Source organism: Rhineura floridana, chromosome 2 (genome assembly GCF_030035675.1).
Source record: "Rhineura floridana isolate rRhiFlo1 chromosome 2, rRhiFlo1.hap2, whole genome shotgun sequence".
In the NCBI taxonomy this organism is placed as follows: domain Eukaryota; kingdom Metazoa; phylum Chordata; class Lepidosauria; order Squamata; family Rhineuridae; genus Rhineura; species Rhineura floridana.
Genome location: NC_084481.1, coordinates 44,796,458 through 45,072,633, shown reverse-complemented (window position 1 = coordinate 45,072,633; position 276,176 = coordinate 44,796,458). Strand labels below are relative to the sequence as shown.

Here is a 276,176-nt window from a genome sequence, read left to right as displayed (position 1 = left end):
GAGACAGCCAATTCTCATAGCAACATCGATGTATGTGTGACATCAAAAAGGTCCTCCTTCAGCAGGACAATACTGTAAGAGGTGTTCCTTCGGGTACCTGGGTCCTCAGTCATGCAGGGCTTTATATGTCAGCAGTAATGCACATGAATTGGCTCCAGAAGCATATGAGGAACCACTGCAGATCCCATAGGTTTAACGTTTATTTCAGTAAAGTGCAATAAAGCCCCTTTGAGATCAACTAAACTTGCTAGTTGTGATTGTGTTACCCCATTGATTTCAGTTAGAGTTACAATAAGTACATCCAACTTCCTCTGGATTGGTGCAAAAATATATAAATGCCTTCAGTAAAAGCAAAGGGAAGAAGAAATCCATGGAGAAAGCAAGAATTCCCTGGTTGGTAGTAGAATAATAATAAACATAAACAAGGCATATGTCAGAAATGGAGCTACTTGAGGTTTGTATGAGACTCTATGACAGCTGAGTTCTCCTACCAAGAGAGCAGCAGAGAAAGGAAGTGGCTAATTTTACAAGCACTGCGATCAGAGCCTCCGTGAGGGCCATAAAAAACACAGAGCATGAGTTAAAAGGTGGCCTGCCCAGAATGACTATAAATTAACCTGGTGCAGAGACTCTCCTGCTAGGAGGTAAGCAATGGGGGGGGGGGGAGGTTGAAAGTTTGCTCATCTTTACTGATTTGTGAGATAAGGTAATTCTATGTAATCTGAAGTAAAACTTTAAACCTAATGCTCTGTTCTGCTCTTGTGCCAGTGGGTTCCTTAAAGAGGGCTCTGAATTACTTAAAGTGAGTTTCTCTGCTGAGACAGCTTAAAAGCAGGAGGCTCCTTTGGAGATCTTCTGATTTAAGAATGATAGATTGCTCTCCCAGTAACAGTGTTGCTTCCAGAATGTGAATAGTCTTGTTTTGAATGTGGAGCTAAGTTAATGACAACTGACAAATGTGTTAATTCAAGGGACAAGGAGATAATATTGTAAGGGGAAATAGCTGGTTTTCTGCATAGGCTGCAGTCCAGTGCACATTACCTAGGAGTAAGTCCCAGGGAGACAGCTAGCTCTATAAAAGGAGCAGAATGCAGGGAATGAGGTGGAAGGATTTGGAGGTGGCAGAATGGACTGTACCACTTTGATCTGCAGATAGGAGAATGTTCTCTTTTTTAAAAAAACCCTCTGTCTAAGTAGAAAACTAACACAGCAGGGAGAGGATTGGGTTCAAATTTTTCTGCCTGATATAATAGTCTTCTGCCTGCAGGAAATGTTCACACAGAAGAGTATTCAAAAGATGATCTCTTACCTGCGGGCTGAAGTGGTGAACTCCAGTCTGCCGCTGCCTCCTGCTACATTTACACATCAGTCTTCCTTCCATGTAAGGGTGCATATGACTGTGCTGCATGTACGTCAATTGCAGTGCTTGTTCTGAAATGTACTAAGGGAAAAGAAAAGAGCCAGGGGGTAGAATGGGTAACATGCCATGCTTGAATTGGGGAGAACTGGACTAAAACCCTACTTGTTATCTCAGTCTAAAACAGCCTTCCCAATCTGGTGCCTTCCAAATGCTTTGTACTACAACTCCCTTCAGACCCACCCAGCCAAAACTAACTCAAAGGAAGGGTAATTGTGAGGATAAAATTGGGCATATATGTCACTTGAAGCTCATTAGAAGAAAGATGAGCTATAAATAGGAGAAATGCATTCCATTAGCACCAGATATTTTTGTTTTAAAAAAAGAAACCTGTTTTGAATCTGCAATTAACCACATTATAGAGTTTGGCTATAGCTATTACTAATGGTACTGATTATATGTTATATTATGGGCCTTTTCAGTGGTGACACCCCATATGTTGAATGAGTTGGTGTCTTTTTATTTACCTAGCACAGTGATTCCCAAACTTTTTTCCCCATGGCCCCTTGAAAATTGCTAAGGATCATAGCAGATCACTTAATGATTTTTCTGCTTCTTGTAGCAACTGAACTGCGCTGTACTAGATGTGGTATGATTTTTAATTGCTTTGTTTATTTCTTACATATTATATTTTATTGTATTACAGTTTGAATTCCATAGAATTCAAATTCCATAGAATTTAGATTGTAATACAATAAAAACCATATAATAAATAAAAAGAAGCAATACACATACAATTAAAAATCAAAATAAATATTTAATACAATGGATGTGCTGTCTCCTGTCTTCAACCACAAATCCACATATATGCTGTTGACCACCAAATTGAAGCTTGTGGACCACTGGTGGTCCGCAGACCAGAGTTTGGGAACCTTTAACCTGGAATTTTCAGTGTGTTACTTAAGTTGATTTTAGACAATGATGTGTAGCAATTTTATTAGCTGTATTGCTTTGATCTGTTGTTTAAATTGTTTTTTAAGGTTTTATGTAATATTTTTACAAATAGTTTTATGTAGTATTTTATTGTGGATGTGAGAGTTAATTTGTTTTCTTGTGACCTGCCTTGAGAATTTTCGTGAGCTAAACTTAGCTGCTAAAGAGTGGTGTACAAATGATTTCAGTAAACTGAATAAAAAATATACAGCAGTTATTGCTACACGCAGTGATCAAATGTGTTCTCTACTAATATATGGATATATGATGGGGCTCTTGAAGGCACTCACAACTAGCTTTAGCTGTAGGGTGCTGTGGCACTGTGGAACAGCTTTTGGAAGTCAGAAATCAGGCAGATTCCTTCTTTTCCATAAGAATGAATAATAATCTGTACAATTTCATTTCAAAATGTACCATATACAAATTCCTTTTATAATGCTCCATTTGTTGACAAGGTATGTATTGCTGTGCTGCAAATGTTTGATATGGTAATGAGAATGCTAACTTTAAAGCTATTTGCATGCAGGCAAATCAGTGCTGCTTTCCTCTCCTTATCTAACATCAGCTACTGTGCTTCAAAATAAAATATACTGGATGTAAAACGAGCCCTGAATTGAGCAACGTTTCAATACTGGCCTTTGTCCACACATATGCTGGGGTGTGAAAACTTAGGGTTGATCTACAGTCCCTTAAGGGAACATCTGATGAATCAGGAGAAAGTCACTGTTGCAGCAGTTTAGGGTTCCTACAGCAAATCACTTCAAACCCGCAACAGATTATTGTGATTTAGTGCAGTTCTGTGGGTTGTAACCAATGTTAGTCCTACTCAGAGTAAACCCATTGAAATTAATATACATGACTAACTTGGATCCATAGAATCTCATGTTTTTCTGTAAGATTCATAATGAAGTTTGATTCACTCAGAATCCGTTAACTGTGTGATCCAACAAAATTCAGAAGCATCCAGGTCTTATTTTAGCTTCAGTGTTTAGCTTGATTTGACACATGTTCAGTTTAGTCAACTTTGCACATTAATCTTTTAAAAATAATTACAGTGCAAACATTTATACATCTTATATTTTGTATATTGGACATTTGGGGTACATTCCAGCAAAAGTTGAAAGAGATGCAATGGATTGGTTATGCAGAGATGTCAGCAGGATTTTCTGGGCCCAGTACACTGTATGTAGATTGGGCCCTCCAACCCACTTGCAAAAGAGGACAAAGATTTGCATACAATATGCATATATTTTGTGTCATATACAAATTGGGTTCTCTTTTGCAGGTAGACGGGAGGGCCCAAAAATAAATCATTGGCCACACACACACACACAATAAAAGGTGCAAACAGATGAAGCAGTTCCCATAATTGTATTTTCATGCTGGAAAAAGCTTAAAACTGTTGAATTTTTACCTGCTACACAGTTGTTAATGGCACAAGAACCCTGTTTTCTCCAATGCCAATCCTAAACCAGCCTGCAGTCCTGTATGCACTTACCTGGGAGTAAGCCTCATTAAATACAAAGACTTACTTCTATACATGTTTACAATTGTACTGTAAGTTAGCACTATAGTGAATTCTTCATGAGTGTCTGGCCTTTAGCTCCTGCACAGCAGAAGACATGCCTATCTCCCTTTGCAAAGATTTCACATTTTGCATTGGGGAGGGGGAGGACTAGAAAATGAGTCAGAAACAGGAAAGGTACACTAAAGGGGAAGGGAAAACAGCAACTTTATAGGATCTCAAGGATTCCTGTCACCTGGTATCCAAACAACTCATTTGTCAATCACAGCTCTGACTTCACTCATTAGCTAAAAACACTGAAAGGTGGAAGCACCCATGCTGGCTCATCTTACAGAAATAACTTAGAAGGTACCTGCAGATTTTGCTTCAGAACTTTCTTTCTAAGAGGGCTAGAGACCTACTTTAAAAAAAAAATATAACCACAGTGCATCAGTACATACCTGTATCTTGGTGGTCCTGTGGTTATGACTAACTTAAAAGGCCTGTTGAAAACTGATTAAACTTTTGTTAATTATTCCATTTGTGTTTAGCATTCTTATAACAGCTTGAGGTCGGGCCCTCTCCCCCCCCCCATACACAAGGGAAGTGGAAGTTGAGAGAGAAACGTATTCAAAGATTACCCAGGATTTGAAACTCTGACTGATTTAAGGCCACTAAGCCACACTGTCTCCCAGATAAATACCCAGAAAACAAGGGCACTGTGCAAGGGTTGTAGCTCAGTGGTAGGCTCCATGCTTTGCATGCAGAAAGCCCCTGGTGATTCAGTTCCTGGCATCTCCTTTAAGCAAAGACTCTTGTCTGAAACCCTGGAGAGCTACAGCCAATGGTTGTAGCCCAGGAAACATGTGGCCCTCCAGATGTTGTTGGACACCAGCTCCCATCAGCCCAGCCAGCATGATCAATGGTTATAGATGATGGGAGTTGTCTTCCAATTGCATCTAGAGTGCCACAGGTTTCCCATCCCTGTTGTGGACTATTCTAAACTAGATGGACCAATGTTTTGACTTGTGATAAGACAGCTTCCTACTTTCCTACCTTGTTTTCTTTGTGCAAATGCTTCAGAGTATGACGCTTCATACAAACTACAGTCCTATCTTCACTATCTTCGCAGCATTCCTTAATTCATATTTTACTATGTTCCTCAAGGAAATCAAAGGGAAAGTTGTTATATATCACCATGAACAGCCTGGGCCAAAGAATCTTCTGAAGTCTGAGGTAGTACTGTCTCTTAAACCTTCACCATTGGTTCTCTAGGTGCCCATACACTGAAAATTATAGGGCAAGGTCAGACAGTATGTAGCTTCAGCCAGAACGATTAGCAGGTTCAAGAACCCCACAATGTGTAGATTAATCTGGGTATGTGTACATTGCTACTGTCTAGTGCAGCCTTTCCCAACCAGTGTGCCTCCAGATGTTGTTGGACCACAACTCCCATCAGCCTCAGCCAGCATTGCCAATGGTCAGGAAAGATGGGAGTTGTGGTCCAACAACATCTGGAGGCACACTGGTTGGGAAAGACTGGACTAGTGTGTCAGCATCAGTCCACCCCCATAATATGAAGATGATGATACTTAACTATCTGGTCAGGATTGGATTATTGGGATAATTTATGAGACACACAGAATCATACAGTGGCATTCAATGTTAGTCCTACTCAGAGTAGATCCACTGAAGTTAACAAACATGGATAACTTAGGGTCATTACTTTCAGTGGGTCTACTCTGAGTAGGACTTTGTTGAATACAACCCACAAAATTAGAAGGGACCTCAATTGTAATCTGTCCAACCCTCTGCCAGTACAGAAAATCCACTACTGTAACATCCCTGATAGGTGGAATTGTTTGGTCCCAGCATATAGTCTGAAGGCACATGAGGCCTATAGCTAGACAGGTCTAGATGTGGTCAGTGCCCCAATGGGAGTCCGTGGGAGTCCACATACACTACCTTGGGTTCCATGACAGAAGAAAAGTGGGATATACATGTAAGAAACTAAGAACTTCTGCTTAAAAGCTTCTTATAAAAGAGAATCCATGCTCTTTAGGATCTTAGGAAAAGCACTGTATATATATATATTTATTTGCACTACTCTGTGTGTGTGTGTGTGTTAGGGTTGCCAGGTCCATGGCCTGAGACTGATCCTGTATCTTTAGGAGAAGATCAGGTCAGCCAAGTGCCGGTGTCCTTGCAACTCTGTAATGGGAAAAATCACAAGATGGAATTGTCCCTTCCCCCTGCCCAACTTTTAAAGAATCAGAAGACCTCTTGGAGGCCGGGCCTGGCAACCAAGAGGTCTTCTGTATCTTTAAAAGTTGGGCAGGGGGAAGGGAGAATTCCACCTTGTGGTTTTTCCCATTACAATGTTGCAAGAACACCTGCACTTGGCTGACCTTATCTTCTCCTAAAGATACAGGATCAGTCTCAGGCCAAGAACCTGGCAACCCTAGTGTGTGTGTATGCACGCGCACGTGTGTGCATGCACAAAAATGTTTCCAAGTTCTCCTTCCTTTGCTCAGTGTCCTGAAGCAACTATCCTTCCATGAGGGAAAATTGGCCATCTCTTTGCTCTTTCTCTCTCCAGGTTGCCTTTATCCCCTTTTCCCTGTGGGGTTAAGAAGAAAGGGGGAGAGATACTCCTTCAGGGAAGAGAACACTGCCAAGAAGCCTGAATCATCTACCCATCATATTCTTACTGCTACTGTCTCTGGGGAGGCAGGTCAGTAGCTTCACCTTGCTGCTGTCATCTTTTCACACCCCAGTCGAGGCCACTAGACTCTGGACTTCCAGAGAACATTTTTCTTGTAGCTTCTGTGGCCAAATGGGAAAGAGGGGTGCAAATCCTCATCCTGCTGCTGCTGCTGCTTACTTATGGGGTGTCCTAGATCTGAGCATAGTGAGTTAAGGTTACTCCTAGTCCTCTCTCATATTTACATCACAATCCTAGGCATGTCTACTCAGAAGTAAGTCCCACTGAGCTCCATGGGGCACTCTATCAGGCACATGTGATATGATTGCAACCTCAGGCTGTGATCTTGCACACCCCCATCTGGAGAGTTCTCTTGAACTCAGTGGGGCTTCTCAGTAGACTTGTGTAGGGTTGGGCTATAATTGTCAAGACTCTGCTTTGGTTTTAATTTTTTTTAAGTCCCGGTGTCCTCTCTGTGTCTCTTTTTCTGCTATTGTGTAATGTTGAACTGACATTTGACCTTGATGTACCTTCTAAGAAATTAAAACAAATTTGTGAAATAAATAAATAAATAAATAGTACTGTGATCTTCTAAGACCTTTTTTTTAAAAAACAAACACACAGTTATTTTGATCCTTTCTGCATTAAGAATCTGGTTTCAGGAAAGTGGGTTACACTTCTTTTCCAACACTAATTTAACAGATAGCATATGATTACCACCCTCAAGTTTTCTGTCTAATTTGCTTTGGTCCAAAAATCAGAATCTATTTCTCCCACTTCACACACCCCACTTCATCAAATTTACCCTGCAATCCTACACAGTCATGTAATTCCCACTGAACTCATTGGGATTTATTTCCGAATAGGCACAGATAAGCTTGCACTCTAAGGCTACAATCCAATATACACTTACCTGGGAGTAAGTCCCATTAAACCCAGTGGAGCTTACTCCTGAGTAGAAATGGAGTGCAACTTAAGACTAATCTTATCTACACTTACTTGGGAGTAAATCCCATTGAAATTGGTCTGCTCACTTTGGAGGAAACATGGATCACGTTGAGCTGTGCTTTCCATCTCTGTGGTTTAGAAACTTTATTTCAACCAAGCAACAATACCTCCTGTGGCCAAAACTTCTCCAAAAGTGGTTTGAAGGAGTCCCATTTATCCCATGTAACTTTATGTGATTATTCAAAATGGTTGAACATTTTTATTTATGCGCATCTTGTAAAGCAAATGGCCTTTCATTGCTTAACAGCAACAACCCATTATTGTTGCTCAGTCTCCTTACAGAGACATAGTCTGGATTTATATTAAATTGATAAAGGATGGATGGTGCATCTGCAGATTATTTTTCTGATACGGGCGTTTCCTGTGAGATCCTGCCTGACCGCAACAGACAGCAGCACTTCCTCACTGAGTGTGTGTGCGGGACACAGTGCATTATTGTGGTCCCTCCCTGTTTTGAAGAGATTTCCCAATTCAGTTTAGCCTCCTGCTCTTTCTCAAATCAGAGAGACTGGAGGAAACTGATGGGTTATTGATGAGGAAATCAAACCAGGCCATCTCTTTTGTATTTCCCTGTCACACTCTCTCCCTCCTGATGTTCAATGCAGTGCAAGGAACCTTCTTGATGCCATTGGCCCTTAGAAGATCCTCCATTCTCGCCAGAGGTCACTTTTGTCTGATGTAAAGAGGCTGGAACTCTTTGTAAGGGGCCGTTGGAGCCCTGCGGGGGGGGGGGGATGACAAAATGCTAATTATATGGGGAGGAGAGGACCTAGAGCTTCCTTCTCTAAGACACTGGCTCCATACTCTTACTTGTGAGTAGGGTTGCCAGGTTCAGGGCCTGAGACTGATCCTGTATCTTTAGGAGAAGAGAAAGTCAGTCAAGTGCAGGTGTTCTTGCAATGCTATAACAAGAAAAACCACAAGGTGGAATTCTCCCTTCCCCCTGCCCAACTTTTAAAGATACAGAAGACCTCTTGGAGGCCGGACCTGGCAACCAAGAGGCCTTCTGTATCTTTAAAAGTTGTGCAGGGGGAAGGGAGAATTCCACCTTGTGGTTTTTCCCTTTACAGGGTTGCAAGAACACCTGCAGTTGGCTGACTTTTTCTTCTCCTAAAGACAGGATCAGTCTCAGGCCCTGAACCTGACAACCCTACTTGTGAAGCATACATGCCAATGAAATCAGCAGAGTGCCTAGCCTCCTGTTGGTTTAGAGTAAAACTGAGGTGGCCATGCTTTGGACTGACGTTTGTGCCCATACACACGCACACATGCATAACATATCAGATGGTCTTGTGGCACCTTAAAGGCTAACAAATTATGTCATAAACCTTCATTAATTAAGTAAGAGTAGTCCACTTTGTCACCTACAGGAAATGAATGGGTTTAACAAAACAATTGTCACCTGTCTGTACTTCCTGTGTTTGTTTCCCTCTGACCCTTCTTTTTAACAGTCCCACCCCGAATCATGTAGATTTATACCATCAACTCAGGAAAAACTCTTCATGCTTCTGAAGTAGTCTATTCTAGACCATGAAACTTATGACATAGTAATTTGCTGGTCTTTAAGGTGCCACAAAACTCATTGTTTTGGCTGCAACAGACTAACATGATTAGCTCTCTGGAAATTGATACATAAAACATATACCTTACATGTATCTGTGATATATATTGACAGTAGCAGTCAATGCTAGCCCTACTCAAAGTAGACCCATTGAAGTGAATAGACATGACTGAGGCTGCAGTCCAATACTGGGAGTAAGTTCCACTGAACCCAATGGAACTTACATTGGAGAAGACATGTGCTGGACTTCAGCCTAGTTACACTGCGTAGGACTTGGCTGAATACAGCTTTAGGGTTAACGACTTTTGCCCAACACACACCGAGAGGATGACTGCATTGATCTCTTCCTTTCTTCGTCCCACTTCTGTCTGCATTTCCATATTATCGATCTGATTAAGCAGTTACAAGTCACAAGGCAAAGACCCTTGCTCCCCGCCCTTCCCCCTTATGTAGCGTTTGGGTGGGTGTATGCTCGTCCGGGAGCCAGAGGCCAGACGGGGGCCTTTGCTTCTCCCTGAGATTCCATATGAAGCCGTGGGAGACGACTGGTCCTTTAATCCCTTCAAAGACACCGACCTGATTCAAGCCCCTGCAACTCTTTGGAAGCCTTTGAGAGGCCACGGATTGTTTGTACAGGAAAGCCAGATAAAGATCTCTCTGTGCCGGGTGTTTGAAAAGGCTTCAGTGGCAACGCGACGACAATTGAATCCAACCACTGCTGGACGGCTCAGGTTACCTGAGGGAAGTTAGAGAAATGTCAGCTTGCGGGGAGGCGCAGAGACGCTCTAACCTTCTGACACCCCTCTTCCTCTTCCTCCTTTGGAAAGTTCCCCTTTGTCACGTGTCCAAACGTGAGATGGGTATCGAATCGAGAGTGGACTGTTTCTCCAAGGCGGAAAAGAGACCTCGCTTGATAGGGTAACTGTCCAGGCCGGATATACCAATAACTAATCAGAAACGCCTCGCAAATTGCCTGCCGAACTCCTTGAAGTGTAAGCGGGCCAAAACTCCCTCCCCCCTCAAAAAAAACAAAGCCCTACCAGGATGTTCAACTTTGTGTGCCTACCTCATAGGAAGTGTAAACTGGATTTTAAGGCGATCCAGAATCGAGGAGACAAAAGAAGGCAGCTAACCTGCAACGGTCAAGCTGCGTGTTCTGGGATTCCTCTCTAGAAACTGAAAAAGTTTTGAGAATCACTTCTTAAAAACGGCACTCTTTCCCTTGGCGATAAGAACCGTCGGGTTCCGCTTCTGAAAAAGTATTTGGAAGTAGGGACTTCCGACGGTTTCACTGGAAATAGTTTCCAGGCTAGCGTGTTGTTTGCAGCGTGACACACTCCACTAAAACCTTCAGTGCAAGACCCACTGGTTTCAATGCAACTGACCTTCATTTCCTATCACATCACGCCGACCCCTCCGCGCTCCAGTGCCCACGAGGGGGATAGCGCTTTGAATGTGCTTCAGCTGGGAGTATAATAAGAGGCAGGTCTTTTAAAGTTTGGTCGGAGTTTCCACTCCAAGAATAGTTCAGAATTCATTATATTTTGGAAGAGGGGCGTCTAATATATTGCCAGAAGAAAGCATTTTTCATAACCCGTCTAAACACAGGATTCCCCCCCCAAGTATCAATTAAATCAAATTCATGCCACTAAAAAAACACCACCTATTTTTGGTATTACATTAATAATCATTAACAGGGGAAGAAAGTATTTGCGAATCTCCAGTTTGGAAGCCTTAATTCCAGAAAAGCAATGGAACAGGCATCAAAGGGGGAATCATGCTGTTACTGTTTGCAAAGGATATCTGACTTGTATTCTCCAGAAAATCTGTAAAAAAAACTGTAAAAACTTTCCCAATCGAGCTGAAAGTTACCAATGTACTCAAGTTATTTACAAATAAATAAGTGATCTTTAAGTCAATTTAAGAAACCACAACTATTGACAAACAATATAGTCAAACGGGACCCGCGGCTGATATAACAAATAAGTATTGTCCATTTAGGGGTCTGCTACAAATCCTTAATGGTTATATACTTTTTTTTAAAGGATGGAAAGCTGGGGATGGGGCCAGATGCAAAGTCTTCAGAGTCGAGTGCGAGGGTCTCCAGGCGGTAAGGGGCCCTTTGATCAAGAAAATCCAATTATTTGTGTATATACATTTCCCACACAGTGATTACTTCATTAATTGTCCCGCCTTTATCTCCTCCCTTCCCATCCCCCCTAATAATCAGTTCTTTTATCCAGACCAACAAACACACCATAGGAGCTTTGTGGATTCAAAGGATTTGCTTTCGCTTCTGAAAGAGCCGCTATTCTTTGATGATTGGGTAGCGGCAAACTTCAAAGCCATAAATCTTCCTTCTGACTGGCTGGCGGCCCAGTAAAGTCCTTATCAAATTCTTGGAGGTGATCCTGGTGCAGACAGTCCGCGGAGATCGCGCTGCGCTCGGGCTGTCTGTCTAGATTGGTGGGATCGGCGAAGATAAAGAAATTCGAAAACGGAGAAGGGGGGGAGAGAAAGAAGGAAACGGGGCAGTTTTTCGGCTTCCCCTTGGAGACTCCATGCCGCGGCATTGCTCTCCTGGCCTCTTCTCCCTCCGGACGCGGTAGCCATGGCCGCAGTGGCCGTCCTCCGGAAAGATTCTCTGCAAGCGTTTCTTCAGGTCAGTCGTCCAGCAGGGAACTGGGGAGGGGAAGCGAGCGCTGGGCACCGCAGTGTGTCCGGATGAGACTGCAGGGAGGTAACCAACTTCGAGCAAGTCGTTTGCGCTAGACGGGAAGGGAGGGGAACAAGCGCGCCTTGCTGGAGGGGCCAAAGAAGTTACAAGATCGTGTGCGCCCCTGGAACAGCCCTTCAGAAAGCAGGCTGCGTGAGCAGCTCGACTGCAAGGTACTGCCACGGCGATGTGGGTTTTTAAAAGAGAAGTTTGAGAGGCTTCGGGACTGAGAAGAAACTTATTTACTTACAAATACACGCCCAGTGCTCACTCGAGGGACTGCGCTGTCACCAGCAGAGAAAACTGAAATCTCCGCGGTGGAGCCCTGTTAACATCCCAGCCTCGTTTTTATTAAAGAAAAAGAGACAGTGCGAGCCACAATCTTCAAACGAATGCTTAAAAGGCATCGGAAGTACTTCGGGGAGAATGGCAGGCGGGAAGGGAGGAGCAAACGGAGTAGACGGGTGTGAGGGATACTTCCAGAGCAGTTCGCGTGCGAGACTGCCAAGTTGGCACCGGTTTAAAGGGGGAGACAATATGATCGCGCGCGATGTTGACGCCAGGCATCCCTTCCTAAGTTTTCTGGGAAACTTCCCCGCCCACGTGCTCAGCAACCGGTGCTTTGTGACTATGAGCAGCAAACTTTTTGAAGACGCTACTTGGGACCGAAGGAGGGTGGCAAGTGGTTGTTTATCAGCGAGGTGGGCGGGGAGAAAACCAGGCAATCTGCGCTAGGCAAAAGGCGACTAACACTGTCTCTCTCTCGCTCCTCCCTGCCGCAGGATCGCACTCCGAGCGCCTCGCCTGACGTGGCCAAGCACTCGCCTCTGGCTCTCCTGGCCGCCACCTGTAGCCGGATTGGGCAGCCAGGTACGGCGGGCGCCCCCTCGGATTTCCTGCAGGTGTCCTACGAGCCGAGCTTGGGCTCATCGTCCAGGATCTTCCACCCGTGGAGCAGCGAGATGCCGGCCCACTCCCCGGGCAGCCTGCCCCCGCCGCCGCCAAGCCTCGGACTCACATCGCAGCCGGCCTTCGGGGGCGGCCATGAACTACCGTTGACGCCCCCGGCAGACCCGTCCTACCCCTACGAGTTCTCGCCCGTCAAGATGCTGCCGCCTTCCATGGGCGCGCTCTCCTCCAGTTGCCCGCCGCCGGCCTACGTGCCCTACGCCGCCCAAGCGGCTCTCCCGCCCGGCTACTCCAACCTTCTGCCCCCGCCGCCAGCGCCTCCGCCCTGCAGGCAGCTCTCGCCGGGGCCCGAGGACATCCCTTGGTGGAGCATCCAGCAGGCGGCATCGGGGCCGGGCGGCTGCGCACATCGCTTCGCGGCAGCAGGCGGCCTCCAGCGCAGACTGGTGTTGGCGCCCTCCGAGCTGGCGCAATACCAGACGCAGCTGGCCGCGCTGCTGCACCCCAAGGCGCCCCTGGCGGCCTCGGCCAGGAGGTGCCGGCGCTGCCGTTGCCCCAATTGCCAGGCGGCCGCTGGTAGCGGCCCCGACGCCACAGCGGAGCCCGGCAAGAAGAAGCTGCACGTGTGCCACATCCCCGGCTGCGGCAAGGTCTACGGCAAGACGTCGCACCTCAAGGCGCACCTGCGCTGGCACACGGGCGAGCGGCCCTTCGTGTGCAACTGGCTCTTCTGCGGCAAGAGCTTCACGCGCTCCGACGAGCTCCAGCGGCACTTGCGGACTCACACCGGCGAGAAGCGCTTCGGCTGTGCCGAGTGCGGCAAGCGCTTCATGCGGAGCGACCACCTGGCCAAGCACGTCAAGACGCACCAGAACAAGCGGCTCAAAGCCGGCGTGGGGAGCAATGGACACGCTTGCGCCGTCAAAAGGGAGGAGCCAAGGGACATGTGACTTTTCCTGCAGCGCCGTTCCCCAGTTTGGGCATGGGTATGGGGGGGGGGTCATACCGGGCCTCGGATTAACCCCGCGCCTAGCAGGATCCCCTCTCAGTCTCCACCTTTCAGATTTCGGATCTAGATTCTTGGGGGGCTTTTTGCAGCAAACTGGTTCTCTCGTCGAGAAGAGTCTGGGAAATCCCAGTTTTCCGAATATAAGACGTAGACATTTCTGGGAGAAATTTGCCCATACTTGAAAGCCGTTTGAGAAGGAACCCTAGGCTTGTAATGGATTTTCATGGAGCAGTTGGAGCAGAATCTCTTATCAAATCTAATACCTATATGCCTCCAGGGACGCTGGCGATTTGAATCCTCAGCCTGGGAGATTCCGGCCTTTGGGGCTAGATGCTTTAACATACTTGGTGATTATCCTTGGCCATGAGCAGAAGTGGAGTAACGAAGCCTTACTGTAGGCTAGTCTTAAAGAGATTTGGCCTGTGCTCTGTGGATTTGAAACGGGCATTCAATAAACAGTCTCTCCCCCTCCGTCTGGATTTTTTATTTGTTTTATTCCTCTAGAGTAAAGATACTCCCAGATGCATCACGTATGAGGTTGCCCCAAAGGATGAGGACTACAGTGCCAGGTGTTTGCAGCAATTATTTGGACTAGTGGGTGGACCTCAGCTCAGTTTGGAAACATCTGGTCAAAGTGGGCTGGATTACTATTTTAAATGGAAACAACTGCAGCATTAGCCTGGCTATGGAGGGTCTGACTCCATGTTGTTATAATTTTATGCCTTTCTTCAAGGGAAAAGACCAACCTTTTGTGTACAGCTTATTTAATAGCTTTGTTTGATAAAAATGCCCCCCACTCCTTGTCCTTGGCTCCATATGGGGGCTACAGCATGAGATGTGTCTGTAAAGCGACCTGCAACGGCAGTGTGAAAATAAATACATTAACACTGGGGTCATAGCGAGAAGATCCCACTGAGTCGGTTTTCATTTGATCTTTTATTTCTCCTGAAGGCTTTACAAAATGCCCCAGTATGAACACCATCCTTTTTAAGGGCTTGCTTGGCCCAATCAAAGAAAAAAAATTATTTGGTGAACACTGCAGTGGTTTGATCCACAACCGTATCCCATATTTAGTTTTCTCAGCTTTTCCAACTGATCACTTACGTTGAAATCCAATATGCACTTACCTGAGAGTAAGTCCCATTGAACCCAATGGAGCTTACTTCTGAGTAGACATGTAATGGATGGCAGCTTTAGTTTCACATTGTGGAATGTATTGTCGGGGGAGGGGTGCAGAGGGTTGACTTCATTGTGGCTCCATTATTTCTGGAAGCTCTCGCTGATCAGGGTTAGAATGTTCAAACATAGGAAGAGAAAAGGATGTCTGTTCATTGAATCTCATAATAAAAAGTTGAGTAAATAACAAAAAGCAAGACTTCTAGCAGGATCTTATTCCAAAAGGAGAAACAAATGCCAACTATGATGACAGTCCTTTAGAAGAAATGTGTGTTAGGGCTGCAACCCTAACTTTCCTTGAAAGTAAATTCCATTGAACTCAGTGGGTTCACCTCTGAGTAACATGTATGGGATTCCACTGTCCTATTAAAATCAACAGAACTACTACATAATGGGAACTATCAAGCCAAAGTTTAAGTATTTTTCACCTTCATTGAATTTAGTGCAACCTAACTTTAGCTGGAGCATACTTGATGTTGGTGTCCTGCATATGCCTGCTGGATTTTTTTAAAAAAAACAACTTGTACATGACACTTTGCAAAAGACCCACTTCATCAATTTTCTGTGTCTTCTAGGTTCCACCTACTACACCACTAAAATTCTTTCACATTTCATTGCAATCCAGGCATACTTACCTGGAAAGAAACCTTACTGAATTCAATGAGGCTATCTTCTGAAAAGACACATATTGGGTTGTACTGTCAATTGGCATTTCCCAAGCTTTAAGAGGGAAAAGTCGTAAGAGGAAAGAGAAGAAAACTTTGTTCTTCTGATGCCAGACTGTCAGTGCAACCCCACACATATCTACTGAGAAGCGAGCCCTTTAGGGTTCAATAGGACTTGCTCCCAAGTAAGTGTGTATAGGATTGCAACATTAACATTTTTCAAACAATGTGGATTTTATTTCTGCATTCTAAACATTTATCCAAAAAAAGACTAAAGAAGTGATCCTGTAAAACATGCATAAATATAAATCCACAACAAATCTAGCATTTCCTGTTCTTGGAAGAAAATAATTTGTCGGCTACCCTTTAAAATAAAGGGTAAAGCAATGTTATGCATTCTCATTTAAAGTGAAGGGTGAAACCATGCTGATTTTTTAAAAACACAAGACAAAATTAATGCTTGCATCATCAACTTTATATTCCATTTGTACTATACTTTCAAAAGTTTTGTTGATATAAACTTGAAAGTGAATCATTTTAGAATCAAACTGTTACTAACAATTTCCACTTGAAACAGTCCTGTGTAACTCTAATTTTATTTATTTTAATAAAAATGTGTGGCAACATTTTAATGAGAAATACAAAGCTGGATTGATATTCTGCCCCAAATTAAGACTTGGAAATAGCAGTCAACCAGAATAATTTTATCAGGGATACTGGTCAAATCTAGTTTCTGGATTTTCAGCTGCACATTTAAAAAAAAATCATTTTCTGTGGATGTAGTTAGTGACTATAACATTTTTTACAGATACGCTTTTAGGGATTAAATATTAACTGGATCATAATTATATTGTTTATGTACAGCATGAGGATAATATCTCAAATACGCACAAATCATTATTAATTACAGATTGAGCAAAATATATGGTTAGATTTAATGGGAATTTGAAAATGCGATTTGTTTAAGATTACGGTAGTTGACCTTGAACAAATGGTTTTTCAAATCCTGGAATAAGCAACAAAAATACCTGTAGACAGGGTGTTACTCTGCTTTATCTGCACCAACTACTTTTTTCCTTTCTTGTACTCAATCAGATTAACTGGGTTATTTTGATTTGAGATTATTCTATAGCATTGCCTTCCAAGGAATTATTATCATCTCAAATGCAGATATTTTAGATTAAACAGGTTGTGGTCCAAGTTTTTATTCAAACTCTTATGAAATCCTTTTCTTCTGTGCCAAGTTTGAACCTTATTAGAGTGTAAACTACCAATGCACCAATCCTAAACTTGTCAATGAGAATTATTTTCAAGCAGATGTGTTTGGGAATTCGTTTAATTAGAAATACATAGGGGAAGTAGTAAACTGGATTGTAAATCATTCACTTAGTTACAGTTACAGTTCTTGCAAATGGCTTTTGGAAAGGATAGTGTGCATAGAGAAGATTTTGCATCACTGTTCCAATTATACAAGAGCCACTTAAAGAGATAATATAGTAGTTCCTGTTGGCTAAAAAACAAAAAGCAAGAGAAACATGTATCTAGAACAGAGGCTTAGATATTCTTGATTTTGTAGTGGAAGTTTGATTAGATTAGCTGCATTGTTGGACTGTTACCCCTTTCAATCCTAGTAAATTGATTCAGTTCTATTGTCTTTTAAAATTGAATAGGTCAATCACCCAGTACCATGGCTTTTCCCAATTGTACTGCTCAGCAATGGATGGATTGTAAATGGATTGTAAATATGGTTTGGTTTGATTTATGATTGATTAACTGATGAGTTGTCAAGGTGAATAGGTAATCAAATAATTCATTTAATATAATATATTAAAATGAAGATACTGTGTTGTCATAATTAGTTTATATGGTTCTAGGGCTACAATCCTAAATACCCATACAAGAGGTAGGCTCATTATTTCTGAGTCAACATGCATGGAATTGCACTAGAAATTCCTCATTAGGGACTTAATCCAGCCAAAATCAAGCACATTTAAATCTCGCTGATATTTTAATGGAAAGTTGTAAGTATATACATAACTGTTCCACAGTGCAATATCGATATAAAATATACATTCCCCAGTTCTTATACAAGTGAACTAGTTCGTACACAAACCTTCATCCACTTTTGCTTATGCTTAGAAGATAGGCAATGCAGTCAAACTCTGTGTCGATGCTGTGTGCCTTAAATGGAGTAACGGCACACTAAAAGTAAATACAATTTTCAAACTGCTAAGACCAGTTCTGAATTTGGCCTAAACTAAATGATACATCTCAAAATAACATAGTGTGTAGTTACGTGCTTTCATATTCTATTCAGTCAAATCTTTACTAGAACAACAGACATGAAGTCTTGGAACTGCTTCACATAATGGAACCACAATACTGATGTGGATTAACCATCCACTAAAGTTGCAGTCCACATTCCAGCTAAAGTTAGTGGAGACTCCCAGTCCAATCCTATGCTTGTTTACTCAACAGTAAGCCCTACTGAATACAATGGGCAGGTTCGCACAAAATGCTAAACCATAGTATAATCATGGCTTAATGTTATGTAGGAACCCAACCCAGCAACTTAATTATGGTTTTTTAAGTTTAATTAAAGGTTGCCCATAAACCAAGGTTTGTAATGGATTTATAAACATTAGTTAACGTTAACCCTAGCCTAGCATTAACCACCTAGCATTAACCACTAGTTAACATTACCCATAGCCTAGCATAAGTACATATACCTCTCCATCCTTCCTTCCTGCATATACAATGGAAACACTGGTGCTGAATCCTTATGTAGATACATTTTACCTTTTAGAACTGTAGTGAGTTTAGATTTATAGATAATATCCATTAAAATGAGTACGTTACTTTAAGGAGTTTCATATTTCTGCAAATTTTGGGCACAATCCAGACAAAGTTATATGTGCATTCCAGTAAATCAGGGGGGCTAAATTATGAACCTCCAGATGTTGTTTGGTTCTAACTTCAACCAATCCCAGCCAGCATGGCCAGTGCTCAAAGATGATGGGAGTTGTAGTCAAGCAACATCTGAAGGGCCAGAACTCTAAGCATCCTTATTGGAAAGTAAGTCCCACTTAATGTAATGTTACTTATTTCTAAGTAAATATGGATAGGACCAGGCTGCCAGGTTCCGTTGATTTCAGTCATATTGGGTGTGTCTAACTTTGTTGGAAGAAAAAGAGCCTACACATATATTTTCTGCTGACTTTTATTCATTGAAACTCAAATCTCCTAGAAGTCTTGCTTACTTCAACTTGATCCAAAGCAGGAAATACACCTACATCATTGGATACAGAACTGTTGACTTCAGGGGAACAATTCTCAGTTTGGCACACAACATAAGAAAGATGATGGAGAATCAAACTAAATAATGAAGCCAGCAGTAAGAAATGCCAATCGCACCAATATATGTTGAGAATATAAAATATAACCTTCAGTGTGTTCAGACCGTAGAAAATTCCCAAATGTAATCCTGTTTCTGATGTGACATTTCCAAAGGCAAGCATGCCACAATTTGGTTCTCTGGCTTTCATACTTTAGACACCAGTAATCATTACTATATCAAATTCTGTAGTGCCAACATTTCAATAATGGCATGATCCCTAAAACTGAATGAAGAATGAAATCAGTGATTTGTGAAACTAGAACCTCAACCCTGACTTAAACAAGGCTTTTCTGCAACCAATATTTTTTTCTGCTTGCTAATCCACTTTTTCTGAATTGAGTATATGCCCTAACAAGTAGCAAGGATTCCAAATAGTTATAAAACACAGAGGAGAGAGAGAGGGGGAGAGAGAGAGAGAGAGAGAGAGAGAGAGAGAGAGAATATATTTGCACAGTAAGTCTTTGATAACTCTTTATAACTTTTATTATTTGAAAAGAAAAACATTTGAAAGGTAAAGTATATTTTGAAATTGCTCTACAGAGTTAGTGATTTATTTAATGTTAGGTGAGCACTGAGGATGATGTAAATAATCTAAAAGCTTCTTATGTACTAATAGCACAGGTGATTAAGTGCTTCTACTGAAGGCAGTGGGTAATTTTTTCATGAATTCTATAGGGATATAGAGCTCTGTGTTCTTAAGTTATTTCGTGGGACACTTTTTATTATTTTTATATGCTGTGTCCCATGAGGATTCACTTGTCGTTACCCCATCATTTCCTTTTGTTAGAGCACCGTTTCCATTAGTCTCTTGAAATGTTCCATTTTACATATTTGATATTTCTACTGTTAACATGGCATACTTTTACTGAGCTAGATAAGATGCTCCACAGAGGGTCGTTTTTTTCCAGATTAGTGGTGAAAATTTTGGTTCACAATATATCCTCTCTGCAGAGCTTGGAAGTAACTAATCACAAGTAACGAATTACTTGTTACTCAAAAAAGTAATGAATTACGAGTGGGTAATTCCTTTACATTTTAATTGTAATAGAACTAGGAGTAATTTTACTACTTTTGTGGAGTAATTGTAACATTTCCAGAATTACTTTTGGGCATTACTTGGGGAGGGGGAGCAGGGGAAGTCTTCTGCTCCTTTGATTTGTGGATGAAAATCATGTGCCTCAAACTGGGCTTCTGACGCTCTTTCCTCATCCTCTGTGGATGGGTAGGAGGCGACGAGGGAGGAGGCAGAGAGTGAGACGGGGTGGAGTGGAGAAAACAATTATTTTAAAAGATGGATAGTGGTGGTGACGAATGGAGTGGAGGGAAAAAGGATCCAGAGGTCAAGAACATGGATAAAGGAGGAGAAGGAGGCAGCAGCAGAATGGAGATAAAGAACTGTGGAGGTGAAAGATGACACGTGTGTGTGTGTGTGTGTGTGTGTGAGAGAGAGAGAGAGAGAGAGAGAGAATACTGTGTTTGCACTTGGCACACAAAGTGGCCTCCACCACCCTCTCTGCCTACTGTGCTGCATTTGCAGTATTTTAACCTTTTTGCATCTCAGGGGAAAATGTTTGCTTGAATGAGTGTCCCTTAGTTGGCATCAGGGCAGGGTCTGGGAGGTGGTTAAGTGAGAGAGATTATGCTGGCTGGCTGAGTGGGGGGGTTGCACTTGGTTTGATGTGCAAAGATCTGAGTAGTGGCCTCAGCCTCCCTCCCCACCACCCTTACCAGCTGAGAGACCACCATTGCTATTTTATGAATAAAAAGAATTATTCTACTACCTCTGTATGTGTTTATTTTTAATGTGTTTTAGGCTACTTAGATGTGCAGCAGCCAAGGCCAGCACCTTGTAGGTGTTTTTTTAAAGTAACTGAAATGTAATTGTAGTGATTACTTTGGAGGAAAAGTAAAGTAATCAGTTACTTTCAGAGCGATTGTGTTTGTAACAGTAATTGCTACTTTTGGGGGCCATGTAACTGTAATTTATTACTTTTTAAAGGTAATCTTCCAAGCTCTGCCTCTCTGTTGCTTAAAAACAAATGATAGATATTATCTGTTGTATTTCCAAGATTTAATTGCAATGTTAACAGCCTCTATGAATTATGCGAGCATATTCATACATGAGACTTAAATGGGTTACGCTTAAATCTGTCTATGATATGAATGTAGAATCTGTTAGCTATAATGGGTTGGATCTAGATGGGTAGTTAGTTGTGGTTAGTTCTCATTGAAATCATTGGGATAAGTTAGCAATTACTTAAGATTCATTAATTTCAATAGGAACTAAACGCAACTAACTTGGGCTGCAATCCAATACAAGTCTACTCAGAAGTAGGCTCCATTGGGTTCAATGGTACTTACTCCTAGGTAAGTGTATATGGAATTGCAGCCTTAGTCTGGATCTAACCCAATTTCTCTTCCATATGATGTTCTGCATTCATAGATGTAGCACAAATACAGAGATTTGAGAGATATGCTCAAATGTGCCTTTAATGTCATGTCTCGTAAAGCCTGTGGGGTGCAGTATAGCACAATTTGCTTAAATGCACCTAACTCAATTCTGGACTGTAATCAAAGAATTTCTAGAAGTCAGGAATAGATCCTTTAGAGACAGCCTACACACGTTATGTCCCAGAGCTCACTGGAAACAGTCTCCACATTATAAACTGTACTTCTAATATCTGATTTAGTTACCACACAAGTGGTGATAAGGAAATGGGAGATAGAAATCTTACTACATATGATGACTACTACCGTGGGGGTAGGTCACCATGTAAAGGCAGTCACCATCACTCCATGTGATAAACTTAATGTAGATCAGTCCTGCATATTGTCAAATAAGAGGTTGTGAAGGTAAACACTTGTTGAAACAAACTATTTGGAAAGGGCAACAAGACTGCTGGTGGGAATAAAACATGAAGTATAAAAGATACGGAGCCATCTTGCAGAGTTACATCCTTTTTGGCACATATCCCCACAATCCCACATTGTAGCCTCCATGACACCATCACGCTCTATTGGCCTCTTTCCCCGCCTTTTAAGCCCCACATAATGATTTAGCATACCAGATCAATTTGCTCCTCCCAGTATCTTAAATGTTTTCTCAACATGGAAATGCTGTTCTTCTGTCCTAGAACATCAGGAAAGGGCTGCCATGTTGAGAACAAAGAGGTGGGGGAGGGGAAAAGAGGAGGATGACAACTAGAGCCTCAGATAAGTGGGTGGTAGCTGATGTTAGCCCTGCTCAGAGTAGACCCACTGAAAATAGGCGTGACTAACTTGGACCCATTAATTTCAATGGTCTACTCGTAGTAGGACTAGCATTAGATATAACCCAGTATTTTGACACAGTCCGCCTTTGGACAACTAGATAATGATGCTGTATCCTGGGGACCAATCTGATTGAGGTCTTGGGGCACTTCCCAACAACCTGCTTATTGAGCATTCATCTTGATTTGTTTGCAGGGAGGTTAGACTGCAAAGCAAGTGTTATCCCATACTTTGCAATGCATTTTCCCATCATTTTCCTTACCACAAAAAAAATCCTATCTTTGGGGGAAGCGGGTTTTTTGCACGAGACCTCCCAACCATCTAGCTGAATTTGCAAGTGTGTGATTCAACCCCATCTGAAAATAGCAACATGCTAGAAGCATCCTTACCGGTCTATAGCAGTTTTGAGCAAAGATAGGCCTGAAGGGTAAATCTGCTGTTATTTATTGTTCCTATTTTATCACCTCACCACCACTAAACCTATTTAATATTTAACCAGTGTGAACAGTGGTACCATTACATAGGCACAGCAGGTAATTTTATGCACCTGTTATTATGTGTGTACTGAATTTGCTCCTAGCTCAATAGAATATTACACAAATTGACTTATTCTGACTTGTAAGAACAACACCTTTCCTGTTATACTACTGAATCAAATTCACTAAAACATAAATTCTGAAAACTATAGAATTTCAGATCTGTATTATGTCCACTGCCAAATATGCTACTTATGAGGATGCAATTTTAAAAAAAATCTGAGTAATGCATATTTTGAATGAGCTGGTGTGCCTCATGGAAGCAAATTGTTCATGCCCCTTCATACTCAGTGACCCATTTTGAGAAGTATTTTTCCATGTGATGTAGAAAAAAATGTGCCAATTTTTATCATTTGTCTATCCTAAGTTTGTGTTTTTTGGGAATCTGTGCTAATAATGAGGTTATGTATTAGCTCAAAGAGGTGACTTTTTTCTAATATTAAGAATATGTGTCTATACATTTATTATGTTCTTTGCAGTGTCTATCTTGTCCTTAAGGATATTTTGAGTTCACTTTCTCCCATTCTCCCATTGGAACTATTATCAGATGTCCTTAATCTTCAGAGGTTATGGTTATTATTATTATTAATAGTTATTACAGCCATTTCACATACAATTATTTCCTTGGAAAATCTGTGTGTGTATGTTTTTGGTTGTGTATATATGCGGTGTAGGAAAGCTAAACCTGATGGCAGGTACCACCTTATGTACAGTGTACACACAGTGAAACAGACATTTGTACATTATGCACTAGTGTATACTTGGGATAGACAAATGAAGGCCAGGGCCAAGGAGACCCAGTCTAATTCCCAAGAGATTCCTATCTGGTCCCCAGGCTCCAGCATTGCCCCTGATTTCCTAATATGCACATTAGCTGCTTTCTTTCATGCATGTGAAAACACAGGCACCAGTGGCGGCTGGTGGCTGCATGTCAGTGCGGCACTGGAATTCGCTCTGGGTTTTAGCCCAAACTTTCAAGGGCATGGGGCCACCAGCTGCCACTGACAGGCGCAAAGTACTTTTTTCTCCAGTTTCCCTGAGGACCCAACTACATATTATGTTAATCATGTAACTGGCCCTTCTATAATTGGGCTTGTTTCCCCCCATTGCTAAATAGCAGCTGCAGGGGACCTAAGAAGAATTGGTTCCTGCTATGGAGGGAATATGAATTTAATCCTTTGCCCTACCGTGGGCCTCATCCAAATTCCCCCCCTCCCCGCATATGGCAGTTTGCCGCTAAGGGAAAACGACAGCTGTGGGGGAGGGTGCCTAGATTGGGATCACAGCAGGAGCAAAGGGCTGAATTTCCTCTTCCACATGCTGTCCAGTTAAGTCAGAGAACTTTTAAAAAGTCAGTTTAAAAATCAATAAATTCATTTAGCCAATTATCAGTTAAATGTTTCAGCCCTGCTTGAATTTAAAAGAAATAAAACAAAGGCACTGTTTGTGCCAGCGATAGGATCTTGTGGGATGAAGGGTGATTTAAAAGTGCAATCAGTGAGATCAGATAGGACTTTTCACTATAATCTGGCCACCTAACAATAGAAGTTAATACAATTTTAAATTGGCTACTGGTGGAGTGGGGACCCTCAGACCCTAGGGCCAATATGGCCCTCCAGTTTTCTCTGGCCTTTGGGGCTTTCCCCAAGCTACAGCCCCTCCCCAGCCACACCCAGTTTCACCAGGCCACAGCCCTCACTGGCCCTGCTTTGCATCCTCCTGGCTGGAATGTGTCCTTGAACTCTGATAAGGTCTCTTCTTGACTGAAGGGAAGATGGAGAGGGGTATGTGAATGTACGCAGATACTAGCATACTGTACAAAGAGAAAATTTACATCCATTGCTCTACCAGCCTTTGGCCCAGGCTCCACCTACCACTAGCATGTGGCCAACAGAAGGCTGTCCAGAAAAAGGCCCCTCCCTCCCCAGCTAAGGTGAGGGCACTGTCTTTAACACTATACAGGTATTGCATGGCATTTTTTTAATGGTGTTGAATGCTACCTCTGTGACTTAATCAATTGTTGGAAAAGCCCTGGAGCAAAATGACTGCATTGGCACTGGGACATGTCCTGCCCTCTTTGTCAGCCAAAACAATTTCTAAGCTTAGTTCCATAGAAATCAGTTGGAATTATTTCAAAATATGCTTCCTTCAGTCCTTTGTTTGAGCTCAGAATATGGATGAATCTACTGAACAAGTAGGTTTTCCTGTTCACTTCAATGAACAGGGCATCTCTGTGTGTTCACTCCTTTGTGCTGATGAAGCTGCCCCTTCCCCCAATAGTGAAGACCTTGTAGACGGGGAAGCTCCCTCTGAGCATCAGAGTTCCGTTGATCTGCTGAAGAGCAAGGGAAGTGATTTTGTTCATGGGACATAATACCGGGCTAAGTTCAAGGTGTTGGTTTTGGTGTATAATAAATCCCTGTACAGTTTGGGAACAGAATACCTCAAAGATAGTCTTACCACTTATATACTCAGTTGATCATTGTGCTCTGCAGGTGAAGACCTCTTGCAGATACCATCTCTCATCAGGACGTTCATTCCACACAACATAGGAGACAGGCCTTTAGTGTTGTGGCACCTATTCTTTTGAATTCCCTCACCTTAAATATCAGACAGGCACCATCTCTATTGCCTACTAAAGACCTTCTTTTAAATATTTTTTTAATTTTTTTAAAAAATACGTTTTTTTATTTTTAAGATGTTTTGTAGATATTTTTAGTGTTTTGTTGTTTGTTTACCACCCTGGTTTCCTTCTGGGAGGAAGGGCGAGACGTAAATTTTAATAAAAATAATAATACTTTGGAAAGAGTTTATATCCCATAAACTGCAATTGAATTTTGGCCACTTTGTGAAAGTGTCTTTGTGTATGTAGGAGCTGCGTGACATATTTTCACACTCTGAAGTTATGGGGAGGTGGGCAACCATTCCTGGATTTATTTAATGGAGTTAAAATATTAGGGGAGAAATGGTCATTGCTTTGAGGGAAGACTGGAACAAAATACAGCTAGGATTTACAAACTACCACTGTTCTAATAAGCTGCTGCAGAAGGACAATAGCACTCCTAGCTCACCTATTTCTAACCCTTCTTTATAGTTCTGATCAGATCTCCTGCTGTTCATAAGCAGCAGAACTATGTGTTAGAATTAACTGGAAAGAGAAATCTTCTGTTTACTAACGAATTAGCAAAAGTGATATTCAGAAAAGTCACACAGGGAGAAGGCCAACCATAAAGCATCCCAATCAGAGCCAGCCCAATGTTTTGCTTCCTGAAGCAAAGAAGAAAATGGCACTACCATCCCCACCCCATTTCCCACATACAGAGCTTCAACACTGACGATGGGACAGCATCCTCCACCACCACTACCACCATCCCTCAAAACAGCAAGCAAACTAATGTAGGATATGTAGGTCAGATTGTGTAGTGCTCCCCCCAGCACCTGCTTCCTGAGGTTGTTGTCTCACTTTACTTAATGGTAAAACAAACCCTGATCACAATCAAAGTTGGAATCTACAGACTGTGTTATTCATTGGAAGGAAGGTTATAATAAAGATTCTAAGCATTAATGTTAAAGGGGAGCTGCTCTGGGCTCCTGCTGGGATGAAGGGCGGGATATAAATAAATAAATAAATAAATAATATAGGGCCTAGTTATAATGGCTTGGGTATTATGTCCCAGTGAACAGAACTTGGCTCCTGGGATACTTCCACTGGTGAAAAGAGGGCAGCAATTTTCACTGAACTCTCCTTCCTCCTGCAGCTCCTTGTGCAACTCAAAAATCTGTTCTGGGGGGGCTGGAGGACCTTCCAGAACAGCATGCAAGGTGGTGCTGGGGGCTGCAGAGGGAAAGGGGAGTAAGTGAAAATGGACTCGCTTCAACCAGCTGGAGCGTCCACTGGATCAGTGGCCCTTCCATTAACAGAAGGCACCCTTCCAGGTGTGGAACAGCAGCTCAAGAAGATTTAATTTCAGGTGCGGGTGAAAAAGAAGAGATGTTATGGAAGTTACCATGGGCATAGAATCGGCTCAAATTATGTTGCAGAGAAGACATATGCCAGCAACCCAACCTTTGATTCAATCAGCTGTTGTATAAGCATAGCACACATTGGGCCAGGATGGTAAAGTCTTCAATAAGGATTATTAGAGCTTCTGTTGTGGATCCAAGAAGACACCCCAATCCCATGATGAATCCATTAAGTCCACTGCTCTTGAGCTTTACCTTTGCTGTAGCAAGCTGTGCTGTGCAAACACAGTTGCAGTATGTGATTCTGGCAGGCCCCTGTTGATTGAATTGCTCAAATGGCATGGATGTTCCATCTTGAGGTTGGGATATTTATTGTGTAGTTGACTTGTTGAAGCTGACAGCGTGCTTCATTTTGTGCATGTACGCACACACATTTTTCCCCTTCAGATATCAGGGAGAGCAAAGTATGAACTTGCTGACAGGTTCTTGCTTGCTAAGTAGTAGCTCCTCTTGTACCAGCAAAACTGGGGAACAAAAGAGCATGAGATCAGTGTCACAAGTAAAATATGTCCACCTTAGACTCTGAACCTTATCAAACACACCCACTCCCCTCAATGAATGAGTAAAATGTTTCTGTGTGCCATCTGCACAACCATGGGCTCCAGTCAAAGTTTATTCTCTGGGAACAAACAGGAGGTCTCAGAACTGCACACATAGCCGATGTATCGACTGGGAACAGAAAATGACATATCAGGGTGTAGTTATCCAGTGTTGGGGGGGGGTCTTAGACCCCCTTACTTTTTTGGAGCAGGGTGCCAGCAGGGTCCCTTAGACTCCAGCATCCCATGAGCCAATCAGTATGAAAAGGGAATATGTTAGCCACTGAGAAGAGTTTTCTAACATACTTCATTGTTCTTTCCTGATGATTGGAGCCAATGAGAGTGAAAGGAGGTAGCCACTGAGAAGACTCATCTCAGTAGTTAACACACTCCCCTTACAGGCTTGTTGGCTCCTAGGGATGTCTGTTGTGGGAGAAAGCATTAACAAGAATTCTCATTCTCAACCCAGCAGGGAGGGGAAAGGATGGGAGAGGGTGTGGCTGTGACAATCATGAAGGGACCCTGCACTTCTCAGTTTGGCATATATGACATATATCTCCACATGCAATACATTTAAGGAGGGAAATGTATTGAAACAAGAAGCTGCCCTGCTGTTAACTGAGTTGATTGAATCATGCCTTTGATAATCTGTTCTATGCTCACTACAGTCTCTGAGAAGCGTTTTATCATCATAGGCCGTGTTCCCAGCCGGCCTCCTTTTCCGGGAGCTCGGAGTTCTCTAAGACAGCGCTTGCTGTTGCTATGGTGACTTTGTGGCTGCCCAGCCGCTCTGTTGGGAAAAGTCGAGGCTGAGTTGTTGTAATTGACCCAGTGAACGAGCGTAGGCAGCCTGGCCACGCCATGAACAGGTAGCTACAATGCTGCTTTGTACGCGGAACGGTTGAGGGTTTGGCGCAGTGCGGCTCTAACCCTCTTTTTAAATTCTTCTTTCCCCCTAATCCAGGTTAAATGTCGTCTTGGGCCAGGGGATGCCCAGGGCGGCAACCTCCAAGGTAAGAAATCCCTGCCCCCCCCCGGTATTTAAAAGCGACCTCCGCCTGCCCTTTTATCCCTTATCCCTTAATAAAACTCTCAACAATAACAACGCAACTCATTTGAGAAACTAGGGGCTCAAATTAGACCTACCAAATTCACTAGTCACACATGTCTAGATAGGATTTGTGCAATAAGCCACAAAACATCTATGGAAACCATGTTCTGATACCCATTCCAGGCAATACTATGTTTTGATACCTGTTCCAGGTTATACTATGTTTTTATAGAAGACAGCCCAGAGCTGAAACTTTCCAGTGAACCAGACCCAGCAAATTCACCAGTCACTGAAATCATGTTCTTATACCCATTCCAGGCTATACTATGTTTTACAGAAAATGGCCCATAACAGCATCTTCCCAGGGAGCCAGACCTACCAAATTCACGCCGTACTTGACTAGATGGGATTCATGAAATAAGCCACAAAATGTCCACAGAAACCACGTTCTGATTCCTGTTCCGGGCTATAATATTTTTTTATGGAAAACAGCCTGGAACAGCAACTTCCCAGCAAGCCAGACCTATCAAATTCACCAATCACACATGACTAGATGGGATTCACACAGTAAGGCACAAAACTTCCATGGAAATCATGTTCCATGCAATATTATGTCTTTCCTGAAAATGGGCCAGAGCACAAACGTCCCAACTAGCCAAGTCAATCAAATGTAATTGCATACATAACTGTATGGGGTCAATACACTAAGCCCAAAACATTCACAGCAACCACATTCCAGGACCCGTTTTGGTTGGGAAAATGGCCTGAAATGGCAATTGTCTAGCTAGCCAGACCAACTAGATTAATAGAAGACTGGATGAGATCAAAACAACAATTGGCAAAACCTCCACAGAAACTATGGCCTGGTGTCTCTTCCATACAATAAATAGTATTCTTAAGAAGGTTCCTGGAATGTCCACTTGTGAGTTAACCAAAGCATCATCATTCTTCTGTTACAGTTAACTCTTAAAAGCCCTGAACAGCTTGGGGCCTTGTTATCTAAAGGACCACCTGTCTTGGTATGAACTTGCCTAGTCATTAATATCTGCAAGAACCCCCTTTCCCAGGGTGCCATTGCTTGCAGGTGCCTGCCTGTTAGGCATGTGGGAAAGGTTTTTTTCCCCTGTGTCATTTCCAAATTGAGGAATGCCCTCCCTTTAGAGCTACGATAGGCACCCATTATCCTGGTTTTTAGAAAGAGTCTAAAGACACATTTTTTAAATTTAGCCTTCCAGGTATTGTTAACTCCTTGTAAATGTTTTTAAATGTATTTTAAATAATTTTATTGATTGTTTTGTTTTGTGATTGTATTGTTCTACACCACCTTTGTGGCCTTTTTGGCAAAGAGGGCAATGCTACTAATAATGATAACAATAACAACAATAATAATATTTCCCAGTGTAAATAGCAGGGGCAGGGGTTAAAGCTCCCCAAGCCACCATGTCAGGATCCCAGTATGGATCAGCTGCCCTGAGAAATCAATTTACTTTTGAAAAGCTCATCATGCAATGGACATCCCATCAAGTTTGGCCCTCAGACTGGCAGTAGCTGTCCAAGATCTTGTTCCCCAGCCTTTTTACCGGAAAGCCCTTTAACTGAAAGGTTCTGCCTTGACCTCATGAGCTCTGTTCAGTGAGTGGGAGTCCCTCCCACAGTTTCCTGCCTTGAACAATTAATAACCTTGATTTTGAAAGTAGTTACAGTATGTCAGAAACTCATAACACCAAAGGCAAACTGGTGACGTTAAGACACAGATAACTTGGCCCAGAACTTGACTATTTATTTATTTACTACATTTGTATACTGCCCCATAGCCGAAGCTCTCTGGGCGGTTTACAACATAAAAAATCAATATAAATTCTACATAATAAAAAACAATAGTTTACATTTTAAGTAAACATAACTAAACAATAAATCTCTAAACAATATACATAACATGAGAACAATATGAATCATATACAAAACAAAAAGAAAGAATATAACAATTATTAAAATATATCTAAAAATTTCCATGAATGTTACACTAAAAGCATACATGTAGTATCTTATTTTTGGCATCACCTGCAGAGGTGCAGTCTGAGCCCAAATACACAAGAGCACTTCTCTGAACCCAGTTTTCTGTTGTGACATCTATTTCATCACATCTATTTCAGAAGGCAAACTCTCCCCCCCCGCACCTTCTTCTGGCCAACTTGCCCCTCCAATATCTCTGTCTCTCTCTCCTCCCCTCTTCCCAATTCACCATTTATACACAACCTGGTAGTAGCACCAGTAGTGCTGATAGTGGACCTAAAAACACCAAGAAAGGATATTGCTGATCATCCCAGAGATTGTGTCATTGCAGGGATATCTGCATGTTATCTCCCATTTCCCAATGGCAGGAGAAACAATATATGTGACAGGTGAATTTGGTAGGTCTGGCTCTCTGGGAAGTTGCCATTCTGGGCCATTTTCCATAAAAATGTATTATATCCCAGAACGGGTATCAGAACATGGTTTCTGTGGATGTTTTGTGGTTTGTTGCATGAATCCCATTTAGTCATGTGCAACTGGTGAATTTGGTAGGACTCACTTTCTGGGAAGTTGCCGTTCCAAGCTGTTTTGTGTCAAAATGTAGACTGGAACAGGTATCAGAAAGTGGTATGCAAGGACATTTTGTGGTTTATTGCATGAATCCCATCTAGGCATGTGAGACTGGTAAATCTGGTAAGTCTGGTTTGCTGTGCAGTTGCCGTTCTGGGAGATTTTCTGCAAAATGTATTATAGCCCAGAATGGGTACTAGAAAATGGTTTGCGTGGATGTTTTGTGGCTGATTATATGAATCTCATCTGGACATGTGAGACTGGTGAATTTGGTAGGTCTGGCTTGCTGGGAAGTTGCTGTTGCATGCCATTTATCATCAAAATGTATTATAGCCCAGAACGGGTATCAGAAGTTTGTGTCTGTGGAAGGTTTGTGCCTTCTTGCATGAATCCCATTCAGTCTTGTGTGGCTGGCAAATTTGGTAGGTCTCACTTGCTTTGAAGTTGCCATTCTAGGCCATTTTTTATCAAAACATATTGTAGCCTAGAATGGGAATCAGAATGTGGTTTGCATACATGTTTTGTGGCTTAGTGCATGAATCCCATCTAGTCATGTGTGGCTGGTGAATTTGGTAAGTCTGGCTTGCTAGGATGTTGCCTTCTGGGCCATTTTCCATAAAATATATTATAGCTCGGAATGACTATCAGAACGTGGTTTCTGTGGAGCTTATTACATGAATCCCATCTAGTCATGTACAATTGGTGAATTTGGTAGGTCTGGCTCGCTGTGAAGTTGCTGTTCCAGGTCATTTTTTGCAAAACATTATAGCCTGAAATGGGCATCAAAACATGGTTTGCACAGACGTTTCGAGGCTTATTGCATGAATTCCATCTAGTCATGTGAATTTGGTAGGTCTGGCTTGCTGGGAAGTTGTAGTCTGTTTTATTTTAAAACATATTATAGCCTGGAACAGATATCAGAATGTGGTTTTTGAGGAAGTTATTTTGCTTTCTACATCAATCCCATCTAGTTACGTGTGAGTGGAGAATTTGGTATACCTTGGCTTGCTAGGAAGTTGCCTTCAGGGCCATTCTGGACTGCATTTTGGTTGTTAAAGGATTAACATAATATTGGAATGGTTTTGGTTCTTAAATGTTGTTCTCAAGTTTTTCTAACACATCCCATTTTTGCATCAATTTCTTTTATAAATGGGCCCTTCCGGCCCCTTTCTTTCTGACTTTTACATTGTCCCCAGTCCATGGCAGAGCATATGAACAGAGCAGTCAACGAACTGTACTGTATTTAGATTTATACAAATAAAGTTGTCTGCATTTTCTTTTTAATTAGAAAACGGCCAGCGAGAAGTGCATATGAGATTATCTGCCTCAGGTACCAAAGCAACTTGACCGGCCTTGGGTGTACTATGTATTTCGGAGGCGGGCGAGAACCATTTGCTGTTCTGCCTCTGGTAGCTAAATGTCTCGGGCAGCCCTATTGCGTTGACAGTTATTCTGTGTAGATAACTAATAATTAATTCAGAAAACACGAGTGTTACTTGTATGTTGTGTGTATCCCCAACAACAACAACAACAACAAAACAGTCGGGGACATGTGAACAAGAAGAGTTTATTCCGCAAGTCTCCACGCGATACTTAGGACGCAACAGGGTTCTCCTTGCCGCGAAACCTTCTCTATCTCAGCTCCTTTGCTGCCTTGTGAAGGAGCGACCAGTTCCCCACCTCAGCGCCTACGAGCCGCTGCTCCTCGCAGCTGCGCAGGGGAACCTTGTACCTCGGCTGGCCGTGTTCCCAGCCGGCCTCCTTTTCCGGGAGCTCGGAGTTCGCTAAGACAGCGCTTGCTGTTGCTATGGTGACTTTGTGGCTACCCGGCCGCTCTGTTGGGAAAAGTCGAGGCTGAGTTGTTGTAATTGACCCAGTGAACGAGCGTAGGCAGCCTGGCCACGCCATGAACAGGTAGCTACAATGCTGCTTTGTACGCAGAACGGTTGAGGGTGCGGCGCAGTGCGGCTCTAACCCTCTTTTTAAATTCTTCTTTCCCCCTAATCCAGGTTAAATGTCGTCTTGGGCCAGGGGATGCCCAGGGCGGCAACCTCCAAGGTAAGAAATCCCTGCCCCCCCCGGTATTTAAAAGCGACCTCCGCCTGCCCTTTTATCCCTTATCCCTTAATAAAACTCTCAACAATAACAACGCAACTCATTTGAGAAACTAGGGGCTCTACCGCTTCATTACCATCACCAGAGAAAAGCATGTGTTTTTAATACTTGCTTAACAGGCAGAAATTCAACAGGCTGTGTAGCTGCACCAACATACTGAGAAACTCTTCACCTGTCGCCTATTCATTTTCTCCCTGCCCTGCAGCAATTGAAGGCACAGCAGCAGCTCTGCAAGTTAAAAAGAAGGTCGCCACCCCTCATAAGGAAAGCTAGCATTTAGCTGTATAGTGTGTCTGATCTATAATGGGGCCAAAGTAGATGCCACTGGATGTGGGGAGCTGCAGCTCTACTCATAGTGAAAGCTAGGTACCACTGATGTTGTCACTTAGTTGTTGGCTTTTCTACATTTTTGTTAATGAATCAATTTAATTGATAATTAGGAGTGGTAATGGGAAGTAATATCTTCAAAATCTCATGCATTTTAATATTTGAGATTGAAAAAGAGAAGCAGGAATTAATTAGTTGTGTATGCTTAGGGATATGAAGATTCTGTTAATAGTTTTGGATTTGGAATGGAGGTCCCAGGGATGATAGCCAATCCTTCTGCAGACTAAAGGAACTGCTCTATTTGTTGTGATATTAAGCAAATACACATTTATTGATTTACTACACTTCTATACTATACCATAACAGACACCCTGTGTAGTGCCTGTTTCCCATTCTTCCCCACCCGACTCAAATACTGACCATGGCATCGCATGAGTAATTAATCAAATGTTGGTTATGATCTACAAAGCAGTTAAATTGGCTTATTCCCATTTGAACTCAAGCCAGACCTGCTGAATTCAGTTTGCCATCTTAAATGGATTTCAGATCATGTATACAATGATTAGCAGAGGCTCTAGTGTCCTGTAGAAATAACAGATGTTGCACATGTGATGGGCACCAAATATAATATAATTTTCACAGATAACTTTTAAAAACATATATTTGACTAGTCAGTACTGAGATGAGATTTGACTTGCAGCTAAGAGTTCTGATCTTATGACTTACCTCTTGATGTAACAATAGCTTGGGGAAAGTCACGTGGCAACTATCAATGAGGTTGCTTCAACTGTGAATGCAAAGTGGAGTCTGACTTGCTGAAAAAACATCCTCACCCATGTGAAGCATTATGACACTAAGTGGATTCTAGAATTATCTTCCCCTGCATATATACTAATTCCCGGGACATCTAGCATTCACAAAAAGTGTTTCTGTGGCTGCTACTAAAATTATGCCTCTCCAGGTGTTATATCCTATGCCTTAATTAAGGTGTTTATAGTAGAGGTGCATAATGCACCTCTAAATGCATAAGTGTTTTTAAATTTGTATATTTGTTTTTAATGTTTTTAATTGTTGTGAACCCCCCAGAGAGCTTTGGCTATGTGGCAGTATACAAATGTATACAAATGTAATAAATAATAATCATAATAATAATGTACATTTGCAAAGCAGAAATCATAGAAATCAGTGGTGTCATGCATCAGCGTAAAGCTGAATATGTGTACTTCTTTACATATGAATCATAATTAATTAAGGTGTTTATAGTAGAGGTGCATAATGCACCTCTAAATGCATAAGTGTTTTTAAATTTGTATATTTGTTTTTAATGTTTTTAATTGTTGTGAACCCCCCAGAGAGCTTTGGCTATGTGGCAGTATACAAATGTAATAAATAATAATCATAATAATAATGTACATTTGCAAAGCAGAAATCATAGAAATCAGTGGTGTCATGCATCAGCGTAAAGCTGAATATGTGTACTTCTTTACATATGAATCACTTGACCTTGCTTAGTAAGCTTTTGGCAAAGTTTGCCAAAAGTACTCATTTTTAGTTTTGTCTTCCATTGTTTTAAATGTAAACATCTTACCTTATCACAAGAAAAATTACCCTTTACAAGTTATGAGGTATTTTATTTCCCTGTGTTTTTAAAGAGCATTAAATATTAAGTATTGTTATCTGAGGCTTGCTATCTGAGGCTTCCAAACAGGTGGCCTTTGGGAAGAGGCTACAAGTCAAAGGCATGCAAAAAGTTGTGGGTTCAGCCCCCAGCATCTCTAGGTAGGAAAGACCCCTGTTTGAGACTCTGGAGAACTGCTGCCAATCAGGGGAGACAATACTGAGCCACATGGGTCAATGGTTTAACTTGGCATGAATTAATGGTCTGATACCAAGAGTAATGCTTAATAAAAGGCCTTAACACTTGCTAAAATGCAGACAGTGGAAGGGAAGAGGGAAAAGAGCAGTATGCAACCCACAAGACCTTTCTGAGTGGCTCATACTGTCTGAGATCAGTGGACTCCTGCACTTCCTTGGTTTTAGAGGAAAATCTAAGCATATCTAACAAGTAAAATAAGCAAACATAAAATAAAGAGGGAAAATCCAAACTTCTTCCAATGAATCTTGTTTCTAAAATCAGTGCATGATTTGGAACATGAAATTGGCATTATACAAGTGGGACCAGCAACAATGTTGCAATGAATTACCTGGTGCTCAGCTAATGGCTTTGCTGGCCTTTTTTCCATGCGTCCCCCCTCTCCTGTTCTGTATGTGAGCATGTGGATGCACAATCTGTTTTTCCCATTACTGTTTTTTCCCTTTTCCTTTCTTTGAAAATGTTAAATATATTTCTGCAAACAACAGCCTTACCCTGAGCCTGGTGATGTCTCCCTCTTGTGCATGGGGTATTATTTTAGCTTCAGAAGAATTGTTGCTCCTGAACATTGCTAAAAGAGGAAACAATGATTTCCTTTAAATGAAATGTTGCCAACTCTTTTTGTCACAGGCAAATTTTTGTTATGGGTAAATGAGTGGTCATGCATTTTCTTTGCATGAGCAAACTGGAAATGGTACAAACGGCATTGTAGAAAAAGAGCAACATATATTACAGCTTAGTTGCTGCTATGTTCATATACATATGTTAGCTATGGTAATTATATGGCAATTAAACATGGAAATTTAACTGTTGTCTGTGTTGGAATGTATGAGGTTCAACTCCAACTTGTGGGTTGAGGCTGCATGGGGTTAAAAAGTGTAGCTAGAGAGGAGACCTCTTGGTTGCTAGGCTATACCTATCCCTTTGATCTCCTGCTGTCTCTTCCTTCCTGCTAGACTGATATGCAAAGGATATTGATCCCAGTTTCCTCCTTCCAGTCTTTTTCTTTCTCTTGAGAGGGGAGCAGGCATCTTTCCTTTGTCTCTCCCTCTCCTCCAGCATGAGGGCGAGCACTGGGTTCAGTGCTTGTGCTCCAACTTAGCTAGTTAGCTAGATATAGGACTCTTTCCTATCAAACATGTACTTCCAGAATAAAGTAGTTCTTTCTTATTTTAAAGCTTAAAGCCTCTGTCTGACTCATTTGCAGGGAAGGTAGAATCTTAGCAAAGATTCAAACACACACACACAAACTCGCTCAATACTCTCCGTTCCGCAGTGCAACTCTGCAGGGTCCTACAGGACATTGGGCCCAGCATCCTATAGTCTGTTACCTCATATGTTTCCATGGCAGCCAACAATGCTGAACAAGTAGACCACTTCTAGTTATGATGTTTTTTCTTTTCTTAATGAAACTAGTTGTTGACTTGCTCACAGAGTCACTGAAATGTTAAAGACACCATTTACAGGCTCAAACTGGATATTTTTGAACAATTAAGATTTTTGTTTGATGGATCATGAATTCTATGCAAGATGTAGCATTTAAGCCTACAACTATACATTGTTGTCTATGTATAAAACTTTTTGAATTAATTTTTATTTTATTTATATAGTATCCTCCATTGTAGCAAATGTCTGTACTGTATTTTTTTTAAAAAAAAATAAAGGCAGGGATAAACAGGAGCAGTAGTGTAGTGGCAAATCAGAAGTGCAGGATCCCTTCATGATAGTCATGGCCATGCCCCTTCCTGTGCCCCATTTTTGCTGCTGGGTTGAGAATGAGCTCCTTGTTAATGCCTTTGCCAACAACTACAGATGTCATTAGGATCCAATAAGCATGAAATGGGAAAATATTAGCTACTAAGAAGAGTATTCTCAGTAGCTGACTTACCTCCTTTCACTGGTGGATACATAGAAACTCTGCTCCCAAATAAGTAAGGGATCTAAGACCCCGGATGACTAAACCCCTGAACAGGAGAAGAATATGTGATTATTTCAGTTACATGTACTTAGGCTTACTTACTGTTAAGGTATGGCTATTAGGGGGCTGGGTCAAATCTTTCAGAAAAGGTGGGTTTTGAGAAGGGTTTTGAAGGAAGAAAGAGAGGTGGCATCATAGAGACATTGCAAGAGGCAGCAAAAGAGAAAGGGAAGAATCATATGAGGCATATGAGCTGCTCTTAAAATACTTGGAAGAAACAGATCACCAGGAACAAATGGCATACCAATTGAGTTGCTACAAGTTACTGAGACTGAATCTGTCCAAATTTTGACAAAAATCTGTCAACAAATATGGAAAACTAAACAATGGCCCACAGACTGGAAGCATTCAATATACATCCCAATTCCAAAAAAAGGGGATCCCAGGGAATGCAGTAATTATCAAACTATTGCCTGAATATCTCATGCAAGTAAAGTAATGCTCAAGATACTACAACAAAGGCTCTTACTATATATGGAGCGAGAAATGCCAGATGTCCAAGCTGGATTTAGAAAGGGAAGAGGCACCAGAGATCATTTGGTAAACATACGTTGGATAATGGAATGGACCAAGGAATTTCAGAAGAAAATCACCCTGTGCTTTATAGATTACACTGCAGCCTTTCCCAACCAGTGTGCCTCCAGATGTTGTTGGACCACAACTCCCATCAGCCTCAGCCAGCATTGCCAATGGTCAGGAAAGATGGGAATTGTGGTCCAACAACATCTGGAGGCACACTGGTTGGGAATGGCTGGATTACAGCAAAGCCTTTGACTGTGTAGATCATGAAAAACTATGGAATGCTTTAAAAGAAATGGGGGTGCCACAGCATCTAATTGTCCTGATGCTCAACCTATAGTCTGGACAAGAGGCTACTGTAAGGACAGAATATGAAGAAACCAATTGGTTCCCCATCAGAAAGGGTGTGAGACGGTGTAATTTATCACCCTATTTATTTAATTTATACGCAGAACATATACGGAAAGTGGGATTGGACCAAGATGAAGGAGGTGTCAAAATTGGAGAGAGAAATATCAATAATTTAAGATATGCAGACGGTACCATACTACTAGCAGAAACCAGTAATGATTTGAAACTAATGCTGATGAAAGTTAAAGAGGAAAACACAAAAGCAGGACTACAGCTGAACGTCAAAAAGACTAAAGTAATGACAATGGAAGATTTATGTAACTTTAAAGTTGACAATGAGGATATTAAACTTGTCAAAGATTATCAATACCTTGGCACAGTCATTAACTAAAATGGAGACAACAGTCAAGAAATCAGAAGAAGGCTAGTAGTGGGGAGGGCAGCTGTGAGAGTACTAGAAAAGGTCCTCAGATGCAAAGATATATCACTGAACACTAAAGTCAGAATCATTCAGACCATGGTATTCCCAATCTGTATGTATGGATGTGAAAGTTGGACAGTGAAAAAAGCGGATAAGAGAAAAATCAACTCATTTGAAATGTGGTGTTGGAGGAGAGCTTTGCAGATACTGTACCATGGACTGCGAAAAAGACAAATAATTGGGTGTTAGAACAAATTAAACCAGAACTACCATTAGAACCTAAAATGATGAACCTGAGGTTATCATACTTTGGACACATCATGAGAAGACGTGATTCACTGGAAAAGACAATAATACTGGGAAAAACAGAAGGGAGTAGAAAAAGAAGAAGGCCAAACAAGAGATGAATTCATTCCATAAAGGAAGCCACAGACCTGAACTTACAAGATCTGAACAGGGTGGTTCACAACAGTTGCTGTTGGAGATCGCCGATTCATAGGGTTGCCATAAGTCATAGTTGACTTGAAGGCACATAACAACAACAACATATGAGGCAGCAGGAGACCTTTGGACAACTGAGGGTGGTGGAGATGAATGAATGAGGTCACAGGCAGGGCTGTACCATGTTATAAGGTGGAGAGAAAAAAGGGGGCAAAGCCTTGGAGGGATTTGAAGGAAAGAACAAGAAACTTGTTCAGTATCCAGGAGCAGGCCGACAATGCAGGGCTTTACATAGTCTGATTGACAAAATAAATGAATTATTTTTGCTGCAGAGAGATGGATAAAGGTAGGGGACCAAAGTGAGATAATGAAAGACCAGAGAGAAGAAAACACTAGTCAAGGTGAAAAATGGCCAGGCTGTTAGCCAGAGTTCTGTCAGATAGGAAGGAATATGGTTTTGTAATTTTTATCACATGGTTTTGTGATGGCCTAAATAGGAGGTGCAGGGGAAAGAAAGAAGTCAAAGATTCAAATAGCACTTTGTTATCCTTTTAGTTGAAATCATTTGACATTAGGAGGGCACGTGCTCCATATTCTTTATGTCGTTACTGTTCAATAAAATGAGATATGTGTGAGAATTGGTGTAATGTCAGCACTTCAGTATCAATTGTATATTCTGTAAATTGTCTGTTACTTTATGCTAAAATTTGATATATATTCCCCAATGTATGACAGATTCACAATTAAAAACAAAAGCATGATAATGTTTCAGATGCACATTGCCACTAACAACCATGGGGACCAGCTTAGGAATCAGACTTTTGGTACCTAAAGAACTGATGATCTGTAGAGAAAGGCAGTCACTACCATTTAAGTGTGTCTTTTTATACCATGCTTCCTTTTGTGAATGCTTGATACTTAGTTCCAGTTGAAAATAAAAATTTTAGATGGCCTACTTTGGATACTAAACTAAGAAATAATATTTTAATGCTTTCTAGGGGCCTATTTTGCAGGCCATTTCGTGTATGACATATTTATCTAACTTGCTGCTATTATGCTTCTTAAAAATACCATATGTAATTTTTTCTGTACATCTTTTCAGGTTTCTGGAATGATGGAAGTGATTGCTTCTGAAGGTATTTGCTCTAAACAATGCATTTTAAAGTATTTTCTGATAGGTCATATTCTAAAACATAATGATAAAAATCACCAGTGTAATTAAGAACATCTTAAAATATCCTCTTCCTTTTAAGCCTTTAAAAAAAGCTCATAAGAATTTCTCACTGTTTTTTTGTTTTTATAGTTAAGAGATATGAATGGAATCCTATGCTTGTCTGTTCAGAAGTCAGTCCCATTGAGTTAAATAGGGCTTACTCCTAGGTAAGTGACTACATATGGGATTGCAGTCTTAGGCTACAATTCGATATCCACTCTCTTGGAAGTAAGCCCTATTGAACTCAGTGGGACTTACTTTTGACTACACCTGTGCACTCATTGGTATGAATGTAATGCTCACCTGTGAATCGTGAAATTGCTGTTCCTGCTTTCTGGAGAGTTGTACCATTCAGATAAAACATGTGCAAAGCAAATGTTTAATCCTCCTACTCTTAAACAAGAGCCATACATCCTGTGTTATGTTTTAAATCACAGCAGTACCACTTCAATTGAGTTACTTCCATATCTTGAAATGTAACATAGCCAAACTATATTTACATGGTTTCCCACATGGCAATTTTTATCGGCAGGGGTGCTGTTAGTCTCATGGCAGAAATTGTAACAAAGAAAGATTTATACTTCTGAGGTAGACATGATTATATCAGTCTAGCTGTGCCAAGTATGATAGAGTTTGGAGGGGGGAATTGGGATCAGAAGATGTGGCCTAATGATGCAAATCACCCAACCCCAATCCCCCTCCAAATACCCACCTTCCCTTCAACTGCTACTGAGGGCTGTTTGTGGTGAGAGTTCTTTTTGTTTTTTTTAAAAAACAACAATATATTTTTCTGCATACCTTCTCTATGAGTGGCCTAATTTTGCTGCCCCAGTGGACCACAAAATGGACAAGTGTGATCCCATAACAAAATGTTGCAGTATATCCTTAGTCTAACAGGAGTGCCAGTCTGGCTGGAACAGGAGCTTGCTTTGGGTCTTGTAGAGATGATGGAAGTTTCAGAAAGAGAAAAAGGGACACTGCTTTTCATTCCCACTCTACCTGTTTGAATTTGCTGTGCTATGTAGCAATAGAGGGCTCAGGTTCTGAGATGGCTCTGTAGAAAATTGAAGCTGTTTCTAGAGAGTGAGAAAAGGAAAAGGTATAATGAAGGGAAGAGTTTTTTATGGCACACATGTTAACCTCATGGAACGTAATGCCCATTTCCAAGGTATACGTTAGAAGCTGAGGCAGGCAGGCCAATTTTCTCCACCACCCTCTATCACCATCATTTTCCAAAATAAAAAAATCTTTCAGCCCTCTTTGTTCCAGAGGTCCTGGGAGCCACTGTGCATGGGTCCTAGCAAGATAATTTTTTAAAGTTCTTTAATAGAATAGATATACTTCTGCATACCTGGGTTGTCCCCCAAAGGCTGTATTCAGCTAACCTGTCCCGTCAGTGCAATGATTACCACTAGTACAAGGGCTCCCCCTCCTCACCCTGTGCATGCCCTGCACCCTTCTCAAATCTGCTCTGGAGGGATGTGGAACCCCCTAGAACAAATTTAGGGGATGCACAGGGAGTGTGGGGGGAGTTCAGTTGCACAAGCAGAAATCTTTGTGCTGACAGAACTACTTCCTTAGCGCTACGTTGAACACAACTCAAAGTATGCAGAAATTACCATCTTATTTTTGGGTGGCCCTATTTCACTGAAGAGCTGACCAGACCACCCAAATTTAGTACTGGAAGGAATGAATTTGATAATAGTTATTAATAATTTGATAATGATTGTTTTCTTCACTTGCCTGGTTTTTTTTTAATATTATGTGACTTTTAAGGATTAATGTTATACTCTGTCTTAGTGAATTTATTTATAAATGGGAAAAATGCTGATCAAATTTGAGTACATCGTAGAAAATATACTCAAACTTTTTTTTTTAGATGGATTTGTCTTAGAAACACGTTTGCCTTTGTCAAGGTAAGGAAAGGAAGATGGTTCCTCGCCATTGGTGAATTTGTGATCTTAAGAAAACAAAGTCTTACATTTCTATCCTGCCAAGGCAGTATACATATATACAGGTATTGATGAGACCTAGACCTATGTAGGTTCAGCAAGGTAGTGGCATCATTGCCTTCAGGGTATATCCTGGGATCTTTTGGTCTCTTTTCCTTGCTTCTTTCATAAGACACAAGCAGCCCTGTTCTGACTGTGTCTACTTGGAATTAAGTCCAATGGATTAAGTGGAGCTTACATACGTGGAACTGTGCTTATGATTGCAACTGAAGGGCCTAATTGCACATTACATACAAATGCTGTAACACATACACTACTTTAAGAAAAAGTAGTTACGATCAGTTGCCCGCTCTGGAGGGGGTTGCACTCCCCCTGAAAAATCAGGTGTGTACCTAGGGAGTGATGGTGGATCCAACTTTGTCACTAGAGTTCCAGGTAGCCTCAGTGACTCAGAGCACTTCTACCAGTTTCAGCTGGTGCACCGATTACAACCATTCTTGAATAGGGATAGCTTGTCCACAGTGGTCCATCACTGGTGACCTCAACGTTGGATTGCTGCAACGTGCTGTATGTTGGCTCTCCTTAACGTTGGTCCAGAAGCTGTAGCTGGTATGGAATGCAGTGGCTAGACTGCTATGAGGAGTGATCTGCCCCCAGCATGTGACACTGCTGTTAAGGAGTCCTCACTGTCTGCCAATTAGCTACCAGACCAAGTTTATTTATTAAAATATTTATAGACCACCTCTCATATAAAACATCAGGGCAGTGGACAACAGTACAAAAAAATACTATTAAAAGTACAAAATGATCATTAAAATGAATGGCTCATCCTTAAAATGTTTAAATAACTTTTGTAATAAAAAACATCTTCCAAGAGGAGTCTGAAGGTTGGCAGTGAGGATGTCTGCTGAATCTCTGCTTTAAGAGTATTCCACAACATCAGACCAGTGACATTAAATGCCCGACTTCTAGTTGAAAGTTGGGCTTCTGAAACTGAAGTTGTACTGTTGGTATATAAAGCCCTAAACAGCCCTGACCTGTTTGCCTGAGAGACTGCCTTTTCCATTATCATCCTGCCTGAACACTTAGGTCATCAAGTGAGGCTGTCTTGTGGATGCTGCATGCCCTGGGAGTTTATTTAATGAGTACCAGTGGCATAGCATTTAGCATGGTGGTACCCACACTTTGGAGTACACTGTCCCTGGAAATTTAGATGGCGTCAACAGTTTTTCTTTTAGGTGTCTCCTTAAGACTTCATTATTGAACCAGGCTTTTTTAAGGTAGCATTTCTGGATATTGTTCCTGTTGGTTTTACAGATGCATTGGGGTTTTTTCTTCTTTACACTGTAAACCACCACAGTGTTTTCAAATGATGGGTAGTTTATACATTCTTTAAATAAATGGTTTTTAAATGATTTGGATCATCTCTTAATCAGTGAACTGTCTGAAGTCTTGTTTATTATCTACATGTCAGTATTTCTTAAACTGCGTTTCCATTAAGGTTTCGATTCTAAACTTTAGAGCAAAAAACTCGCTTGACTTTTGGTCAGGTTTGAATTCCCTATCTGTGACCCCCAATATAATGGCTTTGAAGCTCCAGAAATAGTGGGTTGTCGCCAAAGCTAGCCCTACTCAGAGTAGACCCATTTAAATTAATGGCTCTACATTAGTTATGACTATTATTTATTTATTTATTACATTTATACCCCACCTTTTTTTTTCATCATAGAAACCCAGGGCGGCTTACGTATGGTTGCCAGGTGGTTTTCCCTCCAGGCACTGACCAGACCTGACCCTGCTTAGCTTCACCAGGGTGCTGGCCTCGTGCCTTCAGACCATAGCCAGGCACTATTAATTCAATAGGTCTCCTCTGAGTAGGACTAATATTGGATGCAGCCCATTTTCCCTATATTTCATTTGTAAAAGTATATCTATACTGCCATCTCATAAAATATCAGAGCAGTGTATAGCAATATGGATACAATAAAACCTATAACCATTAAAATAGCACAAATTAGTCATTAAAATGATTGGCTAATAAAAAAAGTTTTGAACAGCTGCATGGGCCTTTGGGCATAAAAAGATCTTCAAGAGATGCCTGAAAGTCAAAAGTGAGGATGCCTGCTGTATCTCTCCAGGTAGAGTATTCCACAGTGTGGGACTGGTGGCACAAAGTGCCCAACTTCTAGTTGAGGCCAGTTGGGCCTCTATATCACAGGAGACAAGTAACAGTGCTCCTCCAGATGATCTAGGTGATCGAGCTGGGAAATAAGGGCTCCGGCAGCCCTTAAGATATCCTGGACCCAAATTCAGGACTCTAACCTGGTCTGGTAGCATATGGGCAGCTAGTGCAGATGTTTTAGCTGAGATGTCACATGCTGTTGGCTGTCTGCCCCCATCAGGAGTCTAGCCACTGTATTCTGCACTAGCTGGAACTTCTGGACCAAATCCAAGGACAGGTCCAAGGTGTAATCCAGGGATTATGCATTACAGTAATCTAGTCTCAAGGTTAACAGTGTATGGGTACAGTGGCAAATTTGTCCCAGTTCAGATGTGGTCATACCTGGCATAACAGATAAAGCTGGTAAAAGGCACTCCTAGCCACAGTGGTCACTCGCTTCTGCCTCTAATGACAAATATGTGTCCCAGAGTACCCTCAAGCTATATACCTTTAGAGGAAAACCCCATCCAGAACAGGCAGCTGGCCCATCTTATGGACATGAGAACCACCTACCCACAGAGACCTCCTCTTCCTTGGATTCAAATTCAGTTTATTGGTCCTCTTCCAATCCACCACTGCCCTGAGGCTTGCACATCCTCTTCTGTTTCAGATGTTATGGAAAAATAAACCTATGTGTCATTAGCACACTGATAGCACTATGCTCCAAAACTCTTAATGACCACTCCCCACAACTTCATATAGATGCTTGACGACATTGGGAACAAAATGGTTCCGTATGGAACCGTCATAATACAAGTGCAGTGGGATCAAAGAGCACTCCTCCGATGTTACTTCCTGGACTCAACTGCACAGGTTGGAATGGAACTACTGATCCCACACAGTCAGTCCATTAGGAAACCCTGGTCAGCGGTATGAAAAGTTGCTGAGAGGACGAGTAAGAGCAGCAGGGTTGCATTTTGCCATCCCTCTCTTGATAAAGGGCAGCTAAGGCTGATTGAGTCTTGAAACCAGGTCTAAACCTAGATTGTTCCAATTAATCTGAGTCATCCAGGAACACTTGAAGTTGCTGTGCCACCATCCTCTCCATCACTTCCCCCCCAAAAAACAGGTGTTGATAACTGGCCAGTAGTTATTACACACCATCGGGTGCAGAGTGTGCTTTTTAAGGAGTAGCTACACCACTGTCTCTTTAAGGACAGCTGGCATCACCCCATCACACAATGATGCATTCACAATACCCTGGACCCATCTAGCTACCCAACTCTTAGCTTTGACCAGCCAGAAAGGGCAGGGGTCCAGATGGTATGTGGTCAGATATATTACTATAGATATCCTGTCTACATCATCAGGCTGCATCAACTAGAAATGATCCCATAACTCTGGGCCAGACATAGCATTGGCCACCTTAACTGCATTTGCTGTGATAGAGTCATCTAAATCACTATAAAGAAAAGTGACATTGTCTTTGAAGAGTCTTGCAAACAGCTTGCAGCTAATCACCATGAGTTCCAGGGGTCCACCCCCCAAATCTGGGGTAACGTCTCTGGACCACGCAGAGCAACTCAATGAAGTTTATATTTATTTATTAAATTTATATCCTGCCCTTCCAAAGGAGCCCAGGGCTTTCTTTTCTGCCTTCACCATCACGTGGTAGGCCCAGTTAGATTACATGTTTGTTTAGCTTTGGAGTGCAATTCTCACCACTTGTGCTCCAGCCTTCTTCCAGACCACTCCACCAACCATAGCTCTTCAGAATACCAGAGAGCAATGAAATATCTACAGCTCTGCTTTTATGGCTGTAGGGACTGGCAGTCAGCCAACTGGCTACTCAACCCAGGTATTCAATCAACCACAAATCAACCTTGCTTGCTAAAGGCTTGACTTTTGTAGAAGACTCACTGGAATTCTTAGCCAGATGGTAAAAAGAAACAGGCTTGCTGGTGGATAAAAAGGGGGTGAGGGTAGAGGGCAAGGTGATTCAGATCTACCATCCCCTCCCTATACTTACTGTCTCTCCAACAGCCACAAAAATAATCTCACCAAGTGCCCTCCTAACATAATCTTGTCATATTAGCAAGCATTATCAGCAGTGCTAGCTTAACCAACTTCCTTCCTCTTAAACCTCTTCCAAAATATCTTTACTCTTCCAGAGATAGGAATACAGCAGCAGGTGAAATGCAGATGAACAAAAATAGAATTGTGTTTTTGTACAGCCACAAGAGTGGCTGTATACCATAGCCAAGGTGGATTTTTCACATTCTGCAATGTTAAATTGAAAATACCCCCCATGCCATTCTGATGCTTCCCGTAAGCTCATTTCAAAACAAACCCTTACAAAACTTATGGTCCTGAACTCAGAAACGCTTGCTTAACAACACTCTCAATTTTCATGGTGATAAACAAAACAGTCAGAGAGAATTGAGAGTTCAAAGTATAAAAAGAGAGAAAAAAAACCCAGAGCCCTTTTGGACTTTTTTCTGTCAGAGTTCTCATAATCTGTTGAAATTAATTAAAAATCAGCCGTCTTCACAGAGTACCTGTCCTTGCCCCATACTCTGACCTTCATCTTCTGCAGTTTAAAAGTTTAAAAAATGCCTGGCTGATTTTTAATTAATTTAAGAAATTTTGGCTTGCACCCTATGATAATGTGAGGCATGCTCAGTAAGAACCAACTGTCAGAGTTCTAAAAGCCAGACTCACAGCTGCTGAGCTTGCCTAATCAGGGGGCCCCACCCACACCAGACTTTGATTTCACTTGAGACAGTCATGGCTTCCATCAGAGAATCCTGAAAAGTGTAGTTTGTGAAGGGTGCTGAGAGAAGACTCCTGTTCCACTGAGAGAGCTCCAGTGACCAGACTGCTTTAACAGTCAGCCACTCTGAAGGTCTGTGAGGGGAACAGGGCGTCTCCTAGCAACTCCCAGCACCCTTCACATAATCTCCAATTTGAAACACAAAAGGCTGTCTTCACCATCATACGACATTGACCAATAAAAAGGCTTTGAAATTAATAAAATAAATTTCACATAGATGTCTAGGATGAATAATGAGGGAAATAGTATTTTCTAGTTTAGATTCTCTGTAGAAACATTAGTAAAACAGGAAAGAAGCAACATAAGAAGAACACCAACAAACATACAAAAATATAATTCTCTATCTTTGGAGATGGCAGGTGTTGCCACCACTCACCATGTGCTCAGAAGCACATGTTACCAAATTCTTGCAAGCTACACAGCAAGTGGATTGGACTGTGAAAGACCAACCCAAATTGTGTTTGCATTTTAACATAAGAACATAAGAAGAGCCTGCTGGATCAGGCCAGTGGCCCATCTAGTCCAGCATCCTGTTCTCACAGTGGCCTACCAGGTGCCTGGGGGAAGCCCGCAAGCAGGACCCGAGTGCAAGAACACTCTCCCCTCCTGAGGCTTCTGGCAACTGGTTTTCAGAAGCATGCTGCCTCTGACTAGGGTGGCAGAGCACAGCCATCATGGCTAGTAGCCATTGATAGCCCTGTCCTCCATGAATTTGTCTAATCTTCTTTTAAAGCCATCCAAGCTGGTGGCCATTACTGCATCTTGTGGGAGCAAATTCCATAGTTTAACTATGCGCTGAGTAAAGAAGTACTTCCTTTTGTCTGTCCTGAATCTTCCAACATTCAGCTTCTTTGAATGTCCACGAGTTCTAGTATTATGAGAGAGGGAGAAGAACTTTTCTCTATCCACTTTCTCAATGCCATGCATAATTTTATACACTTCTATCATGTCTCCTCTGACCCGCCTTTTCTCTAAACTAAAAAGCCCCAAATGCTGCAACCTTTCCTCGTAAGGGAGTCGCTCCATCCCCTTGATCATTCTGGTTGCCCTCTTCTGAACCTTTTCCAACTCTATAATATCCTTTCTGAGATGAGGCGACCAGAACTGTACACAGTATTCCAAATGCGGCCGCACCATAGATTTATACAACGGCATTATGATATCGGCTGTTTTATTTTCAATACCTTTCCTAATTATTGCTAGCATGGAATTTGCCTTTTTCACAGCTGCCGCACACTGGGTCGACATTTTCATCGTGCTGTCCACCACAACCCCGAGGTCTCTCTCCTGGTCGGTCACCGCCAGTTCAGACCCCATGAGCGTATATGTGAAATTCAGATTTTTTGCTCCAATATGCATAATTTTACACTTGTTTATATCGAATGGCATTTGCCATTTTTCCGCCCATTCACTCAGTTTGGAGAGATCGTTTTGGAGCTCTTCGCAATCCCTTTTTGTTTTAACAACCCTGAACAATTTAGTGTCGTCAGCAAACTTGGCCACTTCACTGCTCACTCCTAATTCTAGGTCATTAATGAACAAGTTGAAAAGTACAGGTCCCAATACCGATCCTTGAGGGACTCCACTTTCTACAGCCCTCCATTGGGAGAACTGTCCGTTTATTCCTACTCTCTGCTTTCTGCTTCTTAACCAATTCCTTATCCACAAGAGGACCTCTCCTCTTATTCCATGACTGCTAAGCTTCCTCAGAAGCCTTTGGTGAGGTACCTTGTCAAACGCTTTTTGAAAGTCTAAGTACACTATGTCCACTGGATCACCTCTATCTATATGCTTGTTGACACTCTCAAAGAATTCTAATAGGTTACTGAGACAGGACTTTCCCTTGCAGAAGCCATGCTGGCTCTGCTTCAGCAAGGCTTGTTCTTCTATGTGCTTAGTTAATCTAGCTTTAATCATACTTTCTACCAGTTTTCCAGGGACAGAAGTTAAGCTAACTGGCCTGTAATTTCCGGGATCCCCTCTGGATCCCTTTTTGAAGATTGGCGTTACATTTGCCACTTTCCAGTCCTCAGGCACGGAGGAGGACCCGAGGGACAAGTTACATATTTTAGTTAGCAGATCAGCAATTTCACCTTTGAGTTCTTTGAGAACTCTCGGGTGGATGCCATCCGGGCCCGGTGATTTGTCAGTTTTTGTATTGTCCATTAAGCTTAGAACTTCCTCTCTCGTTACCACTATTTGTCTTAGTTCCTCAGAATCCCTTCCTGCAAATGTTAGTTCAGGTTCAGGGATCTGCCCTATATCTTCCACTGTGAAGACAGATGCAAAGAATTCATTTAGCTTCTCTGCAATCTCCTTATCGTTCTTTAGTACACCTTTGACTCCCTTATCATCCAAGGGTCCAATTGTCTCCCTAGATGGTCTCCTGCTTTGAATGTATTTATAGAATTTTTTGTTGTTGGTTTTTATGTTCTTAGCAATGTGCTCCTCAAATTCTTTTTTAGCATCCCTTATTGTCTTCTTGCATTTCTTTTGCCAGAGTTTGTGTTCTTTTTTATTTTCTTCTTTTGGACAAGACTTCCATTTTCTGAAGGAAGACTTTTTGCCTCTAAGAGCTTCCTTGACTTTGCTCGTTAACCATGCTGGCATCTTCTTGGCCCTGGCGGTACCTTTTCTGATCTGCGGTATGCACTCCAGTTGAGCTTCTAATATAGTGTTTTTAAACAACTTCCAAGCATTTTTGAGTGATGTGACCCTCTGGACTTGTTTTTCAGCTTTCTTTTTACCAATCCCCTCATTTTTGTGAAGTTTCCTCTTTTGAAGTCAAATGTGACCGTGTTGGATTTTCTTGGCAATTGGCCAGTTACATGTATGTTTAATTTAATAGCACTGTGGTCACTGCTCCCAATCGGTTCAACAACACTTACATCTCGCACCAGGTCCCGGTCCCCACTGAAGATTAAGTCCAGGGTTGCCATCCCTCTGGTCGGTTCCATGACCAACTGATCTAGGGAATAGTCATTTAGAATATCTAGAAACTTTGCTTCTTTGTCATGACTGGAACACATATGCAGCCAGTCTATGTCTGGGTAGTTGAAGTCACCCATTACTACCACATTTCCTAGTTTGGATGCTTCCTCAGTTTCATATCTCATCTCAAGGTCTCCCTGAGCATTTTGATCAGGGGGACGATAGATCGTTCCCAGTATTAAGTCCCTCCTGGGGCACGGTATCACCACCCACAACGATTCTGTGGAGGAGTCTGCCTCTTTTGGGGTTTCGAGCTTGCTGGATTCAATGCCTTCTTTCACGTATAGAGCGACTCCGCCACCAATATGTCCTTCCCTGTCCTTCCGATATAGTTTATATCCGATATAGTTTATTTTGCCTGCTTTGGATGGGGTTGTACTCCCTCTGAAAGAGCAGGTCTGTAGTCTGGGGGTGCTCCTGGATCCATCTTTGTTGCTAGAGACCCAGGTGACCTCAGTGGCTAGGAGTGCCTTTTGCCAGCTTTAGCTGGTAAGACCGTTGTGGCCATTTCTGGACTGGGATAGCCTGACCACTGTTGTCCACACACTGGTAACGTCCAGGCTGGATTACTGTAATGCACTCTATGTGGAGCAGCCCTTGAGGTTGGTCTGGAAGCTGCAGCTTGTGCAAAATGCAGCAGCGAGACTGGTCACTGGGACAGGGTATCGCCAACATGCCACCCCGCTGCTGAAAGAATTGCACTGGCTGCCCATTTGATACTGGGCCAAGTTCAAAGCTCTAGTTTTGGTGTACAAAACCCTATACAGCTTGAGACCAGGATACCTGAAAGTCTTATCCTTTATATACCCAGTCGATCACTGCGCTCTGCAGGTGAGGACCTCCTGCAGATATCATCTTATCAGGAGGTCCTTTGTGCACAATATAGGAAACGGACCTTTAGTGTGGCAGCACTTACCATGTGGAACTCCCTACCCTTAAATATTAGACAGGTGCCATCTCTGTTACCTTTTTGGCACCTATTGAAGACCTTCCTCTTTCAACAAGCCTTTTAAGTTGAGACCTTTTCCCAGTCTGTTACTGTGTTGGAATTGTTCCATAGTGTGACAAGGGCTTCAACAGGGTTACCTGCTCTATCTACTGGGAACTCCCCCAGGGCATTCAGGAATCCTGTGGATTCCATTAGCCTCCGGGGGTGGACCATCTTAATCTGTCTACCACCCCTGCAGGGGAGGATCAGAGCCATAAGTCTAAACTTCAAGAAGTGGTCTGACCATGACAATGAGGTAACACCCACCCCCCTGATCTCCATACCACCCCTTCCTCCATCTGGAGCAAAAACCAAGTTGAAGATGTGCCCTGCCCTATGTGTCGGGCTGGTGACAACTTGAGACGGCCCCATGGTCATCATAGAGGTCATGAAGTCCCAAATAGGAACGCTAGTGGCAGCCTCAGCATGGACATTGAAATCACCCAGCACTATCATTCTGGGCTCCTCCAATACCACAGCTGAGATGGCCTCTGCCAGCTCAGTTAGAGAAGCTGCTGGGCAGCAGGGTGGATGGTACACCAGCAGCAACCCTAGTTAATATCTCCTTGGCCTGACACCAGGTGCAGGCCCTCACAGCCAGCTCCAAGACAGAGTGGTTTCCTGGCTGATCAGAGTGGTGACAGAGATGGAAGAGATGAATCAGAGTGGTGACAGAGATGGAAGTTCTGTAGACCACAGCAACTACTCCCCCCAGTCCTTGCAGCCTGTGCTGGTTTTGCACCTAGTATTCAGGTGGGCAAAGCTGGGTCAGATCAACTCCTCCCAGCTCACCAACCCAGGTCTCAGTAATGCACACCAAATTGGAACCTTCATCCACAATCAACTCATGGATGAGTGTGGTCTTATTGTGTACCGATCTGGCATTAAACAACACACACAGGCTAGTGGACACAGCAAATGAGCAACGAAGAACCCATCCATGAGAGGAGTGGAAGCGAGGAACAAGGCATAGATAACCTTGCCCTCATCTGCTATAGTAGTTTACCACCTCCCCATGGCTATGCCTCCCTCTACCCATTATCACTGAAATTGGGATGGCATTGCCCATGTTCCTCCTTACTAAGACTCCTCTTAAACACCTGATATGGGTCTAACAAGAGCCCACCAACAAAACCTACCTGAACCAGTTATCCCAGTAGGCCTCTGAGAGAATTGGGAACAGTCAGACCCTCTCAATATCTTTTACACGGGGCACACCTACTCCCCCCCATCTCACACCCAGGGAGGGCCAGCCTTCTGCCAGTTGCAGACTCTCACTCTGAAAGCATCTGGCAACTTTCTCCTATCGTTCAGTTCACTGCCAGGCCCTCACCCGGTGCAGGAACTACACATGTGCCATATGCCTTCTTCATTACCAATCTACTCTAGATTGTTTTTTTAAAAATAGAAGGTGTAACACCCTCACCCTTCCTAAGGGGCTATCCAAGGGAAATCCCCTTTGGTGTTGTCCCTTCAGTGGAGACTCCACTGGCAGCAGACCCACTGCTCAAGGGCAGCTATGCCTTTATGCCCCCTGACCCAGCCAAGAGCTAATGCAAGAGGCTGCAAGATTGACTGCAGCCTCTCTCTGGAGTCAGGGTCAGGCGGGGGGGGCAGTCCTTACAGTACTTACCAGGGACTTTAGCTGTCTCAAGAGACAGCAACCCAGAGAAGTGAGCAAACAAGCACCCAGATGTTCAGATACTCACTCCCAGGGTAGGTCTTCTCCAGTCCCCCAGTGCTGCACCTGTTCCCCTTGCAGCAGCTGTGTGTAACTCTTGGCTAGTTAGCCATCACAGCTCCTGAAGATTGCTTGAAAGAGCCTTGCTGTGCGTTTATACAAAATGTTTATCTCTCAACTAGTCCCAGGTACAAAATGATGCTTATAGGTGAAACAATTAATTAGAGAAACTTAGCCGATTTCTCTGTTCAAGACTGCCACAAGGGTTTAACTCATATGGGATGGGGATAGCAGCCCATTCTTATAAATTCTTAGAAGATTGTAAAAGTCAAGTATTTCCCAAGGATGGTACCAGCCCCATATATAATATAGGATAGATGTGTCCAGTAGGAAGAAAAACACTAGAGAGATTTGTGTTATAGGAGAACATTTCATTGACTATCCCTTCAAGTCACTTCGATTCTTATAGGTGCAGGTAAGTATTACAGTGTCCCTAATCCAGAAACGGTATAATACTACTCAGCTGTGACATGGGAAGCAAGTCTGGGTAGCAGATAGGTGTTGTCTGGTATTCATACACTCTTTGGTAGTTGCTTCATGTGGTAAATATACTGTGTGAGAGCCGTACTCCAAATGTCTGTGGGCAGTGCTACTGCTGAATGGTGCAGCAGCCATGTGGAAGATCATTCAAGCAGCCTCCCATGTGCTCTCCATAAGATACAAAATGTAATGGCCTGCAGAAACAAAATAAGGTAGTATGGTGGTCTGCACTATAACAAAGGTTAAGAATTACTGGACAGTCTAAGGTGCTTTGGTTGTGATTAATTCTTATACTCTATTATGTCAAATATGATGTGTATATTCCAGGATAAAAGTTTATTTTGAAGCATTATTTCTACTTGAATAAACTGTTTCTTATATACGTAAAATATTTTATCTACACTAGGCATAATGGCTTAGGAAGGACAGATTCAATGAAGGTAAAATACTTATTTGGAATTTGCTGTATATCTTCAAAATAAATTGATATCTAACAGTTTTATTGATAAGCTTCAGTTTTAATCAGCTGAATGTACCTTATTCAAGAGTCATATCATGTATCTGTGTTGTGGCGTTTTATTGCAACTTATGGGAATCCTTACTAGTGGGAAAAATCATGGTGAAGAATTTTAAGACAAAATTAGATGGCCAGTGTTGTGGTTGGTTCTTACTTTTGACTTTATTGCAGGAACAGAAGAATAGACAAAATGGAAGGTTGCATGTGTTTGGTCCAAAAGGTAGGAAATGTGTGTTTGTGTGTTCGCTGTGCCTTTGGACATCTCTGAATTCATAACCAAGTTTTGCATGATGTTCCTGAGATCAAGAACCATGTTTTTGTCTATGTTCAGATACCATTGGATGCCATTTTGAATCAAGATGGCAGACTGAACCTTTCAAAATTTCACGGATTTTAGTCACTGATTTCAAAAGAGCACTGTGTTTTTGGTTTTTTAGTATCCCCAAGCAATGCAGAATATGAGGCTGCTAGTAGTTTATAAAGTCATAGTTAGAACTCATGAATCTTTTTGACATGTTGTAGCATGACCAGGAAGCAGAACTGGAATTATGCAGGTGAAGGAGAAGGATTACACTAAGTGTGCTCTGGATTCAGCCCAGTGACTCTGTGTTCTATGTGCGAGGGGGGAATAATGTTCAATTTGGGGTGGAGCATATGATCTATGCAGGGTGGAGTATATATAGGAGAGGGAAGTTAGAAAACAGCATTTTCACTTGCAGTCTTGTGTGGATAAGGACAAAATCAATTGTCAATTAAGATTTGAAAGCATTCCTCTATAACATGTTCTTAAAATATTTAGTTGATTTATCTAATTTCTAATTATCTAATTCAGAGGAACCCCCAATGCAGTTTACATAAAATAATGCAATAGAGTAATGTGGTGTTTCTCTTTTCATGGTTTGTTATAATCAGTTAAACAGGTAAAGATTGGAAGAGGTCAATATTAGAGTAAATGTGGTATACAGAGAGAGGTGGAGTGGGAGTGAGTGAGTTAGAATGTTGAGGATTGCTGTGTGCTGATTGGCAGAGTGAATGGGGGATAGTGAATATATCTAGGAGGAAGGTTGAGGAGAGTGGTTTAGAGGGGTAGGATAGGCAGGCTTATATTTTTTCCTGTGAGGAGATTTTGGAAAGAGTAAGATAAATGAAACCAGTAATCTTTATTTTGGAACCACACACTTCCAGAATCTGAATATGAAGTAAACTTGTTTATATTTCTTACATCTGTTTAATAAATAAAATTCATTTGTTTTTAACACACACCTGATTCTTGGCCTAGTTACCAAATAGAACAAGTTTAACTGTGCCTAGTGACAAAGCTACACACTAGACTGAGATAAGGCAAATAAGGGCAGAAAAGTAATTAGTGGTGACAGCAAAATTCCCAGTAGAGAGAAGCAGTTAGAGACTATAAAGTATCCAGAGGGGTTGAGGCTTTCTGTTGCCAAGGTCATTTGTAAGCAAAGACTAGGAATGGGGAAGAAAACAAGGTCTCTAGCAACAGCTTTGCTTAACTTGGTGTGTGGAATTAGGATCTCTACTTGTGCCAGGAAGAATGTGGAAGCAGGGACTTTGGTAGTGTGTTGGGATAACAAAATCTCAAGGAAAAATGACTCTTTCCTCCAGAACAGTGTGGTTTGGCAGAAGGAGATAGGACAAGTAACTTTAGCACTGCTTCTACACTCTCTGGCACATGGCATTGCTCTGGAATAGATCTTCCAGTGTCTCTCTCTCTGCCACCACCACCTCCAATTTGCAGTTCTTTTAAAGGTCCAGGGGCAGAGACAGAGAAGCCAGCACAGCAGCTGTGTCTCAGAGTAGCGGATGAGTAGTGGTAGTTGGATCCTCTGTTGCCTGATGTGTGTGCACAACTAGATATGTTAATTATGTAAATGCAGTTGATATAGACTTTATTTAAAAATGTAAATAGTAGCTGTGGAGAGGAGGGAATAGCCTCAGTATGGTAAGAATGAAGAGCTTTAACCTTTCCCCCTGCTGTGCTCCCTCCTAAATTTTCTTCCCCCTAAAACTCATGTTTGCATCAGGAGATAAGCTTCCATTGTCACCACTGAAGGCTTCCTTCCCAGTTCAGCTTCAGAAATGCAATTTTCTCCAGTATCCTCCCTTATTCTGCACTCATCCATGTTGCTCAGAGCCTTGATTCTGTTCAGGGGACCGACAACTGCTTTTTACATTGTAAAAGCCTGCGCTTTATTTAATGATTTATTAAATTTATATCCTGCCCCTCCTCCAAAAAGGAGCCCAGGGTAACAATTAATTATTTCAATTCAGTTATGTTCTTTCAATTGATATCACATCTAATTTGGCCCTTACTCCTTTCCCCCTACCAAATTTCCAGACAAATCAATTTATTCCACTTGTATGTTATGTAAGTAGTCAGCCCTAATTTAAGCCAGTGGTCTTTTAATTAGAATTGGGCTGGCCAGAAAAAAAATAAGGGTTTCTCATGTAATATTTGTGTACATTTTGAAGCTTTAGTTGGAAGCTTTGTCTTGCACTAGGGGGAACAGGCCTAGACTACAATCATCTAACAAAACTCAGGACACGTTTTGCATTTCCATTTACCCATTGAAGCGTTAATCACTTTTTAAAAATTAAAGTTAAGAAAATCTTGATGTACAACACAATGTTAAAAAATCAATTGACTGTATAGAATAAAGTCCAAAACAGAATCTATAAGCAATATTTATTTTTTTGGATGCAGAAAAAATATTTGATAGGGTTAAATGGTCTTTCCTAGCCAGAATTTTATAAGAAATGAACCTGGGAAGAACATTTAGATCTAAATGTCCACAGCTAAAGTATTTAATTACCATCTATATGAACCTATTATGTTGGAGCGAGGAACACAACAAGGGTGTCTGTTATTACCACTATGTTTGCATTTTTTTTGAACCACTGGCTATTCTGATGAAACTGGCAAGATGGCCTCTTTCTTATGAATGCATAGGATCAAGGGTTCTTATGTTCTCCCTGTTGCCCATTGCCTATTCATAGTCATTATATGTTAGACATTATGTTCACCTAAGCTTATGGAGTTTTTGACAGCAGTTGTCTGAACATGCAGGCTAAGGTTGGAGCTCTAACCCAAGACTTCTTGGGGCTTGGGAGATATCAGGAAAATAAATAGGAGTTCAATAGCGTATTGTTTTTATAATTCTTAAATTATTTATTCTTTAAACATTAAACATCTTTACTAGTAATGTTTACAGTGGTCTTAACAACTAGTCAGAGTCAAATCAAAATACTTTACAATGTGGGTAGATATATGACATTCATATGGGTACATCTCTATCTTAGTACATTTCCATAGTATTACATTTCAATACAGTTCTATCTCTTATCCGGACAGAAATGACATCATCTCACCCTTGTGGGAGGCAGACCTCAGCAACAGCAGCACTCTCTTCAACCAGGCTGAAAAGCTCTGGTCCTTTGCTCTACAAAAGTTGCTCCTTTTATAGGAGTTTTCAAGGCTGTACTCTGGTGTCACAACTGTCTGAGCTCCATCTCTAACTTGTATCTGACTTCCAGATGGCAGCTGATAACTAGTAGCTAGTTGGCAGCTGTTATTGACTACCTTTCCAGAATGTCCATGTAAGGCAGCTACTGTCAGCTACTATCATATCAACATTTGTTTTCAGAACAGAGTGAAAGCTGTTCTTAGGGAAGAAACCAACATTAAATACATGGGGACAGCCATAACTTTGATAAGAAGTAATCCACAAATAACCAGAATTAAACACAGCACTGAAGAATTTAAAATTGTGTTATATGCGGATGATATAGCACTGAGCTTAACACAACCAGAAACACCTACTGAAAATACTCTTAAAATGTTACAACTATAGAGTGACTCTTCTGGATATAAAATAAATACAACTAAGTCAAAATGTTTCTGAATCAACATAACTAAGAAACAAATAAAAAACAGTTAAAAAATACCAGTCTACAATGGGAAAACAAATCAATAAGATATTTTGGTATATGGCTACATCCGAATCTCAAATTAAAGAACATAACTTTAAAGGATTGATTACACAGATTGAAATGGACTTGAATAAATGGGAAACATTCCAGCTATTATGGATGGGAAAAATAGCAACCTCATGTATGGTGATCCTCCCAAAAATATTATTTACTTTTATGACATTACCTTTGGAGATAAAAAATTCTGAAGTTATCTAACTACAGGAAAGAATAATTTATTATTATTGTTTATTTTATTAATTAAATTTATATCCCGCCCTTCCTCCCAGAAGGAGCCCAGGCAAACAAAACTAAAAGCACTTTAGAACATTTTAAAAATAAAAGACTTTAAGACATATTAAAAAAAAGTTTTTAAGAAGTTTTTAAAACATTTTTAAAAAAGTTAAAAACATGAAAAAGCAATTCCAGAACTGACACTGACTGGGATAAGATCTTATAATGAAATTCAAACAAGCCAAGTAAGACAGCCAATTAGAATTTATTTTTTTTTAAGTCATGGAGAACTGGGAATAGCTAACAGGATGAGGTATTACCAAGCAGTAACATTGTCATTTGTTTCAGAATGGTATAAAAATAACATCTTACTACAAGCAGAACAAAACTACAAGAAAAAAAAATATTGGAACTACTATGGTTTAAGCCAAAGAGAATCCAGAGCTTGGAAAAATTACTTTTTTAAAACTACAACTCCCATCAGCCCCAGCCAGCATGGCCACTGGATTGGGCTGATGGGAGTTGTAGTTCAAAAAAGTAACTTTTCCAAGCTCTGAGAGAATCATAAATAAACAAATACTCCTTCCATACACAAACAGAATATTTAAAGTTTGGAGTAATTGCTCACAAAAACTAGCCCCTGGTTTCTCTCCAGGGCCGACACTAGAGGGCGGCCAGGTTGGGTCCTGGCCGAGGGGCCCCTGAAGGGTCCCTCCTTAAGGTGGGTGGGTAGTACTCTCTGCCATGGATCTCAGAGAGGGAGCTCCAGGGCACCCCCTACTACCGCGGAGGCCTGTGACGCCTGCCTTCACGCCCCACCTACGTTTCCCTTGAAGTAAATGCTGGCTGCTCTGTGGGTGCATGCCTGCCATCAACTAAGATGGCGGTGACGGCATCAGTCCCTTAGGGAAGCCTTGGCCACCGGCTTGGTTGCTGGCAGGCATGTGCGCACAGCGCAGCCAACATTCACTTCAAGGGAAAATTGGGTGGGGCATGTGGGCGGGTGCTGGGGCCCAGAGCAGGCGGGGGCCCAAGGGCCCCCGCATGCCTGGTGCCAGCCCTGTTTCTCTTCTCTAACTTCAAACCTAAAAAAATAATTTTAGAACAATGTTCTTTATGGGAAAAATTGCTTCGTTTTGGTAGTTAGTTTAAAGAAGAATCTATCATTTCTTATGAACAAGTTGTAACAATTCTAAACCAAAGGTGACCTCCATTGTTTCAGTTTATCCAGTTCAAACATACAGTGGAGCAATTAAACAAAAAATGGAGTGCCATGCTTATATACAGCATTTGAAAAAAAATATTGTAACCAGATAAAAAGAAATCAATTACAAGTGTATCATATTATCTCCCAGTTGAAAAAGCAACAGTTACAACCAACATATAAAATGGGATTGGGATTTAGCACAATTCAATTTAACAATATATATAAAAAGTGGGTGTGGCTGTTTAAAAATACTCCAACAACATTATTAAGAAGTAATTTAAAGGAAAACTTCTTTAAAGCAATATTCCAATGGTCTCTCACTCCACATAGGTCAAGTAAAATATTTAATCAAAATATGTATTGCTGGAGATGTAAAAGAGGCAACCCAGACTATGTTAAAATAAAAACTGTGTTGAAATAAAACCATTTTGGAACACCATTTTGGATTTAATCCAGTAAATTTCAGACTAATCAATACTGAGAAATCCTAAAGCAGTTCTTTTGTGCATGCTTCTGTTAGAAATTACAAACAAGGATCTCCATTTAATGGGATCTCCGATTAATGGCAACTCTCCTCACAGTAGCAAAAATCTGTATAACCTAGCAATGGAAAAATAAAAATCCTCCAACAGTACCAGAATGGTTGAGGAAAACCTGGGAGACGGTTCTAATGATAAAACAGACATACAATATGAATGCAATTTATTATAGCCATCAAAATAAATTCATTGAGAAATGGGCCTTGTTCATACAATTTTGGAATGATAAAATAACAGATGAAAGATCTCCTTTTTATTTAGTTACATTAATATAACTATCAAAATGTGATTTTTCCTTTTCCTTCTTTGCTTTTCCTTTTTCTTCTTCCCTTCTCTCATGTTAAGGAAATACGGTTTTTCTTAAATCTTTTACGTTACTCTTAGTTCTAACTTACTTATTGAATTGTAAAAGAAAAAGAAAAGTTTGATGAACTGATGTTACATTTATTTCTTAGTTAAAATTTAAAATGATCATTTCATTTATTACGTTTATGCTCTTTTTCAGGAGGAAATAAATAAACTGAATGTGTATTAGTTGAATAAAATCTTTCAATTTCTTTTTATTTCTAGAAGAAGTAGTTATTGAACCAGTTCAAACAATTCCACGGTAAGATGTTTATTCTGCAGCTTGTATATTACATGCCTCCTTAAACAATCAAAGAAGGATAGTACAATTATTTATCACACAATCCTGTACATGTTTACTCAGAAGACGTAAGTCTCAGTGGAGCTTACTCCCAAGTGAGTCTACAAAGGATTGTAGCCTCTTTTACACTTGAAGGACTAGAAATGGTTCTGTTGTCACCATTGTTGCGCATATCAATTAAGGACTGATTACTCTCATGCAAGTCCCACTTAAGTTGGGCTTTATTTCTAAACAAGTATGCTTCTAATTTCAACCTAAGTATCAAAGATTAGCAGGGTATTCCAGATTTGGATAGGACATATTGCAGTGTAATACTGATTATTGTTTGCCAGCTAACACCAAGTTCTTTTTATTTTGAGATTCACTGTTAAATCAGAGGTTCTGTAATAAAATATCATTTCTCTGTAGTGCTGCATGTTTTAAAATAATAAGCTTTTATAAAAAGTTGTATTGATTGGTCCACAGCTTGAATCATTTATGTTATGCAAATATTCTGTTTGACCTGCTACTAATTCAAAATCAGTATCTGAAAGCGTACTTGAATGAAAAAAAGGAGTAAATAAATTGGTACAGTAGTTGGTTGGAATGTTTGCATTTTAGTGGCATTATTATTCTGCAGTTGATGTCAAAACTTTATGTGTTGGTTCTTCCTTTCTTTTCTCTTCTTAAACCAAGGCAGGATGGGATGTGGAAATGAATCTACAAGCAGACCTTATACTCCATCAAAGCAGATCTTGTTATGTGCAGCTAAATCATTAGAAAAGTAAGTCTCACTTCAGTTGAGATCTTAATTAATTCCATTATGAGAACAAATTGCTGACATTGAGGTTTTTCAAATAGGCAACCACTATCTTTTTGTACAGTACTGTAGATCCCAACAAGATCTTAAGGCATGTTGGGAAGAAACAGTGTGGGCTGGTGTATGTATTATATTCATCATGGGGATGCTGCCCCAAACAAAACGTGATGAATGATTCTTGCTCCAGCTGTGATATTTAGAAGTGCAGAACACAGTTCTCATGTTGAGGGCCTCCACCCAATGATTGGACATAGCTGTTGGTGGTGACTCACATTGATGGTGGTGTTCTGCATGGTAAGTACTTTATAGGTAGGGATCAATAATCACAACGTGGATGTTTTTTATAGTCTCTCTATGGTAAGTGTAACATGTGCACCAGCCCTCAGTCAGAGACTGGGAAATAGGAAATTAGTTCTTGACACTCGAGATTAATGGGCAGCAGATGAACAAAAGGTAAACATGAAAGAGCATGTTGGGAAGATGGGCTAAGGTGAAAAGTCATAACTAAATTTATACTGTTTATCCAGTAGATCTGCTGCATGTAGGCAAGGTCCATTGTGGAGTTCTGTATGCCACCGGACTGCCTCAGTTTCCTTTCTGAATTGTTTAGGATTGTTTCAAGCTCAAAACATTCTTTAGTGTAAAAGCGAATGAACATTTATGGAACTCTGTGTAACTTAAACTTATTCCCTTCATGTGATATCCTACGTGTTTTCCCAGTGACATAGGAATCAGGCAGCTCGTGACAAAATTAGACATGATGTTAAATTCATCTTTGAATTTAAAGTGTACACTTTTAAAATGCAAATAACTGCTGGGGGAATTGATAATTATAAAGACTGCTGCAGACAAGGAGAGATAATTTAACCCTTTCCTCCGCACTGCAGTCCCGATTTTTTTAATAAACATCCTTCTGGAGCTGCTTTTTGCATTGGGAGGAAATCCTCCATTGGCACCACTGTGGTATTTCCTCTGAATGCAAGTAGCTGCTCTAGAGAGGTGTTTTTTAATGAAGACTTCAGTAGGGTAGGAAAGGGTTAAACTCTCCCTTCCCCACCTCCTGCAATTCCAATAAGTATCAGCTCTCCTAGTTTCTGCTATTTGCATTTTAAAAGCTTGCACACTGAATGCAAATGATGCATTTAACATTGTCTATTTTTTTTCTCAGATAACTCTTTTGACTTCCTACTACCACAGCTTTATAGAAACTGGCATATACTTGAAAACACATTATTGCTGTAGTCTCAAAAAATATGTTTTTTTTGTCTGCCCTTGGAAAATATTTGCAATGTTTAGGCGGAATGCTGTAACAAGGATTGCAAAAAATAAAAATCCAAAGATGAGTATAAGACTGCATGACTGCATAGAGGAAGAAACAGGTGAGATTTATGTTGCATATGTGATATATAGAGAGCCAGTGTGGTGTAGTGGTTAAGGTGCTGGACTACAACCTGGGAGACCAGGGTCCGATTCCCCACACAGCCATGAAGCTCACTGAGTGACCTTGGGCCAGTCACTGCCTCTCAGCCTCAGAGGGAGGCAATGGTAAACCCCCTCTGAATACCGCTTACCATGAAAACCCTATTCATAGGATCTCCATAAGTCGGAATCGACTTGAAGGCAGTACACACACACGTGATATATAGAAAACCTATGTGGCTCTATGATTCCAGGCTGCAGCCTAGAGGACCAAAGTTCAAATGATCCCTCAGCCATTTGTCCATAATATTACTTCCTATGCAGACACTGCGTCCCTAGATGAAAGATTCCCCATAGCGTTCAACAGAGCTCTGTTCCTCCCTTCCTGCCCTTGCCCATCCATCCTTCCCCACACACTCAGTCAAGTTAAGTGGGCTTAATTTTGTAAATGCTTTTCTCAAACCAGAATATATAAGCTTACACAGGAACCATCCATACTGAGGGCCCCTCCAGACTTGTGCCTTTTCTCCCATGCATGTAAGATGATCTCAGGTAGGACTTGAGCTCCACCTTGTGGTCAAAGGCAGAATAACAGATTAAATGATTTTGCATACTCCTGTAGCCCTCCCTTACATACAGAGGACAGTTCTTATTCTGTCTTTCACCAGTGTGGTCATATCCGCACTCTCTCCTATCGCTAGGGTTAAGACCTGTATTACATTGTGTGTTGCTGTGTCTTTTGTGACTTTCTGAGAATTCCTGCTCTTTGCTATCTGTTCCCTCTGTATTTTTTAAAAAAACCTTCCTGCTGCTTCTCCAATTTCCCACTTCTCAGCCTTTCTTGATCCAGCCTTCCTCACTCACCAGCCTCCCTTGTCCTCAGCCCTCCTTGTTCTCCTCAACCTTCCCTGATCCAAACTACTCTGCCCCCCACTTCTCTGCTGATCCTTGACTCTCCTGCTTCTCCGTTCCTCCATAAAAAGAGAGAATGAGAAACAGAAAGTGCACATTTGCACTAAGGCCCCTGTAAGTCCCCCAAACACGCAAGTCCAACCAGGCCCATTTGGAAGCCCGTTTGAGACCCAGGGAATGGGAAAAGCTAAGGATAAAATGGCTGTTTCTGCCAAAAAACACAAGCACTTGTCATCAATATCTTCACTCCCTATTTCAGCAGCTTCTACCCAAGATCAGCCAATTCAGCAAATGGAGGCAACTGTTTGGAAATTTCTATATATATAAGCAGAGATCTTCAGCGGTCTGTGATGCTTGTGTGCCAGTGTATGCATTACCTAAGTAGCAGGCTTTTTGTTGTTATGTGCCTTCAAGTCGAATACGACTTATGGCAACCCTATGAATCAGTGACCTCCAATAGCATCTGTCATGAACCCACCCTGTTCAGATCTTGTAAGTTCAGGTCTGTGGCTTCCTTTATGGAATCAATCCGTCTCTTGTTTGGTTTCCCTTCTGTTTTTCCCAGCATTATTGTCTTTTCTAGGGAATCATGTCTTCTCATTGTGTCCAAAGTATAATAACCTCAGTTTCATCATTTTAGCTTCTAGTGATAGTTCTGGTTTAATTTGTTCTAACACCCAATTATTTATCTTTTTCGCAGTCCATGGTATGAACAAAGCTCTCCTCCAACACCACATTTCAAATGAGTTGATTTTTCTCTTACCCGCTTTTTTCACCATCCAGCTTTCACATCCATACATAGAGATCGGGAATACCATGGTCTGAATGATCCTGACTGTAGTGTTCAGTGATAGATCTTTGCATATGAGGACCTTTTCTAGTTCTCTCATAGTTGCCCTCCCCAGTCCTAGCCTTCTTCTGATTTCTTGACTATTGTCTCCCTTTTGGTTAATGACTGTGCCAAGGTATTGATAATCCCTGATAAGTTCAATGTCCTCATTGTCAACTTTAAAGTTACATAATTCTTCTGTTATTACTTTAGTCTTCTTGACATTCAGCTGTAGTCCTGCTTCTCTGCTTTCCTCTGTAACTTTCATCAGCATTAGTTTCAGATCATTACTGGTTTCTGCTAGTGGTATGGTATTGTCTGCATATTTTAAATTACTGACATTTCTGCCTCCAATTTTTACAACTCCTTCATCTTGGTCCAATCCCACTTTCCGTATAATATGTTCTCCATATAGATTAAACAAATAGGGATCACAGACACTTAAGGCTTAGTAAAATAAGAAAAGCTAATTTATTTATAGAACTACATAGTAGATAGGAAAGACATATCTACTTCTAAATAACTAAGTTGGAGGCGCAGTGCCCAGACATGGGTATTGCCCTCATGGTCTAGGAGAGAAAATAAAGACAAAGATGTCTCCTCTCTCTTTGGACAGTCGAAGAAAAAGAGAAAGGAAGGAGGGGCAGATAAGTTTCCCTGAGCATATCCGTTTACAATGGAAGGAGGTTAGGTAGAGAACAGCGCAGGTAAAGGTAGGCAATCCTAGCCAGCTGGATGACCCTAACTCTATCTTCCCTTTGGAATGCAAACAAAACTCAAACAGGAGTTGCTCTTGCCTCACTTCCACCCCTTCTCAATGAGTGTTTGGTTCAGCCCACGGGGTTCATCTTGTCCCGCAGCTTGCAATGTCTGACTTTGCCCAATGCCTTCGTGAGAGCATCTGCAGTCATTTCTTCTGTTGGACAATACTCCATCTTGAGTAGTAGGTATCTCTAATAAAATGGTGCTTCATGTCTATGTGCTTGGTACGTGAACTCACCCCTTTTGACTCCATGAGACTGATACATCCTTGGTTGTCCTCATGCATCACAATAGGCCTAGGTATAGAGATGCCTAAATCTTTGAACAGTTCAATTTGCCATGTCTGCTTTCTTCAGAAGCTGACACATACTCTGCTTCTATGGAAGAGAGTGCTACAGTCTCTTGTTTCTTACTTGCCCAGCTGATCACAGAATCTCCATAGTAGATGTTTCCACTGGTGGATTTTCGATCTGTTGTGTCTTCAGCCCAATCAGCATCTGCATATCCCACTAGTTTGGGATTTCAAGTAGCCGCTAACTTGAGTTTCATGGTTGCAGTGCCCTTCAGATGTCTTGCCACTCTTTTGATTGCTTCCCAGTCTTTCTTGGTTGGCGAGCTGGTTTTTCTGCATAGGTATCCCACTGTTACTACCACATCTGGCCCGGTAACAGTGCTTATACAGAAATTTCCAGATGGCTTGTCTGTAGATCTTATGGTATAGCTATTGCTAGTCGGGCGGTATATAAATTTAATAAATAAAAATAAATAAAAATAAAAATGGTTGTTTATTCTGGTCTGGTTTCAGGTATCTTGCTTCCATTGGAGTAGGTAATGGATGTGCATCCTTCAGTCCTAGACTCTCAAGAAGGTCTGGGATCTTTTCTTTGCTTCAGCAAGAAGGATCCATCATCTTCTCTTTCAGTTTGTATTCCAAGATAGTGAGTAACATCACCTAGGCACTTCAATGTCCTTGTTGAGATGATTCACTGGTTGTTGCTTGTCCAGTGGGTCTTGATAAGCCAATAGTAGATCATCGACATAAATCAGTAAGTCCATCTGTTGTTCCTGAATCTGCTGTACAGGTTCTGTTCTGCCTTGTACAAAGCCTTCTTTCAACAGCATTTTGCTCAGTTTCTCATTCTAGGCTCTGGCAGCCTGTTTCAGTCCATAGATGGATTTTTGAATTTTAAACAGTAGGGTTTCTGTTCCTGGAACTTCAAACCCTGGTGGTTGTTGCATGTAGATTTCCTCTTCTATTTCTCCATGCAAGAATGCTGTTTTTATATCATTGTGCTCCACCTGCATTTTCTTGTTAGCAGCAACACTCAGAAGAGTTCTGATAGTCGTGTGTTTGACTACAGGAGCAAATGTTTCATAGTAGTCTTGTCCACACTTTTGGTTACTAGTCTTGATTTGTCTCTCTCAACATTTCCTTCAGCATCTGGCTTTTTCTTGAACATCCACTTGCACCCTACAGCTTTCCTTGCTTGAGGAAGCTTGGTCAGTGTCTGTTTTGTCAGTTTTGTTCTTGTGTAGAGCTTCCAGCTCTACCTTGGCTGCCTGCCTCCACCTCTCAGCTTCAGCTTTGGGTAAGACTTCAATCTCTTTCCAGGTCTCTGGCTCTGGAAGTTCATCTCTCATGAAGTAAGCAAGTCTGTCTGGTGGTACACCTTTGTTGGTGCATTCAGAGCATCTGGGTGCTGGCACTTCGGCTGCCCTTCTGGCTCTGATGCCTCTTCTGGCTCAGACTCCTCACCTTCCTCTGCTGGTGTATTACTGTGATCCCTTCTGTGATGGAAGAATAGCTCAATTTCTTCTGCCATTTTGCTGTCATCTGTTTGGTGTGGCGCCCCTTCTGGTTGGTGTGCACACTTTCCTTCATCAAAGTGGACAGCTCTCTATACTCCAACTTTGCCAGTTTTGGGATCTGTGCCTCGGCATCCCTTCTGCATTGAAGAATATCCAATGAACACTACTTCCTTGGCAGTGTTGTCAAATTTTGACCTCTTTTGTTTCAGGATGTGTACAAAGGCCTTGCACCCGAATACACGAAGGTGAGACATGCTTGGTGTCCGATCATGCCATAGCTCGAAAGGTGTTTTGTTACTTGCAGCTGCCTGAAGTTGGTTCTGCAGATAGGTGGCAGTAACCACTGCTTCCCCTCAGTACTTCAGTGGCAACTGTGCATCTTCCAGCAAGGAACGAATCATCTGTCCAATAGTCCGTATCATGCATTCTGTGACCCAATTTTGTTCCAGAGTATAGACAACTGTAGTCTGGTGCTGTATGCCTTCCTCATGTAGACAAATTCCCTTCCATTGTCAGATCTTATAATTTGTGGCTTTCTGCCAAATTTGTTGGACACAGTTCTGACATAGTCCTTCAATTTTTGAAGTACTTGACTTTTCTCTCTCAGTAGGTACATTGTAGTATACCTCGAGTAATCATTTATGAAAGTCACTATGTATCAATTTCCACCCTGTGATGGTGTTCTCATGGGTCCACAAAGGTCTGTGTAAATTAATTCTAGAGGTTTTATAGTTTTCCTTTCACTTTTAGGAAATTTTGGTTTCACGCTATTTGTCTTTATACAACATTCAAATTTTTCTGTAGATTTACATTGTCCAATTTTAATGCCTCTAGCTAAATTTTCCTTCTCTAGAACATTGATTCTGGCTAAGTTGGCATGTCCCATTCTTCTATGCCAAACATGTAAACATCCAGAATCACAGGTTTCTTTGGTTGTATTTGCATGCATAGTTTCAAAATATTCCAAATGCAAACATCCATTTTTCAATTTTACAGTACAACATGTTCTCCTTGATCTAAAACTTGGCAAACTTCGCCACTGATAAAAAGTTCACCTCCAAGTTCCATTATTTTAGTGACATTTGACTAAATTATCTTTACATGCCGGAACTAATAGGCAATTTTTCAGTTCAAGGTCTCTGGCGCCCTCTGGCATTTTGCAAAGTAGCTGCACAGTGACTACTCTTTGAGAACAGGTCTCCAGATACAGTTATTACATTCTGTGTAAAGGTAAAGGTGTCCCCGCACGTATAGTGCAAGTCGTTTCCGACTCTTAGGGTGACGTCTTGCAACGTTTACAAGGCAGACCGTATATATGGGGTGGGATTGCCAGTTCCGTCCCCGGCCTTTCTTTATCCCCCAGCATATGCCGGGTACTCATTTTACCCAGAGCTTGGAAAAGTTACTTTTTTGAACTACAACTCCCATCAGCCCCAGCCAGCATGGCCACTGGATTGGGCTGATGGGAGTTGTAGTTCAAAAAAGTAACTTTTCCAAGCTTTGATTTTACCGACCACATATGGATGGAAGGCTGAGTGGACCTCGACCACTCTCAGTAGGTACATTGTAGTATACCTCGAGTAATCATTTATGAAAGTCACTATGTATCAATTTCCACCCTGTGATGGTGTTCTCATGGGTCCACAAAGGTCTGTGTGAATTAATTCTAGAGGTTTTATAGTTTTCCTTTCACTTTTAGGAAATTTTGGTTTCACGCTATTTGTCTTTATACAACATTCAAATTTTTCTGTAGATTTACATTGTCCAATTTTAATGCCTCTAGCTAAATTTTCCTTCTCCTTCCTCCTTCCGTTGGAATTGAACTCCGGCCGTGAGCAGAGCTTCAGCTGAGTTACCACTGCTTACCGCTCTGCGCCACGGAGGATCATTCTGTGTATGAGATCTAAAATTCTTCAAGAAATTTTTATCATTTATTAAATGGACATTTACGCTTCCAGGATGCAGTGGCTGCTTCATTCGCTGCTGAGGGTTCAGGATCAATCAGGACTCCATGCAGATTCTCCCCTTCCAGAAGTACTGTCATTCAAAGACTCCAAATCACAGAATTATCCTTCTGCAGCTTTGGGATGCTTGTCTTAAGTGTTGATTCTTCAGCCATGATTTCCTATCTTTTGTTCTGCTTTTCTTTCTCTAACCTAGTCTCCTTTTTGATCTCTTTGTAAATCACACACAGTACTTAGCCTTTTAACTTTCAGGCACAACTTGCAATTCAATGGATCATCAGTGGTCTGAGATGTGTGTGTGTGCCAGTGTGTATTTACCTAAGTAGCAGGCTTTTACCCTGCATTTAGATCACTGAGACTTAAGGCTTAGTAAAATAAGAAAAGCTACTTTATTTAAAGAAATACATAGTAGATAGGAAAGGCATACCTACTTCTAACTACGTAACTAAGTTGGAGGTGCAATGCCCAAACTTGGGTATTGCCCTCATGGCCTAGGAGAAAGAACAAAGACAAAGATGTCTCTTCTCTCTCCAGACAGTCGAAGAAGAAGACGAAGGAGAGGCAGATAAGCTTCCCTGAGCATATCAGTTTACAATGGAAGGAAGTTAGGTAGAGAACAGCACAGGTAAAGGTAGGCAATCCTAGCCAGCTGGAGGACCCTAACTCTATCTTCCCTTTGGAATACAAACAAAAGAACCCAAACAGGAGTTGCTCTTGTCCCACTTCCAACAGCAATTGCTACCACCTCCCTCATTCAAGGCGAGGGGCGCTTTGGCAGTACATGAGATAGTGGGCAGAGTGGCTCTGCCCATGTTAGGGTTTTTTGATCCTCAGGGCCTTCACAGTTGACAGAAACCTAGCCAGGAGTCTATGAGGTGCATGCTGCCTAATGAAATGAGACAGGGGGAGGAGATTCAGAATGCTGGGCATGTATCTACCTCAGAGGCAGTGTCTGATGAAGAGGGAAGGTGCTCTGAACTTAGAGCCAGTTTTTCTACTCAGTCCTCTCCTGAGGACTTCAGAGGTTTCCATGAGGTTTCTAGGGCACAACCTCATCATACCCATTCTGCCCCCCAGATGCATGGAACTGGGTACAGATTAGCAGCTATGTCTCATAGTGTTTTTCCTTTGGATCAGTTCTATCCAGCCCTGCCTCCACCAGTGTAACTGCAGTTTTCTGACCTCATGTTGCAACAGTGAAAGAACACCATTTTGACAGCCCTCTCTAGAGACTTGACCGGTCTCTGTCTCAGTCTGCACAGCCCAGGCTCTGTCTCAGTCTGCACAGCAATCTGGGCAGGGGGTGGCACATCAGCAACTTGCTACTACTTTGGACAGAACAACAGCAGTGTCACAGACTTCAGCTGCTTCCTTTCAAAGTAGAGGTACTGCAGATATACCAGCAGTAGTCCTTCAGAGTTTGGTGCCCCTTGCTCAGTGGGCTTCACAAGTAGATTCTGTTAGGCATGTTTCTCCTGATCCACATGATGTGGCTGAAAGAGAAGAACCTGAGGTCGACCTCATCATTTTGGATGAGGAGGAATGAAGTGGGACTTCTGAATCGGAGGAGAGGGTCTCCGTTCATCTGTTACAAGAGTCTCATTTTCTCACCTTACTGCGCAAAACTATGGAGTCTCTGGACCTAGCATCTAAGGACGAACCACCTGCTCCATGTATCTCTAGTGTAGCTGCAGTATGTCCAGATCCTCAGCCTAAATTCACTACCTTCCCCTATACCCAAGATCATCCAAGATGAATTTTCCAGTCCTCTGTAGTGTAAAAAGTCAGTGTCAGCTGCAGGTAAGTTTCATGTGTTGCAGCAGAGTTTGATGGATCAGTGGAGGGTGCCCCTCATAAATGCACACATCTCCAGTGTACTGAATCCTTCCCTGAATCCCAAGCATTTGGATGTGCAGCTCAAGGACGCTGTGGCCCGTAAAATGGACTTGGGGCTGAGGAAAGTCCATGATGCTTGCCTTGGATGCTTCTCCCGATACATGGAACGGAGGCAGTGGACACCGTCACCATCCTTTGGCCACGGGCTATTGTACTCCTTCCCACCAATTCCCTTCCTCTGCAGGGTTCTTTATGATCCATCCTGATAACGTGATATCTCTATGAACAATAAACATTCTGAATTATTTCCATATCTATTGGGAATCCTCACCAACCATCTGTGATGATGATGATGATGATGATGTCCAGAAATCTACTATGCTGTCTACCTTCATTGACAGATCATACACCAGTAGCCGTGTGCCTCTGGTAATCTCTGCTACTCAAGTCAATATGAGAGTGCTACCTTATGTGCCCTGAAATTTACTGAAGCAAAGCCTTCACAGTAGTTAGATTTCATACCTCCTAATTTGATTGATTTGCTTTGAGACATGCATTTTACAATAACTACAATGAAGTATTGTATACTTCTTAAATCCATTTTTTACTAATGGCCTATTACAGTAGTAGCATGTAGTCCAACAAGTGTTTCTCTCCACACTGAAATGAAAATGGTACGGGCACTATGGTTTCTGAGTTGTGTTCAATATGAACTGAGTAAATGTGCACTGATTATTTTGTTATTATATGTTAGTTTTGCTAGAATATCAAATATCAGTTGATATATGAAATAGCATGGATTTCTCTAACCTCAGGGCATTACATAAGTATGAGAAACACCAATGTTGCTGTAGATTCACAGTGTGTTTTATCTCTTGTTTCTGTTTTCCCTCCCCCTAGAAAGTCATAATGATCAACAATTAAAAACTGATTTACAGAGGCTGAATCATGAAGCTAAGATAATGGAGGTGAAGACAGAATTGGAAATCAATGGTTGGTTCAAACAAAATATATTTCATTTGTTAATCTTTTTCAGCGTTCATGGCTATATATTATGTCTAGATCCTAGTTGAGTATGATTTCAAAAATATATTTTCCTGATTCTGTGAAAGAGAGATGGCATTCATTTATGTGTTTCATCTTAATTTGAACATCCTGGATATAGTGTAAGCCTTAAGAAAAGGTACTACTTCTAACCCATAAGGAATGTGGGGCTGCCCTTGAGCCTAGTTCAGAAGCTCCAACTGGTGCAGAATGCAATGGCCAGACTGTTGGTGGGGACACATGGCCGACAACCTGTGACACCATTGTTAAAACATCTGTTCTGGCTGCCTGTCTACTACCGAGCCATGTTCAAGGTCCTTGTATTAATTTACAAAGCCCTGAACAATTTAGGTCCAGGGTACCTTAGGGATTGCCTGAACCCTTATATCCTAGCTTGATCACTGAGATCATCTACAGGAGCATTGCTGGTCCTCCCCCGAGTTGTCAAGGCTCAGCTGATAACAATAAGAACTCAAATGTTTAAGGTCATCGACCCAGTTCTGTGGAATGCTCAGCCAATGGAGATTCAGCAAGCACCTTCTGTTCTAACATTTAAATGCCTGCTGAAAACTTTTCTGTGTTGGCAGGCTTATGCAGGCAATTGAGAAGATACCTTTCTGCAATAGTTAATGATTTCTGATTTTAAATTTTTATATGGTTTTAGCATGTATTTGAATATGTTGTAAACCACTTTGATTTTTTTTTTACAAATAGTGGTATATAAATATTTTTATAAATAAATAAATGCAGGGCAATATTCTAACCATGCCTTTATTGCTGCTCCTTATTGACGGATGCTTTAACACAAAATGTATTCATTTTATAATGGGAGGGAGGAGAGAGATTCTGCTTTGCTGTAGAAGCATTGTTATTTTTGAAACTATTCTTGCAACATCACAGATAAAGTGAGATAGAGTCATTGCGTTATGTCTGACATAGTGCTGCGTGAATGTTCCATTAGTGCAAGGATTTCTGTTTGTGCAACAGAACATTCTTCATCCCTCCTCCTCCTGCATGTCCCTTCAATCTGTTCTGGGGTTCTCCCAACCCACTGGAGCAGATTTGGGGAAAGGTAGGGCATTTGTGAGGGGAGGAGAGAGGTGAAGTCCCTTTGCACAAGCAGAAGTCCTTGCGCTGAATGGACATGTTAGTTGAATACCGCCCATTGTTCCCCTTAACTTTCTTGTAGTTCAGATTTTCTTGTTAGTTTGAAAACATAAGCAAAGGGAATCTTAACTCATGTTACAGAGAGAACTATTTTAAAAGGAGTATTTCTTCCAAGTGTGTGTGAGAAAAGGCAGATTACCTCTTCTAAGATGGTGCCTGCCAGCTATAACTTAGTAAATATTTGATTAAAACTTTTAAATATTGTTTAAATCTGCTGCCAATTAATCAGGGGTGCAAAGTTTTCACTGATTAGCAGAACAAATTAACTGACCAAATTTTGTAGCTCTAGATGTTTTGCTTTGTCAAACAAAGCTTCAGGTATGTAACAAAAGAAGGTATGTGAATTAGGCCACCATCTTTCAGTTTCTCTGTACCAGTATTTCTTTTTTTATATTCTGTATCAATAACTGAGAGGTAAGCTGTCATATGTACCATTGTGGTTTCTTCCTCATTAAGGAAATCCTGACTTTTAAAGTGCACGTACTCAGTGTGTATAGCCCTTTTCCTGCTTATGATTACCTCTTTGTGAGCTAATTCTGGTATCATATATTGTATGTGATGTCATGGCTCATTCAGCCCTACTAAATAAAAGGCTGGACTGATGTGGATTTTTAAACTCAAGAATCTGTCATGTGGAGGTTGACTGACTAGTCTAACAGAGGTGTAGCAAAGCAATGGAACCAAAAATACTTGGTAAGTCATGATCAAATCTGGGCCTGGGAAAGAGATGGTAGTCCTGGTTTGGCAGAGCCATTTGGAAAGGAGGGAAGATGTATAAACTTGTGGTGGATTCTGGTAAGTCACTACCAGACATCTAAAAAGGATCAATGGGATACACATCTTGGAATTTGCTACCACAAAGTCAAATGTTTAAGTCCAGTATAGTGAATGAAATCAAATTATAGACATACCTAATTTAATTATTAATTCACAAAGCTCAGAAATCCCAAACTGTGTGGAGTGGGGGAGTAATGAGGCATTTATTCCACAGAAGCGAATGTTAGGTTGAGATTTGTAATACTGGATATTCTGGTTTGCTTGTCCTTGTTGACTCCCAATTTTTTTCAATATTATAACCTCCTTGTTGAAGGCTACCCAAAGATTTCCAAATTAGCTCAACTCCTTCTGTGCTTTGAATCAATGGTACTTTAATGTACATTATGAATGGAAAGAAGAAGCGTTGCTTGGTTGTGCCATGTAACTGAGAAGGTGTGACACGCAAGATTTAGTAATGATATGGAGAGCATAAGCAAGCTTGGCAGTGTCTACTGCTCAGCTTAACAACACTCTTTCTCTTTATCCTAGATACATAGGACAGCTGCGCTGCAGTAGAGAAGGAAGTGAGCTTTAATTGTTCTGGGGGGAAAATAACTTTAGCATTTTGTTCTATTTTAATTGTGATCTGGAGTTGTTTAGAATATTTAGCTAAAAGGTGAAGTTCGCATAACCATTTACAGTGCAAGCCTAAAAATGTCTACTCAGAAGTAAATCCCACTGAATTTAATAGAGCTTAGTCTGAGGTAAATAGTGTAGGATTGCAGCCTTAATTTATTTCTGCAAAATCCCTAGTATATTTTTTTAAAAATCAAAGTTCATTTGGTTTTGGATAAAGCTTTAAATAATACATTTTTCTTCAGTATGTAGACTTGAAAGAGCAGATAATATGATAACTGAATATTGCTTGTTATATTGTTAGTTTTTCCAGTGTATTTCAGCTAGTGTATCTTTTTTTATTTTTGTACGACTTATCACCAGCTTTCAGCAGTTATTCATGGCATTCTTATTTTTGCCAGGGCACTCTTGCAGAACATTCCTATGCATATTTACTCAGAAGTAAGTCCCACTGGTTTCATTGGAGTTTGGTGCCTCGTAAGTGTATATAGGATTGCATTCTTAAAGAGTTTCCTTCTAGGCAAAGCAATCCAACTCAGGGGAAACCTGCAAAAGTGGTGCCGGCAAAAGAGAAGCCAGCGTAAAGTTGCACTGCAGCTAATTGACATTCAGGAGCCTCTGGGTTGGCTGAACACTGGCTCAGTTGGGAGCTGCACACAGGGACCAGAGAGTAAACGCCTGCTCTCCCAAATACCCCTCTCCATTAAGCCCTCTCCATTGACTTCTATTGTATTAATTTTCTTAGACCAACCTTTTTCCCGGTGTAACTTTTGCCTGAATTGGGACCTGCAGGAGCATGGGAACATGATATGGCCTAAGTTCCCTCACCTTGGCTCTTCCCCTGATGCCCCCAGAATGCCTGGTTTTTTACTTCACTTCCGCCGGTCTCAGCTGAGCCCCAGCTGAGCCAAGCTGAAGGATTTATGCCAGCATAGCCGAGCAGGCTCATCTGGAGATCCACTGCATCCAACTCCCCTCAGCCTGCCATAAATGCAAGCTGGATTACACCCTAAGACTCAGCTTTATAGACAAATACTGCACACACTGGACTGAAACCAACAATTTTACTTTATTTTTGTGCCCTAATTCATTGTAAAGTTGGAGCACAAATGATCAATGATTCTTTATATTCTAGTCATTGAGTTTACATCTGTATGTAGACCTGATTACTGGGGGGGGGACAGAATTAAACTCTGTCAGCAGCAGTATATATTTGTTCTTTACATAGCCCTTTTTTATTTAAGTTGATCTGATACCATATTTTGCCATTCTGCAGTGGCCACTAGGACACCCCCAAGTGGGTAATATGTTCCTCCTATTGCTTGATGCAGGAAAAGCAGTTAACACTCCAGAGCTTCCACTGTGGAATGCTTTTCCTGCCTTAAGCAATACGAAGAACACATTACCCACTTGGGGGTTTCTTAGTGCTCCCTGAGAAACACTCTTCAGGTTAGTAAAATAGGAATTACTAGGGAATTTCTTACTGTTTTCAGTGCAAATGAAGTTTGGTTGTTATTTTCATAAGCTTTCCATCATGGTAACTCATGTTAAGGCCAACATTACAGCTGCTTTTCATGATTATTGGTAGCATATTTTCCTTGGTATAAGAAACTTACTAATGGTCAAAGTATAAATAGATCTCTAATTGAGACTAAGTACAGGGGGGTTGTTTGTTTATTGCTATTTTTACAAGCAGATAGGTGAGGGTTTTGTTCCGCCACATCTAATTGACATTCAGGAGCCTCTGGGTTAGCTGAACACTGGCTCAGCTGGGAGCTGCACACAGGGACTAGAAAGTAAAAGCCTGCTCTCCCAAATACCCCTACCAGCCAAAATTAAGTTCATTTTAGGTTTCATTACTTAAATAAGGAAATGTAAGAATATCAGAAGAGAACCTCCAGATCAAATCAAGGGTTAATTTAGTCCAGCATTTTGTTTTAGCCAGCCAGATACTTCTGAGAAGTCCATAAGCAGGCCTGAAGTCAATAGCCTTCCCATACAATAGCCCTCTATAAATTGATATTAACAGTCATAGTGCCTCTGAACATGGAATTTCCATCATGAATTACTCATGGATAGACCTGCCCCCATGAATTTATCTAATCCCATTTTAAAGCTATCTAATATCATGGTACACACCAATCCTATGCTGGTGAATTCCATAAATTGAATTGGAAGTATTAATGAAGTACCTTCTTTTGTCTGTCTAGAAGCTACTGCCAATTAATGTCATTGGGTGACCCTATTCTTATGGAGCAGGGAGAGAGAGAAATTATCTTTATGTACTCTTTCCACACCATGAATAATTTTATAAAATATATTGTCTTCACTTTTCTTTTCATAAGGCTAAGCCAAATATCCCTAAACACACTGGTCTTTCCTAAAGATGCTTTAACACTTTGGTTATTTTGGTTATCCTTTTCTGGAAGAGACTAGGTGTGGTGTAGTCGGTAGGGTGCTACAACTAGGTTGAAGAGATGTGGATTCAAATCCAAGCATGAAAGCCAGAGCTCTTGTGAGGATCCAGTAGCATAACCCTTAGGTATGGTGCCTCTTTGGAGGCCAGACAGAATACCAATGTGATTAAAATTAATAAATGGAATCTAAAAATTTGTTCATTTGACTGGATCATATTCCAGTGTTTTCATTGTTTGTTCACTCTGTTTATTAATCTTACCTATGTTTAAATGTTACTTAATGTAGGAAACAGGTAAATGGCAAACATTTTTTTAAAAATAGCATTATGGCACATTAAAGACTAACATCTGATAAAGAAGACCCTGGACCATGAATACTTACGTTATAATAAAGGTGTTCGTCTCAATGTATCACAAGATTCCCTGTTGTTTTTCCTGCTGCCAAATAACATGATTAGCCCTTTGAAAATGTTGGAAAAGGTAATCTAATCAATCACAATGCAGTTTTGCTTGCATAAATATTTTTTTCATGCAAATATATTAGTAACGAGTTTGTACCATATCCTAAATATATAAAAATTCTGTTTGCTTACTATATGCATCTATAATATGTTTATTTTGTGTAGATGAAAAAATGAAAAGTTCCACAGCTATTGAAAATGTGACCAACAGTGAGGTCAGTACTGGAATGCAATGGGAAGGTGTAAATAAACAAAATGCTGATGAGAAGCCACCAGATAGTTCAGATGATGAAAACAATGAACAAAGTGACAATGAAGCTGAAAAGAGAATAGCACCACTACAATTAATGGGAGAGGTACAAATCCTTTTTTTTCTTAAAAAGGCATTCTAGCAAAACTAGACTTTCACACAAGGAAAATTAACTTTTGAATACTTCTCAATATGGTTAACATTTACTAGAATATTATTTAAAACCTAGATAATTGTAAAGGCATGTAGAATGAAAAGAGATTAGATGCACACAAGGCTGATTCTTAATGGAGCGTAATAGGCACGACTACAGTTAAAACATCTATAATGGAAAAATTCCTTAAATAAAAAGGAAAAAGAAATGATGTTTCTCTCTAATCCTAATAATGTGGGCCAATCTATCTGCCTGCAATGAGCGTGTAATGTGGCTACTGCAGTTCAGATTTATGATGCTGTAATTGTTGATGTCTTCCATCCTAAGTACTACTCTTGCACTGTGCTCTTTCTTTTCTTTTCTTTTTTTTGGAGTCATCTTAAAAAATTGACCCTACAACATTTTATGGCAACTGTAGTTTATAAACTCTCAGGTGTAGTAAGCTATGGCCACAGTACGTTTAATGTTTGCATATAAATTAGTTTGGGGGGGGAATCTCTTCCATTTATTTATTTATTTTTGTTCTTTTTAAATCTTTCTGTATATTGGCCATCTTCTTACTTCCCAGACTATCTAGTCCTCTACTATTGCTACTGACATGTAGCATGTCTAGTTCACAGGCACAAATATTTTATTTACTTAAGTCATTTATACCCTGTCCTTGAATGCTTTGTTCCCAGGACAGCTTTTATAAATTACCAAGGTTAAAACAAACTTTTAAAAGCACACACAAACAAAACTAGCTACAGAACAGCAGATAAAATTACCTTTCAGCAGAACTAAAAACTAGAGCAAGATGGGTTTTTTTTAAAAAAAAGATGTCGCCTTGTGCTTGAAACACAAGTGACACAACCAAAATCAGGTCCTTTCTCTAGTCACCATCTTCCTAACCTCTTGAAAGGGAGGACACCTGAAGAAAGGCCCCTGGAGACAATCTTACATGTGCCAGTAGATGGTTCACATTGAAGTAGGTGAGCAGCCTCTTGCAGAAAACAGCAGAAGAGACTCTTCCTTCCCAGGGCTGCCTTGATGCATGTAGATATTTTGCAGTGTGCAGAGTCTTTATGCAACTGTCACTTGTCACTGTGGATAACATGGTAACTATCCATATGATGTGGAGAAATGGATCCACATTACAAACTGTCATGTATTAATATCTCCTCAGTGTGGAAACATGTCATGCAGTTCAAGCTGGATGCCACATGGCTGGCTCAACATTTAGTTGGACACTTGAATTGAGTACAGGTTGAGTCAGAGTAGCTGGCTGTGGCATTGCTTTGGGAATGTGTTATGATGGAAATTCCCACTGAAAACTGGAAAATCGATATGGTCTGTCATTGGAGATGAAGAGGAAATTCTGAAATCACTTAAAATTAACACTTAATTTCAAAGGGCTGTACATTGTTTGAATGTGAGGGATTGTTTTCTTTCAAAGCTTGCTACAACTAGTGCTGTATGTGTAGACTAGCAAAAATGTCTTTGTATTAATCTGCATACTTTTAAATATTCTTTATAGTTTCTGAAAGCAATAATGGAAGAGAAATATAGTCTTGCAAAAAAACTTTGTCAGATGAGTAAGTACTGTACATAATTTACCTGACTTATTTTGTTTCTCCATATCTGTTTTCTAAATTGTGACTTGGGCAACTGTTCATTTAGTACAGGATTGGAGCGGGGATTTTTTTTTCCAGCCAGCAGGCCAATTTTAAAATCACAATCAGGAACTCTGTAGCACAGTTGATCAGTGCTGACAGAAGCCTCGCTTGGCAAGGAACAATAAGGCTCTCAATTGTTCATTGGCAGCTGTGTCTCTATCTAACATATGTCAGGTGAGGAGAAGGTGGGCATGGATTGGGGAAAATGGCCTCATGGGCTAAATTGAGACCTGTGCTGGGCCCAGTTAGGTCTACAGGCTGGAGGTTCCCTACCTCTGATGTAGTACGTGATTTTATTTGTATAGTTTGGCTTGATGTTTATGTAGGAGCAAGATCTAAAATTGCTACATGACTCAAGGACTTAAAATCTTCTGGATTTTTTCCAGAATGGTTTCAGAGAGAGAGAGAGAGAGAGATCCTGTGGTAGTGACACTCTCTAGATAGATATTTCATTTGTGTGTATCTACCTATCTATCATAGGAATTTTTCCTGGATTCACTGGAATTTGGGGGGGGAAGTAAACAAAATAAACAAACATACACAACTAGCATTTCTGGTAGATCTATGACTGAGCAATAGTGAAGCCTATGTAAACATAACCTCAGAGAAAATTATGTTCCAAGTCTACCCCTCCATTGTTTCACAATGGGTAGACTCGCTATCTCTTTACAGATACACCTGGCATCCAGATGACATCTTTCCACTCAGTACTGAAACACTAAATTCTTTCTCGGGCTCCATCCCCTCTAGCCCTTAATTAATTGTGCTTCTGCTACAATCAACTTCACATCTTGCCTTTATTTCTCTGGGGGGAAAAACATGCTAGAATAACAACATGAACTACACGTCAGGGTTGTTGTACACTACTCTAACTCCCCATCCGTTCAATAAAATGGGTATAACAACACTGGGTTTTGTTGAAGGACTGGTGTAACCCATGCTATCTCAGCCACAGCCCTACCCCCTGCAATATGGATGTAATAATAATGGCCTTTGTCCACACTGGCAGAGTAATTTTTGAAATGTTTAAAAAACTCAAGGAAGGAAAAAACCCACATTGGAAAGATAATGGACTCCTGTCTTGCTGCTGTCTTTCTTTTTGGGTTAACACACTACTCTCTAATCACAGCTACACTAAAATTTTGGTTACTGAATATTGTTTTCTGTGGGGTAGCAATCACTTCTCCACTAGGAACAACCAAAATAAAAGCCTTAAAAATATATATATTTATTTATATGCCGCCCTTCCTCTGAGTAGGAGCCCAGGGCGGCAAACAAAAACACTAAAAACACTCTAAAACATCATGAAAACAGACTTTAAAATATATTAAAACAAAACATGTTTAAAAATATATTAAAATAAAACATCTTTAAAAACACCTTTTTAAAAAAAAACAACTTTAAAAACACCTTAAAAAGCAATTCCAACACAGAAGCAGAAGTTCACTCCAGCCTTCTCTTTATCTAATTGGCTAGTACGTCTTTCCTACATGACAATCACTACTACACATTTATTGGTTAAAAACACTGAAAAGCAGGAGCTGATTCCTTTCTCACAACACAAATAGTGCTGGCATGTTTTGCCTTATAGTTTGAGTTCTGCATGTTCTAGAGACTTACTTTTTAAAGAAAAGAAAAGATGCCTTGTTCAGACAATGAGTGTTAAACCAAGAACTAAGTATGATTTGTTTGGAGTGGGACAGACCACAAACTCTGTGTGTATGTAATGCAAAGCCAAAAACATGGCTTAGCTCCATGTAACACAAAACCAAACAATTTCTTAGCTCCACATAGTGTGGCGGCAGCAGGACCCAGAGGAGGAGCAAACTAGCCATGATTTTGACTCTGTGTACCAGTACACTTCCTTATTCCTACTAAGCCATAGTTTGGTTTAATGTCACATGCGAACCAGGCTATAAGTAAGAAGGGCGCATTTCAGAAGATTATGGCTTTGTGTAGAAACTTCATTCTGTAGAGTAACAGGAGAAACTTTTCCCCCAGCCTCTTAGTGGTACGATGTTACTAGCTCTGTTTAAGTATCAGAAGCTTAACAACTGAATAAGCATAATGAAGGAAGAGAGGAAGGCATGAAGGAGGAGAATTTCCTTCTGAGACTAAGAAGGAGGAAGCTGATGGCCAAGGCCACCCCCTAGACTAGTTGTTAATAGGAAAGCAGGCAGGTACAGGCTGGCTCAGGGCAGACTAAAATTGGTGGTGTAGTGCCTCATTCGTCCTAGTTGCCTTGCCACAGAAGGAAAATCCTGTTTTTTGCTTTAAAAAGAAAAAAGTTGCTTTAAAGCTGGAAAGTAAGTGTACATATTGTCCAACAAAAAAAATGGCTTAAAAAAATACAAAAGGAGTTATTGAAATGATGGGACTCATGTTATACTGTAAATAACTGAAACTATTTGTATTTTAAAACCTTTAATCAAAATATGACTTAAGCTGCATGAATGTTTACATAGCTTTCTTGTTCCAGTTAACTTAGTATTTTGATAAAAATGAGGGAGTGCTTGTATGAGAAATATATTTTCACTTGTATGAAATAGAACTGGAGTTATATTTGCAGATTTCCAATTTTCTGTTTTGCCATACAGGCATTAATTATGTCCCCTCCTTCCTTGTGACATTCCAGTACTGATATATGAACCAGAAAACCCTGAGGCCAAGCAGTTTCTTCCACTTATTGAGAAAAAACTAGTATTGGGTAAGTGCAAAAACTCTAAATATGGCATACTATTATACAGCTGTTTCTGCTTTCCAACAGCTAAGAGCTTTGGGTCCTGTTGTACTTATATGAACCCTAAAGACAAAAGATTTATCATAGTTATGTTAAAAAAATTAAGTTGATAAATGGTGAATCAATTGCTTTTCTAGAAACGCTTCTTAATTATTAATGCTAATAGCAAACTCAAGTTTGCTCCTTATTTTTAGCACTGTCCATACTCAACTTATTGTTGATTTTAAAGGTTGTCAGAATTATAAATTACACTTGGAGCCCAGCCCTCTATATATTTATTCATAAGTAAGTGCCACTGAGTTCACTGGGATGTACTTACAATTAAGTGTACATATGATTGCAGCTTAATTGCAATACTGGTGATAATGATAATGGTAGAAATGCTCTATACCTGCTTCACACTTTCTATAAGCTGGAACACCACTGTATCACTGCTGGCATGAATACAAACACATGGGTTTGTACCCAGTAGTGGCTTTGTGCTAGCAGAAAGTGCTTTTTCTTGCACAAGGTGAAGTACTCAATTTTTGCCAGTCCACCCACCCACTTAGTGAGCTGAGGTGTTTTCCATTTCTTCAAAACTACCATTGGATATAATAACCTATGGATGCTTCAATTGTTCCCTGGAGCAGGAGCACGGCAAGTTTGGAGTCATGTGTCTCCTCTTTGCACTTTATTGTGGTTTAGCCTTTTAGGCCAGCATTTTGGTGATCTGAAGGCTGATATTAAAAACAAATTACCCATTAGTTCTAGGAAATGAGCAAATAGATAACTCCTTTTTCCTCTCAGTCAGTGCTGGAAAGTGTTCTATGAGACAATTCCAAAAGTTTAGGGCCTGACTCTTTTCAAAGCTGGAAAAAATATTTCAAGTTCTTAAGTGATTCCATAATCAGTTAGGTTTTCCAATCCTTTAATGAACAAAAGTGACTATTATGGTAAGGGGAAAGCCAGAAAATCATTTCTCAGTGGTTTAAGGTGGAGAAAAATATTATAAATATAAAAGACAATTTCCAAAAGGTGACTGTACACAACTGAGCTTAGTTAAACTTTGACAGGAGGTATGCTACTTTTGTGGCAGTGAAGATTTCAGTAATTACATTCTTTGCCTGTACTTGAAAGAGGTAGCAATTATACTCTGCCAAGCACCTGAGTGGCAACTGTCAGTACTTTGGCAGCTCCATCTGTGATACATTCTCATATGAGAGAGAGAAGCCAGCTGAATTACTCTCAGTGCTGCCTTTCATCCAACATGGGAAGGAAGAACAGAAGAGTCATGAAATCAATGATTTCACAAGATAAAACAGTGAGAGGTGAAATGTATTCTAGCAAAATGCTAGGTGTGCTCTATGTTTTTAATTGACTGTGCTCACCTTGCCTTAAATGAAGTGGTTTAAATACAGCAGGCTGAAAACATGCATCCTCTTTTTTCTAACAGCTAGAGTCATTGCTGTAGCAACATATTGTAATCAGTCTGATTCTACATCAAACTGCAGTTTCAGATTCAACTGTTAATGCACCTAAAATAGAAATAGAACATAACCTTCAATTTGAAACACAAAAGGCTGTCTTCACCATCATATGACACTGACCAATAAAAAGGCTTTGAAATTAATAAAAATAAATTTGACACAGATTTCTAGGATGAATAATGAGGGAAATAAAATTTTCTAGTTTAGATTCTCTGTAGAAACATTAGTAACACTGGAAAGAAGCAAACTAAGAAGAATACCAACAAACATACAAAAATATAATTCTCCATCTTTGGAGATGACAGGTGTTGCCACCACTCACCATATGCTCAGAAGCACATTACCAAATTCTTGCAAGCTACACAGCAAGTGGATTGGACTGTGAAAGACCAACCCAAATTGTGTTTGCATTTTGACAACTTTGTAGGGCAGTCCCATATCTCAGAGAGGAGGTCAGGTCTCCTGCTCCCCTAGTGCATTCACTTATAGCTGCCCAATTTCCCTGCTTTTTAAAGTTTGATAGAAATATCTGTGGGCTATAGATACGTTCTTAAATCGTAAGGTTTTTTGCCTATTAGTGAATTTCCCTGCTTTTTAATCCGGGAGGTAAGAAATGGGATACTGTGCAAGTTTGCTGAGAATGGATTGATCATTTGCATGCTTATTGAGTTCAGTGTGATTTACTCCCCTGCAATCATGCTTAGGATGGGTGAAACTGACCACAGGGGATCCAGAAGGAAGGAGGAGGAGGGGAGCAGGCATGAGGGGGAGGGGGACAGGGACGGCAGGTTGGATCATTTGCAGGCTTATTGAATTCAGTGGGATTTACTTCTTATGTAAATTTGTATAAATGTTAGCAGAGATTGTCAACGGTCTGAGATTCGTGTGTGCCAGTGTGTGCGTTTACCTAAGTAGCAGGCTTTGACCCTGCATTAGGATCACTGAGACTTAAGACTTAGTAAAATAAGAAAAGCTACTTTATTTATAGTAGTATCTAGTAGATAGGAAAGGCATGCCTACTTCTAACTAACTAACTAAGTTGGAGGTGCAACACCCAGGTTTGGGATTTGCCCTCATGGCTCAGGAGGTAGAGAGCAGATACAAAGGTGTCTCCTCTCGGACAGTCAAAGAAGAGAAGATAAAAGGGCGGAAGGAAGAGGGGCAGATAAGTTTCCCTATCAGTCTAATGACAGAAGTCAGTCAGAGCATCACAGGTAAAAGTAATCAAGCCTAGCCATCTGGAGGACCCTAATTATCTCCCTTCTGGAACATGAATAAAAGAACAAAACAGGAGTTACTCTTGCCCCACTTCCAACACCGCTTCTCAACTAGTGTTTGATTCAGCCCACTAGGTTCATCTTGTCCCGCAGCTTGCAATGTCTGACTTTGCCCAATGCCTTCGTGAGAGCGTCTGCAGTCATTTCTTCTGTTGGACAATACTCCATCTTGAGTAGTCCTCTGCGGTAGGTATCTCAAATGAAATGGTGCTTCACGTCTATGTGCTTTGTTCGTGAACTCACCCCTTCTGACTCCATGAGTCTGTTGCATCCTTGATTGCTTCCCAGTCCTTCTTGGTTGGTGAGCTGATTTTTCTGCACAAGTATTCCACTGCTACCGCCACATCTGGCCTGCTAACAGTGCTGATATACAGAGGTTTTCCGATGGCTTCTCTGTAGCTCTCTATGTTTCCTTTTTGGCTTTTTCTTGAATTTCCTCTTGTGGCCTATGGCTTTCCTTTCTTGAGGAAGCTTTTTCAGTGTCCAAGTTTTACTTTTATGTAGAGCTTCCAGCTCTTCCTTGGTTGCCTGCCTCCACCTCTCAGCTTCAGCTTTGGGTAAAGCTTCAGTCTCTTTCCAAGTCTCTGGTTCTAGAAGTTCATCTCTCATGAGGTAAGCAAGTCTCTCAGGTTGTACACCTCTGTTGGTGCATTCAGAGTGTCTGGGTGCTGGTGCTTCGGCTGCCCCTTTTGGCTCTGCTGCCTGTTCTGGCTCAGACTCCTCACCTTCCTCTGCGGGTGTATTATTATAACTTCTGTTGTGGAAGAATAACTCAGCTTCTTCCGTTTTGCTGTCATCTGTTTGATGTGACACCCCTTCTGGTCGGTGTGCGTGCTTTCCTTCATCAAAGTGGACAGCGCTGTATACTCCAACTTCGCCAGCTTTGGGATCTATTACTCAGTATCCCTTCTGCATTGAAGAATATCCAATGTATATTACTTCCCTGGCAGTGTTGTCAAGTTTTGACCTCTTGTTTCAAGATGTGTACAAAGGCCTTGCACCCAAACACACAAAGGTGAGACACGCTTGGTGTCCTATCATGCCATAGTTCCAGTGGCGTTTTGTTGGTTGCAGATGCAGAAAGTCAGTTTTGCAGATAGGTGGCAGTAAACACAGCTTCTCCCCAGTACTTTTGTGGTAACTGTACATCCTCCAACAAGGAATGAATCATCTGTGCAATAGTCCAGTTCATGTGTCCCACAACCCCATTTTGTTCTGGGTTGTAGACAACTGTAGTCTGGTGCTGTATGCCTTCCTCATGGAGAAAGTCTTACATAGCCCTGGACGCATATTCTCCTCTATTGTCAGATCTTGTAATCTGTGGCTTTCTGCCGAATTTGTTGGATACAATTCTGACATAGTCCTTCAATTTTTGAAGTACTTGACTTTTCTCTCTCAGCAGGTACATTGTATAAAAGTCAGCATGTATAAATTTCCACCTTGAGATGGCACTTTCATTGGCCCACAAAGATCAGTGTGAATTAATTCTAGAGGCTTTTTGGTTTTCCTCTCACTTTTCTTAGGAAATTTTGGTTTCACACTCTTAGTCTTTATACAGCACACATCTTTCTGTGCATTTGCATTGTCCCATCTTAATGCCTCTAGCCAAATTCTCCTTCTCTAAAGCGCTTACTCTGGCTAAGCTGGCATGTCCCATTCTTCTATGCCAGATATGCAAACATTCACAATTACAGGTTTCCTTGACCGTACTTGCATGCATAGTTTCAAAGTATTCTAAATGTAAAAGTCCATTTTTCAATTTTGCAGTGCAACATATTTCTCCTTCATCTAGAATGTGGCAAAATTCTCCACTCATATAAAGTTCCCTTCCCAATTCCATTATCTTAGTAGCACTTACTAAGTTGTCTTTAAAACTGGAAAATATAGGCAGTTTTTAAGTTCAAGCTGTCTTTCGCCTTCTAGCGTTCTGCAAAGCAGTTGGACCTTAACAAAGGAATGTATCCCCAGAAGTGGTTGACACCCTCTGCATATAGCTTTTAAAATACTTAAACAGATTTTTATCTTTTATTAGGTGGCTTGTACAGCTTGAATCAGTTAAAAATCTGTTTTTATAATCATCTTTCTTTTCATCAGATACATGGTAACTAGAAGTCTTCACCTTGGTCTGCCTAGCAGTTTTTCTCCTTTCAGTTTGCCTTTGTTTAAAGTCAGGCTTTGCTCCTGTCTGACATCTGTTGCAATCTCTTTGAAGATGATTTGGAGATTTGCACTTAAAACAGAGCTCCCTTCTGTGTTCTGTGCCCTCCTGTGGATTCGGGCAATGACTCATGTCTCTACTTTGCCTTTGTTTGTTGTTGTCCCTGCCCACAGTAAGGTTTGCCTTCTCAGAGTTTGTTCCTGTCTCTCTTTAAAATCCTCATCTTTCAAATATGATATAATCTGATTCATATTCTGTCTGTTGTAGCACACAAGCAGTTAACTTATGATGTTCATGGAGAGAGCTCAGGAGCAATGCCTTTTGCATCTCATCATCAATTTTTCTTCCACATCTCTCCAGTTCTCGGAGCAGTTTTGTGAACCTTTCTAGATGTGTATTGAGAGTGACTGCCTCTCTCAGAGTAAACAATTCATTGTAAAGGTACATTACATGATTTTTAGACTTTCTGTCATATATTTCTTCTAGCTTCTGCCACATTTCCTTCACATTCTTACATCCTATGCAAACATTTAGTGCCTCATCTTATAATGCAGAAATAAGAAGAGATTTCACTTTTGCATGCTTACGTCTCCAGGATGCTGTAGCAGTTGCATCCTTTGCCGAGGGTTCAGAATCGGTCAGGATTCCATACAGATTCTCTCCTTCTAGGAGTGCAGTCATTCGAAGAATCCAGACTGCATAATTGTCCTTCTACAGCCTTGGGATGTTAGTTTTTAGTGTTGATTCTCGAGCCATCCTTTCCTATCTTTTGTTCTGCTTTCTTTTCTCTAGCCTAGTCTTCCTTTTCAATCTCTTTGTAAATCACACACAATATTTAGCCTTTTTCACTTTTAGGCACAACTTGCAATTCAACTTAGCTTACTGGGCCACCATAACCCTTTGTTATGTAAATTTGTATAAATGTTAGCAGAGATTGTGAATGGCCTGAGATGCGTGTGTGCCAGTGTGTGCGTTTACCTAAGTAGCAGGCTTTGACCCTGCATTAGGATCACTGAGACTTAAGACTTAGTAAAATAAGAAAAGCTACTTTATTTATAGTAGTATCTAGTAGATAGGAAAGGCATGCCTACTTCTAACTAACTAACTAAGTTGGAGGTGCAACACCCAGGTTTGGGAGTTGCCCTCATGGCTCAGGAGGTAGAGAGCAGACACAAAGGTGTCTCCTCTCTCTTGGACGGTCAAAGAAAAGAAAAGGGCAGAAGGAGGAGGGGCAGATAAACTTCCCTAAGCATATCAGTTTAATGACAGAAAGAAGTATAACAGGTAAAGCCATCTGCAGGACTCTAACTCTATCTTCCCTTCTGGAACATGAACAAAAGAACAAAACAGAAGTTGCTCTTGCCCCACTTCCAACATTACTCCCGTGCAATCATGCTTAGGGTAGGTAAAACTGACCATGGGGAAGGAAGCCTGGAGTGGGCAGGGGAGGAGGAAGAAGGAAGAGGGGAGGGGAGTGTCAGCTTCAGGGCTGGGGACTGAGCAGTAATGAAGCAGCCAGCAGTTAGCTGGCAATAAATCAGTCAAGGCCAGGCAGATAACAGAGGCCGGCTGGCAGAAGAAAGGCTTGACAAACTAACCAGTAGTAGTGTCCAAGAGTGTTGCCCAGGTAGGGAAGTAGAGTTGAGAAAGCCAGGGGTCTAGTCCGAAGGTCTAGAGGCTAGTAACGACGTTACAACGAGGGGTCACAACTGACGTTGTAGTCAGCAGTCTGCTGCAGCCATGAACTGCCTTTTATAACAGACTCCCTAAGCCAGGTGCCCGTGATTAGTCTCCCAGCTGTTCAGAGCTGCTTGTTCTTAAATGACCCAACCTATTCCTTCGTTGCTGTGCTACTCACTGGCATCTCCTTTCTGCAGGGGGGAGGGGAGCCTCCTGTTCATACCCAGAATCCAACTGAGGGGCTTCAGCCAGGTCCTGGACATTCTCCAGCTGGGGAAGAGCCAGAGTTGTGTCCTCAGGGGTTCCACTATTTCCTTCTCCTGGGTCTGCCAACTCTGCCTCTTCTGAGGATTCCAAGTCCTCTGAAGGGGCCATGACAGGGAGGAGAAAAGGAGAAGAGAGAAAAGGGGAAAGGCAGGTCTGATCATTTGCATGGTTATTGAGTTCAATTGGATTTACTCCTGTGCAATCATGGCTAGGATAGGTAAAACTGATCATGGGGAGGAAGAGGGGGAGGGGAGAGTAGAGGGGATGAAGAAGGGGGAGAGGGGAGCAGAAGGAGTGGGAGGGGGAAGGAGGGGAGAGGAAGGGGAGAGGAGGGGGGAAGGGGCAAGGAAGGGGCAAAAGGGAGGTGATGGGAGGGAGGAGAGCAGGTTTGATCATTTGCGTACTTATTGAGTTCAATGGGATTTACTCCCATGCAATCATGCTTGAAAATGAAATGGACTGCCTTCAAGTCGATTCCGACTTACGGTGACCCTATGAATAGGGTTTTCATGGTAAGCAGTATTCAGAGATGGTTTACCATTGCATTCCTCTGACGCTGAGAGGCAGTGACTGGCCCAGGATCACCCAGTGAGCTTCATGGCTCTGTGGGGATTTGAACCTGGTCTCCCAGGTCGTAGTCCTAAGATAGGTGAAACTGACCATGGGAGAGGCAGGGCAGAGGGGAGGGGAGGGGAAGGAGGGGATGGAGGAGAGGAAGGGGAAGGGGGAGGGGAATGGGAAGGGAGGGATGGAGGATCAGAGAGGTAAGGGGCCAGAGGGAGTGGATAGCAGGAAGGGAAGGCAGCTTTGATCATTTGCAGCTTTTTGAGTTCAGTGGGATTTACTCCTGTGCAATCATGCTTAGGATAGGTGAAACTGACCTGGGGGATGGGCAGGGGGAGGAGGAGGGCAGGAACAAGAGGGGGAGGGGAGGAGATTTGGTGGGTGGGCACTAGGCAGAGAGGACACCCCTTTCCTTTCCAAAGGGAAAACGTGAACAATATCATTCTTTTTCAGGGTTTCCCCCACCTTTTTATTCTACAGCAGGCATATGTAGCCTCCCACCCAGATTTAAACCAAAGCTGTCCCTGGCCACATCCACACCAGACTATTACTTCAGTTTAGACAGTCATGACTTCTCCCAAAGAATCCTGGGAAGTGTAGTTAGTGAAGGGTGCTGAGGGGTGCTAGGAGATGCCCTGTTCCCCTCACAGACCTTCAGTCAGGGCGGCTGACTGTTAAACTACTCTGGCCACTGGAGCTCTGTCAGGGGAATAGCAGTCTCCTCTCAGCACCCTTTACAAATTATACTTCCCAGGATTCTCCGGGTGAAGCTATGACTGTCTCAAGTGAAATCAAAGTCTGGTGTGGGTGGGGCCCCCTGATTAGCCAAGCCCAGCAACTGGGAGTCTGGCTTTTAGAACACTGACAGTTGGTTCGTACTGAGCATGCCAGACATTATCGTTGAGTTCAAGCCATAATTTCTTAAACTAATTAAAAGTCAGCCAGGCATTTTTTAACTTTTAAACTGCAGAAGATGAAGGTCAGAGCATGGGGCAAGGTCAGTAATAGGATTACAGGTACTCTGTGAACATGGCTGATTTATACTGAATTTCAACAGATAATGAGAACTCTGACAGAAAAAAGACCAAGAGGGGTCTGAGGTTTCTCTCTCTCTCTTTTTACACTTTGAACTCTATTCTTTCTGACTGTTTTGCGTATCATCATAAAATTTAGAGGGTTATTAAGCAAGCGTTTCTGTGTTCAGGACTATAAGTATTGTAAGGTTTTGTTTTGAAATGAGCTTATGGGAAGCATCAGAATGGCATGGGGGGTATTTTCAATTTAACATTACGGAATATGAAAAATCCACGCTGGCTATAGTATACAGCCACTCTTGTGGCTGTATAATATTGTGTTATCACCATAAGAAAACTGCATGTAACAAAAACTTATTAATGTTTTAAATCAACATGCTACAAATATTAAGCTTCTAATCCATGTTACTGGCTTTTCTGGTCACCGATTCCTTTATCAGGGACATGGAATCTGTCTCTGTGCTTGTTTTCACACTATTGAAAGAAGACATTTCAAGAGGTCCATGCCCACTGCTTCTTTCCTTAAGATCTGGAAACTTGCTAGATCCACAGGAAGCAGTAGCCATAGCAAGTATATGGGGAGCATGCAGAAGAGTTATGGCTGCTGCCTGTCCCAGAGGAGGGAAAGGAGAAAGGAAGACAGGAGCAAGTGACACATGTCTAGAGAGGGACAAATCATTAATAATTAGCTGCAAGGCTGACTTATATTTGTATCTTTTGAATTTCCATATCAGAAAGTGAACGTGGCAACGACGGAGGTGAAGAAACTGGTGAAGAAAGCAGTGATGACACTGAAGAAGACAGCAATTCAGATAACAGTGAGACTGAAAGTGAAGCAAGTTCTGAAGATTCTGATAAAAATGCCTAGGAATTTGGGAATGCCATGAATTAGTGTGTTTTTATTTAATTTGTCTTTGAAATACATACATTAAAACAAGCTGGATTAATAATAATTTTCCCCCACTTAATATATGTTTTTATACTTAACATTGCTTTCGGTGCTCTGCTGTTTCCATTCAGCTGTTATTGTTACATATAAACTTGCTGTTCATAGGCAACTCCTGAAATATTTTGTTACTGATGAGCAGTTTGTGAAATGAAAATCTCTAGGGGCTATAAAAACTATAAAAACTGTTCAGTTCACTTGATTCTAGTAGCCTAATATTCAGGGTTAGCCTGGCACAGCTCTTCCTGGCACAAGGCTAGCACAGCATATCGTCTGCCATTTATTTGTGTTGAAAGTGCAGTACAAGAGCCTTGGGGATGCCAGATGCAACTCATGGCTGTCATTTTTAAGTCTCTCTCAAACATCCAGCACAGAGCCCGTCTTCCTGTGCTCTCCTCTACCTTACTCCATCCCTGCCCTATTCTTTTAGACCACTGGTATTTGTAAAGGCATTAATGCTGGCATGGGGGTGAACATTTCAGTTTGTTATGCAGCATTCAAGAACTTATGAAAATCTGAGAAGATTGTGCAATATCCATTCTCACCTTCTTTTCCAACAGTGCTTCTGGAGTTTGTTTGTTTTTGAGGTTCAGAGTTTTCTATGAGGCAACAAATAAAGCAGCAATGTTCAGTTGATTGATTGGATGGATATAGCATCACAATTCTACCAAGAGAAAGTTATTATTTTATCTGCAAAGGAGCCACCATCAAGATTATGATCAGCATAACACCAAAAGCATATATCTCTTTCCAAACATTGTCTACAGGAATAACATTAGCATTAAATGAGCTTCTTTCCCATCTTAATGTAGGTAGGGGTACTCTGCCTACAATGCTGTGTCATATCGTGTATTTCTTAAGGCACTGATAAATCACCAAAAAATTTTGTATCTTTTTTCTTGTTTTTCTTCCATATATAGTTTGGGTACAATAATTCTGAAGTGGGTCTGTTCTTATCCTGTTGTTCAGTTCCAACTGGATGTTTCACTTCTCAACTTGTAAGCATTGTATATGTTGTTGTATGGCAGTGGCAGCTGGAAAGCTAAGAGAAAACACTAGATTGTAGGCTTGGGAGTTCAAGGACACTATGATCCCAATGAGCTAAATTACAAATGTAGAAATCTCATCAGGCCACAGATTGACCTTGCCTCCAGGAGCAGCACCATGCACAGGTAAGAAACTGTGTAACCAGCTACAAGCATTTCAACAGCTGCTGTCTTCTAAATGTGTGCTTAATTTTAGGGTGGGGGGGAATGTTCATATCCCAGTCATGAGGATACTTAGTGTCAGCTCTCAGATTGGCGCTTTTAAACTGGAATGATGTTATTTGCATTACTATTGTGCCGGAGGTAGTTTTCAAATTTTTAAAAAAGTCTATTATTCTAGGGTTGTAAGATCAGCATGGGATCTGGAAGTCTGGCAATGTACATTTTAGTTTGGGGAAGTTTGTGGAGCCGGTTCCCCAAACACCATAAATCCATCAGTAAAGCTCCTACAGTTACAAAAAACTAAAATTTCTCAACCATGCTGTTCTTTTAGAATTTTAGAAGTGCTGCTTATTTGTATTGTTCATAATTGTTAAGGAAATAAAATTTCTTGCGTTCAACTTTTTTGTGCATGGATAACAAATATTCTTCAGGAATAGCAGCAAACAGGGAATGCTGTTCCCTGCATGAAGGCGCTGAAGAAATGTCCAGAGAGCTCGGTAGAACCCTGTTTCTTCCCTCCCCCCCCCTTCAGTGTTTGGAAGCAGCACACCAGGCTGGTACAAAAAATGGGAAGCCTGTGCACACCTTATATCTTCATCCAGCCCTCCTTTGCAGACTACAAGTTACTTAAGATCTTAGCATGAGAAAAGATTGAGCCTTTATTATTTTCCTCCTCCTCCTCCTATAATCCATGTAGGGACCTTGAAACATTCAGAGGGAAAATGGGGAGGATTAGACTCAGAGAAAGATTATTCCAATTTCCTTCCCTCACCACAGTCCTTAAGATAAGCCCCCATACCACTTAAAGGATCCTTAGGTATCAGCACTGGGATTGTATTAAACCTTAAATCTAGAATTGTGCCTGGAAATGTGTACCAAATCTCATTTCTGGTTTCTTGATCTCCAAACGAGATACTGTATTAAAAAGAAACAGAATGATGAATACGTTAGTTGACGAATTAAGCCCAAGGGATTGCTTTGCTGAGTGAATAATTCACTTCTAATATTTGTGAACAATTTCTAAGAAAGAAAGTTTAATATCGTCTAATAACTTCCTCTATATTGCTTGATTTAACTGGGATTGATGCATGATATAATATTACCAAGAAAATAACAATTGATCACAAAGGGTCTTGTAATTAGACTTTGTGGGCCTGCAAGTAAATGCTTAGGACAATTTAAACTACCACATTTATGCCAGCACAATTTTACAAAATATTTCCACAAAGCAGGTCTGCCTAATTTTGACTTGCAATATTAAAGTGCTGCCCATCCGCTATGTATGATAAACCTTTTCATGATGTTGTCAAACAGCTGAAGAGCCATAGTAAAATAATTGGTGACATGTTCATGTTGATGGATCTCAAATCCTTTGGTCCTGCATTATAGGAAATGTTGCTATTTCAGATGTTGAAGAAACTTTGGCATTCTAATGTCCTTGGCTTTTCTTAGAATATGCCTACGAATCAGATCTGTTGAATGGTGTTCTTCCAAAACCACCTTGCAGCATAAAGTCACACAGTTATACCTCTGATTTAAAGAAAAATTATGTAAGAATGAGGAAGATTTGACTAGACAGCAGAAAGGTAATACTTTGCATGTATAAAATAATGTGATATCTAACTAGTCTCTGATTTCTCATCTCTTTACAAGGATACAGAATTGTCTGCCTGTCGGCTTATTTTTATATGTCATCTAAGTAAGGTATGATGAGTATGATCTTCATTAAATGTGGAAACTTTGCATGTATCTGATCATTTATAAAGAAAAAAGTAGATCGTTATGCAAAGAGGAGAGAGAATACCCTCCACAGCGGCAGTAGCTGGGGAGAACAAAGTATTATGTAATCAAATTAGGGCAAAATAAGTACAGTGGGTTGGAGAGCCTGACTGGGAGTCCAGAGTCTGTGAGTTCAAATGCCCCTCGTATCTCCTGGGTGTCAAGGGCCAGCTAAAGATCACCCCCACAGGGAGTGGCTCAGGGGTTACGTGCCCTGCCACCTGTGTAGCCGTGGGCAAGCTACATAGTCCCAAGGAGCCTAGTTGCCCACCAGCTGGCAGTTGCAGACAAGGAAGGGGCTGGTTTGTGCAGCTGTGCCAAGCTGAGCAGGCCCTAGCCAGCTGGGGAGGATTAGCCTCAGAGGGAGGCAATGGTAAACCTCCTCTGAATACTGCTTACCATGAAAACCCTATTCATAGGGTAGCCATAAGTCTGGATTGACTTGAAGGCAGTCCATTTCCATTTCAAGAGAAACTAAACGTTTTAAAATTTGGAGGGAAATAGTAATGGGGGGGCAATTACATATTAAAAATATAATGTGAAAATAATAGTTGGAGTGGTCTGTTTAATGAGGGAAGGAATAGGATCAATAGCACAAGAGGTATTATTGGATGAAGACTAAAGAACAGAAAGATCATCCAAAGAGAAAAGAAAAAAAAGCAAAGTATAGAAGGTAGTGGTGGTTTAGGAATAAGAGGGATAGAAAGCAAAGAAGACTGGATAATTGAAACAAGAACAAACTACCCCTAATTCATGGGAAGGAGTAGGTAGAAGGGTAGAATCAAAGAATTAAAACTAAAAGAAGGCAAGAGGAAGAAAAAGAAGAAATAATTTTTGAGAAATAAACTTGTTTAGCAAGGAGAAAGAACAAGTGAGCATACATTTTTTAATGAAGAAAATCAGTACATGCTTGGAATTTGCACCGTAAACATTCAGTAGCCTGGGTACATGAACAAAAATAATGCAGTGAGGAACCAAGTCAAGGCTAAGATAGAAAAGAATGTTGAGAACTAAGAGAGGATTGATGGAATCAGCTGTCACAGAAACAATTAGTGAAACAACCTCACTAGGATGCAGAAAGAAACTAGTGAAAGTCAATAAGACAACTGAGAAGAAGAGAAAAAACCCTCTGAAATGTTATATGTGTCTTGTCTCCTTGGGGTTGGTTCTTCTATATCAGAAAAGTAAAATGTGGTGTTTCTTGAGTGTTTTGCATTAAAGCTTCATTCATTGTAAGTGAAGGCCTCACGGTAGTAGCTGTGGCACACCAATTCTCATAGCACACATCTTCCATTATACCCCTGTTTGTGGTTGAAATTTAATAAGATGAATTGAGCTTGGGTCTAAATAAAAAGTTGCATTGTACTTTTTTTCATAACTTGGCCATACAAAGTTCACTGTAGGTAATAAACCGCAGAATTGCCAGTCACTAACCTTCACCTTCCCCCCACCCCCATGGAGAAAGCTTATGTTCCTCTATGGATTGGAAGCAAGGAGGACTGCACCAGAAATAATCTTACTGTGTTGTGTTAGAAAGAAAGTATTCTGCATTTTTATTCACTTTGAACCAAATACAGCTTTCTTCCTTATAGGTAAATGGGTCCTTAAATATCATCTCTGCATGATTCCTGGTAAGGCAAACACCTAGAAATGTATATCTCTTATATTCATGTTTATCTCCATTGTTGTCATAATAAATGTAGTTAATGACCTTTAATTCTAACATGAACCCATAGAAAGGCTGCTATGACTGGATAAAGTCTGCCATTTCTGATCACCAAGACTATTATGCATAAAAGGTAGGTAGTAACTCCATAGGAATGTTTTTAGTTTTCTATACCTAAAGATTACATTTGCTTTTTCTTTCAATATATTTAATAATCATAGTATGATATAAATGTGACCTTCATGAGAGCCAGTATGGTGTAATGGCTAGCGTTAAGACTAGGATTGAGAAAATCCAAGTTCAGATCGCCACTCACCATGAAGCTCATTTAGTAACCTTGGATAAGTCACTATCTGTCAGCTTAACCTACCTCAAAGAGTTGTTGTAAGAGCAAAAGGGCGGGGGGATACCAACTGTTCCATCTTGAGCTCCTTGGAGGAGAGGTGGGACAGAAACGTAATGTAATTTTAAAAAAATGAATAGAAAGAGTAGCTTCTTCCTGAAACAGGAGAGAAGAATTAGGAAGTTGCTACATTTGCTGCAACTTCAGCTATGCCCTATTACTTTGTATTGAAGCAAAAAGCAGTTAGGCTTTACCACAGGATAAGTGAACAGGCAGGCAGCATTGTTGCGAGAAGGCTGGAAGGGTTTTTCAACAGGTGTACACAGCAGTTGTCAGAACTGGTAGCTGCTACTGTCACCTGGAGCCTTTTTACCAGATGAAGGCTATACATGTAATATTGATATGTTAACTGGTTTCAGTATGTCAACAAATGCTATTCTCATTGTTTTCTTCACTGTAAATAAGCAGGTTCAGAAGACTATCCCTACTTCAATCATTAACTATCATGTGCTGCATGCACAAGTTAAGCCTGATGTCTCATGCAGTGTGTGACAGTTGGGTCATTATGGATGTATTCATGTCTGGGTGGTGGTGGTGGTGTCAAACAACATTTATAGGGCTACATTGTCCTTGTGCATATTTAAATTAACATAATGGGGCATTGGTGTCTGTACAAGGTGTTCAAATCATTCAAGTGCCTGAATCTGAAAGGTAGGGATCAGCACTATCCAGAAATAAGAAATGTAATGTTATAAATTGCTTAAAAAACTTGTGTCTTTTTTATATCTGAATAAGCTTCTTCTGAGGCGGGAGCCCATCTCAAAAGCAGGCACAAGCGAAGTCACCCTTCCCGGAAGTCCCTAAGTCACCCTTCCCGGAAGCTTATTCAGATATAAATCAGTCAGAACATTTTTTTTTTTGACTGATGAAATTTCTCCCGGGCAGGGAGAAACATAGAGATCAACCTCAAAAGCCTGTTTTTGTTGGGAGGACTGGATTTCATTAATTTATGAGAAAAGGTCCAGCCAGCAATGCCGGACGGACTTCCGAACAAGCTCTATCTGATTAATGCGATACGTTTATCTTTTCTTCAAAGAGAAAACGGACCAACAGGCAAGCACTCTTCTTTCTATATTTTTTTTTTACTTGGTTTAAATTGTTGCAGCAAAAAGAGATTTGTCAAATGAATCAGCTTTAAAGAACTTCTGGGTGAGCTATAACTCTTCTCTGTTATTCACGAAATTAACAGCTTATCTCTGTTTTTATTGCAAAAAGCTGTCCTGGAAGTGCATTCTAAAGATATAAACAGAAGAGGGATTTCTATTCCGAGGAGAAAAAAATAAAAAATATGAACTTTGGAACATTATATTGTCTGGGACTATTCTCTTTTTGGTCTATTTTATTTTGACGAATCTGCTTCTTCACGACGCCACTAACTGTTTTGATGCTGGGAACTAAATTTGTTTTGTATTCTTGAACATAGAGAGATAAGGCAGGCTGCTCTGTTTATACTGTGATGTCATCAAGCCTGGAATATTAACCCAATTGTTGCTGAAATAAGAAGTGGTTCTTCTTTATTTTTGTTTTGTTTTGTTTTCGTGGTTTTAAAAATGGCAATCAAGAAAGTGGCTGAGAATCTGGAAGTAATTATGTTTCAGAAAATAATGGATGAGATTGAGATAACGAAACAAACCCTGCGACAGGGCAGTAAGGAGCTGAAAATTGAACTGAGCAAAATGATGCAGGAGCTTAAAGAAATAGGGGATCCTGTGAGAGAGGAGAATGAGATCAGAGATGAGAAAAGAAAAAATAAAGGGAAGATACAAGCCCTGGAGATTGGAACAAATGTGGAATTGGAAAAAGATCTGGAGTTTATGGATATTAGAAATAAAATCTACTGTTTGGAATTTAACATTATCTCTGAAGAAATTAATGAAGATATTAGAGATAAAGTTATCAATGGCTTGGATAATTTTCTGGACTGGAATGACGTGATGGAGCTTGATATAGAGAAAATCTATGGAATTAACTGCAGCCATGTGACAATGGAAAAACTCTCAAGAGATGAGCCAGTGCATTTTGTAAAAAAGAAGAACAGAGATATGACTTTACAACAATATTTCAGCAACTTATTCAGAATCGATGGCAAGAAAATATTTGGGATAGAGGAAATTCCCATCAGACTCTTATTATATGACTATGGCTATGACAGCAAGATTATTATGGAATACTGATAATGGAAGATTGGACACTGAAATTACTGGACTTAACAGGACTATTGAAGATGGAAGATGGAATTAATATGGATAATGGAATAATGGCTATTGAAATTATTGGACTTAACAGATTTGATGAGATGGATTAATCGATATGTTTATTTGGAGAAAATTTGATAGATATATTTCTTAAAGAATTGAAACCTCTCTTTGACTTTTTGTGGAAAGAATAAAGTAATGTCTATGAGATTTGATGATTAATTAAGATTACTGGAGGAAAGTGATTTTATAATATAATTTAAGAGACAGGATTGTTATATATTGTAGACCTATAACTGATCTGCGACAAATGGGAAGTCAACATTTTATTTTTTTGTTTAATCATTTTTGTTTTGTTTTTTGTCTTTGAATGTTTTATGATTTTGTTTTGTTTGTTTTATGAAAATTTGAATAAAAATTATTGTAAAAAAAAAAAGTGTGTCTTGCAAATTTCAGAGTAGTAATACATATTTAAGCCCAATAACAAGTTCAGAATCTGAGACTGAGTTATAGCACCATCTGGGGGAATACTTCACGTCTCAGAAGACACTTTTTAAAAAATGATCTCTCATAAATTCAGGATGTTTACTAACAATACTGTTGGTACCCCCTTTTCTTTATCACTGATGTTATTGAAACCTGTTTTCAGCAAAAGTCCTTTGCTTTAAACTGTTATTTATTAGAAGTAGTTTATAATGACCAGTAGCATATCTGGGTGCTTTATTTTCATAATTGCTTATTTTGGGGGGGGGCATAATTGATAATATTAATTGCATAGGCTGCTATGGCCTTCCCTATGCATTACAAAGGTTAGCTAATATTAAAGCCTCTACATTATGTCAGATTACATAAATTATATCTAAGAACTGCTTACCTAATGGTTACTTCTCCTTAAGCCTGTAAGTACTCTAGCTGAGGTATCAGGTGTTTATCCTTGACAGACAGACAGACAGACAGACAGACAGACATATTATAATTAGTTTTAAAGAGTTAATTGTTTAAATGTTCCCTTCCTGCCCTTGGTTAAAATAAAACTAAGTCTGCAAGGGGGCATCCGTTTTTATCAGGAGAAAGTTGGATATGATGTTTCATATTCTGTAGCTAGTGAGGAAGGTGTCTGATAAAGAGGTGGCTCTTATTGTTCTGGGTGTAATCACTGGTTTTGAAGGACCAGCTGTCACTATGTGGGGCACCTTCCATCCATAAGTGCATTGGTATTTAATTGGTATTCCTTGTACGGTGCTTTTCTGGCCATGGCCTGTTTCCTTTTTTTCCTATTAGTGAAGTCTAGTATCCAAAGACTATCAAACTAACATCCTTCCACTACCGGACCCCTGTGACAAACCTTGACATTTTACCGAGGGCCTAAGTACAGAAAAGGCCTTGTAACAAATGTGCGGGAGAAGAGGGTCTTTGGATTGGATAGACCGCGGTTTTGCAAAAGGTTGAGCACTCCTCGCTGCCGCTACCACAACCTTCGACTCCAGTCCGTTTCCTGGAGCTGTTCTTCCTTAGGCGTTGATTTCATAATCCTACCCTCCTTTGCGCTAAGTGCTGCTATCCGAGGTGCTGAAATGGATGCTAATATGCAGTCCGCCTTCCACGCTTTCTCGCGCGCTCTCTCTCTCTCTCTCATTCACTCTCTCTCTGCAGCCTTCGGAACAATAATCTGTGAATCTTATGATAGCCATTATTTTTGGCTACCTCCTGCTGACAGAAAGTCGGGATAAATTTCTCTTTTTCTTACAGGAGAGGGAGTATTCGATTCTAAGTATGTAATTATTTGATTTGTATAGATAGTGCTCAATATTTTAAGAATACACCTGCTAAGTGGTATACTAGGGAGAATCGGGTTACACACATGACACAAGGAGAGAAAAATAAAGCCCGAGACTGAAAGGGAGGGAAATCCTAAATTCGTGAAGACCGTTACAGGTTTGTAGCTATCAAACCACAAGCAAAATACTACGGCCCTTTAACACATTTTGAAAATGATACATATTGGAGATATGGTGCCAAGTGCTCAGACATTTCTCATGCACAGCAAATTGATCGTCCTGATGGTCACTCAAGCATTGCCCTGCCTCACTTCTGCTCTCCCAGTCAGAGACAATAAATTAATTTTCATTGAGTCTGGAAAGGACACATAACTCAAACCTGTAGGTAGTGTTGCTATTTGACCACTGTTAGAATATTTCACACCCTGAACATCAGTTTCCCTTCCTTTTGCCATAAAATATATATTTTCCCTCAGCGAGGTGCCTGTTTCTGCATCTGACTAGTGCAGCCTTTCCCAACCAGTGTGCCTCCAGATGTTGCTGGACCACAACTCCCATCAGCCTCAGCCAGCATTGCCAATGGTCAGGAAAGATGGGAATTGTGGTCCAACAACATCTGGAGGCACACTGGTTTGGAAAGACTGGACTAGTGGCTTCCTCGCGCTAAAGATAAACGCACTTTATATATTGGCAAGAAATGGCATATTTTGAAAGGTGCATTAAAATTCAGGATGATATTCGAGGACATAGACTTCTCTCCCCATCAAATTTATTTTTAGCCAGAAAGCACTGTTAAGAAACCTTGTTTAATATGCATATGTCTGTTGCTAAATCGGAGTCTTCTACCAACCAGGTGTTCTCTGTGGCTTCGTGAACGGACTAGACATAGAGAATATCCTGTCTTTGATTCGTTGGCGCCCCTCAGTGGAAACTCACAAAATAATTATTCAGAGTTTGGATTCCCGCCCCCTCCCCCTTCGTAAGACACCAATAAATGGACGGTGGGCTTTATAAAAATTCTCGACGCTCCTGCAAATGAATTGAGAAATAAAATTTTCCCCTTAAGGCGATTGCTCACAGTATGATCAGCATGTTCTGGACGCTAATAAGGTTCCTATCAGAGAGAGAAGACAATGAACTGGGATCGACCAGGTGGCTTTTAAAGAGAGGACTTTTATTATAAGATTTGGTGAACAAAGGATGACAAAACACCCTCTTAAAACTACAAATGTTTGCATAAGGCAAGACTCGCTAGTCTGGCATGTTCTTATCTATACTCATGAAGAACACCCAGGCAGTTTGGTCTGAACAAACCGGAAGAATTTCCTTCCAGGCTCCTCCTGCCCATCTCTCGGAGCGCGGTAAGTATGTACCATATTTCTTCTAGGGTCAGTCTTTCCTTCGTGATCTGGATTCAGAATCGAGGTACACAGCCGCCGTCACATGCGTGCCCCACTGTCCTCCTTGAGGGAGCCACGACACCTGCAAGTAAATCACGTTTGCTTGCTAAGGCACAACACTTGGAGGCTCGTGATCCTCCCCCCCCCGCCCCAGTTGAGTCAACACCCACGCTCCCGCGCTCCCACCCTCCGAAACTCCAGCTATTTTGTTTTCCATATTGGAGCAAACGAAGCAGTGGCAGAGTAGTGACTCATGCCTGCGTCGATCAGCCGACAATTCACGCTTTAAAAAAGCAAATCCCCAAGTATTTTTGCAGGGGGGAAAGGTCACCTCGAATGAAATTCCAGGGCGCTATTGATATTCCGACGTTGTTTGTAGAGGAGTTTATAAACCGCCAAGTCGTTTCTCCAGCTTCTGCTGTTTGGGCTCCTGGAGTTTGATCTAGCGCCTTCCGTCCTTGACTGGTAAGTCTCTCTTGTGTTTCTTTTCCAAAATAACTCGCCCTTCCATTCCCGTGTTACTGAAGGATTTGAGATGTTCCGTTTCAAGAAGATTGTCAGGCTTTCTGTAGTTGAACTTGAATGAAAGATATTAGCGGAAGAGTTTGGGTGTTTATGATGGTAACCTGTTACTTCCAGCCTTGGCCCCAGTATGTCTTCCTCAGTTTTAGGGAATTAAGATCGGTGACTCTAAATTAATGATGTAGACAGTGTAAAATCATCCATCCCACCAACCCCGAAGTGCCGTGTCTGTTTTCACGAAAACTTTCATATTTGATGATGCAGGGGTGACAGGTGATATCAAATCTCGACGAAACTTCTGTTGATTTTCTGCGACCTTGGATTTTGATATTTTGTTGCTTCCCAGTGTGATTAAAGCTGATTTGAGCCGTTCGGGTTACTGAAGGGGAAAAGATAAGTATTGATTGAACTGCTGGTTCCTTGACGACCAAGGAGCCAGGAGTGGTGGCTGGAAATCGAGTGAAATCGTATGTCTTCACAAAGCAGCGCGAAGAACGTAAATGGAGGGCTAGTCCGCAAAGGCCAGCACTCTCGTCAGCAGAGCATCACCATTTTATATGTGTAATTTGAAGATCAAATTGTTGGCATTTTAGCTACATTTATCTTAAGTGTGTATGGGTACCACTCTGGTCGGGCACCTTTATACACTTTCCTCTGTGTGTATGTGTGTGTGTGTGTGTGTATTCAGAGATGCGAGTTGCCACACACAGTATATCGGTTTGGCTGTTCCTTTCCGCCGACATCCTTCCTCAACATTATTAAACCTGCCTTTCATAACATGGGAGGAGAAGGTGCACGATTGTCACAAGAATTCCTTCTACCCGGATTGTCCGGTCTTTTTCTGCCTTGATCATCATCATCATCAGTCTTCTGTTGGTGGTGGTGGTTTGTGTGCGTTTTAAGCCTGCTTATTGGAAGTTGGTTTCCCATTTGGTTTGAACCATAATTGCCTCCTTCGGTGCCCGTTGGTATAATAGCCGGAGACTTAGTGCTCCATCCCTTCTCCCCCAGCACCAGCGACACACTAGCTCTCCTCAGCTGGCTCCAGTAGCCAAGAGGAATGGTTTAGCTCGTCAGCCCTGCCCAGACATTTTCCCACTTGCTAGCGAGCCAGCGCTGTCTTATAAAAACCAACTAGGTGTCGTCGCCTCCAACCATTTCTTCATCCACATCGCTTTGTCTGAGATCTCGAGAAGAAGGAAAGAGGTCCGCGTACCTGCCTGGCTCCAGGAAGCTTTTTCTTCTAAGAAATCAGGACTCCTCTTCCCACTGGAGGTGCAACAAGGTCCTTTTCTGCATGCCCTCCCCTACCCCCACCCGCACCCCGCCTCCGGCAACTGCTACTTCCCGATGAGTTTAATTGCTTATTGTTGGCCGCAGAATCGCTCCTTGACCGTCACATCTTTCGAGCACGGGGGGGATGACCAAGAGCTACCTCGCACCCCCGCACTCCCCCCTCGAAAGGAACCGGATCTCTAAACCCGCCTTTCTCTTCCCTTGCAGTAAATCGTTTTGCTGGGATCAGAGAAATCCTGAAGGAAGAAACCTGGGATTCAAGGGCTTTGCCTCTGAACCTAATGGCAACCTCGGATCCATCCTCCTCGAACACTGCTCAGGATCCCAACCCGACTAATTTACGACCCACAAGTAGGTCTCGGGTTTTTGTTTTGTTCCACCTTTGTTTTGCAAACCTCGCGTGTTGCATGCGTCGTCATTTTAAGCTGGGGACTTCGAGGAAACCGCGGAGATTCACAACAACAACAAAGACCAACATGGAAGCCCTTATTCGAATCCCCTCTTCCCACCCCCTTTACTCAAACCGATTTCAGGCTGAAACCGGTGTGTGGGCGTGGGTGGCTGTTCTGATTTTTTTATATATAAAAGAAAGAAACCCGGGACTTATGGCAAACGAGAGCATGGATGCAAGGAGGAAAACCTCGTCTCCGCTAACATTGACTTTATACATTCAGCCTTGAGTTGCAGGGGGTGGGGTCTTCCTCGGTTATCCAGGTGGCTTTTAAGGCTTGCGGAGCGGGGGACCGGCCCGGCAGGCTTCCAGGCGTGAAGTTCCACCGGTGGCTTCCAGAGCGCGCCTGTGCGCCCCAGTCTCTGCCATTAATTCCCGCCATTCCCAATGGCAGCGCTTTGTCTTTACAGGACCCTCGGCAACGCCAACCGAGGAAGGCTGAGGTGCTGATGGCAGCTTTCCCACAGAGCCCTCTCTGCCCCTAATTGCCCCAGATTCTGCCTGGAGCGGCTGAGGGGGATGGTGCCGCAGGTGGAGGGAGGGAGCTGGTTTTACAGATTTGCCTGTAGACAATTCCGACGGACATTCAGCAACCCAAAAGAGGCGTGTGGTGGTGGTGGTGGTGGGGCGGGGAGAGGCTTGAAATAAAGCTGGATGGCATAATCACCAGCGACAAAGCCGGGGTGAATGGAAAGAAGCAATAAAAGCTTGGCAAGCCACAGGAAGGCGGGGGAGGGGAAAGTAGCTTTTTCTCTCTTGAAAGGACTGCCGGGGTTATGAAGCATGAACACCCAGTCATTATTACTGTGATTATTCTGCAAGGGCAAGGAACGAGGGGAGGAGGGAAACCCACCCAACGACGAAAATAGCTGCTTTGTGCCGCCCTTGCGCTTGTGTGTGTGGGGGGGGGGGTTCCCTCTTCTCATTGCAGAGCTGTCAAGCTGTACAATCTGCCTAATTACAAACGCCCTTTAGATTATTTGTCTGATGGCGACCCCGTTGGAAGAAAACCCTCGGTTGGGTCTTATGCCGGGGTTAACGACAATAGACAGGGCCAGCTCTGTGTCTGTCTGTGTGGTATATTCTCGCTAAGAATCCCCTCCCCTCCCCACCACCATTCCAAGGAACGCGCCCTTCTGTCAAGCTCCCTCAGCTAGAAATAGCGCTGCCTGCCCGCTATTTCTTTTCCCGCGCTCGCGCGGCCATTGCCCATTGTTTCCCGACGGCTCGCGCCCTCTCCCGTCTTCGGTGTCCGGCTGCGTGTGCGTGTGTGCTTGAGAGAGAGAGGAACGTTGGTGGTGGCGGTGGCGCGTGTGTGTCTTGCCCTCTTCTCCTTGTCGTGCTCCATCGAGCCTTTCCCTGCCCGGGGCGGGGAGCGAGGCCGTCTTAAAGTCCTGTCAGAGCTGTCTTACCCTCCTGCCACTCTTTTTCTTCTCCCCTCCCCTTTGTTTTTGCTCCTTTGCGTCCTGTCCCTTCGTCCTCTCGGCGTCCTTCGTGGGCAGTCAGTCCAGTCTCCTCCCTTTCACCTGAGGCAACCTCCTTCTCACTGCCCTTGCGCCTTTCCAGCCCGCTGAGCTGCTCGCAGGAGGTCTCCCCAGTGCCCTCGTCCTATGGCTCTCCCTTCCCTTCCTGCTCTCCTCTTGCCTCTTTTCTGCTTTTCTCCCTTGCAGGTTTCTCTCTGCCTCCTTTTCCTCGCTTCATGGATTCTCCTCCCGCGCCCCAGCATCTCTCCGACTCTCAGTCTGGAATCTCCTCCCTCCACCTCTTCAAAGCTGCCCTTTACCCCGCCATCATTCATATGGGCGGATCTCCTTCCTTCGCCGTTTTCCCTCTTCCCGTCCTCCTATCCAGCGCCCCCGCTACAGGTGATCCATAAAAACCAGCCTCTGCCTTGGAAGTTAAGGCGCGATGTCCAACGCGGAATATGGGTGGAGCCAAAGCTCTGAGCGACCCATTCATGCCCCGCCCTGTTCTTCTTTTTTCTCCCCCCTCCCCTTTGCCACAGGGGCAGCTTGCAAAGATAGCCTCTCCTTCCTATTTGCTGCCCTCTGACTTGTAGTTTTGATATTGTGATTCTGTCTACGCTTAAAAGGAAATAAGCGCCGCTGATCTCAGCTGACGCGCATTTTCAAGCAAAGGTGTATAAATTGCATTGTAAAGCTGCAATCATTCTTGAAAGCAAGTTCCGTTGAAATCAATGGGACTTACGTCCCCAAGTGAACACGTTTGAGATCGAGCTACAAAGGTCATAAATCTTACTCCAGAGTATTTCCCCCAAATCTTGGGGCCAAAGGCAAATGTTAAGTAATATATTGTTAGCTAGAATCTTTACGCTCTCTTTTCTTTTCTTTTCCTTCTTTTTGCATCCCTTCGTCCAGAAGTGACTTCACTGCAGCTTTATAACCCTGGGGCCCTTGGAGAAGTGTTGTGTTGTTGTTTTGCACAATTCTACTGCAGAGTTTAAACTCTATCCTGTTATGTTTATGTATTTATCGGCGATGGGGATTTTTCTCTCTCTGCCCCCTTAATTGCTTCTGATAGCTTCTGATTGCGGGGGTCACCCGCTCTTTCATTTCCCTCTCATGCTAATTTCCCCCAGGAGTGGGGGAAGCTCACTATAAGTTCACCTATTAATTTCAGATTGCCATATGCTTGTGTGAAATTTAAACAGACTGAATGTGTTCTTCAGGCGTTGCCACTGACACATGGCATTCGGTCTTGCCTTAAATCTTCTTTGGGACAGCTTAGGGCTTAGTTATTTGTTTAGTCCGTCTCCTTAATCATACATACCCTTTAAACCGCAGGCGGCAGAATAAAATAGACGTTTCCATCTGGGTTACGTTCACACGATGTTCCTGTTTTGATCCGGGGTAGTAATTCACACGGCGGAGTCACAAATGCTGGGGGTGAAAAGCCCGCTGTCAAATACGTTTTTTCGGAAGTACAATGAGACATACTACCATCATCTTAATACAGTGTCAAAGCCCTTGTCTATTCTGGTAGCCTCTGGAAGTCTCTTTGATGGCAAAAATCAGCTCTCTTTCTCTTTCCATTCCTCTGCGATTTATTTGTGCCTTTTGTCCCTTCCCTACTTTATCTCTGCTCGGTGTGTGTGTATGGGCGCAAGCCCTTCCGCTTTGCCTTCTCTCTTTTGTTTCACTCAGTGCCCCTAACTCACACTTAACTCGCACTAACTCACAGCAGGGAGTAGAAAAAGAGGAAGGCCAAACAAGAGATGGATTGATTCCGTAAAGGAAGCCACAGACCTGAACTTACAAGATCTGAGCAGGGTGGTTCATGACAGATGCTCTTGGAGGTCGCTGATTCATAGGGTCGCCATAAGTCGTAATCGACTTGAAGGCACATAACAACAACAACTCATGCTTTGCCAGGTGTCTAAACCGGTCATCTACAGATTCCATAGGCTTCAACCTCAGGTGGAAAAGAGCTTCATTTCTGGATAGGAGAGGCTAGACCCGTTGATCTTGTGTTGTCCTAGCAAGGTTGTGCTTGCCTTTTTATAAGGGTAACTCCTCCCTGGGGGCTAATTGAAGGTCATTGCCGCCTCTCGCACCTTCAGCACCTCCGACCATGGACAGCGCAATGCGTGTTCCAACTGCCTGATGCGGTTTGGGACAGGATGAATGGGGCTGTCTCGAAAATGGGGACCAAGAGCACGTGAGAGGCCTTTTAATTTGTCTCCCTGGCTCGTCAATCCGGCTGCAACCTAGTCATGCAAGTCCGATCATCTAGTCAAATACTATTTTTCACCCAATTAATTCCTGAACTCTTCCATGACCCCATTTCATGCCCGTTTATTTTAAGCTGCCACTTTCCTGGAGCAATGCCAATAAATTATTAGGAGATACTCAGGGCTCTCTCACAGCTGCCTTTTCTCTTCCTGATGGAGTCCTATTGTGCCGCTGAGCCAGGGACTCACTCGGCGCGCGCCTGCCTCTACTCTGGTGCTTTCACCGTCCTGTGATTCCATCATTGCCCACAAAGACTCCTGGAAGGGAAGAGTGTGTCTTCAGTCTGACGTTGCTATATACCACAAAAACCTCAAATTGGGGGCTCTATGGAGACCTTGGAGAAGGGTTGTAACAACAGAAAGTTTTGGTGACAGTACGAGGTTTCTTTCTGTTGCAATGGTGCTGCTAGCTTAGAAAAAAGGCTTGTAATCCAACTAAGTCCTACTTAGAGTAGACCCACTGCCGTGAATTAACTTAAGTTAGTTATGCATATTAACTTCAATCGGTCTACTCTGAGTAGGATCAGCACCCAATTCCACCCAAAGACTTTTGTTATGCCTGTACCCGGATCCAGAGATCACAGAGTGGGGGAAAACTGCGTCTTTGTTTGGACCAGCCACTGCAAGCTTCCCAGTTATATATGCTGAACTGGATATTTAAACATAAATGAAAAAATGCCTATGGGAAAAGACGCAGATAGAATGCAATGAATGGAGGCCCGCCATTCTCTTTCATAGGTGCTCAGCTTCATACCAGAGGCATTCTTAATAACCTCAGTGATAGTCAGTTTAATTTAAAGTTAAGTTTCCAGCTCTCTTGAGGGTAGAAAAATAAAACATCTGCTCAGTGTGGAGCAGTTGCTGTCCTGCACAAGCCATCCGTTCTCTGATGTCTCATAAAATTTCACTTCTAGAACGATGGAAGAGGAGCCACTCTGCACTCTGTTTATGGCTGATGAAACTCTTGTACATTTGCCTTTGGGGGTGGGGTTTCCTATAAGGTAAGTTAGACTGAGAGACCAAGTTAATTACTGCCCACCACTACCCAAAATCTCCATTATGAGCAGTCAACTTGTAGCCCATTCTCTCTTTTCTCCAAAAGAATGGTCTACTAGTGGAACTACTAAATATTTTGTTTGTTTACTGAAATTTGTAGTGTTTTAGAGGCAGATTGGCAGCTACTTCCAGGTACAAGCCGCAGCTGGGGATTGCAAAGTAGGCTGTACCACTCATTTCTGCAGTCATAAACCTTTTTTTCTGTTCATTTTAGCCTATGATACCTGGTGTGGTGTGGCTCATGGCTGCACGAAGAAAATCGGGCTCAAGATATGCGGTAAGTGAAAAGATGTTCCCCAAAATAGTGTAGCTTTCCCCCTGCATCCTCTCTCTCTCTCTTTCTCTGACACTCACACACAGCCCTCCCTCATACTTTGTTTTCAATCCATAATCAGCCCCGAACCTTTTTATCACTTGCTAAACCCATGGCTCCCTTTCTGGAAGGACTGAAAACTAGGTTGGCTGACAAAGAAAGTAGGCCACCTCTTTTATCTTCAGATAAACGCAGAAACGGGAAAGAAATTGCAAACAAACTTTTCTCCTCTTCCTCCTCCCACTGAGAAGTTTAACGAGCAATACTCCAAATTCGTTTTGAAAGAGAAGGGGGGTGAGGCGGGGGGGGGGAGAAAAATCATATTTGGGTTTTATCTGTAATCCCTTGGAAAGGCGCTGTGTGCTGTGCCATAGACTCTTACGCCATCTACTGTCCAAAGTGAGCAAAAGATCATGAGCCACCTGAACAAGAGGTAGAAAATGCACCGGCTAGATTGTCAGTGAAATTGAAGTGCCGGTGGTAGAAAAGGGCTCCTTGGCTGCCAGATATAGGCTCTGTTTTCAGGGCCAGGTGAATGAGCGGGTAGAAACACACTCACTGTTCTGCAGGTTTCAGTCTGTCTCCACCTCTCTCTTCTGAAAACTGGGGCACGTGAAGCTAGTCAAACTCCGCCCCTTTTTACTGTAAAACTTGGTGGGAGCCCCTCAGGTGCGTTTTTTTTTTAATTTAGCTTCAAGGAGATTTTGCAACTGATCGGTAGATCAACCCGTTCCCACTCCAGGTGTGGCTAACGGAAAGGCTTTGCTCTGGCGACTAGTTTCTGAAGCCAGATGGGCGTTTGCCTTGTGGATAGTACACACCTATGTGTGTTTGTAAGAGGCCTTTTGGCAGACAGAGGGGACAGCCTATTCAATGCAAAGTAAAAGTGGGGTGGGGGCGGATATAGAATTGTCGGGGGGAGGGGTGAGAGAGATGCAGTTGATCAGTCCTGGGCTGGCTTCAGGAAGAAGGCGTTTCGTTTCTGCTCCTGTCGGCGCGGAGAGCTTGTACAATGGGGCCATGAGGAAGAAGCAAGGACGGGGGTGTGGTGGACGTACGCTCGAAGGTGCGGGGGAGGGGGAAAGAAGCGCAGGCAGCCAGGCCGGCAGGCCGGCTGTGGGGCTGCTTTGCCACATCTCACTGAAATTTTTCAACCTTATCGGCCTAGAAAATACGGATCTCCTGGGGAAGAAAGATTAACGAGAGCCTTATTAAAGAGCCATCCGTCAGACTGCTGCGTCCGGGAGATAGGGGGCTGGCAGCCAGTCAGCGCTCGGGCAGCTTGAAAGGAAGGAGAACAAATAATATACCATCAGATTGCGCCCGTTATAGCAAGAGATTCATTGGCAGATAACAAGCCTGTCTGCCTGTCCCTAGATTTCTTTATAACGCACCCTCCAATCCCGGATAGGTAGAAAGAAAGGAAGGGGGTGCGAGAACGTCAATGCCCAGCTAAATCTTTGTCCGCGTTTTGGGGGAGAAAAAATGCAATGAATAGCCCGATCCTGTGTGTACTTGCCCCAGGGAGTTCGATAGGGTTTACGGTCCCACAAAAGCGCACATGGACTGAGCTAGCCCTTTAACCGAAGCCCTTTGCGCGCTTATGTGGGAGTGAGGCCCGTTGTACAGGGGGGAGGCTTGCTTCTGGGTAAACATATCCAGGATCTGGCGGTTAAGAAAAGCCCTTTTATTAGATCGCGCGCGCGCCCGTGTGTAGGTATGCATATAAATACACACGCACACACACAAACGTTTTCACTAATATTTTCACATGCGAGAAGGTGGAGGGGTCTCTTCAAGACAAAGAAAGTCCGCGCCCCCCAACTTGACTTAAATGTTTCTGCTACACGGAGGTTTTGAATCAATATTAAGACGTCCCTGAAAAGCACCAGCGTCGCGATGGCTTTAACCCTTCAGCCCTGCAGAGCCTTGGAGCCGAAGCGGTGCTATTAACTCTGCCGGGCGCCTTCCTCTTCTATAAATAGCTCCTGATCTGGGCTTAATGGACCGTTTCCTTACTGGTCCTTTCAGTGGCTGGAGCGATGAGGGGTTTTTTCCCCCCATCATCCTTTCAATTTAGCTCGGCAACCAGAACTGATGATAAAGTAACGCGCCGCTGCTTCGAGTTGCTAGACTACCGGTGGTTTATGGAGGGGCAACCCTTGCGCCGAGCCGCTGAAGGGGCTACATAAATGCAACCCGCTGGAAATGCTACACGCTGGCATCCGTCCTTTTCGGAGGAGGATAAATGGGAAAACCCGCGCCCTAACTGCCTTCGAGAATGGCGGAGAGAGAGAGATTCTGCATTTCGTTTAAGCTTGCCATCCTTTGTTTCTTTTTTATTCTTCTCCAAACGACTCCACACCTTTTGTCAATATCACAGGGATGTATAAGAGCCCAATCCCCAAACGGGTTGGGCTGTAAAAGGGTAACTGGGCTTAAATCGAAGCGTGCAGCGTAGAGGGGAGGAAATTGACGGAGTCGCAAGTCCAGATCGTGGTTTAGAGCGGTTAGTCTGGAAGGTGCCACAAGACTCGGTGTTGGTGTTGGTGTGTGTGTGGTGTTTATATTTTTGTTTGAGGCGGGGTTGAGCGCAAGTTCGAAGCCTTAGTACCTCCGAGGTCATAAAATATGCGGTGCTATGCTGTGAGTTCTGTAACCACCCTATGATAAAGCTGTTCTAGAAATGTTAAACAACAGGGTCTCCTTACGCTGCAACCATTTAATCACTATTCGATTGGTTGGTTGGTTTGCTGTTAAGGCCGCTGTGTGAAGAAAGGGCGGGGGAATCCTGATGTGAGCAGTTTATTGAGAGCGGCAGGTCCCCACTTCCACTCTCTTTATAATAATAGGCATTCCGTGCCTCTAAAATATTCTTTAGGGATTAAATTCGAAAGGTTCGAGCAGGCCGCCTTTTCTCTATCTCTCCTTTGTCTTTAGCATGGCTGAGAATCAAATTTTGAACAACCTGAGATTTGAGTCTTGTAAACGACCGTGCATTTTTTTTTAAAAAATCCCTTTGCTGCGTCTGGCGCTTTAAAAGGTCGGGCGGCGGGCCATTAAATACCTTCAAGTCGATGACCTGTCCCGATTGATCAGCTAATTAATCAGCCCAGCAAAGTCAGTATTACGGGCTCGCAAGGCAGGCGATGGTACGCCGATACGTCCTCGAGGAAAACGTACCGGTTTATGGGGACCAGCCTTCCTTTTTTTGTTTTGGAAAATCATCCACACAGTTCTGAAGGCGTCTCGCCTGGCTGGAGGCACCGAGCCAGACTTCTCCGCAACGCTGAGCAACCTTGGCAGAAGGCTACCCTTAACTAAAAAGCACAAAACAAAACAAAAAAACCTTGCAGTGATGAATGAATAGATTATTACGACCTACTAAAGCCAAGAGGTACTCAGGCCCATTGATTCTATTTCTGATACTTGTCCAGGGATTCATGTTTGGCTTTTTGTTTGTGTAGTTAGCAAACTCCTTAAATTCAGGAACATTAGCATTTTCCCCCGGCTCAAATATTATATAAATCAAGGGTGGTTTAATCTGTGGCCTTCCCAAATGTTGCTGGACTACGCTTCCCGCCATCCCTGACCCTGATGTTTAACAACATCTGGAGGGCTACCGGTTCCTCCACCTCTGATATAAACAATGTCCACGCTGAGAACTAGAAGCTTTGTTTTGGGGATCCCGGTTCGTCAAGCTCCTGCGGTGACTTCACTAAGAGGGAGGGGCCAGAATTCTCTGGACGAGGGTGAGACCACCAGGAGTCGCATTCAGCAGCAATCTTAGACGCGCACTGGCTTGGGAGGAAGTTCCACTGGACTCAATGGACATGCACAGGCGCTCCGATTGCCTTTGACTTGCCCTGGCTTTCTGTGCGTGCAAAGTCTGGCGAGGGTTAGGCCCTAAAAGGCGGTCTAAAAGTACCTTAAATACACACATCCATAAATACAAAGAGGCCTCGCTTCAGCTTGGAAGCATACCCCGTTGATCTCCATGGACTTTCGGATTCTCACCTTGTGCGGTTTCACTGAAGCAAGGTTTGGATAAGGAACATCTCGCCGAGGCTGGGGCCGCCACCTCAGTAGGATTTAGGCTGCTGCAATCCCTTACCCGAGCCTATGCCACAATGGGACTTGCTTCTAGAGGAGACAGGTTTAGGTTTACCCTGTTATCCCCAAGAAAGTGTGTATAGGATTGCCTCATAATTTGGGAGTAAGCACCATCAAAAGCAATTGGTGTGCTGCTTGACTGGTGTTACTTAAACCAACGTATGTTTATTCAGAGAAATAACTCTTAAGTAAATACAAGGTGTAGCGGGTTTGCAGCCACGCCAGTCCCACCGAACAGAACAAGGGAAGTGAGGCGATATTTTTATTTATCCCACCTTTCTTCTAAGGAGGTTACAGGCGAGTAAGTGGTCTTTCTTCCCTCCCCCCATACACACTCACTTTTATCCTCACAAGCAACCCTGTAGGTAGGCTAGGCTGAGAGATAGTTACTCACCGGCTCAGGGTCATCTCGTAAGCTTTGCGACTGAGTGGACATTTGAACCTGGATCTTCCCACGTTGGCACCTAATTAGGACACTTAGGTGTTAAAATTTCTCTAATTACCCAGAGCTTTTCTTCAGATGTGTTCAAAACAATAATATTAAAAGAAAGAAATGCACGAAGGACACGTCCTTATATTCAGCCCAGTAAAAGCCAGAGTGATTTCACAAAACAACAAAAGCTACCGACCATACAGGAGCTACGAATTAATTGTTGCGCTGTGTGTAGTTGTGTTGCTTAATTTCGTTTAAAAGCAGCACCACAGCAGCAGAGAGTAACAGCAGATGCTGAAATGCGAGTGTGTCAGCGTGTGCGTGCGTTTGCCTAAGAAAGCAGGCTTTTACCCTGCATCAGCATCGCTGAGACTTGAGACTTAGTAAAATAAGAAAAGCTACTTTATTTATAGAAATACATTGTAGATAGAAAAGGCATACCTAGTTCTAACTAACTAGCTAAGTTGGAGGCATAACGCCCAGGTGTGGGAGTCAGCCCCATGCTTGGAGACAGAGCAGAGACAAAGGGAGTCTCCTCTCTCCTGGACAGCCGGAGAACAAAAGGAGTGGAAAGGGCAGAAGGAGGAGGGGCAGGTAAGTTTCCCTAAAGGCGTCACAGTCTAGTGACCGAAGGAAGTCAGTCAGAGCATCACAGGTAAAAGGTAAACAAAGCCTATCCATCCGGAGGACCCTAGCCTATCTTCCCTCTGGAGCTTAAACAAAAGAACAAAACAGGAGTTGCTCTTGCCCCACTTCCAACATTAATAGGAACCGTTTCACTGGAGCTATTGTGTTTGCTAACCCACTAGAAACCAAGTAGAGAACATTACCTACAGGACAGAGCATATAGCTCTCCTCAAACCAGTGAACTTGCAACCAGTTAAATCAGTTTTTGACCTGTACAGTATTATAAAAGCAGGATCCATGAATCCGTCTCTTTTTCAGCAAGTTTAGATTCTTAACCTTTGGCTCCCATCCACCCTTGTGCTCTTTGGAGGGAGGGGGGAGGATCGGTTTCAATGTTACACATTTATTCACGACAGGCAACGAAAAGAAATGTCCAGTTTAATTTCTGTTCAAATGTGCCAGTGGCTAGGAAAGACTCCTTTTGAGGTGAAGCAGAGTGGACAGTAATTTATTCTCTGCTGCTCCAACTGTTTGCTTTCCCAGCAGAATTATTTAATTTAAACATTCGAATCGGTTTTGCAATTCTTCCATTTTAAGCTTTTGCGCCTTTTTCTCTCACCACACCAACAATTTTAACCTTCCCAGAACTCGCAGGTGGAGGAACACACTGCCTATTTTACACATGGCTGAACTGGAGGTCCCCCCCCCATCAGCCAATCAGAATGTAGTAGGACAGCTTTTCTTATTGACTATGCTCTCCCTTATGTAATATGACCCAAACACAGCCTTATCCAATGAAGCTTCAGAGAATGTCACAACGTTTCCACAGTGGTTCTTGGCTGTGCGGACTTTCGGGCAATTATGCAGCTGTTGGTTGGTGGTAGGTAGTTTCTAAATCTCTCAAATACTTTCCTGGAGCCAACTATAGAATGTAGTTAGCCTTGTTTCTAGTCCTCAAGACTACTGCAATAGTTCAAAGTCGAAAACGAGAAAACTGAGACTCCTCTCCAAGCAATTTTCTTCGAAAGACAACCCTCAGAAATTCAGAGCAATTAGCTGTCAAATGTGTGAGGATGAGAACAGAAAAAGCTCCCGGAATCTCAAAGCTAGGAGGCGGGACAGGCCATTGTGCTGGTTCCCTTGACAGCTTCATAGCTGTGGGCCAGTACTGAACTTCTAAATAAGAGGGGCTCTGTTGGTCGTAAGCCTGATTGGAAGGATTTTTTGACCCCAAATCTTATCTTCATTCCAGATAGTTGTTGTGGGGTTACTCCTCAGTGGGGTGAAAATACTCTTTGCGTTCTCAGAAGCATTGTCTTCTCCACATATTCGAGGGCCGAAGAGTTCTAGCATTAGCCACAGGTTCTGGACTGATCTTTGGTAAAGCCCTTGGCTCAAATTAAAGAGCTGGGATGAAAGTCTGGATTATTTAGTCAAGAAAGAGAAAGGGGCTCTGTTTGTAATATGCAAAATGGAAGAAAAGTGATAAGAGTGACAGAAATGATGATGTTGGTTATCCTAATAGGTGGAGCATGCATGCTATGCATATGTAGAGTAATTCAGTGGTCTGAGCTGCCTGTGCCAGTGTGTGTATTTACCAAAGAAGCAGGCTTTTATCCCACATTTAAATCACTGAGACTTAAGACTTAGTACAATAAGAAAAAGCTACTTTATTGATAGAAATACATAGTAGATAGAAAAGGCATACCTAGTTCTAACTGTTGGAAGTGGGGCAAGAGCAACTCCTGTTTTGTTCTTTTGTTTATGCTCCAGAAGGAAGATAGGGCTAGGATCCTCCAGATGGATAGGCTTGTTTACCTTACCTGTGATGCTCTGACTGACTTTGTTCTGTCGCTAGACTGTGACATCTTTAGGGAAGCTTACCTGCCCCTCCTCTTTCCACCCTTTCCACTTCCTTTCTTCTCGACTGTCCGGGAGAGAGGAGACTCCCTTTGTCTCTGCTCTCTCCAAGCCATGAGGCTAACCCCTACACCTGGGCATTAAGCCTCCAACTTAGTTAGATAGTTAGAACTAGGTTTGCTTTTCTATCTACAATGTATTTCTATAAATAAAGTAGCTTTTCTTGTTTTAGTAAGTCTCAGTGGTGCTGATGCAAGGTAAAAGCCTGCTTTCTTAGGCAAACACATGCACATGCTGGCACACTCACATTTCAACATCTGCTGTTACTCTGCTGCTGTGATGTTGCTTTAAACAAAATTAAGCACACAAATTACACACAGCGCAACAGTAAGATCTTCTTCCGAGGCCGTTCTCAAAGTCCCGACCCCCTACAGAGGTGCCATAAAGGGCTGCTAAGGGCAGGGCCTTCTCCGTGGTGGCACACCATTAGCAGAACCACTCCCCACAGAGATGTTAACTTGGTCCCACTTCGATGTAATTTTGGTGCCATATGAAGACCGTTTGTATTTTCTGGCCTTTTGCTTTATTTTTAAATCAATTTCATCTTCCCTGCATGATTGCACGCTGCTTTCATATATTTTAATGTTGATGTGGGTTTTTTTAATGTATTTAATAGTTTTTATTCCTGTAATCCGCCCTCACAATTTTTGTCATAAAATGGGGTAATCATAATAAGGGACTATGGCTGCAAACCTAATCCCATTTTCCTGGGAGTAAGTTCCATTGAATTAAATGGCACTTCCTTTTGAGGAGACGTGGTTAGGATCACAGCCTAATTCTATGCACAACTACTTGGGGGTAAGTCTTATTGAGCTCAATGGGACCTACTTCTGAGTAGATATGCATAGGACTGCACGGTAAGTTTTCATTCTTAGGCATCCAGAGCGGCTTACTTCCAACTAAACCTATAGAATTCCTCTGTAAATTTTCTCCCCGAAATCCAATGCGAATCTGAATCTTCTTTCCCAGACAGGAGGCAGAGTAAACTGATTGAAAAGGAGAAGTGCGGGAGCCTCGCCGTGCTTGAGAGCTCTTAGAATTCCGGCTTGGGGAGGAGCAAGAGGATATGCACTCTGCACATGCTCTCACACCCACTCTTTTTTATCATTGTGCCCTGCTGTGTATTCCAGGGCTGCCCACAAAGCCAGGGAGGCTTAAAAGTAGCTGCAGGGGAGGCGAGGAAGGGAATATCTTCCAGGGTTTGCTGTTTTGGAGGGGACTGTTGTTTCTGCTGGCATTCCAAAAACAAAGTCTCTCTTTTTTTTGTCGTCGTCCCCCCCCCCCCGTCAGAGGCCCCGGTCTCAGTTTCAGCAGCCTGAACTCTCGCTGCCTGCTCTAGTCTGAGGCCCATAAAACTTCGTCGTTGGGACGGGGGTAGTGGGACGGGGGTAGTGGGGCGGGGCTGCTTGCCGTCATGCCGTTGATTTGTCCCGATCGCCCTCTTTTTGGTGGCTCTGAGTAGTACTGGCGTGGAATCTGTCCGACCGACTTGCTAAGGATTTGCCACTGCCCTAAATGAGGAAAATGCGCGAGCTCGTTGCTCCCTCCCCCCTTCTTGTCCTTGCCTGACTGGCTTTTTGCACCCGATATCCTTTGAGCACTCCCTCCTCTGGGCCATTGGCCTTCCCCCATAAATACTCTCCCTCCCTGACCCCTGAGGGGAAATCCGCCAGAACCAGCCCCACTATGGAAACGGCGGTGGGCTCTTAGCAGGAACCAGGCTGGGGAAGGGGGGCGCGCGCGTTGGGCTGTGTTGATTCGCCCCCTTGTTGGCATTCCTCCCCCCCCCCCCGTTGCTTGAAAGATGCTGGGAAGCGAGATCGAGCCGCCTCTGACCTGTCCGCCTTGCCCTGACGCTGTAGGGTTCTTGCAAAGGAACAACAGCCTGGAAGAGAAAAGCCGGCTGGTGAGCGCGCTCAAGGAAAGGCAATCTTCCAAGAACCTGCTGGCCTGCGGGAACAGCGAGAAGGAAGCCCGGTTCCGGCGGACCGAGACCGACTTCTCCAACCTCTACGCCAGGGGTAAATAAAATCCTGCCGCTCCTCCTTCTTCCCAGGGGCCCCCTTCCTTTCTGAAAAGAAACCGCCGGCCCTCCGGAGCTTTCCCTACAAGGAAAGGGGGGAAGAGAGATAGGAAGTTGTGGCAGCGGCTCTCCGGGGTTCCCAGCCCGCCCTGGAGACGCCACCCTGCTTGCACTTGGGGTCTTTGCACGCCGAGCAGATGCCCTACCGCTCAGCGATGGCCCTTCCCCAATATTTAGAGGGAGCAGGGGAAGAGGGAGAGAGGTGACTACCAGGATGGAGGTTTAAAGGCTGCCATCCTAAACCCACTTAGGTGGGAGTAAGCCTACTGAATTCAATAGGACAATTCTGAGCGGACATGGTTGCGCTTGTGCCGTTGGAAAACTATGCAGAGTGGAGAAAGAAAGTGTCCCACACACACACACACTTTTTCCTGCTACTTAATCTTGGGGTCATCCAATGAAGCTGGATTGGCAGGAGAATCATCAAGACTGGCAAAGGGAAGTCCTTCTCCAATCCAAATAGAACAATGCACTGGTGAGAATCACAGCTGCAAGCTCTGGTGATGGCCACTGGCTGAGGCTGCAACCCCAACCGTGGCTATTTAAGAAGTACTCTCAGGTAAGCAGGGTTAGGATGGCAGCTTTAGAGTGTGATAAGCACGAGATTACTGGGCAAAGTTCATGGAGGATTTGTTTATCAATGGGTGTTAGCCACCATACCTAAGTGAAGCTTCCATGCGCAGAGGCAGTAACAGCAGTTGTTTGGAAGGGTACACAATTGGGACTGTTGCCTTCATGCTTTGCTTTTATGGGCTTCCCTGGAGGCATCTGACTGGCCACAGCCCTGCTGGATAAAGGATGGAAAGCTAGATGGACTTCAATTCTGATCTGGCAGGGCTCTTAGCTAGCAGCCCCCACTAAGCTCAGGTGTGAGGATAGGCCTGTGGTCACTCAGTAGAAAGTGAAGGAAAATGCACTCTGCTTGCAAGCAGAGGCATTTTCTTACTTTGTCAGGGCTTTCAGGAATTGAGCCCTGCATGCTAGTGGTGCACCTGAAGGTTTGGTGAAGGAGAGCTCCTACGGAGCAACTTTCATTCATCAAGGGCTGGAGGAGGCCTTTTGAGCCTCTGCCTCCAGTCTGTTTCTCTTGTCCACTTGGTTGGAGTGCTAGGGACTTATAAAGGGCCAACCTTCTCTACCCTATAGATGGGCACTTCTCCTTCAATCCGTGGACTCCTGCCTGCTGCTCTTCCCATGCTGTTGACATGATGAGGTAGCCTAGCAGGCACTCCCTTCCTCCTGTCCAGGGGAAAGTGGCCATGAGAGTCTCAGCTCTGGTTCTATGGACCCCAGTGCTGCAGGATCTGACTCAGCAAGCTCCTGCCTGCCAGCCTCAAGTTAGGGGTCTCCAGCCTCAGGCTCAGAGCCATGAACCTAATCCAGTGCCTCATCTGGTGACACTGTAGCCTCTGACTCAATCTGTTCAGCAGGCAATATACTCTCAGTGGCCAAAAAGCTGCTGTCTGCTGTAACCATGCACATGCGCACTCTGTTCATGCTCAAAGACACTTCTCTTTCAATCATCTTAGTTTGTTGTAGCAAAACAGAAAGGAACCTCAAGGCACCCTAAAGACTAATAGATTTGTCATGGCACAAGGTTTTGGGAACTGCAGCCCCACCTCAGACACAAGAAATAATATCTTCAGTCTGTTCTTGAGTATGAAAGGAAATATTGAAAACAGTGGAGCCAGAGTTCCACAAGAACAGCACTCTGTGTCTCTGTCTAACTATCCTGACTGGATTCCTGTGTCTTTAATAACTTTGTAACATGCAGAAATTCAGCAAGTGGCTTCATCATCCTTTCTCCCCTCCCCCAGTGTATAATATATAATCTGAGAGACTGAATACAACACTCCGTGCCTCTGACCAAGTAGCCTCTGGTTAGACCATGAAATCTTACGCCGTGGTAAATCTGTTCGTTTTTAAGGCACTATGTTAAGATGTTATTTTGCATTGTTCTTCGTGTAGTTGGAGCAGAGCCCCAGGTCATTTATTTTGATAAGTAAATTTGTATCTTACTCTTCCTCCCAAAGGGAGCCCAAAAGCCATATAAAGCAGATAGTGGGTGCATGTGTTTTGGGCTCATGCCACACTTTTTTCAGTGAAACATTCCATTGAAAACAGAAGCATTAAATCGGAGGTTGCCAACCACTTTTTAATAGTGGGCACATTTCAAATTTTGAGAGAGTGCTGAGTGTGGCAGTAACAAAATGGCTGCCATGGGGGGCAAGGCAAAATACAACATGGCTGCCATGGGGGGAGGGAAACATAACACAAAATTAAAAAGAGTACTGTTATGGTGAAACTTTTCCCATAATTGTATTTCCATACTTGAAAAGGCTTAACCTGTATAATTTCTGCCTGCTATATAGTTGTTAAAGGCACAAGAACCCTGTCCCCCCCCATGCCAACCCTAAATCAAAGCTTAGGCTTCCATCCTGTACTCACTTACTTGACAGTAAGTTCCATTAAATACAAAGAGATTTACTTTTGTAGACCTATATACCATTGTACTGTAAGTTAACTATACAGTGAATTCTTAAAGAGTCCCTGGTCTTTAGCAAGAGACATACCTAAGCCTCTCTGCAAAGTTTTCACAGTTGCCTTTTAGGGGGAGGGGGGATTCTATAACATCCACCCACACTTATTGTGTAGTAGTATTTTCAGAAAATAACTTGTAGGGACTACCTGACCTCCGACGAACCCACCACAGGGAAGATTCATCCTGGTTGCTAAGGAAAAAGGAAGGGCAAGCTATAGAGAGTCAGGACCAGAAAAGTAAGAAAAAGTAGGAAAAGTACACTAAAGGGGAGAGGAAAACAGCAGCTGTTTAGGACGCCAGGGATTCATTTTGCCTGGTGTCCAAACAACCCATTTATCAATCACAGCTCAGACTTTAATTATTGACTAAGAATACTGATGGCAAGGGCAGCCAGACTGCCTCATTTCACAGAAATCAGAAGGGTACCTGTACATTTTGCTTTATAACATTCTTTTTAGGAGGGCTATAGGCTTGTTTCTTTTTTTAAAAGAAAGCTCAGAGTCTGGGGCCCTGCCCATCGACACCAATGAAGGCCTCCTTGGGTGCTGCATTGGTGGATCCTGCATTAAATGGAGGACAAGTGCATTCACTGAGAGGCTGATGGGCAGAACAGTTGTCAGCAATCTGTACAGGCAAGGTCCAGGATCTGGTTTCTATCTCTTTTAACTACTGGAAGAATGTCTGCTGGAATGGATCACTATAGCAGGCACTTTTTAGAGCTGCCTCTAGGAAGGAAAGTTGCTGTTTGGAGCCCAGGATGACACTGATGCACAAGAAATCTGGGGGAGAACTGAGATGGGTTTTTATCCCTCCTGTGACAGGATTCTTCTTGCTATAATCACTTTGCAACAGGAAGAAGGCCAGTAGGCAAACCCTTCTCTCTCTTAATGCTCTCTCCACTTGCTGCTACTGGTGGCGGACCTGGGATAGGCTTGCCAAATGATTTTCAGCCAGGGAACTGGTGCCTTCAGCAGCTATGTGACAAGCACGCTCCTTGCATGCCAAAGGTTCTAAGCTGAATCCGCAGCATCAGAAATACTCCAGTCAATGTCCACAATATTGCCACTAGCTGTACTGCAGAGTAGCAAAAGCCACCTTAGTGAACTTTGGGTGTCCGTTCTAACCCCACGCAGACCCAACCCACCTGTTCAAGTTGAACCATATTCCGACAAGCTGGACCCAGTGGTCTGACTTTAAAGCTAACTTTCTATGTTCTCTAGACACAGTAATGAGCAAAGCTTCATTTCATGAAGTTTTTACCTGCCTTCCATCAGTGAAAGGTACAGGAGTCCTGCCAGGGGAAAAAAAAACTGGTAACCTTATGGGTAGGTAGGGCTAGAGTCTGGGTTAAAGTAATCCAGACAGTAACTCCCACATTCTGGTTTTGCACTCATAAGTACTAATATGAATCAGAATTCTCCTCTTTCTTCCAACAAGCCTTTTAAGTAGAGGCCTTGTCCCAGTCTGCATCTATATTGGAATTGTTTTTAAGATGTTTTAAAGGGTTTTTAAAAAAGATTTTCTTAAAGACATTTTGTTTTTAAGATGTTTTATAGAAGTTTTCAGTGTTTTATCATTTGTTTGCTGTCCTAGGCTCCTCCTGGAAGGAAGGGTGGGATTATTTCCTTATTTATGTTATTCAGTTTATATCCTGCCCTTCCTCTCAGAAGGGGCCCAGGGAAGCAAGAAGGAATATAAACTTAATAATAAATAAATACAATCTCCACATCTCTCCCCAGCATGCAGCGCAAAGATGGAAAAATGCCATCCATTTACCCTCTTAGCCACCCTGTTCTTGAGCATCAAAGGTGTGGAGGCATAACTAATCCATGTTTACTAGGGGTCTTACGTATACACATTGGGTAATGGTGGTGCTAGTAGCAGCTCTTCTGGATTAATTAATGTGAAGCAAAAGAGAGCCAGTGCAGTGAAGCATTTTTAGTGTTGAGCTGGGGAGACCCAGGTTCAAAGCCACACTTGGTCAAAAGTTTGGTGTGTGATTTCTGGCCAGTCACTCACTTTCTCAGCATAACCTTTCTCACAGGGTTGTTGAGAAGATAACAGAGGAATGGGGTGGGATTCTGTGCTCCTTGGAGAAAAGCCAGGATATAAAATGTACTGTCAATAAACCTGTGCTTAAGAGTAACCTGGCAACAGAGGATGAAGTGCGTGGAAGGAGCCTGCAAATTCTCTTGCTGCCTTCCCTAACAGGGTTGGTTTTTTATTGGTTCCTTCCTCAGATTTGCTGCCAGCCAAGAATGGTGAGGAGCAGACTGTGCAGTTCCTTCTGGAGGTGGTGGACATTCTCCTGGCATATGTGAGGAAGACCTTTGACAGGTCCACCAAGGTCCTGGACTTCCACCACCCACACCAGCTCTTGGAAGGCATGGAAGGCTTCAACCTTGAGCTCTCTGACAACCCCGAGTCACTTGAGCAGATCCTGGTGGACTGCAGGGACACACTCAAATATGGAGTCAGGACAGGTGAGAGGATGCCCTGAGGGTTTGTACAAAAGAAGGGGGGCGGAGATGCTGCAAGGGCCTTTCCCAGGCTCTGGTCAGAAGGCAGACAATTTGCAGCACCCTGGCTGAAGCCAAGCAGGTTTGGGTCTGACCACTGCCTGGATGGGAGACTACTTGGGAACCACATGTATACCACCTTGAGTTCCATCATGGAAGAAATGCCATATCTAAATAATGTAATAATAAATAAAAGAATCTCTGCTGGCCTGGTCCTGGAGTGTATGTTTGAAGCTGCGAGGGCATAGAACAAGCTATCCAATGCTTACCTGGGCATAGTTTCTTCTTGATGTCCATGTGCACATAGAGTCAATCATTCACTCTCACTGAAAACATATATACCCTGGTCTTCAGCCAGAAAATCTCCCAGAGCTCTTTACAAATCAATTAAAAAACCCTAATCCCTACCCTCAGCTTGCAACCTAGAAAGACATGACAGAAAAGGAAAACAGGGTGGAGAGGGGAGAGAGAAGTAAGTGAACTCTTCACAACTAAACTCCCAACTCTTTGTGTCTCTGTTTAACACATATTCTGCACAAGTATAGAAATCCTTCTTCCTGGCAGCTCAAGTCTTCATTTCTGGGTGCTATGAGACATCTATTTGGGCAGGACTTTGTGGGTATAAACAGGACTGAACTGCAATGTATTTGAAGATAATTTGCTGTGATTATTTTTTCTGTATACCTCTTAAGAACTATGGCTGGAATCCTATGCATACTGAATATGCCCCATTGAACATAGTGGTGCGAACCATTGAGTAAACATGCTTAGGGTTATGCTGTGTAGCAGTATTGTCAACACGGATCAAACAATTCCTTTTTTTGTTTATAAGTTGTGGTGTTGGTATACAAAACCAAATACACAGACCATTTAACAGTTTATCATGATAGTCACTCACAGAGCCATCCTAAGTATGTTTACTGAGGAGTAAAGTAAGTTCCACAGAAAGTTTCTGTATTCACTTAGGATTATACCCTCAGAGTGTAGAATCAATGAGCTTTGGCCTAGGTGTTCCTAAGGTGGGAATAGCTAACCTGTTGGCCTTCCAGAAGTTCTTGGACCACAACTCTCATCACCCCTGATTATTGGCTCTGCTGGCTGGGGCTGATGGAAGTCAGAGTGTAACAAGTTCTGGAGGGCCATAGGTTTCCCGCCCTTTTCCTAAAGAACACTCACATGTGATCTGGAATGGAGGGGGTCAGTTGAGCCCCTCAGATCTCCTAAAGAGGACATCTGCAAACCAGTCATGCCTTACAGCGTTAAGGGAAAGGGATATTTCTCACTGCAGTTGCCAGCTAATTGGACCTGAGAACTAACTTGCCCTCACCCAGCTTTGGTAATAAATTAGATTCTGGGTTTGGAAACAAAATTAGTCTGCTGAAGCTCCCCAAAATAAAATTATCTGGTGCCCAGGTTTAGTCTTTCTGGCACTTCAGTTTGACCACCTCTCAGATACTTTATAAGGATGGACAGACTTGAGGCTTGCAAAATTCACTTCGTTTTACATGAACCCTGAGGACCACTATCCAGAGCAAACTGCAAAACAGTGACTCATCCAGGCCACAATGTACTCTCAGAAGTAAGGAACAAAGGGCCTCTGAGTATATACTCAGCGGTGAAATTTGTGATCACCACCAGAACCAAACTGATAAACCCTTTCACACAAACAGTTCACTCCTGGTTCTCCTCCCCCCCAAGTATTATTTTTAAGAAGGGGCAAAGCAAGCATTTTCATTGTTGCAATTGGACCATTCACAGAAGCCCTTGCCATCCGATCTACTGTAAATCACAAAGATTTATTGGTAGATCCCTCCCAATTTACTTTCCGTACACTTGTGCTGCACAAGAGAGGAGACAATGCTACTAGGAGGGACAAAGGTCTTTCTTGACCTGGGCTAAAGGAATCATCTTCATATCTCTCATATTTCCAAAAAGAAAAGAACAGCTGCCTTATACTTTCATACTGAGTGCAAGTTTAATTTTGACGTCATTCCTGCTGGTTTCAGTGACGCATATTCTCAACAAATATGTTTTAAGCTTGGTGTGCTAGTTCAGCCTTTCCCAACCTTTGTGTCCCCAGATGTTGCTGGACTATAGTTCCCTGCATTCCAGACCAGTGGGCATGCTGGCTGGGGCTGATGGGAGTTGGAGTCCAACAACATCTGGGAACTCAAAAGTTGGGAAAGGCTGTGCTAGTTTGCTAGTAAAGAGAGAGCTGGTCTGGGTCATGCTGATGCTTCTGAAAGCATGTGGCCTCACAGCAGCTGTGATTCTAGGCACACTTTCCTAAGCACAATTCCCACTGAACTCAGACGGACTTGCTTCTGAGAGGATCAGTATAGCAGATGAGGCAAGTCTCCCCACATTTCTCACCACATATGGCTATTTTCCAGGAGCACCTACCTCTGTGGATATATTATGAAGTGTATAAAAAGTAGTGACAGTATATCCAAGAGCAGGCTTTTGAATTTGGCTATGGATTTAGCTCCCTGTCCGTCCCCCTGCCTGCCAGACACTGAAATCTGCCTGCCATGGCAATCCAGTTTTCAAGCCAACACATACAGGATCAGACTGCCAGCCTGTGCTTTGTGTGCATGCTGCCCGAAGCACCCCTCCCTCCCTTTCGAAGTGACTCTTGCCTTATTGCCCACATTAGGCAGGCTGTTGGCAGTTCCGTTGGTCACTCAAATGGGCGTTTTGCAGTGTTGGGTGTAGGCAGACCAGACATGCACATTTGAAAAGTCGTAATCTCTTTCACTTGATGAAATGCAAGCCTCCTGTATCTCGAGGGAACAATATCATTAGGTAAATGAGGGCATAAATGACATGGAATTTGCAGTTTTTCTTCTTTATGTTCCCAAGACATTTAATGCCAAAAGGCAAAGAAAGGAAGGGGGGATTTGGAATCTTAGAATCATTGAACGCTTGCAGCCCTACTGATAGCTCCTCAAGCAAGAGGAGTATCCTGTTTCCAAATCATTTCTGAGTAAGATATTGAATGTAATTTCCAACATAACCTCCCCATTTATTTGTGAGTTTTCTCAGACCAATTTGTGTTTAAGTTTCAAGAAAGGTGTGTGTGTGTGTGCGTGCCTGAAATGCTTTAAATCTATAATGCTAGAAATCTATACTACTGATAAAAGCTCTGACCATAGCCTTGGTGTCCTTCAAACTCTTCACGAACCCCAGCAATAAAGGGCATAGTCCTCCTCGTATTCTGCAGAACTGGGGTTGTGACAGAGGGTTGCCAAGTGTGCCCATTCCATAAGGCACTCATTCAACTGACCGGCAGCATGTGGTACGCTTGGAAGTAATTTTCACTCAAGTCTGATTGGTGATCAGCCAAGCAGGCGAGAGAAGTAGGCAGAAGTAGGCAGATCCACTCAGCTTACTTAAGCCATTGCTTGATTTATTTGATTCTACGAACTATGGCGGCACTTCCTAGTACGTGGCACATTTTCCCCATTTTACTCTTTGCCCCATCTGGATAATCATGCAGGTTAAACCTAATTATGGAATTTGCAAATTAACAACAATTGCCAGTTATTTCCATCATAGGCTCCCAAAGACATCTGATTGGTCAATGCTGAAAGCAAAATGTTGAATTAGCCAATAGGATGCCTACCAGATGCTGTTGGCCTACAACTCTCATCATTTATACCCCAGTTCTTCCATCATGGAATCCAAGGTGGCATATATGTGGTTCTCAAGAAGTCTCTCCATGCACTGATCGTACACAGACCTGATTAGCTTCAGCAAGGTGGTCATAATCTCTTGTGCCTTCAGACCATGCCCTGGGTATTATGGCTTATGGGGTTACGTGTAAACTGAGGACATGCTGCAATGATAGCAGAGCATGCCAGCATTGCTATGCTAAACTCAGCCACTGTCACCACATATGATGTCACTCAGCTCTGAAACAGAACATCATATGAGACATCTAATTTATCTGTAATTTTGAAGGATTTACCAGACACCATTGAATCATCTGATAGTGGGGTGCTAAAATGAGAATACAATATAGCATATTGAAATGGATCTGTCCATTGCCTTACACAGAATGCTGCTGTAGCTAGATTGGCATATCACATTCTCCATGCTGTTACTACTTTAAGATCTGGGTATTCGCAGCTGAGCAGATAAAGAGTAATGTAGTCTCATACTATAGAGAAAGATACTTATTCAAGCTTTACTTTACTTCCAAGCAAGAAGATTCCACAGTCTCCCCCCTCCACAGCTTGTCCCCATTGCAGATGGAAAGTGTTTCCTAATATTTAAGCTAAAATAAATACTTCTGTAATTTAAAATCATTCATTATTGTCGTTTCTGTCAAGGTAGGGCTCAAGGAGAGAGCATGATCTTTTAAAAAAATGCATGGTCCACTACTTTCACATTTATAGAGCAAACCAATGTATGTTTACTCAGAATCAATCCCCGCTCTATTCAATGGAGTTTATTCCTAGGGAAGTGTACATAAAGTTGCAGCCTTTACAATCCTTTAATGTAGGGATGGCTAACATGTGTGGCCCTCCAGGTGTTGTTGGACTCCAGTTTCCTTCAGCCCCTGCCAGCATGGCCAATAGTTAGAAGGTAATGGGAGCTGTAGTCCAAGAACATCTGGAGGGCCACATGTTCAAATAGAAACCTTGATGTTTTGTCACAGATACTGAAAAGGCTTTTCCTTCATGCACAAGAGCTTTGTGAAGCAAGGCTCCTAAAATACTTTAACCCACAACAAGCACTTACAACTGTAGGACAAATCAGGTGTGATTAACTTAGTCTAGCAGATTTCAGTAGGAGTTACGGATTGAATTCAACATAATCCTACTCAAAGTAGACCTATCAAAATTAATGAACCTGTTAGTCATGTCTGTTAACTTCAGTGGGTTACTATGAGTAGACTAACGTTGAATACCACCTTATATGTGACTAACTTTAGTCAGATCGAGACCTCATGTTTTGCATTTGTAAAAGGATGTTTAAAAAAGAAGATAGATAGAGGCTGCCTTCTGTCTCCTCCAAAGAGGAGTTTGACCAGACTGCTTCCCATAATGACTGTGTTTTTGCAGGCTTCAATCAAGCATGCCTGACACCCTCAGCTCAAAGATCAGATTTAGAGCCAGGTGACTGCTAGACTTGTGGGGAGAGGAGCGCTAGGCTCAGAGTATGCCCATTAGGGGCTTTTTACCCAACCATCCACTCAAACTCTTGAAACAAGTAGCATAATAAATTCATATGGCATGAATAAAAACAGATTTACATATCCAGAAATACAGATTTATCATCTTATATAGTAGGGATAAATTGTGCATACAAATTGTGCATGAAAGTTGAGAAACGGAATACAAGTGCAATAAAAAACAAGGTGTTCAGAAGCTGAATATAGGGAGGGGGTACCAAGGATGCTCCTCACCTGGGAGGAGGGGTGCCATTTGGTTTAAGCCCTGGCAGGACTGTGCCAAATGCCATTCTGACTGCAGCTAATCCAATGGACTAGAAGGGTCAGGATGGGTGGTACAGCAGCAAATCTTCCAACATCTGGCCAACAATTCTAGTTCCTAACTGACAGCAGAAGGTTGTCATTATTTTCCATAAGAAAGGGGTTGGCACTCATTTAAACAGCTACTATAAATATGCAATCAGCTACCCTAAATGTGAGTTCTCAAAGTCTTGTTTTTGTAACAGGATGCTGCACTGAAAGATGCTACAATATGTGCCTGCTATACTTTTGACTGCTTCAATAATAATGGAAGATACAGTCCAAACATTCCTAGATCTGTAGTCTAAATAAAGCATGGGACATCCCAGAACTTCTTCTACCTCTTTGTGATTCATTGTCTATGGGGCCAACTATAGTGCAATCCTATATATGTGTAATCCTATACATGCCAAGTCAGAAGTACTTCCCATTGAATTCAGTGGGGCTTATTCCAGCTAAGCGAGGATAGGACTGCAGCCTTAATGAAGAGCGGAGGGGAAGAAGTACCTTCCATATAATGAGCAACCTAATTCACATAGCCATCCGTATTTATTGTAGCTTCTTTTTAATGCACATAAATTGCTAATGCATTCTAGACTCACAAATTCCTCTGCATGGATAAATGCATGGAATTAGCTACTGTGTTCCTTCTCCTACCTACCTAAATTATAGACTTATTTCCTAGTTGTTTGTTATTGCTCCATGCAACTAGGAAATAAGTCTATAATTTAGAATCTTTAGTTTGAGGAAAGTTATTTATTTATTATTTAATTTGTATTCTGCCCTTCCTCCCAGGAGGAGCCCATAAATAACTTTATGCATCAGATCTTGTATAATCAGATTTTTGGGCAACTGGTAAAACAATATGAAACCTCAGAGAAATAGAAGCAATGTAGATATTTACATGTTTCCTTAAGCTGATGCCATTCATTTTTCTAGGTCACCCTCGCTTTTTCAACCAGCTTTCTACAGGGCTTGATATCATTGGCTTAGCTGGGGAATGGCTGACATCTACTGCTAATACAAACATGTAAGCACCTTCCTACTTTTCTCTCTACTATATGTGCCAGAGGTCAAAGCCTGGGCTAGATCCAAGTTTGAGGGGTCCTTGGGCAAAGTGTCTCTGTGGACCCTCCATTAGTGGCCCCTGATGAGCTTGTCTGGAGGCAGATGTGGGCAGCAGTGTTCCAAGCAGAGCCAAGTGGATGGGCCTGTCTGCCATTTTAATTTCCCATAATGTTCCAGAGCGATGTTACATCAGGGGCATAGTGAGGACATTAAATGGTGGTTAGTGCCAGTCTGAGAGAGGTGAGTAATAAAATGGGGGCTCAAGGCAGGTAATTTTGGTAGGCCCTGCCGTGGTGCTGGAGCCCTCACAACCCCCAAAGGATACTGAGCTCTGATATGAACCCCGATCAAAGCATTATATTGCTTTATATTTCTTTAACTGAGTTTTGAAAAGTTACTGTATGTCTCACCATATGTAGATTATACGAGATATATTGCAGATGCCTTTTAAAGTGCAGTGAAGAACTAGCTTACAAGGCTAGGTTTTAGGCCTGGTTTTGGCACTGAAACAGCCTTGGTCGCCCTGTATGATGACCTTTGTCGGGAGAGGGACAGAGGGAGTGTGACTCTGTTGATTCTCCTTGATCTCTCAGCGGTGTTTGATACCATCGACCATGGTATCCTTCTGGGGAGACTCGCGGAGTTGGGAGTTGGAGGCACTGCTTGGCAGTGGTTCCGCTCCTACTTGGTAGATCGTCACCAGAAGGTAGTACTTGGGAAACATTGCTCGACTCCTTGGACTCTCCATTGTGGAGTCCCTCAGGGGTCGGTTTTGTCCCCCATGCTTTTTAACATCTACATGCAGCCTCTGGGTGCCGTCATCAGGAGTTTTGGAGTGCGTTGCCACCAGTACGCTGATGACACGCAGCTCTATTTCTCCTTTTCATCTTCTACAGGTGAGTCTGTGGATGTGCTGAATCACTGCCTGACCGCGATAATGGACTGGATGAGAGCTAATAAACTGAGACTCAATCCAGACAAGACTGAGACACTGTTGGTGAATGCCTTCCCTGCCCAGATGGTGGATGCTTACCCTGTTCTAGATGGGGTTACACTCCCCTTGAAGGAACAGGTTCGTAGTCTTGGGGTTCTTTTCGATCCTTCCTTGTCTCTGGAGGCGCAAGTGGCCACGGTGGCAAGGAATGCATTCTACCACCTTCGGTTGGTAGCCCAGCTACGCCCCTATCTGGACAGGGATGACCTCGCCTCAGTTGCTCATGCTCTGGTAACTTCTAGGTTGGATTACTGTAATGCGCTCTACGTAGGGCTGCCCTTGAAGACAGTTCAGAAGCTTCAGCTAGTGCAAAACGCAGCAGCCAGACTGCTGACGAGGACCAGCCGGTCAGCGCATATAACACCTGTTCTGGCCCGTTTGCACTGGCTACCTATTTGCTTCTGAGTCAGATTCAAGGTGCTGGTTTTGACCTATAAAGCCTTACACGGCGTGGGACCGCAGTATCTTGTGGAACGCCTCTCCCGCTATGAACCGACCCGGTCACTTCGCTCAGCGTCTAAGGCCCTCCTCCGGGTACCAACCCATCGGGAAGCCCGGAGGACAGTTACTCGATCTAGGGCCTTTTCTGTAGTGGCCCCCGAATTGTGGAATAGCCTCCCCGAAGAAATACGCCTGGCGCCGACGCTTCTATCTTTTCGGCGCCAGGTTAAGACCTGGCTATGCTCCCAGGCATTTTAATGCGTTTAATGTTACAATTTTAAATCTCTTTGTTTCAGTTTATTTATTGTGATATTTTGTATTTCTGTACTTTTAATCTTTTGTACACCGCCCAGAGAGCTATTCGCTATGGGCGGTTTAAAAATGAAATAAAATAAAATAAATAAATAAATAAATAAATACTGAGAGCTGTAAGAAAGTGTTTCCAGCCGCCACCCGGGATTCCATCCAGGTTCCCTCTGAATTCTGAGCCTTGCATGTATTTATTTATTTATTTAGTTTAATTTATATACCGCCCTAAGCCCGAAGGCTCTCTGGGTGGTGTACAAAAAGATAAAAACAAGCACAATATATAAATACAATAAATACAATAAATAATAAAAAACAAACAAACAAACAATAACGAACCAAACAACATCCAAAATATGGAAATGCTGTTTAAAATACACTTTAAAATGCCTGGGAGTATAAAAAGGTTTTCACCTGGCGCCGAAAAGATAGTAGCGTCGGCGCCAGGCGCACCTCATCAGGGAAACTGTTCCACAGTTCGGGGGCCACTACTGAAAAGGCCCTGGTTCTAGTCATCACCCTCCGAGCCTCTCGATGGGATGGTACTCGGAGGAGGGCCTTAGATGTTGAGCGTAGTGTACGGGTAGGCTCATACTGGGAGAGGCGTTCCACCAGGTATTGCGGTCCCATGCCGTGTAGGGCTTTATAGGTCAAAACCAGCACTTTGAATCTAGCCCGAAAACAAATAGGAAGCCAGTGCAGACGGGCCAGAACAGGTGTTATATGAGCGGACCTTCTGGTCCGCGTCAACAATCTGGCCGCTGCATTCTGGACTAGCTGTAGTTTCCGAACAGTCTTCAAGGGCAGCCCCACGTAGAGCGCGTTGCAGTAGTCCAATCTAGAAGTTACCAGAGCATGAACAACTGAAGCGAGGTCGTCACTGTCCAGATAGGGACGTAGCTGGGAAGTAGAGCACCAGCGCACTCATGGAGCTGCCCAAAAGGATGTTCCCATTCATATGAATAGAGGAACCAGATCTGCATGCATTTTTCCTTGACACAGGCCACATATGCAAGAACTCTTTGTGTGCATTACATAGGAGACTGTATGAGGCAAGCCTCTGCATATATTTACCCTTTAAAAGAAAAAAGAATGAATGCTAGGAACACTTAAGGCCAATTCACATAACCCAGTTCAGCATGTGTCACTGTCAACCTTGCCAGCGTTGACTTCTGTCCACTTTCACCAATGCTAAGCTTTTCACACGCATGAACTCTGGCAAGTTGAATACAACATATACTGAGTCAGCTGGAAGAAGTAATCTCATAGACTTCCATGTGTGAAAATGACCTGGTGAATTGACCTTTATTTCTGATGGAAGTTGTGATTTTAAGGATTCCAGAGTCACTCTATGCAAAATGTGTAGACAAATGAGAGGACAGAATTCCCACAGTACTGAAAGGCTGAAATTGTTAGTTTACAACAGCAGTGGGCTTTCAAAATGTTGTCTGTGTGAACCTCCATAAGGTAAAAACAAATGGTTAGAACAGGGGTGGGAAACCTCTGGCCCCTCAGATATTGTTGGACTACAGCTCCCATCATCTGGTCATGCTCTATTGGCTGGGGCTGATGGGAGCTTGAATCCAACAAATCTGGAGGGCACCATGTTCACTGTCTCTGGTATAGAGCATCACTTATGTGTACCAAAAACAGACAAATTGAGTAGCCTAGCTCTGCTTGTTCCCTCACCTTGGATTTGGACTCTGCTCCTAGTGGACCAAAGGATAATTAAGGGTATGTAGATAGATTAATTAGGCGTTTAACTTCTGTGGCACAGTGGCACCCAGGACGTACTGAGAAAATTAAGGGAGTTGTGGGGTCATGTTGTCCCATGGTATGGATTAATGTATGGGAGATGACTGGTGGGGGTGGTAAAGGAGAGAGTAGATAATAGAACCAGTTAGCAGTTAAATATCCGGAAGACATAGATGATGCATCCAGTGAATTGCTAAAACTATTTGTCTTCACAAAAAATGCAGAGGAGGGGAAAAACTGCTTTCAGTGCACACATTAGGAAGAGTAGCATAAGCTCTCCAGCGGCTGCTAATCCACACCTTGGGAGATTATCAGGGAAGAGCTGATTTATCTTCTCCACCCCTATAAATTGCTCATGGTTCCTTAGATAGGCTCATTTCACATATTAAGAATGAGAACCAGCTGTTTAAATGAATACAGAACCTACACACATTAGTATGTACCTGCACCAGGCCAAGTACTCAAAGTTCACTTCTGTCTTTGCAACTGTCCTATGTATATTCCATGTTATTCTTTTGGGTTAAGATTTCTGTTTGGAATTCCCCTGTTTGAAGTCTTGGAGTCAGAAAGCATGCTAACTGCAATCTTGAATCTAGTTTGGCTTTTTTAAAGGATAACCAGAATATCTGGAGGATTCACACTTTCACATTTGTTGTATTAAAGGCAGGGATAAAATCGAGTTACAATCAAAGCCTTCTACTGAAACTGATGTAAAAATATAAAGCATTGGGCTCAGTGGGGACAGCACTGGGTTTTAATATTTTGTTTTAATCGCCTGTACAAGCAGTTTGAAAGAGGCCCTTCACTGATGCAGAATGGATTAAGAACCATAAAATGGAATGATAATATACTCATATAAAGTATTAATCTTGGAGTCATGCTTTAAAACAGTGCAAAAGAGGACTTGTGGCAGGGGGAGGAGGGGGTTACATCTGTAGCCAGTATTAGATTCCATACTTTTATGAAATGCCATTTTCTGTATTGACACAAGATTTAAAAAGAAGTTACACTGGAGTTCAAGGTGATTGTTGGTATCAGTCTGAGACTAAAATGGCCACTTTTTCCTTTCCTACAAAAGGGATAGAAAGCGGGTGTAAGACAAGGCTTGAGGCAGTATGAAATTGTGCATTGATTTGCAAGGGCTGTAGAAAGTGTGACATGATAGGACTCTAAATACACATCAGGGATCAAAAGGAAGGTTTCTATTTCAGAATGCTATTAGATGTGTGTGATGGCTGTATTCATAAACAGCTGAAAATCTCACCAGATGGAAAAGCAAGTTCATTGTAGGTAAGAAGACAACGCAAAATCAAGTTTTACCCACCAACTGAAAAGGGAGTTTCTGCCACGTGCACCATCTACTGATAATGCTCTGTTGAGCAGGGATGGTGCTTAGCCATGTGGATTGCCATATGGGTTCACGTAGTGAGGTTAGCAACAGAGAGACTTGCATATTGATTTGTCAAAAACTAGTCTAGGGGAAAAGTTGCCCTGTCATCAGCTTCAATATCACCAGGATATCATTTCTTGTGTCTTTGATTTTTCCATCCCATTCTGTTGTTCAAAGCTACAAAGCAATCTTTTAAAATTTCCATTAAAGTTATTTGTATTAAAAATATTCTAGAAAACATTATATATGCAGGGCAAATAATCTAGTCAAAGTTGATGATGATGATGATAATGGACTGCCTTCGATTCTGACTTATGGCGACCCTATGAATAGGGTTTTCATGCTAAGCAGTATTCAGAGGTGGTTTACCATTGCCTCCCTCTGAGGCTGAGAGGCAGTGACTGGCCCAAGGTCACCCAGTGAGCTTCATGGCTGTGTGGGGATTCAAACCCTGGTCCCCCAGGTCGTAGTCCAACACTTTAATCTAAGCACATCCATTACTCTTTGTTTGTTTGCTATCGCCTGCCCAATAACCAAGGTTCTCTGGCAATTTATAAGTAAAAAACCCACAATAATATACAAAAATATATCATAAGTGTGAACTCTAAAACACAACAAAACTAGCAACAGAATAAAACCAGGATAAAATCAGCAAAAGAGAATGACATCTGTACAAAGGCTACAAAAAGCACAAAACAATTTTAAAATTGAAAAACCTGACACCAAAAGTATCATACCTCAGGCATGGGGGGGGGATTCCACAACCACGAAGCCACCACTGAGAAAGCTCTCTCTCTAGTAGCCACCCCTCATTTGGTGGGAAAACTGAGAGAAAGGCCCCAGAAGATGGTATTAAGGTTCAGGTAAGTATATGTGAGAGGAGGCAACCCTTCAGGTAATCTGGCTTCCACCCTGTTTAGGGCTTTAAAGGTTAACACCAGCATGTTGAATTGGGCCTGGAAATGGACTGGAAGCCAGTGCAGATGGCAAAGTCCTGGCATAATACTTGGGTACAACCCCACATATAATGCATTGCAATGATCCAAAGTAGAGGTTACCAGAGCACAGATAACTGTAGCAAGGTTATTTATTTTATTTTATTTATTTTATTTTATTTATTTTATTTTATTTATATACCGCCCTAAGTCAAAAAGGTCCAGATAGAGTCCCAACTGGTATATCAACCTAATGGACCCACAAACTATGAACCTGGTCTTTTAGAGGGAGTGCAGCCCCTGCAAACCAGACTGAACACAACTCAGCTGGGCAGATGAATCACCTCTGGTTTGACTGGGTTGAGTCTTGTCTTATTGGGCCTAACCAATTATCGCACCCAGATACTGATTCAGAATACCTGCTGTCTCATCTGGATTTTATGAAAAGGAGAGATAGAGGTGGATGTCATCCACGTATTGGTGACACCTCAGACCACATCTCCTATAACCTCTCAAATGGTATCATACAGGTGTTAGAACAGCCCTGTGGAAGCCTGTAGCACTGGGGTTCCTAATATGGCACCTTTAGGCACCACAGTATCCTCAGGCACCACCCTTCTTGGCACTCACCAAGGCCGCTTCTCACTTGCTTTTGTTTGGCTGTGTTTAGGGTGTATTATTTTTTAATCTGTGTTTATTTGTTGTGGAGGAGTTCTGAGCATCACCAGTCTTTCTTCTGTGAAATGGGTATTGTGGTGAACATCAGAGTTCCTTAGATTTCCACATATGCCCCCAGGGCCGAAAATGTTGGGAATCCCTGCCTTAGCATGGCTGCCAAGGGATAGATCAATGATCCTTCAGTTCTACTTTCTACAACTGACCATCCAAGTAGGACTGTAACCACCACAATACAGTCCACTCCAGCATCTCAATGCAGGCAGCCTATCCTATCCAGCCTATTTCCAGAAGAAAATCATTCATTTATGAATGGAATGAACAAGGCTTTCAACAATGAAAAACAAATAGAAAAACAAGTGCAAGAAACAACCATATTTCTTGCATTCCCCCCCTGCACCTCTTATTTTTGCAGTCTGCTTGGGACTGCAAAACTGGATTAAGATTTCAAGCACCTGGCTGAACTCAGTAAATAGCTAAAGGACTGCTTGTGATTTGGTAGATCATAAGTTTGTGCAGGCTTACATCAGGAGACCAGCTTACCTTGCCAATGTATTTTTTTCCTCCAAAGTGATTTAATCTTGTGTTCTGTATCTCTCACCACAGAATGAATTAGGTTTCGAAGGCCAATTCACCTATATGGTGATAAAGCATAGCAATGGCTCACTGTATTCCCAGACGATGTGCAAGCAGGTGCTTCCCCACAACCCTCCCACGAAGCCCGATCATTTCTGTTGAGTTCACAGAGAACCTATATTCACTGCCAGTCAATCCACAGTAGTTTCAAGTTTAACTTTAAACCATACTGACAAAGAAAATATCAACCTGCTTTGAAACAAGCCCCCAAAGGATCATGAGAATTGTCCTATTCTTCCATTAAACATTAACAATTAAATGTATTTATTTATTTATTACATTTATACCCTGCCTTTCTTTTCGTGATAGAAACCCAAGGCAGCTTACATATGGTTTCCAGGTGGTCTCCCATCCAGGCACTCACCAGGGTGCTGACCTCATGTGCCTTCAGACAGTAGCCTGGGATATAAACTTTGGCAATTTGATGAATGTGAGAAATGGTTTCTTAGGCATTTAACCTTGTTGGCATTTCCTCCCTTCTGATGTGAGTGTGTGTTTGTATGGACATTTCCCACAAATATGGCCAGCCAAGGTCTAAGAATTCAGGACAAGCAAACATTGCTATGGATCTATAACAGTGTAAGTTGCTTGTGACTGCCCTAATGTATAGTGTTCAGGGATGTCATGGTCTTTTGGCCCAAAGAACCCAGGGTGCCCCACAGACACACATTCACCAAAAAAAACTGCTTAAGAATTATCACAATTGGTGCAAGCTGAAAAATGATACTGATGCAGTTAAGTAAAACTAAGTATTCAACTGGGGTATCTGAATGGATCTTTGTTGCACCTGTTGATCATCATAACAAAGGCCTTTTGAGAAGTCACTTTGGCAATTCCTTTTAAATCCTGTATGCATAGTTTCAAGATTAGGAGATATTCAGATATTCATTACAGATACTCCAACTCCAATCCAAAATGCACTTAAGCCAATGGAAGAACTCCTATTGCCTTCAGCAGACCTTGATATAGTCTCCCAACTTAATGACTCGAGCTATATAACTGTCTTTTTCTGGGCCCTGGCTGGCTGATGAATGGACATAAATGTACCATCATTGGAACATTTCATGTGTTGGATATTATATAGGTGGAGATTAGTTGAATTATTTTGATTGTGATCTACAAACTATGTAGGATATACCTAGTATATTGGCTACTTTAGTTGGTTTATGGATTGCTGTCATCTTCTGCATTTTCGCTCATCAATATATTATATACACATTCCAAACTTTTTGTGGCTCATGGTGATTGTGTATATACTTGATACAGAATACTCAAGAAAAGGAAGAAAATGCATCTAATAGAAAACTAAGTTTAATAAGGCTTTTTGTAAGGAACTTTCCAGCCAAAGGAATTTGGGTTCTCAGCACCAGAGACTTGATTAGGGTTTCTTTGGAATATGTTTTGAAAATCACAACTCAAAAACCCATTTAAAAATTCCAGATTCTATGTGAAGCATATTTCTATTCCATTTTTCTTCAGCACTTAAGAATACTTTTAGAATGTAACAAGATCCCAGAAACATTCTCTACTCATACTATGGAGACTATAGTGCTATTCCAGAAATGCTTTTCTGAAGAGGGCTGATCTGGCCAGAGTCACGTGTACCTTGGTCACATCCAGACTAAACAGCTGCAACATACTCATAAAGGGTTCCTTTGACAATTATTGAGAAATTGCAGCTGGTACAGAATGACGCAGTTAAGAGTTTTGACCAGGACCTGTTTTGGGGTCATATTATTCTGACACTGGACCTTCTTCATTGGCTCCCAGTCTATTTCCAAATCTAATCCAAGGTAATGATGTTGACGCCTAAAGCCCTAAACGGTTTGGAACATGGATGTCTAACGAACCGTCTCAGAGATGCAGGTTGTCAAAACTTAAAATGGTAGTTTCCCAAATAATTTAGATTTTAAAAAATAATCTTGACAGGCAATACTGTTTTGGATTAAACAAAAAAAAAAGCAGCCCATAACTTTATGGATGCTGGTACAGAAAGCTACCCTAAAGGCTACAGACTTGCCTATACACTCACACTTATGTCCTTGTTGGAAGTCTTGTTTTCTGTCCCACTACTTTGTCAGATATAGAAGATGGTTACATGAAATGGGGTCTTCTTGGTGGTAGCACTCTGTCTGTCAGTGGAACTCACTAACCCAGGAAGTTAACTTGGCACTCTCTTTGCTGGCTTTCAGATGCTATAACAAAACTGTACTCTTTTGCTATGCTTCTCTTCCATTTAAGTCTCACATTGCCCACTTCTATCATCTTTCATCTGCTGTCTTTTTAATTTGTCCTTTATTTTATTGATGTGTTGCTTTTATTGTTTTAGTGTATCAGTTATGATTGTGGGCTGTCTTGGAGGTCCTATATGTACAAGGAGAAAGGAAGAGTAGAAATATTTTAACTGATTGATTAATCATAAAATATTAAAGCAAGCACATCATTGTGAATACTCTGTGTATGCACAGCATTCTCCACAGCATGGAAGAGAACCACTTCTCTCTCTCTCTCTCTCTCTCTCTCCTCTCTCTCTCTCTTTTTTTTTTACTATGAGCACATGCTACAGAACAATTGCTCAGGGACCCCTGTTGCCTGTATGTGTGTTCAGAACAAGATAAACCCACACACATATATGCAGTGTACAGGCATCTATCCTTTATGTATTGAATTTATATCCCACCTTTCCTCCAAGGATCTCAAAGTAGCTCTCCTTCTCTCCATTTTATTCTCACAACAGCCCTGTGAGGTAGGTTAGACTGACAGTTGGTGACTAGCCCAAGGCATCAGTGAGCTTCATGGCTGAGTGTGGATTTGAACCCTGGTCTCCCAGGTGTTAGTCCAATGCCTTAACTGCTACTCCACATTGGCTGTACATTAATTTTGCAATGTATGAAGCCACCCTCATGTAGCAAGTGAAGGGGCTTTTTTGGAAGGAAGTGGGACAGAACTTCAGCTATCCTACATGGGGTGTTGTTTCAGCTGTTGAGGCACAGACTTCTGCTTGTACTGTCATGGGCTACATGGCAATTTGGAATTATCTATCTGGTGTCATCCACCGCAGGGGAAGAATTTTATTATGGCAATTAGCTGCACCTCTCTTTGGTTTTATTTCCAGTATTGAGGGGAGCGGGGGAGTGAAGAGTTTTGCCTGGAACTTTAATGAAGGGACAACTTTCCTCTTGATACCAATAGTAACTCTGCTTTAGACTTTTCTTAGTCCTCAAATAGAATAATACAGCCTGTTTTGAAATTTTAGTACCGTGTGTGTGTGTGGAATGCATGAATTAGACTATGTGGTGATCATTGCCAGCAATTAAATGGATAAAGCAACAGACTGTCTTCTTGTTATCTGTAATTGGTAATTAGAAAATCATCCTTTTGAATTACTCTTGACAGGTATTGATTCTGTGGTATTGTATAATTAGTTGTCCTTGGGGAGTATATGCAGAATAAATCACCATAAAGAATTGGTTTTGGTGTTTCTTAAAGCTCAAGTTCAATATTTCTAATTATCTTTGTGAGTAGCATTGTGATGTTTACCATTTTCATCGCTCTCTAGATCTGACACCCTGCGTTCTGCAGACAGGAATAAGACACTCTTTGAACTAAAAAGCTTTACAGTCTCACATTTTCTGGCACTGACCAGCAAGAGAGTTGTAATCGCTGTAACTAGGTGGGGTTATCAAAGAACAACCATTGTAACAAAACTAAGAAATTTATCTAATAAATTACATTTACTTACTCCAATAAATTATTTATAAATAAAAAGAAATAGCTAGATGGGGCAATCCAAACCCGCAACCAACTGTGCAGGGGGGATTTTAGATAGGGCACAGGTGTCCCTCTGCCCAGCCCTACCTACATGCACTAGCCTGTCTCGGTGGGACAACCCTGCCCCATTGCTCCTGCTGAAATGGCTAATGGGCAGAAATGTCTGCCAGCACAAGCTGCCAAATCAGGGTGGGGTAGAGGTGGACTGAGAACCTGAGCCAGCCCTCTTGCTATCATGTGGAGACAAAATCCCAGCCTCTCCACTGTGCCAGCATAAGAGTTGGTGTAGCAAAGAGACATTTCTTTCCTGCCCCCACCTGCCACCTGAGCAGCAGGGCTATGCATGTGACAGTGGCTGCACTGTTCATCGAGCCCTGTTGCTGCCAGCCAGATTTGGATTGCCCCCTAAGCTTTTTCTTTCTGTTGTTTGTTACACTCATATTGAACCTTTCCTTGAAAGAGCTCAAACTGGCAAACGTGGTATCCCCATTTTTATCCTCACAACAAGCTTGTGAGGTAGGTCACGCTGAGAGGTGCTGACTGGCTCAAAGTTACTCAGCTTGCATCAGAGTGGTTTGAGTCTCCCAAGCTAACCAACAGGGGTGAAAGGTGGTGTGTCATAGTGGCCCCTAGCTCAACCGTGCACCTGCCATTTATTTATTTTTAAAGCTTACGTCCTGCCTTTTGTCCTGGAACCCCAGTGCAGGTTACAACAGTAAAACACACACAAAAGCAGCCGATAGATATTTAAAACATAATACAGTTCAACAATTTTTAGAAAGCACTAACTTAACTACTCAGTCAGTTAACTACTCAGGCTCATTCCTTAACATTAAAGAGGCCTGAAGAAAGCAGCAGTCTTCAGTTGACACCTTAAAAAATGGGATGGTGCCAGGCAGCCTTTGGGGGAAGGGGAGTAAGTTTTATAACTCGGGTGCTCTTGCTGAGAAGGTCCTCTGGTGAGACACAAACCTCTAAGCTTCACTAAACAATGGAGTTGTTTGGAGATCCTCCCCAGCGGATCTCAAGTCATAGCCAGGACAAAATGAGGAAAGGCGCTCCCTCAGGTAACTAGGTCCTAAAGTTGTTCAGGGCTTTATATATCAACACCATATAAGATGCTCTTGGCTCCTGGATAAGGTCGTTTGGTTTCATGAGCCTCTCAGCTAGAGAACCCAAGGGGAACTGCAAGGGTGGAGCAGAGTGTGAGCGCAATAGTGTGCTTTGTTTGTCCAAAGACTGGAGGATATATCCCAGTAGCAATTTCTATTTTTTAAGGAGGAAGGAATTGCTGCAAAAGGTTGTTTCAGTTAGGGTTTCACCTTCTTACTTCTTATCTATAAACTGAGCAAAGCAAACATCCTGTCAAACAGCGACTAACTGATGTTGCCCTACAAGAGTTGTATAGTACAGCTTAGGGGCCTTGTCCACCCTCCACTCTGGTCACTGCATTTACCAAATTCCATTTCTAAGATCAGGATGCTTTATTTGAACTGGCTATCTTTTGCTAAATACAAGAAAGCTTTTTCTCCGGCTCACTGTTCTCAAAACTAGTACAGGGCTGACACTACAGTTCCTGCAAATAACAGGCACTGCCTTTGTAATAACAAAGAGGTGGAGTCAGCATCACATGTTCTTTTTAAATGTATTCTTCATCGGGGATGAGAGAAACGCTGATATATGCCATTACGCAGATCTTCCCAGGACGGTCTTCAGAGTCTCTCCATTTTATTGGAGGGCTCTAATTCCCTCAATACCCATACCATTTTAAAGACTTCTTCTCTTTATTTATGTGTTTACACTTTTCGGAGGCCAAATGCTTCTCCACTGTACCACTTAAGCAGGGAGCATATATCCTGTTAAAATACAATGGCAAATACAAGCAACGCTACTCTTCTCTCTGTATTCAATAATACATGACAGTTTTGCTGTTTGTTTTTCTCTTTCCATTTCCAAATGCTATGTGTTCCTCCAACTCTTAAGGGGAGGGGAGGGATCATGAATACAGTTAGTCCACTCAGCCAGGATACCCCATAATATCTTAGGTGTAGGAACAGTATATCTCACTACTGGTGCTGGACCAAGACAAGCAAGTGTGTGTGTAGCACTAAGGAAAACCCTGGGGCTCAACCAAATGCTTGCCTATTTTGAGTTTCTGGAGGGAATAGTGCTCGAAGAGAGAAATGTTCCTCCTCCCCAATCCTCACCTATTAGAATCTTCACTATTTCCATCCATGCCTGTTTGCCGCTGTTGTTCTCCTCAGAGTTCATTTTATCCAGCTGCATGATCCCAGCCCATCAGGGATCACATAGTGAATGTGCTGCTGTCATAACACTATGTAGCCAATCAAATATAACCTACTTGACAACATCCAAGATCAAATGAAGCCAATTAAGGCAATGCATCCCAACAATGGCATCTCTCAATTGCCAAGCATTTTCTTGAACACCCCACCACCAAATTGCCACTGTTGAAAATATTGATTTTAAAAATGCTCCTTCTAATTTCAGCCTTTAAAAATGACAATGACATGTTTTTACCACCTTGAAAGACTTTTGGTAGGATAAATACCAGGATTTCAATGTTTCAGGGTTCATGTTTCTTTTGGCAATCAGAACTCTTCTCCCTTTTCTTGCTTTTCTTAAAACAGACTGTTGCTAACTGACAGCACAATCCTATACATGTCTGCTCAGAAGTAAGAGACAATGAATTCAATGGGTCTTATTCCAGGTAAGTGGGTATAGGACTGCTGACCATCTCATAAGGGTTGTAAAATCACAAGCAACTTCAGAAGAATAAGCAGGAGAATATATTATTGTGAAACAATATTGGTATTTATTTATTTATTTTTCTTTTGTAAATGTATATTCACTTGTCCAGGTTTACATATGAAATCGCGCCTGTTTTTGTCCTCATGGAGCAAATAACACTTCAAAAAATGAGAGAGATTATTGGATGGTTGAATAAAGATGGAGATGGAATATTCTCACCTGGTAAGTTCCATTTTTGATACTTTGTCCAAAACAAAAATACAACCAGCAGCTGAATGTGTATGCTGTTAAGTGTATGCTATTACTTTGCTTAAGCATAGCAAGGATCCACCTTAAAAGCATCATTTACTATCATACTATCCACAAGTCCATTGTAAAGGATGGAGTATTAAAAAATAAACTGGATGCAGTTGTGACTGGGCTGAGCCAGCCCTACCATTAGGCGAGAATTGAGGAACCTGTGGCCATATGTTGTTGGACTTAAACTCCCATCAGCTCAGACCAATGACCATGCTGACTGAGAATAATGGGATATACAGTCCAGCATTAGGCAGAATGAGGAAGGATGGATGCTGGGAATTGGGGTGGGTGTTGAAATACAGGGCTGTGTGTGCTACCCATATAGTCTGCACTGCATCCTCTAACCTAGCCTGTCACCCTCATGGGCAGTGAAGGACAGTGTCCCATCACTAGTGATAATTCAACTACCAGTCTGGTCAGCTTCTGTATTTGGAATAGAGAGGGGATCAAGATATCTCATCCTTCAGGAACAAAACATGGGTTGACCCAGTTCACTATGGTTGGTTTTGCCTTTCAAATTAATATAACACATTATATAAATTAGATGTCTAAACCAACATTTAGGATTCTAAATAAGTTGTCTAATTTTCAGAGTTGTTAACTGGTCTCAAGTAAAGTACTACTGAGCATATAAAGAATTAAGAATTAAGGCTGCTCAAGTTGATCAAAATAACGGGTATGAAAGAGGTTTTGCCTCCCCTACTTTTTAATGTATTCTTCTCCTGGATTCACACTAGGGATGAGGGAGAAATTCTATTCAGTTTAATTCAAGCAGCTGGTACTAACAGAAGTTGTGGGCCGGGGCCTGACATTTTGGTTTATATCTTTTGAACCAGACCACCTAGAAACAATTTCCGAAACAATATGAGAACTGAAACACAGCCGTCCTTCGAAATTCACACTTATTTGAATTTTGCGATGCAGTTCTTCATCCAAACAATATTTACAAAAATGCATATATTAGGGGAAGGTGTGCATAAAGATGAATATATGAATAAATATATACTGTAAAATGCATTATATGATGTGAAATTGCTTGCAAAAATGTCTACTATGAGTCAAAATGTAGTCATGCCTACAAAAATGTGTTTTATTAGGAGAAATTCACCCTAAAATGCTGGAGAATTTTCATGAAGATTTTTTTTAAAAAAAAGAATCACAAATTGCTGTAGAAATGTGAAGAGCTGAATTTAAGATTGGGAAGATGAGAAACGGAGAGAACCGAAATTGACAGATCGTTCCATCTGTAATTCACACTGCTGCTACCCATCCTTTTTATAGAATAAACGCTCCCTGGTTTTTCAGTAACAAAGGCCAAATCATCCACTACTTCCACCATCAAAAGTGTTCGCTACACTGAAGCCTCTGGTAACCTTCTTTTTATTAGCTAAAATCACACAGCACAGACTATCAAGCTAGCCAGGCAGTTTCTGCCAAAATAGGGCACAGTTAGGGTTGCCAGGTATCTGGTTTTTGCCTGGAAACTCTGGTTTTTTGAGGTCCTCTCTGGGTCTCCGGGTGGGTCAACTTAATCTCCAGATTCTTAGCTTTCATTTTTAAAAAAAATTAAGTTTCTAGGTGGTCTGGTTCAAAAGATATAAACCAAAATGTCAGGCCCCGGCCCACAACTTCTGTTAGTACCAGCTGCTCAAATCCCTGTCCTTTCAGGTTTTTAGCCAATAAGTGAAGTCAGGGTTGTGATTGACAAGATTTGTTGACCCCCAAGCAATATCTAAACCCCATTTCAAGTTCTGAGAACAGTTTCCTTTTCCGGTTTGTCTCACATCAGGAATTCAGTAAATATATAGCTTTCAGCAGCATGAAGAGTACTTTCTCTGTACAGGATTGGGACTTGCTTCTGAGTAAACATGCATAGGATTGCACTACAACAGAAAATCACAGCAGGATCTTGGTAGGCATAAAAGTGTACATGCAGGGGGGGTTTAATTACTTGCAAAAATGGCACATTATACATTTTATATTTCAAATAATTTTTGTACAGACGTTTTTAAAAGTATACATGCTGTAATGTTATACTTTTCTAATTAAGGAGTCAAACAAGTTTAAATTTTACTGAACTGTTGAAAAGGGCAGTTTATTTGTTTTATTCATAACCTGTTTTGAAAACCTTCCAAATATGAAGCTTTTCTGGGAGGAAAGCTGCAGTGCTAATTCCACATACCTGGGAGTTAACCCCATTGAATTCAGGAGGACTTACTTTTGAGTAGACACAGTTACGATTGTTCTGATAATCAATGGGACTTTTGAGTGAACATAGAAAAGGATTGTGTTGTAAATCTTTCTCTCCCCTTCCAATCCTTTTTTTTAAGCAGGTAGGCAGGGCTTACTTAGGTGTTATTTGGCAGGAAACTAATACTTATTTTTTAAAAAAAATATATTCTGCAATGGCCAATTGGTTTTGATAATAAACATATGGGGTTTCTGTATTTTTACATCTCCAGTGTCTGTGTATATGGAATATTTCCAACAACCATGTGGGGTAGGGTTGGAAACCAATGCATCTCACAACAAGAAACAAAGCCATTTAAAATCCAATAACCATAAAACAAGTATAAAACAGTTGCAAAACAGGTTAAAGTGGCATGATTCTGAATTTTTTGATTGGGTGAGTAAAGTTCCTTATCAGTGAATTGCAGTCCTGTGCATGCTTCCCTCTTTGAGTAAGCCCCACTGAATACATTGGGACTTGCTTCTGAGTGAACATGCATAGGATTGCACTATAAATATCTTTATAGGTTGTGTAAATAATAAACATCTTTGACATTCATGCTTATATAAATATTTCTTCATACGATGTCTTGATATGTATCTGATTTCACACTATGGTTGTAAATTATTATTTCCAAATCATTATTTCCTCTACATTTTAACTGTGCCCTTCTTCCTTGGGATGGTCATGGTCCCCCTTTTTGTTTTTTTCACTCCGAGGGGCAGATTAGGCTGAGAGATAGTGCATAGCCCATGGTCATCCAGTTAACTTTGTAGCTTATTTCCATTTTAAAGTTTAATTAAAATGATTTATATGCGAAGTTTATGAAGTAATTCAGATCCACATAATACATTTAAAGCACATCCAACTCACATTTAAAGTGCATGACTTCCCCTAAAGAACCCTGGGAAGTGTAGTTTCCCCCTCACAGTTATAGTTCCCACCACCCTTAACAAACTACAGTTCCCAGGATTCTGTAGTGGGATTCATGTGCTTCAAATGTATGTTGAATGTGCTTTAAATGCAGTGTGGATCTGCCCCAGTATGCTGTGCATTCATTAGTGAATTGAAAAGAACAATTTTAAAAGATACTCTTTCAAACAGGGCTGTAGCTCAGTAGTAGGGCACATGCTTTGCATGCAAAGGTCCAAAATTCAATCTCTGGAAGAAACTATTGCCTGGAATCCTGGAGAGCCAGTGCTACTCCATGTCATCAGTACTGAGCTAGATGGTACCAAATGGCCTGACTAGGTATAAAAGAGGAAAGTGACCCCAAAATATATTTATGTATTTTATTTACAACATTTATATACCGCTTCATTGTAAAAAACCTCAAAACAGTTTATAGAAGGAATTAAAATAATAAAAATATTGGCAAAGACAGTTAAAGACAGATATTTAAAAACATTCAAAATTATAAAACCAACAATGAGTTAAAAACAGATAAAAAACATAATAGCTTCTACATGCCTGAGTAGGCTTGTCTAAACAAAAATTTTTTAGCAGGTGCCAAAATGAGTACAGTGAAGGTGCCTGCCTAATGTCAATAGGCAGGGAGTTCCAAAGCATAGGTACTGCTACACCAAATGATCGATTTCTTACAAGAGCAGAACAAGTACTATGTGGAACCCATGACATGGAAAGCCCACCTTGAACTTGGCCTGGTAGCAAATCGTCAACTAGTGCAGATTTCAGAGCAGAGGTATTGTGTGCTGATAGTATTTTGCACTAACTGCAGCCCCTGGGTCAGGTTGTACTGCATGGGGATTTCTGTGACCTTGGCTGACCGGCTGCAAGGATTTTTTTTAGTTTCAGTTAGGAACCCCGACTGCTTGTAGGATAGTGAGTTTTCTGTCCTCATAGGAATCTTGTTGTGGTTGGTACAGTATTGCATTTAGGGAATAATTATTGTGTTTTGTTTTTGTTTTTCTATTTGCATTTCATTTACCTCTGACTCCCTTACATCCATAGAAGCAGCAACAGTGGTTCCATGTGGTCTGCTCAACCCCCTTAAACCCACTGATGTTGCATCTTGTTATTTGCATGATGGTTTGTTTCTTGCCCAATAGTGGTTAAAGAGAATTCACATACTGGGAAGTGTGGCTTCAACTGCTGTTGTTCCCAATCCATTCCCTGTGAAGGTAGACCAAACCATGTGTATTTTCTCTTTGTCAATTATTACTCACTGGAATTGGGTTGGCTGAAAATAAGTTTATAACAGCCCACAGAATAGGCAGGAAAGAGCAGAGAAACTTCTTAATTCTTACTCATTTCTGAAACTTCTGTCTGCAGTGAAGGGTCAAGTCTGTAGAAAAATTTGGAGCAGCCCAGTTAAAAGGCAGGCAGGGCATTCCAGGCAGGGGGTTGCCAATCCTGCTTTTATATCTATATCTTTGCAGAGGATCCCTAGTCAAGCCTTACCAAGAGCACAATCCTAACAATATCTAAGTCCTGTTGAGTTCTATGGGGCTTAGTCCCTTACTAAGTGTGTTTAGAATTGCAACATTCAGGGGCATCCATCTTTACTCCTGAGTGCTGCCATCTATCATCTCCACAACATTAAGCTCCCTTCTTCCTACAATGGCTTTCTGATGATTGGCTGGCCTGAGGGCACTTAAATCCTTCTTGCCAAAAGCAAGTAGGCTAGATTAAATATTCCTTACCCAAGCTCTCTAAGCGAGTGAGAAGGAATGATCCCATCACTTCAGCTGGACCTGGAAATGCCCTCATTCAGCTAAGATTTCTATCTGAATTTCCAGTCAGAGAATTTTTTTGTTTAAGTGATATGCTCCAAGCAACTCTGGTTGATGCTTAATGTATGCTTAATGACATCACTAGGGCCCACCCCTATGACATCACTAGAGCCCACCCCTGAAATCTCAGGGTTTGGGGTGCTTCTGACCTGGCAACTCTAGGTACTGTTAAGAAACCCATTTTTGGAAAACATGTATTTGAGAGATGTAGTCATAAATGATTCTGGCTTCATTTTTAAATCTGGCATCTTTTTAAATCAAGATTGGGGAAGCTGTGGCCTTCCAGACATTGTTGAACTCCAACTCCCATCAGTCCCAGTTATTATTAATTAATTTAATTACTTAATAAATTTCTACCCCATCCTTCCTCCCAGGAACATGACCAGTGGCAGGGAGGCTGGAAATTGTAGCCTAGCAACATCTGGAGGGCCATAGGTTAGCTTGAATCTCCTGTTTGAATTACTGTGTTGTTTTAATTGATTTGTTTTATTGAGCATTTTAATTATGAATGTTTATATTTTAATGTTTGTGTAACTGTTTTTTTATTCCTGTAAATTGCTTAGAAGTCTATTTGGCATTAAATGGTATATAAAATAATTTATCATCATCATCTCTCCTTTCCTAAATGATATTTCTCCAGCAGACTGAATGCTGTTTGCCTAGTAACCCATATGTTGACTTTATCTGTGTTGGCCTGGTAATCAAACTGCTCTTTGCTGTATACATCGATATGTGCTTTTAATCACAGAACACTGAGATCTTATATTCATGTGGCTCATGTGTGGAGAAGAAACAGGAGCTGCAAATATAAAACTATATATTTTATTGTAGTGATTTTAATTGTTGTATATCATTTTGAGTTGCCCTGAATGAATTGGAATGTGGAGAGTATTGTACTCAAACTGCCGGGGGAGGAACGCCTTCTCAATCATCAACAATTGGTGTGGTTATGAGTAGAAACTACTTCAGAAGTACAGTACTGTTCCAACTTCCTTCTTCTTCCGCAGTTCAAATCTCAGCACAGTCATGACTCCCTAGTTGGCCTTAAGCACATAACTCCCTTGCAGCCTCAGGCCCTCACCCATCTGAAATATGAGGGTAATAATGCTGGCCCACGAGGGCCAGCAGAAGACATTTTGCCACCTCAGGCAAAGGACAAGATGATGCTCTCCTTTCCCGTTTTGTGTACCATTCGAGATGAAACAACACCCTCCGCCACACCTGACTGACTGAGGACAGACTCTGTGACACATACATCTCTGTTGCATTGCAGATATTAATTATTTCATGCCTGGTTGAAATGTACACAGCACATTTTACAAATGATTCTTATATACTTCCATTCATAACATCAGGCTTTTTCCGCTTTCTCTCCCTTTCTTTTCTAATATTCTATTATCATGTACTCTGTTACAGGTGGTGCTATATCCAATATGTATAGCATCATGGCTGCCCGCTACAAATATTTCCCAGAAGTCAAAACCAAAGGCATGGCTGCAGTGCCTAAATTGGTCCTCTTTACCTCAGAACATGTGAGCTCAACAAGCTTAATTAATTGTCATTACTGTAATTATTGGGGGAAGATGTCTTTCCATTCACCATCAGCCCAATTCTGAAGGGACATAACTGCCTGCTTTCATAAAACTTTCAGCTTTTCAGAGCCTAAAATTGTTACAGAATATTTACCTCCCACAACTATTGTTTACTGACAGCTTTCTACCCTTAAAATGGCTGTCAGAAGATCAAGTCACCAAGCAGCATCCCCTGAAAGAAAAAGGAGGAGAAGAAAAGAGCTCCCTTCCTATTTAAGACAGAGCTTCTGAGGATTAGGAGAAGGATAGGTCCCTCGATCCATGAGGGCATGGCTTCCTAGAGCTGGTTCATTGGAACTTCCGCCAGCTAATTTTGGAGGCAGTGTGCCTGACATGACCGCCACAGACAGTAAGCTTCTACATTTCTTTCTGTGGCAGACATTTCCTTGTGGCAAGGTGTATGTGTGCTACATCTCACCACTCTTACTGAGAGATTTTCTCCAACCAGAGTACCAATTTTAGATTGTAACACAGGGGACACAGTGATTGTAAGGAAGACAGAATGGAAGGGGTGCTGTCCCCCACTTCTAACAGTCTATTTCACAAGGCAAGCAGCTCTGTAGAAGTCACTCCTAGTCCAAAGTACATGGAGGCTGTCTCTTGTGATGAGTTGTCCATGTGCAGCTGTTCACCATGTGGTTCAGCCAGTGTCACAAGATGGGTGCTTTTTGTCAGCCATGTACCTCAATATGGTAAAATCTATGAGGCTACTGGGAGAGACAAATCAGAAGCACTATGTCTGAATGGATTGCCATCCGTTATACACATATTTGTTTAAATTAAGGCCAAAAACAAAACAAATGTTTGCAGTGGTATGAAAAAAAATCCCTAATCTAAATGGCAAGCAGTAATGGGGAGAGGGGATTTCTTAACAGGTATAGTGGTCTTAAAATCTATCCCCTCCTCACCTAGCCATGCCTAATTAACACTTCGCTCTCACATATCCCTTGTAAAAGCATTCATAGTAACATATAATGAAGGAAAATGCCTCTGAAAATATACAAACCACTTATCTACAGAAATTAAGGAGCAGAGGCCACACACACACACAGGCATGCACAGATCATCACACAGAGGTCTGATTTTAAACATTTGGCCCTGCCCCCACCTTTCTGGATACCAGTCAGGGAACATAGTTGAAAAATGTTTTGGGGTTTGTTTTTGCTGTTTTTGGAATGTTTAACGCTTATTGCTTGTGATGGTACTCCTAAACCATATCTAAACCTTATTTTGGTACTCTGCACCTGGCTATTCCTGGTCACTTTTACCACTGCATTCAAGATCACATCTACACCATACATTTAAAGCATCATTGTATCACTTTAACAGTCATGGCTTCCCCCAAAGAAACTTAGGAACTGTAGTTTGTTAACGGTGTTAAGAGCTTTTAGGAAACCCTTAACAAACAACAGCCCTTAGAATTATTTGGCAAAAGCTATGGCTCTCTTAAAGTGGCATGAGAATGTTTTGAATGGATGGTGTGGATGTGACAAGTTGCTGCATATAACTGGAAGCAGCTACCACAGAATGGGATTTACAATATTCTCTGTATAGCAGCCTTTTGTGTGTGGCACCTGTGCTGAGCAGGAAGCGCATCCCCTGCTGGCAACTATCAGTACTACACAACTAATTGCAAGTTAACCCATTTGCTTAAATTTTCATTCACACATTCTTAAACAGTTGACATGTTTTGTTACTGTTGTCTTTGCAGAGTCACTACTCAATAAAGAAAGCTGGATCTGCACTTGGTTTTGGAACTGAAAATGTGTTTTTGATAAAATGCGATGAAAGGTAGGATATTACATGTGTTCACATGGCAAATTTGTTTTCTTGTCTTTTTGTACTGTGCAACAAGATGCTAATGGTCTATTAATGAGACCAACCCATTTAATTAAACTGTGGCTAGTGTTCACTTCTATTTAGTCTTATTTATTTATTCTTTTTGTGTGTGTTTTTCATGTTGACTATAGAGGCAAAATAATACCAGCTGATTTGGAAGCTAAAATTCTGGAAGCCAAACAACAGGTAACTTTGGTGTTTGTTTGTTTGTATAGGAATATATTCCCTAGTTAGATAAATATAAAAAGATTTCATTGTCACGGTCTTCTGCATAAATTCATACACACTAAGATAGGCTCAGTCTGCAATCCTAAAATCATTCACAGTGCAATCCTAACCCTCCGATCTACCCTGGTGGCCCCCAGGCAGGTAGGAAGCTACCACTGGTGGTACTCTGCAGAAAGCCCTGACATGGGATGCTGGCAGCTTTGAATTTACAGGATCCAAAGCCTGCTGGACCCCTCAAGGGGCCTGATATCTCACTGGTGCCAGCATGGACTTGGTACAGCAAATGCATTACATAACCCCACCCTCTTCTGCCATAGCCACTGTGAGCTTGGCAGACTTTGGATGTGGCAGTCCTTCCACTGTTCTCCTTTGCCCTGCTGGTCCCTCCTAAGCTCCACTGGAGACAGTGGGACTTATATTTCTTATTTCTAAATCGACATGCATAGGATTTGTTCAGAGGCAGTATACCTATGATGATAAGATGCAGGGGACAAAGGGATGGCCCTCTGCTTTTTCTACTTGTGAACATCCATAGGCATCTCACTGCAACCCAGGAATGGAGAACCTGTTGGCCTTCCAGATGTTGTTGGACTATAACTTCCATCATACCTAACTATTGGCCATACTGGTTGGGACTGATGGGAACTGGAGTTGCGCTATATGTTAACTGGGTGGAAGTAACGAGTGGGGTACCACAGGGCTCGGCCATGGGCCCAGTGCTCTTTAACATTTTTATTAACAACTTGGATGAGGAGGTACAAAGCATGCTTATCAAATTTGCAGATGATACAAAATTGGGGGGCATAGCTAATACCGTGGAAGACAGAAACAAAATTCAAAGGGACCTTGATAGGCTGGAGCATTGGGCTGAAAACAACAGAATGAAATTCAACAGGGATAAATGCAAAATTCTACACTTAGGAAAAAGAAACCAAATGCACAGTTATAAGATGGGGGATACTTGGCTCAGCAGTACGACATGTGAGAAGGATCTTGGAATTGTCGTTGATCACAAGCTGAATATGAGCCAACAGTGTGATGTGGCTGCAAAAAAGGTAAATGCTATATTAGGCTGCATTAACAGAAGTATAGTTTCCAAATCGCGTGAAGTATTAGTTCCCCTCTATTCAGCACTGGTTAGGCCTCATCTTGAATACTGCATCCAGTTCTGGTCTCCGCACTTCAAGAAGGATGCAGACAAACTGGAACAGGTTCAGAGGAGGGCAACAAAGATGATCAGGGGACTGGAAACAAAGCCCTATGAGGAGACACTGAAAGAACTGGGGATGTTTAGCCTGGAGAAGAGAAGACTGAGGGGAGATATGATAGCACTCTTCAAGTACATGAAAGGTTGTCACATAGAGGAGGGCCAGGATCTCTTCTTGATTGTCCCAGAGTGCAAGACAAGGAATAATGGGCTCAGGTTGCAGGAAGCCAGATTTCGACTGGACATCAGGAAAAACTTCCTAACTGTTAGAGCCATACGACAATGGAACCAATTACCTAGAGAGGTAGTGGGTTCTCTGACACTGGAGGCATTCAAGAGGCAGCTGGACAGCCTTCTGTTGGGAATGCTTTGATTTGGATTCCTGCATTGAGCAGGGAGTTAGACTCGATAGCCTTGTTAGGCCCCTTCCAACTCTACTATTCTATGATTTTATGATTCAACAACATCTGGAGGGTCATGGGTTCACCATCTCTGCTGTAGCCTGTTGGAACTGGGATGCTAGACTGGATTACCTTGGTTTACTCCTTCATGCTAGACTGGATTACTCTGGTCTGCTCTTATTAAATTGTTGTTGAAATTCTACTGCACTATCAATTTTGGTTCTCCCAATTTCACATTTTTCCAATCAAAAATTCAGTTCTCCGTATTTCTGCGCCAATTTGTGATTTTATTTTTTTTAAAATCATCATGAAAATTCTCCAGCATTTTAGTGAGAATTTCTCCTAATAAAAACATTTTTGCAGGGGGGTTTGACTAATGTACACATTTTTGCAAGCCATTTCTCATCAAATATATTTTTGCATGTTTTGTGCGTGCTTTCCCCTAAGATATGCATTTTTAAAAACATTGGTTGGTTGGTGAACTGCACTCTAAAATTTGAATATGTGTGAATTTTGAAGGATGGCTGTTTCAGTTCTTATATTGTTTTGGAAAGTGCAAATTTAATAAATTTGGCTTGAAAGGCGAACTGAATTGAAATTCTCACCCATCCCTAATTCAGATCAAGGCCATCAATCTCTTTTATTCCATAACTGATACTGCCCATAAGAATGCCCCCTTCCAAGATCAATATTCTAAAACACATTAGCTTGGATTCCAACAAAAGAATTTCACAGTTCAGTTGAGTAGCCTTCACCAACCTAGCGCCCTTCAGAAGTTTTGGACTACAACTCCCATTAGGTTCATCCATCACACCTGTGCTGGCTGGGGTGGGGCTGATGGGAATTGTAGTTCAAAGCATTTGGAGGGCACCAGGTTGGTGAAGGCTGATGTTCAGAACTGTGTGTTAGTTAAACTTAGTTAAGGGTGCTGTTTCCTTAATATGACAGGCATAATAGCTAATCGGATTATCTGTCTCTTTTGACTTTTGGAGGAATCCAGGGGCGTCACTACCGGGGTGCGGAGGGTGCGGACCACACCCGGGTGACACCATGAGGGGGGTGACACCCAAAGCCACCCTGCCCCACGCCGCCCCACGCCGTTGCCCAGCAAAGGAGCCGAGAAGCGCTCCAGGTCAGCGTCGGAGCAGCCAACTCTTCCTCGGAGGTGGGCGGGCGGTTGAGACAGAAAGCAGGCGCCCACTCGCTGGCGGTGAAGCCTGGAGCGCGTGGTGAGTGCACGCGCACACAAGGCGAGCCACCCCCGTCCATGCACCTGGGAGGGCGCGCGCTGAAGGTCCGCATCCCCCCGCACTCCCACAAGTGACGCCGCTGGAGGAATGAAGGAAAGAAAGAAAATGTGACAGTCAAAAATAAGCAACATAAACTGATGAAAGAACTAGTGATCAGTTGTAGTAATTTAAGTTAGTTTCAATTTTATTTCAGACATGTCTGTTTCTTGATAAACCTCATCCTCTGCCTTACCTCATAGGGATATGTTCCCCTTTATGTGAATGCAACTGCTGGCACAACAGTGTATGGAGCCTTTGATCCAATTCAGGAGATGGCAGATATTTGTGAAAAATATAATCTTTGGCTCCATGTGGATGTAAGTAAAAGAGGCTGCAATCCCAGGCACACTTACCTGGGAAATAAAGTCCCAATGAAAACAGGCGGGCTTACTTCTGAGTAAACATGCATAGGACCTTACTGTGACTAAACTTGAATTGCTATTAAGGGGGAAATAGGATTCCTCCTAGCAGCTGTGTATGTTCATTTTTACATCGTACTGAGTTTTTCGTAAAATGTGGCCACCTTTCCTTGTTTTGGAAAAGGTGCGAAATTAGTAGGATGCCTACTCTGAAATTCTGCATGTTTTTATCAGAAATTCAGTGACCACAGTGTTGATCAGATTAAACCTGTAGCTAACTGTGGTGTATCAGATATTTGGAGGCTCCTAAGCCTTTGCATGAAAGCCAGTGTGGTGTAGTGGTTAAGATGTTGGACTACGACCTGGGAGACCATGGTTTGAATCCCCACATAGCCATGAAGCTCACTGGGTGGCCTTGGACTGCCTCTCAGTCTCATGAAAACCCTATTCTTAGGGTTGCCATAAGTCGGAATTGACTTGAAGGCAGTATATTTAAGCCTATGCACTTTCTTCCATCTCTTTCAGGCAGCCTGGGGAGGTGGATTATTAATGTCTAGAAAGCATCGTCACAAGATGAATGGCATAGAAAGGTACTGAAACCTTTTCATTTGCATTTTAATTTGTTTAGAGATCGCTGCAGTGTGAAAAACAATCCCTACCTCAAGAATGATTTCTTTTCTTAAAAAAAAGCAAATGACAAGAAAAAGCATAAGAAATTTTTAAAAAGTCAACTATGAGGTGAAAGCATTTGCATTAAATGAGTATCTGTGTGGAAGAAAAGCAGTTCATTTGCATTATTAGCATTTACATTTTTCTGGTCAATGTAAGTTTTCTATTTGCGTATCAGATTGAAGCCAATGGGGATTTTTAAGCCTCATAGATGAAATGCTCTGAGGGCTAAATTAGTGAGATATTTTGTCTGAACAGCTACTGTTAACTTTTTTTGTAACTCCAGTCACACTCTCTGTGAACTGAGCTCTGCTTGTGCCCTGCCTTCCACCCCAGTCAAGGCTGGGACTGTCATCAGTAATTGACAAAAGCTGGCCCCAGTGGATCTGCTCTTTTTTATTTTTACATTAACCAGCTACATTGATCTGTGGACATTAGGAAGGACACGGACACACCAAGTAACTATAGTTGCTGCAAGCACCCTTTGGATCACTTTCCAACACTTGTCAATTTTTGAAAGAGCAACAACTTGCTAACATGCACACAATACAAGCCAATAGTGGTTGATATGGAAACAATCCTGCTGTTATGCACTTTTAATGCACGGGTCATTGGACAATATTCATGTCTTTAAAGGGCTGGAATTTCAGAAGTCTTGATGCTTCTGAGAGAACAGTGATCTGTCGAAAGATATAAAGTCAGGTTTCATCTCTTACTCCATTAGTTCTAAGCATGTTGATTTCTCTTTTGCAGAGCCAACTCTGTCACATGGAATCCACACAAGATGATGGGAGCTTTATTACAATGTTCTGCCATTCTTCTTCGGGAAAAGGTTTGCTTGGATATGGATTTGTTTTAAAACAAACCAGAGTATAGGACGTACTGACAGTACAAACACAAATATGTACTATATACACTGGTTTATCTGTTATGGCTTCTTGCAAACAATCCTGGGAATTGTAGCTTGCTGAGGATTGTGTGAGCTACAGAGCTACTGTCCTCGGGATTGCCTGTGGGACACAGGCATGACTACTAAACCAATTTAAGTCCATGGTTTATGTGTGCCCACAGTGTGTGTAGTACCCATATTTTTCCACATAGGAAAATTCTGTTTGGTGGGACTGTGGCCAGTATATTTTGGAAGGAATATATGAGAAGGAATGTATTCATTCATTCACTTGCTTATTTTTGTTAAAGACAACAAATGCTGTAGACGAAACATGTCCTGCTGCAAATATTATTATTGCTCCTTGTTACAGCTAACTTGAGCTTATGGTGGGCGTGTGCTCTACATTATGAAGGACAGTCCTCTACTTGAAGGCATCCTCTATTTGAAGGGCTGTCCCCTCCAAGAGAAAGAACCTTAAGTAGGGAGAGCCACAGCCCTTGTAGTTACCTATCAACATTTAGCACCTGGACAACAGACTGAGAAGGCACACTGGTCCCCTGGTCACAATCTTTCTCACTAATTTATGCTGAGATGAGTTGGATTTCTATTTATATTATAGCTATTATTTTTTAATTTGCATCTATACATACAGATCTTCATATGCAAATCTGTGTCCTCTCTTTTGGTGATGTGTAAGGGGCCACTCTTCATGAGCTACACTGACTAAGAAGGTGGCCTTGCATTACTATTAGGATTGGCGTGTCTTATTTTATTTATTTATAAATATATTTTGTATACTGCTGTTTCATTAAAAAAAATCAGAGCAGTTTACAACAAATTTTTAAAAAATACAATAAAAACCAATAATGAGGTTGCCCTTTTCTAAAATTTGTGTAGATCTCCAAATTGGTAGAAAAGTCCCTGAATTCACAACACACAACCCAGTTCAGAACAGATATTGCAGCTCCACACTGTCCCCTTTTGGGGAATTTTGATCTCTAATCAAAGTAACACTCCTGTCCTCAGACTCTGTAACTACAAGGAGGGTGTATGTTACAGATCAATCAGGATGTTACAGGCAGAGGAGCAGGCAGAAGACTTTCACTCTTCTCTCCTTCCCATTGCCTTTAGTTGTTTGTTAATTTATAATTATTTATTTCATTTACAAATCTCTTCCCATGAGGCACCCTGAAGTAATTTACAATATAATAAATTTAGTTAGAGTATTTAATTTCACCCTTCAGCAAGATTTTCAATGTGGCATTGGCATGCCACATCTATAGTTTTGGTAGCACCCAGAGTGGCTTACGTTGGTGTAGACGCAACTGAATCCTATGGTTGGCAAATGAGACCCAGCGATCCCACTATGCTGCCTTGGCCTACTGAAATTCTATTATAAAAGATAACCAAAGAACATCAGATGAGTAGGATTGTCTAGCATAACTGATTCCACGGTAGTCAAAGTGCTTTTAAGATGCTGCATAAATTAGTTCTGCCATGTTTTGACCTACCATGCCCCTTTCTCTGCCAAGTTGAAGATCTTAGGGTAAGGCTGGTGATTGCCTCCTAATGGGACACAGGTATACCAGTGTCATCTTTTATGTTGGCAGCACAGTATGTGCTTTGGTGGTGAGGATGGGTTTCAGAGTGAATCTATCCTGTCCATCCAATGTAAGTCATGGATAGGATCACTGTTAGTCACTGTCACTGATTTTGAAAACTAATAGTTATATGTTTAATAGCCACACAATATGTCTGAGATCCAGAGGAATTAGTAATGTGCATGCAAGAAAAGATTGCACGAGCACCAGATGTTACCTTCTATTTTGCATCCATTGGCAGGCCAATCAATGAGGGAAAATGTTGAAATGAGAATGGAAAAAGTCTTAAGTGGACATGAAATTGAGCTTGTATTCCTTTGGGAATTACTGAATATAAGTAGAATGCTATGCACATATGCTTTAGTCGTGTGACACTATATTTTGTCCGTTGCTTGATTTCATATATTTTAAAAGCATGTTTTCATAACAGGGCATACTTCAAGGTTGCAACCAGATGTGTGCAGGATATCTATTCCAACAAGACAAGCAGTATGATATAACCTATGACACTGGAGATAAAGCAATACAGTGTGGTCGCCATGTCGACATATTCAAATTCTGGTTGATGTGGAAAGCCAAGGTAAACAATAAAATGTTAGAAACATGTATATCAATCCTATGTAAGGACTTAATCAGAAGTAAGTCTAACTAAGTGGGTTTAGCATTCAAGTTCTTAGAACTTCAGTATGTTGTTAGTTTTAAATGTTTCTCTATTCTGGTGGGGGGGAGAGGAAGGAGTTTTTGAAGACATTTGGTGAGACCAAATTCCTTCCTATGAGATTGGTTTTGTATTAACTGGTCCCCAGAACCCTACTTTCTCCTAATACAGATTTTGACAATTGCTTAATACAATTTCCACAAGTAATGGCATATAAACCAATGCTTCTTTTGTGAATATATATGTATGTGCTTGTAAGGCCATTTTCAAAATCTGTATTTCTTGTTTAAAAATAATACATTGAATGTTTGGGTCTGCTTGAAGGGCATATTTACAGTACAGATTTTTAAGATTCTTGTTCCACACAAGCTAGAAAACATTGTTAATTTGTAAATTTAAGTTGTGGATTTGAAATTTAAACATTACAGAGACATGAAAAATGAAGATACACAATTCCAAAATTTCACAAAAATATTCCATACTTCTGTGACCTTCAGTCTAAACTCGCAAAAGAATAATCTGGAAAATATATAGTTGTTTATGCTCAAACCTAAATCTTTTATTCTCAAAGCTAACCAGAGCAGTTCTGCTCAAAGAAGAGTGTAGAACTGAATTTTACAATTAATATATTTTTCTTTTAAAAAAAAAACAGGGTACCGTGGGATTTGAAAGTCAGATCAACAAATGTCTTGAATTATCAGAATACCTCTATAATAAAATTAAAAACAGAGAGGAGTTTGAGATGGTTTTTGAAGGAGAGGTAAGTCATGAAGCACAAACCACTTTCAATTAAAAATGGGCACTTGGGGAAAAGGAAACACACCATCCAGCCCAAAGTTAAGTACTTTAAAGCCATGTTGATTTCAATAAGAGATTTTTCAGTACATGTTTAACGCTCCAGCTGAAATCAATGGGGTGTAAAAGTGCTGCACTTTGGTTAGTTCATGGCATGCCCCAAATTTTTGTACAGGTTTCTTCAATGAAACCTTGCTTCCCCCCCACCCCAGTTTTAGCTAAACTGAGCAAATGCTCACTTGTTTGTGTCAATTTGTATTAAACGACAAAATTGCAGCAAAACCTGAGTCCCAGCCAAAATTCTACTGTACTTGCATGTAGACTTCACAGGTGGATCAAGGGTCTCCAACCTTTTTGGGCCTGTGGACACATTTGCAAACTGCAGAAACTGTTCTGGGCACCAGACACACACACACTACAGCCAACTGCATGCCACAACCTGCTCCATTGGTGACAAAAAGAATGCTTCTTTCAAGCCTAATTTCAGCAGGAGGAGGGGACCCTGCAAGCACAGGTACATCTGCAGGCACCACATTGGCAGCCCCTGATGTAGATTCCAATACCATGGAACCAGTTCCGTGAGCCCAAGGGGGAGGTGAGGAGCTTTAGGCTTCCTTTTCTCAAATAGTAGCATGCCATGCCACATGACAGACTGAAGGTGAAGGTGGCTCATAACCAGTCTTCAATATGGAGGAGCTCTTAGCTCTAAAGAAGTGGGGTATGAGGGAGAAAGTATAAAATATACTCGTTCCTTGCTCGTTCCTCGTTCCATAGGAATACATTGCATTTCAGCATGACCATTAGAGTGCATTAAATCTGGAGCAGTAGGGGACAGTGTAGTGGATCAGAGGTGCTTACCTGACTTCCCGGCAGATGTGTGTTGGTGCTGCTTACCAGGAGGGAGCAGGGGGAGGATGAAGGGTAGGGAGGAGAGTAGCATGGTCCAAATGCTCCAGCAGAGCAAATCCAGTGCTCCTGCCATTGTGTTTGCACTGCATGCACCACCCTCCCCACCACCTCCACCCCTCACCCTCACCCTCCTGTAAGCAGCAGCAACTCACCTGCCAGGAGATCAGTAAATACCTCCATCACCCCACCACACCATCCGTTACTGACATGGAAGAATTCATTACTTGTGCAATGGATTTTAGGCCCCATCTACAAATGGCCAAACAAAAAATACTGGCTGTCCAAATGGCCATTCTAGTGCAGTGAGTTCAAGGTGGGGATCCTGCACTCTTACCTGCCAAACACTGAATAAGGAAGTTCAAGGCCTGAAATCCCACTGGGCTTGTGCAAGCTTCTTGCATGAGTTTCAGCTGATCTTTAGATTCTCGCCACAAATTTCCTCCACTCATCCTTTTCACCTAAAAAACAATCTTAATGTGCCGCAAGTTGAATGAATGGGATTATCAACAAAAAGTCAGGGTTCCCTAGGAAGATAAGGCTCATAAGCTGATTGGCCACCGTAAAGTAATTGACTGGTGAGATTCCATGCTTCATTTTCTGTGCTGTAAAGGCTGCTACTTTAGTTAATTCTGCTGCTGGTGCTTCTGGTGGTTTCACTTCATCAACTTTGGCTGATAGGACACTTGAGTGTGCACTAGTTCCTTATTTTACTTAAATAAACTAATTCTCTGTCTCTTCACATAAGAGAATGCCTTTTTGCATATTGAGGGTTTTGTTGGCACTGGAGTGTTGGAAAAGAGGAAAGGAGGGAATACTTTTAGAACTAAGTGAATGAAAATAGGCTATTTGTATTCCATATTCATTCTGAAATCATGTAAAGGAGATCTGTCTGGAGAGAGCGTCTAAGATGGTAGCTACATACAGAATTGGAACCACAGCACTATTGGCTGTTATTTATTAACAAGCAAAATGTCCAGTCTAGGGACAAATATTGCATTTAAAGGCAAATCTACCTAATTTGGACTTTCTGGAACAATACACAAAGTGAAACACAGCCATCCTTTGAAATTTGCACTTTTCCAACTTTTGTAATGCACTTCACCAGCCAAGTAATGTGTACGCAAATGCATATACTAGAGGACTGTGTGCATAAAAATGCATATATTAGAGAAATTAACATACAAAAATGCATTACCATAGAGAAAATGGCTTTGCAAAAATGCATGTATTAGGCAAAATTGCATACAAACATGTCTATATTAGGAGAAATTCCCCCTAAAATGCTGATGGATTTTCACAAGGCCTTTTTTTTTTATAATAATTTTTATTATTCAAATTTTCATAAAACAAACACAACAAAATCAAACAACAAAAACAATACAACAAAAATAAAAAGAACTTGACTTCCGATTTGTTACAGATCAGCTATAAGTATATAATATATATCAAACCTGTCCCCTAAAACATACGAAATTCACTTTTTTCCATAGTCTATCTTAATTAATCGTCAAATCCCATTATCATCATTTCATTTTTTTCTTTCAACAAAAAGTCCAAAAGAGGCTTCCATTCCTTAAGAAATGTATCTGTCATTTTTTCTCTGAGAAGGCATGTCAATTTGTCCATCTCTACTAAGTCCATTAATTTCAATAGCCATTCTTCCGTTGTTGGTATTGATTCCATTTTCCACTTTTGTGCATATAATAATCTTGCTGCCGTAATCATATATAATATTATTTTTCCATATTTCTTTTCCTTTTGTTTATCCATAAAACCCAATAAAAAAAATTCTGGCTTTGACTGAATATTTATCTTTAAGATTTTTTGCATCATCCTACCTATCTGTGCCCAAAATAATTTTGCCTGTTTACATGACCACCACATATGATAAAAAGATCCTTCTTGTTGTTTACATTTCCAACATACATTAGAAACATTACTATACATTTTTGACAACTTTTCTGGAGTCATGTACCAACGATACATCATTTTATAAAAAATTTCTTTAAGATTATAGCATAATGTAAATTTCAAACCTTTTTTCCACATATTTTCCCATTGATCCATTTGTATATTATAACCAAATTTTTTTGCCCACTTGACCATACACTCTTTTACTTGTTCTTCTTCCATATCCATTTTCAATAAAAATTTATACAGTTTTGCAATTACACATTCATCATTTGTACACAAACCTATTTCAAAATCAGATTTATTTATTTCAAACCCATACATTTTCTTATCCATTTTGTATCTTTCTAACAATTGTAAATAGGCAAACCATTGAGAACTATATCCTTCCTTTATTAGTTGTTCTCTCTCTTTCATTATACTCCATGGATATTTTCTAATAGTTCTTGGTAAGTTAACCATTTCTCTTTTCCAGCCATTTCTCTTCTATAAAATGCTTCTTGACTTGAAACACATAGTGGTATTTTCGAAAAAAACCTTGTTTTGTATTTATTCCATATTTTCAACAAAGGACGTCTTATAAAATGATTATTAAAATCCACATTAACTTTTACTTTATCATACCATAGATATCCATGCCATCCCCACTTCAGGTTGTGACCCTCCAAATCCAATAATCTTTTGTTCCTCAATACAATCCATTCCTTTTTTTTTTAATTGCAAACTGATGTGGAAATGTGGAGAACTGAACTTAAGATCAGAAAAACAAGAAATGGAGAGAAATTGAAATGGACCGATTCGCCCATCCCTGGTCCGGTCTTGGCTGGAAAGAGGGTCCTCTCTACAGTGATGATGTACAACAGCCACTCACTTCGGCATCCCTGTTCATCACTTGCATGCTCACCTGGCCTTCCACCCCAGTTTCTTAAGCTTTGGGGAGAGTAGGGGTAGCAGTGGGAGGCATCATACTAAGTGTGTGGTATGTGGTAAGATTTTTTTTAAAATCTGAGTTTGCATGTCAGTATTTTATTTACCTACAGTTTTGATGGCTTTGTTTTGTTTTTCTGTGATTATAGCCTCAACACACAAATGTTTGTTTCTGGTACATTCCACCAAGTCTCAGAGGGATGCCAGACTCTGAGGAGAGAAGAGAAAAACTACATCGGGTAATTTTATCTTATTTATTTAGATTATTTATAAGCAGCCTTTCAGGGCAAGCCCTCTCAAGGCAGCATACAATAAAAATTAAAACAATGCAAGAAAGCCACATAATAAATAAATAATAAAAGACAACAGCAGAACAGAGCACGTAACACAAATAGAAACAAGCAACAAAATTGTTAAAAGACCTGCCTCACCTCAAAAAATCATCATTTCCAAAGATGTGAGGCTTTGTTCATGGTACCAACCCACTTCACTGTCCTTTCAGGCAGGCCAGAGACCAAGTCCCCTGAGATCAAACGCAATATCCAGATAAGCTTATGAGGGTGATCCTTTAGAATCTAAAGTTTAGATAACCTGGTCCCAAACCATTCAAGGCTTTAAAGGTTAAAACTAGTGTTTTGAGCTGAACTTCGAAGCAAATACCGTAAGTAACCAATGTCAGTGATGCGAAATATGTGTTATAAGCTCCGACTGCCTGGTGCGTGCATTTTGCACCAGGTAAAGCTTTTGGACTGTTTTAAGAGGCTGCCCTATCACTGAGTAGTCTGGTCTGGAGGTAACCAGAAAGCAGAACGTAGGCACACAACTTGCAGTTGTGCTGGCTTTAGTGCATCTCCACCTCTGTTTTCTGAATGCAGGGACACACAACACTAGTAAAACTCTGCCCCCTTTTACTCCAAAACCTGGGAAGTTGCAGCTCGAGCACATTTTACCTTGAAGTCAGCTTCACAGAGACTTCAAAACTGATTAGCCATTGATCCCGTTGCCACTCCAGACAGGGTCAGTGCCAGTTATGACTGGCCCCTTGCGCACCACCCTACACCAGGCGCACAGCTCCTGCCCGTTCCACCTACCTCTCTCCTGTCTTTGCTGCTGTGCATGCTGTGTGTGCAGGGCTGCCATCAACCATCAACCAAGATGGCGGCAGAGGCTTCTCTAAGGAGCTGATGCCCCTGCCACCATATTAGCTGATGGCACACATGCATGGTACACTATGTGCATGCACATGCCTGCCATCAACCAAGATGGTGGTAGGGGCATGAGCCCCTTAAAGAAGCCTCCACCACCATCTTGGTTGATGGCAGCCCTGCACACGTAGTGCACGCAGAAGCAAAGACAGGAGAGAGGTAGGTGGAGCGAGCAAACGGGTGGGCGGCCTGGAAGCTCCCTTCCTGCGATCCACGGCAGGGACCCTTCCACCCTAACAAGGAGCCGATCTCCCCACATAAAACAAATTCATGCACAGGCATCTTTGAACTAAAACAAAACAAATGTCCCTTGACAATTGGCGAATGGCGACAAGGGCAGGACTGTGAAATCTGGAAGCCTCTAGTCATGGACCGGCATATGGGCGGTGGATACTGATTCAGTTGTCCTGGCTCAAGGACTGAGGCAGCTGAGTAGTTCAGCAGCTATATCCACAACTGAGCAGTCCTATTCAGGATCCACTCTGCTCACCCCGTATGAGGAGGGTGCTCGAAAAGGTGCCCTAAACATAGTCTGCTTCATCTCTTCCTGACTAGATTACCGCATCCAGTGGGGTCACTACTTAGCAGTCGCAAAAGACAATTGAATTTTGGAACATGGAATTTACAAACATTGCTGGGCAATGCAGATAATGAACATCCTGAATGCAGAATTGCCATCATCGAGAGGGAGTTGAGATGTTTTAATATTGACATAGCAGCACTCCAACAAACTCGAAGAGCAGGAGGAGAACAACTGAAGGAAGAAAAAGGAGGTTATACCTTCTTCTGCAAAGGACTACCTGAACAAGAATGACAAACACATGGAGTAGGCTTTGCTATTAAAAATAATCTTGTAAAGCTCTTGTCAGAAGTTCCTACTGGCATTCATGAATGGTTCTCAACTCTCCGGTTAAAACTTGCCAAAACCCAGCAGGCAACTATTCTAAGTGCTTATGCACCAGCATTAGATTATGATGAAGACATCAAGGAAAAATTGTATACCCAACTGGACACCATCTTATCAGAGATACCTAAGGAGGATAAAATTAACCTCCTGGGAGATTTCCATGCAAGAGTTGCGCGTGATTTCGATTTATGGCCAGAAACCATTGGGAAAGAAGGAGTTGGCAATAGCAACCTGAATGGAATTCTACGTCTGACTAAATGTGCAGAGCATAGTCTTGTTATTACAAACATACTCTCACCAGAAAATTAAATTTAAAACATCATGGAAGCACCCTCGGTCGAATCTCTGGAATCTCCTGGATTACATACTTATCTGTGCTAGAGGTCATTGTGATGTACTCCTAACTAGGGCCATGACGAGTGCTGATGACTGCTGGGCAGATCACCGATTAATTCAATCCACCATGGCTATTAATATTGTTCCTCAACTTAGGCTCCAAAGGAGAAAACCAAGGTGTAAAATGAACATCCACGCCCTTCAAGATCCTATTAAGTGAGCTTGTTTTCAAACAACAGTTAAGAAATATCTACCTATGGAACTCCCTGAAAACATCAAGGAACACTGGATTAAACTGAAGACTTCCATTATTGCAGCATGTGAACAAACTATTGCATACCAAACTAAAAAACATCAGGATTGGTTTGAAGAGAATGATACTGAGATTGAATGTATCATCGACAAGAAACGGAAAGCCTTCCGAATATGGCAGAACAACATTGACTGTGCTGCTAAGAAAAAAAATCTATGCCAATGCAAAGGCTGAGGTCCAACAAAGAACTAGAGAACTTAAGAACGCCTGGTGGATAAAGAAAGGTCAAGAAATCCAGAATTTAGCAGATGCTTATGATATATGGGGCTTTTTTAATGCAACAAAGGCCATCTATGGATCAACAAATTATGGTACAATCCCTTACGTTCAATGGATGGTACCAACCTTTTTAAGGATAGTCTATTGCACTGCGTTGGAAAGAGCATTACTACAACCTCCTTAATCATAACTATTGTGACTGGTGAGGTCTTCTAGCAAATTCCACAACAACAAACTAGAGATGAGCTTGCAGTATCTGGATGAAGTCAGTAAAGCCATTAATCAAATGAAGAATAACAAAACTAGTGGACCTGATAGGATTCCTGCTGAAGTATTTGAAGAAGATGGGCCTGAACTTCAAAAGCTCATCAAAAAGATCTAGATTAGGGAGGAGATCCCTGAAGACTTTAAGGATGCCATAATTATCACTCTTTTTAAGAAGGGTGATAGAACAGATTGTGGGAACTATCAAGATATCTCTGTTCTTGCTACCACAGGTAAAACCCTTGCAAGGATCCTCGCAAATTGCCTCCTACCTATCTCAGAAGATATCCTCCCTGAATCCCAAAATGGTTTCCGCCCTTCCAGGGGGCCAGTGGACATGATCTTCTCTGCACAATAGCTTCAAGAAAAATGTTGGGAGCAAAACTGACCTTTACATGTGGCATTTATTGATCTGTCTAAGGCCTTGATACTGTGAATTGAACTGCTCTCTGGACCATCCTTCTGAAAATTGGATGCCCTGAGAAATTTGTGAATATTTTGCAACTCCTTCATGACATCATGATAGCAACAATTTTGGATAGCAATGGCTTTCAAAGTGATCCATTCAGAGTCGGATCAGGCATAAAACAGGGATGTGTCATTGCTCCATCCTTATTTGCTATTTTCATTGCTATGATTCTACACCTTACTGAGGGGAAACTTCCTATTGTTGTGGAAATCGTTTATCAAACAGATGGAAATCTTTTTAATCTTAGTAGGCTGAACAAGTAAGGTAGTTACAACCTCTGTCATAGAACTTCAATATGCTGATGATAATATAGTCTCTGCATATTCAGAGAAATATCTTCAACCTATCCTAAATGTCTTTGCAGAAGCATATGAAAAGCTTGGGCTCTTGCTTAACATCAAAACATCAGCAGGTGCGAACTAGTGCCTCTGTAGCACAATCAATCTAGTTTGATGGTGCGTGCTGAAGAATGTTGATCACTTTTCCTATCTTGGCAGCCAACTCTTTGTAAAAGCTGACATCAACCCTGAAATTCAACATTGTCTGAGCTCTGCGAGTGCCACATTCTCCCGAATGAAGCATAGAGTGTTCAAGGATCTGGATATTTGCAGGAAGACCAAAATGCTTATTTACAAAACCATTATACTACCACCCTTACTGTACACCTGTAACACATGGACCATTTACAAATGCCACTCCCAACTCCTTGGAAGATTCTACCAACGCTGCATCTGGAAAATTCTGCCAATTACTTGGGAAGATAGATGGACTAATGTTAGCGTTTTGGAAGAAGCAAAGACCACCAGTGTTGAAACAACGATTCTTCAGCATCAACTTCACTGGACCAGCCATGTTGTTTGAATGCCTGATTACCATCTTCCAAAGCAACTACTTTACTCCCAACTTAAGGATGGAAATGGAATATCAGTGGACAGCAAAGGAACTTTAAAGATGTTCTTAAAGATAATCTAAAAAAATGTAACATGAGCAACGAGAACTGGGAGGTTTTGGCCCATGAGTGTCCCAATTGGAGTTTGGCTATTGTCAAAGGTACTATGGACTTTGAAGAAGTACGAGTACAAGGCAAAAGGGACAAACAAGCTAAGCGGAAGGCTCATCAAGCAAATCCTCATCGCTACTTTCCATGTGAAAACCTATGTCCTCATTGTGGGAGGCTGTGTGGATCTAGGATAGGCCTCCACAGTCACTTACAGACCCACCATTAAAGACCTTATCTTGGAAGACAATCTTAGTCGGTTACGAGTGATTGCCAGTGAATGATGAGTTAAACTATGGAATTTCCTTCCACAAGAGGCAGTGATGGCCACCAACTTGGATGGCTTTAAAAGAGGATTAGACAAATTTTTGAAGGATAAGACTATTAATGGCTACTAGCCATGATGGCTGTACTCTGCCTCCATAGTGGAGGCAGTATGCTTCCAAATACCAGTTGCTGGAAAGTGCAGAAGTAGAGAGTGATCTTGCACTCAGGTCCTGCTTGTGAACTTCCCATGGGCATCTGGCTGGCCACTGTGAGAATAGGATGCTGGTCTAGATGGGCCACTAGCCTGATCCAGCAGGCTCTTCTTACGTTCTTATGGTCTTAATTGGTATGTATACAATTGTAGCTAGGAGTAAAACTTAATAAGAAACTAATCCATTGTTTCTGAGAAAGAGTCCCATTTACATATTTTGATATTTCTAAATATGTGCATAGAAATGCCATTATATGGTGATTATTTGAATTTTGATCTGGGTATCTGTGTCTATTTTATTTTATGGCTGTTCATGTAAATGTTAAAACTAGTTTTACTTGCTTGCGTTTGCATTGTTCCATGAGTCATAGTCCAGCCCTGCAATATCTTCTTCCAAAAAGAAGTAAACATTATCGCCACATAACATTTTTGGATGTCTGAAAAAATTGGTCTTATTAAAAAAGTCAAATTTGGAATTATTCCGTTTCTATCAGCAGGACTATGTTACCCTGAAATCACTCTGGATTAGCTGATTTATGGATGAGGCTATGCTTAGTGCAGCCTGAAGCCATCATACCTAATTTTATAGGCAAAGATGATTGCAGATTCTATGGTACCATTAAAGAGCAGCAAATTGTCAATTATTTTATATATTACTATACTGTTACTACAGGATTTTCTGCCTCAGGCACCAACCCAAAATGTCTTAGACCATCTCACTTTATAGAATTAGATATTGCATTATCCTCATTCATGTCAATTTCTGTTATGAGCAGAAAACAATGGAGAAAAGACTGTCTGCCAAATAGTACATATTTTAAAGTTTTTTTTAAAAAACACAGTTAAGAGCCAGTGTGGTGTAGTGGTTAAGGGGTTGGACTATGACCTGGGAGACCAGGGTTTGAATCCCCACATAGCCATGAAGCTCACTGGGTGATCTTGGGCCAGGCACTGCCTCTCAGCTTCATGAAAACCCTATTCATAGGGTCTCCATAAGTCGGAATCTACTGGAAGGCAGTACATTTACATTTTGAAGACATGGGACAGCTATTGTTTTAACAAAGAGTCCTTTGTTGGTGCGGTGGTTTCAAAAATCCCATTGCAAGTATTGGTTGCTTCTTTGCCCTTTCTATAACTCAAATCCTGCCATCTCACTGATGTAGTTTGTTGTTGTTATGTGCCTTCAAGTTGATTTCAACTTATGGCGACCCTATGAATCAGCGACATCCAATAACATCTGTCGTTAACCACCATGTTCAGATCTTGTAAGTTCAGGTCTGTGGCTTCCTTTATGGAATCAATCCATCTCTTGTTTGCCCTTCCTCTTTTTCTACTCCCTTCTGTTTTCCCCAGCATTATTGTCTTTTCTAGTAGTTTGCTCCTATAGAAATTAGGGAAAAGCCAAGGGCTGCCTGTATCATTAGGTAAAGCGCAGTGGCTGCCCTTGGGGAGGCAGATGCTGGGGAGCAAGTATCAGTGGTCAGGTGATGGAAGTCAAAGCTGTGTGTGTCACGCAGACTGTCCTGTGCACCTCTCAGCTGCCCTCAGCTGTGGTGGAAGATGCTGTCCCATTGCCAGTGTTGAAGTACAATTCAACTGCCCGTCCAATCAGCTTCTGTTTATGAAAGGGCAGAGGTTGGGGGCACCATCTCTTCCTTTGCCTCAGGCCACAAAGTGTGTTGGGCTGATTCCTGTGGCTTGTGAGGGTTTGTGCAAGGCTGGAGATTCTGCAGTGCTTGGTCCTGAAGGATGCTGTTTCACTGGAATACAATATTGGCTTTCTGGAAACAGGGATGAGCAATTTGCCCAAGCTCCAGCAGCTACTATATAAACAACACGGGAGAGTCAGTCAGGGGGGAGGCAGTGAGGACCAGTTGCTGGGTGTATGTGTTGTGAGGAGTGACCAAGGACCAAGGCAAGCTTTGTTTCCCAGGAAGGGGGCAGGGGAGGCAGGTTATGGAGCTAGAAGACAGATTTATTGAGCTGGTATGGTGAAACCTTGACCCCTGTGGTGAGTCCTCCCTAACCAAGGTCAAGACTGGGAGATTGATCTCTCTCAGAGATTGTAGAGATGCTAAATAGGCTCTGAGAAATCTTATCAGAAAAGATAAGCTACATGGCTACTCAGTGAAGAAACACATTTCTAAACCTCTTCCTTTCTTTGTTTAAATCAAAAGGTGGCACCCAAAATCAAGGCCCTGATGATGGAATCTGGTACCACAATGGTTGGATATCAGCCTCAGGGAGATAAAGTCAACTTCTTCCGAATGGTTATTTCAAATCCTGCAGCTGCCAAGTCTGACATTGACTTCCTCATTGAGGAAATAGAAAGACTGGGGCAAGATCTGTAATCCACTCGAATAACCTGTTTTACTTCTCTAGAGCACTATTTTCCAGTACTGGCTTCTCCTTCTTCTTCTTCTTCTTTGTAACCACTTCTGTGGGTCACATTTTAAGGTAATCCCTTTCTAAATGTTTGATTCTTCTGAGACATACTCTTTAAAAAATAATGGGGGGGAAACCCTTAGATTACTGAAACACGTTATGTGTATTAGTTATTTTACTGAAGGGAAAATATATTATCTTAAAATGTATTGTTGACCCTAGTTAGCAGGAAGCTAATTGTATTAAGATAAACAATTAAGAACTCTGCACAATATATATGTACAGTAATATATATATAGTAATATATATATATTATATATAAATAAAGTGGTGATGAACCTAAACATAATTCACAGTATGCTTTTCCAATGCAAAGGTGTTTTCAATCAAGGACCAATCTTGAACAGTTCCATTCATGTAAATAAGGTTTAACCAGAGGATAGCTTGGTAGATCATACCCCAACACTCTTATTCTAGGAACACTATTTGAGAGGTTTTTTACCATTGATTTCAGTGGATAACACTAGGTACCATCCAACCCGCTCTGGTCAGTGGCAAAAATTCTACTTAATTTTAATGGACACAGTCAAGCCATAGTTAAGCATTTTTAAGTTCTACTGAATCAGTAGAATTTAAGAGCATTTAGCTTTGACTGGATTGTGGCCAGGATGTCTGGATTGTGCCCATATTTAGGATTGGAAGGATGCTAATGTTACCATCAAAAAGTGAATCATGTGATAGCTGGCCTAACGTGGTGTCCCAGCTGAAATTAGATAAGGAAACATTTTTCAAGATGTAGATTCCTAGGAACTGAGGAAAATGTTTAACCTCATTTAAACTTCATTGTTGGTGCTTTGTTGGTACAAAGGAAAAAGGCAACAGTTTCCTAAAGAGAACCTCTTACTAGTTGTAGGTATGTCCCTTTAGTTGTCATATCAGGGGATAGTAGTAGCTGAGTTGTTGTAATAGGAAATAATATCATTGTTGTATTTTTTAGAATTTGATTTGTGTAGATTGTATACATTACTGTTAAATGGGGGGGGAGGGGGAAATTATATGTAATAGTTTTCCAGCAAGATAACTGTTCGGTTCAAAGTATATGAACTGTTTGCTTCTTTATATGCAAAGAATTACCATGCTAAAGAGTTGTCTTGTATTTTCTTCCATTTGTAATGTATCCTATTTATATAATTATAAAAGTTCTAAATAATGTTTATTGGTATTTTAGTGTATTTGTCAGCCAAAGAGAAGATTAAAAATTAGTTGACACATTTATATAATAGTGCCCTTAAAACAATAACTTAATAGATAATTTTACTGTCTATGAGGAATCTTAACACTGTATATAGGTTTTAGCCTAATGAAATCCTTTCATTTTAGTAGAAATGTCGCCTTTACTAATTGTACTGTAGTCTGGCTGTACGTTCTGTGTTCTGGATGCTTTTTTTAGTGAATCATGGGTGCTCACACAAGGCCTCTGCATTCTCCTGGTAGTTTAGGGACAAACTCTGTAATTATTTTACATAAATTCTGTGGCAAGATACCCAAAGAGTGGTAATGATTCTGTGAACGTGCTACCAGATCTCATGAATGTCGGAAGGGTACCTCACTATTGTATGGCGTTTACAAGAGAGGAGACGAAAAAGTTTACCACAGGATGTTTTGAGTATGGCTACCTGGCCACAATAATTTCACATTGAATAGATATCAGATTCACCTCAGATTTTATTTGCTTGATAGTCAGTACTACAAAATCTGTCAATCGTCCTACTAGGAGGTAAAAAAGTCGCAGAATAGATAGCTGTCTGTCAACAGAATTACTCGACTCAAGCAACATATGCTGACAGAATGCCTTCCCAAATATGCTGCTGTTGCTATTAACGCTAGTTAAGGCCTCATGTTTCCAACACATAATAAACTTTAAATACTGCAGGCCTACACAAAATCACCAACACACAGGTCCCCTTAAAATGAATGTAATGTATATAGTCAACTGGAGTTGTGCATAAGTAATTGCATGCAGGATTTATGGCCTGGATTGTAACAGAAACAATTCTTTTGTTGGGAAACATTAGCAATATTTTGATGAATGTTCATGAGGATTTGTGTAGCTTTGACCTTTTGGTTTCCAAGTGTGGAACGAACAGCATTTGAGAGTCGGTCACCATCCCTACTATCTCTATTTTGCACTCCCTTATATGATTGGCTATTTCTTCTGTGTTCCACGTGATTAGCACTTCTGGATTCAGATGTGTCTCAACTGCCCTAAATGGGTTAAATGTTCATATTGTACTTTTAATCTCATTTGGATGGAACAACCAAGCCGTTTGGAAGAGCTGACCAACTAAGCTGTTTGAGAAGCCGTTTGGAAGAGACCTAACATCTGTTGTCTCTAATTAATCTCCAAATATAGAAGGTTTTGCTCTGAAATAAAAAAAAGAGCCACATCTGTATTTTTATGGGCATGATGCAATGTGGCTGCCTCTCTTCTATTTCTAGTCAAGCAACTTCTTTACTGAGCATTTGCTGCACTTCTCTCCCAATCCCCCTTTAATCTTTTCAAGACAGTGCAGTAAAGATTATGGGTGATTTTTTTTCTATGCCCCCCCTTCTTGCATTGTGACTGTAGCATCTTCTGGGAGAAGATCTATGTTTGTAATCTAATCCAGAGCCTAGGTGGCCATAATAACACTTTCCTGTCCTGTTCCTGTTAGTAGGCATTCTACTATTTTTCCTTCGGAGTCATTATTTTGTTTTATGCAGCTCATCCACACAGGATGGTAGTTGGATAAGTAACCCTTTAGTCCTTAGTTACCCACAATCTATTGCAGGGTGTTCAGGTAAAGGCACATTGATCTATAGCTATGAGAAGCACAAGGCCAATCAATGTTAGTCAGCCTCTTTGACTCTTGGAACTTTGGGTGCAAGTCTCAAAGGTGCCAAGATACTGAATCCTGCCACAGATACCATCAGCAATAACACCAGTGCTGGCTTTTTCTTCTTAAGTCTCTGATGGAAATACGGAAGAATCATTTCTTAACTTTTTAATTTTTTTTTCTAATCATCAAGCTTTTAGGGAAGGATTGGCATGCCAGTCAACTGACCGATGAATATTATTTAACTGGAGTCAAACATTCCAAAAATGCCACTGTGTAGACGCCAGCTTACCTTTCCAAACTTAGGCTTTGAGCACAGTAGTTGCCTACAGCAAAGTATTTCCAGTGGCCACATTTGGAGGGGCAATGGGTTGATCTGCCAATCAATTGTGAAATCTGTTTGAATCTGAATTTTTAAAAAAGCACTCAAGCTGTTCCCATCAAGTTTAGAGTAAAAAGGGGTGGGGTTTGACTAGCATCGTGTGCCCCATTTTCAGAAGAGTGAGGTGGAGGCACACAGAACCAGCAAAACAGCAAGTCTGCCTCTACACTTAGGCTCTGCACAGTGCTTGCAAGCCATGACGATCAGCTGATTGGTCTGTGCTGTGCAAGGACATTTGCAGGTGCAAAGCCCCTTTTGTCCCAGCCATACCTGAGATTATATATGACATCAGGTATTAGCAGATGAGTGTGACTTGGCCAAAACAGCCTCACAGGCCATATGAAAGCTGGAGGTTCCTCACTGCTGTATTATGGGGTCATTTTTTATGTTTAGCAAAGTCAACATGAGGACAGCTTGCCCAGGGACCTTGGAGCAGTCTGCTGCAATGCACGAGCCTAGCAAAATAGCAAAGCTTCCCCCAGTGGCTACCTGCTATAACTGCAAGCATCTCCGGACAGCATCACAAGCCATCATTGGTGGCAAAGACTACAGCCAAGTGGACAGTGTTGGAACAAGACCAGGGAGATTCAAATCTTCACTCAACTTCAAAGCTCGTCAAGTGATGTTGGGCCAATCACACACACTCAGTCTAACCTACCTCACAGGGTTGTTGTGAGGCAAAATGGAGAAAGGGACCTTGTATGCTACCCTGAGCTCCTTGGGGGAAGAGTGAAATAAAAATGTAATAAAATAAAATAAATGCATTTTTAAAATTAAGGTCATTGTTTCACAACAACAGCTTTCTTATTCTGTGGGTTTTTTTCAGTTAGCGTACACATCAGATCTGTTGATGATCGTCTTCTTTATGATTGTCAGTAGTGTACTGGCAAATTCAGAAGTGCATGGTCCCTTCATGGTAGCCACAGCCACACCCCTCCTTTTTTTCTTTTTTACTGCTGCATTGAGAATCAGATTCTTGTTAATGCCTTCTCCCAAAACAAAGATGCCCCTAGGAGCCAATAAGCATGAAAGTGAAGTGTTAGCTATTGAAAAGAGTCTTCTTATTGGCTGACTCACCTCATTTCACTCTGTTTTACTCCAATCAGCAACACTTTGCCATGAAAATAGAGCTCGGGTTCCCCAGTGCAAAGTCACAATAGGCTGTTGCAGAGTTCTTTTCACTCTTATCTTTAACATTTGTGACCAACTCCTCTCCCGTACTTAAAGAAATTCACTAATAGTGCTCTTTGAGTAATAAAATCTTCCTGCTGTGGGCTGCCACTATAAAACACTATTGCTTCCAAGCTTATTAATTTCTCAGAATCCTCCAGATTCTCATCATTCCCATCTAGCGATTACTTTTTTACCCCTACAGTCATTCCCATTTGACGAACTCAATATGTTTTAATGAATGTATGAAACAGGCAGGCGTTACTATTCCTTGGCTTATGCCGTGGATACAGTGAATGAGGTATTATACATGTTCAGATTGCTCAGTGGCTCATCTTTCTGCATTCTTACTGAGATCTTGCCCTATAGGTAAGAACTGCACCTCTACTATGTGGAAATTGGCATCCCAAACAAATTTCAGAGGCTTCTTTTGAGAGATTGCTATTAAGAGCTTGCTTGGAGTATTTATTAACTAGCTATAGCTGCACTTCCTCACTTTCCCTACATGTATATACTTCTTTTTTTTTTCAATAATTTTTATTCAGATTTTCATAAAACATACAAGACAAAATCATAAAACATTCAAAGACAAAAAACAAAATCAAAAATAGTTAAACAAAAAGAAAAAAAGAAAAGAAGAAAAAAAAAAAAAAATAAAGAGTAAAATATTGACTTCCCATTTGTCAAAGATCAAATCAGTTATAAGTCTATAATATATAGCAATCCTGTCTCTTAAGTCATATTATAAAATCACTTTCCTCCAGTAGTTATCTTACTTAATCATCAAATCTCATAAACATTACTTTATTCTTTCCACAAAAAGTCAAAGAGAGGTTTCAATTCTTTAAGAAATATATCTATCAATTTTTTTTTCCAGATAAGCATATCGATTAATCCATCTCATTACTAATTATGATAATCTTATTGTCATAACCATAGTCAAAATAAACATTTCAATTAATCCATCACATCAGAATCTGTTAGGTTCAGTAATTTCAGTAGCCATTGTTCTATTATCTCTATTAGTTCCATTTTCCATCTTCCATCTTCAGTAGTCTTGTTAAGTCCAGTAATTTCAATATCCAATCTTCCATTATCAGTATTCCATAATAATCTTGCTGTCAAAGCCATAGTCATATAATAAGAGTCTGATGGGAATTACCTCTATCCCAAATATTTTCTTGCCATCCATTCTGAATAAGTTGCTGAAATACTGCTGTAAAATCATATCTCTGTTCTTTTTTTCAAAATACACTGGGTCATCTCTTAAAAGTTTTTCCATTGTCACATGGCTGCAGTTAATTCCATAGATTTTCTCTATATTGGGCTCCATCACATCATTCCAGTCCAGAAGATAATCCATGCCATTGATAACTTTATCTCTAGAATCTTCATTAATTTCTTCAGAGATAACATTGAGTTCCAAACAATAGATTTTATTTCTAAAGTCCATAGACTCCAAATCTTGTTCCTGTTCCACGTTTGTTCCAATCTCCGGGATCTCCTCTCTCACAGGGACCCCTATTCCAGTCTCCAGGGTCTCCTCTCTCACAGGGACCCCTATTCCAATCTCCGGGGTCTCCTCTCTCACAGGGACCCCTTCCAGGGTCACCTCTCTCACAGGGACCCTTATATCTTTAATCTCCTGCTTCATTTTACTCAATTCAATTTTCGTTATCTCAATCTCATTCATTATTCTCTGAAACATAGTTATTTCCAGATTCTCAGCCACTTTCTTAATTGCCATTTTAAAAGAAAAATATAGGAAAACCACTTCTTATTTCAGCAACAATTGGGTTAATACTCCAAACTTGGTGACATCACAGTATAAACAGAGCAGACAGCCTTATCTCTCCAATAGTTAAGTAAACAAAATGCAGTTCCCAGGATCGAAGCAATTAATGGCAATCGTCAAGAAACAGATTCGTCAAAATAAAATAGACCAAAAAGAGAGTAGTCTCAAAACAGTATAATATTTTTCAAAATAAAAATCTGGAATAGAAATCCCTCTTCTGTGTGTATCTTTAGAATGCAAATCCAGGACAGCTTTTTGCAACAAAAACAGAGATAAGCTATTAATTAGTGCGTAGCAGAGAGAAGTTACGGCTCCCCAGTGAGATGTCAAAAACCGATCAATCTGGCAAATCTCTTTTAAACAGCAACAATTTAAGTCAAGTAAAAGAAAAATATAGAAAGAAGGGTGCTTGCCTGTTAGTGCGTTCTCTCTTAGAAGATAAGATGAACGTTCGCTTTAACAGATAGAGCTTGCTGTTGAAAATCCGTCCCACCTTCGTCGGCTGGACCTCGTCCCATAAATTAATGAGATCTGGTCGTCCCAACAAAAATAGGCTTTGAGGTTAATCTCTTCGTTTCTCCCTACCCGGGAGAAGTTTAATCAGTCAAAAAAAAAAGAAAAAACTGACTGATATATCTGAATAAGCTTCTTTTGAGGCAGGAACCCGTCTCAAAAGCAGGCACAGGCTAAGTCACCCTTCCCGGAAGTTCCTCTACATGTATATACTTCTGATTTAGAAACTCGTTTTTAGAAAGCCTGCTATAGAAAACCAATTAGAGGAGTCAACTCTGTTTCCCCTTCAGTTAAGTTATTGTCAAATGAATTGAATCCCACACTCCAGCTACTCAAGTAAAAAATCTTTATGGTATCCACCACACCACATTTTCTGTGGATGAATCTATGGAGGAGGTGACTCATTTCAAAAATTACAGTTCCTGAAGAGTGCTTCTTGTTTCGTGGGCCAACAAGAGACCTTTTCCACAAAGCTGCTGAGTACATAATTGGTGGCCACAGGAAAAGCAGTCAAAGCTTGTGGTAAGCTGGTTGTGTTCATCCATCATAAAATGCCCAGGAACTGATTTTTATTGTAAATTGGGAGGCACTGTTTTCCTGAAGCTTCCCAACATGTGCTGAAAACTGAATTCTTTGCATGACAGTGGTATGTGCAGTCCACCGCAAGCCAAGGGTGACTCCATAAATATTTTCCCATGGTCCCCCTGTGTTATCATCAAGATGATTATGTGAGGAGATCCAGTCCCAGAGTGGTCAGCTGATGCTAAACAACAAGCTGAAATGTAAAGGAGGTGGACGAATTCGAAGCAACCATTCAGTAAAAAGAGGATATGCCAATTTGAATGTTGTTGCTTTTGTACTCATATCATGGTTTTAGGAAAGCACAGAACATTGGACTAAAGAATGAAGGTTAAGCAGCTATAGCAAAACTTCTCATTTCTGCACTGAGTCCCTCTTAAGGAAAATACGCCTTGATTCCACTTTTAATGGCAGAAAGTCAGAACCAAGGGCTTTAAGAATAGCCCCAAATGATAAAAATATTAGTTTTTCTCCATAAAACATTTTTGAATGATGGCAGATACAAGATTTTAACATTTGAAATCTCTGTTTTGTGCCTAAATGAACTGTTGAAATTATAAACATGATACGCAATGCAATTTTAATTTTTCAATAAAAGACAATATTAAAATGGCTTTCATTTTCTGTTCATTGTCTCCAAATAGCTCAATGCTTTTGATGGTTTTGAACCAGATGGAAATCATGCTTAGAGCAGACCAACTGAAATCAGTGAGACTAACGGTTGCTACAATTACCTTAAGTCCCATTGATTTCAACGTAATTGTGACTAAGTCTGGATCCAACCCAGTAAATCTTGTGATGGCCTTGATTTTAAGCTTCAGAATAAATAGTTAGGAAGCTGTCACTCAGGATCACACTTAAATTAGAATTTCTGTTCTAATTCCACTTATTATGTACTCATTGATTATTTTTCCCAGGAAGCAAGTTCTGTTGAAATCATAGAAACGTAACACCAAGCAACCAAGTTAATATACTAAGGTGTAAATTGGTATTTTACTCTGGTTTGATATAGTGAATTGAATAAATATCTTATAATCTATATATTTATGATGAAACTACTCTTTAGAGTAGCCCACAACTGAAAGGAAGAGCTTATCAGTGAAAAAAGAAACTGGAAAGATGCTGGGGGGTTTTAAAGAAAAAAAGCACAAAAGAAGAGACTGCAGTACCTACACAGGAAGTGAAATGCTGCATTCCAGAAGTATGAATTGTTTTGAGCTTTATTGAAACATGACTCTGGAAAACCTGGTTTCCTTCACAAAGCAATTTTTTTTTAAAAAAAATGGAGCTCATCAGAAGGGAAGAGAGACTTTATTCAAGGAGTCTGAGTATGAATACAAAAAACCCTCTCAAAGAATAGAGAAAAATTCTGGAAATAAAAATATACATTTAAGTATTTGTACAAAATGGATTTGTTTCAAGGAATGGGTTGGATCCAAAGGTTCCCTTCCTTAGGCAGAAGTAGCTTCTTCCAACAGAGAAAAGAGGAAAACTCCTTCCATCAGAGGAAGAGGTCCTCTTGTGGATCGGGAACTGGTTAAGCAACAGGAAGCAGAGAGTAGGAGTACACTGACAGTTGTCCAAACAGAGGGATATAGAAAGCGGAGCCTCCTAAGGAGCGGTATTGGGACTTGTGCTTTTGAATTTGTTCATTAAGGATCTAGAGTTAAGGGTGGGCAGTGAGGTGGCCAAACATGTTGATAATACTAAATTCTTCAGGGTGGTTAAAGCAAAAAAAAAAAAAGGAATTACAAGGAGCTCCAGAATGATCTCCCCAAACTGAGTGAATGCACAATGAAATGGCAGATGTAATTAAATATAAACAAGTGTAAAGTGGCACACGTTGGGGCAAAACAAAATTTCCCCATATATACGCTCATGGGGTAAGAACTCTGAACTGGTGGTGACTGACCAGGAATGAAAGCTTGAGGTCGCAATGGATGGCTCAACAAAGAAGTGAGTGACAGCTATGAAAAAGGTGAATTCTATGCTAGGAATCATTAGGAAACGCACTGAAAATAAAACTGCCGATATAATGCTGTTATACAAATTTATGACGCGACCGCATATAGAATACTGTGTACAGTTGTCGTTACCTCATCTCAAATAGGATATTTTTGAGTTGGAAAAGGTTTAGAAAAGGGCAACCGAAATGAACAATGGGATGGAGTGACTCCCCTATGAGGAAAGGCTGCAACATTTGGGGCTTTTTAGATTAGGGAAAAGGCAAGTAAGAGTCAACATGACTGAAGCGTATTAAATTATATATGGTATGGAGAAAATGAGTAGAAAAAAGTTTTTCTCCAACTCTTATCATAACACTAGAATTCGTGGACATCCAATAAAGCTGAATGTTGGAACATCCTATTGAGTTCTATGGAGCTTAGTCCTTAGTAAGTGTGTTTAGAATTGCAGCCCTTTCTGGGGCATCCATCTTTACTCCTGAGTGCTCCCATCTAACATCTCCACAACACTAGGCTCCTTTCTTCCTACAGTGGCATTCTGATGACTGGCCTGGCCTGAGGGCACTTAAACCATTCTTGCCAGAAGCAAGTAGGCTAGATTAAATGTTCCCTACCCAGGCTCCATCTTTTAGCTAAGATTTCTAGCTGAATTTCCAATCAGAGAAATGTTTTTGTTTGAATTGTATGCACCAAGCAACTGTGGTTGAATCTTAATGTATCATGCTTAATAACATCACTCGAGGGGCTCTGTGATGTCACTCAGACCCACCCCATGACATCACTCAGACCCACCCTGTGACATCACTCGGGCCCACCCCATGACATCACTCAGGCATACCCCTATGCCATCAATAGGGCCCACTCCCAAAATCTCAGGGTTTGGGATGCTTCTGACCTGGCAACCAAACGTAGGTGGAGCAATGGCTGTGACCCTTACCTTTGTACATTGGCTATGTTTCAGCCAGGAAAAAGTCAGGGGGTTCTCACCTTTCCATACATCCTCACCTTTCCACCCTCCCTCCAGGCAAGCAAGAGGCATCATCACAGCTCAAGGACACATCCCAGCCAGGCAAAAGCACCCAAAGAGGGGGTGGAGCAGGGCCAGTGAATGGTGGGATCTGGGGAGATGTGTGGCCTGTGGAGAGTCCCAAGGGCCAAACAGGGAGGCCTGGAGGGCAACATTCAGCTCCCAGTCTGAGGTTTCCCACCCCTGGTATTTCACTCTCATGTGTGAACTGGAAAGTCTCTGGTTCAAATTTCACTTTAGTCACACGGGTTGCCTCTGGCGTGTCACTTTTCTCTCACCCTCAGCCCTTCTGCCTGGATTTTATTTTATTTTATTGCTGGGTGACCTTGGGCTAGTCACAGTCTCTCAGCCTAACCTACCTCACAGGGTTGTTGTGAGGATAAAATGAAGAGGGGTGGGGGAGAACCATGTATGCCATCTTGAGCTCCTTGGAGGAAAGATGGGATATAAATGTACTAAAAATAATTTAAAAAATAAATTATTTTATTACATTTATATCCCTTTCTTCCATCATGAAACTCAGGCCAGTGTACATGTGGCTCCTGGGTAGTCACCCATCCAGGCACTAACCAGGCCCAGACTTGACTGGCGTCAGCAAGGTGGGGTCCTCCTGTCCCTTCAGACCATATCCAGTCTGCAGGGATAGTACCGCTGGCTGGCTCACCATCTTTATGGGGCTGATGTAAGAACTACGAAGATAATGTCTGTGAAGCACAATGAACTCTTTAAAATGTGATATGATGGTGAAGTATAAAAATATTGGGCGATATCCAGCTGTGTCAGAGTAAGCCCATTAAAATCAATGGACTTATGCAATTTATATCCATTGATTTCAGTGAGTCTACTGTGAATACGATATAATTAGATAGATCACCCTTTTTTTTTTAATCTTCATTGACAGGCACAATCCAGTCACCCTTTCCATCCTCCAGTGCTCACGTAAGGAGTCCAAAAAGTCTACAAGACCAAATCCAAATCACCCCTCAACTCCACTCTTTCTTACATACATACACAGTCATGGGATGCTGATGAAGAACATTTATCACCTGCCCTTCACCAAAAGGTCCCAAGGTGGGTTAGAACCATGTTAAAATACAACAGGGACATTTTCCCCAATCACTCCCACAACCCCCTCTCCACATGTCAGCAGTCATCCTATGGAGTGAAGGGCAGGGCTCTGTTATGTCCTCTGGGGATCTCTCCAGTTGTAGTCACTGTGCCTATGGTGAACTCAAGATCAAAATATTGGGTTCCCTAAATAGCAGGGCTGGCCCAAGACATTTGGCTATCTGAGACAAAGAACAATATGCCTCTCCAGTCAACATACAAAAGCCAACTGGACTGACAGGTGAATCTTGCTTCAGTACCGGCGACAGGATAGTGTCCTCCACTGCACCTGAGGGCAGCAGGCTAATTATGGGAGGACAGCAGGGTCTGCATGGCACACACATCTCTGTCCTCTAACAAAAGGGTACAGCTCAGGAAGGTTCCCATGCACACATAGCATTTACTACCACCTCATTCTGCCTAACGGCAGGGCTGGCCCTACTAATTGGGGGGAATGGACTGCAAGTCGATTCCGACTTATGGCGACCCGATGAATAGGGTTTTCATGGTAAGCGGTATTCAGAGGGGGTTTGCGGTTGCCTTCCTCTGAGGCTGAGGGGCAGTGACTGGCCCAAAGTCACCCAGTGAGCTCCGTGGCTGGGTGGGGATTCGAACCTTGATCTCCCGGGTCATAGTCCAACACCTTAACCACTACACCACACTGGCTCTCAGCCCTGATGATTAGCTGCATTCAAAGGGAGCATGATAGCCGTTCTGTTTATGCCAGCTTATCTTTCTGTGTAAAATAGGATACCAGTTTTAATTCCAGTGCTGTAAAAATGTATTTGTGTCTGAGGTTTGCTTTCAAGAACCCCCCCGCTCCCCTTTATCCAAATGAATTCATAAATAGCTTCAGAGACTGTTGTATGTCTTCAGTGAACAGCTTGCTCTTGGCTGTTTGACCTGCATGGTGTAAAACAATTATCCTGTGCTTACTTTATATCCTCCTGCCTTCTGAAGAAGCTGGATGTGCATGTCTCTGCAGGATCTGACTGGCATTCACACCATGGTCAAGTTCATGCAACCAATCTTCGTTACATTTGCAGGGAGACTCTCTGTGTTCTCTTCCTACATTTTCCTCTCTTGTGATCCATCTGGGATGAAAACCAAAGCACTTCTCTAAATTACTCTCATTTGAATATATCATCTGCAGTATGGGATGAGTCAATGGGCAAGTAATTGTAGCAATTTTCTTTCTCACATCTGATGGAACATTGTGACTATAGCGTCAATAATTGCCCTTAATGAAATATTATCAAGCTCCACATCTTGTAGCAATGAAAAATTCATTCCCGGAATCTTAAGGACACTAATTCACTAATATGTAAAAACCCTTGCAGTTTCAGATTGTACCCATAGCCATGGATATATCTATGGAAAGCACGGAAGTTGCGCACCTATGGTGAATGCACCAAGGGAGCGGGATAATTCCTAACTCACATCAACCACAGCGCTGACTTCACGCATTGCCTAATAGTAGTGACAGGCGAGACAACCAAGCTGGCTCATTTCACATAAGTCACTTAGAAGGGTACCAGCACATTTTGCTCCATAACTTTCTTTCTAAGAGGGCTAGAGACTTGCTTTTTAAAAAATGAAAGCTCAGGTTCTGGGCTACCTGCTGAGGGCTCCACTGAAGGCATGGCGTCTCTGGTGAAGGTTTGACAACTCCCGCTGTAGTGGGTGTTGAATTAAACAGTTTATTCATCTTGAATGTAACTCCTGAAAATATGTTTTGTGGGACTGGCTGATAGAACATAGTGGGGAATTAAACCCACTACTGAGTTGGCTACTGTTGCTGTGAGTCTGATATTACTACAAGACTGTGCTATCTGTGTGCCTGCTTGCCCAATACTGTTCAACATGTATATCTGCAAAAAAATAGACCTTTACAAAACTTGGTAAGCCTCCAGAATTCTTGCCTCCAAATGAAACTGTCCCTCGGCTCCTCCAGATGACCTGCTTATTGAGGATTTATCCTGATTTGCTTGCAGTCTATGTCCAGTCTTTATTGTGCATTCTGACTGGCTTGTGAGGCATTTATACATCTTCCCATTTCTTCAGCCCACACTTTTCAGTGCATTACCCCATCACTTTCCTAACTGCAAAAAATCTGGTTGTTTTTCTAAAGTGGATTTGTTGCACTTCGAGCAACAGAATGCTTCAATCCACTTTAACAGCATGAACCTAAATTTCTGGCATGCCCTTGAAGCCCTCCTGCAAAATAGTGACAGCCTGGAGGCAAATGCTCCCCCCCCACACACACACACATAAAGATACTCTCAAACGTTCCACTGCTTAGGGAAGAGGAAAAATAGGAAGAAGGCAAAGTAACAAAGCACCATGCAGCACATGTGCATCACGGGGAGCTCTAGAGGAGCCAAGACAGCAGGAAGAAGAGGTGACATGAAGCAAAGTGTGGGATGAGGTAGGGAAAAGCCAGGAAGAGATTGAGCTGTGTTGTGTTGCTTTCCTCCCTTTCTGATGGCACTCAAGGCATTTTTTTTCTGCCTGTGCTATGGTGAAGACTCCACCATTCCCATTCCCTGTACAAATCCTAACCAGGCTGACAGTTGGATCTAATGTCCATATTGGTGATGGAACAGCATCCACCATTGTACCTGAAGGTACCAGACTAATTTAGGAGCGAGATGGGGGGTGGAGGGAGGGGGAGACGCAAGGAGGGGAGGAGGTGAAGGGGGAGAGGAGAGGAAGGAGGGAGAGGAAGGAGGGATGGGGAAATGAGGGGAAGAGGAGGGATTAAGTGGGTGGGTACGTCCTGGGCAAAGGGAAAGCTCCTTTCCCAGTTTTCCCCACCTTTTTATTCTATAGCAGACACATGTGGCCTCCCATCCAAATTCAAACTGAGGCCAATCCTGCTCTTAGTATAACTGTAAGTAGGGTTTTTAGAATGCTGGCAGTTGGTTCCTTGTTTGCGTGTGGTATGTTATCATAGATTCAATTTAATTCTTAAATTAATTAGAAATTAGCCATGCATGTGTTTTTTTTTAACTTTTAAATTCCAAAAGATGAAGCTCAGAGTATGGACCAAGGTCAGAAAAATTATAGGTACTCTACGAACATGATTTTCAATGAATTTCAACAAATTCGTCATGACCCTTCAGAAGAAAATCCACCAGGCTTCTGGATTTTTTTACTCCCATTTTTTACTTTAACCTGTAAATTCTCTCTGGGGGGCTATTGTATTACCATGGAAACTTTCAGGGTTGTAGAGCACGCAGTTCTTAATTCAGCACTACAAGACTTTTAAGTTTATCTATACTGTCTATAGTATACAGCCATGACCATGGCTGCATAAGAATACTTAGCATTTCTAGAGTGCTTTCGAGCATTCAAAGCCTTGTGCGTACATACATCACCTTATAATCTTCACAACAGTCAGTAGTAGGGTTGCCAGGTTCATGGCCTGAGACTGATCCTGGATCTTTAGAAGAGAAAGTCAGCCAAGTGCAGGTGTTCTTGCAACATTGTAATGGGAAAAACCACAAGGTGCAATTCTCCCTTACCCCTGCACACCTTTTAAAGATATAGAAGACCTCTTGGTTGCCAGGCCTGGCCTCCAAGAGGTCTTCTGTATCTTTAAAAGTTGTGCAGGGGGAAAGGAGAATTCCACCTTGTGGTTTTTCTTGTTACAGTGTTGCAAGAACACCTGCACTTGGCTGACTTTCTCTTCTCCTAAAGATCCAGGATCAGTCTCAGGCCATAAACCTGGCAACCCTACTTCAGACACAAGCAAAGGTAAGAGGCACCTGAATACATAATTGAATATGTAAATAATATACACTGTAAAACAATTTATGTATCTTTTTACATATTGTGTGCATGTAAACAAAGTTTGTTGTACAAAACAAAGGCAAGTAGCTTTCACAGCAAGAGTCCACAATGGGGTTGGATGGAAGGATAGTCCATTTTTTATGGATTCCTCTGACGTTGCTACTTGCAGAGCCCCTTGCACAGCATTTCCCAGGAGCCAAACATGGGCGCTTGGGAAGCACCACACAAGAGCTTTGCAAGTTCCTCTGGAAAGAAAGAAAAAAAGGTCCATTTTTAAAAGAAGCATTTTTTCCCCAAAAGAAAGCAGTTTGAATTCAAAGTGGTTTTCCCAGCCCTTCGAACACAAACTGCTTTGTCTGCAGAGGGGGAAATACTTTAGTTTTTCCCCCACTGCAGAGACTTCAAAGGGGGTCCCTCTAATCGACCGTCAGCTGATTAACAGTTAAAGGGAGCCTCTTTCATTGCAGATTGGAGTGCATCTTGAAAGGAGGTCTTGCTACAGTGGCCTCCTTTAAAATTTGACAGGTGTCAGTCACCTGACATCATTACGATGCCAGATGCCAGATGAGTAGTGCTCCCCACCTGTCAAAGCTGGCAAACAGCAGGTGGAAGAGATAAAGATCTGACCTGCCAGCCTAAAAAGTTCCCCCACCCTTTTAACTACATGAATCCAAAATAAAACTAAGTCTTTCTTCACTTTCTTGAATTGCATCTGTTTTTTCAAAATGGTTGATTACAGAGTTAATGGTACGTGTTAACATTATGCAAATAAACCCAGATGAATTGTTTTAAATCTGTACATTATTATTTGGATAATTAGCATATAAGGACAAAGTTTGCATTGAAAGTGTGACATCTTTCAAGTAATTGTTGTTTTTTCTACATTAACTTTAAGATCCTGTCTAATTTTATTGCCTATAAATCCCTCTTTCAAAATAACAGCATCAGGGCAATTATTTGGACAACTACGATGGGCAATTTGCTGACTGCTATGGGCGGAGTGGGGATGAAAATATACTGCTGGCAGTTTTCACAGAGGGATATGATGATCCCCTAGTGAGGTCTGGGCCACCTAGTGTCAGAAAAGGAAGACAAGTTTTCAACTCATCTCAAAAGCAGTGCTTTACTTTTGTCCGCTGGAGTGAATTATAGCCACTCACATATATGGGAGTAAGAAAAGCAGCAACATTATTAGTGGCCAAATCTTTCCCCTGTCTAATTTTGTGAGATGGGAGGGAAGGGGTGATCAGCTTTTGCCTGTTCCCCAACGTGCTCTTTGGGGCGGCTGACGTTTTTATGTATATCTCGAGAACTGGACCACCTAGAAACTTAATTTTTTTTAAATTAAACCTGAGAGTCACCCCCCTCTGATGGTGTCACCTGGTGCAGTCCGCACCCCCCTAGTGACGCCACTGCTCTTTGTAGCCTATTTACCTTCAGTGAAAACCACTGAGAAGTTACCTTGCCTCTCTTGGTCCTTTGAGAAGGGCTGTAACTCAATGGTAGAGTGTCTGCTTTGCATGCAGAAGGTCTCAGGCTGAATCCCTGGCATTTCTAGGTAGGGCTGGAAATGTCCCATCTGAAACCCTGTAGAGCAGCTGATAGTCAATATAAATATGGACGATACTGAACTAGATGAACCAGTGACCTGACTCAATGTAAGGCACTGGCACTATGTTACTGTGTGCACAGTGTGATCCTTGTTGCTGTAAAGACCCAGCCCAGATTAGATCTATTTATCATGCTAATTGTGACAATACTCAGGGAATTGCTTTATTTATGGAGATTGCAGTCTGGCTTGAAGTAATGTCCTCCAATATATACCATATTAATTTGGTTAAAGGTAGGTTTTTTCTCAATGGGATGGATTGAATGGTGGGTTTGCACTTGGAAAGTACTTCTGCTCATGCAAGTATGAGCACCAGACTTCCACCAGTCGCCCCCTACCCACTTCACTTTGGCTGTCCCCCCCCCCCGGCAAAGCTACTCCTCAGGAAGACCACTCAGAACAGTATGAGATATGGTGTAAGAGGTCTGCAGCTGATCATTGGGATCAGTGAAAACTGGGTGTCATGCTGTGCACAAGTAGAAGTGCTTTTTTTGCTGAAGGAGCCTCGTTGTCCTGTTCAGGCCTCTCAGTTGGAAAGGGAAGTTTAAGGAGGGGGAAAGGGAGAAAGGACCCTTTTTTATTTCCCCATCTACCTCCCTGCCCCCTGAGGCCTTCCTTTGCTGTGCCATAATAGTGCAAGGGAGCTCAAGTCTAGGGCAACTGCCAGCCCTAAATAGGGCCCCCCTCCAGACTGGTGTTTTATTCCAGGTGCATTCTGCAACCAGTTCTCAACAGTTGTGGTGGATTTATTCTGCTTTAGTTTGCTATGGATGCCTCCCCAATGCTCTCCAGAGGGGCTTTAGTGCAACCAAAGAAGGACAAATATAAACCACAACTTTTGTTGTAGGAAAAGTGTCAGGATTTCAAGAGGAAATTACAGGATATGCATTGATTGGCAACAAAGCAGTGTGACTGCCCCAAAACCTTTGCAGATGCAAACAGTATTGAAGGTGGGATTGCATGTGACCAGTCCATAATGAACACAAATCATTGTGAATGAGCAATAAAAAGGATGTGTCAGGGCCTTGAGAGCAATGGGGGAGGGTGGGAAGTCCCAGAGAGTAGAAAGGGGGCAGGTTAGGCTGGGGCTCTTTTTCTTTTTTCCCCTTCTATGCTTAAATTACAGAGAGGGTCAGAGAGGACTGCAGCTCACTTGGCTTTTGTGATGTACCTCTTAGTTATATTTTTGAAGGCTATGGGGGCATGGTTTGGCAAGAGCTGGAGCCAAGGAGGTAGGGTTTATGGATATCATTAAGATCCCCCTACCTCTTCTTCAATAATTTGGATACTGGTCTAGACGATGAAAGCTTGTCCTACAATTACAGCACAATCCTATACATGTCTGCTCAAAAGTAAGCCCCACTGAGTTCAATGGGGCTTACTCCCAGTTAAGTGGATATGGGACTGCAGTCTGTTAGTCTTTGAAATGTTGTTTATTTATTTAATAAACTTTATATACCACTTGAATGTAAAGACCTCTGAGCGGTTTACAAAAAAAGTTAAAATTATCAATATAACCGCTAAAAACAACTAATTAAAAATATTTAAAACAATTAAAACAGCTCCTAACTACAATGATTAAAACAGAGCTATGTGTCTATGCCACAGGACTCCATTGTGTGTTTGATATTTGATAGTATTCTGTATTTTGCCTTTAAGATTTAATGGCACCAACAGCTGATGCACAATGGTTCTACTTTAAAAAATATATATATATATATATCAACAACACAAACATAAAACAAAACAGTAAGAAAAAAACAGTGCAATGGTCTGCATATAGTGACAAAAGGTTAAGTAGATACATGGGTATATTATGGGGTACAGGGAGGTAGTTTAAAGATTAAACTAAAAGAACTCTTGTTTTACTGCTGGTGTTTTCCGGGTTTGACCTGGTTGACTTGCTAGTGGCTGGTTTCTTCACTGTCTCCTAGGAGATATATTTATGCACAATGGTTCCTAAACTTTCTGTCTTCAAGGGACACTTTCCACATCCTGCTATGGAATTCTCCCGCACCTCCCACAGTAACTGTGTGTGGCTTTCCCCCTCCCCTTGCCTTCTCTAGTGTGACCAAGAGGAGACACTTGGAAGTTTTTGTTTCCTCTTAACTGTGGTTTGCCATGTCACCCAAAGTGACAGTGGTTGATAACTAAGGTGTGATTGCAACAAGCCAGCTTGAAATCCCAGCAGTTTCAAGATGGTTTGTTTCAAACAAATCAAAGTTACTGTTAACTACAGTTTGTCAGCTCAGACAACACAGTAAGGTTTGGTTAAGCAGAACTGGAAGCAAACACTTCCAAACTTCTCCTCACATGTTTCCTTTAGTCAAGGGTGGGGAGCCTGTGGCCGTTCAGATGTTGTTGGACTGCAACTCCCATCGGCCCCAGCCAGTATGGCCAATGGTCAGGGATAATGGGAGTTGTAGGCCAGCAACATCTGGAGGGCTACAGATTCGCCACTCCTGCTTTAGCATGACATCCAAATAGAGTCAATATTTATTTATTTGAAATGTGTATATGCTGCCTTTTGGCTTACAAAACTCCCTGGAAGGCCTGAGCAAGCAAGAACAACTTCAATTTGTACTGGAAAGACATCAAGTTTGGCTCCAGGTGGGCCTCTTTGGGGAAGATATTCCACAGACAGGGTGACACAACAGGCCCCCTCTTTGGTCACTATGCTGTGTATTCTGATAGTGGGGGAAAGCAGAAGAGGGCCTTTGACAATGGCCAAAATGTTTGGGCAGGTCATATGGGAGAAGGTTATCATGTAAATGCAGGAAATGAAACTCTGACAGCCAGCCAATGCAGAGCAGCCTAAGAGTTTCATCTTGCACGTATTCACTAACTGTGCAGCAAACATAAGATCATGGTAGGATGGTGAACCCTGGGTGTGGACAATTAACTATTTCTACTGACTAGCTGATATACACATTATAAAATTCAACTCATTTGGAGTTTAATTGGGGCTAGCATTGGCCTCATTTTAAATTGGCTCTGTCCTTTATTCCTATATTGCATGTTCTGGATAACCCTTGGGTTTTTAGAGTTAAATTTGAGGGTGGGGAGAAAAAGTAATGTTCAGAACATGGGGAAAATACCAACTTTGTTTTTTGTCTTTTGCAGCTTCCAGCACAGACAACATTCTGCCTTGGTGATGTGACAAAGATCAGTGAAATGTCAAATGTTCTGTTTTTAGTATTGAACAAATAACCACCCTTGTTGGGAAGATAAAGGAGCCCTTTCCCTTGAGGTCTGAAGGGAAAGAAGTTATATCAGCCACTGAGACAGAAGTTAATTAATCACTGAAGACTTCACAGGGCCAAAAAAATCAGACTGAAAGAAAGTTAAGGGCTGTTCTTTTTTCCCTAGAGAAAGAAAGGAGGGGGAAGCACATCAAAAATACACAATAGAGAAGTCTTTCAGGAACCATATAGTAGATAAGAATAATTCTCAAAACAAAACCAGGCTAAAAAGAGGATTCGCAGAGGCTAAACAAAATTGCTCCCCATAAGCTACAGCATATGTAATTGTGGACATTAGCTGGGGTTACCTGCAGTGCTAGTCTGAAGGTGTTTGAAAGCAGAGCTTGGAAAAGTTACTTTTTTGAACTACAACTCCCATCAGCCCAATCCAGTGGCCATGCTGGCTGGGGCTGATGGGAGTTGTAGTTCAAAAAAGTAACTTTTCCAAGCTCTGTTTGAAAGTGTTCAGGAGATTGAAAAGCTTATCTTGTATGCCAAGCACAGAACATAGGATGAGCACAGAACATAGGAATATGGAACATAGGAAGCTGTTTTATACCAGGTCAGACCATTGGTCCATCTAGTCCAGCACTGTCTACTTTGATTGGCAGTGGCGGTCCAGAATTTCCAGGAGAAATCTCTCCCAGCCCTACCTGGAGATTGAATCTGGGATCCTCCACATGGAAAGCAGATGCTCTACTGCTGAGCGACAGCCCTTCCCCAGTGAAGCAGTGACTGTGGAATCAAACAAGCTTTTTATTCAACTTTATTTTATGTGGTATCCACGTAAATAATTCTTAGTGTGGGTTTTTTCCTCACTGGGAGTGAACGTTCTTGGTTTGGTTTGGTTCTGAAAGCAAAGTTCAAAACTGCAGGGTTGTTCATGGATTCACTAGATCAGAGTTCCAACCCGCGGGAAGCCTGTGCAAGCAGGCCATGGGTTTTCTAGGTAAACACAAAATATCCTGCAATCAGGTGGTTGGTGCGCTTACATTCCCATAAACAAAACTGTGAGTAACTTTGCAAGTACTATAAATATTTCAATGGGTTCCACATTAATAGGAGTGTTAAGTAAATTCTTGCTTGGATGCCCCAAGTGATGGTTATAAAAATAGGCACACTTGCAGTGAGAATGCATGAAACTGATGGCTGCCAAACACCTCAGTTCCACAATTCATGTGACAATAAATCCATGGGTCAACATACCAAGTAAATTTGTACTTGTAGGTTGCCATACACAAAGGCTGGGAATCACTGCACCTAGATGACCTGTGGAGGAACCACTGACAGCAGTTCCACACTACGATCATTGCTGCATGTACACCAGTGTTACAAGAGTATCTTCAGCAGCACAGATAGATGTGTATGCTCAAGCATCCTCATGCATGTCTCAGAGAGCCATAGCGCCCAGGCCCATCTACTGGGTGGGTTGCTAGGTACCATCCTTGCTTTAGCTGCCAAAGTGCCACCTGTAGCACAAAGCACTTTTCATCACCATGCTGAACTCAATGCACCAAGTGTAGCCCCTCTTGACAAAGATAGCCTTTTCACAGTTGTCATGTCCTGCTAAAACCCAGACTAAATTGCTGCAGTGTGTTATGTGTAGGGCTGTCTTGGAAGAACTTGGAAATTTGACTTGGCACAAAATACAGCATTTAGAATATTAACAGGAACTTGTCACTGGTTTGTTCTCAGATGTGGTGAAGGTGCTAAATTTTAATCCAGATTTGAATCTGAACACTTAAACTATCTTCGTCACATGGAGATACTTATGTATTTGTATCCCGTTTTTAACCCTCAAATGTGGGGCAGAATGTTCCAGGAATCTGTGCTCTACAAGTGCGGAAGTTTGGATCCACAGCCAAGGGCAAGCTCCAATGCAAAACACAATGAAATGGCATTGGATAACATGTCTGGAAATGACTTAAACTAACCAACAACCATTAGAAGGCACCCCCTTCCCCACCCTCTAGCTATCCCCTCTCTTAATACACTGTGCACCAGCTGCCACTTCCAGCTGACTAACAGTTGGTGTTTTAACCACAGTTCTAATCAGAGCTTGGAACTAGCTAGTTACAAGTAACAAATTGCTTGTAATTCATTACTTTTTTGAGTAATGAGTGGGTAATTCCTTTACATTTTGATTGTAATATAACTAGGAGTAATTTTACTACTTTTGTGGAGTAATTGTAACGTTTCCAGAATTACTTTTGGGCATTACTGGGGAGGAGCAGGGGAAGTCTTCTGCTCCTCTGATTTGTGGCTGAAAATAATGTGCCTCAAACTGGGCTTCTGTGCAGCGTCGCTCTTCCCTCATGCTCTGTGGGTGGGTAGGAGGCGACGAGGGAGGAGGTGGAGAGTGAGATGGGGTGGAGTGGAGAAAACAATTATTTTAAAAAATGGATAGTGGTGGTGAAGGATGGAGTGGAGGGAAAAAGGATCCGGAGGTCAAGAACATGGATAAAGGAGGAGAAGGAGGCTGCAGCAGAATGGAGATAAAGAACTGTGGAGGTGAAAGATGACGCGCACGTGTGTGTGTGTGTGTGTGCGTGCGTGCGTGTGTGTGTGTGTGTGTGTGTGTGTGTGTGAGAGAGAGAGAGAGAGAGAGAGAGAGAGAGAGAGAGAGAGAGAGAGAGAGAGAGTACTGTGTTTGCACTTGGCACACAAAGTGGCCTCCACCACCCTCTCTGGCTACTGTGCTGCATTTGAAATATTTTAACTTTTTTGCATCTCAGGGGAAAATGTTTGCTTGAATGAGTGTCCCTTAGTTGGTGGCAGGGCAGGGTCTGGGAGGTGGTTAAGTGAGAGAGATTATGCTTGCTGGCTGAGTGGGGGGGGGTTGCACTTGGTTTGACGTGCAAAGATCTGAGTAGTGGCCTCAGCCTCCCTCCCCACCAGCCTTACCAGCAGAGAGACCACCATTGCTATTTTATGAATAAAAAGAATTATCCTACTACCTCTGTATGTGTTTATTTTTAATGTGTTTTAGGCTACTTAGATGTGCAGCAGCCAAGGCCAGCACCTTGCAGGCGTTTTTTTTAAAGTAACTGAAATGTAATTGTAGTGATTACTTTGGAGGAAAAGTAAAGTAATCAGTTACTTTCAGAGCGATTGTGTTTGTAACAGTAATTGCTACTTTTTGGGGCCATGTAACTGTGACTGTAATTTATTACTTTTTAAAAGTAATCTTCCAAGCTCTGGTTCTAATTCCCCAAAAGAATGTGCTTCTTTTCAATGGTAGAATTGCTTCCACAATTAATCCTGGCAGTGTTTCCATTAGAAGCTCTCTTTGCAGCCTCTTGTTAATTTATACAGAAAAGAGCAATTCAGGCACATTGTTTGCCAAAAGGGCAAATCCATTCTTGGTTTGCCTTATGCATTATGCCATATATTTACTAAAAATCAAATACAACTTACATTTTTTTAATTAAAAACCCCCACTGTTGCTAAATAAGCAATTAGGTAGTCAACGTTTATACTTACGCCTTTGATAGGCTGCTTATTCTTTTCTCTCATACCTTGGTGTTCTTAGCTAGAAAACTTTGCCACAATTCTGATGTCAATTACCAGCAGCAGGTCCATTTGTCAGCAGGACTCTTGGCTAGCACTCCTTCTGCAACTCCAAAATTGGGAACTCACTTTTTATTCAGGGTGGAGAAGAAATTAGTCTAGGGAAGATGCCACCAAGGTCTTTTACTCAAATGCCCTGCATTGAGGCAGGATTCTCTATGCCCAACACTTCTAATTCCCTCCCCCCCATTTATCCTGATAATACATGGACAGATTCGAGGTGTATCAAGGAATAAACTGGGAATGGGATACATCAAGCCAGGGAAGCCTAAAGACAAAGCAAGCAGCAGATAATTTAAGTAGCAATGTCAGTGCCACAATCTACAGGACTAGCAGTAATTAACAAGTGGGGCCTGCAATAAAATGTTGTAGCATGGAATGCTGCTGTTCAGGATCCCAGCCATTCCCCTTCTCCTCATTTTCTATTCCCGTTCACCCCCTTCCCCGGAACAGTCAATCAGCATTCCATGGCCACTGAGCACCTTTTGTCTTCACTGAGCTGTTTTGGGGGAGAGGAGGGTTGCTACCAGTTTAGGATTTTTGCCAAAGATTTTTGTACTTCTGCAAACTTGAGGTTCCTCTAAGTTTGCTAATACATCCCCCTTGTGGGTCAATGTTTTGGTGCTGTCTTGGCTTGTTAAGCATGAGCACTGCTTGTGATGATGGGAAAGAGAGGGAATGATGGTGGGCAAAGGCCCCTTGATTAGGAATCAGCTTTGTAATTGCAAGCTTTCTCAACTAGGGTTTGGGGATGGAGGGGGGACTCTCCACTGTTTTTAAGAGAGTTTTCTCCTGGCTTGTAATGTTGGTGCACGTGCATTAAAGCATATTGGCTTTGCTGGAAGACCAGCTCCATCAGGCTCCTTTCTCACTGCCATCTACAGCAGCCATTCCATCAGGCTGCAAGAGATGGACAAATATGGGACTGTAGGACATTTCCATGAGCTCTGCTGAAAGACCAGCAAGGTTTGGCTCCTCCTCTCCTTGTAATCTTTTCACCCCTGCAAATCATTACAAGTATTATATAACTAAGAAATAGTTTCTGAGTTTGCATTCTTTCCTCCTCCCTCCCAGTCTCTTGTCCTTTTCTGCCATGTCATTTAGATTGTGAGTCTGAGGTCTGTCTGATCATTGACATTTGTAAGTTGTTCTGGGAGCCTTTTTTGGCTGAAGAGTGGAATAAAAAGTCTTGAAATAAAATGATATGGTGCATGTGTGTGCTTTGTTGTATCTGCCCCTAGAAATTGTTTTCCCCAACACCAGCCCTTGGTCAACAGCTGTCTGGAAATTCAACAGACCACCACCACCAAAACAAACACATCAGAGGCTTTAGATCTGGATCCTTAACATTTGGTGGTTGCACAAATAACTGAGAGTGCTCCTCCAGTCAACCTGTTTATTCAGCATTCATCCTGATTTACTTGCACAAAACTTATGTGGTAGTTACACGATGTCTGGCCTTTACTGAGCATTTATTCCGATTTGTTTACAGGCCAGTTATATGAATTGTGGGGTATTTACACATCTTCCTGTTAATCATTCATTCAACCCACATTTTTCATTGCAACTGCCCTGTCACTTTCCAAACTACAACATCCAGTTGTTTTTTTAAGGTGGATTCGCTGCACTAAGGTGACATAGAGCATTCATCCATTTTAAATGCATAAGCAGAAAGTTCCAGTATGTGCTTGAATCCCTCCTGCAAAATACTGATAGTCTGGAGGCCCCCAGAGGCTTGACCCTGCTAGAGATTCCCCAAACAAAAGGATGGATAGTCACTGCCCTGGTCATGCAGTTTATAGGAATTAATGAGAATTTCAGAAAAATTAAGGGGTTAACATCAAAGCAATGCATCTACTAAGCCACTGGCTTGGTAGTGATGAGAGTCTCAGCAAGGTACTGAGAATATTTGCACAGGAGCATACAAAGCAGTTGAAATTGGGCACCTGGTCTGCTGAAGGCTGACTACTCATGTACAGTATCTCATTTTATATTTTGAGCTGGAAACAAACTTTTGGGGGAAATGCCACCAGATTTGTAACACAGCTAAGTATCACTGGCTGGACTTATTCATATTAGCACTGTGTAATTACAAAACCTTCAACAACATTGCTAGGAGGAACGTAAGGCATAAAGCCATATACTATGCCAGGCAAATGTGTAAAAAAGAAAAGAAAAAAGCATGATAATCTAATTCATCACTGTGAACAATGAAAAGGTATAAAAGTAATAATACCACCACTTGGCTCCATGTTTTTGTGGGCTCAGGAGTTGTCCCCAAGTGTCCCATTAGACACACACAGCAAGTTAGCCCTTCTGCAACTGAGCTATGGACAGAGGTTTGATGAGGAGATGGGGTAGGAAGGATGAAGCAAGGGGGTGAATTGTTTCCCCCCAAATATTTATATAGCACATTAGAACATTTGCATTACAGCCCTTCCCATACACTATCTTGCTAATCCTTACAAAAACCCTGTACAGTAAGCCAGTATTATCATCTCATGTTGCAGATGGGTGCCTGTCTGGTGTTGAGAGAAGAAGGATTTGCTTAAAGCCACCAAGTGAGGTCATCGCTGAAGCAAGATTTTGAACCCAGGACTTTTTCCTGGTTCACAGCTCTCACTCTTAACCACTACTCGGGGCTGGCTGGTGCTCGTTAGGATTGGTAGGGTGGAAGGCAGGGAGATCGACAGTAGGTGGAGCCAGAGGCAAGGACAGGCAGAACCAATTAATACCTAGTTTTGTCCCCTTCCTCCTCCTTGTTGTGTGACAGGGCCACTCCCTGACTGGCTGTAAGTAAGAAAGCAGGCAGGCAGGCTTGTTGGCGGGGGACTGGCTGGGGACAGATTGAAGTTGTGGGGCAGTGCCCATTTGCCCAAATGCACCATCCTCCCCTCTTGCTATTGTAGGTCTACAATATTAAAAATGCATGAACAGATTAATTTTAAAAGATACAAAGAGGACATCAATCAGCATCCAGATATGACACAATAGCAAGAGTGGAGAAGCTCAGAAAAGTCTTTCCCAGCCCACACACAGAGCTCTACACTGCCACCATGTGGTGCTTCGTCTATAGGCCGATGATCATTCTGAACGCAGGCAGAAAAGGGGGAGAAGGAGCTCTTCTGAAGAAAAGGTCGTCTTCTGAGACTGGGGGCTGCATGTTGCTTGCTTCTGCTCTAAGGCAGCAATGAACCACTTTGGCTCAGGAAAAGGCCTGGTGAACTCAGAAGGAACTACAGGATTTATGGATAAAACATGCTGAAACTCTTCAAAGTGTTCCCAAAAGAAATGTCTACAACAAAGGATAACCTATGTAAACTAGGACACATGGCCCATTCAGGCACTGATATTTAAAATACCTCTGACCAGGCTGCCCAAGGCAGATTCTTTTGCCACTTCCACAAAATCCTGTATTAAAATTGTATGCTCCACTGACCCTCCAAGAGCTCTTCTGCACTTCCTTCATCTTTCATAGCTGTCATGTTCTGGGTCTGATACCCTACAGATGTTTTGGATGACAACTCCCAGCAGCCCCAACCAGTATGCCCATGCTGGCTGGGGCTGATGGAGTTGTAGTCCAAAAATAACTGGAGGGCAGCAGGTTGGGGAAGACTGATCTAAAATAAGGGAGTGCCTCTGAAAAGCTTCCAATCTCTTGAACAAACCACCTGGTGCCACTCTTAGCCCCCAGGCTCTGGCCCCTGAGGCTCAAGATCTGACAAGATGTGATGACTCTAAATTGACCCAGAATTAATAGGAGCTGTGCTCATGCACTCTGGACAGATAAAAACTGGCTTGCTTGACAAAGGTGTGTGTTGCCATCCACTTTCTCCTGGCATCTGCTTCCTTCGCATTTCTTGCAGCGGTGCCTAGCAGCTAATGACCCCCTCAGCTGAATTCAGTTTTAGACCCACGGGCCACAGTACTCTCTCATGGGTTGCCTAATTTCAAGTGTTCGTTTGGTATAAGAGTTCATTTGGCAACAAGGGAGAGGGTCTTCTCAGTGGTGGCCCCCAAATTATGGAATGATCTCTTTGACAAGGTGCGCCTGGCGCCAACACTGTTACCTTTTTGGCGCCAGGTCAACCCTTTCCTCTTCTCCCAGGCATTTTAGCATGTGTTTTTAAATTTTTTGTTTAAAATGTGTTTTTAAATTTGTGTATTTGTATATTTGTTTTTAATGTTTTTAATTGTTGTAAACTGCCCAGAGAGCTTCAGCTATGGGGCGGCATACAAATGTAATAAATAAATAAACAAACAAACAAACAAACAAACAAACAAATAAATAAATAAATAAAGGAAGAAGAAGAAGAAGAAGAAGAAGAAGAAGAAGAAGAAGAAGAAGAAGAGGAAGGTTTCATAGGGATTGGCTTCTGCTCAAAGTGATCACTGTTACTTCTCTTACCCAGTTTTAAAACATGGTCAGAGGAACCACCAGAAGCTTTTAATAGTACAAACAATGGAGTCAAGTCCTTGATATTGCACTGTTCTCAAACTTCTGTATTTACAAACTGTGCTTCATATTGGATGAGAAAAACTAGGCCATGTCTTAGTATTGAGGGGGTTGGTCTGGATGATAACTTTGGGCTCCCTTCAAGGCTGTAATTCTGGATCTGTAATGTTCGGATCTGTAGTGGAAGAACCTGTTAACCTGGTCAAGCCAGTTTCTATGTTAATGCCTAGCTGGACCTGTTAAGCACCCTATTTAAATGTCTAAATAATTGGTCAAGAACAAATGCATTGCATTGCCATAGGAACAAGTGGTTGGTGATGCTCTTTCAGGAGAGGGTAGGCTACCTCATCCTGAGGCCAGATGCTAGCCTTGTCAAGTTTGGTCTGGAGCTGGAGCTGGAAAGGGACAGAGGCTTGACTACTTTCTATACTGAATTCAAAGCTTTGGGGACTCCTCTAGGGACCTAATGGGGAAGCAAGATCTGTTGGCCTGTTAATGCTGTGAGACCTTCCATTTTGTGCTCAAGTTGTATATATGTATAAATAAAACCATATATCCTGAAGACACCAAGTCTCCAGTGACCTTTATTCCAAAAGAAAACAGAACCCTGGCTAAGCACTGGACTCTCACCACTCAGAAATTGCGGTGCACGCAACAGTATTTTCCACAGCATCTCTGCCACCACTACCCTGTATTATGGAAGCTCCATATTTCCATTGTGCTATTCAACTACAAGACTATGGTATCAATATTTTTATTATTTATTTATTTATTAGGTTTATATCCCACCCTTTCTCCCGGTAGGAGCCCAGGGCAACAAACAAAAGCACTAAAAGCACTTTAATACATCATAAAACAGCCTTTAAAATATATTAAAACAAAACAACCATAATTTATTTTATTTATTTATTATTTGATTTATATCCCGCCCTTCCTCCCAGCAGGAGCCCAGGGCGGCAAACAAAAACGCTAAAAACACAATAAAACCACCATAAAAACAGACCTTAAAATACATTAAAACAAAACAATGTTAAAAACTTTTTTAAAAAAAAGCTTTAAAAACATATTTTTAAAAGGGTTAAAAAACATATTATTAAAATAAAATAAAAAATTAAAAGCAATTCTAACACAGACACAGACTGGGATAGGTCTCAACTTAAAAGGCTTGTTGAAAGAGGAAAGTTTTCAAAAGGTGCCAAAAAGATAGCAGAGATGGCACCTGTCTAATATTTAGGGGGAGGAAATTCCACAGGGTAGGTGCTGCCACACTAAAGGTCTGTTTCCTATATTGTGCAGAACAGACCTCCTGATAAGATGGTATCTGCAGGAGGCCCTCACCTGCAGAGCGCAGTGATCGAATGGGTATATAAGGGGTAAGACGGTCTTTCAGGTATCCTGGTCCCAAACTGTATAGGGCTTTGTACGCCAAAACTACAACCTTGAACTTGGCCCGGTAGCAAATGGGCAGCCAGCGCAATTCTTTCAGCAGCGGGGTGACATGTTGGTGATACCGTGCCCCAGTGAGCAGTCTTGCTGCCACATTTTGCACCAGCTGCAGCTTCCAGACGAACCTCAAGGGCAGCCCCACATAGAGTGCATTATAGTAATCAAGCCTGGAGGTTACCAGTGCGTGGACAACAGTGGTCAGACTATCCTGGTCCAGAAACATCTGCAGCTGTCTTACCAACCAAAGCTGGTAAAAGGCACTCCTAGCCACAGAGGTCACCTGGACCTCTAGTGACAAAGATGGATCCAGGAGCACCCCCAGACTATGGACCTGCTCTTTCAGAGGGAGTACGACCCCATCCAACGCAGGCAACTGACCAATTATCCGAACTTGGGAACCACCAACCCACAGTGCCTCTGTCTTGCTAGGATTCAGACTCAGTTTACTGACCCTCATCCAGCCCACCACTGAGTCTAGGCAGCAGTCCAGGGCTTGCACGGCCTCTCCCAATTCAGATATTATGGAGGAATAGACCTGGGTATCATCAGCATACTGCTGACACCTCGCCCCAAATCTCCTGATGACTGCTCCCAAGGGCTTCATATAGATGTTAAACAGCATGGGGGACAAGATGGTACCCTGTGGCACCTCACAGCACAACTGCCAGGGGGCCGAAAGACAGTCACCCAATGCTATTCTCTGACAGCAACCCTGGAGATAGGATCGGAACAACTTTAAAACAGTGCCTCCAAAACCCTTCTCACCAAGTTGGCCTAGAAGGATATCATGGTCAATGGTATCAAAAGCCGCTGAGAGATCAAGTAAGAATAACAAGGTCACATTCCCCCTGTCCTTCTCCCGATAAAGGTCATCCATCAGGGCAACCAAGGCCGATTCAGTCCCATAACCAGGCCTGTTTCATCCAAGACTATTTGCAACTGCTGCACCACAACCCTCTCAATCACCTTCCCTAAAAAGGGGGTATTTGCAACCGGTCGGTACTTGTCACAAACCAATGGGTCCAGGGTGGGCTTTTTCAGAAGTGGTCGGATCACCGCCTCTTTCAAGGCAGCTGGGACCACTCCCTCCCGCAATGATGCATTGACCACACCCTGGATCCACTCAGTCAAACCCCCTCAGCAAGCTTTAATAAGCCAAAAAGGGCAATGGTCGAGAGGACATGTTGCTGGCTGCATCATCGCAAGCACCTTGTCTATGTCATCAGGCCACATCAACTAACCGTTCCCAAGAAGTTGCAGCAGACATTGCACTGGACAGCTCATTGGGGACTACAGTAGATGTAGATGGGGCATCAAGACTGCTACGGAGGCGAGCAACTTTACCCTTCAAGTGCCTTGCAAACAATTTGCAGTGGACCTCCGAAGGGTCTAAAACTCCATTTCCTGGAGTTGATGTCAACAGACCCCTGACAATATGGAAAAGCTTGAGGATGTGATGGAGACAGAGAAGTGGGCCTTCTTCGCCGCCCTCACTACCACACAGTAGGCATAGTTATGATGTTTTACTCATGCCCGATCAACCTCACAGCACATCTTTCGCCACTTGCACTCTAGCTGTCATCCAGCCTGTTTCTTTGCCCTTGGCTCACTGGTGTACCAATGTGCAAACCAGGCTCCACAATGCCGGAGAGGGCGGTCGGGGGAAACCGTGTTGAGAGCCCGATGCATCTCACTGTTCCACAGCATGACAAGGGCTTCAACAGGGTCACCTGCTCTATCTACTGGGAACTTCCCCAGGGCATTCAGGAATCCTGTGGATTCCATTAGGCTCTGGGGGCGGACCATCTTAATCTGTCCACCACCCCTGCAGGGAAGGATCAGAGCCATAAGTCTAAACTTCACCAGGAAGTGACCTGACCATGACAACGGGGTGACATCCACCACCCCCTATCTTCATACCACCCCTTCCTCCACCTGGAGCAAAAACCAAGTCAAGGGTGTGCCCTGCTCTATGTGTGGGGTCATTGACAACTTGAAACAGCCCCATGGTCATCATGGAGGCCATGAAGTCCCGAGCTGGAAACCTAGAGGCAGCCTCCGCATGAATATTGAAATCACCCAGCACTACCATTCTGGGCTCCTCCAACACCACACCCAAGACAGCTTCCACCAGCTCGGTCAGAGAAGCTGCTGGGCAGCAGGGTGGACGGTACACCAGCAGCAACCCTAACGTACTGTCTCCTCGGCTCAACACCAGGTGCAGGCCCTCACAGCCAGCTCCAAGACAGAGTGGTTTCCTGGTGACAGAGATGGAAGTTCTGTAGAACACAGCAACTCCTCCCCCCGGTCCCTGCAGCCTGTGCTGGTGTGGCACCGAGTATCCAGATGGGCAAAGCTGGGTCAGATCAACTCCTCCCAGCTCACCCACCCAGGTCTTGGTAATGCACACTAAATCGGCACCTTCATCCACAATCAAATCATGGATGAGAGTGGTCTTATTGTGTACCAATCTGGCATTAAACAACAACACACACAGGCCAGTGGGCATAACAGATGAGCAACGAGGGACCCATCCATGAGAGGAGTGGCACCAAGGAACAAGGCACAGATAGCCTTGCGCTCGTCTTCTATGGTAATTCACCACATCCCCATTGCTATATTTCCCTCTATTGCTATTGCTAGTCGGGCGGTATATAAGTTTTAAAAATAATAAATAATAAATAATAATAATACCCATGATAAAAGTATATTAAAACAAAACATCTTCAAAAACTTTTTTAAAAGCTTTAAAAATATCTATTTTTTAAAAAAATAAAGTTTAAAAATGTATTAAAAAGCAATTCCAACACAGACGCAGACTGGGATAAGGTCTCTACTTAAAAGGCTTGTTGAAAGAGGAAAGTTTTCAGTAGGTGCCGAAAAGATAACAGAGATGTCACCTGTCTAATATTGAAGGGGAGGAAATTCCAGACATGTTGCTCTGTGTTCCCTCCATTGGTTTTGATCAGCTACAATGTTCAAGGCTATACTAGGCATTACTGAGTAGCCATAACGCTTCTTTAAAACACACAGACAGACAGACAGACAGACACATGCGTGCATGTATAGCTTGGACAGCTCCTTGGAAGTTAGGACTAAAACCGGGAGAGGATTCCACTGCCCCACTGACATGGAGCCACCAACCACCACAGTGCATATAGGTACATACAAGAGGATGTAATAAGATTAAAATAATAGGAGTCACACACAGAAACAGCCACATTTCTAAGAGACCTGATTCTAAGGCAGGGGAGTGCTATTTTTGTCCTGTTCCAGTTTTGTGAAGAGGCTATATTTACAAGAGCCAAACTTTCCTGCCCATCTCCCTGCTTCAGGAAGCCCACCCCATTCACCTAAGCTTCTGGTATTCAGCATCTGTCCTGGAAGGGTCAACACAGCACCTGCTACATTTATCATAATCATGTAATGACATTTAGTGGTAATACATGCCAGCTTCCAGATATCTGGAGAGGAGAAGTGAGCCTTTGCAAAAGCCCTATTCAGACATTCTACTTCTATATTTAATCAACATGCCAGTGGGGAGAGTGAGGACAACCATGCTAGCTCCCCCCCCCTTTGTCATCACCATCACCCTCCCCAAATTGGAGACATACCATCTGAAGCAAGGAGCCTTTTCCCAGTCCTGTCGGTTCTTCATATGATGTAGACGCTTGATTGTCTAGGGTTCTACATCGGTGGGGTGGGGGATGACAGAGAGAGAAGACTCCCTGCTTCAGAGGTTATCCCTCCAATGCACGGAAATGGACAGACATGCAGGGGGCAGAGCTAGCACACTCGTCCCTCCTTACTCTTCCCCCTGCTGTGTTGATGAAACACAGAAGCAAAACGCCCGAATAGGACGAAAGTGTTGGGCATATCGACCTCATCCAACAGAGAACATTATACTCCAGCAACTTAGCAGAGTTTTTAATTCATTGGATACATTTAAACTATGCTGCATTTTCATTCCCAACAGGCGGGACCTGCAACAAAATGTTGCAGCGTGTCTTTGCCTTTTAAGCAGCAGTCCTCCTGTTCAAGGTTCTTGCCAGCAAGTCAGCCAGCCATGCCTGCCCCCCTCCAAGATACTATAAACTGGAAGAAGCTCAAGCATGGCATTCCACTCTCCCACCCACCCCATTTCCCCATTTTTCTTTTCCAGTATTCCATAGCTGCTGAGCATACTCAAACTGCATTGGGTCAGGAGGTTGCCTCCTTGGGTGTTTCTTTTTTATGGCTTCTTTGTACATCTGCCAACTTTAGCGTGCCCCCACGAGTGCTGATTCTTCCTGCTTGTTTCTTCATGGCCCTGTTCTGGCTCCATCTCTGTTAGCAACACCTAAGTCCGTTATCAGAGAGAGTGTCATGCTCTGGGGAAAAAAATGACTCTGAAATAGCCATCTGTTTTATGCTTAAGACATCCTTCTGTAATAAATCATCATTTCATGGCTGCCTTAGTTCCTGAATTCTTTGGGTCAAATAGGTCATTTGCAGGCAGTATTTCAGGAACCCTCCCTTTTGGTTACACGTGATTTGTTTTCTGCTTCCATCTTTATTCCTGTTTGCGCTGCACTAATAATTCATGGAAGTATTAAGAAGGTACTGGGACTTGCTTTTTATCACTCCTTTGACAGCCAAATTCACCAACATAGGCTGCAATCCAATACACATTTACCTGGGAGTAAGTCCCATTGGACCCAATGGAGCTTCCTTTTGAGTAGACATGGACTGGATTGCAGCCTTAGTTACAATATTTTCAGCATACTATTTTCAGCAAAATTTGGGGCTCACTTTTTAGCAAGCAGGAATCACCTAGCCATTGGGATTCAAGGCAGCTATTCCACCATCTGTCTTGTTTTAGTAGATCATAGATGATTTCTAAACTAATAATTCTTTATTTGCACATAGCTAGGCTTTCTACTTCATTACTTTATTAACATTTTAAAGGGCATGATTTATTTGTGAAATTAATTATTATTCTTATCAGATGATGGCTTTGTGTTACTCCAGTTAATGCACCTGCCCATTCAGAACTAATTGCAGCAATTAAGGCTTCATGGTTCTACAAAAAACTACTGCTCATTAACTTTAATTACTTTTGAAATGCAGCTGCTTGGATACATACAGAAATTACCAGGTAGATCCATATTTGTTAACTCTTTTTAAAAACAACCTATAGATTGCTGATTTCCTCACTGATTTTCCACTTTGTCTCTAGGATTTTCTTGTCTGCTACTAAAAAATACATTTCCTTCTCCGTCAGTAAGCAATATTCAGGGTGTTGTTTTTGCTTTTAAAGCCATAATTCTGATTTTGAAATATCTCTAAATAACGGATTCTGAAATCTTACTGTAAAACTGTAACAGATGGGAGATGAATTTTTTTCAAACCAAACCCAGAAATCAAAATGCTTCATCTTTGACTAGGAAAAATAACCAATTAAAATTAATTATTGAATTGAAAATAAATTATTTTCTCCAGGAGAAAAGATAGAAATAGTTTGTATAGACTGAATGCTACCTCATGTATAGATTCACTCAGATCCAGCCAGATCAAAAGCAAACAAAAGCAAATACAAGGGATCGGGATCAGGGGTGCTTGGTTAATTCCCTTTCCCTTGCTCTTTCCAAAAAAAATGGTCAGTATGCTATTGTCAATCATCTATGTGTGCAGCCCTGGTTGCTGCATGCACATATGTTTGAATCAGGGGCCATTGGGTTTTCCAAGCTTTCCTTCAGCGAAGTACAATATTAAGGAAATAGAGATAATTCATTATATTAAATTCCATCTTACTGTCCTCTTAGGACTGATACATTTTTAAAAAATCAGGTTTTCCAAATACAGGGAAGCTGAATAGAATATCTATTAAAACACTAAGATTGCATTAGCCTATACAGCAGGAGTGGAGAACCTTTGGCCCTCCAGATGTTGCTGAACGACAGCTCCCAACATCCTTGGACACTGGCCAGTCTTGCTGGGGCTGATGGGAGTTGTAGTTCAGCAACCCCTGGAGGGTCCACAATGGGCTGTGCAATCAAATTTCTTCTTTAACCACCTATCACCTATGAGATCCTTGCCCAGAAATGGCACTTACCTTAAAAACACCCAACACTTGTGACCAAGTTTCTGAAAAAGAGCTGCCTGCTCTCAGATAACTGTGCCCATGCACTTAGGCCACTGGAAGAAGCCCTGCTCAATATCCCACCTTCGACAGAGGCCCAGTCTGTATGGCAGCTACATGGCGGAACACTTTCACCACCGTGGTGCTCACACCATGGGATTCCCTGCTCTGGAGATCTGGCTACTAGCCTTCTTCCTGATGGTATTTAGATCCCAAGCAAAGTCCATTTTGTTTTGGCATGCCATTGGCACATACAGGGTTGGACTAGGAAGATGCATCTTATTTAAAAGTTCCAGTAGACTTTTTGTAAACCTGTTTTAATCTGCTGGTGTTTTTTTAAATGCCATTGTTAATTGCCTGATCCACCCGTCAACAAGATGGAAGGGGGGTTTAAACAGTGGTAGCTAGTGCCTGCTAGACCTGGTGGGGCTACGAGGTCATAGGGGTGTGGCCAATGAGAGGTCACAGAGGCATGGACAAGTTGTTCCAGTTTTCCCCCCAATCCTCCCATGCACTTAATGTAGACACTTAAACATTGCTGGTTTACAATCAATAAGCACCTAACTAAACTGAAAAAAATGTCTCATTTTGGTTCAGAAGGGGTCCCTGCTGTCACAGTTCCTTCTCTGCTGGGAGAAACGTGGTGTGGCCCTCCCCTGTTCTGGTTCTCTCCTTGTTCTCATCCTTTCCAAAGAAACAGTGGACACCTAAACATTGCAGTTTTATTCATATCTAGCAACTTAAGTGTTGGTTGAGAAGCGATCCCTGCTGTCATAATTTCTAGTGTGGATACATGCCACAATAACCGTACATTACTCAGAGGTAAGCCCCCTCTGAATTCCATGGGGATTGCTCCCTGGTAAGTATGTACAGGACTGCAGACTGAATTGGTTAGTCTTAAAGGTGCCACAAGGGAGCACATACATTTTCAGACCTTTGGGAAAATATTATTTTCCCCCACCTCCCCCACCTCACTCATTTCCACATCTTTCTTCCAAAATGTAGGGAAATTAAGTGGACGACTACAGTTTAAATCATCACTCAGCCAGGAAACTCACTGTTTAACCTTGGGCCAGTCACTGTCTCTCACCCTAACCTACCTCAGTTATTGTGAGGATAACATAAAGAAAAGGAGACCCCTGAATGCCAGCTTGAGTTCCTTGAACGAAAGGCACAGCGGATGTAAATGTAATACTGACAAATAAGGAATACTCAAAATAATAATTAAAAAATCCATCTCCAGCCTGCCTGGCCCTGGTTTTGAATTGCGGGAGGTGTGGGAGTGCAGGTTTGGAATCATGTAAAAATCCAATCTAAAAAAGAAGCTGGAACACAATCAGAATATTAAAACCTACACATATTGGACTTTACAGGTAGGTCCTCAGCAAATCCCTTGTGAGGCTGCCGGCTGGGACAGGCTTCCTTGGGGTGTGTGCATCAGACAGGGTGTATTTCATGCTCCCATACTACATATAGGCTCTGCACACTGCATCCTGACCTGAAACAACAGCTTCCTACTTTTTGTAATGCCATTTTAAATTTGCCAAAGTATTTTATAATCTTTTATCCTCACAGCAACCCTGTAAAGTAGGTCAAAAATATTTTTTAAAAATACTATCACATAGTTTTTCTGCCTGGTGACAGATGGGTGGGACCTCCTGGCCATAGCAATCCTTTTCGATTGAGATTGGCTGAGTGGTGCAGAGAGCTGATTGGTCAGGGAAGAGGAGATTGAGAGGAAAGTATCCAGGACTCTCCCTACACTGAAATGGATTGTGAAAGGATGTGTGGGACAAGAAAGAGTGTGGCTTTGAAAATTTTGCTGATTTTTTGTTTTAATGCCAGACATTTCACTTGGTAGGCCTGAGCCCTGGTAGACTCCACTGGATATAAAGATTATTTATTTATTATTAATCATTATCATCATCAATTTATATAGCGCCATCAGATGCACAATATAAACACATACAATCTTCCTTATAAATGTATTAGAAAGGGACCATCCGTAAAGTGTGTGACACTTTTGAGGCCTTAAAAAAAACCCTACCCATGTAGGTCACACTTTGCTCCAACAATTTAACCAATACTAAATGCTTCCTTTATCACACACACACACCTCAAATGTATGACATACTTTATGGATGGTCTATCCCCAGTGGCTTCCCCAATCCTCATTATATTTATATAGCGATCACACTACCATTGCAAGATTAGGACTAGCCCAATTAAGGTTGCAATCCTGTACTCCTTACCTGGGAGTAAGTCCCATTAAACTCAGCGGGACTTCTATGTAGACACATAAATGATTGCCCTGTCAGGGAGAAGTGGTGTCCATTATCCAGGAAACTTTATCGCCTGCACAAGCTAAGGTGTCCATTTATGCACTGCCACAAAAAGAAGGAATGTATTGCTTCTCCCCTCGAAGAGTACTGATTTGCATAAAAATTGCATATGCTAATTTATATGCTTAGCTGCAAACATAGAAGTTTGATGTTCTTGTTATGTGCCTTCAAGTCGATTATGAATCGGTAACCTCCAATAGCATTAGGAACCACCCTGTTCAGAACTTGTAAGTAAACTTAGCAGTAATTAAAAGGTAAAGGTGTCCCTGCACTTGTAGTACGAGTCGTTTCCGACTCTTAGGGTGATGTCTTGCGACGTTTACTAGGCAGACCGTATATATGGGGTGGGATTGCCAGTTCCTTCCCCAGCCTTTCTTTACCCCCCAGCATATGTCGGGTACTCATTTTACCGACCACGGATGGATGGAAGGCTGAGTGGACCTCAACCCCTTTTACCGGAGATTCTTCCTTTGGAATCGAACTCCAGCCGTGAGCAGAGCTTTCAGCTGCGTTACCACCGCTTACCACTCTGCGCCACGGAGGATCTTAAGCAGTAATTACTATGATTTAAATAGAAGCAAAATGCATCTAACTATAGTGAGGAAGACTGTGGCCAGCTGCCTGCTCTCCAGGTGCGAACTGTGGATGGGCAACTTCAAGGTTTTGCTGATTTCCCTTCTTATGATTCTTTATCTTTAAACTGGAATTGGAGCATACAGCCCTTCACATAGAGGATTCCTTCAAGCACGGACTGTCTTCTGTACAATAGGGCACATGGCCCCCTAAAGCAGCCTCCAGGCGTTGCCTCCTTTGTAGCAAGATGAACACAGCCTCCTAACAAACAGTAACTAGACAAGATGACAGAACTCATCCCCAATCTTGCTTTCAAGTTGAAAGTACCTGATCTTGTGTGGGAAGGAATGGGTAAGATTGGCTTTGTATCTTGGTGTATATTCTTTTTTATTATTCTAAGAATTTATCTTTTTCCATTTACTGTGCAGGGTATAAATGTCTTACATCTGGACAAGTTTTATACCTCCTGCAGTTAAGATGTTTTTATGCTGAAGCCTACGGCTGAATGATAAGATTGTACAACATATTGTTCCTAAACAGATTTTGTCCTCATCTGAGGTATCAACCACTACTATCTGTCTGCATTTTTGTGTTAGCATGTAAATGTTTCGCCACTGAAGAAGACTTTACGTTGAAACACATCTGGCCAATTCATTTAAGGAGCCTTCACTTTTAACTGGCATTTGGCACATAAGCAGAATAATGGAGGGCATTTAGTATTTGTTTGATGTGTATGTTTTATGGAATATTAAAAATTTGTGTTCATGCTTGTAAACTCACAATGAAGTATTTTACCTTAACTCTTGTTGTTTTTAAAGAGATGCACCAAAGAAGACCCAACAGGTGACTGCCACCCCCACCACTGGCTGTTGTAATGACGTTTAAGTACGGCCCTTAAAATTGTATTATAATATGCTTTGGCGTAAAGTAGATCTTGTAATATAGAACATCTTGATAAAATATGGCTTTCTAAGTGATGAGATGTGCAACAGGCGAGGATTTAATATACCTTCATGGAAATGCATTAGCGGTAATTATGTCTGACCCATTGTAAATTTTGGACTGTGGGTAGGCACAGATACCTGCCATTAATAAAAGGTTTATCTGCTCCATAGTCATTTGGCTGTGTATAATCTCGAGGGCAAATGGAATTGTCACTTTCATGTAGCACTGAGTCTAAAATACATTCTAGAGGTTTATTTATGGCACCTTGACTGGGCCTTTCTATTGCTATGCAGTCTGGATTTGCTACTGGCAAAAGCTGAAGCAACATAATTCCAGCCTTGTTAACTAGGGGGGGGAAGTCTTGAAAATGCATTCTCTCAATTCTAGGTGGCAATGGCTCTGAGGATTTCTTGCTGACTATAGCTGGTGGCTAGAGAGCCACTGTGGTGTAGTGGCTAGAGTGTTGGACTACGACCTGGGAGTCCAGGGTTCGAATCCCCACACAACCACGAAGGTCATTGCGTGATCTTGGGCCAGTCACTGCCTCTCAGCCTCGGAGGAAGGCAATGGTAAACCCCCTCTGAATACCGTTTACCATGAAAACCCTATTCAAGGGTTGCCATAAGTCGGGATCGACTTGAAAGCAGTCCATTCACATTTTTATAGCTGGTGGCTAAGTTATGGAATGAAATGTAAAGATTCATCACTCTAGAACTGTGATCTCCTTATTTGTGTTTTAGGTTCTATAGAAATGCAAATAGTGTCCTGTTCAAGTGCTGGCACCTGAATTCTCATGCAAAGTACGGGTCCACTCCAAACACTTGTAATGCATCTGTGATCCTGTAGCACCCCTCAGATTGTATTGGTTTGAAGGAGGGATTTTATTTGGAAATACTTATTTGAACTGTCCTTGATTTGTGTTTATCATCCAAGCAATTCTAGATCAGAATGTGCTTCTGTGTCTGCGATATGCTTATCAAACAGCCATAAGTGTGGAATGGTTCGATTCAAAATGGGGAAGTCTGCCAGAGGGCAGATGTGCTGGCAGAGTGCCATTAGGGTCATGGCACACATAGCAATTGTACGCACAGAACTGCAAATCCAGACACAGCTCCCAACATGCACAGCCATACCAGCCACCACACATACAGCCAATCAGACACACAAATGTATATCACACACACACACAAACACCAGCATCATAAACAAACACACATGGCGGCGACAACACCTCCATCACACGGAGATCTCCCTTCAGCACCCGCCCTGTGAGAGGCCTCATGATGGAGGTGAAAGGCTGAAGGCTCTGTCCAGCATAGGTATCATTCCATCACTTGTGGGCTGAATCTGCCATGTGACAGTGGAAGACAAGGGCCTTCAACTGCACTCACACACAACTTTCTTCTGTGGTCCACTGCTAGGTCTCCACCTCAATTGAACAGAAGCACCTTACATTCACCCACTACTAGCCGATACAAAAAAGTCTTCTCTTCAGCACGCCAAATTGGCCTCTTGTGACGCTCTGGACAGATCCCTGGGGTCACAGGGCCCTTTCCAGGGCCGACTGCATGGCAGACGGGAACCATCCAAACAGTGCAACTGGGGCCAAGCAGGCATGCCCTGGGTTCTCAGATCACACTGCCCATTACACCACCCCCATGCTGCCCCCCCCTTTGGAAAGTGGGCCAGACTGTCACCAAATGATTTTGTAGGTCCCAAGACCAAAGCAGAGCCTAGAATAGCATGAAGGCCAAGGAGTCCAGGCACCATTGTTAAGGGTAGCCCCAGAATTCGCCTCTAAACAATGGGTCCACTGAGACACCTTCAGACACCTGCCTTATAGTAAGTCTGGGCCCACTTGCAATTCAGACCGGGGTGGTGGGACGGGGGAGAGGATGGAGACATCCCTCCTACGCACACCCATGGCTGACAGCTCCAGTGAAGTGCCTGTGCAGCACCTGAAGTATCAAGCTGAGATAGGGAGCTGTTTAGCTCTTCAGGGTCTGACAGAGACTGCAGAGTTAGGGCACGTGCTGTCCAGCGATGGTGTGCCATGGGAAGCAATCATGGTAGGGCTGCCCCTGCACTCCACTGATGAGTCTGTCTCCCTCCTCCATGGGGTCTCACCGCATGCAAGCACTCCAGGCCTCCACATCTGTCCATTGCATTCTGTGCTGCACCAGTGTAAACTGTACATCCCCATCCTATTGGCATACATCCTGGACCAATAGCAGCCACGTTTGAGGGTCCTCCACATTTGAGGGTCCTCACTCTGTCCACCATGGAGTGCATCCAGATCTTCCAGCTGGACAGGAAAGCTATCGAGAGACTCTGTCAGATGCTTGGCCTCCCTTGCAGGGCCTTCTCCGTGCCACCCATAACATTCTCATGCTCCAGAAGGTCCTCCTGGGCCTGCATTCCCTGGCAATAGGGAATTTCTAATAGGAGGTGAAATGGGGCACCCACCCTGGGTTCTGCTCCTCTCCCATCAGGTGCCTGAACGTCTTTCTCAATGCCACCATGGCATGCTGTCCAAAGTTCATCCACTTTTCTACATCTGAGGCAGAGTTCTCCAGGACCAGGGATGCATTCTCTGCATCCGCTGGCTTCTCTTTGGTCCTGGGGACTCTTGATGGCAACTCGAGCCCAGAAGCAGGTCCCACCTCTACTGCCACTGCCACTATCAATACTCAGACAACATAATGGTGATGTGCATTGCCCAGGCCATCGTCATTTCTGTGGATGCCATGATGCCAGGAAGTGTGTACAACTCCTAGGTTCTGGAGGTCTCCAGCTTGCTGCATCTGTTGGAAAGTTGGCATGAGGGATTTGGGTGTCTCTTGAGTAGGTGGGTGTGCGAGGCTGGCAAATGAGAATGGATTTCAGGGTGCCGGGGCCACAACTAACCATTTTTCCCCTCCACCCTTCCCATAGCTGGCCATGGGTACCCTCTGTGGCTCTTTCTTCTGATGCTGTATCCTGCATATGCCCCTGGCCCCAAGACACATACAATAGGGTGTACTATGCCACCAGGATGATGGCTGGGTAAGCATTCAAGATGGTGAAGATATGGTTTCCATGCCTGCTTCACGCTGGTATATATGTTTCTGTGGGTGTGTGACCCACTGCTCTCAGAAGATGTACACAGTGGTGATGCTTATGCCATGCTCCACGTCACTGTGCACAGGAAGCTGCCCAGGGATGAGAAAGGTCCTGGTACCCCAGGAAGTGGGAGGGGCAGAGACAGAAGGGGATTTGCATCAGGATGCCTGTGGTACAGCCACTTGGGACCACATAGCTCTTCAGGCTGCAACCCTAGTCCAGGGGCAGGGAAACTTCCAGCTCACTGATCTAATTAGGCCCACCAGGGGTCCTAATATAGCTTGTGAGGCCATTTCCCTCAAACCATGCCCACCTACCCCACACCTGACAGTGTATGTAGAACAATCGGGAGTTTAAAGTGAGCACCCTATTGTTCCTTTGCAAGTGGGGCTGCCTGTCAGCACCAATCAACACCAAGGGGTGCATTCTAGCCAAGGAATAGCAAAATGCAGCCATGGAGACTCTATTTTGAAGCAGTTTGCATTGAAAATGCTTGCTAAAACACAGATATTTTTTCCTCTTCAAAGGAAAAAGGCTCAATTTTAGCAAGCTATTTTGATGCAAACCACTTTGTGCTAATGAAGCATAACTCTTAGAAGGTGTGCTCCCACCACCGATCATCTGATTGGCACTGGGTACACATCTTCAGAGGAGATCATTATAACTGCCCATCAACTGATAGGTGGATACAGCAATCTCCTTTAAACTTTGACAGGGGCCTATTGCCTTGTGTCATTATGATGTCCAGTGATTGACAGGTGGTGTCCACCTGTAAAAGCTGGCCCATGGAGAGTGGGAGACTTATCGAATCTGGCCGGCCAGCCAAATCCAGTTCCCCACCACAGTTCTAGCCTATCCAATTGGCTGCTGTGGCCCATAACATCCCCCCACCCTTGCTGGCAGGTACACACTTCTTCCTTGCATTTCTGGCTGCTCCTTTCTGAGCAACTCCCTCCCCCTGCCTGTGGTGTACTAGTAGTGTATTCCTGCTGCTAGGAGTCTAGGTCTGTGGCACCACACCTTCCTACTGGCCACTCTTATATTAGTGTACATATTCATTTTTATTGCTCCAGAAAAGGAGTTAGCAAGCTTACACATTCTAGTCCTAATACTACTGAGTATAACAAATCCTTTACTAAAGCAATATCCATAACGTCATTCTATCCATGTCAATATCCATAATGTCACCTGCATTCCTGGTGAGAGGCAGAAAACAATATTATTGTTGTTGTTGTTGTTGTCATCAGTAAATGAAAACCTTCTCTTGGAGCAGCTTGTATGAGTAAACCCTAAAACATAATGAAGTACCGAAAAACAATAACAGAGAACATTCCAGCATAAAGCAAACAGAACAAAAGACCTTCACTTCACCAGTACTGTAAAGAAAATAAAGATGGCACCATGTGAACATAAAGATGAGGCCTGATAAAGGGATATCTAAGACGGGATGCCACAGTAAAAAAGGCCCTGTCCCTGGTCACTACACACTTTACTGCAGATGTCAGGGGGACTTGCAAGGCTGCTGGATAAACTTTGGGAAGTGTTTTTTTCATACCTGTCCTCCAATCCTATACAGGCTATTTATGGACAGCGCTCTCACAACTTTAACAAACATGCAGAAGGAAGAATCTCAACAGGTCCAGCTTTCCTAGAAGGTCCGGAAGCCAATGGGGACAAATCCTATATACCTTTAATATTATTTATTAATAATTAAAATTATATTCCACTCTTCTTCTGAAATAATCAACATGGCTTACATACTAGTTAAAAGAGGTAAGATTAAACAAGCACGTATAACCCAATATAAATGTAACAGAAATAGTTTAGAAACAGTAGTAGATATAACACTATTTCAAAATCAACAGCTTGTGTTGAAGAGGGAATTTCCATAAGCGCAACTTTTTCTGCTGATCCCATGCTTTTCTCAGCCCTGCAGCAATCTTAACAGAAGCAGCACCCACAGAAATTCTACCCCCTATTCCACTATGAGAGGCACAGAAGCCCTAACCAGCGTTGCAGCCGCTCGCTTTCCTTATCAAACTGAAAGAAGGGTCAACTGTGACTACTTAACAAGTACAGTATATTAGGTCCTTCGGTTGCAAGTCTGTCATATTCACCCAGAAGTAAGTTTGATTGGTTTCAATGGGACTTACTTATTGAACAGGCAATTGCGCTATTAGGACCTGAATGCTGCCACAGCAGTCTCTTTCGATACATAAAGTTAAGAGAGAGAATATACCCTTTTGAGTTTGGCTTGGGTTCTCTCGCGGTTTGTACTGTTTTCTGAGTGTTGACCTTATTCAATCCCTTTTCTACAACACAATCCTGTGCTGAGAGAAAGGAATTATGGTAGCCATTGTTCTACAATTATAGTATTACAGTATCCCTTTCTTGGTACCCCCATATATATCAGGCGATCCAAACTGCCCGGAATACAATGAAAGCTATCTCCCGCTTCTTTTACACCAGGGGTGGACAGTATATTCCTGCTGCTTCTCAGGTTTTTAAATCAAAGATTTTCCCCCAACTTTTGTATGGCACCCCCCTTTGGGCTGCAAGTTTTAACCCTAAAATCGAATCAATCTTATCAACTTTTTTGAGATTAATTTTTGGAGTCCCACGATGTGTCCCAGCCGCTGGCCTCAGGCTAGAGGCTGGTTTACCCTCACTTGAATTCTACGCTTGGGCATTAACTTTTAGATACTGGGTTAAACTAGCCTACATGAACCCTCCCCCTGGTTATTTACACTTCCTCTGGCGTGACTCCTTCTCAAGTTCATGGTGCAAAGCTCTCCTTGATAAACTGGCTTTACTGGGTTTCTCAGTGAATTATTTATCCTCACTGGATCTTGAGACAGCCAGATGGACCATACTCGACTAAAGGACACTTACCTTCAAAGTTCCATGACTAATGCGACTAAAACTTGCTCTCCTTTATATTCCAATTTAAGTTTCCCCTTCCCCAACTCAGCCCCTTATCTGGAATTCCTGACTATACCCAAACTCCGCCATGCCTTCTCCAGGGCGCGGTTTAACGGTATCTTTTCCTCGCTTATTGTGGGTCGTTATCAGGGCACTCCCTTTGATCTCCATTTTTGTCCCTGCAATACCGCAGATATTGAGTCCTTGTCTCATGTCCTTTTCGCTTGCCCTTATTATTGCACGGCACGTTCCAGATATTTAAACCCTATTTTAATAAACCTTCCAGGCAGGTCCAGGGCAGTATTATTGCAATATCTTCTGGCCGGCCAAGATAAATCAATAACCCTATCTGTTGCTAAGTTTATCTCCATTGCTCAACGGATTAGAATGAAGATCCCCCCCTCTTAGCCAACCTGTTTTATTGTAAATATATTTTATATCTATGGTTTTATCATTTTTAAAGTCAACTGTATACTGTATTTTGGGTCTTTGACGGCAAATAAAACTTGACTGATTATTACAAAAGGACCTTCTTTATCAAGACACAGGCTTCCTCCCTCTTGTGCCGCCAGGTAGCAGCACAAGACTCCGAGGCAGCGCCGAAGACTAAGTAAGTGCCGCGCGGGCCGCCGTACAAACGTTCGCCACGTGTTCCTTATTATTTATTTATTTATAATATCGATTCTACTTCCGGTTGGTTCAACTGTCCCATAAGCAACCGCAGCTGAGCTCGAGCCACTTCCTTCCTTCCTTCCTCGTAGCTTGATATGCGAGCTCCGCTCTGGTGCTTAGCTCGCTTATCGCCCAGTAGGTGGCGTTGTTGGGTGAGCTGCTTAACCACATCGGGGGTGCTTCTGTTTCCCAGACTCCTGCGCACCGGGCCGTTCCGGCCCGACGGAGTGCCACGTCTTTAATAGCGAGACGGTGGCGGCGAGGAGGAGCTGCAGCGCAGGGCAGGGCGGGTCTGTCCGTGCGCGCGTGTGAGAAATCCGCCTCAGCCTCCGTTGGGCCTGAGCCATGGGCTCGTCGCAGAGCGTGGAGATCCCCGGCGGGGGCACCGAGGGCTATCATGTCCTGCGAGTAAGTGGCCGGGATGGGAACGTGGGAATGCATGTGAAAGGCGGGAAGGAATACACGGGAGTGCTTCTTTCTCCCTCCCCCCCGGAGGTGGTGGAGGGAGGCGGCTTAGGCCTGCTTGGTCGTGGGGAAAAGAACCGTGAGTGCCTGCGGGCGTACTTGACGGGGGCGGCTGATTCACGAAGAATACAAGAGGCGTTCACAAGATTGTTGCCTTGTGCCCTAGGGCTAGATGAACATATATTATTTCGTTCTTTCTCGTTCTCTCTCTCACACCAGTATTCCCAGTAGTCTACAAAGTAATAATTTGACCACTCGGCGCCGTTGTCAGAGCGACGGGAAAGGTTGGAAAGGGACTTGCCCCCTTCCCAGCTTGCTCGCTCAAGAGGGAGCCGCTTTGTTCAGCAGTACGTGCTGCCCTGTGGGGAGAGAAGTGGCGGGAAGAACGATGATGATGTTGTCGTTGTTACATTTATATCCGGCTTTAAGTTCAAGGAGCTCAAGATAGCACAAGTCTCCCTCTCGCCTCTTATCCTCTCAACAACCCTGTGAGGTTGGTTAGGGACTGGCCCAAGGTCATTAAGTGAGCTTCATGTCTCTGCATGGTCAGCCGGGTCCTAGTCCAACCCTGTAACTGCTACACTGCCTTGGCTTTCTTGAAGCGAATCTCCTGGCAGGCTCCCTCTCCCCAAAGTATCAGTGGGGCATTGTTACTTTAACAATGAGCAACCTGCTCCTGTGCAGCCTTTTTCAGAAGCAAGTAGTGCTCCTTGTTAAGTATATTTTGGAGGAGGGGAGTTAGGAAATGTCAGGTTTCTTTTTCAAATTATTTTTATACAATGGATTATGCACTGCTTTTTTGTTGGGTTGGGGAGCTTTTGGCATTTTTTTTCTAATACAAAGTAGCTAGCATTGCTTCTGTCTAGCCTTGGTCCCTATTTTGATTGTGCTAGTGATGCTTTATTTTTGGTAGATGGTCCTGTTGATGTCAGGTGTTTTTATTTCTACTATTTGTGAATAGTAGAAATACTATTTCAATACTGTAGTAGGAAGTATTAGTTAAATGCAAAATAATCAGAAATAGATGGTTCCTGAAGCTGTAAATGCACACAGAGATTTGAGTTCCTGTAAGGAAAATCTATGACCTTACTTTTTCTGCAGTACCTGGTGCAATCTGCCTTTCTACTCTTTGTGAAGGGGTTAACCTATACCATTTTACATCTAAATGCAAGCTATTGGACGCTAATAAACCTATGAGAGCATCCCATAGTATTATAAAAAGCTAATATTTTCCAGAAGAACGGCCTTGTAAGTCTGTTGCATTAAAAACTACAAAAGGTATTGTGGCACCTTATGGGCTGCAATCTACCACCAGATGCATGGTGTTACCCCTGAGTTACAGGTATGTGTAAACATATTTATTTATTTACTACTTGAATTTATATGTCACTTTTCCATACAAATATGCTCAAAGTGGCTTACAAAAATGCTAATGACATCAATAGCAATCAGTTCAAAAACAACAATCGTTTCAAATCATTTCAAAACATAACAATCCAACAATAACTCCAATTGATTACCTAAACATTATCACATTTTAAAACATCATAAAACAAGCTGTCAATCAATTAAAATATATCAGTAACAAAACATTTTGATATTAATATAACAATCCAATACAAAAGCATAAGAAAATAGTTTTTGTTACTCAGGCATTAATGTTAAGAGTCTCTGCCTGATGGCTGTTGTTATATGAAGACTCCATGTGTGGTTTGGGGGAGGGGGGTTGTAAACAGTGAGGTCAGAAGAACATGAAATGCAGAAAGTATAAATGGTGATAATTACATAATTGAACAGTGGCCACTGTTAATAGTGTAATTATCACTGTCTCTGCTTTCTGCATATAATTTGTTTCTGATCTCACTATATACCAGACCATAGACATATACCGATAACCTCAGGATAGTACTTCATGCATCTGATGAAGTGGATTGTAGCCCACAAAAGTTCATGCCATAGTTGATTTATTAGTTCTTAAGGTTCCACAAATTAATATTCATCACTGAAGTGTATAGAGCGCTTCTCATTCTTAGTTGTTGACTTAGTTTCTTCACTGTTCCTGAAGCTTGCAATTTAATTTACTTAGGTATGGTGGAAAACTTGAGTTTTAACTAAATGTATCCTGTATGTTTTTGAGCTCGATTCAAGGTGCTGTTTTTAACCTATAAAGCCTTACATGGCTTAGGACCACAATACCTGATGGAATGCCTCTCCCGACACAAACTCACCCGTACACTACGCTCCACATCCAAGGCCCTCCTCTGGATGCCTCCTCCGAGGGAAGCTGGGAGGCTGGCAACAAAGGAGAGGGCTTTCTAAGTGGTGGCCCCCAAATTATGGAATGATCTTTCTGATGAGGTGCACCTGGTGCCAACACTGTTATCATTTCGGTGCCAGGTCAAGATTTTCTTCTTCTCCCAGGCATTTTAGCATGTGTTTAAAAATTGCTTTTTAAAATGTGTTTTTAAATTTGTATATTTGATTTTAATGTTTTTAATTGTTGTAAATTGCCCAGGGAGCTTCGGCTATGGGGCGCTATACAAACAGACAAACAATTTTTTATTTGTATTTTGTTCATAATATAAAATCTTGCTTTGTTTTCTTATGAACAATTGTATATTAGAAGATAAATATATTGTCCAGTTGAGTAATCTGAGCAGTCTTCAATATGCTATCTTCAAGCTAATTCTGCAAAAGAAGAAAATGGTGACTGATTTCAGTATCAAAACTTTCCCTTCATTGAAGCTTGTTTATAGATCTCATTTATCAGATGCTTGATCTCAAGATTGATTACTTTATTTCAGTTGTTCATGTGTCACAGTGAGAGTAGGTTGGAGAGAAATAAGGATCTTTTGTAACCTGCCCTTTGAGGGGCTTGTGGGCAAGAAATATAAATACATTGTTCAAGCCCTAATAAAGGCCAGATAAACTGTACTGCCAAATGCCAATTATGGAAAGTCTAGTTAACTTTAAAGCAATTGCCCCAGAGAAAGTTACTGGGTGGCAGCTTCTACCATATGAATAAAGCTTATATAGCAACTTTTAACATGGAGTACTCATAGCATTTTACTGTTTGTACTTCAAAACATATTCAAACATGGCCATAAGCCCATAGGCTGCTTCATACTGCAGAATCCCGTGCCTTAAAGAAGAAAATTTGTAAGAGTGAAAAGGAATGTCAGTGCTGTAGAAATTATTTTAATTTTTTGTTATGTGCCTTCAAGTCGATTACAACTTATGGTGACCCTATGAACCAGTGACCTCCAATGGCATCTGTCCTGAACCTTTCAGCCCTGTTCAGATCTTGAAAGTTCAGGTCTGTGGCTTCCTTTATGGAATCAATCCATCTCTTGTTTGGCCTTCCTCTTTTTCTACTCCCTTCTGTTTTCCCCAGTATCATTGTCTTTTCTAGTGAATCTTGTCTTCTTATTATGTGTCCAAAGTATGATAACCTCAGTTTCATCATTTTAGCTTCTAGTGATAGTTCTGGTTTAATTTGTTCTAACACCCAATTATTTGCCTTTTTCACAGTCCAACACCACATTTCAAAGGACCTGATTTTTCTCTTATCTGCTTTTTTCACTGTCCAACTTTCACATCCATACATAGAGATTGGGAATACCATGGTCTGAATGATCCTGACTTTAGTGTTCAGTGATGCATCTTTGCATTTGAGGACCTTTTCTAGTTCTTTCATAGCTGCCCTCCCCAGTCCTAGCCTTCTGATTTCTTGACTTTGGGTTAATGACTGTGCCAAGGTATTGATCATCCTTGACCAGTTCAATGTCCTTGTTGTCAACGTTAAAGTTACATAACTCTTTTGTTCTCATTACTTTAGTCTTCTTAACGTTCAGCTGTAGTCCTGCTTTTGTTTTCTGCTTTAACTTTCACCAGCATTCGCTGCAAATCATTACTGGTTTCTGCTAGTAGTATGGTATCATCTGCATATCATAAATTATTGATATTTCTTTCTGCAATTTTCACACCTCCTTCATCTTGGTCCAGTCCCGCTTTCCGTATATGTTCTGCATATAGATTAAACAAATAGGGTGATAAAATACACCCATCTCACACCCTTTCCAATTGGGAACCAATTGGTTTCTCCATATTCTGTCCTTACAGTAGCCTCTTGTCCAGAGTATAGGTTGCACGTCAGGACAATCAGATGTTGTGGCACCCCCATTTCTTTTAAAGCATCCCATAGTTTTTCATGATCTACGCAATCAAAGGCTTTGCTGTAATCTATAAAGCACAGGGTGATTTTCTTCTGAAATTCCTTGGTCCGTTCCATCATCCAACATATGTTTGCAATATGATCTCTGGTGTCTCTTCCCTTTCAAAATCCAGCTTGGACGTCTGGCGTTTCTCGCTCCGTATATGGTAAGAGCTTTTGTTGTAGAATCTTGAGCATTACTTTACTTGAATGGGATATTAAGGCAATAGTTCAATAATTACTGCATTTCCTGGGATCCCCTTTCTTTGGAATTGGGATGCATATTGAATGCTTTCAGTCTGTGAGCCATTGTTTAGTTTTCCATATTTGCTGACAAATTTTTGTCAAAATTTGGATTCAGTCTCAGTAGCTTGTAGCAACTCTATTGGTATGCCATCTGTTCCTGGTGATTTGTTCTAGCAATATACAGTACAAGAAGAAATATTAAAATGTAAGCAGAAACAAAATAGTATCAGTAAAGCATATTAAAAGCACAGGATATATAAGAAAAAAACGTTCAACCAACTCAGGTGTTGGCTTTACTTTTTCAGTTAGCTGTTTGACAGTTGAAGCATCTCAAACTTATAATTTTGTCACAAGAAGCTGTGGCTCACCATAGTTGAGTCACAATTTGAAAGCTGCTTCTTAATTACCGTACTGATCTACTGAATATATTGAAAAGATCATTTCTCCCACCAATATGTTTCTGCCCTGCTTGTATGTTACTGGACATTGTTGCTGAAGTACTTTGCCATGTAGCAGAGGTCTGTTTTAAAGAGGAGTCATACCAAGAATCTGTATTGAAAAACTTTGTCCCAATGTACATAGCTGCTCACAGTGTTTTTCTAAGCTAATGTTGTGTAGTGGATGTGGAACCCTAGATTCAGATCTTTGCTTGAGTTATGAAGCTTATAAACCAAGCCATTTACCAGGGCTGTGGAGTCGGAGTCGGAAGCAATTTTGGGTGAAGTCGGAGTCAGTAGAAATGTTCCGACTCCGGCATCAAAATAAAAACTTTCATAGGAATTTAGGAAAGTTTTCTTGTTCAGAAATTTTAATCAAATGAATATATTTTATTTTCTATCAATCTATCCTGATGATTCACGTGATGGTGATGAAATGCCTTATGCTACCATTTTACTACAGTAAATTTGTTATTACTAGTTAATATACATTTTCCATTTATGAAGGAGTTGGAGTCGGACAGTAGAAAAATAGAGGAGTTGGAGTCGAAGGTTTGGCATACCGACTCCACAGCCCTGCTATTTACACTACTACCTAATCCGTATCATAGTCTGATTAGAATGAAGTGAAAGGATCTCTCAAAACCTGCCCTGAGCCCTTGAGAGAGCAAGAAGTAATCTAAATATGTTGTTTGATCCTTAATATCGGAAGCTAATGGCTATAGTTCTATATTTAATTTCATCCTTTATAATGCATAATAATTTGAGGAATATTATTAAAACAGGGCTTCTGATGTTCATCTGATATTTTTAAAATCAATATTCTTTTTTTTAAAAAATGTTACTTGTTGTTCAGTCTGATACCATTCTTGGGTTATTTCTCCCCAGTTAAGCAGGAAAGCTTTTTAAGACACCAAATTTGAATTGTGTTTTATAGCTGAAATTAGAACTGCTAATTGCATTTCTGCCAATACGTACACCAGTATAAAGGGGGGGGGGACTGTGAGGAAGCGTTGTCTCTCTTGCTTTCAGTTGTTAGCACTTTCCTGAGAATAAGATATTGGATGTTCTCCAAACTGCTCCTGTCCAGCTCCAGAACAAGAGTTAAGTTGATTTCTTAACCGCTTACCACCCTGTTATAATTTGGGGGAAAACAACAGAATTTGTGTATTGGAATTTGTCATCTCATATCTAGACAGCACTGGAACTTTGACTGTCTGATTTCTTTGGTCTTACCTGTGTTGCTCGTATTTTACCTGGAATGATTTTGCCAACTGACTAGAAATTTCCCAAGTTTCATAGCCTGAAACATTGATAGCACAGTAGAACCTGGAAGACATTTTTCTGCTTGCTCTTAAACAGGTGGTTCATACTTGGCAGTGAGATACTAAAAGATAGTGAAAGGTAGCTACTGGGAATCACTGTCAGACTTTTCTTGGGAGGGTATTATGGATCATTTACTCTCTGATGTTTGTGAGGCTGCGGAGTGAGATTGTGCATTAATGTAGCATGAGGTATCATCAGTTCACTGAACTCTGAGCTCTGCTTCACTGTCACAACTTAAAACTTGGCCTCATGGCTGACTTTGCTTCTTATAGTGATTCTCTTTAAAATACAGTGTAACAAGCTGACACTGTAAACTGGATGGATGGACTTCAGCAGTTCCTGCCACTGACTCTTTTGCCATATCAGTCTGAGCCAACATTGCTCTGGAAGATCAGTCACAGCATTAATCAGGATACTCTTCACAGGTCTTGTTTAGTGAGTGCTTTTGTGCTCATGTCCTGCTTGTGGGTGTCCCATAGACACCTGGTTGGTTGCTGTGAGAATGGAATGGTAGGCTACATAGACCTTTGGTCTGATCCAGCAAATGGTTCTTATGTTCTTAGTGAGAAGGCCAGGATGCTATATGTTACTCAGACCTGGAAGCCATCCTATTATCCCTGAATTCAAGACAATTTCTCTATGTGGGACTTCCCTTCAACAGTGCTAAATAGGCGCACCTGGGACAAGCTGCTTGGAAGCCCATTGAATCTATACTGCAGCATATGTGCCTACTTCATGTTGCCTGCTGAGCAACGATTTTCACCTTTACAGCCATAAATGCCAGAGAGAGAGAGAGAGTGCTTGTGTATATATTAGATTCTTTTATCTGGAGTTTCTCCGTGGCCTGAACTTGAATGCTGCAATATGTTATTATTTGGCAGGCTAGGGATAAACAGAGGAGAATAGTCCTGTTGATCTCGGGATGGCCTGATCTGGAGTAGGTGGTGGCAGAATATATAGCTGTATGTCTGTTTCGGACATGTAACTAGTTACTGTCCTGTACAATATTGAATTATATGCATATCTGTACTTCACAAATGGAATGGTGAAGCAGTGTGAAGTTCTCATAAGACTATACTCTCCTGTTTATGTTAGTTAAAAATCTATGTCTGTATTGATCTTGCAGTATTACTTAACTGTAGGAAAAGAATCAATTGGCTTCAAGTTTCTTGCATGTTCATGCTGAGGAGACTTAAAATAAGTACATTAAGACAAGAATTTTTTGGTTTTTGCTTTCTCATCACATCTTCTGTTATAGCTAGTGTAGAAATGAATGGTTATAGAATAACCTAAAACAATTGACTATCTGTACCTGAAAAATATTCACTGCTCGGATGGGTGATTTATTTTCTTGTAACCATTGGATCAATTCACTTACAAAGCTTTTTCTCCTGAAAAAAATAGATGACTTCTGAAAGAGTTCAATGGAATACTTTAATTTAAAAAAAAAAATCTGACAAACAATCAATTTTCCTGGTACTAACTGAAGAATTGCCTTTAACGCAGATAGTTTGTTGAAACATTTTATTACTTTAGACTGCTACTGCACTACAAAAAATGTGTCTCTTCAGCATTTTGTAGCTGATAAATGCAGACTTGCAGACTGTCCTGCAAGTCCTTTTAAAAGCTATTTGAAGATAGTTAGTAACTTTAGCTGTTTGAACAAAACCCCAAATTCTTACATTCTAGATGCTTAAGTTAACCACCTAAAACTCTAGCCCTTGAAATTAATAGGTCTGTCTCCCAAGAAAATGCCTTTAGGACAGACTTAGAGAGAAGTCTACATTGCAAGTAAACTTCTGACAGCCAGTACCTGTCATCCTGGGCTCCTTCTGGGAAGAAGGGCACAATAGAAATTTAATAAATAATAATAATACCTGGTATAGCTGTGGGTATGATGTACATACCAATAACATATTCATGGTTTTCAAAATGTAACACATCTTTAGATACAGATTTATCAAACCAAGAGCAAATGTCCACATGCTTCCTTCTCTAATGCAGTATTTCTTGGGTTTATTAAATTACTTCCTTATTGCATCTGAACAGGGAAACTGTGGTGCTGACTACAGTCCTAAGCTGCAAAGCAGGATCAAGCAGTGGTTTGCAGTCCTGGTTTGTAGTTGGAGTTTAGTTTACTAGTTCATACATAAAACACTACTTTAATAAATCCCAGAAGTCTTGCATTAAGACACTGTGTTTGTTTGTTTCATCATTCTCTGTAATAGAGAATTTGGTTACACCCTGATCACTTTAGAAACAAAATGGGACCAGTTGAAAGCAAGGTAGTGGTATCTACATATTTGTGGGGAGGGGACACTCAAGGTTGCCCTCGGCCAACCTGGTGCCCTCCAGATATTTTGGACTACAATTCATTTATCAAAATATTTGTGTACCACTAAATAAAAAATATCAAAGTGGTTTGCAACAACCATACATAAAAACCATGTTAACATTTTTAAAAGAAGATTATCAAACCTGGCAACATAAAGGAAGTTTTCAGCACACGCTGAAAAGTTAAAACAGAAGGTGCTTGGTGAATCTCTGTTAGAAGAGTATTGTACTGGACTGAGCCAATGACACTGAAGGCTTAGCTCTTGTCACTGTCAGACAAGCCTCACCAACTTGGGGGACAACCAGTTATGCTCTTGTAGATCTCGGTGATCGAGCTGCAATATAAGGGTTCAGACTGTCCCTAAGATACCTTGGATGTAAGTTGTTGAAGTTTTTTTAAATTAATGCAAGGAATTTGAACCTGATTTGATAGTAGATAAGCAGCCAGGGCAGATGTTTTAATGATGGTGTTGCATGTTGGCGACATACCCCCATTAGCAGTCTGGCCACCATATTTTGAAGCTTCCAAACCAGGCCCAAGGGCAGCCCCACATAGAGCGCATTGTAGAAATCCAGCCTGGAGGTTATCAATGCATGGACTACAGTGATCAGGCTATCCCTGTCCAGGAATAGCAGTAGCCAGTGAATCAGACAGAACTGGCAAAAGGCACTCCTGGCCACAGAGGACACTTGAGCCTTTAGTGACATAGATATATCCAGGAGAACCCAGAAGCTATGCACAGTTTATTGGCCCTTATCCAGTTCACCACTGCATTCAGATAGCAATCTAGAGCTTTCACAGCCTCTCCTGATTCAGTTGCTGTTTAGAAATAGAGCTGTGTCATCAGTGTACTGATGGCACACTGCTCCAAAACCCCTAATGATCCCTCACAGTGGCTTTTGGGGAGAGGATAGTACACTGTGAAATCCTGTAGCACAAATGCCAGAGGGACGAGGTGTACTCACCCACTGCTAGTCTCTGAACACAGGCATGAAAGTAAGAACAGAACGACTCCAATGCCCATCCCACTTAGTCGGTCCAGGAAGATGCCATGGCCATTTGGTGTCAAAAGCCACTGAGAGATTGAGCAGAAGTAACGGGCACGCTCCTTGTGTTTCTCACAATAAAGAACATGCATCGGGATGACCAAGGCTGATCTGGTTCCGAAACCAGGTCTGAACCCAGATTGCAGTAGAACTAGATAATTGGTCTCATCCAGGAATACCTGCAGTTTGCTGCACAGTCGCCAAGAAAGGGGTGTTGGTGACTGGTCTGTAGTTGTTGCACTCAGTTGGGTCTAGAGTGGGCTTTCCTATCATCCCCAGCCAGCACAGCCTGGGGCTGATGGAAGTTGTAGTTCAAAACATCTGGAAGGCATTAGCTGGTGAAGGTTGCTTTAGGTACACAGAAATACGAGCTTTTAGAGTAAAAGAAAGAGGAAATGGCCTGGAAGGACTTGCAATCCTCCAAAATTATGAAATATTGAGATGTCAGTTGAGCAGGGAGAGGATAAAGGAACATGGAGGGAGAGGAGGGAAGCATTCTGTTTGCCCCATAACAGTTTATAGTAAGTATCCTGGAGGGGGGATTTGGGTTGGGGAGGATGCATGCTGTGATCTTGGAGGAAATTCTTCCTACAGTATGCAGCGTTTTAGGTGGAAGGAATAACCCTTCCCCTCCCATGTAGCAATAAGTACTATATAAGAGGATGTCCTTTTCCCCTTCTCCATACTGAAGTCCCCCCTCCCCTCCAACAGGCCTAATCAGCACTATGACATTCCTATTCTAGGCTAGCGGGAATCTTGAACAGCACCAGTCTCGCTTTATTAAAAGTTTCCTTTCCTGCCTTTCAGAGCAGATGTCCAAGACTGTTAGCATCAATTAGAGCAAGGTGGGGAACCTGCGGCCCTCCGGATGCTTCTGGACTACAACTGCTGTCATCCTCACTCAGCATGGCCAATGGGAGGGATGATGGGAGTTGGAGTCCAGTAACATTTGCAGGGTCACAGGTTCCCTAGACCTGAATGAGGGAGTGGGGATATGCTGCATCATCTTTATGTAGGTACAACTTGTTGGCTCTTAAACTTTAAAACAGATTTGAAAATCAGCTGTATAGTGCATGCCTGAATTCAGCAGGCACCTTCTGATTTAATCTTTCTGAAGCTGGTTCGCATACTGCACAAGGAAGACTAATATATGAGTCAGGGACTTTTAAATGATGGTAACAGGACATGTAACTAGCTTGAAGACGCCTGCTATGTTTACAGTTAACTTAGCAGCGCCCCAGCCCTAACAAAATTTACTGTTAGAAAAAGCTTGAAAGTATGTCTGGAGAAATGTCAGAAGCCAGAGGGGAGGCTGAACAGACTTTCTCGCAGTTGAGGGACATTATCTTGCATCCCATGTCAGTGAAGCTAGTTTAGAGTAATGGCAAGCAAACGAGAGCAGAAAAAGTAAGCTTTTGTTCATTTTTCAGGGAACATTTTGTTGTCCCTATTTAGTCCCCTCTACTTTCCATTGAAAAGGTTCGCTGGGCTCAGCTCTAATTAAGGTCAGTATTTTGCTATGCCCTTGCTAGACTTGTCCCTTGCTAGACTTGTCCCTTGAGCTGCTACTGCTTCATTGAATTGTGATATTAGAAAATAATCTGCCTAGAGTAGACTAACATACGAGCCAGCTTTGCCCTCTCATTCCTGCATAAGCTAGGCGTTGGCAAAAGAAATCATTTGGCCCCATCTTTGCTCTTAATTTTCCTTCTTCATGGTTCCAGGAAACCCACTTGGATTGCCTTTTTGTGCCACAGTTACTTACTCCAGATACAAAAGCTTGTTTTTTACTTTAAAAAGAGCATTGAGGTTCTCTGGGATGTGATCGGTTCTATAGTTTGTGGTGTGACATAGGGAATACCAGCATCCTTTTGTGTTTGTTTATAGTACTTGACTTTCCAATACTTGTTTGGTTTTTTTATTTGGCAGGGCCTGGTGTTATATGGGATGAGGGAAGAGGCACAGCTCAGGCTATGTTTCTTTAAACATTAATGAGAACTGGATTTGAAAGGCTGCCATCCTTGATCTGCTGTCTCCATTTTTTGATTTATTAAGATTAGCCTGAACTGGTGGCTTGAGAATAGGGATCCACAGATTTTGGCAGGGCTGTTTCCTGGAAACAGAGACTGGATTTCTCACTCCCACCTCTTGAGTTGAAGTATGTCCTGTTTGTATTGACTGCTTGGCAAGAGGATATTTACAAGTGAAAGAATTATGGGTATCTGTGTTTGTAACATCCTTGCTGGCGGCTTTTCCAGCAAACTAGGTACTGCATATGTGGGATCCCAGGGTGGAACTTCAGGCAGAGCATCCCCTTTCTTCCTTTAACTGTCAAATCCATTGTATTGCCTTCCTAATTTTTATGAAGTGTTTATTTTTGTAGGTACAAGAAAATTCACCAGGACATAGAGCTGGATTGGAACCATTCTTTGATTTTATTGTTTCTATTAATGGTTCAAGACTGGTAAGTTCCTGAATTAAAGTTATTGTGGGTGTTAAGTTTTTGGGGTGGATTTCTGAGAACCAAAATTCAAATACAGCCTGGTATTCACACTAAGGTTGCTGGGGTTTTTTTATGTGACTTGCTGGATTTAGATTCAGGGAGTGGTTTGACTGGGGGTGAGGGGAAGAATGCTCATTTCACAATCAAAAAGATGGTTGCAATACACCTAAAAGTATTTTGGGGATGTACAAATTGTTAGCTATCTTAGTCTCTCCATGGCTTTGGCGTTGAGTGGCCAGTAGCATCACTCCAGACATAGGCCATAATGATGGGCTGTTGCTGAAAGAAGAAATTGTTGGGTCCTATATGCCTGCCCTGGTTATATTAGGACAAAGCAAGGGTGTCTATGAGACAGTGGGTCTGTCTGGATTTTTTCCATACTTTCTGGAAAGGGGAAGGTACAGGAAGCACAGAATTGAAGCAGCCCAGTTTCATTTCCTGTGTATCAGTGAAAGATGCATGAAAAAGCAATGGAGTTCAGGTGAAGGATATTGGGAATAGTTGGCAGGGGAAAATCTGTTCCAGTAGAACAGGTATAGATGATAATCCCATGGAATTTTATTTGCTTCTTTGCAACATTACCAATATTACAATGGCATCCTCCTTTGAGGAATGTTAAATCAGGAGTATCTTAGCTTGCATGGTATCAAATATTCAAATAGGCCTCCTCCTTTGTATATATTCTACCATCTTTAATGTGAAATATAACAAATCACACATTTACAGTAATAGCATTCTTCAAAACTGAGAACATTTGTTGGATTCAGTCTTAAGTTAGTTGAACTTTGTTTCCATTGAAATCACTGTGACTGAAATCATGACTAGTTCTGTTGAAGTCAATGAGACTGAAGTTCATCTAATTTAGTCTAGATCCAACCCATTATCTTTGTAGTCAAAGTACTACTTTTGTGGTAATCTCCCTTGGTCAAGCTCAAAACATGAATGTGAAACCTGGAATTTAAAAAATATTAAGTGACTGATTGCAGACCAGAAAGAAGCCTTTTAATTAAAATATTGATTTCTTAAAACATGGAAGCTTAATACATCTAACACTAGAACCTTTTGCACTGGGAACCTGGGCAGGGCTTATACGATGTACTTGTGGTTCCAAATCCCATCAGCAGTAAGGTATGGGAAATTCCCTGGCATCTCAGATCTGAGTTGCATTAGCAATTTTCTTGTAGCACTACAGCATACCCCAGTGGCACAAATGTACCTTCATTTTTCATGACAATGAACTAAACTCTTAGTCGGCATGTTGCTTTAATGAGCAGGGATTCTAACACCTGAATGGTTAGTCTTTTTTAAATCTAGTTCAGATTTCGTTTCTCGAATTTTACTGTCAACAACTTTGAAATGCTGATGCTGCTACAGTGATGAACACAATTGCAAATGAACTCTGAAAGTGTCTATATACCTTTCCTAGAATAAAGACAATGACACGCTCAAGGACCTGTTGAAAGCAAATGTGGAAAAGCCTGTCAAGATGCTGGTATACAGCAGCAAAACACTGGAGCTCAGAGAGACCTCCGTAACTCCCAGCAACATGTGGGGTGGGCAGGGCCTACTAGGAGTCAGCATTCGCTTTTGCAGCTTTGATGGGGCCAATGAGAATGTATGGCATGTGCTGGTAAGTAGGGGCTTTGAGGTAATTTTTTAAGGGAAGAACGTAGGAAGCTGCCTTACATACATCAAGTCGGTGGATCCCTCTAGTTCACCCTCTAGCTCAATATTGTCTACACTGACTGGCAGCAGCTCTTTCAGACAGGAGTCTCTCCCAGCCCCACCTGGAGATATTGGGGAATGAATCTGGGACCATTTGCATGCCACACATTTGCTCTGCCACTGAGCCATGGCTCTCCCTGTGACTTGGTGATAGAGCACATGCTTTGCAAGCGAAAATCATTGACCACAAACCTCGAGGTTAGGGTGCTTCTGATTTTAATGAGATTTTAATGATGAGCAGAATTACAATTGGCACAATCCAGAGAAAATGTACACCTTATTGAAGTTGGAGCGGCATGCAACTTCTGTCTATTTATTAGACAACATAGGAATAGGTTTCTCCAAGTTATACCCATTTGCTTCAACTCTTGAGCAAAATTCTTGGTCAGTAAAACCAGCAGAATTTGCGTTATTAAGTTTAATACACATACAGATCTAGTAAATGCTATCTGTGCTGAAATGAGGTTTCCATTCTGATAGGTAAATGTTTCTGTGTAAGCAGCAGTGCATATAAGTGAGTGTGTTGCTCATATGTGATCCTACATGCAGCAGTCTGTGCACAAACCTTGATAATTGGTGTGTATCTGTGTGCAGCCTTCAGCTGCTATCATGATTGTGTATATATATGCGGGCCACTTTTTATATCCTGCATATGAGCATTCTCACTATTGATAAGGAAAGGAAGGTGATCATGTTGGTTAATTGAGTAAGCAATGGAAACAGATTAGTATCCATAGCAGTTCTAGGATGCATTTTTAATAAAATATATTTTAAACAGTAAGGTGTGGCCTTGAAATAGCTTAATACAAAGGGTGGGTATTTTCACCTCATGTACAAAGGAGTGTTGTTAATTTGTGACCCTGAGATTGCCCAGGGAGTTAGATGGGAACAAGGCTTGGGAAAGGGAGAAGAGAGAAGAGGACCACAAAAAAAGCCACACAATTGGTCTTGAGGTATGGGTTTGTTTTTAACCAAAGTTTGGTGATTTTAGTTTTAACTTTCACTGCTTCTCTCAATTTTATGTTTTGAAACTAGGAAGTTGAACCAAATTCTCCTGCTGCACTTGCAGGTCTTAGATCTCATAGTGATTACATAATTGGTGCAGATACTGTCATGAATGAGGTAAATACTTATTTCATTTACTAAAGAACCAGGGTGGTGGCTATTTTAACTCAAAGTTGTTTTCGGAATGGTTTCAACATTGCTTTGTGTCCCACACTGTAGAGATTTGCTTTTGAGTAGATATAAATACTTAGGAATTCTTGATCCTAGGCTATGGTCTGAAGGCACATGAGGCCACCACCTTGCTGAAGCTAAGCAGGTATGGGTGTGGTCAGTGCCTGGATGGGAGATGGCCGGGGAACCACATGTATGCCGCCTTGGGTTCCATGGTGAAAGAAAGACGGGGTATAAATGAAACAAACAAACAAATAAATAATTCAAAATTTGCTGTTTGAATGTAATTGTGTGGAACAGTGATAAACTACTGTGGAGATTTGTGGGGGGTTTTACTTCTCAGCATTCCAATATTTTTGTAAAAATGACAGGCTCAGTTCTTAATTTCAGAAGAGACAGTATAAGTTACTGGGTTTAGAAGGACTGTAGTGGTCCTAGGTTGTTGACGGTGCTATCTTATATCAATGAAAAATATCCATTTTCCCCCCCTTGCAGTCTGAGGATTTATTCTCCCTTATTGAAACGCATGAAGGCAAACCATTAAAACTTTACGTATATAACACAGACACTGATAATTGTCGAGAAGTGGTTATAACCCCAAACTCTGCATGGGGTGGAGAAGGAAGGTAGGCTAACTTTATTGAAATATAATATTAGTTATGACTTGTCACTAGGCACAGTTCATGGATTGTTCCCACACATTGGCCTGGTACAGTAACTGAGGGGGGTGAACGCTTATTGCATAGGTATGCATTCCTGTTCCCACTTGGAGTTGGCAGGGCACGCCGACATATTTTTACTCCATCACCCATGATGAATGGAAATTTGTAAGCATTATAATTGCATAACAGTATATTATATAATGAGTGTGTGTGCATGGGCTTTATTTCAAGAGTCATGCCTCCCAAATAGTCACTGAATATACAGCTTAGGGCCCTCGGGTACCTGAAGAACTGTCTTCTTCCACAAGAACCTGACCACACATTAAGATTTACATCAGAGGTCAGTCTCCAGATTCCCCCTTCCATCCTGAGATCAAGCAAGGGATGGCAGGAGATGGCATGTCCTCTCTGAGAAGGCCTTGCATACAGAATGCTTTCCCCCCAATGCTGTTCACCTGGTTCCTAGCCTGATGACATTTAGGCTGAGAGTTTCTATATATATCCAGACATCCTATTAACATTATTCATTCTTTTTAGTGTATTATTGCAGCTGTCTTGTTTTTTATTATTTTATTGTCTCGTTCTTATGTTTTATAAGCTTCTTTGGGAACTTAGGTTTAAATAAATTTAATCGCTTTAATAAATTAGGTATGATAAGTCATATAGCTTTAATAAATTAGCTATGATTTACATATTGAGTACTAGCTTTGTCAGTGAAATAACCATTATCAGGTTGAATCCTGATAATGCATGATGTTTACTTTCAAAGCAACAATGCTTGGTCCGAGGACCTAGGATAGCATAGTGTTTGGGACTTCTCTAATACCTTTTTATATTTATATTTTAAAAGCCTAGGTTGTGGCATTGGATATGGTTACTTGCATAGGATACCTACACGCCCTTTTGAAGAAGGAAAGAAAATTTCTCTTCCAGGACAGTTGTCTAGTTCACCTATTAGCCCACTCAAAGATGGCTTTACAGAAGTAAGTGATAATGCCTTTTTTTTTACTTGCACTCCTAAACTCATGTGCCAGAGTAGCATCCCTGCAGAGCAATGTAAAGTTTTGCAGTATTGCACAGACACAATTGCATGTTCCTTTTGTGTGTAAGTGCTGTCTTAAGGCTATGTTTTTACTGAGTTTTATGCTTTTTTGGTTTTTGTTATGAATTTCACTGAAGGAGCAACTTCCCAGTATAGCATTGTGTGTTTTTTAAATCAGGTTCAGCTGTCTTCAGTTAATCCCCCACCTTCACTACCACCTGGAACTGCAGGAACTGAACAGGGTCTGGCCGGGCTTTCTATTAGCTCAACCCCTGCTGTCCCCAATGTGCTTAATACAGGTTTGTCTTTTTATGTAATCATGTTATTGCTGAATGGAAGAAACAGCGAAGATGAGCTTAGTTTATTCTATTGATTTAGAAAACCAAAGATCAGTGCGTAAAAAAAGGCCTCATTAACATTAGTACCATGATATTACAAAATGAGGCATTACTGGAGCTGAGGGTGTTTGCCCATGACCCGCAGATTGGCCCTGTTCTTCCCAGTGGGTAGAATCCTAACTTCCACTGATGGAATTCTCTAAAAGAGCAGGACTTTCTGACATCTTCCTTCCTACTATAGCCTCTTGGGATACTGATAATCTTGTCCTGAGGGATAGGGGAACAGCATGGAGCACAGGGAGTTGCAGCAAGGAGGAATAGGCAGAAATTATGGACATCCCCTTGCATGAGCACTAGTGTATTTCTACTTGTGCAGGCCACTGTTGGATCCAGGCCAGTATGAAAGGATACTTCTTACTGCCATACATTTTAGAGGTATTGTAGGATAGGAAAGAGAAGCTACTCCCCCCCCCCAATCAAAGAAGAGAGGAAAAAAGATTTGGTCCCAAAATGTGGCTTCTTCAGTCTCTTAAGCCAAGTCCTAAAAAGGAAATGCAGCGATTCTTATATTTCCCACTTATCCCAAACGCACACAGTGATCTTCAGTATCTTCTTTACAAGTGGGGCCTGCAATAAAACATTGCAGTGTAGAGTGCCCCATTCCTAGTTCCAGTCTGTCAGCCATGCCCTCCTCAGGGTACTTCATCCCAACCCCCTTCACCTAATTTTCTGTACTCTGCCCCCAAAATTCTGTCGCCACTGAGCATGCCCAGACTTGGGGAGTTTCTCTCACTTGGGTTTTTTCCAAAGCTTTTTTTGTACTTCTGCAAGGCTTGGCATTACACTGAGCCTTCATTACTATGAGCATGAGCTGATGGGAGTTGTAGTCCAACAACGTCTGGAGTGCCATGTGTTCTCCATCCCTCTGCTAGACTATGACTGCCCAGAACAATTCCAGTGAGCTTCATGGCACTGTGGTTATTTTTAATTCAGGTTAGTTGATTGTGGTTGGATAAGGATATGGGATGTTTAATTGGACTGAGTATAATTTTTATTTAAAAAATAAGCTGAATCATGAGGTTCCTGCCAGCCATATTAATGCCATCATGTGGTGGTGTGGGGATGCACAATCCATGATTTGCGCTAAGTGTACAATCTCTCTCACCCCTTGGGGGGGATTTCCTGTATCTGCTAATGTGCAAGCTTTATAATCACAGAAACAGGGCTGTGCCCTGTTTATGGTACTTTTTCCTGATTGAGATATGACAGTCCTCCACATGAGCTACGTTTAGGTGACAGGTGAAAGCGTTTTTATTTGTCCAGGCCTTTGGAACCTGCTGACAATGATTGGAACCTAGGCTCAGTGCTGCTGTTTTTTATAATGAATGCATTATTTTATTCTGTTTTGTTTTATATTACTGCATGTTTTACATTTCTCTTTATCTTGTAAGCTGTAAGCTGCCCTGTTCTCCTGTCTGGAGGAAGAGCAGGGTATAAAAACTCTGAAATGAATAATATTAAAACCTTTCTGAAATATCTTCTAGGTAAAGAAAGTGGAACGTGAGTTCACTGTGAAGCAAGCACTGTTTTTCTTCTAACATGTACTTGGGTTTTGATGTATGCCATAGTTTAGTGGTAGAGCACATGCTTTGCACGCAAAGTTCCATGGTTCAGTTCCCAACATCTCCAGCTAAAAGGTATCAGAGAGCAAATGATGGGGAAAGGCCTCTGCTTAAGGCCCTGGAGAATTCCGACTATCCACAGACAATACTGGGCATAGAAATAGTTTTGTCTGGTATATTCCAGATGGCATATGAAATGACGGTTGGTGTGCTTTTTCATCAGGTGTTCCAACAGTACCGTTATTGCCTCCCCAGTCCAGTCAGGTTCTTCCACCAGTTAACCCGGCAGCAATGTTACCAGGTAAGTGGTGGTCATCTGAAAAGGAAGGGACATTTTCAAGAGGAGCAGGAGTATGAGACTTCTCTTTTTTAGTACATTAGTACAGCTTTCTCCAGCCTGGTGGCCTCCAGATGTTTTGGAGTGCAGCTTCTCTCATGCCTGACCATTGGCCATACTGACTGGGGCTGATGGGAGTTGTAGTCCAAAACATCTGAAAGGCACCAGGCTGGGGAAGGCTGCACTAGAACTTTGAAACTTAGTGTGCATGTGCTGCAGTCACTAATTTTGTCAGTGCTCTGAGTGGCAATATATGTGGTTAATTTTCAGTTTATAGCTTCCTCCTATAGGTTTTAAATGTACTGAGTCTTCACACGCTTAAGCTAAAGAGAAACTGGTTCTAATGTAATGTTGGTGATGCACACAATATTTCTAAACATTAGAAGTGGCAACCAAATATATGATTTTAATTAATCTTGCATATATTTGCATATTGCTGCAATATAGTTGCTGTTATTGAGGTATTGGGAAATGTAAAATTATAATGACCTTTTATAAATATTTTAATAATTTCATGTACAGATACATGAAAATACTCATTCCCTACTATACCAACATGCTAGAACCCGAATAACTTTAAAAATAAGAGTACCTTTAAGCACAGCCCCACCACTTAATGCTGACACCTACCAATTGACCAGTGAAAGCTTTAGTTGATCCACCAGATTTAAACCAATTAAAAGTTGCAGTCCTTATGAGGGTCTAGAATGAAGTAAGGCTTGCTTCTAAATTAAAATGTTCCTGCTACTACATCATATTTAAAAACTGAATTCATAAAAAGATAAAACCTGTAGTTTAAAAACTCTAAAATACAGGGAGTTGCACAGGGGAAGATGTCACCATGGAGAAGGCCTAGATCAGGTTGCTATCTGCAAAGCTTTAGATGGTTGTCAAAGCAAGTGGCTTGTATACCTAAGCAGAGCGCCTGTATTTTGATAAATGACCTGGGGAGCATCCAAAGCACAGTCGAAAGGGAGTAATATTTACATATGACTGTGTTTTTAATATCTACATGTGGTGCACAATGAAATGGGACTACTGGGTGTCAAATGCTTCGACGGTGACTTTTGTTGAAGATGCTATAATGAATACCTACTATAATGCACAGTCAGCTGGGAAGAAGAGCATTAGTATAGCAAGTGGCCTTACATGACTAGAAAATTCTGGTTCAAAGAAGGCTTTGATCCTTTATGTTTGTTGACCTGTGCTGATTGAGCAGTGTGCATGTAATTTTCTGACAACAGAAAACTGCTTCCCTGACATTGACTAAAACCGTATGTGTGACATTCACACAGACGTCATCAGCAAAAAATGTTCCCAGTATATAACTGTTTCCATTGTAGACAGACTGCTGTTGACACTTAAACACTGCTTATTAACCATGAGCACTCTGATTCAGAGGCACACATCCACTGTTCATGTGCATCTGCAGCACCACATACCCATTGGATGCTGAGGTTGTCAACTGTGACAGCGTTGATTGCCTGTTCAGGAGAAGCAGCAGAGAGGTCTCGATACAGACCCTCATAGAAACAGCCATCCCTTGAAGTGATCAGCATTGTCGAGCTAAATGTCTACCATCTGATTAAGGCAACCCAAATGGTTCCTGATCTCCCTGAGAATTCATGTGCTGAAGATGTTTCCTCAGGCACATTGTAATTATTGGATCAGGATGCAAGTCTTTTTATCAAATAAATTGTTTCTTTATAAACATTGGCTTATTTTTCTGCTAACCTTCTGAAACCTTACTGCCTTTCATTTTCCTTTTTCCTGCCCCCTACATTTTTAGGATTGATACCATTACCCACTGGACTTCCGAATCTGGGTAATATCCCGAATCTGGGTAATATCCCAAACCTTAATTTACCTGCCCCACACTTAATTCCTGGTCCTGGATTAGCAGATATCGGACATCCTGGTAAGTTTCTACAAGCTTGAATACTGACTTCTGAGAAACCAAATCTAACAAGTAAATGGAACCAATGACCTAGGGAGGTGGTGGGCTCTCCAGCACTGGAGGCATTCAGGATGCAGTTAGGTAGCCACCTGTCAGGTATGCTTTAAGTTGGATTCCTGCAGCAAGCAGGGCGTTGGACTCAGTGGCCTATAGGCCCCTTCCAACTCTACCATTCTATGATGCTAAGTACAGTATAACCTATAATTATGTATTGCTCTTTTGTAACCACTGCACAACTGTACAGTGAGGCATTCAGTTATGAGCTTTGTGTTAAGACACTTGGTATGAAATAAGTCCACAGCTCTCTGTGTGAGTTGTGCGGGAGTGCCAAAGAAGCAGGATACAGCATTGGGCACAGAATTTAGCTTTCCGAAAATCTTAGCTTTCATTATTAAAGCAAAGATCAGGCTCCTGGTGCTTATGCTTGAAAGTGTACCGTCAGTGACAGCTAAAATCTCAAAGCCAGGAGAGTGGCTAAACAAAAATTTAAACATCCAGTGGTTGAATGCCAAGCTTTAGTGTAATCAGGGTGGGAACCCACCTAGCCCTCCCTGTGGCTAGCAAAACTGAAGCTAATAATGCAAAATGGTTTAACTTGTCATTTGATTTATTTTCTTGTGTGCTGAGTACTCGCAGCCCTGAACATAGCAATACTATGGAAAGGTGTTTTCAGAGACAGGCAAAACTGGAACAGCAAAATGCACCCAGACATCACGTTTGTAAATGTTAATATTGATCACTAGGGTTGACTTAGGTTCTAGAAAAGATCAGTAATTTGCATTCTCACCCTGTGTAATAGGCTTATAATCAAATGCAAGAATGCTGCTCAAGGTGCAAGTATATGCCAAAAAATAAAGTTAGTGTTTTGTGACACTGAGTAAATGGTTAACACTACATATTTGGGAAGCATTGTTTTAAATAGAATACAGTTTCTGTTGATGTAATTGATATTGGTGGTAGCCAGGGAGAGATAGAAAAGAACCAGACAGTAAAAATCTACTAAAACCAGACTAGGTGGTGACTCCTTTTCCCTATGAGTCCGGCCATCACAGCGGGTATTAGCTCCACCTATCGTGCGAAGGCAAGAATGTCTTTGAAGTCAAGACTAGGGGCGTCAGGCCCCTCCCACTCTCCAGCTCATTCTTGCCTTCCTGCGAACAAGATTGAAATCCTATCATTGAGATCCTATAGCATAGAATTTAGCTAAGTTGTTTTCGTATTTGTTTACTTTGTGTTTAAATGTCATTTATCTCTGTTGCTTGTTTGAGGTTCTTTCCTCAGAGACCGCGGCTGAGGTTCTCCCTGATTGGTCTTTAACCTTTTATTTTTTGTTTATTCTCCTGCTTGTTTGAGGACCCCCACAGAGACCGCGGCTGCGGTGTTCTGTGGTTTCTGGCCGTTTTGAGCTTCGGGAGATCGCAGCTCTTTCTCTCCCGTAGCGGGTTTTCCCTGTCTCAAGCCGCGCTCTGTGGAGCCCTTGGAGAGACCGCGTCTGCGGTTCTCTCCCAGGCGGGAGCCTGCGGCTGCGGCTCCCTGCCTTTTTTCCAACCTATTTTTACCTGCCGGGGTTCTGCCTCCCTAGAGCCTGGTGATCCGGCTCTCTCTCCGCAACTTTAATTTCGCCGCGGAGAGCCCTGCTCCCGGCGGCGGCAGCGGCTTGCCTCCTGCTGCCTCATCCCTCACAGGCTTCTCTCGGCACTTTGATTTCGCCGCGGAGAGTCCTGCTCCCGGCGGCGGCAGCGGCTTGCCTACTGCTGCCTTATCCCGCACAGGCTTCTATCTGCTCTTTCTTCTTGGGGGTTTCTTGGAGCCGCTAGTGCGGCTATCGGCCCCGCGGCTCCCCCTGCGAGGCTGTGCTGAGCTACCCTTCCCCCAGTTTGTTACCAGACGGCCGCCATTGCTCTGTCTTTCTCCGCCATTTTTAGATCATTTTTTCCCGCTCTCCTTTTTTCCGTGCGCCATTTTTGTTGAATTCAAATTTCCCGCCTTTTTTGTTACCCCTTTATTAACCATCGGATACCTTCCCTGCAAGCTATCTGTATGTGTGTTGTCTGTGTGTTGTAGACAGAGTTACACAGGGCTTCCTCACACACAAAATTACTGTGACTGTATCATCAAGGCTGGAGTTTTAATACAGTGGCTGACTTGTACTAAATTTGAATTATATTCAGTACCATCAAGGCTGGAGCTTTAAATCAGTGGCTGACCTGTACTAAATCTGAATTATATTCAGTATTATCAAGACTGGAGCTTCAATATCAGTGGCTGACTCGTACTAAATCTGAATTATATTCAGTATTATCAAGGCTGGAGCTTTAAGATCAGTGGCTGACTTGTACTAAATTTGAATTATATTCAATATCATCAAGGCTGGAGCTTTAATATCAGTGGCTGACTTGCACTAAATCTGAATCATATTCAGTATTATCACGGCTGGAGCTTTAATATCAGTGGCTGACTTGTACTAAATCTGAATTATATTCAGTATTATCAAGGCTGGAGCTTTAATTTCAGTGGCTGACTTGTACTGAATCTGAATTATATTCAGTATTAGCAAGGCTGGAGCTTTAATATCAGTGGCTGACTTGTACAAAATCTGAATTATATTCAGTATTATCAAGGCTGGAGCTTTAATATCAGTGGCTGACTGGTAATAAATTTGAATTATATTCAGTATCATCAAGGCTGGAGCCTTAATATCAGTGCTGACTTGTACTAAATCCGAATTATATTCAGTACATCCTGCTCCTTCTGTGGCCGTGTACCACGCCTGAAATCCAGCCTACAGCACTAATCTGAACTATATTTTGTACATCCTGCCCCCTCTGTGGCCGTGTACCAAACCTAAAATACAGCCTATATTATACTAACGCTGATACCACAGTGCATTCTGCCCCCTCTGTGGCAGTGCACTTCGCCATCTGCCAGTGTATTCTACCCCCTCCGTGGTCGTACGCTGTGCCAGTTCGGGTCTTTACATCCTGCCCCCTCCGTGGCAGTGTACTGCACCCAAGTTAATATAAGATGGCGGAACAGCCAGGCATGTCGCAATCAGCCAATATGATGCCAGATCAGCCAGGCATATCACAAACAGCCCAGCCACAACACTCCAAGGTGACTAAGTCTAAGCATGTTAAAGTAATGGCTAAGACAAAACATATTTCCAGCCATAACAAACCAAAGCGGCCACGCTATGCCTCTGTGCCAACCACCACCACTACCACAGCAACTCAGGCACACATAAACAATATACTTCATTCCCCTGCTGCTTCCTCTGACGAGGAGGTTTTTGCTGGCTTTTCCACTCAGCTTTCACCTAACCAGCCTCCCTCCGTTTTACCGCCCCAAACATCTGCTCCAATACCGGCTCAGGCACAAACATCTGCCACAACCGGGCTGCAGCTGTCCCCTGATTTCCTCTCCCAACTTCAAGCCATGCTGGCATTTATCACCCAAATGCAGTCACTACCACAAGTTCCGGCCATACCTCAACTCAACATGGACCAACGTGCGTGTCATGAAGCTCATCCTTCCTGCTCACCAAATCCCTTCGATATAGCCAGAGGCAGATGTATTGACGAAGCCTCGTATGCGGAGGAGTCAACCTTCACTGACCACATTGAAGGAGATGACTGGAGCGACGATTCAGATCATGAGGAGGATACATCGTATCGCTTGTTCAATGCCTCAGACTATCAGCCCCTGGCACGCAGGGTAGTTAATACCCTTGGTCTACAGACTGCGCCTTCAACTTCTTCCGCACCAGCCATCAAAGGGGCCAAGGTTCTCAAATCTCCTGCACTTATTGAACACTACATCCCGGTGCCGGACCCAATTGCCAAATTGGTCTCTGAAGAATGGGCTCAACCATTTCAATCTCGCCACTTCAAGAACCTGGCTGACAGGCTTTACGCCCTAGCTCCGGACTTTGCCACCAAGTTACACGTCCCTGGCATAGACGAACCAATCGCTCGCCTCGTTTCACGATCCCTTTTGCCCAGGGAAGGGGAATCCCAACTAAAGGACACTACTGAGCGTCGAATAGACTTCACCCTCCGCAAAAACCACGAGGCCACTGCCCTATCCACGCGTGCCTCCGCTTCAGCCTCCATTTTCTACAGAGCAGCTATGATGTGGCTGGATGGTCTTCTAGAGGACACTAACCCTGATCCTGTCGCCCTCAGAAGGTCACTGGTAAAGTTGCGTAAGACAGCAGCTTTTGTGGCCGATGCCACCTTGGATGCCACTCATTTGGGGGCACGAGCCATGACGGCTCAGATAGTCGCTCGATGGACCCTCTGATTCAGCGGCCAGAATGAATCTGGCCAGGTCTCCTTACTCCGGATCGTTACTCTTCGGCGAGGAAGCTCTAAAGGCAGTGCTGGTTGATCCCAAAGACGCCCACAAACCGGTTCTGGCCATTGTCCAGAACATCGACCATAGGCCTTCCAGGCGCTTTCCTTCCTTCCGTACTAACCAGCCCTTTCGAGGAACGCGGCCAGGAGGACGAGGCCACAATGTCAGATTCTATGACCCCAATTCATCCAGGGGCTCCTGGAACCGACGCTTCCAGGGCAGAGACCTACGGCTGGCTTGTCAACGTCGACAAAAGCCATCTCTAACCAACCCAACGCCTACTACATCTAGGGGCAATGTTGGATACCCTGCAGGCAATGATATTCCTGGCTCCAGATCGCATCACTGCCATCACAAGCATCGCAAGGTCCCTCATGTAACAAACATCAGCAGACGTCATGCTTCTAGCCAGGGCACTCGGAATGTTCATTTCTACAATCCATATTGTGCCATGGGCTCGAGCCCACACTCGGCATCTGCAATGGACTTTACTGCCCTTTCAACAGGACATTGCCAGCTCCAACCATTGCAAAGTTCGCTTGATCCCCGCACTGCGCCTCTCCTTCCGCTGGTGGACAAGGTCCCAACACCTCTCCAAGGGCACGCCGTTCAGAGAACCACACAGATCTGTTGTAACCACAGATGCCAGCCTCATAGACTGGGGAGCCCACTGCAACTCCCAGTATGTTCAGGGGGTTTGGTCCACCACGGAGCAGACTCAAAGCATCAACTGGCTGGAGCTAAAAGCTGTACATTTAGCTCTAATTCATTTTCAGTCTCTGTTCCCTTTGGACCATGTCCTCATTCGAACGGACAACACGCGTGTAAAATCACATTTGAACAGACAGGGGGGCACCAGGTCTCGTCCTCTGCAGGACTTACCCTCCCTCACCTTCATCTGTGCAGAACAACATCTACAATCCCTGAAAGCAGAACATCTCAGACGGATTTGGAATGTGACAGCAGACTGGCTCAGCAGACAACAGGTGTTTCCGGGGGAATGGAAACTTCACTCAGCCATTTTCCATCGTCTTCAGAGTCGGTTCGGCGAATGCTCAATCAACCTGTTTGCCTCCAGTCGCAATTGCCAGCTTCCCAGGTACCTTGCCCGATACCTGGATTCAACAGCGGAAGCAATGGATGCTCTGACAATACCGTAGCCAGACGGTCTCTTGTACGCCTTTCCTCCCATACCATTGTTAGCCAAAACCTTGAGGAAGGCGTGAGCCGAGAGGGCACAGCTGGTTCTGATAGCACCATTTTGGCCACGCCGACCGTGGTTCTCAGATCTTCTGGCAGTGTCGATGATGGATCCTTGGACACTTCCAATCAGGCCAGACCCCCTATCCCAGGGTCCAGTACTGCACCAGGACCCTACTTGGCTCAATCTAACAGCGTGGCGTTTGAATGGGGACATTTGAGGTCAGCTGGACTGTCTGACGCTGTGATTGATATTATTTTGGCCTCGAGAAGACCATCCACTACTTGTATTTATCAACATACCTGGGTGGCTTTCTCCAAGTGGTGTCAGTCCCACCACCATGATCCATCCCAGGCCACTGTGCATCAGGTGCTCCAATTTCTCCATAGTGGCTTTATGATGGGACTTTGACCCAACACTCTACGTCGACATGCGTCCACTCTGTCGTCCATTCTCTCAGTGTCCTCTCCTGGAGCTCCTATTTCCTCACATCCGTTCATCAAACGTTTTTTGAGGGGAGTCGCCCTTCTCTCTCTGGCTGTTGTCCATCGGTTTCCCTCATGGAGTTTGCCGAAAGTTCTGCAGGCTTTGCAACGCCCTCCGTTTGAACCCATCAGGACTGTGCCCCTACGTATGCTGTCCTTCAAGGTCTTGTTTCTGATCGCAATCACATCTGCCAGACGCGTTTCGGAGTTGGGCGCATTGTCTTCTGCTCGACACCTCTGCGTCTTCCATAAGGACTCTGTTGTGCTGAAGACTGATCCTTCCTTTCGTCCCAAGGTCGATTCAGTTTTTCATTGCAACCAGGACATTTTTTTGCCTTCCTTTTGCCCGAATCCTACCCATCCTCTCGAGAAGTCTTGGCATTCGTTAGATGTCTGGAGGGCTCTCAAGACCTACCTGTCTAGGACCCAAGAGATTCGACGAACGGAGTCTCTGTTTGTATCCTTTCATCCAAGGTTTATGGGGCATAAAGTATCCAATCCTACCTTATCCCGTTGGTTGAGGGCATGTATTACTTTAGCATATGAGTCTCTGAAGCTGTTAGTTCCAGCTAGTATAACGGCTCATTCTACCAGGTCAGCTGCCACTTCGGCTGCTTTTGCCACTAATGCTCCTGTTGCCGATATTTGTAGGGCTGCAGTCTGGTCTACCCCACACTCGTTTATAAGGCATTATAAAATTGATCGCTATGCCTCTGCTGACGCATCTTTTGGCAGACGATTGTTGCAACAGGTTCTTAATGAGGATTAGCATCCGGTCCCACCCTGTGTGGGCTGCTTTGGTACATCCCGCTGTGATGGCCGGACTCATAGGGAAAATGGACCATTGGCCTCACCTGAAGGGTGATTTTCCTATGAGTCCGGACATCACGACCCTCCCAGTTGGAGGATGACTATATATTTTCTAATGTGTTATATATTACTGTTACGCTATTATATTTAAATTTAAAAGTGAAGTCAAGACTTCTAGTTCTGTTATACCACTATGTTGGAGTCATGTTACTATGCATGGTACTATTGTGTTATTTTCCTGCTGCCAGGCCTGTTGGCCTTGTTCTTGTATTTTTAGATATCTCTCCTTAGACTCGCTGCGAATGAACTGGAGAGTGGGAGGGGCCTGACGCCCCTAGTCTTGACTTCAAAGACGTTCTTGCCTTCGCACGATAGGTGGAGCTAATACCCGCTGTGATGTCCGGACTCATAGGAAAATCACCCTTCAGGTGAGACCAATGGTCCAATCTCCTGCGTACATAGAAATATAACCAGTTTGGCCAGTACTACTAAAAACGCAAATATCCATGAACTTTGCATCATATTGCAGCAGAAATATGAGTCACTTCTGCTTTCCAGCCATTCTGTTGAAACCTTCAGGAGCAGATTTTGGGTGAGATCCAGAGAGTTGTGGACACAGAACAATAAACCATTTGCACTCTACTATTCATATGAGTAGTAGTGGTTGTTCACTCACTTGTACCACAAGAGTTCCAAAAGGGAATGTGAAACCTTGTGCATGAGAAATGTCTTTTGCATGTAGTTGGAGTATTCTCACACAAGAGGGGAATACTTGCTCCTCCACATGGCAGAAGCTGGGAGATTTTGACTACAGTCTTTGTAGCACATGTTGGGCTCTGGCTGATGTGAGACATGACCATCTCTTTATAGCATGGCAGATGTCTAGTTTAGTAAAGGTGCTAGGAAACTGAACTATGAACCAAAAAGACCCTGGTCCAGATTTCACTAATGGTAACCTCAAGTAATCCTTTTCTCTTTGTTTGCTTGCTTATGTGTACACACACCACCACCCTTTTGCAGTATGGGGGACTAGGATACTGCATTGTTGTAAGGATTACTTGTGTGTGAAGTGCTTTGAACACTGTTAACATGCAGCATTCATGCTAAGTATGCATTGTAGTAATTTAGAATATCTCACTTGTATAGGCTAAGGGAGAAAATGCGTATGCGCACAAGATCCTGCTATAAATGTGTGTGTGATATGTTTTGTCTTTTAATGTTCTTAGGTTTGCCACCACTTCCTTCCTTGCCTCCAATAAATCTCTCTGGAATTACACCTCTCTCATCAGAATTTCTTGCACGGTTTCCATTGGTCACGGAGGTGTCCACTCTGCCTACAGATCTGCTTGCTTCTGCTCCCCAGATGGGGAGCTTACCTGCTAATCCTGGCACTACAGCCAGTGTGGAGCAACCCTCTTCATTTATCCTGGATACTTCTCCTCCCCTTATTACTACAACAGCAATGATGACTCCTGCTTCCAGTGCTCCCGCTGCCAAGGCATCGACTCCTGAAGACAGGGGAGATGGATCATCTGCAGTCAGTGAAAAGCCAACATCCTTGATCACAGATCCAGCTGCTTCTGAATCATCATAACTTCAAATGTTTGGTTGGATTGGGCTTGGTGTATTTATTCAGCTATGGGATAAATATTTAAAAAATGCAAACTACCATTAACTTCATGCTAGTTTGTATTTTGCTGTTAGGATTCCTGTAAATATACTGAGGGTAGCCTAAGGGTCTAGGATTTTTACAGGGGGTTTGGTGTAGGGATGGAAGAGGGGGAGGAAGTGCTTATATCTAAAAAAAATAGAGTAGAATATACAGACTTCAACTGCCAAAATTTGAGCTATTTTTTTAAATCATATCTGAATTCTGGAGGCCTCCTTGCTTCCTGCCCTCCTTCAAGTTTTGCTTCTGTTAGAAATGAAGAAGCAGTTCATGCTTGTGGCTTTTGAAAACAAACATCATTGTACTTTCCAAGTATTAGAATCTTGGTAATACATTGCAAGAGGGTGCAAGTCTTCTTTTGTCCAAGTTGTACATTTTAGCTCTATAAAGACCTTCAAACTAAAGCTGTTTTATTTTAAAAATTGACAGAGTAAGACTTGTCAATTGAGCATCATTTTAAATCTGCCTGTATGCAGACCTTTCTGTTGAGTGTCTGCCAGCCCTTACCCTGAATTTAACTTCTACTGCTTTGCTTTGTAAGCCCATTATCAAAAAGCATTTTGAAGAAATCAAAAGGAAGCAAACCCATTAACGTTGGACATGGCTCAAAAACAGGACGGATGAAACTTTGACTTTTGTAAAAATTAAAAAAAGTTGTATGGAGAGAGCTTACACAATGGCAATAAATTCAGAGAATTTTATCTTGATACAATGAGCACTTTATTAAATTAGGACATCAGAAAAATTGTGCAGATGTAACAAGTTTCACATTTGGGGGTGGAGGGAGATTTCACTGTGGTTCGATCTGACTTGTTCTTAGGCCCTACAAGATGGAGCATGTTTCATCTTTAAAGCTTGATGGTTGATTCACAAACTGTGGCTGAGTTTAACAGCCGGCAGTTGTTTTCTAGTAGCCGGCTGCAAAGTCCGATCCTACCATAATTTCAGTGGGCCATACTCCTAAGTAAGGAATTTAGGTTTATAGCCTTACACTGATGAATAGGAGAATCTAGGAAATAAATACTGCTGCTTTTAAAAACTGAATGGCTGAATAGATGGCTTCTGTATCCTTTTGTCTGCAAAGCAAGCCAGTCTTGTAGTTCTTCAAAGAAATGTTAGGTTTTGTCTGTTCCATGTAAAGTCCAGAGAATTTTTAAGGGCTCATGTGAACGGAAGGCTGTGTTAATACATTCCCCTAGATTCTGACTACACTGGCTAACAAATGGGCTGTGTGCTTGACTATGAGGAAGAGGAGCTCAGCTTAGGCTTCGCATGGACTGCAGCAACCAGAAGCCAGGAATGGCACATGCTTTAACAGATCTCCTTTGTCGAGCAAGCTGTAGAGTGCTTGGTAGCTTGTGTTCTTTGAGGGTTACTTAAAGGGAAGGAGTGGCTTGTCTCATAGAATAGGTGTGGGGAAGACTTTGGCCCTCCAGAACTTGCTGAGCTGCAATTCCCATCAGCTCCGGCAAGCATGGCCAAAGGCCAGGGATGATGAGAACTGTCGTTCAGCAGCATCTGGAGAGTCAAAGGTTCCCCAAACCCGTTGTAGAGAGAGATGGCAGATGCCTGCCCAGTCACACCAGGTCGTTCATGAGAATCCAGCATGGAATGAATTACTAAGACCGACTAGCTCTGCAAAGGAGGAAAGGTTAACACAGCATGCTTTGTCAACAGCATGTAAATGGGTGCCTTAACCCAGTCTTGTCCTTAACCACGTGCCTAGTCACCATTGGCAATTGGGAATGCCATGCAGATGAGTATGTGGAATTCCCTCTAAGTAAGTGATCAGCCTGGCGAAGCAGGGAAGGTGCTCAGCTTTGCCAGCATAATTTGGCTTCCTCTGCAGCTAGTAAAGAAGCCAATTCAGACGGTGAATCCCACTTCACTAGCCTGATCTGCTTCTGTGCAAGTGGTGCCCAAGCCACGAACCCAGAGGCACTCTGGGCAAATGAAGGTGAGGCATATGACTGGAGCTGTCTCAGGTAGTGCTTCCCACACCAGAATCTTTTTTTTTAAATTATTTTTAAGAAAAAGCAAAAGGACCGCTTTGTCACTGTCTAGTAAGGGGTGGGGAAAGTTCTTCTGGCCTGCATTTTTTTTTATTAACCTCCTTATGAATACAAGAAGAGTAAAAAATGTTGCAGGCTGATAATCTCTGGTGGCTTGGTAACAAGGCTCTTCTTAACCTAATTGATCCAATAAGCACCTGTCCAGACTCAAATCTCTGCCTGCCTACTAACAGCCTGATCCTATGCATGTTTTTCTTAAAAGTCCTGCTGAGTTATGTGGGGTTTACTTCCCATTAACTTGCACAGAATTGCAACCTAATGTCCAGCGTAGCAGTGATTGGTTAACCTATAAATTTCTGCACTCCTTCTCACCACCTCCAAGCCTCTATTCTGAGCTGCGTCTGAAATATTTTTTTAAGGTCTGGTAATCTTGAGTGTGTGTGTGCATGTGCTGTCCTCAGGTCTCTTGCATAGGTAGCCTTATATGTGTCTCAAGTCAGGAATCAAATATTCCTATACGACAGTGATGCCCAACTACAATAATAAGAGGGGAGAATCATGCCTGATATTTCCCCCTCTCTCCCTATGTCATCCTAGCTTTCTAGCTTTGAGAACTGAGCAAGCTTTTCTTTTTCAAAAAAGTTCCCTTTCTTTTGAGGTAATGCCCCATGCAAAGCCAATGCACATCTACTAAATGACTGCCCAAATGAAAAAGTCTTGCATTCCATCTGGAGCAGTGGTGGGGGTCCTGTGGGTCTCCATCAACGCCAGCCAGCATAGCCAGTCGACGGGGATGGAGGAAGCTTCAGCAACATCTGGAAGGTCACAGGTTCCCCCACCCTTGTTTTGGGCTTCTGTGTATCTCTGTAAACTAGTAAGCAATCACAAAGGGCCTACCTGTCTGCCTTCCATGCTGTGCATGAGCCGGGTGTAGTAGCTGCAAGTGGTCCATCTGTAAAGACCAGGTGACTTGTGCAGGTGACTTAACAGTTGGTGTCCTGTCATGTGCAGCAATAGTTTTGCCTGTGCAGCTTTGGTTTCTTTACCATGCAGGTCTTCATCTTCCAATGACAGCTGTTTAACCTGATCTTTCTTTTGCCACAGAATGGATTTGTGTGTTCTGCAGGCATGACACATATATGCTCTTCTAGTGATCTTTTCTAACAATTTTGTTTCATCAAGAATATATTATCAGTACCAATACAATACATACGTGCCCAGCACCTTCCTTCATCAACTATTGAAGTAGATCAAAATATCTTTTCCATTCCAGCCTCCCTTTCAAATTATGGAAACCCAAAATCAATGTGCAATTGCATCTTAAAAAAAAAAAAACTCTTGATACAGGAACAGTAATGTACCATTGAAAAACTCCATCAATACTTGCTATATTCCTAAATTACTCCATACTAGTCTAAGCACTTTAAATGTATATTTTCTTTACTGAGGGCTACTATCCTCTTGGAAACAGTGGTTTTAACATGAGCTCTGCGTAGCTGCTTAAAAACATCATGATTTTACACCAAGCGAAGCAGCCCTGTATTACACTATGCAAACTCCTAAGCACTCATTATTTTCCAAATTGTATCTTTATTTGAGAGGAGCTGTGCAAGACACTACTTCCAACCCATCTATTGAAAAATCTGTTTAGCTGCTATTCTGATTTGTGAGGTTTCACAGGATTTGCCTCCATGCTTTCATATTGATTAGAATGTGCTCTCAGTCTTCTTGGGGTGGAACATGGAGGAATTCAATCATTAATGCCAAATTCTGGAGTTTTTCCATGCTTGCAGAAAATCACACATGCAGCTCTGCTCGCAATCCTAATAACATTACTTTGAGGCTCTGTGCTAGCTGATGTATTTTCAAAAAATGAATCCCTAGCTAAAAATTGTGGTTTTGAATACTTTAAAATGGCTTATGTGTTCATAATGCAGAGAACTTGACCTCACAACCCTTATTGGAAAATTCTCTAGGGAGGCTGCACCTTCCTGGCACATTCCATAATACTATGCTAAAATAACCATGTAATTTTCACTTCAAATCTCATTAGAAGGAAAGATACTGATTCAAATGATCCTTGGTGTTGACAGATGCATCTAGGGAAGCAGTGGTCACTGCACTTCACAAAGATGCTGTGGGTCAATTTGCTGATCTTCCTGTTGGTGAACGAGTGATGTTTTCCTTGTACAGTAGGGCCCCACGCATAGGGCAGGTTACATTCCGGACCCCCACTGAAAAATGAAAACCACTGAAAAGCGGAACTCATTGAATAAAATGGGGCGCGATGCCCGAAAACCGCCGTAAAAGTGGAACAAGTGCCTATGAGTGGGGCTTTAGTCTAATTGGGTCTAATTGAGACTGCCGAAGCGCCGTAAAGCGGGGTCCTACCATAATCTTTTATTCTGGAAATGTGGAGGGGGAGACGGGAGAGAAAAATGTTATTGCTCCACTACTAGGTGGTGCTGCGTAGTGTGCTTTACTTTGCAGAGGTGACCATCAGCAAAGGCTGTGGCATGTGGCTTTTCTCAGAAACCTGACCTATGTTTGAATATATATCGAATAGGGCTATGGAGAAAAGTGTTTTAAAGAATTTTGAGGAAGCTTAGGCCAGTCACGGTTTTGAGAAGGAAAATGGTCACAATGAACCTGCTCTGTTGAACTCAAATGAACTCACCCTCTTGTTGTGAATGGTGCTGTTTTGGCTGCATAACAACAGGCACTCACAGAATGTGTTTGCTATGTTATTATGGTTTGGGGGCTGAGATATATTATTTCTATGAGTCTCCTTCCACTTCTCATTTGGAATCCTGCATGTAGAGGTGGGCTCTGCAGTTGAGAAGCCTGCTCTGCTAGTCTGATGAGACTCCTTTGTTAATGTGATAGAGTGGCCAGGTGAGCTAATGGGCCTGTCAAGTGCCCATTAACTGGCGAATGGGCCAGGGAGACCCTCCCCTCCTGGGGCAAAGAGAGGGTTGTGTTTTTAGCTAACCTGGTGAAGCTGGGAACTGGGAAGATGCACAGAGAGGCCTGCTCCCTGCACGATGGCTTCAGAATGCTTCCTATAAACATGATGGAAAAGCAAGATCTGTTGGATTGCTGATGCCTTGAACCCCTCCATCCTAAGCTCAGGTTGGAATGTGTGTAAATAAATAAACCGTATTTCATAAAGACACCACAGTCTCCGCTGACCTTCTTTCCAAGGAAACCAAGCCCTGGGTAAGCACAGGAACTCCTGGAAGTCTCGCACTGCTCAGAGATCTGGGTGGCGCACAACACTATTAATATGTTGGATGTCAGTTTCCAGAGGTGTACTTCCCACCTCCTCCTCGGGAAGTGGCAGGCAGTAGCTTGATTTAAGAGCTGAGCTCAGGATGGTCTGTGACCTGAGCAAGAGCTGTGTCACTTGATGCTGCCTAAGACGGGAAATGGAAAAGAGTAGCTGAGGAAACAGCATTATCTTTTGCTCTTATAATTCTGCTCTGTCTACCCCCCCCAGCCCCTCCTTCCTAATGAGGGCTAACAATCGCTGTGTTCTCAGACAATAAAAACAGCTGTCCCAGTTTGATGGGTACCGATCAGCTATTTCTAAATCGTTTCAGAAATCTTACTTTGCCGCTAGCAGAATGGCGTTCAATAAGACTCCTTAACAAATAGCTTGGGTGAGTGCGTGTAGAGCCTCTACCTGCTGTCACTAATGCACTGTTTCCCTGGGATCTGTTGTCAAGCGCGGCGGCTGTGCAAACAAATAATGGATTAAAATGCCTCACACAACGAGACAAATAGGCTGAAAGCAGAAAAGCCACTAATTAGAATAATTTAACAGGTTTAACATGCTGTGGTATTTATATAAACAGACAATTGAAATCTCCATTTTACAAGATTAGTTACCAAATATTGGAGGCCTTTTCTTCCCTCAAGCTCCACTGCAAAGAGCTGCTTGTTAAGCTTTTAAAATTTACCTTAGAGGGTAGCATGTAAATCGAAATCCAGGAAATGTTGAGTATGTCCACATGAGTTATAGAGGAGTCAAAGAAGCCTAGTGCCCACTAAAGCCTTCGCTGTGAAAACATTGTTTTGTTTGAAATGGGCAAACTTTGAATTTTTGGAGTGTTCAACTTGAAGCCATTTCTAGGCACACCTAAGGTCAGACCCCTACTAGAGAGGACACTGAAAGTATAGCCTCTAGTTATCTATACTCTGGTATCCTCCAAGTTAGACTACTCTAGTATGTTGTTTGTGGGGCTGCCTTTGAGGACGGTTTGAAAATTGGAATTAGCTCAAAGCACAGTCTCAGGGCGGCTACCTGGGCCTGGCTGCTTGGAGTATCTTATCAGTACTTCATTCAACAGATGTACTGACTTCTGGTCCATTTCCAGGCACAACTCCCAGCTGAAGAAGACATACTCTTAATTGGTATTGCTTTTTAAAACTAGCAAGCAAACAAAATGGCCAGCGCGGGACACTGGGATGAGACTGAGTGGGTTCGTGGCGGGGGGGGGGAACAGCTTTAGCCCTTTACCTCTGCTGTAGTCCCAATCATAATTAGGGAGGGTGTAAGCATGCCTGCTATTTATAATTACTTATGAGAACACTTTTATGTCACCTTTCCATCCTAACACGGGCCCCCAATCCAATTTAAACGTCCTTTGGGAGGAAGGGCAGGATTCACATTTAAATAAAGCAACATAATAATACAATTTAAAAACCAGTTTAAACTGAGTGGCAGACTTGTAAGTTGTAGGATCTACTTTGGGGTTGTTTTTACTAGAACCCCAAAATCTACCAACCATAGTGAGGTGACTAGGGTTGATGGAAGCTGTAGTCCAAAACATCAGAAGAGCACCAGGTTGGGGAAGGCTGAGTTATGCAGTGCTGGTCCACCTCCGCAGCCATTACAACCTGAACTATCAAATTCAAGATGAAATGTTTATATATCCTGGGTCTTATCCCTAAGAAAATTTTCATGACATAGCTGAAAATGGCTGAACAAAGGCATTGTGTCAAAGTTGTGACATCCTTAACTAGCCCTGTGCAACTATTATTTTTCTTTAAAAAAAAAATTCCTTTGGTGTTACCATGTGCAGCACATTTAATGTTAATAATAAAACATTCAACAGGCACTTAATAATTAATTGATCTTAGAAATAAAATTAATTGTGCAATTAATGTGCCAAGCTGAATGTTTTGCATAAATTAATGACATAATTTATTCCTAAACTTTTCCAATTAATTACTACTGTGTGCTTTCTGAAGGGTTTGTTATTAATAATATTAACTATTGTATGGCTTTTCACTGCTGACACAAAAGGGAAGCAGCTATTGTCCTGTAGAACCATATCGCCTACAGAACCACCTAAGATCAAATATTGTCTAGTTAAGAATGGCAATAGAAATTAGCTTTTTGAAATGCAGTTGCTTTGGTTATTATGAGGATTGCATATGACACACATGCAACCTATTTTTCTTTTAATATCCGAGAATGAATAATCATTCTTGTATATTATTATTTTGCTATATTAATTTTTTGTTGTTTTTTAGGCAGCTAAATGAGTTTAATGGCTTTACAGATCCACCTAATATGTGGTTTAGAAAGGAGGGCTGTAACATTTCACTTCTACTGTAGCCAGGTATGATACAGCAGATGTTTGGATGAAGGGTGAGTGCCAGATATATAGACAACTTATGCTGCCAAACTGGTCCTTTGTATGGGACCACTGTTGCACAATTTCAAAATAATGAGTTTAATGACTGTTACAAGATCCTAGTCTTAGGCTCAAGCATTGCATCCAAGCCATATTTTGGCTGTTGAGGACCTGCCTTGGGCTTGTGTTTTCACCCCTTTGACCTCCCATTGCATGCTCCAATTCCCTCTTTTACTTTCTGACTTATAGTAACCATAATTTGCTATGACATCCAAATCTAGAATACTGTAGTTACCAGAATTGGAAACTTCCTTCAAGCTGTGGTTTGTTATCGTGATCGGGAACCAACTATGGTTAGCAGTAAATGTAGTTTTCCTGATTTAATTGTGGTTACTGAGAACCAGCAAGTGCAGGACGGATTCAAAATATGCAAGAGGAGCATATTTCTGACAGCCAAACCATGGTTCAGCTATGACATCTGAATCGAGCCCAAGAGATGAAAGACACCTTCAAGATCAGGTAACTAAATTGTGGCCCTCCAGATGCTGCTGGATTGCACCTCCCATCATCTCTAACCATTGCTCATGCTAACTAGGACTGATGGGCATTGGAGTCCAACAACATTTGGAGGGTCACAGGCTGCCCACCCCTGTTCTAGATCATAATGTCCAGGTCCTGAAAGAAGACTACATGTGTCAAAAGGGGAAAAAAGTGTCTATCCTCATCTCCACTTACCTATATATAGAGAGAGAGATAATGAATCTTTACCATTCATCCCACTGTGTCTCCTGCCTCAAAAGTCCTACCAAACTGGGCTGGCTCTAGGTTTGAGGTGTCCCTGGGCAAAGTATCTTCTGATGAACAAGAGTGGCTGGCATGATGATGAGGCAGTGCTGTATTGCCACAGTCCCAATGACAGGAGCCTTGCAACTGTTTAGTTGGACAGTGGAAAGGGGCATAGCAAGGCAGAACATTGGTGAGGGTGGGACTGTGTGAGCACAGTGGCAGAGCCAAGATTGCCCATGATGTCTAAGTTTTATCAATGACAGGAGATGTTCTCCTGATAGCTGGGAATCTCTCTGTGGATTTGAAGTATGATACCCATCAGAGTTTAGAAAGGTAACAAGCTAATGAGAGGGGAAAACCATTTTAAGCCTGTTTTTGCAGTTTGGAGAGGGAGAGAGAGAGAGAGATTGTGTTGGTGGAAGCTGAAGCACTTTGCAGTATGTTGGGGAGAACACATTCAGGGAATCTGATGCAGGGTTGGCAGATTTGCTGCCTGCTGTATCCATGCCTATTTGCTTCCAATACACTCGGGTATTTGTACACAAAGAGATGACAAAGACACTGCACTTAAGAACATAAGAAGAGCCTGCTGGATCAGGCCAGTGGCCCATCTAGTCCAGCATCCTGTTCTCACAGTGGCCAACCAGGTGCCTGGGGGAAGCCCGCAAGCAGGACCCGAGTGCAAGAACACTCTCCCCTCCTGAGGCTTCCAGCAACTGGTTTTCAGAAGCATGCTGCCTCTGACTAGGGTGGCACAGCAGAGCCATCATAGCTAGTAGCCACTTGCATCAACTAATCCCATTTAGCCCCTGGATCTCCCTGCATAACAGTATGTACTATGCCCTGCTAATAGAAGACAACTTATTACTTGTCATGGCACACCGCATATTACTCCACGCTACATGACCATTACATAGGAAACATGACTAGCTTAATTCTGAGGCGAGGACAAGGTCTGTGGTACACCTTTCTTCCCCTTCCAACATGTCATGAGGCAAAGGAGTAACTGGAGGATATACACAAAGATGGTTAAGCAGTGTAGTCATATGCTCAGTCAACACTAGCAGGAGAACTATCAAGTTTCATCTCCCCCCCCCTTGAATATAAGAAGCCTACTATTTGTTTAGACACTTAGGCCATGCAACAAAGGATAATGATGTGGTTAGTCCATGATGGTATCTCAAAGTTGGGACATTTCAGAATGCCTCTGAAAACCAGATTCCACCTTTGCTGATTATTATTAGCATTGTTATGATTAATACCAAAAAGACAACCATTCACACCTTAGGGAGAAAAAGGGTTTTTTTCCCTAATCCCACTGATAGAAAAATAATAAATCTGTGATGTTCTGCAATAGAAATATTGCAACTAGAGGTACCATCTAGTGGACATTTGGAAAAGTTACACTTCTAGTTTGAGCTGTAAATATGCTAGCTGCTCATGCTTAGTTAATTTTTAAAAAAACTTTTGATTATTTTAGCCTGCTACAAAAGTGATTGGATAGTTGTGCCAAAAGGACAACATTTGGCAATCCTGCCATGCACAGGGGAAAAAAGAGAGCAAAATTTTATTTTTCAATATGCCCTTGGATCCTAAATTAATTTTGTTCATGGAACAAAAACATACAATCTGAGCCACATTATGGCCAGTGCATTTTGACAGATCACTTAGGTGTGGTTCCCCAGATGTTTTTCGACCACAACTCCCACCATCATTGATAATGCTGGCTGGGGCTGATGGGAATTGGAGTCCAACAACATCTGAAAGGCCACAAGATTCCTGTCCTGACTGAAAGCATCATCTTTCTGCCAACTTCCCCATTGTTAATGCTGGCTTGTTGTGCTCTTGAGACAAAGGCCTTGACAAGTGCTTAGCTGGGTCAGACCAAAGTCCATTTCATCCAACATTCTCCTCCTAGCAGCAGTCAGCCCTCAGTCATCTTGAGTGCTCAGAAGAAGGGCTTGAAGACAATGGCTTTCTATTGCTGTTTACCAGTAGTGTCCCATAGTATTCAGGATAGAAACACACTCAGGGCTGATTCACACAGGAGCTAACTTTGTATTAAAGACAAAGCTTTTCCCATCACGATAGATTTTCAACGTTCACACACTCTTCCAATCTGCTGTTTTACATTTACATTTAAGTATTGCTGTTTCCTTGTGGCCCTGACCCCAAATTTACATGTTTGCTCCCTTCAGAGTATTGCTAATGGAGAAGGGGTGGATTGCTGAAGCTGGGAGAGTATGGGGGTGCAATTTACACACAAAAAAATTTTCTGTCAGTTTCATTTCCTCCTGATATATTTATAGCAAAACCCCTTTTTTATTAAGTATGAAATGCAATTTTTGTGGAAGAGTGTGTGTGCACGCACACCTTCTGTCACATCGGTAATTGGGCATATGGAACTCAGAATTGAGACGGGGGTGCAACCCCATGACTGTTCGGCTTAAAGGCTGAAGCTGGGAGAGGCCTCAGTGTGAAATTGACGTGACACTGACTCCCCCCTCCTATTCCTAATAAAACCTTTACTTCCTTTTTCTTTTTTTAAATTAGGTAATCAGAGAGAGAGAGAGAGAGAGAGAGGGAGGGAGGGAGGGAGGGAGGGAGGGAGGGAGGGAGGGAGGGAGGGAGGGAGAGGGAGAGAGAGAGAGAGAGGGAGGGAGGGAGGGAGAGGGAGGGAGAGAGAGAAAGGGAGGGAGAGGGAGAGGGAGGGAGAGAGAGAAAGGGAGGGAGAGGGAGAGGGAGGGAGGGAGAGAGGGAGAGGGAGGGGGAGAGAGGGAGAGAGAGGGAGGGAGGGAGGGAGAGGGAGGGAGGGAGGGAGAGGGAGAGAGAGAGGGAGAGAGGGAGGGAGGGAGAGAGAGGGAGGGAGGGAGAGAGAGAGAGGGAGGGAGGGAGAGGGAGAGAGAGGGAGGGAGAGAGAGGGAGGGAGGGAGGGAGGGGGAGGGAGGGAGGGAGGGAGGGAGGGAGAGAGAAACAATGCTGCAATGAAAAGTAGCCACCAGTGCTGCCACCACCACCACCCCCACTGTGTGGGAAAGTCACGGGGGTAGCTTAGCTTCACTTTTGCAAATTTTGAGGGAGTTTGAAACAGGAGTGAAGGAAGGCACTTTACTGGGCGAGAGAGGGGTGAAAGAAAGGAGGGCTGCAGCAGTTCAGGAGCAGCCAGTTGGAAGTTGCTTCTTGAGCCAGTGGAAGTAAAATGGAATTCATGGAGAGTTTAGTGGGTGGAGACAGGCAAGCATCTGACGTGACGATCCATCCCCCAGCAAAAAACTTTGGAGGAAAGAGCCTACATGGGTGCAGCGAAGTGGAGATATTTTTTCTTTCACTTATCACATTTTCAGTGGGTTGCTTTGATTCAGTTTTAAAGGAAAAAGCAGCGACACATCTTCCCTTTGTCTGCAACATCATGTGAACCCTGCGAATTAAACGGGGGTGCAGGTGGCATCTATCTCACATTAAATCTCTGTGTGAACCAGCCCTCTCTGTTCGGTTGGTTCCAGAGCATCTCCGCCTCTCTCTCGTCTTCACCTCTCTTGTGGGGGCACACAACACTAGTCAAACTCCACCCTCTTTTACTGTAAAACCTGGTCAGAGCAGCTTGAGAGCGTTTTTTTCCCTTTAAAAATCAGCTTCAAAGAGATTTTGCAACTGATCAGCAGATCAACCTGTTCCCCCTCCACGTGTGGCCAATGGAAACACTTTGCTCTGGCAACTAGTGTGCCCACAGCCTCAGAGAGGAGCACTGCTTTCAGACATGGAAGTTTCCACTGATCTGTTATGGCTGATAGACCAATCCTCCATAACTTTATCTAATCTTTTAAAAAATGTTTTCACTCAGAGTTGAATCCAAATGTTGTTGATCCAGTGGGTGCCTCTGCTAGCAGACTGTGGAGAGAAACAATTTATTTTTGCCAATTCTTTTTGTACACACATACACATGTACAGAGAGAGAGAGAGAAATCTGTTCCCAACGGATGGGGGGGGGACCCTCCAGAACAGTATGGAAGATGGCACAGATGATTATAGGGAGGGGGGACAATCAGAGAAAGCTGCCTCCCCTCACTTCAGCAGAAGTGAACACTGGATCAAAAGCAGCAGCCACACAAGTATTTTGCTGCCATCAGAATACCAGCCTGTACTACTACTGGGCTTTTTAAAAAAAAATCTTCTGGATTTCCTCATCCCATGGAAAATCCCAAAATTAGAAACAACCCATTATCTGAAGTCACTGCTACTGCAGATACTTGTCAGTGTGTGTGTGGGGGGGGGGGCTCTATCACCTCCATGGCTCCTCACTTGAGCACAGCTTAGAAGTTTTGTTTTCAGTGACCCAACAGCACGAGCATTTTCACCAATTGCTGTGTGCTAAAGGTGTATCTAACATTGAAACAACCAGGTTTGGAGAAGCTGTCTCTACCAAATACAGGTGAGGGATCACCTCTGAGATTTTAATTGCAGAACACACATCAGGCTTCTCTTTTTTTTATGAACACAATGGTACTGCGCAAAACCGCCTTATCATTCTTGTGCAAAGCTTGTTATGTGCCTTCAAGTCAATTACGACTTATGCTGACCCTATGAATCAGTGACCTCCAAGAGCATCTGTCATGAACCACCGTGTTCAGATCTTGTAAGTTCAGGTCTGTGGCTTCCTTTATGGAATCAATCCATCTCTTGTTTGGCCTTCCTCTTTTTCTACTCCCTTCTGTTTTTCCCAGAATTATTGTCTTCTCTAGTGAATCATGTCTTCTCATTATGTGTCCAAAGTATGATAACCTCGGTTTCATCATTTTAGCTTCTTGTGACAGTTCTGGTTTAATTTGTTCTAACACCCAATTATTTGTCTTTTTCACAGTCCATGGTATGCGCAAAGCTCTCCTCCTATGAACAGAGTGCAAAGCTTAGCCAGATTAAAATCTCACTCAGGTGTAAGACCGCAGTGTTAATTTTTTTAAAAAATGGAAATAGATATTTTCCCTGCCTCTATTTTGTCCCTTGTGAAACCTAACAAAGGCTCTTCTGCTCATCTTAGGAGTTTTGGTTTTTTTTCCCCAAGGCAGGTGAGCACAGGCATAAGAATACCTGGGTGCATGTGCAGAACAGAAAGAGGAAGAGGAAGAGTGATTTGGGGAGCGACACACACACCCCAGTCACATTCTATCAAACGCCACTCACTGCTGTGGATGGGAAGCAGCAAATCCCCATGACTGAAAAAAACAGGAGTGTGGGGGGGGGGAAAGACGTATCTGAATGACCTTTTTGTGAGAGAAGGCCTCTGTTGGGAAGCATCATTATTTTCTCATGCTTTTGAGACTGTTTTTAGATGCAACTTTATCGGCTGTTTTATCATTTGTATTGCTGCACTATCTATTTAGCACAATTTATATACTGCTTGATTGTAAAGAAAAAGACCTCTAAGCAGTTTACAACAACATTAAAAATTATCAATAGAACAATTAAAAACAAAGTAATTTAAAATATAATTGTTTCAAAAATATTTTAAACAATTTAAAAACAATTATGATTTCATTAATATTGTGAAGTACCCTGGAAATAACTATGATCGAGGAGTGGGTTATATGTTTCTCAAATAAATAAATGCAAAGAAATACATGGAGACTCTTTAAAATCACTGCACATGACAGGCCCTCACTCTGTGGCAAGCTGTTAGCATGAACCACATGTTGAGCCTCTGTCTTCAATTTCTTAACTGCCTCCACTAACTTTATTCTTTCTGGAAAAATGCTACATCCGTATGGTAAACTGCTGTATGTAATCAACTCTCCATAGAGCAATAGCCAAGATATGGAGGAATTTAAGGTACATGCATGATTGCACACACATACACAGTGGTGCCTATACTGTGTCAACAGGCCCTAAATTGGTCATGTTCCTCATATCAATTATCTATTACTATAGCACTCAAACTGGGGATGCTTAAGAAATTTGATCTTTGTGAATACAACCCACAATCTCCCTCTCAGACAAATGTTCAGATCAGCACTTAAACTTTTTTGAACTTTTGTGACCAACCCCCTGCTCAATGCAGGAATCCAAATTAAAGCATACCCAACAGGTGACTGTGCAGCTGCCTCTTGAATGCCTCCAGTGTTGGAGAGCCCACCACCTCCCCAGGTAAGTGGCTCCATTGCCATACCACTCTAACAGTTTTTCCTGATGTTCAGCTGAAACCTGACTTCCTGTAACTTGAGCCCATTATTCCATGTCCTGCACTCTGGGACGATTGAGATCCTGGCCATGTGTGGCAACCTTTCAAGTACTTGAAGAGTGTTCTCATATCGCCCCTCAGTCTGCTCTTCTGAAGGCTAAACATGCTCAGTTCTTTCAGTCTCTCCCCACAGGTCTTTGTTTCCAGTCCCCAGATCATCCTTGTTGCCCTCTTCTGAAACTGTTCCAGTTTGTCTGTATCCTTCTTAAAGTTCATTGTCCAAAACTGGATGCAGTACTCAAGACGAGGCCTAATCATTGCTGAATAGAGCTGAATGAACACTTCACATGATTTGAAACTATACTTCTGTTAATGCAGCCTAAAATAGCATTTGCCTTTTTTGCAGCCACATCACACTGTTCTCTCATATTGAGCTTGTGATCAAGAACAATCCCTAGATCCTTCTCGCATGTAGTATTGCTGAGCCAAGTATACACCATCTTATAACTGTGCATTTGGTTTGTTTTTCCTAGGTGTAGAACTTTGCACTTACCCTTGTTAAATTTCATTCTATTGTTTTCAGCCCAATGCTCTAGCCTATCAAGGTCCCTTTGAATTTTGCTTCAGTCTTCCAGGATATTAGCTATCCTTCCCAAGTTTGTATCATCTGCAAATTTGAAAAGCATTCCCTGCACCTCCTCATCCAAGTCATTAATAAAAATGTTGAAGAGCACTGGGCCCAGGACGGAGCCCTGCAGTACCTTGCTCATTACCTCCCCCCAGTTTGAGAAGGAACCTTTGATAAGTACTCTTTGAGTACGATTCTGTATGTAGCCAACTGTAGATCCACCTGATAGTTGTTCCAGCCAGCCAGAGACAGATTCTTCCATTCCTGTTCTCAGGATAGGAGTTACTAAAGGTCAAAGCAAAGTTAATAGAGAGGACTGACAGACAGCCCGACTATCATGCCACCGAAGTTTATTTCATCACAGGAATTACCCTTTAACCAGGCTCTGACTGAGCACGAAGGTGTCACTACTGGACAATCAAAACCCCAGTTTGGGGATTCCCTCCATGCCAGTGTGAGTTTTCCATTCATGTACCTGTTTATACATATATATATTGTTAAATTACCTGAATGAACTACTTACTTGCATCTGTTCCAAACCTGCACTCCTAAAATTATGTCAGAAGATCTGCCAGATATCTTAATTGCCCTGCCAGATTGTGAAATTATTACACAGAACATACACAGCAGGAACACCATGCAAACAGGCCTCTTTGCTAAACAACTATAGGATCATTCCAAAACCCACAATCAGGCAGTATCTTTATTAGGACCAACCAAACTGTCACAAAAGTGAGCAAGCTCTTGAGTTCACAGAACTCTTCATGAGGCTGAACAGTAAAGCGGGGGGGGCAGGCAAAAGAGGAAGAGAGAGAAATGTGACTTAGTATTGAAAACAGAAAATGCATTTCATCAGAGCCTAAAATGCAGACTTCATTGGATTAGGGCAAGAGTAACCAACTGTTGTAACGGTTGTTGGACTACAGCTTTCATAATCCCTCACCATTGGGCATGCTGGCTGGAGCTGATGAAAGCTAAAGTCCAACAACATCTAGAGAGTATAACATTTGCTATCCCTGGATCAGGTTGTACTTGGGGAGGTGGATCTTAGATTGCCCCAGGTCTGCAGGGATAATAAATCCAGCTGTTTCTGTGCAGCCCTAAGCAAATCCCACAGGTTCCTTCCGAGGTAGAGAACAAAAGTAAGTAGAATAAAGTAGTTCTATAGTTGCAAAGCTAGAGCTTAATGAAAACAATCCCTTTGGAGGCAGAAAACAGCTGGGGTGGGAAATAATTATTTTCAGCAGTAAACTTGCATGGGGGCCCAATCCAGAGGAAGACACAAATTCTAGGCAGGGGCCTTATTGGTGGTTGCTGTTAAGGTGGCTTATTTAACCATGCATTTAAAAAGGTCTGAATGACATAGCATGTAGTTTGATCCTAAATTTAGATCATGTACTAGCTAAAAAATCAATAGAAGCTAAACTGAGTGACCTAGAGGGTACATAAATTACAGTCCCATTTTTATGGGATAGAAAAATCTTCCTCCAGTATGAGAACTTCTCTCTCATGATGGAACTGTAAATACAACCTTCTTCTTCAAGAGCCACAAAAGCAGAGGAAGCCGATTGGCACTCCAATATGAATCCATTTTCCAAATATTTTAATGTACAAACCAAATCTGGTGTACAAAGAGCTTTCTCATTCAGTCCAATAAACAGAATGGTTACCACACCCTAGAGAGGCAGTTTACAGTTAGAAAACAGCTGATTACAGATATTACTACAAGTTTACAAGTAGCGACCTGCAACCATTTCAACAGAATTTATAATTTTCCCTTTACACTGAGTATTTTCTGCCCCACTGGCCCAAATGGGAAAAGACCAGAGATGATCTCTTGGTTGTGAGGAGAGGGTCCTGAAACATTCAGCAGAAAGGAGGAATGAATGGAGGATTTTGTCCACCCTTAGCACTAGAAACCTCAACATCTGATCACCCTTAGCTTTCTCCCAATGGCTGCAGTGTCCTCACACACATACACACACACCCTGTCATCTCCCTTGAGATGTTCACGTCGACTGGGTGGACGAAGCACATGTTCTCATTTCCCCCAGTAGTGTGGTGGCAAATTTAGACAAGCAGGGTTCCTTCATGAGTCGAACCATACCCTCTCACAGCCCGCCCCCCACTACTTGAGCAACCCCTCCTTCAGTAAGCAAGCATACCTGCAGTGATGGGATCTGCAGCCGCCAACCGCTCCACCGTGGAGAAGGCAGGAGAGGAGCCCCCCCTGGGCCAAGGAGCCCCCCCCAGGCCAAACAATAGCCCGTGCAAACAGAATTAAGTTGGGGGGTTTGCCCACCCCAGCATACCGTCTCTCTTGCCCTGCAGTATGATGCCTCCTCTTCCTGTTCCTCCTTCTTCATGGTCTGGCCTTGCTGCTGAGGCTGTTGCCAAGGCCTCCACTCTACCATTCGGCCCAAGGGACCCTGCCTTCTTCTCCGTGGTGGCAGATCGGAGGGAGCCAGGAGGGAGCACCTGCAAGAAAAGTACCAAGACGGGATCCCGACAGGACTACCCACCGGATCTCCTCACAGGAATGAGGCACCTGGGGCAGGAGAAAGTACAACCAGGCGGTTGTGGGTTTTTTGGCAAGTGGTAAACATCCACCGCTCTCACTCTCTTACTGACACCTCTTCTTCTCACCAGCATCAGATGATTTCTCCCCCTTGAGTCAAATGTCAGCTCCCTCACAGATGTGGGAATTTATTGTAAGCCGTCTCCATATTGACAGTCAATAGATGGCTGCTGTCTAGGCCCTCCTCCAGACAACCTGTTCATTAGACATTCCTCCTGCAAGACCCTGTCCCTGCTTGCTGGCGTCTTTCCACCTGGCCTGGAAGGGTGAGGCTTTGGCTGACTGCAGCTACAAAAGGTATCACTACCTGAAGATGCCAGAGACCACCTTGACTGTGGGGTGTTGTTTAGGGGCTTCTGTCTGGGTAAAAGTTTAATTTCTGATGGTCGTTTTTTTGTTTTGCTGTTATTGGGATGATGCTTTTGTATTTTATTGTTGGATTTTATCAAGAATTGTAAGGATGTATCATTTTATGGTATGTTTTTATGATGTTTTTGTTAACTTACTGACCATTTGAATTTATTTCTTACAGTGAGTTGTGTAACTTTTTTCCTGTTCATGTTGTGAGCCGCCTTGTGCATAAATTGTTATGGAAAGGCGGCATACAAATAAACAGTGATGATCCTGACTTGCTTACACAGAGGTTAGATGATATCTGGTTTTTACTGAGCATTCATTCTGATTTGTTTGTGGGCTGGTTATTGATCTGGCCAATCCCATTGGATTCAGACTCCTGGACCTGACAGCTTGACAGAGGATGAGACTGAGGGGACCAGACCAGTGGGTGAAAGCAATTCAGTTTTTATTAGAGTGACATCCACACAAACGCTGCGCCTTCTCATAAAGCGCCACTGACTTACAGATCCTGCGACATGGAAAGATAGTTGACAGAGCGAAGTGCACTTTCCCGCCCAACTCTTAAGTAGGACCCAAACGGGCGCGAAGCCTTTCACTCCGCCTCAATGCACCCTCAGGGGCCACCTGTCTCTCCCTCCCCCTTTCTTGTCTCTTCACTCGTCGTCGAGTACGCGGTGAGGGGGGAAGCGCCGGCCCCTCCCCTTCTGAAGATTCCGACTCCAGTATGGGTGTAAGGGGAGGTCGAGTACGCGGTGAGGGGGAAGCGCCGGCCCCTCGCCTTCTGAAGATTCCGACTCCGGTATGGGTGTAAGGGGAGGTCCGGGCGGAGGGGGAGGCGTGTGAACTTTCAAGGTTGGCTCTGAGACTCTGGCGCTCCCAGGATCTCTGTTGCTGGGCAACCCTATCTCTGGACATTCCTCTCCTTCTCCTTCGCTCAAGTCTGACAGGGGGCTCCCCTCCCCCTCGTCTTCTGACTCTAAATCCACGGGACCCCAATTCCGCATCCCGACATCATCCCCTCTTCCAGGCTGAGCCCCCCCCCTCTACCTGGCTTGGGACGGTGGGGAAATAACTCATGAAACCGTTTCACTAACTCTGGAGCGTGCACATCAACTTCATTTTCCCAACTCCTATCTGCAGACCCATACCCTTTCCAATGGATCAAATACTGCAATTTCTTGCGTCTTATTCGGGAGTCCAAGATGTCCTCAACTTCGTACTCCGTCTGCTCATTTACCCTGATCGGAGCCCCTGGAGGTTCCACTGGCCGCAACTCACTGGGGGGGGCTGCTTTGGTGAGCAGAGATCGATGAAACACAGGGTGTACTTTGAATGAATCGTGTAACTTCAGCCGGTACGCCACTGGATTAATTTGAGTCTCTATTTCAAAAGGCCCCACCCTCTTATCTTGCAGTTTTCTGCATTTGCCTGGCATGGGGAGGAAACGAGTGGACAACCATACCTGGTCTCCTGCTTGAAGGGGGGGGGCTTCTCTCCGGTGTAAATCGGCAGCTCGCTTGTACTCCGTCTTGGCTTCGTCCAGTTGTTGTTTCAGGGTCTGTTGGATGGCTTGTAACTCCTGTAGAAACTCTTCAGTGGCGGGCACCAACACTCCCTCCGAACTGCTAGGAAAGGCTTTAGGATGAAATCCATAATTTGCGGAGAACGGGGTTTGCTGAGTGCTGGAGTGTAAGGCGTTGTTGTAGGCAAACTCTGCAAAATGTAAATACGAAGTCCAGTCAGTTTGTTGATAAGAAACGTAACAGTGTAAATATTTCTCCAAAACGGCATTCAAGCGTTCCGTCTGACCGTCTGTCTGGGGGTGATGGGCAGACGAGAGTTTTAACTCCGTCTGCAGCTGCTTCCAGAGCGTCCTCCAAAACTTAGCCGTAAACTGAGTCCCTCGGTCCGAGACCACACTGTTGGGCAATCCATGCAACCGGTAAACCTCCTTGATGAATAATTTGGCCGTTTCTTTCGCTTCTAAGGGCCCCGGGCAAGGGAGAAAATGTGCCATCTTGGTAAGTAGATCTACCACGACTAGAACGGCAGTCATCCCTTGTGACTTTGGTAGATCAGTTATGAAGTCCATGGAAAGGTCCTTCCAAGGCTCACTGGGGACCTTTAACGGTTGTAACAGCCCTGCCGGTTTTCCCGTTTGATGTTTAGCTCGCATACAAACCGAACAGGATTTCACATAGTCCTCAACGTCCCGGCGAATCTTCGGCCACCAAAAGTCTTTAGCTATATTCTGAATGGTTTTGTAAATCCCGAAGTGTCCTGCAGTGACAGAGTCATGGCACTGGCGTAGAATTTTGAGTCTTAAGTCTCCCTCTGGCACGACCCTGGCCGTTTTAAACCACAACAACCCATCTCGCCAGTAGAAATTCACCTCTGAGTCTGGATCCTGCCCCGCCTCGTGAATGTACTGCTGCATGCCCGTCCCTTCCCGTTGCGCTCTTTTGAGCTCTTCCTCCCATGAAGGTTGGCATGATCCTAGTGTTAATTTCTCCGGCGGGATCACGTACTGTGGCTGGTCCTGGGGCTCACTCTCCTTAAATTGCGGCTGCCTGGACAAGGCGTCGGCTCTCTGATTCTTGGCTTGGGCGTGATACGTAATCCTGAAGTTGAACCGGGCGAAGGACTGGGACCATCTGATCTGCCTCTGGTTCAGCTTCCTGGCCATTTGCAGACTTTCCAGGTTCTTGTGGTCGGAACGCACTTCAATTTGATGGGAGGCTCCCTCCAAATACTGCCTCCAGTTCTCAAAAGAGTCCTTAATGGCCAGTAACTCCTTCTCCCAGTCCGTGTAGTTCTTCTCTGCAGGCTTTAACTTCCTAGAGAAGTATGCGCAGGGGTACAACTCCTTTCCCTCGGGATCTCCTTGTAGCAAAACCCCCCCGATGGCAAAGTCCGAGGCATCAGCTTCCACTATGAAGGGACGGTTTGGATCAGCAAAGCGCAAAATGGGTTCGGTAGCGAATTTCTCTTTTAACTCCTCAAAAGCCTTCGTAGCGTGCTCTGTCCATTGGAACTTTTTCTTTCCCCTTAAACAGTCGGTCAGGGGAGCCGTTAGTTTGGAAAACCCCGGGATGAATTTCCTGTAGAAGTTAGCAAACCCTAGAAACCGTTGCACATCTTTTTTCGTGATGGGTTGCCCCCAGTCCTTTATGCAACTCACTTTCCCTGGGTCCATCTCCACTCCTCCCGCTGAGATTCGATACCCCAGGAAGTCCAAAGACTCGAGGTCAAACCCACATTTCTCTAACTTAGCATACAGGTGGTTTTCTCTCAGTCTCTTTAACACGGTTCTTACGTGTCGGTCGTGATCCTCTTGATTCTCCGAAAACACCAGGATATCATCTAAGTAACAGATTACATACGTGTCCAGTAAGTCTCTAAATACATCGTTCATGAATTTTTGAAAAATTCCTGGACTTCCCGAAAGCCCAAACGGCATGACAAGTTATTCAAATTGACCGTAACACGTGAGGAACCCCGTTTTCCATTCATGTCCCTCCTTCATTCTGATTAGATTGTAGGCTCCCCGCAAGTCCAACTTCGTGAAAATCTTGGCTGAACGTAGCCGATCTAGCAACTCTGAGATTAAAGGCAGTGGATAGCTGTTAGGGGTGGTGATCTGATTCAGTGCGTGGTAATCATTACACGGCCTGAGCTCCCCCCCCTTCTTCTTCACGAACAACAAAGGCGCCCCGGCCGGAGACTGTGACGGGCGAATGAATCCTCGCTTCAGGTTCTTTTCCAAGAACTCTTTCAGAGCCACCCTTTCAGTCTCTGTGAGCGAGTAAATCCTTCCCGCCGGTATGCTGGCCCCTGGCACAAGATCGATCGTACAGTCGTAAGGACGGTGGGGGGGTAAGGTTTCCGTTTCCTTTTCATCAAACACATCTTTGAATTCCTCATACTTCGGAGGAAGCATCGCTGGCCTGCCCTCTTGTATGGCTCCTGCTAAGGTGTTCTTGATTCCTTCTGGTTGGCAGTTCTCCTGACAGTACTGAGATGTGAACCACACCACCGTCTCCTTCCAACTTATTTTAGGCTCGTGCATGGCGAGCCAGGGCATCCCCAGAATCACCTCAAAGCTTGAAAGATCTGACACGTACAGTGAGATGAGCTCTTCATGCCCGGGAATTTGAAGCTTCAATTCCTCCGTGGCTTGCGTTACCCCCCCTGACTTCAGGGGTCTCCCGTCAATGGTCTCCATGGAAAGGGGGGTGTCCAGTGTCCAGCTAGAGATGCCATAACGCTTGGCCAGCTTTGCGTCGATGAACTTGGTGGAGGCTCCACTGTCGATTAAGGCAGTAGAGTTGAACATCACTCCTCTGGCAGTTGTAATCCGCACAGGTAGAACCAGCACTCCTTTGGAGGGAGCCTTTGTACAATGCTGCCCCCAGTCCACCGGCCTTCACGTGGACTGGGTGTTCTAGTTTTCTGACGGCTCCGTCTTCCCCTTCTTTAGCCCACAATCTCGGGCCATATGACCCGGTTTGGAACAATAGAAACATAAGCATTCTCGGCATCGTCTCTCTTTCTCTTCTTCCGAGAGCCTTGGTCTGCCCCCCCCCCTGCCCTTCGGTCACGCTACCCGTCGTTCCCGAAGTGGAGGGATTCTTGCTGCGAGGCGCCGAGGCGGAGTATCTAGGGGCCTCCTGTCTCTTCTCCAGGCATCTCCCCTCCAGTCGGTGATCGATCTGCAGGCACAGCCGAATAAGTTCTGGCAGGTCGGTGGGGGGGGCGGTCCTGGCCAGTTCATCCAGGATCTCCGCGTTCAGTCCGCTCCGGTACATGAACATCAGAGCTGCCTCATTATAGCCAGTCTCTTGGGATAAAATTTTAAACGCATTAGTATACTCGGAAACAGTTCCTTTTTCTTAATTCAGAGCGCCTAGCTGCCGCGCTACAGTTTCCGCTCTTTGCGGGTCTTGAAACATCTTGGTCATTTTTTGTATGAATCCTCTGTACCTTCCTAGGAGAGCATCCTTTCTCACCAGATACGGAGTCACCCACTTTGCAGCTTCTCCCTCCAGGAGGCTGATCACGAATGCCACTTTAGCCCCATCACCCGGAAATTCTGCATTCCTGACATCCAAATATAGTTCACATTGAGCCACGAAGGTTGCCAACTGATCACTTTGTCCCGCATACTTTGGGGGTAATCCAATGGGCACCTTTACCGCAGCGGCTGGAGGGGCGGTTCGCATCTGATCGATCGTGGCTTTCAAGGCCTGATTATCCGTTTTCAGCGCCTTGACTGCTGCCAGCAAGGATTGAACATCCGTCTGTAAATCAGCCACATTAGTCGTCAAGAGTCTCACTTCTTCCGTCTCAGAAGTGGGATTTGTTCCTCCCTCCGCTTCCTTTGACATCTTGTCCTCGTCCCGTGGAGAGAGCGTTGAGAGCGATTTAGGCGGCTCTGTCAAGCTGTCAGGTCCAGGATGAGACTGAGGGACCAGACCAGTGGGTGAAAGCAATTCAGTTTTTATTACAGTGACATCCACACAAACGCTGCGCCTTCTCATAAAGCGCCACTGACTTACAGATCCTGCGACATGGAAAGATAGTTGACAGAGCGAAGTGCACTTTCCCGCCCAACTCTTAAGTAGGACCCAAACGGGCGCGAAGCCTTTCACTCCACCTCAATCCACCCTCAGGGGCCACCTGTCTCCCCCTCCCCCTTTCTTGTCTCTTCACTCGTCGTCGAGTATGCGGTGAGGGGGGAAGCGCCGGCCCCTCCCCTTCTGAAGATTCCGACTCCGGTATGGGCGTAAGGGGAGGTCCGGGCGGAGGGGGAGGCGTGTGAACTTTCAAGGTTGGCTCTGAGACTCTGGCGCTCCCAGGATCTCCGTTGCTGGGCAACCCTATCTCTGGACATTCCTCTCCTTCTCCTTCGCTCAAGTCTGACAGGGGGCTCCCCTCCCCCTCATCTTCTGACTCTAAATCCACGGGACCCCAATTCCGCGTCCCGACAAAGAGTGAGCATTAACTGTGCCTCTCTGTGCATTTGCCAACACATCCTTGGTGATGGGAGGGGAGGCATGTCCGGCGGATCTTCCTCAGATGCTGTCTCTGGTCCAGCCTTCAATTCCCCCCCATCGGAAGTAGCAGTGGCAACTGGGTGACAAGGGAGGGGGGAAGAGGAGGAACAGGGGCCAGAATGTTGTCAGACAGCAGCGTTTCTTCAGTTGGAACTGAAACTAAGGGGATGAAGCTGTCTAGAGTGTTGAAGCTTTATCCTGGGTTCAGCCTCCTGCTGTTGTAACCCACTGGGTGCCTCCCCCGGGTCCCAGATCTCCTCCTCTTCCTGATCAGGACTGCGCTGCAGAGCCCATGGCAGTGAGCATTCATCCTGATTGGCTTACAAGATGTTTATGTGTCTTCCTATTAAGTCATTCATCTCACACTTTTCAGTGATTTTCCCTGCCAACCCCCCCCATTTTTAAAGTGGTTTTGTTACACCAGAGCACTTTAATCACACAAACACAAGTTCCAGCATGCACTTGACTCTGTCCCACAAAATAACGGCAGTCTCGCAGGACCCTGTCACTGTGATCTGAGGTTCCGTTTTGTGTTGGTGTCCAAGTGCTCAGTTGATCTCATTGTTTTAGATTTATAGCAACTTTTAATTGCTAACTGTCCCCTTTAGTGTTTGTTTTTTATTTAAATATTTATATAGAACTCACTTTCCATAAAAATACAGCAAGGTGGTTTCCAATGTTAAAAATTACAATGACATCAATAAAAACTGGTTGTGAAGACAAAATTCATGTTTCAAAGGCCTATCTGAATAACAGTTTTCAGTAGACATCTAAAAGTAGGCAGGCAGGGATGGTTCTTGCCAAGTCTTTTCTAGCAGGGAGTTCCACAGGACAGGGTCTGCCACAGTAAAGGCTCAGTCCCTTGTGAAAGCTGACTGAACCTTAGGCCGTGGGGAACCACTAGTAGTGCCCTATCTGAGGATCTCAGTGACTGAGCTAGAGTAGTCCTTAAGGTACTTTGGTCCCAAGTTGTTTAGGGTTTTGTCTGCAAGTGCATTCGAGAAAGCCAGCGCTGCAGGTCCAGGAAGATGCAACACAGGCAATGCCACAGCCATGGTGGAGGCTGAATTAACACAAGAACCTTGAACCTGGCCCAGTAGTAAATTGGCAACCAGTGCAGCTCTCTCAGCCACAGAGTGGCATCTTGCTAGTAGCTGCTCCTGTGAGCAGTCTGGTTGCCGCATTCTGCCCTAGCTGCAGCTGTCAAATCATATTAGGACAGCCCCACATCAAGTGTATTACAGTAATCAAGTCTCGAGGTTACCAATGCATGGACTACTGTAGTCAGCCTATCCTGGTTCAGGAATGGTTGTAGCTGGTGTACCAGCTGAAGCTGGTAGAAGGCACGGCTGGATGTAGTAGTTATTAGGGCCTCTAGTGACAAGATGGATCAAGCAGTGCCCTCAAGCTGTGGACCTACTCCTTTAGTGGGAGTGCTACCCCATCCAGAACAGGCAATTGACCTCTCCCCCAGGCACAGAGACCACCACCCATAAGGCCTCTGTTTTTCCAGGATTCAGTATCAATGTATTGTCCCTCATCCAAGCACTGGATGCACAGCCTCTCCTGACTCAGAAGTAACGGAGAAATAGAGCTGTGTATCATCAGCACATGGATGACAATTTGCTCTAAAACTCCTAATGATCACTCCCAACCGCTTAATACAGATGTTGAATAGCACTGGGGACAGAACAGTGTACTGTGGCACCGCACCCCACAGTGTAAACACCAGGGAGCTGAGGAGCATTCTGCCAATGCTGCTCTCCAGACACGACCCTGCAGGTAGAAATCGGGCCATCACAGCATGGTTCCATCAATACCCATCTGCAGAGACAGTCCAGAAGAATACCAGGGTCAGTTGGATCAAAAACCACAGAGATCTAAAAGGAGCATGGTGGCACTCCCCCATCCTTCTCTCTATAAAGGTCACCCATCAGGGTGACCGAGACCTGAACCCAGACAGGAATGGATCTAGATAATCAGCCTCGCACAGAAATGCCTGCAGTTGGTCTGCCACAACCTTCCCCAGAAAGGAAGTATTTGCAACCAGGCATTCATTGTTACAATCCATTATATGTCTGCTTGAGCTGATTGGATTACTGAACTCCAAATCAGGGTTTGTTGGAGTGGAATTTTGTTTTCTTCTTGCTTGGTTTGATTTCTTATGTCTGTATTGTACCTGTTTGGAAATACATAAAAGTAATAAAATCAAACACCACCACCACTAGAAAAAAGGACAAACTATACAACATCCATTATGTCTAGTTTGGCTTCCATTGGGTGTTGCATTAAAAACAAGCTACCAGTTGAAACTCGAAATATTTGATGAACCCAAGTCACTAGCTCACTTAAAACACAGTTAACATCAATGGAATTATTGTCATTTAGCGATTTTGCATAGAAGCTGATCATTCTTCTCTAGGTGAATTTACTACCTAACCAAATCAGGACACTTTCCTAACAAGTATCTTGAGTACAGACATTTATAAATTAAGTACTACTATGAAACAAGAGGCGTTGGGACCCAAGACAGCTAAAAATCACGCCTTTGAAGCCGGAATCCCTCTTCCCTAATTCTGGATATAGTGGTTGGTTGATATTATCCACCGATGTGGAAAAGCTCTCTGTACATATATTCAGGAACACATTTTTTTCTAGCCAGCCTGCAAATTGCTGAATAATAAGTAGTCTTCTCTGCAAAATTTTTGATTATTTTTTTTTAGTTTTGTAAACCAGAGCTTTGACATCCATTTACTACCATATTTCCCAGGGATAAGTTCCACAGGAGCTTCTCATTTCCAATTATGCTAAAGACAACTTTAATTACAGAGGCCTGTTGAGTGGGAAAGCATTAGTTTAAAAAGGCATCATTTCAGTATTAAATTTATTAAGCATCTAATTAATCAGAGATTTCACCACAAATTCTGATTAACTGAGCTGCCACTCCAGCTGATTGTTCCATTGATGAAGCATGTTTTACCTAAGTCAGTGTATGTTAATACAATGAAACAGAATATTACAGTGCTTAGTATTGTGACATCTATATGGTTAAACACATGCAGCCATCACATTCCCAATAAGCCACTTCCAAGTCTGCAACATTGCAACTTTGATACAACCAGTTAGTCAACTTTTTCCCCCATGCATGGATCTTACCACTCTTAATATGTTTTCAAAAGAGACCCCATCACTCTAAAAAACACATAATGAAGCTTCTGGGAACCTTGGACTTGACAAACTAATTGTTCTCACTCACTAACTTACACAGAGCAACCAGAAACAAAGCACCTCTATCCAGGCATTTCTCAGTTAGCAGAACACACAACTTGCATACTGAAGGAATTCAGGAGGCCCAGCGAGTCTTTGAAGTTCAGCTCATTACACAATTCACCAATAGCCATGGTGTGTACCATCCGTAGCATTTCCACAAGAAGTCAACAATGCCCAACCAATTTTATCAATGCTGCTAGCGTTGAGTCTTGTGGCAAACAAAAAAGAACCCTTTCTTTCCTCCCTACCCCTGAAATCTACTATTCTTGCACTTCTTGTGAGCTGCCCAGAGAACTAAATAATTTTTAATAAACAACCCTGTTTTATAGGAACCGTTATGCAAAGAAAGCTTCAAAACATCTTGCCAGATGAGGACCTCTGGGGAAATTCAAAAGCTTCTTCACAACCTTATGGCATTTTGGTCCTAACAAAGGTATTAGGATATTGTTCCTTTGGGCTTTTTTCCCATATGGTCCAATGCTTCTACCTTTAATATTCATGGGGGGGGGGGGAAGGTAGCTTATGGACTATAATCATTCAGCAGCTTGAACAAATCTTGTGTACTCATTACCCCCTTCCTATG

The 276,176-nt window shown here is 42.4% G+C and overlaps 4 protein-coding genes across 7 annotated transcripts; all 4 read left to right on the top strand.

Moving 5' to 3' along the window:
* The first annotated feature begins 11,424 nt into the window (after nt 1-11,424).
* Nucleotides 11,425-14,677, top strand: SP5 (Sp5 transcription factor). The gene is made up of 2 exons (XM_061608533.1): nt 11,425-11,789; nt 12,626-14,677. Exons 1-2 carry the CDS (start codon nt 11,739-11,741, stop codon nt 13,700-13,702), a joined length of 1,128 nt encoding a protein of 375 aa, XP_061464517.1. The 5' UTR covers nt 11,425-11,738; the 3' UTR covers nt 13,703-14,677.
* Nucleotides 14,678-32,660: 17,983 nt separating this feature from the next.
* On the top strand, nt 32,661-93,074 carry ERICH2 (glutamate rich 2). Of its 2 annotated transcripts, XM_061612918.1 has the most exons (14): nt 32,661-32,915; nt 33,011-33,059; nt 40,129-40,162; nt 42,119-42,155; nt 53,792-53,825; nt 54,074-54,122; nt 60,443-60,479; nt 61,198-61,281; nt 62,614-62,696; nt 71,749-71,841; nt 77,495-77,685; nt 79,250-79,307; nt 82,024-82,095; nt 91,312-93,074. In XM_061612918.1, exons 1-14 carry the CDS (start codon nt 32,908-32,910, stop codon nt 91,443-91,445), a joined length of 963 nt encoding a protein of 320 aa, XP_061468902.1. In that variant the 5' UTR covers nt 32,661-32,907; the 3' UTR covers nt 91,446-93,074. The 2 variants fall into 2 exon arrangements, with proteins under 2 accessions (XP_061468902.1, XP_061468903.1); XM_061612919.1 differs by lacking the exon at nt 33,011-33,059 and having other exon boundaries at nt 32,662-32,915.
* A 10,977-nt stretch (nt 93,075-104,051) lies between these two features.
* Nucleotides 104,052-173,000, top strand: GAD1 (glutamate decarboxylase 1). 3 transcript variants are annotated; one of them, XM_061608522.1, is made up of 16 exons: nt 104,052-104,121; nt 109,243-109,305; nt 118,297-118,455; nt 123,300-123,542; nt 129,997-130,087; nt 143,910-144,022; nt 150,500-150,615; nt 152,387-152,466; nt 152,646-152,700; nt 155,840-155,956; nt 156,524-156,588; nt 157,421-157,499; nt 159,588-159,737; nt 160,468-160,575; nt 164,507-164,596; nt 171,723-173,000. In XM_061608522.1, exons 1-16 carry the CDS (start codon nt 104,052-104,054, stop codon nt 171,894-171,896), a joined length of 1,773 nt encoding a protein of 590 aa, XP_061464506.1. In that variant the 3' UTR covers nt 171,897-173,000. The 3 variants fall into 3 exon arrangements, with proteins under 3 accessions (XP_061464506.1, XP_061464508.1, XP_061464507.1); XM_061608524.1 differs by lacking the exons at nt 104,052-104,121; nt 109,243-109,305 and adding an exon at nt 115,324-115,394; XM_061608523.1 differs by lacking the exons at nt 104,052-104,121; nt 109,243-109,305 and having other exon boundaries at nt 117,860-118,455.
* Nucleotides 173,001-218,194: 45,194 nt separating this feature from the next.
* On the top strand, nt 218,195-248,801 carry GORASP2 (golgi reassembly stacking protein 2). The gene is made up of 10 exons (XM_061608521.1): nt 218,195-218,546; nt 230,590-230,670; nt 232,136-232,339; nt 233,470-233,556; nt 234,106-234,236; nt 235,123-235,255; nt 235,493-235,613; nt 237,498-237,575; nt 239,401-239,529; nt 247,647-248,801. The coding sequence occupies exons 1-10, from the start codon at nt 218,484-218,486 to the stop codon at nt 248,012-248,014; spliced, it is 1,395 nt and encodes a 464-aa protein (XP_061464505.1). The 5' UTR covers nt 218,195-218,483; the 3' UTR covers nt 248,015-248,801.
* Nucleotides 248,802-276,176: the final 27,375 nt, after the last annotated feature.

Coding starts and splice junctions, on each gene's coding strand:
- GAD1 (XM_061608522.1), top strand. CDS start 104,052: ATGGCAACCTCGGATCCATCCTCCTCGAACACTGCTCAGGATCCCAAC. Junction 144,023..150,499: donor AGATGGAATATTCTCACCTG/GTAAGTTCCATT, acceptor ACTCTGTTACAG/GTGGTGCTATATCCAATATG. Junction 164,597..171,722: donor GAAGAGAAAAACTACATCGG/GTAATTTTATCT, acceptor TTAAATCAAAAG/GTGGCACCCAAAATCAAGGC.
- SP5 (XM_061608533.1), top strand. CDS start 11,739: ATGGCCGCAGTGGCCGTCCTCCGGAAAGATTCTCTGCAAGCGTTTCTT. Junction 11,790..12,625: donor CTCTGCAAGCGTTTCTTCAG/GTCAGTCGTCCA, acceptor TCCCTGCCGCAG/GATCGCACTCCGAGCGCCTC.
- GORASP2 (XM_061608521.1), top strand. CDS start 218,484: ATGGGCTCGTCGCAGAGCGTGGAGATCCCCGGCGGGGGCACCGAGGGC. Junction 230,671..232,135: donor CTATTAATGGTTCAAGACTG/GTAAGTTCCTGA, acceptor TACCTTTCCTAG/AATAAAGACAATGACACGCT. Junction 235,256..235,492: donor TCAAAGATGGCTTTACAGAA/GTAAGTGATAAT, acceptor TTTTTAAATCAG/GTTCAGCTGTCTTCAGTTAA.
- ERICH2 (XM_061612918.1), top strand. Junction 33,060..40,128: donor CCAGGGCGGCAACCTCCAAG/GTAAGAAATCCC, acceptor ACATCTTTTCAG/GTTTCTGGAATGATGGAAGT. Junction 60,480..61,197: donor CCAGTTCAAACAATTCCACG/GTAAGATGTTTA, acceptor AAACCAAGGCAG/GATGGGATGTGGAAATGAAT.